Raw genomic sequence first — 235,833 nt, 5'->3', positions numbered from 1 at the left:
TGGGCATCTTTTCTTAATTGGGAGACCAGAAACTTGTTAGTGATGATCAGGGGGCTTTTAATAATGGGCTTAGTTTACAAAGGGGCTCAGTCAGCTTCGAAGGTGACCTTGATTCTGGGCTCCACTTCTGAGGCCTTGGTGTAAGGTCTCAGATCTGTGGCCTGGGGGGCAAGACTCAACAGTCGGGACTAGAGCTTCTGTCTTCTGACTTTCCATCCAACTTTTCTTACATCTTTCTGATTCAGTTAAATCTGACTCTTTGATGATGTTCAGGAATCTAAGAATCCCTTCTCATAAGGAAAGCTGCTTCTTATTATAGGAGAAATTAATGCATAGCCCTTCTGAAGGTCACTTGGATTCATGTCATGCCTTTGCAGAAGAATTCTAGTGGGGTCGAGTTGCCAGATTTAACGCAATAAGAATACAGGGCACCCAGGTAAATGTTTGGTTTATTCTTAAACAGTTATTTGTTGCACTAGATGAAATTCAGATTTGATTGGACATCCTGAATTTAATCTGAATTTTATGCCTAGGAGGAGTCAAGCGGATAAGGACTTCTTGGGTATGTATTTAACTTTATATATTGATGTATATGTATTCTGGTTTGGGCTTTCCCATGTGGCTCAGTGATAAAGAATCCACCTGCCAATGCAGGTTCGATCCCTGGGTCCAGAAATCCCCTGGGGAAGGAAATGGCAACCCATTCCATTATTTTTGCCTGGGAAATCCCATGGACAGAGGAGCCTGGCGGGCTACAGTCTGTGGGGTCACAAAGAGTAGAACATGACCGAGCGATTAAACAGCATGTGTATCTGGGGTTCTGACCACCTCACCTTCCAACCATCTGATTATGATCTGCCAATAATCTGACCATGGGAACACTTCAGGCAGCTGTACTTTAATTTTAGTTCTGAATCCAGTTGTTCCTCAGTATAGCGAGGGGTTGTTTCCAGATGCCCTGCAGATGCCCAAATCCCTGGATGCTTGAGCCCCTTCCGATCAGCCCGCAGTATCAGCTGAAGCGGAATGGACATAGCAAGGACCAACTGTGCAGTTAAACCTGGGGGTTTTCTGCAGAAAATCCTTGCAACGCCCTTGTTTCAGAGTAATTTCAGTAATAATAGAGATGCACTGCCATGCTAAGAATGTTGTCTGAAGCTGTGGCAGGAAGAGATTATAGAGACAGCTTTTTCCCGTTGTTTATTTCATCAGGGGAAGTATCTCACAAGCAATCTTGTAAAAGATAGTGCTGTAATTTAAGAGAATGGCTGCAACATCTTAGAATTTATGATTTTTCTGCATTCAGTGATTTCAGATCATTGCTTGGAATTCTGACCAGATTGAGTAAGGCTTAAGTTCCATAAATCCTGCCACCTCCATGATGGTCCTGGAGCTGAGCCACAATCCAGGCTTCTTTATATGGCCGCTCATAAACGCCTTTGCCAGCCAGGAAACGCTTTGGTTCTAAATGACTTCATACTGTGGGTAACCCTTCGGATTTATAGTTCCTGACTAATAAAAACACAATAAAATGATGTCAATTCAAGACTCATTTCCTTCCCTGTTTAAGTTAGGGTGGGATAATTCAAAATATATATAAACTAGGATCGTTTTGCTTTATTTTTGCTTTAAAGAATCCTCTGGATTGGACAGGCAGCTGTGTCACCAGAAAACTTCAGAGATGGTGTTCATGCATACTTCAGCCTATAGTATCGAGATCTTTTTCCTTAGACTTTTTTCTCTGCAATCCTTTGGAAGTGTAATCATGTGTGATGACCCTGATTATCTAAGAACTTATATAAAAATTTTATGTAAAATATATTTATTATAAAAATTGAAGTTCAAGATCAAATGGGTAGAAATTAAAAAAAAAACTCTGTTAGTAACTACTTTCGATGCAGACTTTTTCTATGCACATGCAAACAGACTGTAAAAATGGGATAATCACTGAGAAGAGTTTAAAAATGGGATGACCACTGAAAAGAATCTCTCATAACCTACTTTGTTCTGTTAATATTTCTTGAACATCTTATGGTGCCCAGGCATTTCCATTCTCATCACTTTTAATGACACTGTATATATTCTGCTGGATGAATGTATCACAGCTCATTTAACCACGATTCTATCATCAGACACTTAGGCTGTTTCCCAATTTTCCATATTATAAACCTTGCTGCAGGCTCTTTCTTATAATTAAATCTTTGTACACACGATCAATTATTTTCTTAGAATATGTGCTTCAAAGTTGGAAACTCTGTGAGTTTTGTATCCTAGACAAAACAAAAAAGAAATATGTTGGCTAAGGTGAGAGGGAATGGGGATGAGGGCATAGTCTCTGGCTGCTTCTTGCATGCTTTCAAGACAGGATACAGTTCAGCTAGGGGTTCTCAGAAGGGAGCCAGTATCTTACCTGAAATAGTAACCAGCCACTTGTTTATGTCTGTGAAAAAAAAAGATCATTTGGAAAATGGTTGTTGGCAAACAGATTGTGGGGACTGAATAGACTGTCACTGTGAATGTACTGTACAGAAGTTCTCAGCTGGGACGATTTTGCCCCAGGGACATTGGGCAGTGTCTGGAGATATTATTGACTGTTTGCTACTGAAGGCAGCTGGGTACTCCTACTACCCCAGGGTAGAGGCCAGGGATGCTGCTACATGTCCAAGGATGTTCAAGACAGACCGCAGAACGAAGATACTCTGTCTTCAAATGTCAGTATTGCTGATGTAGAAAAGAAAGAAGAGAGGTGTGTCTTTTGGAAACCATGGCACAGAATTGAAGCAATCCTCATGGCAAATTTCATTTTTTTAAAAAATTTTCTTCTCCAGAAAACTCTTTGGTCACCTAACATATTTGGTACATCTTACCCTTGATCTTGGTCCCACATTGAGGGACGCATGAAGCCCATGGAAAGTGTGGTCCTGCATGCTCCTGGCTGTGTGTGTATGTGTGTGCGCATGCATGTGCGCACGTGTGTGTGAGCAGGTATATACTGCAGAGACCGTCTGGTGAAGAAAGCCAAGAGGCGTTCAGGCTGCCTGGTTTTTCTAAGCCTGCGATATAATGATGATGGTAAAATATTGCCTGGGTTCTCCTCGGCAGAACTAAACCAGACCCACGGACCCGGCACCAGTCTCTTAGGGCCAGTCTTTGTCCCGTGTGCGGAGCAAGGGTGGTGGGTGCAGCTTTTGCTAATTGAAATTTGCACGGTCTAGCCACAGTGAATATTTTGGTCACGCTTGAGCATGTCCTAATGGTGACAGGCTTAGTTACCAGTTGAAGTAGGAAGTATATTAACCAGCATGAAAGGAAGACAGTTGAGGAATGGAGCTTTTCCCTCATAGCACAATGATCTGTCTATGAAACAGGGTCTCCGTGACGTTTTCTTGAGAGGCAGGGAGTAAGGTGTGTGTGTGCTCATGACAGAGCAGGGGTGAAGTGGGCAGGAATTCCAACCCCACGTGTATTATCCTGTGCTGTTTAATTTCCACTTGCTCCCACCCCAATTCTTGACTCCTCTTCAATTGTCTATCCTTCCTAGCACAGTTCTTTTCCCGAGAAGCCCCTCTCTGCACACAGCCTTGCCCAGCCTCCCTTACTTCCTGGAGCTGTTGGATTTGGCTGGGGAAGGAGAGAGAGAGGAGACTGGAGGGTGGAGGAGAGAAGGGTCAGAGTTTCCTGCCTTGGCTCCCTCCCCACTTCTGCCTGGTTCGAGTCATGGCCAGGTGCTACTCCAGGCGTGCTTCCTGGAGGAGGGTCTTCTTCCGAGTCTCCCACTCTCTGCTGCATTCAGCGTCTACTGTCACACCCCTCCCCTCCAGACCTCGGGTGGTGATTGTTCCCGCCCTGGCAAGTGCTTGGACCTTAACGCTTCTGCTTGCTTCTTTTCACCTTGCCTGCCTTTCTGAATCCAGTTGTTCCACTGACCTCTCTATAGTGAAATCCCTTTTAGTTTGGGTGCTGAGTGGAGCATTCAATGGAGAGAAGAACCCATAGAGACTGTGGTAGGTGGCCTTCACTTTGATCTCCTCTCTTGTCATTCTTAAGCGACATCCCAGCATTGAGGGTCCTGACATGTCCATCCTATGCTGCTCTTTCGAGGGGGAGATGGAAGTGGGAGAAGCACTGCTTTTCCTGAGAAGGAAATAAGGTTCAATGTTAAAAGGACCCAGGATGGTACCGGTTACAAAGAAGACACAGAGCAAATGGCAGCTGCTTGTGCCTTTAGGCATCAATTGATGATTTCTCAAGAAGCAAGAAGGAAAACATGACGAAAGTGATGCAACCAGTTTGTGAACTAGGATAACATTTCAGCGCCCCATAGCAGTGCTATTATTATGCCGGCCAAGGAAGGCATTGGGTTTACTGGCTCTTCTTTTTGATTCTACAAAGAGACTAATCTCCAAGGATACTTTCCTCCTTCTTTTTTATAATTATCAAAGATAATTGCATAGATTTTTGTACATATTAGGCTATTGGTGTAAAAAATCAGAAGATTGGAGGGGAAGAAGAAGATTTCAATTGAGGACAATCCATTCTTTCACTGAAAGTCACCTGGGAGCTAGCATGAAGACAGCCTGTACTGAGTGATCATCTCAGATGCCAGGTTTGTAGAGGGCACAATATTGAGCAAGTCCGACAAAATACTAGTCTTCCTTGGTGGCTCAGAGTAAATAATCTGCCTGCAATGCCAGAGACCCAGCTTTGACCCCTGGATCAGAAGGATCCCCTGGAGAAAGGAGTGGCTACCCACTCCAGTATTCTTGTCTGGAGAATTCCATGGACAAAGGAGCAAAGTTAGATTATCTCAGAGAAAAGCCATTCTGGCAACAGATTGATTTTGTATAATGCAGACAAAATAAATATGGTTTTGATTTTATCTGAAATCAGCCTAAAGAGGCCACCTGTTGCTTTTGACTGACCATCAATAAGCTCTCTTGCTCTAGACCTGGAGCCTTTATTTTCCATATGACTCAGGTGGGGCTGATTCTGTCCTTCGCTCTAGGAATGGACCTGTGACATGGACTAGCCAGTGGGAACGCCACCTTTCCTTAGCCAATCACTGATCAAGGGGCTTACTCATGACTCAAGCAGGACCAGCCAGAGATAAAGGGCTGCCATCCTTAGAGCTTCTGCTAGGAGCACTGAGAAAGAGAAAGAGAAAATGTATATATTCCTTCCGTTGAGACTGCAAAATGCAAACCTGGAGCTGTTGGTGGCTGTCTTTGTCACAATGGCAGGTGTTGGCCTGATAGTGAAATCTACACTGGGGAGAACCCATCTGTGAGATGGGGAGACATGAACTCCTGGTGACAATGAATGAGAACCCAGAGATGGCTCGAGAATTTAATGTTACTTCATTGAGTTCCCTGTTGTTGAGCCAGTTTGAACTGGATTCTGTCTGTTGTAATCTTAAGAGTCTTGATTAACACACAGGATGGTCACAGGGATTTTTTTGGTGTACTATTTCTCTCTCCATCTGCAAGAATTTGGGATAAATTGGGAAACTGGGATTGACATATATACACCACTATGTATAAAATAGATAGTTAATGAGAACTCACTGTATAGCAGAGGGGAAAAAAAGAAGGTACAATCTGTTTGTAGGACATATATTAAGTGAACCTTAAAATGCATTCCAATATACAGCAGGTACAGAAAATAGTGTTTGATTTCACTTATGTGAGGTATAGGGCTTCCTTGGTAGCTCAGCTGGTAAAGAATCCACCTGCAATGCAGGAGACCCCAGTTCGATTCCTGGGTCAGGACGATTCTCTGGAGAAGGGATAGACTACCCACTCCAGTATTTTTGGGCTTCCCTGGTGGCTTAGCTGGTAAAGAATCTGCCTACAATGCCGGAGACCTGGGTTCGATCCCTGGGTTGGGAAGATCCCCTGGAGAAGGGAATAGCTACCTACTCTAGTATTTTGGCCTGGAGAATTCCATGGACTGTATAGTCCACGGGGTTGCAAAGACTTGGACATGACTGAGTGACTTTCACTTTCACCTAGAAGTTATCTAGAATAGTCAGATTTCTAGAATTTGAAGGCACATTGGTAGATGTCAGGGGCATAGAAGGTGGGATGGGGAGATGGAACAGGGACTCAGTGCTTAATGGAGACAGAGTTTCAGTTTAGGAAGGTGAAAAATTCAGGAGATGGATGATGGTTAAGAGTTGCACAAAAATGTGTATGCACTTGATGCCACCAAGTTGTACAGTTAAATGTGATTAAGATAGTATTTTTTATATATGTGACTTTTATCACAACAAGAAGCATTAAAAAAGGAAATTAAAAACACATTTATATCATATGATATAATCTATTGGTTGAGATGAAAATGTGAATTGCCTACTGGTTAATACATAATAAGTGACTAAATTTTAAATATTCAGGAAAGAGTAGGCAGAGGCTAGATCCCAAAGAGTCTAATGCCTAACTAAAGGCTGTTTGCAATAATATTAGGAAGGATAACATCTTTTTCAAATGACTGAATACTCTCCTCAATAAGACTCAACTGAAATGGCATTTGATGGCAGCCATAACTGAAAAGTCCACAGGAAGAGCTGGCTATTATAGACATGTCTGGATCAAGATCCAGTTGATCTTAAATTTCTCCCTTTATCTCTGTGTTCTGACACCATCTGCGCATGGTTCTGTTCTCGTGTGGTTCATGCTTTGTGACTGTAATATGGTTGTTACAGTCTCACAGGGTCAAGCCCAATGGGAAAGAAAGAGAGTCTCTTTTATAGACATACCAGCAAAGTCTCGCAGTTCTGTTTGAGTTACCTGAATGAATTATTTTGATGAGCAGAATGCTATGCTTCGATTTATCAGGCCTGAGATTTACAAACTGCAAAATTTGATTCTACCTAGAAGCTCAAAGACGTAGCATGTGAAGGAAGGTGGTCCTTTAGGAGGACACTGGGTATGAATACCAGAAAAATGATATACATGTCAGGTAGCAAATAAATAAATTCAAATTGTTGTTGTTTAGTCACTAAGTTGTGTCTGACTCCTTGTGAACCCATGAACTGCAGCACTCCAGGCTTCCCTGTCCTTCACTATCTCCCGAAGCTTTCTCAAACTCATGTCCATTGAGTTGGTGATGCTATCTAACCATCTCATCCTCTGCTGTCCCCTTCTCCTCCTGCCCTCAATTTTTTTCCCCAGCATCAGGGTCTTTTCCAATGAGTTGGCTCTTCCCATCAGGTGACCAAAGTAACGGATCTTCAGCTTCAGTGTCAGTCCTTCCAATGAAGATTCAGGGTTACTTTTCTTTAGGATTGACTGGTTTGATTTCCTTGCTGTCCAAGGGGCTCTCAAGAGCTTCTCTAGAACCCAGTTTGAAAGTATCAATTCTTTGGTGCTCAGCCTTCTTTATGGTTGAACTCTCACATCCATACATGACTACTGGAAAAACCATAGGTCTGACTATACAGATCTTTGTTTGCAAAGTGATTTCTCTGCTTTTTAATATGATGTCTAGGTTTCAAGAAACAGTTTATTTTGTAGAGATTGAAGGGCCATTGATGGCTTTCAGGCTGTGGAGTGACCTGACCATGTATGTTATATAGAAGGACAGATCAAGCTTAATCTGGAGAATGGATTGGAGGATTGTGGCCAGGGGCCAAGATTCAATCAAAAGTTTTTTTTTTTTTTTTTTTTTACTAGTTCAGAGGAGAGATGGTAAATGTATGAATGAAACCTTGGCATTGGCAATGGAAAGCTACAATGATTCAGAAATGTACTCTTAGGGGCTAGAACCATAAACACTTATGGTGAATGAAATTTACCCGGGAAAGGAAGGAAGACATTCAGGATATCCCTTAGGTTTTGGCTTTGGTGACAGGGTGAGTAGTGATGTCATCTACTGATAGTGGAACTACAGAAGGAGAGAGAAAGGAAGGTATAAACTAAAAATAGTGTTAGTCACTCAGTTGTGTCCGACTCTTTGCGATCCCATGAACTGTAGCCTGCCAGTCTCCTTTGTCCATGGAATTCTCCAGGCTGGAATACTGGAGAATCTCTTCTCCAAAGCAACAATAACTAATATTTAAAATGTATTTTACATACAAAACGTCCATGATCTTTTTCATTGAGCGGCTGAGAAAAAGTATATTTAAAGTTCATGGAATCTTTTTTTTTTTTCCCATTACAAACAACATCATTCACAATGATGAATGACCTGGGAATGCTCTTCTGTATACTCCCATACAAGGAAACACACGTGTTCTGTAAATGTATAATGGAGGTACATGCATGTTCATGCAGACAGTTTTGTATTAATCTCATCCTTTCATTTTTGTTTATTTCTTTTGCCCTTTTGTTCTCATGTTCTTTTGACCCATGTGTCCTTTCTGTATTTTATCAATTTTTCCAAGTGGCTTTAAATCTTTATGGAAAGAGACAGTACATTGTCAACTAACATTTCTTGATACATATTCATTACAAGTCAGCTCTTAGGAAGAATGACTGGAATGGGACTTGGAGTTTTTTAAACCAAAATCGTTCTTCTTTCTTTACACAAATATCGGGAAAAGTGAATATATTGTATCTGTCACTTTTTTTTAGGAGTAAAAGACACCTGCTTTTGCTTAAAAGTTTATCCTTTTAAAACCAAAATAGCCTTTCCTTTCCCACTTTAGCTCTCTGATCCCCATCACAATCCTGCCAGATATTTCAAAATAAAATTCATTTCTTGGCCTAGAACCAAGACTCCAGCTAAAGAAACTTCAGTTTAAAAACTCAAAATAGGCTTTGCAAGAAACATGTAAGAGATAAGTAAATAAAATGGAGTCCAAAAAATGAATGCATTAAAGGATCATGATGAGAAGAAAATTTAAATTACATAATACTCTTCTGGGTCGTGACTGTCTTCCGTGACTTCTCCCTCTTCAGTTTCTTCTGCAAATCCTATAGTCTTCAAAGGGCCTGTATTTTGTTCTTCAGCAAATCCCATAGTCTCCAAAGGGTCTGTATTTTGTTCTTCTCCAGATAAACTTTTTCTGTTGGCTGGTTGTTGTTTTTTTCTTTAAAGAAAAACAAAACACAACTTTATAGCTTGGAATTCCAGGTTCAGCTGCTATTTAGAGACAGATGACTATCTCAAACCACCTCTTATCTCTCTTCTCTAATCTTTATTGCCCTTGGCCTCCCAGACCAGAAGGAGAACCGTGAGTGGAAAATGCGTGGCAGGCAGAGGCAAAGGATGAAAGCAAGATAGATCTGCAAGATGAGAGAAGGAAGTATTGCCCACAGGTACAGCTGCGTGATCATTGTAAACTTCACCCTTGATAATAGTAGTGTCCAGCTCCGAAACACACAGGGCTTCACGCTTTCCTATGAAGAAAGGCTCCAGTTCTCAGGCTGCCATTCCAGACTCTTGCAGATACGGCCTATGGATCCCTCTTTTGGTCTCTGCCCTCACTCTCACACCTTCTCCCCATTGTTTCCTCTGTTGGAAGTGCCCTCCGTCCGCTTTGGCCATTCCAAGTCCCATCTGTCACTTCAGGCCAAGGGCGCAGAGATTTCCCTAGTTGTTTTTTCTCTCACATCCCAATTTTGGAGTTGCCTTCAGCACTCCTTCCAAAGTATTTTATCTCCAGTTTAGTGCTTGTCATCTTTTAGGATGTCTATTTCCAGAATTCTAGGGCTTTTGTGTCTGCATGTGTCTTGTTTCCTTTCTTATTTCCTTAGAAAGTCGATGGCGGGGGTTGCCCCAAATTCATCTTGGTGTTGTATTATCGTCACAGAACTCAGTGCAATGATTCACGCATAGAGACATTGAATGATATTTATTATATGAATGAGCAAAGAACATAGAGGATGGACAGGATGCCAAAAAAAGAGAGAGCTAGGGAGTACCATTACTATTGGCCAGGGGAGTGGGCGTGAGGGTATTATGGGCGAGACTGTCTGAGGAATTGCAGGTCAGTGGGGAACGGTGTTGACACTGAGAACAGTGGAACTAAAGGGTGAGTGAGACTTAGACGGGACAGTTATTTGCTCAGATGTTTGCTCATGCCCTCCCTTCCTCCTGTTCGCTCCTTCCATTAACTCATTTGTAAATCAGTGGTCATATGCTTTGCTTTATTAGAATTCATTACCTGGGAAACCCATGAGAAACAATATTTTATTACGATGTAAAGCCGTGCCCTTACTTGTGTTAAAACTAAAACGACAAATGTTTGTCCTGAGACACTATCATGATAAAGAATTTAAGAAAATGACCTACTGACTAATCTCTGAAACCTGTTTCTCTTCACTTCCATTACCACTCCCAGGGTATCTCTAAATTTTTTTTACCCCTTCCTGATTGCAAATACCACTGGTGTTTTGAAGATGAGATGGGAGAGACGATAGCTGTTGAATTCCTTGTTTTATTTGCATATCTCCCACCTATTTAAAAATACACATCTTAGCACACACAGTTTTCTTCCAGGTGTAAAATCTTCTCTGGTTTCAACCCCCAGGAAGAGCAAGTCATATGTGCCTCCAGCACTGAGTCAACCTATTTGCCATGGCACTTATCATACTGAACTGTGACAGCATGCTCAATACACATTAGCCTAGGAATTTTGTCTTAACTCATTATTAAATCTGACCCAGCAATATAGTGTCTGGATCCTACAGTCCCATTAAAGAATTGTTGAGTGAATATATAGAAGCATGAAGGAAAAAATAATACAGCAAAATAATCACTTTATTTTGTTTGAAATTACTTGGCATCTCTCACCTTTGTGTTTTTACTTATTACAGTCTTTTGAGAATTGTCAAGGACTTTGGGATGTTTTGATTTTCTTAAATAACAGGCAAAAATGCAATTTTATGAAGATTTAATGAGACAATACCATTGCCAGCTGGTTTTAGCACTCAGGAAATTTAATAGAAAATTTGTAACATTGTCTTTAATTTGTTTAAATATTTATGAACATCACTTTTGAGAGAACATATCTGGGGTTTTTGTTTTATATAATTCATTTTGGTGTGGTTTCAATGGTTTGGTGGTTCAACTTGTTTTAACAGATTCTGCTAGAACTGTCTGTAAATGCTCTGGAATCTGAGTGGGAGTCTTTTTGGATCTCATTTCCACTCCTTCCAACTTCCAGGGCCCCAGATTAAATCAAAGTGTCTGCCATAAGGATCTTGGGACATTCAGGCCAGCAGTCCTCATCAGAGCTCATCATCTTCTGATATGGAGTCCAGATAATCTGTGTCAACATACAAGAGAAATCCAGAGAACAAGCTGTCAGCCCAACCTGGGTCTGAGAAGAGCCCATTCTGGTCAGTGAAGAATATCTCCAGCCAGACTTCATCTTCTGGCTGCAGATAGATGACTGTGGACCCTGAAGCCACGTCATGGTTTCCTGTGTTGGCATCAAAGGTCTTTATCCGATACTGCCCATTGTGTACCAGCCCGATGGCCAGGTGCTTATTTGCCAATGTGATATCGTAAGAAAAATAATAGATCCCTGGGAAGGCACAGATGAACTTTCCCGTTGCTGGGTTGTAGTGCTCTCCCTCGTTGAAGAGGACCTTGTTAAATATAATTGGCAGCCTTTCTTCTGGGTAGCTGGTTGTGATGCCAACAGAAAAGGCAGATTTGAGCACGATGCTTCCACATCTACACACTCCAGGCAGCCCCGGGTCCCCTTGCTCTCCTCTGTCTCCTTTTGGTCCGGGAGGCCCAGGAGGACCTACTTCTCCTTTCTCTCCCTCAGGTCCCATGGGTCCCTTTTTCCCAGTCTCTCCTTGGTCCCCTTTCTCTCCAGCAAGGCCCAAGGGTCCAGTCTTACCTCTCAAACCTTCAAAAAGAGTTTAAAGTTTAGTTAATAGTTCCTGTAAATATAGAGTCACAAACAACATGCCCACATACCCTAAGTTTGTCTTCTCAACTTTCAACAGGATACTACTGAATAATTCATATATATATATTTTTTAAATCACTGATGTCCTGCAAGGAAGACAGAAAAGATTTCATCAAAATATCAAGAAAATTTTCCTGAATATATGAGAAATCATCTAAAACTCGATTAATTAAAAAAAATTAACCATCATTTTGATGATGAATCACCTGCTGCTAAATTAGACACACACAGACACTCATCATTACTGGAGGAATTCAAGAGCATGATGATATTATTCCCCAGAGTGGGGTCATGGGAGTAGGCAGGACAAGATGAATCCTAGAAGCTACTTAGTTGCATGCCCCATTCAGCTTTTATCAGTATTATTAACAAAAAGTTAATTCAAGTTAGATTAGCTCATATTTATTAAACATTTACAATGTCCCAGCTGCAATGCTTTATGTGCATGCATCTTCTGCTTTAAGTCTTGCAACAACTTTGTTAACTAGGAATTATTATTGCTTCTAACTGTAGGTGAAAAAACTGAGCGATGGAGAAGTTAGTTTGTTTGAAGGAACAGAGTTAGTGAAGGATGGAGAGGTGATCTGAACTCCAGCCTGCCTGACTCTGGCACCTGAACATCTCTTGAGAGATGTGTAAATTGTGAAGTGTACCCCAGAGAGGGCTCTTCAATATGTCATGATAACCAAGCAACTGTGACTGCTACCCCTGTGTGGGAGTTCTTCTTGCAGGAGAAAACTGAGCCCCAGACAGGTGAAGAAACTTGCTTCAGTAGCAAGGCTAGGACTGGAGGTCAAGCTTAATGATGTTCTCCCTTCATCAAAATGCCTTTTACCTTTGGGGCTGAGCTTAAAAGAAAGAAACTTTTTTTTTTGACTCTACAGCTAAGTGCATGTACTACTTTAGGCAAGTCCTTTAATTTCTCTGGGTCTCCATGTACGTAGGAAAGACATAAGGGCTGTGAAAAATAACAATGACCTAAAAGTATAAAAAATGTCATTCAGTGTTATGGCCAAATCCATTTCATAAATAGCTTCTTGAAAAATATCCAGATTATTGGTAATTTGTAATACACTTTTATAGTCAGAGAAATTATATTGTTGTTATACTGTGTAATTTCATCTGTTCTCAGGATTTTATTAAGCTAAGTCTTTTATCTTGATAGTACTTTTATATCACTTATTTGGCTATTACACATACATCAATTTATGAGTTTTGATTATTTTTTCAGTTGTTTGGCAAATTTAGCAATGAAGTGTTCTGGATAATACAAGTTTCAGGAGAATTAAAGCTCTACCCTTAAAACATCAAGTGTTTTGTCTCAATGACTTGACAAAGAAGTTGTTTAGTACTTTATGATGCATGGAAAAATGCTAATAATGAATGCAACCCTTTTTTGGCAACATGGGATTGCAAAGAGTCGGACGCGACTTAGTGACGATAGCAGCAACGACAGCACAGTCAGCATGGTCACTGATCATAGGGCTGTTCTCCGGCTCCAGATGACCTTTGCGGTTAAGTTTAAATTCTGTTGCAGGGAAAAGCCAGTTCTGACTCCATGTTGGAACTGTTTCTCTGACTTGTTTTTTATTACTTTTATTACTATAATCATACATAATGGCCCATCTCAGAGAAACCTGCCCCTCTGCCTGAACATTAAAGTGCCTTGTTTAGCACCCTGTCCATCTGTAGGTGGCAGGAAGAAAGAAATTAACACATGCCCTGCCTGAGGCCTGCCATTCCAGGAGGTATTTGCAAGATGAATGGCCTTTCTACTTTGTTCCCTCACCTTCCCTCATCTCTGATCTTCAAAAGAACCTGAAATCCAGACCCCATAAATAGTTATTTTGAGACATTAGTCTAACATCTCCTCAATCAGCTGGCCTCCAAATAAAGTTGTATTTCTTGCCTCAACACCTCGTCTCGGATTCCTTGGCCTGTTGTAAGGTAAGCAGAGTAAGCTTGGACTTGGTAACAATTTCACTAGCCCCAGCCAGAACAAACTAGTATTTATTTCTTGAAATAAGGCTGTGATAGTCTGATCTTTTGATGTTTGTTTCCGTTTGGTAGAAATGGAATATGAATACTATTTTACTGTGAAATTAACTTTTGAATCAAGGACTGCAACTTACACACTGCTATTTTATTTTCAATAGGAACTGTCTTTATACATGACTTTGATGTATCAATAAAAAAACATTTTGGCATCAGTAACAATTTCTACCATTAAATTTCATTATGTACTAAAATTCCTCTGGCCCTATAACTTTGGGCAAGTCAACTCTTGTCTGAATTTCACACGCCACATTTGTACTATGAAAATATTGGATCTAAATCCACTCTAAACCCGGCGGGGAAAGTCGTAAACAGTGATTCAGCAGACCCGATAAGTTCTGGTTCAACTGTGGATTAGTTGGGTGAGTGTGAAGAAGGGACTTTATCTCTCCAACTTTAGTGTCTTGGTCCTTGAAATGCAGGTTTTGGACTAGATTGCTTGAGGTCTTATTCTTTTGAAAATTCTTAGAGACCAGACCATAAATACTAAGATGCAGTTTTACAATGCCATGAAAAGGTCTTTATAATCTCAACACTTGGATCTCTATAGCTATTGAATATTTTGAACTGCTGGGAGTTAGATAACCAGGGACTAACTGTAATAATTTATAGTAACTCTTCCTGTGTGCTTGAAGGATTTGCCCTGTGATAAGGGCCAATTAATGAAGAATGGAATGAAGGGATAAATCACTCTCCCCTCCCTATTCAGTCAGACATATGCTGGGTAGAGAGGAGAATTATGGAGTGTTAGTCTATGCCTAGAAACTGAAACTTGGACAGAATGGAATTCTTCTTGGTTCTCCATGAAATGAGCTTATAAGGATTTTTTTCTTTAGCGCTATTTCTTTTTTTCGATCCATCCATACATCCACCCATGCACTCATCATACATGTATGTGCACATGTATATATCCATCTAAACCATCTAATACTGATTGATCATCCACTACATGCTTCGTGCTGTGCTGGGGCTGAGTGCCCTTGATGTGAATGACAGCTGCCTTATCCCCAAGTTAGCTGTTATGGCGTGTTACATTGCGATCTGCAAATATGGGTTAGAACTAAGTTCATAAGCGTCCAAAGCTGTATAATAAAATAGAATGATCTCTTCACAAGGTGGGTCTAGTGTTTCCTCTGCCCTTGGAACTTTGCAGGCAAGAATACCGGAGTATGTTGCCATTTTCTCCTCCGGGGGATGTGATTTCATGTTATATTAATTAAAAAAAAATGCTACCACAATAACTGCTATACATCAGTGAGGGAGATGGGCTTCCCTGATGACTCAGATAGCCGATAATCTGCCTACAATGCAGGAGACCTGTCCTTTGTCAGGAAGGTCCCCCCTGGAGGAGGAAATGGCTACCCACTCCAGTATTCCTGCTTGGAGAATTTCATGGACAGAAGAGTCTGCTGGGCTATAGTCCATGGGGTCACCAAGAATCAGACATGACTGAGGGACACTTTCAGTTCATGGCAAGGGAGACATATTTTTATGGAAAGTTAATAATTCAAACTGTGTAATTTAGAGTAGGGAAGTTGGACAAAGCATATACTTGACCTTGCCAGGGGGTTGAGGTGGATGTGGTGGGGATAAATGAGAAGACATACACAGTATTAAAGGGGAAATAGAAAGCAGAAGCTCCCAGCCTAGTTGTGTCCAGTTCCAGACACATTAAAAGCTAATCCTCAAAGCCCCAGGGCTCTGTTCTTATTGTTTGTAAATGAGATGTGCCTTCACTGACCACACAGACATTCTTGCTTTTCTTAGCTGGTGTGTATCCTTACCTATGTGTATGTATACATTGGATTTAAATAAAATTGGGGAAGTCTTTTTACTTTTGAATATCAATTTTGTCTTTTGTAACATTATTATTGATTATGATTTTTGCTAATAAGGTTACGGTTGAAATTAAGTACTTAATGTAAAAATCACTGGTACAGTAAATTCTTAATTAATAATGATGATGATGATGATGACATATGATAATCATGTCCTTCCATACTGGCCTCCCCCACCCAATGTTTGCTTATCAAGATGGCTGCAATGTTGTGTTCATGTTCCCATTCCCTACAACGGGGTTCTCAACCAGTTGCAATTCAGCACCAAGGGAAAACTGGCAATACCAGGAGACATTTTTGGTTGTCACAACTGGTGGGGGGTGCCCTGGCATCAAATGAAATGTGGCTAAATGTCATTCAATGCATGAGATAGCTATCCCATGGAAACAGTTATTTGGATCCAAATATTATTAGTGTGGAGGTTGAGGAACCTTGGTTTAGAATAACATTGGAGAGCAAGAGGTGTACAAAAAGTTTGTTGAATGAAAAATGCATGAATAGATGGATGAGTGAATGGACTGATGAATATGGGGGTTACCTGATCTCATATATGGTTAAAATTGTAGCAATTGTTGTTGTTATTCAGTTGCTAAGTCGTGTTTGACTCTTTGGGACCCCATGGACTGCAGCACACCAGACTCCCCTGTCCACTATCTTCCAGAGTTTGCTCAAAATCATGTTCACTGAGTCGGTGATGTTATCTAACCATCTCATCCTTTGCTGCCTTCTTTGCCGTATGCCTTCAATCTTTCCCAGCATCATGGTCTCCTCAGTCACTCAGTCATGCCCAACTCTTTGCAACCCTCTGGACTGTAACCTGCCAAGCTTTTCTGTCCATGGAATTCTCCAGGCAAGACTACTGGAGTAGGTTGCCACTTCCTACTTCAGGGGATCTTCCCGATCCAGTCATGGAACTCACATCTCTTGCATCTCCTGCACTGCAGGCAGATTCTTTACCACTATGCCACCTGGGATGTCCCCAGGATCTAAATACTAACATTCAATTTCAGCACCAGGGTCAATTACTAACATTCAATTTACTCTGAATGCATATGCATATCCATATTTTTAAATAGCACCACAATTACCTCCTGAAACAGATAGGCCATTTCTAGTTTATTATATGGCTTTGGATATTCACAAACATAGCTATAACTAATATTCACAGATCACAATGTAATAGATAATAACAGCAAACATTTACAGAATGCTTATCACATGGCACTTATTCTTGAGCATTTTATATGTATTATTTTTCTTAATCTTCACAATCACACTTACTAACTCCAATTTACCAAGAGGAAACTGAGATTCAAATGCCTTTTCCCCCAGCAAGGATGCCAAGTTAGTAATTGAAGGAATCATATCTTTCTGACTCTAAATGCATTTTTGTGTGACCACTACATTACCGCTTCCAGACACAGTAAATTAAAAAAGCCAGTAATATCTAACTATGATCATAGTGTTATTATAAAATTTCAAGCATATTCATGATCATGACACAGTAGTGTGTTCACAGGTGTTACCAAATAGAAGGCATTGAAAGATGAGATGAGAGCTCCGAACGAAAGTTGATCTCATGTTGAAACTTCACCTAAAGATACTTTATCTAGTGTTGATTAAGGGCCACAGATTCGGTAGCTGCTGATTTGCCAAATGTTTTCTGCATAAGAAATTCAGCAATGAATTATTATCTAATCACTTGAATATATATATTATGATATTATTTCCCATAACATCAGTAAATCACATGCAGTGATGAGAGACATATTTCTTAGATCTATTGATTTTTTTCTTCCTATCTTTGTCCCACATTTTACACTCAGAAACTTGTTTTCAAAGATTGATTCCATCCAAAACTTCTTCTTTTGTCATTAACACAGCCTCACTAGAATTTTAATTTGGTTTACTGTGAAGCATTGCAGAATCCAGCAAGCTTCATAAGCCAACTTATTTGTGGGGGAGGAAAGTGACAATTATTGAAAGAGTAGGGGACAATTGTCTTGCTATACAGAGCTGTAAGAAATCTAGATTTTTAGCTGCTATAGGACAGGTGGGAGAGTGTTGAACTAAGAAAGATCAACAAAGGTTATACAGTACTACTGTCATTTCACCTGTTTGAGAAGAAAAATCTAGAAGCCTTTTGTGTCTTTTTGAGGATGTGAGTGCAGAGAGGATGGCCCCTGTGCTTCTGGCTCCTAATTCCTGCCCCCTGCTTCATCTGTCCGTCTCCTCCCCACCCATCTGTCTGTCTATCCATCCATGCCCCCTCTCACAGGCAGCCACTGTACCAGCCTAGAGGTTGTGGGCATCAGATGTTCCAGGTGAATTCAGCTCTGCCAGGCATGAGCCTGCCCTTCCCTCATCCTTAACTTACTGACTCATCTACCGCTCTGTGCCCTCATCTATGAACGGGACCACGTCCCCTTGGAAGAGCTGTTGTTAGGAATGCAGTAAGACTGCAATTAGCGGGTTTAGAGCAGCAGCAAGGACTCACTAAATGGTTCTGATTCATGGAGGTGAGGTCAGGACAGGACCGAAAGGGCGCTTCTCGTTCGGAAAAGCAGCAAAGCAACGGGGTCACCCTAAGGTGGGGGCGGCAGAGGGGTGTTTACGGAGCTTCGCTCATTACCTGCAGCCCCCTTTTCACCTTTCTCTCCTTTCCGGCCGTCTCTACCGTCTCGTCCTGGAAGGCCGATCCGACCGTGGGGCCCCGGGGAACCGTTCGCTCCGGGGGGGCCTGGAGGCCCGGGCAGGCCAGGAATGCTACAGATATACCTTGGGGAGTAGCTCTCTCCTTTGAACTGATTACCCCGCGGTTGTCCACTGGCGCAAATGGCAAAACTTGTAACATAGAGCAAGACAAACATCTTTGGCTCTGAAAGAGAAACACATGGACATCAATGCACCCTCTGAGGTGGGGGTTTCAGGATAAAAGAACACAGGAGTGGGCGTTTTCAGCAATTCACCCCAGGGACCACTTCGCCACTGATGTCTAAATGCCGTGTTTGCCCTCATAATTCCACTTGAGGTTAGTAGCACATTATTCTTTATTATAGTTAAATTTATTTTTCTTTAATTGAAGGATAATTGCTTTACTTTATTGTGCTGGTTTCTGCCAAACATCAACATGAATCAGCCAAAGGGATACCTATGTTCCTTCCTTCTTGAACCTCCCTCCCACCCCTCTAGGTTGTTACAGACCCCAGTTTAAGTTCTCTGCGTCATATAGCAAATTCCCCTTGGCTATCTATTTCACATATGGTACATATTACTCTTTTATTAATGAGCTTTATTGTAAAAGCACAATATTATCTTAAATCAGAAGGAAGAAAAATGTATTTATTGAACAAAATTACTTTGGTGGAATGCTTTTGTAAAATTCCTGGTGACTCAGAAAACATTGTCTGAATTAGCACGTTACTGATAGTTCTCATTTGGTGGAGATGAAGCACTGATTTTTAAAATTCCAAAATAAATCACTTTGTTGCATTTTTTTCCCTGCAGGAATTAATGATGGACTTTGAAAAATAATGTTATCTTTTTGTGAAAGTATGCATTTTTTTGGCTTCCCTAGTGGTTCTGTGGTAGAGTCTCCCTGCCAAGCAGGAGACTTGGGTTCAATCCCTGTGATCCCTATGTTGGAAAGATCCCCTGGAGAAGGAAATAGCAACCCACTTCAGTCTTCTTGCCTGGGAAATCCCATGGACCGAGGAGCCTGGTGGGTTACAATCCATGGTGTTGCAAAAGAGTTAGACACGACTGAGTGACTGAACAACAACATGCATTTTAAAAAAGAAAAAGAAATGCAAATGAATAAGATAAGTATCAGCATTATTCTTGCCATCCGGAGATAACTGCTGTTTATACTTAGATGTATATGTTCTTCTGGTCTTTTTTTTTTTTTTCCTGTACTATGAAGAAAAGTGATATTATGACATTCCTGCAAGTCTTTAACTTTTTTCGCACTGAACAATATGTAAGGAATACCTCCCCATGTCAAAAATTTTCATAACATTAAAAACATATTTGCATTTGTCTCTATGGTCCTTTATGTACACCATTTCCCCTTATAGATCTTTGTTTCCAGTTGTTTTCTTTTTTTTTTTTGCCAGGATAAGCACCATGCTAGATAGACATCTTTATGTCTAATCTTTGTATGCATCCATGGTCATTTTCTTAGAATTTATAGACTTTTTAAAGTAAGTGAAGGGAAGTGACATTTTCAGGAAGATCATGTTTTCCACTTGCTAATCAAGTGTAATGCCAATTAGTGTTAATTGGAGTTTTTTGCATGTCCTGAGTGGGAGATGTCTCAAACTTTAATTTAAAACCTGTGGGATGGAATACTGTAGTGTCCCATTAAGCTGTTAGTCTTGGGGCTCAATTAAATAGCTGAGTGAAATTAAGCCATGCAAGTTGCCATGTGCTCTGAGTGAAATAGGCAACAGGTCTCATCAGCTCTGATCGAATAGGATTTTTTTTTCTCCACAGAGCTTGGACGCTGACAGTGATGGATCATCTATTAGCACCACATTTGGCATTTAGATGGAGTGGTGGGTAGTTAGGCTGGGGACAGTTGATTTTCTAGGCTTAGGGCTGTCAGCCTCTTGGGTGGGGGAAGTATACATGTGGTTTTGGAATGGTGTAAATGAGCTGTTTTTGCGTGGTTGGACCTGTGCTTTAATAAGAGATCTGTACAATGCTTGATGTCTGTGCCTGGAATATCCTTGTCCAAAGGAAATAATTATAACTTGTGAGAAAAGCAATTGGATAGAGTTTCTTTATTTTTTGACAACCACATCAGAAAATTAACCAGCACGCTGTACCACTTTTAATGGCACCCATGGGGAAATTGCAACATCTTGGAATCAGATCCAGAAATTTGCCAGAGCCTAGGAATGACAAACTGAGAAAAACAGAGTGTACATGTGGTTTGAAATAAGTCTGATTCCTAGAAATCGTATTTAGTGAAAAACTGAAGCAACTTATCCAAATATAGGCTCTGAATCCTTGACCAAATCTCCATGTTCCCAGTGCTCCTGCCCTTCATAAAAAGAAAGAAACCCCAAAATAATGAAAGCGAATATTTTTGCTATGCTTTGTTTAGAGCACAAACTCAAAATTATTTATCCTATTAATTTACTGGAATTAAGGCACTTTCTGAAAACCCCAACAGATCAGATAAACATATCAGTCTTTCCAAAGGTGACTCAGATGAGAGAAAATGGAAAGAATCTTTTCATCCAAACCCTTGTCAGTTAAAACAAGACATGGTTATTAAATTGCTACTTTCTTCCCCTTTGTAGAAAACTGATTAGAGGAAGCTTTGAGAAGGGATTTGAAAGAGAAGAACAGGTACTTATAAGGAAGCTTTTAATCAGACCAAGAATGGATTGTTGTAGCTGAGCCCAGGAGCTGGTCCTAGGAGGGATCTGAAATGATCTGGAGGGAAGATGCTTTGGGCAATGGCATCTCAGACACTGGTGGAGATACTGAAACACACATGCCAATCATTGGGGATCAGTCTATGGAGGAGCATGTGGTCAAAGTAGAGGTTATGATGGATAGAAGATGTGGAAATTTTAAAGATGTGCTCAGAAAAAAGGATATTAATATTTCCTCAATGGTGAAGAATCCTCTTGCCAGTGCAGGAGACCAAGGAGATGCGAGTTTGATCCCTGGGTCAGGAAGGACCTCTGGAGAAGATAATGGCAACCCTATCCAGTATTCTTGCTTGAAAAATCCCATGGACAGAGGAGACTGGGGGGCTACAGTCCGTGGGGGTCACAAAGAGTCAGACACGACTGAGTGACTAAACAACAGCAAAAACAACAAGCCAGACCATGGTGCTCAAAGGAATGATAAATTAAAACCAAAACTGATGTAATCATTGAATAAATGATGGCCACTCATTGGCAAATGCACTGGAATACTGTTTGCACAATAGTCTGAATGCCTAAAGCATTCCCAGTTAGAATATTTTGAAAGGCCCTCAGAATGGTTATCCATTAAAATTCCTCATCAGAATTGAGGGATGAGGTGTTGTGGTACCTGATGAATGATAACACGATGATGAGTGACTATTCAAGGCTTGGGACTCGAGTCATCAGGGTAACAAGGGAATGTGGGTTATGATAGAAAACTACAGGGGCTTTCCTGGTGGCTCAGATGGTGAAGAATTTACCTGCAGTGCAGGAGACCCGGCTTCAATCCCTAGGTCAGGAAGATCCCCCTGAAGAAGGGACTTACTCACTCCAGTGTTCTTGCCTGGAGAATTCCGGAGACAAAGGAACCTGGCAGGCTACGGTTGCAAAGAGTCAGACACCACTGAGTGACTCTCACACACACACACACACACACACACACACACACACTGTGGGATCACCTTGTAATTGTCCTTCATTTAAAAGTCAAAAGCCTCCTGGTACATGATCTACAAGGTCTTACCTTGTCCACTTCCCTCACCTCCCTGACCTTATCTTCTACTCTCCTTCCCACTTCCCCAGCTTCAACCACAAACTGTATTGCTTGATGTCTCTTGAAGACACCAGGTATGCTCTGCCATAGGACCTTCACACTATCTCTTCCCTCTGTTTGGATCTCTCTTCTCCAGGATGCCTACACGTCTCATCTCCTCATCTGCTGTCTTGGCTCAGATGTTTCCCTTTCATTAAAGACAACTCTATCTCCTTATCTAACATCACAATATCTCCTACTCCCTGACCTGTCTCATGCTGCTCTAATATTTCTCTTGTCCATTGTTCTCATCCTCCTCTAATTTATTAGATTATTCTTATTTAAATACTCATTTTATTTATTATTAGCAATGGGTTATTATATGAAATATTTTATTAAAATTTTTATTTTTATTTATCAAAATATTTTTAATATCTCTTTCTGATAGAATGCAAGCTCCATGAGCGGAAGGATCTTTGCCTTAGCCACTGATTTCTAGAATAGTGCTTGGCACAAAAAAAATCAGGTTGGGGCAGAGGAGATTGTTTTGGGAGGGAGGTGTGATTTTTTTGGGGGAAAAAAGACTAGAGAGGAATTATAGAATATGAGAATATTACAAAAGGAAGAGGAAAGAGAGGACTTAAAGAAATATTCCTGGAGTCTATGGGTTCCTTTCACAGTGTCTGAGAAATACAGATAAAGGACTTAAGCTGTTTTAAGTGTGTATAATCTAGAGTTTTTAAAATGTTTATTTTTTGTATAGCTAAAACATGCACATTCATTAAATTTTAAAAAAGAAATGTGCAATAAAAAGGAAATCTCTTCTCCTTCCCCACTGTCTCCCAGACATCCAGGTTCCCTCTCTAGGGGCAATTCCTGTTGCTTGTGACTTTAGTGTCCTTCCCCCTATAAAAAGCACTGTATGCAAATTCTTGCACCTTGTTTTTTCACCTAGCTTGGAGATCTTTCCATATCAGTATATAGATAAAGCTGCCTCATTCTTTTTTTAATGGTTATAGAATATCCATCATAAAGGTGTATTGTATTTAACAGGTCACCTATTGATGAATATTTGGGATATTTTTATCCTTGTGCTACTCCAAACAATAGTGCAATGGATATTTATATATATATATATATTCTTTGCATGTGGTTTATAACATGAGCAGCAATAGCATTTCCTAGTTTGTTTTTTCACTTCGTTTGTGTATTTTTTAAAGTCTTTTTATTGTGAAAGTAATTTTTTGAGGTTCAATTTCTTGTGCTTAGAAGGTCATTCCCATTTCAAGATAACAAGAATAATTCTACTTTTCTTTTAGCTTTTTGTTTCATTTATATATTTAAAAATGTTAGTTGCTCAGTTGTGTCCAACTCTTTGCAACCTCGTGCACTGTAGCCCACCAGGCTCCCACCAGGATTTCCCAGGCGAGGACACTGGAGTGGGTGTCCATTTCCCTCTCTTTGTTTCATTTTTCATGTTTAAAATTTGAGTTACTGGAAATTTTTCTAGTAAAAAGTGTGAGGTAGGGATGCACCATTAACACTTTGTATTAAAAGATCCATCCTTCACCCATTGGTTTGCAATAAATCTGGTTATTTTGGATGAGAATAAACTATGTGAGTCATGAGTCTGTACACATTACAATGTTTTAAAAGTTTTTTGAGGTTTAATGTGAACATCATAAAACTGACCAATTTAAAATATACAACTCAATGTACACCACAATCTAACTTTGGAACAGTTTCAAAATTATAAAAGGAAATCTTATACACATTAGCACTCACTCCTCATACAAAATACCCTGAAAGATTGCATTGAATTATGTAAATTTATGTAGAATTTGTGTTAAAATGTATTTTTCCCCACTATTGTGCTCCTTTGGATTTATAAAATTAAAAGTCTGGAACTATTGTTAATTTGAACAGATCTGTCCTGGATATTAATTGTAAATGACTCTCTATGCAATTTTTCTGTAAGGATTACAAAGTAACAGAACTTTAATCCTTTTAAGTACATATTTTTAAAATTACTCTGTGGTACTGTAGACTTCAAAACCTTCATGTTAATGTGTATTTTGAATCTGTAATGTAGGAATATAGTATACAGTGTTTTACAAATCTTGGTCATAGAACCCTTTGTTTTTGTTAAATTAGCTATGTAAAATACTTGGAAAAACACTGCATAAATTAATGCAAAGGTTCAACTTTTAGAACATCTGTCCACAGTTTGAGATCTTTCTGTAAATAGTATGGTTTTCCTTTATTGTGAAATAAAATAAACGCATGCATATATGGTCATCTAATACTTGACAAGGGAGCCAAGAATACTCACAAGGCAAAATATAGTCTCTTCAATAAATAAATGGTGTTGGAAAAACTAGATATTCACACGCAAAAAAAAACAAAAAAAAAAAAAAAGAAAAAAACAACGAAACTGGAATCCTGTCTCACACCACTCAGAAAAAAACTCAAAATGTGGGTTAAAGACTTAAATGTAAGGCTGAAAATCATAAAACCTCTGGGAGAACAGATAGGGAAAAAGCACAGTAACACTGGTCTTGGCAGCAGTTTTGGAGATATAACACCAAAAGCATAAGCAACAACAGCCAAAATAAACAAATGGGACTACATCAAATTAAAAAGTTTCTGCATAGCAAAAGAAGTGATAAACAGAATGAAAAGGCAAATATGGGAGAGAAAATACTTGCCAATCATGTATCGGATAAGGGGTTAATATCCAAAATACATAATGAGCTCATATAACTCAATAGTAAAACCCAAATAATCAAATTAAAAATGGGCAAGCAATCTGAATAGGCAGTTTTTTTTTTCCCAAAGAAGACGTATGAATGGACAGTGGGTGCATGAAATATGCTCAACATCACCAATCATCAGGAAAATGCAGATCAGAAACACATCGGGCTATCATACCTATGAGAATGATTGTCATTGAAAAGAGAAAACAAGTGTTGGTGAGAATGTGGAGAAAAAGAATACGGTACACCCTTGATGAGAATATGAACTTGTATAGCCATTAGAAGAGACAGTATGGAGATCCTCAAGAAATTAAAATTAGAACTACCATATGACTCAGCAATCCCGCTTTTGGGGTATATATCTGAAGGAAATGAAAATCATTACCTTGAAGAGATATCTGAATTCCTACAAAAAAAGCTAATTCAAAAAGTATATCCGCCCCAATGTTCATAGCAGTATCATTCACACTAGTCAAGACGTGGAAGCCACCTAAATTTCCTTTGACAGATGAATGGATAAGGGAAATATATGAATGAGTAAAGGAAATATATAAAATATACTCAGCCACAAAAAAGGAAACTCTTCCATTTGCGACAACAAGCAGAGCCTGAGGGCTCAAGTGCACACGGCCCTAAAACAGCCCAGATAGGCAGGATTTGAACCGAGCTCTTTTGTCTCGAAACACTTGGGTTTTTTCCCCGACATCATGTGAGAGAAACTGTAGCATGACTTCATGGCAAAGGGCTCGATTACTAATTCAATCTGAAAATGTGTTTTGCCTGGAAGTCATTAGAAGGATAGGTAAGCATGGCTGCCAAAGCGAGATACATCCTTGGCTTACAGGGGAAAGGATTTCACAACAGTGGGCTGTGTCTTCCCCTGGGCTGTGAGCAGGACAGGACGAGAACTGAGGTGCTCACACCCCAGAGCCTTCTGTCTGTGCTTCCTCAGCTCTGCCTTGGGGGGCCCGGGTTTTCCTTCTCAGACCGCCTTCTTCTGTTGACCATGAGGCCCCTCCCGCTCTGGTCCCTACTCCACCCTCCATGACGGAGCAGCCACATGGTGTGATGGCTGACTCTTGCACCAGAATGTAAACTCCATCACTGACACTTAGGACAAAGACCGATCTACCGCAGAGGCTCGACGAGGGTTGAGTGAAGGAAAAGAGTTAATCGATACTTATTCTTATCAACAGCTCTTGATTTATAAAGCTCTGGTTGCTTTATATAAAAGGCAACGATGGTACAGCGATAATCAGTGCTGACATTTGTCAAACAGTTTGTTGTCTGTTTGACACGTGAAGCCCTGTCTTCCCAAAGACCCTCTCCTGGTAGGTAAGACAGGGAACCCATGTGCAGAGAAGTCAGGCGACTTGTCTGCAGCCACAAAGCTAGAGCTACACCAGGCATTTGAACCGAGGTCTTCAGTTTCATGGATTCTTCTTCCAGAGCTATTTGCTTCCTAAATGTAAAAGCTACCATAATGAAACAGGATGTTGCAGCTGCCATCTGCCAAGATGCTGAAAAAAGAGTAAACACCATACCTTGCTCTGGGATAGGGGTTGCTCCAGAATTCTAAATCCACAATAGACTGAGGATCTTTCATGAGAGCTCAGAGAAAATCTTGCTTTGGTACCAGACAGAAAAACAGATCCAAGTTCTCAGAGATTTCCAAATAGTTGTGCTAAAAATAATTCTCTCCTTTGGTCCCTAAGAGCCAGAGGCACTGGAAGTCATTCATCGGGTGAGGCTCAGTCAGCGCCAGTTGAAACCATGCTTTTGTTTAAGATAAACCTGGGAGCACTGTCTTCTCTCCGCCGTTAAGTGTAGAGGCGCCTCCATCTCTTGTGTGTCGTGGCCTCGTTTTCAGATTTGTTTACTTAATTTTTTCCCCTCTTCATTTGTTTTCCGCTGAGTGGATGTTTCAGGAAAAAAAAATTACTCACTGACTGGAAATTAGTTGTTAACTTAGAGAGAACAGTTATGTCCTATTTGAGCATTTTCAATGTAGAATCTTCAGATTCTGGACTTGGGCTTGTGTCTCCTGGGATAGCAAGGGGAGTGGTCCCTGTCCTGGGTAAATACGGCAGGAAAATGGTCCCTCATTCTATGTGCTGCAAAGTGAAAGAGGGGGACGAATCCTGTACTTCTGTTTTCTTTGTTCTCTGCTGAATGGATAAATGATTGGGTGTTTTTAGAAGATTAATAGGTCTTTTTCCTGTAGAGAACTGATCACAACAACTCAAAAAGCAGATGGTTCTCCAAACCCTATGACGATTCATCGTCAGTGCAATTAGTTTCCTTTTGTCCTTTGGTACAAACTTCACGTATCTCCTTAGCAAAAGTAGTATGTAATTTATGACGGCAGTTATGGAAACTAAGTCACCGAAAAATTTTGTTTTTTATCTTGCTTTTCCCACCATACTTTTCAAGCTACTGAGAATGCAAATTGGAAGAAATACTTCCCATTGGGGAAGTGGGCACAAGTCACAAATTTGATCAAGAAGACTGGTGGACTCCTTACTCTGAAAAGGTTTATTTTGTCTTGGCTATCTGTCCTCCCATACTTGGGTTAATTGCTCAGTGGGTAAAGAATCTGCCTGCAATGCAGGAGACACAGGAGATATGGGTTCAATCCCCAGGTTGGAGAGATACCCTGGAGAAGGAAATGGCAACTTGCTCCAGTATTCTTGCCTGGAGAATCCCATGGACAGAGGAGCCTGACAGGCTAAGGTCTTTGAGGTCGCAAAGAGTCAGATATGACTGAGTGACTAAGCAAACACGCACATCCACCATCAACCCCCATTCTGAAGAAAATAGTTTTTTGAATTTTTTGACTGTGCACAATCTGAGTGCCAACACAGGGTCACAAAACCAATGCCTTGAGCACAGACATGAGGCAGAGTTTTTGTTAATCAGAGAGAATCCCTGGGTTTATTTTTCTCATCCTCAAAATAAGATGTTGTGTTTGATTATTACTAAGTCTTCTCATAGTTTTTAAAATTGTTTCATCTCATGATTAATGAGGTGGAACTTAAAAACTAATGTCAGCTCCTGCATATATGCAGGTAGAGATATAGGTCACTTGGAAGGAGATACTTGTTATCGAGAGAAGTCCCTCAGGTGACCCTGTTAGTGCATAAAGGATGCCCTTGATAGTGGCTTGATGAAGACTTGCCTCTCAGGGACCCTTGGAAGGAGAGGGGTTGAGATTGTTTACTTAAAGCCTCCAAGGCCTTCCGGAAAGGAAGGAATCAAGGGTGTTTACTTCTGGAAAGGAAGGAATCAAGGGCCAAGCTCCTTCTCTCCATATGCAAGTTTAAAGAGTAGTCATGGATGACAGGATTGGCCTGATCCAAAGTCTGCTGTGAGGAAAGGACACCGTGGACCAGAGGATGGAACTGAGCTGGTGGTATGTGGGAATCTGGGCCAAAAAGCCTCAAGGATTTGTGGTTGGCTGGTTATGGTAGAATACATCGGTGAGGCTGACTGTTCATCTGTCTTCAGTCATTCTGTCATGGCGGCTCTCCTTTGGGAAACAGTGGTTGAACACACCACGGTGAATTAAGAGGGTCATCATATTGAAGCCTGGTGAGTGAGTGATAATGAGGTCAGCGAGAACATCTCCTGCAAATGGACAAGCATCTATTGGACTCTGCACAGAGTGAGGCAGTTTGGTAGAAGTTAAAACAACAAGGCAAGTGGACCATCAGAGGTTTTGGTTTTCACTTTCTGCCTGAGTTAGAGTTAGAAAGGACCCCATTCCAACCAAGAAAGCCCTTAGTATTCTTAAATTGTTCATGGAGAGAAAGGACTTAGATCTTGACTAGTGTGTATGTGATCTTAGTCACTCAGTCGCATCCCATTCTTTGTGAACCCATGGACTGTATAGTCCACTGTAGCCCACCAGGATCCTCTGTCCATGGGGATTCTCCAGGCAAGAATATTGGAGTGGGTTGCCATGCCTTTCTCCAGGGGATCGTCCTGACCCAAGGATCAAACTGGGGTCTCATGCATTGTAGGCAGATTCTGTATCAGCTGAGAAACCTGGGAAGTCGCTTGACTAGTCTACCTACTAATAAAAGCAAATGGGAACCTGAAAAGCAATTGGAAGAAAAAAATGGCATGACTATATTTGAACTTGAATTAGCACACAGATCATAGAGGCTGAATGTTTTCATTAGTTCACTCCTAGGATTGCACCACAAAACAACTCACTGTCATGTGTAAGAAAATCCTGACTATCTCACTTACAGGAATCTCCCCACACTCTCCTCTGAGGTCTTCTAAAAGCCTGGACTGGAATTGCAGTCCTTATAATCTTAATTACCAGAATGCCAGCCTGTGGATATGTGTTATATATATTTGTATACAAGTGATGACTTTATTTCTATTGAAATATAGCTGATTTACAATATTGTATTAACTTCTGGTATACAGCAAATTGACTCAGTTATATATATATTTTCCTTTATAGTTTCTTACAAGATATTGAATATAGTTCCCTGTGCTATACAGTAGGATCTTGTTGTCCATCTATTAAAACATTTTATATGAAGTAGTTGTTGTTTTTCAGTTGCTAAGTCGTGTCTGACTCTTTGTGACCCCATGTACTACAGCACACCAGGCTCCTTTGTCCTCCATTATCTCCTGGAGTTTCCTCAAATTCATGTCCATTGAGTTGGTGATGCTATCCAACCATCTCATCCTCTGCCGCCTCCTCCCCCCACCTTTTATTTTAAACTTTCCTATGAGTTTTTTTCAAACTCTTCCAATGAGTCAGTTCTTCGCATCAGGTGGCCAAAGTACTGGAGTTTCAGTTTCAGCATCAGTCTTTCCAATGAATATTCAGAGTTGATTTCCTTTAGGATTGACTGATCTGATCTCATTGCAGTCCAAGGGACTCTCAAGAGTCTTTTCCAGCACCACAATTTGAAAGAATCAATTCTTTGGCACTCAGCCTTTTTATGGTCCAACTCTCATATCTGTACCTGACCACTGGAAAAACCATAGCTTTGACTCTAAGGACTTCTGTTGGCAAAGTGATGTTTCCGCTTTTTAATACGCTATCTAGATTTTTCACAGCCTTCCTGCCAAGGAGAAAGCATCTTTCAATTTCATAGCTTCAGTCACCATCCACAGTGATTTTGGAGCCCAAAAAAAGAAAATCTGTCACTGCTTCCACTTTTCCCCCTTCTATTTGCCATGAAGTGATGGGACTGGATGCCATGATCTTTTATGGGTATTGAGTTTCAAGCTAGCTTTCACTCTCCTCTTTCACCCTCATCAAGAGGCAAAGTTCCTCTTTACTTTCTGCCATTAGAGTGGTATCATCTGCATATCTGAGGTTGTTGATATTTCTCCTGGCAATCTTGATTCCAGCTTGTGATTCATCCAGCAAGGAACTTCACATGATGTACTCTGCATATAAATGAGTACATGTCTCTTACGTCTCCTGCATTGGCAGTTGGGTTCTTTACCATTCGGACTACCTGGGAAGCCTCATATAAAAGAGTATGTATCTGCTAGTCCCAAACTCAAGCTGGGAAAGATTGAGGGCGGGAGGAGAAGGGGACGACAGAGGATGAGATGGTTGGATGGCATCCTCGACTCGATGGACATGGGTTTGGGTGGAATCCGGGAGTTAATGATGGACAGGGAGGCCTGGCGTGCTGTGGTTCATGGAGTCGCAAAGAGTCGGACACGACTGAGTGACTGAACTGAACTGAACTGAATCCCAAACTCCTAATTATTCCCTCCCCTCCCTTTCCCCTTTGATAACTGTAAGTTTATTTTCTCTATCTGTGAGTTTGTTTCTATTTTTTGCCTGTTTCTCTTTTGTAAAGAAGTTCATTTGTATATTTTTTTAAAAATTAAAAAAAAAATTTATATTTTAACTAAGTGCTATCCTATGATATTTGTCTTTCTCTAATTTACTTAATATGATAATTTCTAGGTCCATCCATGTTGCTACAAATGGCATTGTTTCCTTTGTTTTTAATGGCTAGGTAACAGTCCATTGTATATATGCACCACATCTTCTTTGTCTGTTCATCAGCTGACAGGCACTTGGGTTGCTTCCATGTTTTGGGTATTATAAACAGTGTTGCTATGAACCTTGGGGTGCGTGTAAGTAATGATTTCTTAAAGGGCTTTTCTCATCCACTTCTCTTTGTGTTGGCACCGCCTCTGCCAAAGAGCTTAGAAATGGATGAATTTGTTGACTGCCAGAGAGATAGATGTATTCTTATTTTTCTGTTTTAACTTGGCCAAGTTTTAATACTATTTATGGATGTTCATATTTGCTTTTTCTGTATCATTCATAACTTCCTTAAACTCCCTATAGTGTTTGATGGCAAGGTTTCTTATATTATTAAAATCACAGTATTTTTTTCATTCTGCAATATTTGATTTTTTTTCCATTATTTTTCATCTCAGATAACTTTTTATAATCTATGTTTTCCTGGACTTACCTTTCTTCACAGAGAGAACAATTCTTTGAAATAATCTCCTAGTGTTCAGACCTTGACGGAATTAAAGCTTGTTATTGCCTATTTCACTCAGCTGTTTTCACACTAATTTTAGAGACAGTGGCAAAAAAATGATGGGTAGAAAAATATGCTGAGGAGAGTATGGTTGTTGTTTAGTCACTAAGTCGTGTTTGATTGTTTGTAACCCCATGGACAATAGCCCGCCTGGCTCCTCTGTCCATGGGATTTTCCTGGCAAGAATACTGGAGTGAGTTGCCATTTCCTTCTCCAGGGGATCTTCTCGATCCAGGGATTGAACTCAGGTTTCCTGCAGGTCTCCTGCATTGACAGGCGGGTTCTTCACTGATGAGCCACGGAGGAGAGAGTGACTGAGGGTAAGGAGTGGGGTTCTGTTTTCACCTGCCACTCATACTCAGGCCAAGGTCTTATTCTGTCTTTCCTAAGGCAGATTTTTTTTTTTTCCTTTCTTCTTGTGATTTTTTTTTCTGTAGGCTTAACTCACTTTTCAACAGAATTCAGTTCAATCTAGATCAGTGCAATCAATGTTCACGCAGCATTTCATAGTGTGCTGGTGAAACAGCTCTCAAAAAAATGGCTCAGACTGGTAGCTTTGTCAATTTCCTTGGTGTAAATACTCCCATCAGAGCCAGTTTCAAGCTACCAACCTGATTTACTGAAAGCAAAGCTGTGAAGAATTGCCCGTTGCTTGCTGGTCTCAGCTAATTCAGCACAACACTGAGAATACATACATACACACATACATATATATATATATATGTCAATTCTAGGTACTAGAGTTATTTTAAAAAGAAGATCCTAGCTTATGTGCTAGGGCTTCGCTTGTGGCTCGGCAGGTGAAGAATCTGCCTGCAATGTGGGAGATCTGGGTTCAATCCCTGGGTTGGGAAGATCCCCTGCAGAAGAGAAGGGCTACCCACTCCAGTGTTCTGGCCTGGAGAATTCCATGGACTGTATAGTCCATGGGGTTGCAAAGAGTCAGACACGGTGGATTGACTTTCACTTTCTCAGCTTATGTGCAAAGACATTACATCATTTTCTCCTTTAATCCTCACCCTAACCTCTTTTTAAAAATTATTCATTTATTTTTGGCTGTACTGGATCTCTGGGGCCCTGTGTGGGCTTTTTTCTAGCTGTGGTGCACTGGCGTCTCATTGCAGTGTCTTCTCTTGTTGCTTCTGCAGTCGTGATGCAGGGGTTTAGTCACCCCACAACACGTGGGATCTTCTGGGACCAGAGATTGAACAGGTGTCCCCTGCATTGGCTGACAGATTCTTAACCACTGGACCACCAGGTAAGTTCACCATAACCTCTTAAGGTGACTAATTTTATCACTCTTCTTTTGAAGATGAGGAATTTAGGCAGGGTGACCCACAGTGGGCCCACGTAACCCTTCTGCCACGTGCCATAAGGGCTTGCTGACTTTATAAGACCAGGTTCCTGCATCTGCATTCAGAGCTGGCAGTCGGTGGCTTGCACACCTGACTCTCCTGACCCCCTCTTCTCCTCCCCACAGCTCTGGGTTCGGGTGGGAATCTTGTCTTTCTAGCCTCAGGGCCTTGCTTACATCACCTTCTCTGGCTTGCACGTCCCCGCTAGCCATGTCTGTCCCACGTCCTTTTCTTCACCTCCTCGCTTTTGTCCTCCGTACATGTCACGTTCTCCAGAAAGTCTCCTTGATGCTCTCAGCAGGTGCAGCCTTTCTTTCCTTCGAAGCCTCTTAACAGATTGTTTAGATTTCTCTTATGCGTCTTAACTCATGGGTTCTTAACTAGATCTATTGCATCCGCACACCAGTGGATTGGGTGCAGGTACTTAACTTCTTTCAAAAAGGCTATATGGGCAATTCTGAAAGCCTCAGCGGCCAGGCATTGGGAATCTTTCCCTTATCTACTTCTGCTCAACTGATGCCTCCTCTGTTAGTCTCTCCAAGCCAGGGAGTGTTAGTGATATAAATCTGATCTGGTCTTCTCACTCTTTCTTCCTGTTTGTTTTTGTTTTTTTCAATTCATCACCTCATCACATATTTATTGAGCTCCTATCATATGCCAGATACTGAGTGTTTGATCTTGGTATTCAACAGCGAGCAAACGTGGAGCCCTTGGAGAGAAAAAGTCTAGTGGGGGGAGATAGACATTCATTGAATAATCACAAGACTGTGTTGAACAGATGTTAACTGGGACTTTCCATCCTCTTGGAGTCTCAGTTAAGGACTCAAGGCAGAGAACAATGGGCAATCCGTGCCCACACATTCACTTAAGACTTGCCAAAACCCAGCTGGATCTGATACTAGCCATTGCCCACTTTTACCACTTTTTATAAGAGAAAACTGGAAATTCAAACCCAATGAATAGTTAGTTGAAGCAAGTCATCAAGGTAGAGAGCTATTAGTGGATAAGGGAATGCCTTCTACCTTCCCTTTGTGTGTGGGAGGGGAGGGAGGAATAATACTGTCCAGCTCCTAACCTAGTGGCATGTTCCCCAAGAAATCACTGAGCGCGTTAGAGGTGATTGCAAGAAGGAAACCATCTTGTTCTCCAGGTGGGTGTGTCACTGAGCTATGAACCTGAAAGCTGCCCAGCTCTTATGGGATCAGAGAAATGTGGGAGAACTTGACCCACCCCCAATGTTTGATATCTTATGTGAACACAGAAACTAGGGAATTCTGAAGGCAGAAGGCTATTTGCACAAGAGAGAGCAGTGTAGAAGCAGCTATTGAAGAGGCAAGGAGGTGTGTGTTTCCCTAGAGACCCATGGTACTGTGAATGGCAGCTGGAGCTGGACCACTTTAGTGGGACCTCTTGAGCCAGGAGGGTATCCTCCTGGGATGAGAAAGCCAAGAAGAAGACATGTAGTGTATCACCGAGTGCAGAAGCTGAGGCTGGTGTGGGGACAACTCAGGGCGTCCTTCCAGAAATTTGTCACCCATTGTTGTTGCTCAGTCCCAAGTCCTGTCTGACTCTTTGCGACCCCAGCAAAGAGTCTAGACTGCAGCACGCCAGGCTCCTCTATCCTTATCTATCTCCCGGAGTTTGCTCGGATTCATGTCCACCTAGTCCGTGATGCTATCACCCATATCAGAAACCTATACGCTACTGATACTACGTATAAAATAGATAACTAATGAGAACCTGTTGGATAGGACAGGGATCTCTATTCAAGCTCTGTGGTGACGTAAGTGGGAAGGAAATCCAAAAAAGAGGGGGTGGACGTGTATGTATATGTACGGCTGAGTCATTTTCTTGTACAGCAGAAGCTAACACATTGTAAAGCAGTTATATGCCAAGAAAGTTAATTAAAAAATAAAAAGAAACCTGTGCAGCACGAAGCTGCCTCAGAAAACCTCTGATGGCCCTGAGAAATGTTCAACCAGAGAAAGACAGCATTTTAATACCTGGGCCCTGAGTAAGTATTGGCAGCCAGGATAAAATCATACAAGTAGCATCCATTAAGTAAAAATAATTTGGTCACATTTTTCTAATTCCCTCTCTGCTCTGACTCTAGACACGCTCAAAGTGGAAGGAGAGGTATAAGATGGGGGGGGGGGGATTGAAAAGCATAACATATTATCAGCTGATGCCTTAGAGGGGACAAGCTTTGCACTGGATATGATATTGGGGTATTGATTTTGATTTGTCTTTTTAATGTTGGAAAATGAATCACAACTGACTTAACAAGAGGGTTCGCGTCATTCAAAGTGGCTATTAAAGCTAAGGAATTTGCTTGAGTTGTCATGAAAGTGGAGAGGTAAAGATCCAGCAGGATTTGATTGGAAGAAGTGACAGAAGAAAAATGAAGCTATTTCTTATTTATATCTTGTTTAGGACATAGACAATCATTTGATAAATTCATGAAACTCTGGAGAGTGTTCTGAAGGGAAACCAAAGAGTGTTATGGGACTATTTAGCAAAACAACCTCCATGAGACCTTGAGCTTATCTGAAAAAATGATGTGTGATCTGAAATACAAAAAGGGAACAGTCACTAACCAGGAAGGGCAGTGGGAAAGCAGATCTAGGCTGCGGAAATGCCACATTCAAAGGCCCTGGGGTAGAAGAGAATGGTTTTGAAAGAAGTCCACTGAAAGGGGCAAAGGAGAGCATATGTCTGGAGGGAGGATGTGTCTGGAACAGGCAGGGCTCTGCTGGCCTTTGAAGGCTCTGATCTTTATCCTGAAGGGCTGCGAAGGGGATTTTATGGGGCAGGCCGTCAACTGTCCGTCAAGCCCTGTTACAATATGAAGTTGTTGCAAATAGAGGTGATGCTGACAGTCACTTTCCTGGCTCTTGCAGGTGACATCAATAAACTAAGGAGACTTTATTTGGCATCTGAATTGAATCTGCTTTCATTACTAAAAGATGTAAGTTCATTTTTAAAAAATATTTCTTTATTTATTTGGCTGTGCAGGTCTTAGCTGTGGCATGGAGGATCTAGTTCCCCGATCAGGGATGGAACCTGAACCTCTTGCACTGAAAGTACAGAATCTGAGCCACTGGACCACCAGGGGCGCCTCCAAAAGTTGTGAGAAAAGCAGTCTGTATATTTAATAAAAGACAATTCATGCATGCACCGAATGAACAAATGACGTTGACCTCTGCTAATGTGCCAGGGGCGAGATGAGGGGCTGAAAGAGGAAGACAGGCTTCTAATGCTGCCGAGCTCACTCTAGTGGGGATTTCAAGTCATTAGGAAAGAGAGGTGCCTCCAAGGCCATCTGCCTGACTTTCCCAATTTATAGATGAGAAAACAGGTTCAGTGAAAAGTGACACTTCCAAAGGTTACATTTATACATAAGACCAGAATTAGAACTCAGGTCCCCTGTATATCATTTCCAAGATCTTCTCTCCTGCAAGTTGGCTTAAAACTCAGCTATCGAAAATCTAAGATCATGGCATCCAGACCCATCACTTCATGGCCAATAGAAGGGGAAAAGTAGAAGAAGTGACAGATTTTCTTGGACTCTAAAATCACTGATGGTGACTGCAGTCATGAAATTAGAAGATGCTTGCTTCTTGAAAGGAAAGCTATGACGTACCTATGTAGCGTATTAAAAAGCAAAGACATCACTTTGCCGACAAAAGTCCGTCTACTCAAAGCTATGGTTTTTCCAGTAGTCATGTATGGATGTGAAAGTTGGACTATAAAAAAAGTTGAGTGCTGAAGAATTGATGCTTTTGAACTGTGGCGTTGGAGAAGACTCTTGAGAGTTCCTTGAACTGCAAGGATATCAAACCAGTTAATCCTAAAGGAAATCAACCCTAAATATTCATTGAAAGGACTGATGGTAAAGTGGAAGCTCCAATACTTTGGCCACATGATGAGAAGAATTGCTTCATTGGAAAAGACCCTGATGATGGGAAAGACTGAAGGTAAAAGGAGAAGAGGGTGGCAGAGGATGAGATGGTTCGATAGCATCACTGATTCAATGAACATGAACTTGAGCAAACTCTGGGAGATAGTGAAGGACAGGGAAGGCTGGCATGCTGCAGTCCATGGGGTAACAGTCGGACATGACTTAGCAACTGAACAACAATAATTCCTCTGCATAGACAGCATATCTGATGACTAGGACCTGATTCCTGGGTTCACGTGGAGAAGACACAGCAGTATTTTTCATACACATAAATACCTATTATTATGGATAACTGAGAATTAACATAATGATATTATCCCAGATCATAATACTTGGTTCTCACCTTTCTGCCCCAAACATCGCTTCTGATATTTTAAGTCATAAGAAAATTCGTAAAAATTACAGAAAATATTGAACATACAGAACAGTAAGAGCTCGAATGGAAAATGACTTGCAGTGCACCCACTACCCCAGCTCAACAGTTCCCAGGGGGAATATTATTTCATCAACACCCCTAACTCACTGGTCCCCCACCCCTGCATTTGGTATGTTTGGAAGCAAATGCCACATATCATATTATCTATTTCACAACTATTTCAGGAAAACCTAGGAATTTTTATCATCTTGGATAATAGCAGAGCAATTGACACCATGCAGCCTCATCGGCCCTGGAGACCTTTTAACCAAAAAAAAAAAAAAAAAAAAAGGGCATTCTTTAGGCAAGTCAAAAATGTCTTAAAAGCACTTTACGCACAAACTGTTAGACTGTGCACTAAAAGTTCTGAAATGTAATTTTATGCAGCTGTCAGGCTTTCTCAGTGAAGCTTTCAGAGTTCACGGGGAGCTCTCTGATGACTTGTTACAGAAATTCCAAGAAGGTTTGAGCTCTTTAAAGGCCTGTCTGTGGGCCTGTGGGTTCTGGGAAAGAACACGGTGCAGGGCTGGACTTTGGTCCTGCTGCACATACAGGAGAGATGAGGCTGCTGCCAGCTGCTCTGGGTCTTGGCTTTTGCTCATGTAACCTGTCATGCCGTCTGAAGATTGTTTAGGAAACACAAGAGAACTAGCGCCGTCTTTAAAATGTTAGGGAGTCCTGGAATCTTGGGATGCGAAGGCCAACAGAGTGATGTGCGTTGCCTCGGAAATTTAATCAGAGTTGGCAGGCACAGAATGGAGCCTGTCAGCCCTGGGGAAGGATCTCAGCGGAGCTGGACAGGCCTCCTCCGTCCCTGCAGTGGTGCAGACAGAAAAGAGAGACCAGGGAAATGCTGACCTGGAAGGCAGACCACAGGAACCAGAACTCTGCGCGTTTGCATAACCACGTTTGTGCTTCCTGTAGCACTGACTTCAATTTGCACATCTCCCTGAGAAAGATTTGGCATATGAGAGATTCTGCATCTTTGTTTTTTTAAAATTTTTATATTCTGATGTGTGTGTGTTCTTTTTTAAATTGACATGTAGCTGTCATATGACATTTTATTAGTTCCAGACGTACCAAATAATGGTTTCATACATGCAATATTGCAAAATGATCACAAGTCTGGTTAACATCTAGCACCACACGTAGTTACAAACTTTTTTTTTTTTCTTGTGATGAGAACTTTTAAGATTTACTCTCTTCAGTTCAGTTCAGTCACTCGGTCGTGTCCAACTCTTTGTGAGTCCATGGACTGCAACACGCCAGGCCTCCCTGTCCATCAACTACTCCTGGAGTTTACCCAAACTCATGTCCATCGAGTCAGTGATGCCATCCAACCATCCCATCCTCTGTCGTCCCCTTCTCCTCCTGCCCCCAATCTTTTTATTCTCTTAGAAACTGTCAAATATACAATACAGTATGATTAATCGTGGTTGCCATGGTATATATTATATCCTAGGACCCATTTCTCTTATAAATGGAAGTTTGTGCCTTTTGACTGTCTTCACTCATTTCACCTACCTCCCACCCCCACCTCTGGCCACCAACAATCTGATCTCTGTGTCTATGATCTCACCTTTTTTTTTTTTTTTTAAATATTCCACATAGACATGAGGTCATAAGGTGTTTGTTTTTCTGCCTTGCCTATTTAATTTAGCACAATGTCCTCAAGTTTCATTCATAATATGGCAAACGGTACAATTTCCTTCATTTTTACATGGCTAAATAATATTCCATTGTATAAATGTATGTATATACACTAGATTTTCTTTATCCATGCATCCATTGATGAACACTTAAAGTTGTTTCTGAGATGCCATATATTTGAGCAATAAACAATAAAATAAAGTTACCGTTCATCAAGAGTTTATTATGGCAAGGCACTGTCCTAAGTGCTTTCTATGCATTTCTTATTTATTCTTTACTAAGAGCACATGAAGTAGCAACTATGATTTCCCCATGATAAGGGAGGAGGGCTGAGGTTAGGGACAGGTGGGCAAGGCTGGTAAGGGGCAGAGCTGGACTCCAAAACCCTCACCTTCACTAGTGATCACCTCATCCATAGGGGTAAAATCCAAGGATTGCTCAAATTTTGGATTAGGAGTCTTTCATGACATTCAACACACTCAACAGCAATGAGAATGGGAAACATCTATTAAAATGTGCTACTTCAAAGTTAAACACACAAGGGAGGTGGGATGATGGTGGAGGAGACAGCCTTGCCCCTGATCGTTTTGTCTTCAGGGGGAGGGATTCCCCAAAAACACTCCACCCCTTCATTTATTCTACCCCACAGAAGGGGTATAGATGGATTTGGGACTTTTGGGAAAAACTAGGTTGTGCTCTGCTCAATTGACTGGGGATGAAAATCTGCTCAATTTCAGGGAATCTTGATTAAGAATCTCCTTTGCCATCACACCAAAACAATATTTCTAAAAGGTATAAGTTATAAAGAGTATAAGTCACTCTTTTTCTGTGTACTGTCCAATGAGTTTTGAACAATGTATGCAGTTGTGTAAGTCACAGACTAAAGATAGAGCACTTCCATCCCTTTCTAAATGTTTCTTCGTGTCCCCCTGTAGTAAGAACTCTCTCCCATTCGAGCCACTGGCAGCCATTGATCTTATTTCTGGCCCTACAATTTTGCCTTTTCCAGGATGTCATAGAAATGGAGTCATACAACATGTGGGCTCTCGAGTCTGTAGCCTCTCTTTCACTGAGCATAAGCTTTTGAGAGTCATTCACGTTCCTTTCCCTGCAGAGGACTATTCTGCTCTATGGGGGTACCACGGTTGGTTTGTCTATGTACCAGCTAAGGAACGTTAGACTTTCCTCCAGTGATTGGCTCTTCTAAATTAAAGCTGCAATAAACATTCATGTACTGATCTTTGTATGGTCTTTCCACTTCTCTTTCACTGGTCTTTGTGTGGACACATATTTCCATTTCTCTTGGCTAAATACCTAGATAGGTGGTGAATACCTTAAGTGAATTAAGTGTATTGAGAGCTGGATCACAAAGAAAGGTGAGTGCCGGAGAACTGATGCTTTTGAACTGTGGTGCTGGAGAAGACTCTTGAGAGTCCCTTGGACTGCAAGTAGATCTAACCAGTTCATCCTAAAGGAAATCAGTCCTGAATATTCATTGGAAAGACTGATGCTGAAGCTGAAACTCTAATACTTTGGTTACCTGATGTGAAGAACTAACTCCTTGGAAAAGACCCTGATGCTGGGAAAGATTGAAGGTGGGAGGAGAAGGGGATGACAGAGGATGAGATGATTGGATGGCATCACCGACTCGATGGACATGAGTTTGAGTAAGCTCCAGGAGTTGGTGATGGACAGGGAGGCCTGGCGTGCTGCAGTCCATGGGGTCTCAAAGAGTCAGACATGACTGAGTGACTGAACTGAACTGAGCCTTAAGTGTATATTTAACTTCATAGGAAACTGCTGAACTGTTTTCCAAAGAGCTTATGCTATTTTGTATTCTCAGCAGCAATGGATGTAAGTTCTTATCTCCACATCCTTGCCAGCACTTGGTATTACTAGTTTTGCATTCAAAGTTGAGCCGTTCTAATTTGTATGACGGCATTGCAGTGGGCTTGCCTGGTGGCTCAGTGGTAAATAATCCGCCTGCAATGCAGGAGTCACAGGAGACACAGGTTGGATCCCTGGGTCGAGAAGATCCCGTGGAGGAGGGCATGGGAACCCACTCCAGTGTTCGGGCCTGGAGAATCCCATGGACAGAGGACCCTGGAGGGCTATAGTCCATAGGGTCGCAAAGAGTTGGACACGACTGAAGTGACTTAGCACGCATGTCTGAACAGCATTGTGCTGTGGTTTTAATTTGCATTTCCCTAATGATGTTGAACATCTCTTCATGTACTTATTTGCCATCTGTATATCTTCCTTGTTGAAGAATCATTTAAAATATTTTGTTCATTTTGGGTTATCTGTTTATCATTGGTTGTAAAAATTTATATATCTAGATATAAATCAGATGTGTGTTTTACAGATAGTTTCCCTAGTCCATGATTTGCTTTTATCAACAATGTCTTTTGAAGAGAAACATTTCAAATATAGTTTATTAACTTTTTTCTTTTATAGTTAGTGTTTATATATCCTGTTTAAGAAATCTTTGCCCAAATCAAGGTCACAAATGTATCCTCCTAGAAATTTTATAGTTTTAGCTTTTACATTTAGGTTTATGATCCCTTTTAATTTTTTTTTTTTTAATATGGGTTGAGGCAAGGGCCACGTTTTTATTTTTTTGCACATTAAGGGTCAAGTTTTTATTTTTTTGTGAATACACAGACAATGGCCAGACCATATTTACAGTGGACTTTGACCCACAACCTGAGGGAACCTGCCCAGGAAACCAACCCTCTTACCTATGATGACAGCCAAGAAAGTCAGTCTGTTACATGCTAGATTCATGGGAAGTCAGACTGCTATTTCTAGTAACAATCCAGGAAGTAAAACAATAACCTCTGCAACAGTCAGCCTCAAATGTCCAGAACTTGATTAACAACTGACAGCTTCCCTAGTTATTGTCTCTACTTCTAACTTAAGTCCAACCAGAGAAAGCCAAACATATGCTCCAACCAGTCACCTAGCATGCCCCACTTCTGATTACCCTACCTACAACTCTCCGATGATGGTTTGCCCCAATCATGGCATGCCTGAAGCCCCCTCTGTCTTCCACAATAAACTTTTCCACTTCTCTGCCAGCCTTTGAATCTCCGCCAAAATTCAAGTGTTGGTGGCTGACTCCCTTGCTAGAGCAAGCTCTGAATAAATAACCTGTCTTTCTTCTCATTTAGTTGGTCTTCATTTGTTTCCACAATGTGGATGCCAACAATGCTTTGTTTATTTCTCAATTTCCATAAAGCTCTGGCAGGGAGCGTGGGTACTATTTATTAGATTCCTCAATAAATGTGGATGCTTTTGAACTGTGGTGTTGGAGAAGACTCTTAAGAGTCCCTTGTACAGCAAGGAGATCAAACCAGTCAATCCTAAAGGAAATGAACCCTGAATATTTACTGGAAGTACTGATGCTGAAGCCCCAATACTTTGGCCACCTGATGCAGAGAGCCAACTGATTGGAAAAGACCCTATTGCTGGAAAAAACTGAAGGCAAATGGGAAGGGGGCGGCAGAGGATGAGATGGTCAGATAGCATCACTTACTCAATGGACATGAGTTTGAGCAAACTATGGGAGATGGTGAAAGACAGGGAGGCCTGGTGTGCTGTAGTCCATGGGGTCGCAGAGTCAGACATGACTTAGCGACTTAACAACAACAAAATGCACTCAAGTTCATCCAACTCAAGTTCCATCCATGTTGTCTCAAATGGCAAGATTTTCTCCCTTCTAATGACTGAATAATATTTCATTATGTATACCATTTCTTCCTTATCCATTCAACCTTTGATGGGCACTTAGGTTGTTTGCATATTTTGGCTGTTGTGAATAATACTGCAATGAACATACAAAGGCAGATCTCTCTTTGAGACCCTGTTTTCCTTTCCTTTGGATAAATACCCAGAAGTGGGATTGCTGGGTCATCTACTTGTTTTTCCTTTAACCCAATATTCTATCATAAGCATTTCTCCTCTGTTATTCTTTGGCACCGTTAACGGCCAAACAATATCCATTAAGAAATTGTACCATCATTTAATCTCTGCCCCCTTTTATTTAGACAATTAAACTGTTTCCATTTTTTCCTATTATAAATGAGATTATATTGAAAATTTTTGTGCAAAAGTCTTCATCTCTATTTAGGATTATTTCCTTAGGATAGATTCCCAGAAATGGAATTACTGGGTCAAAAAAAATTTGGATGTTTTATGTCTCTCTTGGTACATGCTGACAAACTGCCTTCCAAAAGGCGGTGTGAATTTATACTGCTCCATCCCTTTATGAAAACAAAGGCACGGGAATGTAAGGCCCTTCACAGTCAGGCACTGGTAGTCCCTGGAACACAGACAGAGCCAAGAATCTCTCATTTGGAAGCAACGCTAAAGCTCAGCAAACCTGACCTCCACTGAGACTCCATCATACAGGTGTGTTTTGTGGAGAGAAAGTCAAAGTTTGTTTTACAGCGCTGTTAATAATTGTACCCTCTCTGGGCTGGGTGGCCCCAGAGTCTTTATACAACCTCAGCCCGGGGCTAAGCCCTGGTTCTTTAATTTTGTAGAACTAGTCCCATGATTGTAAAGAGTTGGACACAACTGAGCGACTGGACTGGACTGAACTGAACTGAACTGAGTCCCATGATGGGCACACAGCGGGCACTCCATGCATCTGGGCAGATCAGATATAGACGATGAGGCTCACGGGCTGGTTGAAGCCCTCTCACTAGCCCCCTGGTTAGACAGCACCGGCAGGACACCAGTGGCAGCTTTGTGTTGGGACTGAACAGTTGCCCCTGGTGTGGCCAGGGCTCAAGGGCACCAGACACCCTCAGTCCCCAAGACTCCTGTTCTAAGGGGTCTTGGTAGTGTGGGGCACTCTTAAAAAGCTTTCTAGGGATCCTTGCTCAAAGAGTCACATGATCATGGAGGAATCACATGACCAGGGATGGAGACTCCATTTCTATGTCTTCTGCACTCAAGGTGTCAGGCCTTCCTGGCCCTCACCTCAAGGTACTATCCTGACTTGGACCTACCCATGACTTTCACCCTGGTCAGACCTTTCAACCTGGCCTTCCGTTGGCCTACAGGCTGTCTAGAACCTGTCAGTTTTTCAGATCTTGCTGGAAGCTGCTCTGCCAACTCCAGGCTGTTGACTCTTTCCATGGAGATCTATCCAGCACCCCCAGGACCAGCCAATGGCCATGTGCTCAGGGTGGCAGGTAGACAAGCCCGCTCTAGTCTTTGCACACACTTGATTCTCAAAAGGCTCTGTGACTTTGCACATTGCTCCTCTCTTTCAACCTGTGAGAGCTTTCTGTTTCCTTACCTGATTCACCCCCACATTCATTCAAAACATCTTCATTAATATTCAACTCTGTGCCCAGGCACTGGTCAATACTCGGTCACTCCCTCTTCTTACAATCTTGGAAGGTAGTTACTGCTACCAGTATTTTCATTTTATACAGGGAAAAGCTGTAAGAGGTGAGTCTCTCATCTGAGGCTGAACAGTCTTAGACTCTTAGCCACTGTATTTTACTGCCCCTTTTTAGTAGCTACATATGCTGAAGATAGCAAGAACTACAAAGCAGAAGAAGAGAGGCTGGTGATAGAGATGAAAAACAGGGAAACTCCTTTAGTTCGAGGGATCAAGGCAGACAACTCTAACACTTAAGAGGATTTCTAGGGGTGACTTCACTAGGTAAAGACAGGAAAAGAGCCTTCCAGGAAGGGAGACCAGCATGTGTAAAGGTCCTGTGGCAGGAGAGGGCTTTGGGAACTCTAGGAAATAAAAGGACAGTGGGTTGGAGCTTTTAGGATAAGATAGCCTACAAGAGAGAAGGTCAGAGAAATAGGCAAGGTGATGTCATTTCAGAGCTTGGAAAGCTTGACTTTTATTATAGGAGCAATGGGAGCCTTTAGTCAGGGGGAAACTGTAATCTCTATCATGCTGAAAATGATGCTCTAGTTGTGTGGGGAGTGGGTCCAAGGGGGCTGGGCAGGGGAGATATCTGATCACTTGGGAGGCTGATGCAAATAAGTGGGCAAGAGATGGTCATGTTGGTCACTGTGGTGGTAGGAGACAGAGAAAAGGAGAGATTTTTGAAAAGGAGAGATTTTTGAACATATGCTTAAGTCCTGGAGGATCAAACAGGATGTCTTGGGGGAAGCCCTTTCTGCGCTCCTCAACACCAGCTGGCTCCAGCACTGTCTCTCTGCTCCCACAGGACCTCACTCTAATCAGCCTCTTGTCACAGGGGTGAAGATCTGCATCTTATCTCCTCTGCTTCCTCTCTGGACTGTGAACTATCTAGTGTTTATTGTTCTGTTTGCTGCTGTACCCCTACTCTAGAGCATGGTAGATGGTTGACAAATGTTTTTAAAATATGCTGAATGGGTCATTTATGCATCATCTCTGAGCAAAGATTTATGTGCATCATCTTGTGTACTAGGCTCAGCAAGTCCATATGAGGTGGTTACTATTTCATCCCCATTTTACAGATGAGGAAGCAAAGGCGTACAGCACCAACTGCCTTTCCCACACTCATGTAACTGTGAGGTGTAGAGCCAAGGCTGGAATCCAGGGCTGCTGGTGGCAAAGACCCTGTGTGGTTCACGCAGCTATGCTTCCTGCTTGCCCCTCCCAGCAGGTGTACCCATCAGGAAAGCAGGGTCCCTTCTTGGACTGTCATCACATTAGACATCCTGGCCCGGGGCAAGAGGCGCCAAGTAGGTGTGCATGGACCTCAGTGCACGTGCCATGTCTGACTCTTTGTGACCCCCGGGACTGTAGCCCTCCAGGATCCTCTGTCCTTGGAATTTTCCAGGCAAGATTACTGGAGTGGGTTGCCATTTCCTCCTCAGGGGATCTTTCTGGCCCAGGATCAAACCTGTGTCTCCTGTGTCTGCTGCACTGCAGATGATTTCTTTACCAGCTGAACCACTGGGGGAAGCATGGTACTCAACCAAACCTATTTAGGTAGTGTCAACATTCAATGGAACATTGTTCAGCCATTAAAAGGGATGGAGTACTGACACTTCTTACAACATGGATGAACCTTGAAAACATTGTTCTGATTGAATGAAGCTAGACACAAAAGGCCATGTATTATATGAGTCCATTTGTATGAAATATCTAGAATAGATAAACTCACAGAGATAGAAAGCAGACTGGGAATTGCCAAGGGCTGGAGTTGGGAGTGAGAAATGGGGAATGACTACTTACTGGGTTCAGAGATTTCTTTGGGGATGATGAAAATGTTTTATTAGATCTTGATAGAAGTGGTGGCTGTAAACATTGTTAACAGTAGATGCCATTGAATCAAGATGGTGAATTTTAAGTTATGTTAAGTTTCACCTCGATAAAATATGCATTGGGATGAAATGTACTAGCTTCCAGTTAGTAGTTAACCAAGGATCAAGAAAAGGATCAAAAATGGGATTTTAGCTAAACCTATCATTTTTTATTTCTTTATAAATAATCTTTAAATTTCTTTATAAAAGATCTGAAGCAAAAAAAGTAATCTGCCATTACTTGCGTGGTTGCTGGAAATTCTTTCACATAGAGAAAAGGAGCTAAAAGACAGCGCAGTAGCCGAGTGAGAAGCAGAGTTGGCCATGTTTCAGCCCAGTTCTCTTTCTGTCAAAGCCTCTGACTTCAGTGTAAAAGGAGAGACTTCACACTGTGTGTTGTGGCCACGGAGCCTGTTGCAGGATGAATGCAGGGTTGAGGTGAGACCTAACCAACAGCAGAGATCAGCTTCCCACCACTAGTCTCTCTTCTTTCCAGTGGAAGAGGAGTTGTTGAGGCACCCAGGCACATGAGTGGAGGGCTGAGTCTCCCCAGCTGAAGCCAAATCCAATGTTGTGGAACGAGCTGGTGCTGCTCGGGCTTGTAGGGAAGCGGGGTTCAGGCACCAACACTTACTGAGAGCCCCCAGGACCCCTCCTGGACCCCACCACTGAACATGCGCCAACATGGCTAACTTTCAGAGCCGCCTCTTGGGTAGGTTGCATTTGCCTCCATTCTGTAGCTGAGAAGATGGAGGCTCAGATGAGAACCATTCTCAGGGTCACAGGGAAACAAGACAGGGATGGGATTCAAAGCCCATCTACCTGGTGTGAGAGCCTGTGCTCACCGCAGTGCCTCCAGCCTGAGAAAACCCCTGGCATGTAGAAGGTGCTGGGTCAGCATTTGTTCAATGACTAAATGAATGGCAGCAAAACAAGATACATTGTTTAATGGTCCAATGGCTTGGTAAAGATGCAAAGAATCCAAACCTGCCAGGAGGCAGGGTTGCTCATAGGTTGTTTGTGCAAATATGAAGTATACGCTTAGTGGTACCATGTTTATATTGACAAATATACACAAAGAGTCTGAAATTTTACAACCTTTGTCTCATCATTTTCACTCTTAAGACTTAATTAAAAAAAAATTTTTAGGCAAAGCTATACATACAATGATGATGATCATAGAATGAGACACCTTTCTTTATCCTCATTATAAATTACTTGTTTTGTAATTATAGATTGGTTAAGTCAATGGCACATCAACAAAAGGACCACCCTGCAGCCATTAAAATCTATGTTCTGTAAGAACATTTAATGACAAAGGCAAATATTCACAGTCTATTACTTGAAAAAAAGAGTAGTGTAGTGTTACTTGCTCAGTTGTGTCTGACTCCTTGCAACTCCATGGACTGTAGCCCACCAGAATCCTCTGTCCATGGGATTCTCCAGGTGAGAAGATAGGAGTAGGTTGCTATTCTTTACTGTCTGAGCTACAGGGAACTCATTTATTTAAAAGAAAAAAACAGTAGGCTACCAAATACTGTCTCTAGTGTTAGAACATTCATTTTCATTTGCAAAATAAAATATGTATCAAAACCATGAGATGCTTCAATTCTGAGATGCTAATGTACCCTGTGAAGGGGTTATGAATGATTTGTATTTTCTACTGTTATTGCTAGTGTGTTTTTCAGGCTTTCCATGAGGGGCAATAAGCATGTTCCTTTTGGTTTTTACAAAGTCAAAAAACACTACATAGAAACAAAACAAACTCAATTTGCCCACACAATGGCCAGTATCCTGTGTAGATGATAAGAAAGTCTGAAAGTCCTTTTTCTCAAAGAAATAGAAAGTCGATAATATAAAAGATTATTTGCAGATATTTACCTCAGTGTATTTTCTCTTCTTCCTCTTTTTTTTTTTTTTTTGGCTACATAATGTATAATTTTAACTTTTTCTCCTCTTGATACCAGATTTCAACATTTGATTAAAGTCCCAAATTCTCTTCTACACTTCTTCATTGATGAATTTGAGAGCAAAGGGTCTTGAATTTTAGGCATCTGGGAATGGCCACGATTTTGGATTTGTTTTGTGAAATGATGTATTTGTTCAGTTGAGCAAGTGTGAAGCAAATGCTTTCAGCGTGTCTATTAATCTTAGGGGCCTGAGTGATGTAAGGGTACTCTCACTCATGTTTTATATTGTTTGGTTTCATAAAAATATGTTTGGTTTCAAGGCATTGGCCCCTGTTCTCTGTTTACTAGGAACAAATTTGGAGTATGGACGGCATCTTGAATTTTTTCCCAAATCTAGTTTGTTTTTTAATCATCGACTGGAACTTTGTGATGGTTATGACTAACACATTTTGTGAGTTCATGAAAACATTTATTTTTAATAGGAAAAACCTCAATAGAATAGCAGTAGAACCAGAAGTGCCGAACACCATGTTTTACCAAAAAACTCCTGCTGGAGGGTTTTAGGGATAGATTTGAATGGCTGTTCCTGCTCACCACACCCAGAAAACAGGACAGCATCTTCATTTGGGTCATGGATTCTGAAAGGTAGAGGAGGGGGGACAAAGGGATTTTTCCGGAGAGCTGAAGATCTGAAGCCTGATTTATAATAGTTGGAATGCAGGTGAAATTCTTTTTGGATTGCACCAGAATTGCAGTTAATAATGTGCTCAGTGACATTAAATTATTTTGTGCCTTCAGGAAACTTGTTAGACTATTCTTTATCTTCATCAGGGTTCAGAAGTATGAGATGGCATGTGGCAATGCTTATGTTGTAATGTTTAGTAAGAAAGTCCCAACACAGAAATGCATGCATAGGATTTTATAGGAAGAAAATAGAAAGAAAAAAAAAGCATTCTATATTTTAAGAAAGATCAGAGAGAAATATAAGAATTTTTTTTTTATGATCTGAAACTGTATTTGTTGCTCTCTACCTTTCTCTATTTTCTGACATTCCTAATGATCCGGCTTTTTTTTTTTTTTAAATAATAAGAGACTCATCCATTTAGCCAACAGACAAATGCCGATCACTAAGATTAGAGATTCAAGGATAACTAAGTCATGGATCTGTCATGAATAAGTTTGTAGCACCCTCAGGGAAAGAGACAAATAGAAAAGAAATGAATAGCTGCTATGAAGGACATATATTTGAGGTCAAAGTGTGAATTATGAAAGCAGTGGCCATTATACTTGCGTGCAGAATCAAAATTTTAAAATAAATGAATGCACATGACTTGACCATAAGATATAGTTCTCTATGTGTGAAAGAATATAATCTCTTTGAGTCTGGGTCATCCTAGTTGTGTGTATTTGAGAGCAAGGAATCTCATGTCTGAGGTGGTCCATTGTGCAGGGGGCTGAGAGAGTCACACAAATGTTGGAACTGAAGCTTGGCAACTTGTCAGGTTGAGGAAAATGTCTTGAATTAGTCTCTCAGATCTGTGTCTCCATCAACAGAGGCTGTAAGTTTAATGATGTGTCTCTTGAATATTTGAACATTGAAGTGCAGTTACCTTGCTCCTTTGGCTCCTGTGTTTTAGATGGATAACCTTCCTTTACTATTTTAACTATAACCAAAGTGTATCCTTTTAAGCAGGAAGTAGAGTGATAAAGAGCTCAACAAATCAGTGAGAAATCACTCTTCAGAACGAGAGCACAGGCTCTGCATTAGGTCTCCAGGGGTTTCCCAAAGAGATAGAGCATTAACTTGGATTGAGAACTGTTTATTTTGGCAGTTGAGAACTCTTTTGGGGGGGGTTTGGTTAATTTTTAGCATCCCATCTGTGTTGTAAGTGGTTGAGTTTGCTCACGTTGGTTATTTCTGTGTCAAAAGACTGTTATTAATTTATCACAGAAATATTTCTTTAGTGTCTGCTCTGTCCCTGGCCTGTCACAGAGCTGAGGGGACAGCAATCAGAAACGACAAGATCCTTACCTTCGTGGAGCAATAGATAATAAAGACACAGACAAACAAATAAATAAGGAAATGGGTGATGGGGGGGTGGTGCACAGACGGCTGCCCTTGTTAGATCCTCGTTTCTGGTGATGTTCATTTTGATAAATTTTGGTGTCAACTGATAGGGCAGAGTGGACAACACCTGGGCTTTGGGGTCAGAGACACCTGAGTCCTAATCACAGGCCTGGTGCCCAACACCGTTGCTAGCTGGTGTGATCTCAGGAGAGTTACTTAACTACTCTGAGCCTCAGTTTTCTTCACTTCTATTTTGGGGACAAGGATACTCCCTGTCAGCGTTGTTGTGAAGATGACATATGTTAATGGACATGAAGTACATAGGTCACAGTGGGTGCTCCAAACTGAGATGCCTGCTCGTTTAGATTTAAAAAGTTTTCGGAAATTAATTTTTGTTGGATACAGTTGATTTACAATGTTGTGTTAGTTTCTGACATACAGCAAAATAAATAGTTATACATATGGCCACTCGTTTTTAGATTCTGTTCCCATATAGGTCATTAGCAGGTGCTGAGAAGAGTCCCCTGTGCCACACAGTAGGTTTTATATACGGTAATGTGATACTTGCTCTTTTTACGCTCTCTTCATCTCCTAGTGTTGGTTCTTTGGGGGCCACTGAATCCTACATCGGACAGCTTTCCCTTATTGTGTCATCTCCTGAAAAATAACTCTGCAGGTACACTTGTGACTTTTCCAGCTGTCATTTAGCTTTCATTACTGGTCATAAGCTGAATAATGTCCCCCAAGATGTTCATGTCCTCACCCCCTGCACCTGTGAATACAGAGAAGCGGCTTAGCAGATGTGAAGTTCAGGGTCTTGAGAGAGGGCAGAGTATCCTCGATTGATCACATCGGCCACTGAGTCATTCATTGCAAGGGTCCTGAGAAGGAGGAGGCGGGGCGGGGGAGTGGTCAGAGATGTAGACAGAAGGTGATGTGAAGACTGAGGAAGAGGGAAGTAGAGTTGGAGGGAGACGATGCTTCGATGGCTTTGAAGATGGAGGAGGGGACCGGGAGAGGAGAAATGGAGACGACCTCGAGGAGACAGAAAAGGCAAGGAAACAGCTTCTCCTCTAGAGCCTCTGAAAGGAACACAGGCCATGAACCCATTTCAGACTTCTGGCCTCCAGACTGTAGGACTGATAACCGGTTGTATTAAGCCACTGAGTATGGGACAATTTGCTTCAGCGGCGATAGAAAATGAACACGAGTGACACCAGCAGGCCAGGCCTGAGCCCCAGGCAACAGCAAGAGTAGGGGTCTGTGGGGCTGGGCTTCTTAACATGGTTTTTGAAGCTAGAATGTATGATTTGAATTTCAACCCTACCACCCACTAACAGTGTGGTCTTGAGACTGTGACAGTCTCTCTGAGCCTCAGTGTGCCTTCTATAAAATGGGATGAAAGTTAGCACTCGTTTAGAAAATATACTAGCCCATTTGTACATGGTGAGTGCTCAATCAACAAAAATGGTTAGAATAAATGAGTTCTTACTGAAATGAATGACTGTCTCCCTGGAATAGTGGAGGATGAATGAACTCTTGTTTTCAAGATGCTAGTTGAAACTCTCCAGCTGTTTGAATGGTATGAAAAATGATTTTAGTTAGTATATATGTTCACTGGGCTTCCCAGGTGGCTTAGCAGTTAAGGATCCTCCTGCCAATGCAGGAGCCACAGGAGACCTGAGTTCAATTTCTGGGTCTGGAAGATCCATTTCTTCTGGGGGAAGAAATGGCAACCTGCTCCAGTATTCTTGCCTGGAAAATTTCATGGACAGAGGAGCCTGGTGAGCTATAGTCCATGGGTTCACAGAGAGTCGGATACAACTTAGCAGCCGAGCACTGCACATACGCTCATTTCCTTAGCAAGTTTCTTTCCACAGGGGCCAATGGCAGTGTCTTCCCCTTCTTGTTCACATATGGAAAGAGTTGCAAACTGGATGAAGTGCTGATGCTTCTCAAAACCCTGCTTTGTCTCTTGCTTAAATTCAGAATTGATGTTGAAGATATAGCAACCAAATAAAATGTTGCCCTTTGAACTGTTTGCAATTCCGTTTGTCTCTGGTAGATCACAGGCTGCCACGTTTCTGCTCTGCAGAAATTAATTTCCCTGATTACTCTGAAAACCAGGGAAAAAGCACGTTCACATGAAATGGCTGTAATTTCTCTAGGTTTATCTAGTTAGACTCATACTGTTCTTTAATGTAGTTTTATTTTTGAAAAACAGAAGGCACCATTTGTGTAAAATTAGCCTAAGGAAATAGTTCTTGATTCAATAAAAATATCTACATAGAAAGATGTTCATTGCAGCATTAAAAACAACCAAAATAATCAGAATAAACTATAATGTAACACAAAAGAATTGTTAAATGTGTTATGGGATAGTCACTCAGGGGAATACCAGACAGTTAGTTGAAAGTATGGTTATAATAAGGAAAATATTTGGAACACACTGTTAAAAGAAAAATCAGGAGATGAGGTTTGTTTGGTGTGGATATAACACTTTTTATGATTATAACTCACACATTAGCAGCCTAGCAGGAAATATACCAAAATATTGTCAACCAATGTGTTAAGGCGGCAAAATTTTGAATTGTTTTTTTTTCCCCTCTTCTCTTTATTTTCCAAATATCTAATGAAAGTTATTTACATATCTAAGGGAAAGAATTAGTTTAAAAAAGTAATAAGCCAAAGCTTCAAAACGGTATGGAGGAAGTCCAAGAAAATTATAAAAACTCATGTTCATCTGAATGAAAATGCCTCAAGAGCTCTGATTTCTTAGATCAGTGCCGATGACAAGAAAACTGGGGTGAGAAATCTTGGCCATTCACACAATGCAGGGCAGGTGGAGACCTTTTTTTTGGCATATACACTAGATCTCTAGCTTAAAGTCAACTGATTTGGTTTCATGAAACCAAGAAGAATTTTCTTTCCAAAATAATTCAGTTCTGATCTTATCAGTAATCCACATTCCAGCGTGGGAGTTGTGGAGAAAAGAAAGAGAAAGACTAGCTATTATTTGCTGTGGTCTGGCTATGTGCCAGGCTCCGTGCTGAGCACTTCATATCTGTTGCATTCACTCATTCTCACAGGTGTGTTAGGTGGGTCCGCCTACATGGATTTTACAGACGAGATGCTCAGAACAGAGATTGCTCATTGGGTCAGAGGCAGGTTCAGACCTGGGCTGTCGGACTCCCAAGCTCATTAGCTCAGCCGAGGACTTGACCACACTAGGCTGCCCAAGACCCTTAAGCTGATTTTGCATAATGGCCTATTTTTAACTTTTTAAAATTGGAGTATAATTGCTTTACAATGTTGTTTTAATTTCTGCTGTACAATGAAGTGAATCAGCTATATGTATACACATATTCCCTCCTCTTGAGCCTCTCTCCCACCCCCCATCACACCCCTCTAGGTCATCACCCAGCACTGAACTGAGCTTCCTGTGCTATATAGCAGCTTCCCACTAGTCTGATGTTTTACACACGGTAATGTGTGCTAGTTAATGCTACCCTCTCATTTGTCCCACCCTCCGCTTCCCCTACTGTGTTCACAAGTTCATTTTCTGTCTGCTCTAGTTTTAAGAGAGGCAATGCTGTCTCACTAGATCTGTAGTTCCCTAGTGTGGCTATGCAAGGGGAATTTTTAAGTTTAATTTCAGATAGGCAACATGCAACGGTGTTTGAAAAATTCATACAATAAAAGCATATATAATGACAATGTCTCCTTTCCACATTCATCCCTCATTCTCCAGCTTGCCTTTTCTGAGAAAATCATTGCAAATGGGGAGCACTAAATAAATACAGGTATCAGGGGCCCATTTTTAAGTTTTAATGATGTAAAATCTAGGTTTGCCCAGGAACCTGGATTTTTAGCAAGCTTTCCAGATAATTTGGATGCAGGGCCTGGGCTAAGGATTATTGTTCCATTGATGCAGTGATGCCTAATCAAATAAAAAAAGCTAATAGCAAATTCACGTTGTTTGTGTCAATAATATTTCACTTGCATACAGACTTTTGGGAATATAGATGTTTGATAAAATGAGTTCAACTTTTCTTGGATTTGTGCAATCCAGCAATTTTAGAGAGTGGTACATTTTAGTTGGAAATGTTTCTGAGCAGAAGTGGAATTGAAAATGATCTCAGGATTCCATGTGTCCTCAGACCCCAGCTGGTGTCCTGGAAGGAGCACTCACCTGGGGAGACTGGTTGTCTCGGTCAGCTCAAGCTGCTGTGTAACAAAATACCACACATTGGGTGGTTTAAAGAACAGATGTTTATCTCTCACAGTTCTTAAGACTGGGAAGCCCCTAGTCAAGATCCCAGACAGTTTGTTCCTGGTGAGAGCCTCTCCCTGGCTTACAGGTGACACCTTCCTGTTGTGTCCTCATATGATGGAGAGCGCGAGCTCTGGTCTCTCTTCCTTTTCTTATAGGGACATTAATCCTAGCAAGGGGGTCCCATCCACAAGACTGCATCTAAACTTAATTACTTCCCAGATGCCCCACTTCCAAATGCTATCACATTGAGAATTAGGGCTTCAGCATATGAATTTTGAAGGACATAAACATTCAGTCCAGCACACTAGGCTTCCAGTCCACTCTGCCAATGGCTGGGCGAGGACTCTTAACCAAGTTACTCTGATTGTCGGGCTTGTTTCCTCATTTATAAGGTAAACTGACTGGACCAGCTCAAGGGTTTCCAAAGTGGTCTGGAGGGAGACATGGAGCTCTCTTTGAGGCTGAGATGGAGGGAAGTGGTGGTAATTGAGTAGGTAGATTTCTACCTTATTAGATTAGCCCCCTCTTCATCCTCATCATTCCTCAAGAGAATTGCCCTTTTTATCTACCTCCCTATCCCATTTATCTATCTATCATCTATCCACTTATCTATTATCTACCTATCTACCTAAATATCTGTCTAATCATTTATCTATCACCTATCTAATCTATCATCTATCAATCTATTGGGCTTCCCAGCTGGCGCTAATGCTAAAGAGCCTGCCTGCCAACGCAGGAGACACAAGAGACGCTTGTTTGATCCCTGGGTTGGGAGGATTCCCTGGAGGAGAAAATGGCAACACACTCTAGTATTGTTGCCTGGAAGATCCCATAGACGGAGGAGCCTGGAAGACTGCAGTCCCTAGGGTCGCAAAGAGTCAGACACGACTGAAGTGACTTAGCACACCCATCGATTATCTATCTAATCCTTTATCTATCATCTAGCTAGCTAGCTAATCATCTATCCATTTATCTTTTTTCTATCTATCTATCATCTTTTTGAAAAGTGAAAAGTGAAAGTCATACAGTCATGTCCGACTGTGCATTCTCATTGGTGGTAGCCTGCCTGGCTCCTCTGTCCATGGAATTCTCCAGGCAAGAATATTGGAGTAGGTTGCCATTTTCTTCTCCAGGGGATCTTCCTGGTCCAGGCATTGAAACTGGGTCTCCTGCATTGCAGGCAGGTTCTTTACCAACTGAGCCACTAGGGAAGCTAGTTTAAGTTAAACTCTGGCCTTCCCTCATAGCTCAGTTGGTAAAGCATCTGCCTACAACGCGGGAGACCCAGGTTCAGTCCCTGAGTTGGGAAGATCTCCTGGAGAAGGAAATGCCAACCCACTCCAGTATTCTTGCCTGGAAAATCCCATGGATGGAGAAGCCTGTTAGGCTACAGTCCATGGGTTCACAAAGATTCGGACACAACTGAGCGACTTCACTTTCACTTTCAACCCAGGATACCACATTGAAGTTATTGTTTTATTTGATTTTGCCTCTGATTAGATTTTATTCAAACTAAGAGTTACAGAATAGCAACACGAAATATTTGATTTCCACTGGACAACCTGCTCACTAGGTGTCTTCCACTTGTTTGGGGTTGAGGTTGACACGTATGAAGATGAACTGAGGCAAAGAAATAAACAAGGTCTTTGGAATCAGTCTAGCTTTTACTCTTGGAAGACATTGAACATTTCGCTGAGCTCCAGAATTCTCATCTATAAACTGGGTAACACCTAAGCTGCACATTCTGAAGATAAAGTGAGTCTGGCACAAGATGCAACTCTAAGTGACATTTTGACTCTGGGGGCTATTTCCCAGGTCCATATAGTGCTATCAATTTCAGTGATGCAAGGCCACCTCCTGGCTATACCACTGGTGTTGCCCTCCTGACACTCTTGCCCCATGTCAGCCAAGCCCTTTAAATGTGTGCATGTGCTTGGAAGAATATTCAACAGCAGGCTGTTCTCCTGCTCCAAGGAAAGGCCTTCTGATAGCGAGTGCTTCTTCATACTGTTAAGATGGACTTTAAAGCATGCATCCTGATTTGGTTATTTGAAAGTAGGAAGAAATTGCGCAATTAATATCTATTCATCATGGGAAAATTAGACTATACAGATAAACAACAACAAAAAAGAAAATAGAAATCAGCTGTTAATCAGACCACCCAGAAATAATCCTGTTATCATTTTGGCATCTCCATCTGGAAAAATACCTTTTCTTTCTCTCTTTTAAATTACCATTACTCTACGCATTATTTTTTTGGGGGGGAATCTTTGTGTCACATATTCTATATTTACTCATATTTGCATATAATAGAATATAATTCTGCAATGTAATTTAAAATTATATTATAAGTATGTATGGAAATTGTCTTAATTTGCCCCCCATTGTTGGATGGTTTGGTTGTTTTTAACTTTGGCTTTTGCCAGTAGCATTGCAATACATCAATCTGGTGAGACCTTTGTGCACCATTCTCCAGTCTGGAAATTTGAAGTTGGTGGCTGTCATACTCGGCCCACACCCTCCTTTCTTCTTGCTTCCCTCTGCAGAGTCCCCTGGATGGTTTGTTATGCATGCATTGGATGTTTGCTCCTTTGAGGGCAGTGAGCACGTTATTCATCTTCTTCTTTTCTTCTTTATGGCACCATTATGGGCTCTCCCTGTGTTCCTACCCTATCTGCTAGCCTGAATGCATGTCTCTGTTGCTGGTTTTGCCTGGATAATGTCAACTACAAATTGGCACTTGCCATGGGCACCTGGCATCTACTGCTACAAGATTAAATCGTGTGCTGCTGTAGCTGCTGATTTTCAGCCCTCCCCAAAAGAAGGTCAGGGTGGAGAAGCAGAGATGAGGCATTTTGTGCTCTGGGAAAAACTGGCAGAAGAGATCTTCAGATAGTTATATATTTTCAGGAGCAGATTATATGAGCCTGATTCTTGCATCCCGTCATATCTAGAAAAGCACCAAAATCCTTCACAGTGACAACTGCTCCTCGTTACTAGCAAAGCTTCACAAGACTAGTAGAAACTTTCTGGAAAAATATGTGCTTGATTGCACCTATCACCAAAATCATGTCTATACTGACCTTCCCTTCTGCCCTTTGAGGCAGTTTCTCAGAGCTATCTGAGAGGCTCTCTCCAAGGCTATAGTCCTCATTTCCCCCAATAAAACTTAACTCACAAAATGGATAACCAACAAGGACCTATTGTAGAGTACATGAAACTCTGCTCAATGTAATGTGCCAGCCTGGATGGGCGGGGCCTTTGGGGAGAATGGATACATGTATATGCATGGCTGAGTCCCTCTGCTGTCCCCCTGATACCACCAGAATGTTGTTAATTGGCTATATTCCAATACAAAATAAAAAGTTTAAAGTTTTAAAAACAAAAACAAAAACTTAACTCTCAACTCTGACGTGTATTTTTTATAAATTGGCAATATTGTTGTCTGGACTCTTAACTCTGGTCCCTCCTTTTACTCATTCAGTAGAGATCAATTGAGAACATAAGATGTGCAAAGCAGGGATCCAGACACTGGGGAAGCAGGGGCCAATACAACAGAAAATGGTCTGGCTCTCAGGGGGTGGTCCGGTAGAGTGGCAGGCAGACATCAGTTGATGGAACAAATCCAGTGATAACCTCAACTAGCGGGAATTGCTGGGAAGACTAGAACACACTTAGGAGGATGGCACGTCTTGGGGAGGAGATCAAGCAGGCTTCCCTGAGGAGGCAGTGACAGACTAGAGGTCTAAATGCAGCAAAGATGAGACCTACGAATCTGGGTGGAGGAGCAACCCTGCAGAGGATTAGCCATTATCAGGACACTGAAGCAGGAAGGACACAAGATGACCGGAAGTGAGAACAAGAACGAGGGTGCTGAAGATGAGCTGCATTTTGCCGGACTACATCATGCTGGGTCTTGGAGGTCACGGGGGGGAGTTAAATCATACATGAAGTTCAATGGCAAGATCTTGAAGCAAACAGGAGAGGAACATGATCTGGTTTTCATTTTCAGAAGATCGCTCTGTTCAAAATGTATCCAACACCAATTTTGTCATTACCCAGATGACAAAACCCTCGGCAGGGAGAATGAGAACTCTTCAGCAGACACTAGGTAGGAGAAAGGAACAGGGATTTCTGAATTTTCAGTTTCCCCAGCTTTCCACATTTTTTTGTGGCTGATGCTGTTGTGAAATCAGTATTTGTTCCCCATCTACGTTTGCTGCCAGAATTCCAATTTTGTCAGATGGCAATATAAGCCCATTACATAGCCTCATTTGCAGCTGGCCTTGGGAGACATGTGATGTGATTTTAACCAATCAGGTATAAGAAAACACTGAATGGAGAATTCTGGAAATGTTTGCTTTCCTGATGAAAGCTCCAGACACAATTGGTGCCTCCTCACTTTCTCCTCTGCCTGTCCTGTGAGGAGCACAGAGGTGATGTCTCAAGTGCAGAGTCATCTTGATGACAAGCTTGGGGATGAAAGATAACATGTTAAGGGTGCAATGGTGGGAAAAGAGAAGCAGCCTGGGTCTCAGTGACTTTAATGAGCAGCTGAACCCATGCCAGTGACCCTCTGACTTTTTGTTATGTGAAAAAATAAAAACCCTTACTCGTTTAAGCTGCTGGTTCCTCGGATATTCTGTTGGTTGCAGCCAACACATTCCTAACTGATGCATTTATCACTGAGAAAAAGTGGGCGCTGACTCCATTAGTAATTCCCCAGAATAACATGCAAATCATTAAAATTCCAAATAACTCAATGCGTATTAAATTGAGACGATTACTGAACCCAGCTTGGGAAGCCTGCGTGCTGTGGATTGGAGTCCGTGATCTCCACACTAAACTTAATGTCTACTTGAAATGACCTGAAGAAAAGTAAACTAGGATCGAACTGAAGGAATGTCGAACTTCTGATAACCGTTTGTTCGTAACGACATAGATTAATTCCTAAAAGATGTTTCTAAGGTTCAAAGACAATTTTGAGAAAATATAAAGAGTTTAATATTATTTTGCTTAAAAAAAAAAAAAAACTGTTGTGTGTTCCCGCTTTATATAATAGACACTTACTTTCTGCCACAAAGGGGGAGGATTTTATGTACTTCCTGCTCCCTTCTATCTCCAGTCTCCTGATTTTCAGTTAGTTTCATTATTATTTTTGGATTGCCTGGAGTTATCATGTTTATATTCTGCTCTGCCAGCGGACTCCCACTGTTCCTTAGCCTCAGTTCCGTGATTAAACGCATCCAGTGCTTACTGTTGTCCTTTTCTCCACGGCTGGGTGTTTAACTTTGAATCAAGCCTTGTACTCTGGATTTCATCATCAGCTATTTCTCAAGAAGCGTTTTGTTACCATAGTCCTTGAACTCCTGAATGCTTAAGAACATTTGCCTGTTTCTTTTATAGTCACAGCAGAATTTGGCTGAGTGCAAAGCTTGTGGGTCATCCTTCTCCCCTTAGAACGGGTAGATGCGATTTGGTTTTCTTGGGTCAAGTGTTGTACGGGACTGAGAAAAATCGTGTGATTTCTGTTATTTGCATGATGCAGATGGAACACTTCCCCTTGAAAATCAGTGTCTTCACAGTGTGTATCTCTACATTGCCAATTCTACATTTTCCCCTCTAGCATATGGTATATGCTTTAAATCTAGAGATGTAGTTTTTTTTTAATTTCAAGAGCCTTTTAAGTTTTTTCCTGTTCCTTTTTATCCCGCCTGTTCAGAACATCGATTTGTGTCTGTCAGTTTTGTATTGTCTCGTCTGTCGTCTGTCATCATTTTTATCTCATTGTTCTTTCTATTTCATTTTGTGTGATTTCTTTCACTTGGCCTGTGCTTTCAACAGTATTTATCTATTTTCTGTCACTTCTAAGCTGTTTCATCTCTCTAATTGCTTTATTTTTCATCTTCCATTTATTTCCTGAGCTCTGCCAGCTCACTTTTCAACTGGTTTCCTTATTTCTTGTTTGATCATTCCTATTGCTCCTTTGAACTTTCTTTCTGAAAAACTGTACTGTCTGTTCCTTTAAGACAGAAGAGGACTAATCTGTGTTCTCTGGAACAGATCATCTGTGTTGTATATATTTGTCATATGCCTTCTGTATTTGTGTTTTCCTCCTTCTTGCAATACCCATGCTGGGGTCCTTGCTGCCTGGTTTATTTCTTGGTGTTACTCAAATAGGAATAGGTGCACCTAGCTTTTTGATCGACAGTAGTGTGGGAGGGGGACAGGGGGCATGGTTAACTGGGCTCAAAATTTGGTTATGGTCTCTACCCTCCTACCCAGCAGGCCCTTGTGAGTTGTCTCCTTCAGGCTTTGGTCTCCAGAGGGTCAGTGCAGCTCATAATGAAAGACTTACAGTTATGACTCCAGGGCTGTCTCTCCTCTGTCCTGCTTACCCCTTTGCAGGCCAACCAGGACTTCCTAACCAGAGACTTCTCCTAAACAGCAAACATGGTGTGTCTTCCTGGTTCCTTATCATTGATTTGCCATTCCCTTCCCCTACAGCTGTCTGCAATGTGGAGATAGATTTCACAATGAGTATTTTCACAAATGCTCTGACTTCTCCTTTGTGAGGCACACGGCACTGGTGCCCACGAGCATCTCCATGTCTATCCTCTTCGGAGACACGTTCTTCCTCCATTTTCAAAGCTAGCCACGGCCAGATGGATTGCTTGGCCAGTAAAATGTGAGTGGAAGTGACATGAATGAAGTCTACGTGCTCTCCTCCCCTTCCACAGAGAGCTGTGAAGACTCATGACATGATGGTGATACCGGAGGATGGTGGAGACGGGCAGGTCCCTGCATGCCTACTCTGTAATCTCCAGGGAGCTTGCAGCTGTTACAGTATTGTGGCAACAGCAAAATGTAGCAATAATAACAACAGCAATAAACAATGTATAAACTTTGCTGTCTTAAGCCACTGAGATTTGACATTTGTTACTCCTGCATAACCTAGCCTCTTTGACTAATAAAGGGAGAGAAAAGCCAGCACTTTCTGCAAGGAATGTTAGGAAGTGCAGGCACTGAAGAGGTTGAAAGGGCTGGTTGGAAAGGTGTGTATCACAGCACACCATTCATCACCCGTCCTGAGCTCTGACCAGCTTCATGGTTTCCCTGAGAGTCGGAGGGGGAATTTTGTAGACTCTTCAGAAGAACCTCTCTTGTTGCAGAGGGTTTCAGATTTCCTGTGTTCACCAGGAAACGAAACAATAGAATCTAGCCCTTTTCTGTTTCTCTCTGGTTACTTTCATATATCTTCTTGTGCGCTGAATTTAGTGCCGTTGACAGCAATATTTACTACCTCTGAACAAACTCGGCTGATTTCTGATGGGCTCCCCGATCATCTAACCCTGTAAGGGCCATGGGAGCTGTTGTTTTCCAGTCTTCCTGCCATCTGCCCTCTGTAAATACTTTCTTCTTCTTCTTCTTTTTAAAATAAAGTATTTCTCCTTGCCACAATTAAAAAAATGAGTGTGCAATCCTAGACATTCTCTAAGAAGAGAGCATTACCTCTTTGATTTACTATTGTGCCTAGAGATGATGATCTTGGCCCAGTCTCATTTCCCTAAACTCCAGCATGCATGTTAGACCACAGTCATATCTGGTCCCTGGAGTCAGACAATCTGGGCTCAAACCCCTGCCTTACCATTCTTTAATGGCACAGCCCTGGAAAAATCGCATAAACTTTCTGGGCTTATTTCTCTCCTCTGTAAAAGTATGATCATAGCAGTGGACTGTTTCATCCCTCAGGACTATTGAGAAGAGCAGATGAGCTGATACCTGGGAAAACCCCTGGAGCCGTGCCTGATCCCAAGTGGGTACTCAGGACAGATGACTTGAAGGCATCTTTCAAGTTTTGCAAGTGGTGTATCAATTCATTCCTTTATGTACTCAACACCTATATAATTATTTATAGTAACATAAGGAGGTGACAGGGCTTCTCAGGTGGTCAAGAATATGCCTGCCAGTGCAAGAGATACTTGAGACGTGGGTTCAATCCCTGGGTGAGGAAGATCTCCTGGAATGGGCAATGGCAACCCACTCCAGTAATCTTGCCTGGGAAATTCCATGGACAGAGGAGCCTGACAGGCTACAGTCATGGATTTGCAGTCCATGGAGTTGCAGAGTTGGACTCAGCAACTGAGCATGCATGCGTGCAAGAAGGTGATAGTCAAATTGAGGTACCAGTTAAAGTCAAGGGTATGTATTCTGAGGTTCCAGGAGCTAACGTTTGAGTGATTACTCTCTGCTCAAGCTCCAGGCTAAATCTTTACATGGACCATTTCATTCAATCCATATGACAACTCTACACGTAGTGCTATCATAAATCTTCATTCTTTTTTTTTTTTTTTGTAGTCTCTAAGTCACGCCCAACTCTTTGCGACCCCATGGACTATAGCCCTCCAGGCTCCTCTGTCCATGGGATTCTCCAGGCAAGAATACTGGAGTGGATTGCCATTTCCTTCACCAGGGGATCTTCCCAACAAAGGAAGTCACCATATGGGTGCGGCTTTTTTAGGTGGGCTGTTCGGTGCCCTGTGACAATCTAGGATCTAGAGGGAAGCTGATTTCAAAGAATGCTACTTGTTTTCATTTCTCAGGAAGCACGTTTCTCAGCCTATGAAGCCGTCATGACTCTTGGGCGTGTTTGTGGCCTGGAGGGCGGAGACTGTTTCCCTCTCATGAATGTGAGCCCCTTGAAGGTAAGGGCCATGCCATGGTGTCCTCAAGCCCATTGTGGCTCACAGCACGTGTGTTTGACCACTATCTGTGGAGCCTCTAGTGATGCCCGGAGGAACTGGGAGCAGACTCTCACCTGAGCAGGGATGGTCGCCAGAGGCTTCCTGGAGAAAGGGATGCCTGAGTTCAGCCCTGAAGCTGATCTCAGTGATGAGCGAATTCCCAATCAGATGGGGACCTGGGTGCCGAGCTGGTGTGCCAGATAATTGCAGACAGATCAGCGTGGAAGCACAGGGTCTGCAAGGGCTCTCTGAGGATCAGAAGCTGGGCTTGCCCTTCCCCATGGCCCTCGACCAAACCTCATACCCATTCACCGCGGTGGTCGGAAGTCCCCACCCACACTGACCACTGCCCCGGAGTTGCCCATGGGGCTCTGCTTCCTTGCCAGAGGGGCCTGCTTTCCAGCCTGTTCAGCCAGACTGTGGGCTGCCAGGAGGTACTGGAGATGGGAAGCCCAGAGGAGAACCTCAGGCCATGTAGGATATGGGATGGTGGATATTAATAAATAGCCCAGCCTCCCATGTTTGATGAGACCACTCTGAGACGTGTTCTGTGTGACTCCTTAGGGTCCCCAGAGGGATGGAGCCTCAGCTACTCACAGGGTTAATCTATTCAACAATAGACCATTTTCTGGCTTTATTATCCCTTTTCTCCCTCACCTCCTGCTTTATGCGCCAAACCTTCGTCTTAGGCTTTGCTTTTGCTGTTGTTTAGTTGCTCAGTCATGTCCAATTCATTTGCAACCCCCGTGGACTGTAGCCCCCCAGGCACCTCTGTCCATGGGATTTTTCAGGCAAGAATACTGGAGTGGGTTGCCATTCCCTCCTCCAGGGGATCTTCCTGACCCAGGGAATGAATCTCGTCTCCTGGATTTGCTGGTGGATTCCTTATCAGTGAGTCATCTGGGAAGTCCAGGGTTTGCCTTAGGTATAACCAGACTATGATGCCGTATATCATGTACATGGTCAGTGCTCAATAATTATTGCTGGAATGGATGAGCTTTGTCCTCAATTCCCCCAAACCACAATAACACGGAGGTTTGCAGAGGAGTTGGTGCACAACTGTGCTAATTCAGTTGACCTCTGATTAGGGCCTCTCTGGGTGCACCTGGACCCCCTGTTTGGAGACACTGTTCCCCTCCCATCCACAGATGGTCCAGTTTTATCTCCAAACCTGCCTGAGGCTGGCTCAGGGCCCCTTCATGGGGATCTGGACCTGTGGGGCCCAGGAGGCAAGTCTAGTGGCTGGGTGCCCACATCTGGATGCCCTCAGGCTGCAGCCCTCTTCCTTGCCTGCTGCCCCCCAGGACTAGGGGCTGGCCTGGTGGCTCAGATGGTGAAGAATCTGCCTGCAATGCAGGAGACCTGGGTTGAAGCCCTGGGTCAGAAAGATCCCCTGCGGAAGGTAATGGGAACCCTCTCCAGTATTCTTGCCTGGAGAATCCCACGCACAGAGGAGCCTGGCGGGCTACAGTCCACGGGGTCGCAAAGAGTCAGACACAACTGAGCGACTATCACTTTCATTTTCACCAGGACTGGAGTAACATCTGCCCTGAGATCCTCACGAGTGTCTCAGGAGCACTGAATTTCTTGCTTGGCAGCTCTGCTCAGAACCGTCATGTGGCTGCACCCTGATCAGAAGCCTCCGTTGTTGCAAGCCCTCATTCTTCCCCCAACTCACCAGCATCCACCTCCTCAGAGCAGCATCTGCCCGGGTTCAAGCCAGACTTACGAGGAACTGGGCTTCAGAGTCACACGGCCTGAGGTTTACGTCCTCCCCCCACTGCTCACTGGCTGCATGAATTTGGGCAAGATCTTTATCCTTCCTGAGTCTCAGTTTTCTCATCTGTGCAATGGTGTTAGTAATGCCTGTTTCAAGGGGTTTAGAGAAAGGTAATAATTTCAGCATGCTCTGTATTGGCTCAGCACATAGTAGGTCCCACAATTGTCTGCTGTCTCATCAGTGGCATTTGGGTGGTTGCTGCTGCCCATTGTCACTTGGCCTTGACCCTGCCTCCCCCTTCTTTCTTCATCTCAACGCCCACCCCATTATGCCTCCTGCAGAGAAGGTCTGAGCTATGACCCAGGACACTGGCCTCTTAACTGGGTCATTGTTTTAACTGTTTTCCTCAATTCTGACTCTCTCTCTTTGATATTCTTTCATTAAAGAGCCAACTGTATGCGCTGTATTGTCTTTTTTCCTATATTCTTGATGCTGTGGTACTGATGGCCTCACTGCCCTGGGAGAGCCTGCTCCTCCCAAGGCTCTCCAGTCTGTGGAGATAGCAAAGGGCTGGCCTGGGAAGGTGCCTCTCCAAGCAAAGTCCAATTCAGAGCCCAGAATCCTAAGCTGCTCCTTTATCCAGTTCACACACCAAGCCAACATTCTCTCTGCCCTAAATCACCCAAGGACAGGTGCCAGGCAGCTGGGGGCAGTCCCTAGGCCTCTAAGCTGGCTGGAAGTTTTGAAACCAGCCAATTCTCTTTATCCTGCCCTGTCTTTCACTTTTCCTGTGGAAAATGCAATAAAGGTCCTGGTCTAGGGTTTTCTCTCTCTCCTTCAGCCCCTTGACCAGCCAGGGGGCTTCTCCGGGTGGTCCTGGGGTCATGATCTCTCTGCGTCATCATCAAACACGTCCATAAATTAAAGTCCTGCAGATCCATTTTGAGGCACTCTTACTTTGGGGAAACTGATGGAGTGTTCAGATTGTTATTGATGATTAGAATCCCCTGGGTGCAGATTTCTTTCCCAAGGCCCTTTAGGTGGTTCTAGGTAAGACAGTGCTAGAACCAGGTCTCATGACCAGTGAGGTTCTTCACCATCTCCTCTGTGGTTGCTGAAATGTGAGGAGCAGATTCCTGTTCAGTTTGGATCAAACACCTGTACGTGCGTGTGTGCACAACCGCTTCGGTCGTGTCCGACTCTCTGTGACCCCCTGGACTGCAGCCCACCAGGCTCCTCTGTCCATGGGATTCTCCAGGCAAGAATCCTGGAGTGGGTTGCCATGCTCTCCTCCAGGGGATCTTCCTGACCCAAGAATTGGACCCGAGACTCTTGTGACTCCTGCATTGCAGGTGGACTCTTTACCCACTGAGCCACTTGAGAAGCCCCCAAACACCTATATCTTGGGTATTTTCTGAAAATTATAAAATAAACATTTTCACCATGAAAATTAAAATGATATAGCGGTATACAAAGAAAACAGTGAATCCCTTTTTCACAAACCCCCTCCTTTGAATCCTAGTAACCAACCCACAGGCACAATACTCCACACTTTTTTTTTTTCAAACTCTGTACAAACACGTCCACATACTATGATAATTTTCTTTAGAAAGCTGGATGCTTGTTTTCTACAACTTGCTGTTTCTCTCCATGGTGTTCAGTGATTGTCCGTCCCTGCCCTCAAGTCGGAGGTTCTGTGGTCTAAGGGAAGTCTGAGTCATCCCGACATTCCCCTAAGGATATACATCAGGCTGCCAAGTTTTGTCAATTCAGCGATCTCTTTTAAATTTTTTTTTTTAATTGGAAGATAGTTGTTTTACACTGTTGTGTTGATTTCTGCCATACAACGTGAATCAGCCATTGGAATACATACGCCCCCTCCGTCTGGAACCTCCCTTCTACTGCACCCCCTCTTCCCACCCCTCTGGGTCATCACAGAGCCCAGGTCGAGCTTCCTGCGTTATACAGTAACTTTCTGCTAGGTATCTGTTACACACGGCAATGTACATGTTTCCATGCTAATCTCCCAATTCGTCCCACCCTCTCCTTCCTCCGCTGCATCCACAAGTCTGTTCCCTGTGTCTATGTCTCCATTCCCGCCCTGCAAATAGGCTCATCAGTACCATTTTTTTTCTGGATTCCGTATATGTGTGTTAATATACAGAATTTGTTTTTCTATTTCTGACTTACTTCACTCTGCATAACAGGCTCTAGTTTCAGCCAGCTCTCCCCTAAACTGACTCAAAGTTATTTCTTTTATGGAATTCCACGATTTCTTATGAGCTCTTGCTATGCCCCAAGCTCAGAGAGGTGACCTCATTGGCCTAGGTCACACAGAAAGGGAGTGACCAGGAGTGACGGTTCTTGAACTCATCAGAATTCTCAGGGGACCCTCTTAAAACCGCAGATGCCCAGACCCCACCCCACAGGTTCAGAAGCAGGATCTTTAGGGGTAGGGCTTGGGAGTCTGCATTTTAACAAGCTCTCGGGTGATTCTGGGGAAGGTCTGGTTGGGAACCCGCTGCTCTAAAATGTGTGTTAGCTTTCCCAGAGGGTCTGCTCCCTCCCACCCTCTTGCAGACACCGTGGGAGAGTCCTGCAGAGTGGCCCCAAGGGATGAGTGCCCAGTTAGGGAGACTGTGTCTCCAGGCAAACTCACAGTCTATTTCTGAGCTTTTATTGCCATTGTTATGATGCCTTGTGGCTCAGCTGGTAAAGAATCTGCCTGCAATGAGGGAGACCTGGGTTAGACCCCTGGGTTGGGAAGATCCCCTGGAGAAGGGAAAAGCTACCCGCTCCAGTATTCTGGCCTGGAGAATTCCATGGACTGGATGGATAGTCCATGGGGTCGCGAAGAGTCGGATCGACTTTCGTATATGATTCTTCCTAGCTGGCGGTTAGCAGGGGCCCAGACTTTGGCATTCACCTCTCTTCCTGTTTTCTCTCCCGCTACACTTTCACTGAAATTCCTCTTGAAAATACTCTTAATGCTTTGTTTTTTTAAGAATGAGAATTATTGCAGTTTCTTGCTAGGAGATGGAGAAAGGACATATGTTGACAAGGAGACAGAGCAACTTCATAAGGAATTCCTGGCTCAGGTGTCTCTCCCATTATCTTGTCTAATCTCCCCTCCCTGGGAGCCTCCTGGTCTCAATTCACAGTCCAGGAAGGAGCCTGCCTCTATGGGAGGTCCTGCAGGACTCTTGGAGTGTGCAAGGCAGTGCTCACACCCCTGGGCTGGGCGGCGCCCTGGGTCAGATGCCTGTAACGGAGCTGAAGGGGCAGTGGGCTTGGGAGAGAAGGTTCAGTTCACCTACAGGGCCTGCCCCTCCATCCTTTACGGCCCTGTGGGGCTGACATGGAGGTTGTGTCCATGCTGGGCCATTGTGGTGAGGAGTGAAAGAGACGAGGTTAGGTAAGTGCCTCTAGATACATAGACAATGGCATGGACCGCGATGGGATGAACGTGCAATTTCAGTCTCCTGGGAGAAAATGGAGCCGGGTTTCTCCATCTCTGCAGTGGAGTCTAGGGATTTTGATAGGAATAGCATTTAAATGCCATGTGGATGAGACAGAGGATGAGATGGTTGGATGGCATCACAGACTCAATGCACATGAGTTTGAGTAAACTCTGGGAGTTGGTGATGGACAGGGAGGTCTGGCGGGCTGCGGTCTCTGGGGTCGCAAAGAGTCGGACATGACTGAGCAACTGAATTGAACTGAACTGAAAACTTTCTCTAACAAAGCCGTTCAAACACTATCATTCAATCCAGGGCTAAAGAAATATTCTAGAAGACCTCGTTTACTCCTGCTTAAAGTAAGTCCAGGTAGTAACCTAGACATCATGAATACTCTCTCCCATCCCTCCTTCCCTCTGTGGTCTCTTGCCTCTCTCCCTACCCACCTGTTTGTGGGGCCTGGTGGCGCCTGGTGAAGTTGAGTTGAAGTCTGTAAGATCAGGGTTCAAATCTTACCTCATCTACTTAATTTCTTTATGCATCAGCTTCTTAATCCAGAAAAAAAAAAGAGAATTAAAATACCTACTAAGCCAGATGATTTTGAGGGCCAGTAACAATTGTTGATATTTATAAGACACTTAGTATATGCCCCCTGGAGAAGGAAATGGCAACTCACTCCAGTATTTTTGCCTGGAAAAATCCCATGGACATAGGAACCTGTCGGGCTACAGTTCATGGGGTTGCAAAGAGTCGGGCATGATTTAGCAATTGAGCCTGAGTATATGCCGAGTGCTTTACCTGTATTAACACATTCAGTCTTTATAGTTATCCTATGAGGCAGGTACTACTATGATCCCATTTTGCAGATGAGAAGACTGAGAGAGTGAGAGATTAAAAAACTTGCCCAAAGTCATATAGCTAGTGAGGAACAAATCTACAATTCTCACTAGCGTGTGTGCTCAGTAGTGTCCGACCTTTTACAACTCCATGGCCTGTAGCCCGCCAGGCTCCTCTGACCATGGAATTTCCCAGGCAAGAATATAAGAGTGGATGGCCATTTCCTCCTCCTGGGGACTGTTCTGACTTAGGGACTGAACCTGTGTCTCCTGCATTGGCAGGCAGATGCCTTACCACTGAGCTACCTGGGAAGTCCAATTCTCACTATTTCGTTTTCTCAGATGAAAATTCTGAATGTAAAGGATAACCTGCATTGACTATGTTAGTAGAAGAGAACAAGTCTCTCAACCTGTGGGTCATTTTGCCCAGATAGTGATACTTTTTCCTGCTAGCTTTTTTTCTTCCTGCTTCCTTTTTGCAATACAAACTTAAGCCCCACCACATGGATAAAGCTCTCTCCATATCTTATTTTCAAATGACTTATGATTTATAAGGCATATTTGCATACATTGCACTTGAGTTTTAATAACACTTGTAGCCATGAGACACAGTAAGTGTTGTTATGAGCCCATATTTGGAGATGAGGAAATAGAGCCTCAAAGTGAGGGCAGGACACCCAGTGGGATTCTCAGCTCTCTTCTGACTGGCACTGGTTTCTGGACTGTGAGTTGTAATGTTCCTACAGAGACCCCTGCTTTTTACTGTCTACCCGCTATCTGTTCCTGCTTCTGGAAGGGCCTCTTGATTTCCCCCTGGGGACCTTTTGCTCTCTCCACCCATGTTCCAGCCTTTCCAGGTTATTACATGGCTCTGGTCACAGTGATTCATTCTTGGGGGTGGGGAAGGGCTAATGACTTACACGAGTCCAGGGAAACTCAACGCTGGGATGACTTTAAGATGTGAGCCTGGAGCTGTTGGTGACCCTTTCTGCCTCTTTCAGGAGAGACCTGATCAACCACAAAACCACCTCAGAAAAAAGCAGAGCTAAGACATGCAGAAAGGACAGGGATTCAGACTATGTTCCTTAGAGGACCTGGTTCCAACCGAACCTGAAGTTGAACTTCTACTCCAGACTTATGTATTAATGAATTCCTCCTCCCCCCCTTTTTTTTTTGCTTTGAAGCATTCAAATTGGGTCTTTTCTCACTTTAAGTTGAGAGAGTGCTAGCTAATAGCCTTTGCAGAGAAATTGCTTCTCAGGGCATTATTTAATTTTATGATTTAATTATTTTTCCCCTATTTTAATTAGAATGCCTGATACTGATTAGGTGCCCATAAATATTCGTCAATTCATTAATCATAAGTTTAGTAGAAGATGGGAATTTTGAACTATTGCTTAAAAATCTTTGCACACTGGGCAAATATGAACTTTCTTGAAATATCCAGAGAAATTTGGAATAACTTTTCTTTGGGGTTCTTTCCAACATGTTTTATTTCCCTCTGAGATCAACCATAATTCACATGGGTTTACTCTGGAGAAACTCATATTTTATTTTTAGTACTGTGTGCTCAAATTCCTTCTGAAGAATTTTTATCACTTAAGCCCAAAGATCTGATTTTTCTGAAGTACAAGGTGGACCATCTTGCTCCTCTTCGTATTATGCTCCATGGATTCTTGTTTACAGAAGGAACTCCCAAAATGGATCTATAGATTTTAAGGGATACACTGATGTCATGCTCAGTTTGATATATCAGTTTGGTTACACTTCGGTTCCCAGTTTCTCACCAAACATTCATCTAGCTTTTGCACAGAGGGTATTTTGTAGATGTGATTAGAATCTGTGACTGGTTGACTTTAAGTAAGGGAGAGTTTCCTAGATAATCTGGGTGGACACGATTCAATCAGTTCAAAGGTCTTAAGCACAGAGCTGGGCTTCCCTGAGAAAGAAGAAATTCCACCTACAGACCTTAGCATCAGCTCATCCCTGACAATTTTAGTCTGCCTTTCCTGGAGGTCTCCCTGACAGATTTCAGACTCTCCAGACAATCTTCCCAACCACATAATCCAGTGTTTCACAATACATCTCTTAATGTATATATATTACCTTCAACTGATTCTGTTTCTCTGGTTGAACATTGACATATACAACCCCTCACTCCCCGAAGAGTTAGGTGGGAGGGGAAATAAAAGCATCATGTTCATAAGGACCCTTGTCCCATCACAAAGACCAAGTCTGTGGGATAAAGGCTGAAGTTTTCAACATGATGCACAGTTCTCCATAACCTGCATCTGCTGACCCTATCCTTTCACATCTCAACTAGGATTACCAATGCACCTGGACCTCTCTAGAGGGTTCATGAAAGTCTATGTTGGGAGCAAGGAAGGCATCTCAGGACTCCCTGGGTGCTTCAGGTAAGGCTTCCCACTCTCTCAGCTCCAAGCCTCTGTGGATCTGTCAAGGTTTTTGCTTTTCTTCTCCTTTCCTTGTCAGCCTCACTCACCACCACTCTGCCTTGAGACCCTCAGGGAAGCCTCATCACATCCTTTATGCAATTCATGCCCTTCACGCTCCCAGGTCATCACTCATCCCATGGACTCTCATTCTGATGGCCCCTTCTCCAGCCCAGCTCCCACCCCTTCCAGGGGTAGCCCAGATGTCCTTCCCTAGTTTCCCTTGGAACTCAAGTTCCACTCATACCAGCAAAGTCCTCTGTATCCTCCTCCTCCTTTGTGGATGTTCTTTCACTTCCTTGCTCTGACCAAAGCCTGGGTCTCCACTGAGGTCATTGCTGTCCCTGCAGCCCACTCAAGTGGTAGCTGCTTCCTACTTTACTCCTCATTCCACTGGGCCTGGAGGTGAAGTAGGTCACCTCTTTGCTCCTTCCTGCTCTTTCCAGATCATTCATTCTCCTGCCTTCTTGTATCCCTCCAGCACTGAGTCTCATGTCGTTAGTCCATGCCATCCACCAGTCATTTCCTAATCTATACTGCGTGCCTCAGTTTTGGATATGTTGGCTGCTGGCCCCGTCAGTCTCTCCAACATCACTGTCATAATTCTCAGTGACTTCTGTATCTACTTAGAAAACCCATCACCTATCCTGGCTTCACAGTTTCTGTGGGAGTGTAATAAACACACAACATACATTGTATAGAAATAGAAATTATCTGGGTGATTAGAATGTATATATGTTATACATACATATATAATCATACCATAGTGTATAGAAATAAAGTAAATTTTACATATATAGTAATATATATTACTCTATATACTAGGTACATTACTCATATGTTACCTTCTTTAGACATTTCCCCTCCAGTCACTGCCCCATTTCACTGGTCTTCTTTATTGTAAACACCTTGAATAACTGATCTCTATGCTCAACTCCTTGAATAAATGATATCTACAATTTCATCCCTCCCATTCTCTCCCAAACCTACCCCATCTGGCTTCAGCCCACCACTCCTCTGAAATCACCTTTGTCAAGGTCATCAACAATCCCGCGTGTCTACATCAGTGGTCTCTTCTCAGTCCTCATGGCACTGACTTACAGCTCTTCCTTTCTTTCCTTCACTCATCCTGAGGAACCACCGTCTCTTGGTTTTCCTCTTGTCCTTTGTTTTTCATTGTCTCCCTTCCTAGGTCTGCTACTCCTCCTAACCCATAAATGTTGGAAACCCAAGGCTCAGTCCTCAGATCCCTTCTCTTCTCTATTGACATTCTCTCGCTTGGTGAGCCCATCCAGTCACATGACTTGAGAAGTTTATTTCCAATTTAGAGCTTCCTCCTGAACTCTGGACTCACGTCCAATCACCCCTAGATATCTCCACGTGTGTGTCTAATAGATTCCATGACCCTAACGTGTTCAACAAGGAGCTCCTGAGGTCTGCTTCCTCAGTTGCTGCTGCTTCTTCAGATCCCTAGTTGATAACAAACTCAGATGTCCAGGCCAAATAACTTGGAGAACCCTTGATGCTCTTCTTCCCATGAATCCTTCTGACTTTCCTTAAATGTTATCTCAAGCATCTCACCATTGCCCAGCATCTCTATGGCTGCCACCTTTGCCCTTATCAATGGAATCTCCTGCCTGAATTAGTGCGATCACATCGATTTGGACTTCTTGCTCCTGCTCTTGGGGAAGCCACTCAACAGAGAAATATTATTATGATCCCCAGATTGATCCTTCATGGGAGGTCCATATGACCCTTCTTAGGGTGAAAATGAAAGGCTTAGAATGAGCCACAGGTCTGCCCTTCTCCACCACATTACCTCATGGTCTACTTCTCTCTCCTTCACTCATTGCTGCTCCAAACATACTGTCTCTGTGCTGCTCCTGAAGCATATCCCTGTCACTGAAAGATTGCTTACATTCTTCTTTCTGCCTGGAAAGATTTCCCTCAGATGCGTGTCTCTGTCTCTATCTCTATTGCATTTCTATTTCTATGTCATTGTGATATTGTGATGTATGTATATTTGGTCTTCCACTAGCTTCTGACACAGAGCTTCTGAAACTCTTGGAATTTCCTAAGTGATGAGACCCATAAAGGTATCACCTACTATGTTATTGTTGTTGTTTAGCAGCTAAGGGTTTATTCAGGATCAGCAGAGAATTGCAATTTGTGCTCTGCAAAACCACACTGAGCTGTGTGCAGGGGAAGAACTTTTTTCTTCTTTTTTTAAAAATTCTATTGGAGTATGGTTGCTTTATAATGTAATGTTAGTTTCTACTATATGGCAAAGTGAGTCAGCTATTTTTATACATATATCCCCTCTTTTTAAAAATTTCTCTGCCATTTAGGTCAGCCCAGGGCATTGAGTAGGTTCTCATTAGCTGTCTATTTTATACATAGTAGGATATATATGTCAATCCCAATCCCCCAACTCATCCCACCTCCTTCTCCCTCCTTGATGCCCAAATGTTTGTTCTCTACATCTGTGTCTCTATTACTGCTCTGTGAATAGGTTCATCTGTACCATTTTTCTAGATTCCACATATATGTCTTAATATACGATATTTGCTTTTCTCTTTCTGACTTCCTTTTGTATGTATGCAGGTAAGAGGAAGAGGAAGTTGGGAGGGCTCTGGTAGAGTCGGTGGCTTTTAACTGGCTGAGCCCTTGCCAGGAAGGAAGAGGAGTCTGATAGCAGGGCATGAGAACTTCCCTTTCTAGTCTCCTAATTTTATTTAATTGAGGTTTCTGTTTATTAATTTTTTATATTTATCCTCTATTCTCATTTATCATCTGTACTTAACCTGTAACTCCATCTAGACCGATACCTACACCAACACTTACATTGACATCTACAGCTGTATCTGCACGTGTATCATCATTTTCTACCACTTTTTAAAGATTTGCTCTCAAGCTGCAGTTGGTCAATGAAGCCTCTCTGGACCATTACTCTTAAAACTGCAAATCCAACCATTCCACACCCTTTTAAACTTTATTTTCTCCATCACATGTGTCATCATCTAACATGCTATTGTGAACAAAAAATGTGGCCTGCCACTACAGTAAACAAAGAAGGTTGCCTGCCATTCCTGTAAACAGGATGTTGCGGTCAACAAGCTTTCAGCCACTGCAGCCACCCCAGACGGCATGCCCCGAGGGGATTCAGCATGGAGAAAAACAGGCCGCTGGCCCTAGACAGTTAAGATGCATAGCTCAGAAATGGTTTCAATGAGGACAGACACTTGCATCTTCCCGTACATAGAAAAGCAGCAAAATCATTAACGTGAGTTGTTTGTTTGTGATTAGCAGTAATTTTTTGATGTTTGATTACAGCAAAAACTCCTATATATCCTGGCTCCCTTTTTCCCTCTTTGAACAGTTCCTCAGAATTATCTGAGAGTTTGTCTCTTGGGCTACAGTCCTTAGCAAGTTCTCCGAATAAAATGTAACTTGCAACTCTTAGATTATGCATTTTTTTCCATTGACACTGCGTGTTTACTTATTTATTTTTGTATCACCTTTTCTCCTCCTAAGATGTAAGATGCTTGAGGGTAGGTATTTTCATTCATGCTTTTGGTTTCCGAGTACAGAGCATTTAGAACAATATCTGTGAGTATTAGGGATGTGTATCGGTTGATGAAATAATTAAAGCTAGCACTATTGAATCTATGCATAAAGTAGATAATTAACAAGAACCTACTGTACAACACAGGGAACTCTACATAATGCCCTGTAGGAAAGGAATGGAAAGGAATCTAAAAAGAGGGGCTATATGTCTACATAGAGCTGATTCACTTTGCTGTATAGAAGAAGTTAACACAACACCGTAAAGCAACCACTGCCGTTCAGTTGTTAAATTCTGTCTGGCTCTTTATGACCCCATGGACTGCAGCACGCCAGGCTTCCCTGTCCTTCATTACCTTCCATAGTTTGCTCAAATTCATGTCCACTGAGTCAGTGATGCTATCTAACCATCTCATCCTCTGCCACCCTCTTCTCCTTTTGGCTTCAATCTTTCCCAGCATCAGGGTCTTTTCCAGTGAATCAGTTCTTTGCATCAAGTGGGCAAAGTATTGGAGCTTCAGCTTCAGCATGAATCTTTCCAATGAAAGTTAATTTAAAAAAAGCTAACAATGTTGATAAACACTATTTTTGGGGACCCATGAGTGCTCACACACATCCAAGTCTTTAATTATACAGTTTCTGTAGCCGGCCTCCCTCCATGGGTGCCCTGGAGGAGTCTCACGCGAAAGAGACAGGCCAAGCAAAGGAACGTTTTGTTAGAGCTGGTGCTTGGGTCACAAACACGGAAGAAAGACCCCGGAACCCTGGTGGTTTGGGCTGGGACTCGGGCATGGTTCGTGCTCTCTGCAGATATTATTCCCGTTGCCAGCAAAGGCAGGTCCAGGAAAAACAAAAACAAACAGACAGCTTTTTCCTTTGGCTTCTAGGTCTGGTTTTGAACATAACAGTCTGGTATTTAAGCTTTTTGGCTGGTGAAATAAAATGCCACAAATAGAATGTCCTTAGTCAACTTCATTACATTTTATGATTGGGCTTACGATGGGGTCTGTCTTTAAGGCAGAATGATTTAATGTAAGATGTAATCTGTAAGGTGAAGATTGTCAGACTTTCAATATATGTCCACTTTATTGTGAATTGTTTCAAGGGTGCCTGCAATTGGCGTTGAAACCACAAGCGTCCTAGCAAGTCTACTGAGCACCAGAGTGGGGATGACGTCATCTGTCTAGCCTGGCCACCCGACAGTCCATTTTCAGAACAATGGTCCTAGTGGTCTTGGAGAATTTAAGTCCGAACCTGTCAGCACTCTCCTGTTCACAGCCCGGGAAGAGCTTCGAACATCCCTCAGGATGAAGCTCAAAGCCCTAGGTCTGGGATGCTCTGGACCGCCACTCCCTTCTGACCTCACGTGTCCACTTCATGTGCTTCTTTCCAGTCACCTGGTGTCCTCCTGTTCCTGCAACAAGCCAAGCATCATCAGTCCTGCCTCCTCTCCTGCTCGTTACAGCCCTGCCCAGGTGCCGGTGTGGCTCATTCCTGTGCCTTCAAGTCTCAGCTCAGATGATGGCTCTCCATGGCCCCAGCCTTCTCTGACCCATCTGTCTAAACAACACATCTGCCCTCTTTTTCTTCACTTTCTTATCATGGTCCTCATCACTTGTGGTGCAATGTGTGTGGCAGACATATGAGTGCACGCGTGCGTGTGCACACACACATACACACACACGTGTGTTTTCTTTGTCTGTCTATCCCTCAAACGAGCTCTGCCAGGAGTGAGTTTGCTTTCATCCCAGCTCTGTCCCAAGTGCCCAGGATAGTGCCAGCCTTTTGTGGATTCTTGATCCTGTTTCCCTATGACTGTAGTGGTTTTGTGGTAACCAGAAATCCTAACAGGCAAGTCAAGTATCAATTGCTCAGTTGTGTCTGACTCTTTGCAACCCCATGGACTACAGCCCACCAGACTCCTTTGTCCATGGGATTTCCCAGGCAAGAATGCTGGAGTGGGTTGCCATTGCCTTTTGCAGCGGATCTTCCTGACCCACGGATCGAACCCGGGTCTCCTGCATTGCAGGCAGATTCTTTATCATCTGAGCTACCACAGGAGCTAACAGGCAAGCCAAAGAGACTAGCAATTACTCAGTTACATGAGATGAAAGAGGGGCTTCCCTGGTGGAGTGCGGGTGCAGAGGCTGCAGAGTCCACTTGCCAATGCAGGGGAAACGGGTTCAAACTCTGATTCAGGAAGATTCCACGGGCCACAGAGCGACTAAGCCCATGCCTCACAACTACTGAGCCTGTGCTCTAGAGCCTGGGGGAACGCAGCTACTGAGCCTGTGAGCCTCAGCTCCTGAAGCCCGAGGGCCCTAGAGCCCGTGGTTCCGCCATAACGAGACGCATGCGCACTGCAACTAGAGAGTACCCCCGCTCACCGCGCCGGGAGGAAGCCATCACGGCAACAAAGGCCCAGCACGGCCAAAAACAAATTAAACAGACATTCTAAAATGAGATGACAGAGAGGGGAATAGAGAAAGGGAAAAAGAGAGAGGGAGAGAGAGAGAGGAGACTGAGATGGATGGACAGAGAGACAGCGAGAGACCAAAGACAGGGAGAGGTTGAGAAAATTACTGCTCAAGAAACTCGAGACTCCTTCCCTTGTTCTCACGAGTGGTTTCTCCTGGGATTTCTGAAAGCCCAGCTGAATCTAGACCTGGTCCACTCCTGTCTGCGCTCTCCCCATCATAATGTGGGCGAGGGGAGGGCGGGCCAGGAAAGGCGAAGCCGGAGCTCCCACCAGAAGCCACCGCCTGCTCCCTTTCTTCCACCAGCTGCCCCTCAGGTCTGAGCACAAACCTTCCCCTAACTGACCCTTCCGAGTTGAAATAATCCAAGGGAGACAGTCTAAATCTGAAACGTTTGGGAGCGAAGAACCTGATCCGGCCCGGGAAAGCTGATGCTTATTAAGATCTTCAAAGGCCGAACAGGCGAACAGCCCGTGTTTTAAATTATCTTCCTCTCGTTTGTCATGTCGGCAGCAATTTCAACAGCACTAAAATCCAGAGCTCCAAGAGAGCACTTCTCCTCCAGCACGCACCTCTTTGCTGGAGAAGTTCCAGAACATTCTCCAGACTCATGGGTCATGGAGAGAGAATACGTGTGGTCACAGGGGCCTCTCTGACACAGGCTGCACCTGGGCCAAGTTATTTCCAAAACTGAGATGAGTTTAGAGAGGTCTTTATGGTTCAGGGTTTAAAATAAAAGTTTCGGGAAGGCTCACGTGTTTCACTTAAAATGCAAAATATATGGGTGGTGTCCTGATGGCTATTTTTATACGAGGCCTTTTGGAGACAAACATTTGCTATCAATTTCAACCTGCCAAGCGGAAAGAAGGGAATATAATTTTTTTTCTAGTGCTTACTTACTCTCGTACAGTAACTTGTCTGGATGCTTGCAATACACACTTAACCAGCTCACTGTCCTGATCTTAAGCTATGGTCCCAGTTCCAACCTTCTACAGAAGAACAAAGAGCATCGTCATGATTCCTTCAACTTCCCTCTTATCCTTAATTTGGGCTTCCCTGGTGGCTCAGTGGTAAAGAGTCTACCTGCAGTGTGGGAGACCCAGATTTGATCCCTGAGTCAGGAAGAGCCCCTGGAGAAGGGCATGGCAACCCACTCCAGTATTCTTGCTGGGGAAATCCCATGCACAGAGAAGCCTGGTGGTCTACAGTCCATGGGGTCGCAAAGAGTCAGACATGACCGAAGTGACTAAGCATACACACACACGCAGGACCATCCTTAATTTACTCACGTTCCCATCCATTCTCTCTCGCATCCTGCCTGTCTCAGTGGACACAGGACTCATGATTGCTCAAGCCCAAGCCTTTCCCAGTCCATCCTAAAGGAAATCAACCCTGAATATTCATTGGAAGGACTGATGCTGAAGCTGAAGCTCCAGTACTTTGGCCACCTGATGTAAAGAGCTGACTCATTGGAGAAGACCCTGATGTTGGGAAAGATTGAAGGCAGGGGGAGAAGGGGGTGGCAGAGGATGAGATGGTTGGATGGCATCACCAACTCAGTGGACATAAATCTGAGCAAACTCCTGGACATAGTGAAGGACAGGGAAGCCTACCATACTATAGTCCATAGAGTGGCAAAGAGTGAGACACAACTTAGTGACTGAACAACAACCACAAAGCCTTTCAGGAGTGCTTGTTTGAACCCATGTCTCACTTCACCTGGATGACCTTCTCTCCTTCCTTATGTCTTCAACCTCCACCACTGGCTGGTTGCTCTCAGCCTGTACTAAGGCACAAGTCTCTTTCTACCCTTGAAATAACCTTGACCTGGCTCCCTTGACCCAACTCTAACCACCATGTCTCTCTGTTCTTCCAAGGAAAATAAAATTTGTTGGTTAATGGCATATTGTAGACTCCAAAAGGAGATGACTTAGCGACTGAACAATACCAGAAGGGGTGAAGGAGGCAAATCTACTCTTCAGAGGTTACTCCCTAAAAGCATCTATGTATGTCCAGCCATCCTGTGCTTGGGAGTAGGTGGTGATGACTGTTTCCTAACTACACCAAAATGAAGGCCCAAACCTTGTGTAAAATTTCCCAGATCTCCTTGGTTTCTAGAGTGTTCTAGCCAAGACCAGCTAGAAATTAGAGACTGACCATTAAGGGTGAGAGGCTTGGGGGAGGTGTCTGCAGAAGTGTCTAAATACAGCAAGGAACATATAAGGACAATGGAGGGTCACCATGGTTTCTGTTCTGGTTTTGAGGCTTTATGGACAGAGTAATCAGTGTCAGGACAGTTTGAAAGGAGTGTTTCCAGGAAAACTTTTCAGAAGGATGTTTCCAGTAAAGACTTGAGTCTTTGAGTACAAGCACAGCTACTTTGGGGCCAGGTGACTCAACGTGTGGACATGGTTCTCTCTCTGGTGAGTCAGATGGTAAAGAATCTGCCTGCAATGCAGGAGACGTGGGTTTGACCCCTGAGTCAGGAAGACCACCTGGAGAAGGAAATGGCAACCCACTCCAGTACTTTCACCTGGGAAATTCCATGGACAGAGGAGTCTGGTGGTCTACAGTCCATGAGGTTGCAGAGTAGGACATGATTGAGCGACTAAATAACAGTGTTTAGCACATTGCCTCAATGATCTTCCCATCAACCAGGTGAGATAGGAGGGGCAGGCATGGTCACTTTTTTTTTTTTCCCAGCTAAGGATCCAAAGAATACGTTTAAATAGATTGTTAAAAGTCACAGAATTCATATGTGAAGGAGAACCCGTGGCTTTGAACTGCATTCTCTCATTTTCCCCTACCTTAAAATAGTGCAGAAATCAAGATTTTGGCTGCTGGCTAGATTTTGGCTCTGCAAATCTGTGAGCTCTTTTCGGTTTGTTTTGTTTCCTCCTTTTAATTTCACAGCGGTTACTATGAGGTGATAAGCTCTAATCATCCATCTTTGACTGGAAAGGTCGGAGTGACATGGGGAGATAATTAAAATGGAAAGAAAGTCAATTTAAAACCTGGCTTCCTGGGGTAAGATGAAGATAATGTATTGAAACAGCTGAATGTCTCTGTGAAGGTTTTAGCTCACATCTCGACAACACAGAACAAATTGCACAAATTCTAGGAACCACATCCCTTGGTAACAAACACTGAAGTCACTTTTTAAAAGGTCACCAAATGGCTCTATTGACTTGGTTTTGTAACATGTCACAAGCAGATGGCACTTTGAAGCAAACGAAGCAGCTTAAAAAACAAAATTGCTTAGACATTTTTGTCTGGTGTGCTAAGATAATGTGATGAAGCCCAACATGAAAGAATCTTGGCGTGTGTTGATCGAGAAAGCCTACACACCATTCAGCGGCTTTGTTCTAATTTCTTGCAATCAAAGGGTTGAGCCTTCAACTGTCAGCTCTTGGCTGAGTTGGGTTTTTATAAAGGTTTTTGCACTTGCAGAATAAAAGGTGCAAAGCAAAAGAGAAGAGAACGACTATTTGTTGAACGTCTATTACCTGTCAGACTCTTTATATATTATTTAATTTAATTTTAAAGCTATCCTACGGGTAACTATTATTACTGTTATTTTGAATAAAAGAAACTGAGGTCCAGAGACATCCCACACCTAATTATTTATTGAGCTGGGATTCACACTTTGATCTGACATCCGATACACTTCTTTCTATTACTTTGTAGTACTTCAGATAGAATGCTGTTCCCACCTACTTCTTATCACTTTTTTTCAAAGGCTATTTTCATGCTTCCAATCAAGTACTAAAATAGATGCAGCTAAAATTTTTTATGTAATGTAGTATCAAATTACAAGCATAGTTATAGCATATATTTTGACAAATACCGTAGGTTGGCTCACTTGCAACCCATCCCAATCCACTTCTCCCTTGCCTTTTTTCTACATGGAAGACTGGAAACAGTACAAACTTCCAGATCCCTTGCAGCTAACGGTGGCAGTTTGACACAGTTTGGCCAATAAGAGGCATATGAAAAGTCCCAGAAAAGGATTTTCCTTCTCAAATAAAAGCCAAAGTTTGACAAGAAGTTTGTCTGGGATATGCACTCAATGCCTGGAGCTGCAGCAGCCATGTTGCTCTTGTGAGGATGAAAGCCCCATGATAACACTATTGAAACAGGAATATGAAAGGATCCTGGTTTCTTGGTCACGTGTGAATGTTCCACCATCTTTTGATCCCCTACTTCTCAGCTTCTTCTTATGTGAGAAGAACAAACTTCTTCCATGTGAAAGAAATTGGGCCTTCTAATACAAATGTAATCCTAGCTGATACACATAATAGCTAGAATTTTAAAAGACATTCTTGCTTTCCAACAATGTTCCATTTTTGTGCAACTTTGGTCCTGATTTGTAGCTCTGAAGCATTGGAAGTACAGGCTCAAGTTAGGTAATAGAGTCATTGGAATGGTGTTCATGTAGTTGGGCACAAAGTAGGAGAGAGCTGAGACCCGTTCCTAACTGTGGGAAAAGGACTAGCAGTGACTGAGTGGCTACAGTTCTTCCAGAAAGTCTAGCCATCCCTTCAGCCAAAGCAATCAGCGTGGAGCAGGAGAGGGAGAGTAGGAAGTGGGGACTAAACCCATCACCCCCGTTTCTGCCTTGCAGCGATAGAGTTCATCTTTGGACGGGAAAACTAGAAGGAAACTAGGGGAATCATTTTGTTATCTTTTCACCTTGGGAAAGGACCACACTAGAGTCATACTAGATGTATATGATAACTGATCTGGTTTTAATAGACCTCCAAAGAAGACAAATCCTCTGCCTCTTCCCTCAGGAGGCCATTTCAACATTTAAAAACTTGCAGTAAATTCTGTTTTTTAACTTAAATAGGATGTGTAGTGCATGTGGGAATTAAAGAGCCCTTTATCTTTCTGAAGCAGAGTAGTCAAATGGCATGCTGATTGGCTTCGAACTAAGGCAGCCCTAGATTCAAGTTGTAGTTCTGCCATTTATTGGCTGATGAACTTAACTACTGTTACGCAACTACACTGCATCTCAGAGTCTCATCTGTAAAATAAACAGAGACATAGCCACACTACAGGAGGATCGCGGCAAGGAGCTAATGTATGTAAAAGGTTGAAACATCATTTGCATTAAATATAAGTGCACAAGGAGGTGAAGGGAGGGTGGGATGAATTGGGAGATTGGGGTTGACATATATACACTACTGTGTGTGTGTGTGTGTTTGTGTGTGTGTGTGTGTGTGCGTTCAGTCACTCAGTTGTCTGACTCTTTGCAACCCCATGGAGTTTAGTCTGCGAGGCTCCTCTGCCCATGTAATTTTCCAGGCAAGAATACTGAGTGGGATGCCATTTCCTACTCCAGAGGATCTTCCCGACCCAGGGATCACACCCTCATCTCTTGCATCTCCGGCATTGGCAGATGGATTCTTTATCACTAGCACCACCTGGGAAGCCCCACATACACTATTGATATTTTTAAAATTCATAAAATAGGGCTTCCCTGTTGGCTCAGTGGTAAAGAGCCCATCTGCCAATGTAGGAGATGCTGGTTCAATCCCTGTGTCAGGAAGACCCCCTAGAGAAGGAAATGGCAACCCACTCCAGTATTCTTGCCTGGGAAATCCCATGGACAGAGGAGCCTGGCGGGCTATAGGTCATGGGGTCACAGAAGAGTTGGGTAAGACTTAGTGACTAAACAACAACCATGTAAAATAGATGAATAATGAGAACCTACTGTATAGCTCAGGGAGCTCAGTGCTTCATGGTGACCTAAATGAGAAGGAAATCCAAAAAAGAGGGGATATATGTGCATGTATAGCTGATTCACGTTGCTGTGCAGCAGAAATTAACACAGCATTGTAAAATAGCTATACTCCAATAAAAATTAATTTTAAAAAATGTAAGTGCACAATAGTAGTTCCCTACCCCATTGCTCTCCCTCCTGGACAACAGTTCACTGCTTACAATTGTTTCAGAGCTTCAAGGAACATCACGGAATTGCCCACAACTCGCTCTGCTACAAGGGCTTCCCTGGTGGCTCAGCTGGTAAAGAATCTGCCTGCAACGTGGGAGACCTGGGTTCGATCTCTGGGTTGGGAAGATCCCTTGGAGAAGGGAAAGGATACCCACTCCACTATTCTGGCCTGGAGAATTCCATGGACTATATAGTCCATGGGGTCGCAAAGAGTCGGACACGACTGAGCGACTTTCTCTCTACTACCGGTTAATTAACTCCAATGTCCCAGTCTCATCCTCTTTGCTCTAACTCTTCAGCCTTTCGATTCTAACTTTGAATTTTCTAACATTGGACCGTGTCTTCAAAACAACTTTTAAAAATGTGTTTGCAATTTGGAGAGATCACAATTTTATAAATTAAGCGCCAAATATCAGCGTTTGAGAATCGAAAATATTGACCTGTACATTTTAGGTTGCCATGCACACAAAGCTCTCATTCTAAGCTGTTGACCCATGATTGGGGTTTACCCCACGGTGCTCACAGCAAAGTGGAGTAATTAGACAGTCATCTAGATCATTACAGCCAAGAATACTCTGGCCACAAATATTTAGCGAATTTAGAGACAAAGACTCCTCGGGTACAGGTTATCTGCACTGTGACCTTCACTTTGGATGGATGCCGTCTCAGCCCCACAGGAGGTCTGCTGCACCATTTTAAGAAAGGAAATGTTTCAGACCAGGCATTGTTTTTTAAAGCCATGCACATGACTCTTGGCTAGTAGAGCGTTGGATCAGCCAACTTCTGGCAGCTTCGCATCTTGGCTGCACTGACAGATGTGCGATTTCAGACTTGAAGCCACACATGAAGTCATTGGGAAGCTACACAATTCATCCCTCAAAATCTGCCATACGGTGGGTCTTGTCTTTTCCAGCAATGTAATCCCTAGGAATTGTGATGATTTGAGCTTTGTGAAAAGAATCATTAATTAATCTTCATTCATTGAGGACCTACTCATTTATCTATGTTAGGGAAAACTTTTTGAAAAAATCCCCAGGAGATGGAATGAAAGAATGAAATAACTGTAGTATAGTTTAGTTCAAGGACTTTTTTTTTTTTTTTTTCATATAATTATTCATGGCATAGGATCCCAAGACAGGGAAAGGAAATGACAAAACACACTTTCAGGACTAACAGAAGCCCCGTCGGTTTCCTCCGGCTCTGAGGTTTGTAGGTCACGAAGCCCAGACCTGAGAAGTTTCAGCGACCTGTCTAGTGTCACATGGCGAGTTAGTGGTTTAACCATGGCTTTGGTGTTTTCCTTATGATTCCAGACTGTGCTACCACCTCCTCAGTGAAGCAATGCCTGACCACCTTAGGTGAAGAAATATCCCCTTTTCTGCCCTTGCTAGTCACTCTGTCTCATGATCAGATTTTATTTTTTTCATAGCACTTTTCAGTTTCCCAGATTACATTATGATTTGTAATTCTGTTGTCTCCTTGTCTAAAGACACGAAGGCATAGGCTTAGGCTCTTGTTTACTGTTCTATCTACAATAATACTTGGCACATAGTAAGTGCTCAGTAGAAGATCCAACCAGTCCATCCTAAAGAATATCAGTCCTGGGTGTTCATTGGAAGGGCTGATGTTGAAGCTGAAACTATAATACTTGGGCCACCTGATGCGAAGAGCTGACTCATGGAAAAGACCCTGATGCTGGGAAAGATTGAAGGCAGGAGGAGAAGGGGACGACAGAGGATGAGATGGTTGGGTGGCATCACCAACTCAATGGACATGAGTTTTGGTAAACTTCGGGAGTTGGTGATGGACAGGGAGGCCTGACATGCTGCAGTCCATGGGGTCGCAAAAAGAGTTGGACACGACTGAGCAACTGAACTGAACTGAACTGAAGTGCTCAATAAATATTTGTGGCTTGAATGGACCACAGTGGAGAGGAAAGGACTCCCTGTTCATTGAGCATCTACTGTGCTGGGTTCTATGCTGAGATGTTTATGTGTGTTACACATACTTGAGAGGTGACACACGAGACAGTCTTGGAGGCACAAAGTGGTGAAGCCAGAATACAAGCCAGGGATATGTCCCTTCACACCCTGAAGTTTGCCATCACCAGAAATTATTTTCAACATTCAGAGGTTCCTGTTCTCCCACGCCCTCTGCGGCCTCCTTCTGAGGCATCTGAAGCTCCCAGACTGGGTTATGACATCCCCCTGTTGTTGGCTTGTATCTTTCTGTCCTGCCTTAGTCTCCAGAGGAATCAATCTGATAATACTTTATTCAGCACAGTAAACATTCTATGTTGCTGATTTTCTGTGTAAAGCTGATTGAGTCATTTTCTCATATTAGGGACACAACTCATGCTATTCGAATATGGTGGTGAATTCCACCAAGTTGTACTGACTTGTGACAAAAAGCTTCCAAAGGGAAAGAAACATATCTTCTGCTGATCATCGGAGACTGATGCAATCAGAGGGGTTGATGACAAGCAGTTCAGATGGTCACGGCTTAGAAGGTGATGTGTGCCAAGAGATGAGGAAAACGCTGGGATAGAAACAAGATAGTAAATACTCTGAAATAACATTGATTCTGACCACAGGGTGATCCATAAATTTGAATGGGGAAAAGAGCCCTCTTGTCCTTAACAGAACTTTTCACCTTCTTCAAGTGAAGTTTGTATGAGATGTCACGATCCATTTTTGCCCAGTTTACAAAACATGTTGAGAATAGCAACTGCTCAGCTTTGATGCACATGCAAACCCTCTGAAGAACTATTAACACAGGGACCCAGGGACCTGCTTTAGTTAATAGGCATAGAGAGAGGGCCTCCTGGAGGATAACCATCACCATCCTTCACTGGGCTTCCCTGGTGGCTCAGCTGGTAAAGAATCCACCTGCAATGCGGGAGACCTGGGTTTGATCCCTGGGTTGGGAAGATCCCCTGGAGAAGGGAATGGCTACCCATTCCAGTATTCTTGCCTGGGAAATCCCATGGACAGAGGAGCCTGGAGGGCTATAGTCCACTGGGTCACAAAGATTTGGACACAACTGAGCAACTGAACAATAAAACAGTAGCTCATGTGTGACAGAGACGAAAACGATACTTCCATTAATTCTCAAGCTTCACATGAATGCTGCTAATTAATTAATTAATTAAGGTTAGTCGCTCAATCATGTCCGACTCTTTGGGACCCCATGGACCATTGCCCACCGGGCTCCTCTGTCCATGGAATTCTCCAAGCAAGAATACTGGGGTGGGTTGCCATTCCCTTCTCCGGGGGATCTGCCTTTGATCCAAGAATCAAACTTGGGTTTCCCACTGTCATTACCTTTATTTTGTGGACAGGACATTGAAGCACAGAGGAGTTAAGTAACTGACACTGGGTCACACAGAGGCTAACTGGGGCCAAGTTGCCAAGTGCTTTGGTTTCAAACACACCGCTTTTCACCAGAGCCACCTGTTCCACAGACGACGAGACACATGGCAAGCAGCGTGCCAAACACATGGCAAAGACTCAGTACGTGGTTCCCCAGACTTGAAGAATTTCCTTTCACATTCCAAGCTTGCATCCTTCCATCTCATGACTCTCTGCACCACATGTGTTCCCGCAGCCATGGGGTTCTTGATGAGGGACCCTGGAAAAGGACACGGGGTCCCGGGGAAAGCCGTGGGGACTCATGGAGCAGAGGTCCATCAGAACAGAGCTATTTCTTTTAAAAGAACTACATTCCGGCAATGACTTCCCAGCCCTTAACCACAGTCTGATTGAAAATACTCATAAAAGACACATGCTCCAGAGCCATGTGTTATTTATGAAACTGTGCGATCCATTCATGCAATTACCATTTATACAAACCCATAGTTTTACTAACACCGCCTAGATATTTACATTTGTATATTGCAATGAATGTATTGTCTTCCCTACAGCCGCATGCAGGGACAGGCACATTTATTTAATAAAATAAATAATAATGTATTTATTATTTATTTTAGTAATAAAATAAAAGTAATAAATGTAAATACATGAATAAAAGTAAATAAATCAGCACCCTTAGCCCAAAATAAATTGAGGGGGGTATAGCTCAGTGGTAGAGCATTTGGCTGCAAAAATAAATTGAGCACACAGTTTATACTGCTGCAAGGCAATTCTCCACAGGAGAAGAAGAGTGCTAATGTTTTCTTTCTCTTGTACTCAAAAGCCTACAACACAAAGGGGACACCTTTCACCTGAATTATTTAGGCTCAGATGCGATGACAATTTTGTGTTTGGGGGGAGGTGATGGAGCCCCTTCCATTTGCTCCACAAGTGCGCACATGCACGTCACACTCCTCTTGTTTATGGATCTATAACCATGAAGGGAGGGTGTCTACCCAGTCCAGGGCTATTTGCAAAATGAACCCAGCAAAGCCGCTTCTGACGACTTTTGCTTGCTTTCTTCTGTTCCACAGGAGCAGCCCTCAGAGGAGATGTGTCATTGAGTAAGTCCGGGTCAGTAAACACCCCCTCACCCTCAGAGTAGGGCAGAGAAAGAGGAATACCCGCGCGAGCCAAAAAAGGCTCATCTCTGGGAGAAAAAAGCCTGCAGTTGTTCATTTCAATCGCGAGAAGGGACGCTGTACTTACATCCCTCGCAAGACCTTCCGGCAGCCGGCGTCTTTGAACTCTACTGCACACAGATGCGGAGCTTTCCCGTGAAATCCTCTTCCCGTTGGCAGTGAGGAGGACACATAGCTCTTTGGGGCTTTAGATTGATAAGTAATTTCCTGGTTTATTTCCAAAGCATCTTCCCAGACTTTGAGCAGAGGCAGCGGGGGAGAGAGGCCAGCCAGCCCCACGCAACGCGGAGATGCGCGGCCTACACAGACCTCCCAATGGTTTGATCAAGCCTGAAAGAAGGGTTTGTGAGCCTCACAAACAAAAACAAATCTCCTCCTCTCTCTGTTGGCTCACTCCCCGAATCGCACTTGAGAAACAGCACATAGAGTCTGGAGGATATTTGCTCTACAAGTTGTAAAATTCAAGTGAAACCGTGTCACATGTTTTTTGCTGGGGGAAGACCAGGGGCATCTTTGACAGGTCTTCAGGGCGGGTCGTGACTGTTTTCTCATGAACCTCTTTAGAGATTGTTCTTGGAGACCAGGCCACCCAGCCCCTTCAGTTCACAGAGGCAGGAGATCAAGTCGAGGGGTGACAAGTCTAAATTAGGACCACACACGTGGTGAGGGGATGGATTGGAACCAAACGACTTCCTGGTGATCAGACCACAGCTCTGTCCCCTGTTTGGAGGTGAAGACAGACACAAGGGTTTGAAATCTGGCTCTTGGTCTTTCCCATGAGACCCCATGGACCTCTGTCCATGGAATCCTCCAGGCAAGAATACTGGAGTGATTAGCCATTCACTTCTCCAGGGGATCTTCCCAACACAGGGATCAAACCTGGGACTCCCGCATTGCAGGCAGATTCTTGACCTTTGAAGCCACCATGTAGACTGGAGAATCTGCCTGGAGAATTCCATGGATGGGGGAGCCTGGCAGGCTACAGTCCACAGGGTCTTGAAGAGTCGGACACCCTGAATGATCTGCATTTTCACTTTTTTTCACTTTCTTGATGTTGAACACTCGTCACTGGATACTTCTGTCCTTAGTTCATCTGTGTCTCAGTTTTCCCAGCTACAAAATGGGGATCCTAATAACAGCTCTCCCTGCTTGGTTATGTGTTGGGCTGGCCAAAAGTTTTGTTCGGGTTTTTCTATAACATCTTACAGAAAAATCTGAATGAACTTCTTGGTCAACCCAGTAGTATGGTGATTGCTGTGAATAAGTTTCATCAAGGAAGAAAGCAATTGCACTATATGATGGATTTTTACCAACCTGGCCCACATTACACTCTTCTCTTCTTGTGATGCTCATGTTCCACCAATATTACTTTCTGTGCTAGAAGAAGCCATCAGGTGACTTGGAGGGAGGAGAATATAGGTTGGAAAATGGGATGGAGCATGGAGAAAACTTTCAATTTGGCAAATCAGGTCAAGATCAGATGACAAGATGGAGCAAAGTTTAACATTTGCTATGGCAAGGACACTGGTTCTGAAATCAGAAAGGCAGGGCTTGGCCACTGCCTCTCACACTTGCCAGCCATGGTTGGTGGTGGTGGTTTAGTTGCTAAATTGTGTCTGACTCTTTGAGACCCCATGGATTGTAGCCTGCCAGGCTCCTCTGTCCATGGGATTTCCCAGGCAAGAATACTGGGAGTGGGTTGCCATTTCCTTCTTGGGGGGATCTTCCCAACCCAGGGATCCAATCCATACATCCTGCTTGGCAGGCAGATTGTTTACCACCAAGCCACCCTGGAAGGCTTACTAGCCATGGGAACCTCATTTAACTATTCCAAACCATGCTTCCATCCGTTAGGACATGATCCCTCTCTGTTGTGCTCCCCTCTGTAGGCTGCAGTGAGATTCAAATGAGGTCTTCACTGAGCTGCTACATATCAGCCTGTTCAGGCTTTGAAATTGGAAAGCTGTGTTTGCCAGTGTCCAAAACAGCACTTCACAGAGAATACATTGACAATGGTGTGGTCCCACAGTCACGTCCCATTCATCTGTGGGATCAGTTCACACTCCTTACCGCCTGGGATCCCGGGCCTTTGACTTTTTGTTTTTCTCCTTTTAAGGAGTATATTTCTCCTTTCCCCCCATCATCCTATCTCTTGACGCTTGTCTCCCCGTGCTGGCCACTACTTGTTTTCTTAGAGTCTAAGTGTCTCCATTTCACATGCAACAGTAAGAATAAAAACAAGGAGAAAACATTTCTGCTCAACCACATAGGAAAGCATCATCTGTAGTCTTGACCCAGATTGGGTCTTTATTTTGGAAGTCATCACAGCCAAACACCAAATGAATTGAGGCTTCCTTGTGGCTCAGCTGGTAAAGAACCTGCCTGCAATGAGGGAGACCTAGGTTTGATCCCTGGGTTTGGAAGATCCCCTGGAGACAGGAAAGGCTACCCACTCGAGTATTCCGGCCTGGAGAATTCCATGAACATACGATCATGGGGTCGCAAAGAGTAGGACATGACTGAGCGACCTTCACTTTCATGTCTGCCTTTGAAAATGCTCAAGCCTGAAACCAGCTCAAGTTTAATGATTACACTCACTGCTTTTGCCCTTTCATAAATCCATTCGTTGGATGTCATTGTAGTTATGATTTGTACTTGATGATCTGTTAAGAGCAAGTTTCTAATGGAGACTTGTTTTAGTTGGCTTTGGCTGCCATAAAAAATTTCATAGGCTAGTGGCTTCAACAACAGAATATTTAAAAAATTTTCTTTATTAATTTGTTTTTGGCTCTACTGGGTTTTTGTTGCTGTGTGCTAGCTTTCTCTAGTTGTGACAAGCGGGGCGTACTCTCTAGCTGCAATGCATGGGCTTCTCATTGAGGTAGCTTCTCTTGTTACAGAGCATGGGCGCTAAGGGTACTGGCTTCAGCAGCTGTGGTGCTCAAGCTTAGTTGCTCCGAGGCATTGGGGGTCTTTCCAGTCTAGAGTTTGAACCTATGTCCCCTGCATTGGCAGGTGGACTCTTAGTCTCTGGACTACAAGGGAAGTCCAGCAATTGACAATGTAAATTGACAACTGACATTCCAGCTCAAGAGGCTGGAAACTTGAGATCAAGGTGCCTGCATGGCCGGGGTCTCATGGGAACCCAGCTGTAGTTGCAGATGGCTGCCTCTTCCTGTGTCTGCTCACAAAGGGGAGAGGGAGAGACCTTGCTCTCTCTCTCTCCTCTTATAAGGCTGCAGTACTTTTGGATCAGCTCCCCCATCCAGCCCTTATGACCTCATTTAACCTTAATTACCTCCTAAAGACCTATCTCCAGATACGCCAGATACAGCCACATTGGAGGTTAGGGCTTCAGGGTATAAATTGCGGGAGGGGTGGTGGTGGGTATATTCAGTGCCTATGGAACCTGGAGAAAGTGAGAGAAGAGAGCGAACATTTATTGAGTCCTTACTGGTGAGAAATGGGATATTTCAAGAAATAAAATATTTCCTGCCGTATCAGTTAACAAAGATGTCAGTCATCAGGGTGAGCTGGTGAGCCCTGCGGGAAATCAGAAAGGAGAAGAATACCTGCTATCTGGCAACCATCAGATGTAGCCACTCCCAATGGTGAACCCTGAGGAAACCCAGGATGCGAAAATACAGGATACTGGCCCCAGATAACTGAGGTGAGTATCCAAGGAATGATTTCAGTGAGCCCAGACTCCTGCATCTTCCCGTACATAGATAAGCACTAAATTCTTTAACTTGACATGACTGGTTTCAGATTAATTAATAGTAATCTTTCGATGTTCCTAACTATTTATGCTTTGTTGCAAAACTCTAATATATCCTAACTCCTCCCCTCACCTCCTCAGAGCAGTTTCTCAGAGCTGCCTGAAACACTGGCTTCACTTCTCATTTTATCTCATAAAACTTAACTTGCAACTCTCATGTTGTACAAATTTTTTCAACACTGGATGCAATGTCCTGCTTGTTTCTATTCTCAGTCAATCCTCACAACAACTATGAGATGTCATAATACCTTTTCCAAGGTCACAAAGCTAAGAAGTTGGCCATGTCCAAGTGTGAACTCTGGTAACCAAAGCCCTGCTCTTTCCATTACACATTCTGCCTCCATCTCTTTTTCTCTCCTTGAATCAGAGCCATGAACCTCCATTTCTTCTTCCTGCGAGTTCCCAGGTCAGTTGCCTGGAAAGACGACATTGTCACCCACAGCCTTCTGAGAAGGACAGCACTGTAGAGGCAGCTCTGAGGTTTCTCTCGGGGTCCCTGTGGAGTTTAAACTGACAGCTCTGGAAAGCCTGCCCAGAAGGTTCTTTCTCTTTCTTCTCAGCCTCCTTTATGTTGATACTTAAAAAAAAAATAAATTGGCTGCACCAGGTCTTAGCTGGTGGATGCAAGATCTAGTTCCCTGACCAGGGATTGAAACTGGCTCCTCTGCATTGGCAGTGTAGAGTCTTAAATACTAGACCACCAGGGAAGTCCCTTGATTGATACATTTTTTCCTCATCATTTCAAACTCAACTTTGTTCCTCCCTCCAGGATGCTTTCTTTGACTTGCCCTTCACCTGCCTTAGCTCTCCCTTACTCTCTCTTATATATTATCCCAAATTGCCCTTTCATGATTTTTTTCCTTTTGTAAAACTTCATAAATGTTGCTTCATAGATGTAGTAGTTCTAAGATAACGTTTGTAGTTCTAAGTAGCTCTAAGATGATCTGCATAACGTTTGTCCTCCTACTGGCTTGTAAACTCCCTGAGAGCAGCAAGGTTTTGCCCCCTGAAGTATCTGTAGCCATTAAGACACTGACATGAAGACTGACATGGTAGGAAAAGGTGACTAAAGGGAAGTTAATGGTAGAAAGAAGCTACCAGATTCATTTACAGCTGTGTGACTGGCACGTATATGCCTGAGACAGAGCTCCTTCTAATTGGGACCTTTATTAAGTCCTCTGCCTACCACCAACTTTATTCTTCTCCTTTTTATTTTGCATGGGGGTGCTAGATTTGGCTGACCAAGGACTAAGTCCTGAGAGTCGGGAGAGGCGGCTGAGGAACAGGTCTTGGTGTGCTGGTCAACTCTGGACTCTTCCCAAGGGCAGCACATCTGGGGATGCCTGTTTATATCTTATCAGACTCAGTCTCTTTCAGGAAAAAGAGGAAGCAACATCTTGGTGGAACGGAGTATGAAGAGGCACAGAGCCCTCCAGGAGAAATTTATACCAGCTAAAGAAGCCACATACACAAAGACATGAAAAGATGGTGCTTTTTCTTTAGAGAACTACAAAGCGCACACTTTTACTGGTGAGTTGCATGGAAATGTGATCATGTAAATAAAAGAGTTAGATGAATATTCACTGTTTTCATTATTATCTGTTTCTATTTCAGCATGGTTTGGTGGGTGAGTAAAAGCGTTCATGTGGAATTATTTTATAAACTGGAAAAATCCTATGACAACTTGCTTACTATAATTTCTTTTGGGTGAAGATAGCTTAGAGAAGAAACCAAGAAACTATATTGGGAACTTGACTTATTTATGAATTTATTTTATTTATAAACTGAAAATTTTGTCTAATTTTTTTTTCTAATCCCCTTTTCAAAGACTAGATTATCAATCTATGGATCTATGGCATCTGTTGTTATAAATATCAGTGGTCTGGGATGTGTGCTCTCAGCTTGGCATCATCCACCCCTGGACCTTTCTACTCATACATCAGTGTGGCTTCTTAGCAATCCTGCCCTTCTGGGTTTCCAGCAAAACAGCATGTTCTTTCTCCAAGCTAGTTCCACAGCCCCCTTGTAAAAAAACGTTTTTTATTTATAAATAATTATACACAAATCAGTGTATATACTATACTAACATACTATGCAATAATCAATGTTATTATAAGTAACTAATGTAAAGCAATCACTTACAATGATGATTTTAATTCAGAGGAAGTTAGAGAAAGCTGCATAAAAACCCAAATAAAACAAAAACTAGCCTCCCTTAATAGGGACATCTTGCATGTATATGTGCTCAACTGCTCAGTCGTGTCCGACCCTTTGCGACCCTGTAGCCCACCAGGCTCCTCTGTCCATGGGATTATCCAGGCAAGAATCCTGGAGTGGGTTGCCATGCCCTCCTCCATGGGAACTTCGCAATCCAGGGACTGAACCTACGTCTCCTGCATCTCCTGCATTGCAGGTGGATTCTTTACCCACTGAGCCACTTGGGAAGCCCAAGGACATCATACATCACTGTAATAGGATATCACAACTGAAAACTGGCATCAGTGCAACAATATTAACTAGACTAAAGAACTTATGCAGAGCATAGCTTTTCTCATGGATTCGTTTGCATATTGTATAGTCCAGGGAAATTTGACCCTACATATAGATTCTCTACAGTTCTTTCAATGATTGTTTAAGACTAGGATTTCTCATCCTAAATTCCTACCTGGAGTGATTTTTCCCAATTGGTTGTGATTGGTTTGATGGATAATTTTCTGGTTTTATTTCATAGTTAAAGCCTTGTGGTTAAGTTTTATTTCTTATATTCCATTATGTTCATTCATTTACTCAACTAAAATGTTTTTCATTGGGGTACCACCTCACACTGGTCAGAATGGCCATAATTAAAAAGTCTACAAATAACTAACACTGGATAGAGTGTGGAAAAAGGAAACGCTCCTACACTGTTAGTGGGAATGTAAATTAGTGCAGCCACTGTGGAAAACTGTACAGAGGTTCCTCAGAAAAGTGAAAATATGATCCAGCAACACCACTTCTTGCATATATCCATACAAAACTATAAATCTAAAAGATACATGCAGCCTATATTCATAGCATCTCTGTTCACTGTATACATGTGAACCTGAACCACTTTACTATACAACAGAAATTAACACATTTTTTTAATTGATTAATTTTTAAACTGGAGGATAATTGCTATACAATGTAGTGTTTGTTTTCATTTTACAACAATGTGAGTCAGTTACATACATATAATTATATCCCCTCCCTCTTGAACCTCCCTCCCACCCCACTATTTCACCCCTCTCGGTCATCACAGAGCACCAGGCTTGGCTCCCTGTAACACAACCTTGCAAATTAACCATGCTTCAGAAAAAACTACTGCTCAATGGTAGTTTTTTTCTGCCTGTTTTTCTATCCATTGTCTTTGCCCAGGGCATTGTCACATTACATCATTTACTGCAATGAACTTTCAGCTATCAAATAGCTGAGAAAAGAAGAGAAGTGAAAGGCAAAGGAGAAAAGAACAGATATGTCCATCTGAATGCAGAGTTCCAAAGAAGAGCAAGGAGAGATAAGAAAGCCTTCTTAAGTGGATGCTACTATGCATGAGCCCTAATGAACTGCATTGGCTATATCATCTTAGTCTAACTAATTAAAAAAGTAAAATTGTAGGAAAATTTTTTGTAAACAAATGGTGTGAGTTGTACTACATAATGACAAAAGTTGTGAAAGTGATGTGATGGCTGTTATCTGGAAAACCCAAATGTAGTGGAAGTCCCAAGGCTGTGATCCTGATCTGTAGGTGGAAGCCCTGTCATGAGGGACCATTTGGATTTGCTTCCAAAATTGGAGTTAATTCTTTAGAACTTCAGCAGTTTAATAAGGGCAATAAAACTCTCATTCCTTGCCAAAGTTTAATTGAGAAGGCTCTGTTTTCCCCAATGATAGCTCTCCTTCAAAGACTAGACATTGCTTTCTTCCTAAGCTTACTTTTAAGGTTTTGATTGAAGACATTCAAATGCAGGCCTGGCTTCAAAGCATAGTTTTTAACCAAGAAGGATTTCCTGGTTTACATTGCTTAATTAATGATAATATTGATTTGAAAGAAGAAAGAGTTCCCAAATCTCAGCAGTTTCCATTAGTGGTAGATGTAACCCCTGTGTAAACAGATAAACCAAAATGTCCCTTGAAAGAATTCAGTCTCAAGCTCCTTATTTCACAAGCGTCACCCTCTTCTTTGCTTTGCTTCCCCCACCCCTGGTTTTTTCATTCTTCACATTCAGCATCATGACCACGATAGCTAAGCCAGTCCATGGTAATTGCACATGTACTGCTTGTCCTAACCAACAGTGAAGTTTCCACTTACTTAGTGGATTAACCACGATAAATGTATTTACTGAGGCTGGCGTGTTTTAGTCAAACAACACATAGCAGCTCCTTTGAAGATCAGAAGCAAAATCTAAATCACATGTTATTTGAAAGGTGACTATATTGCCAAACAAGAAAGGAAAAGAAAAAGAAGAAAATAAGAGATAGAAGGGAGGAAGATCAGAAAGAAGGAAGATGGGAACAAAGGAAAGAAAGAAAGGGAAGAGGAAAGGGGGAAAGAAAAACACTAAAGAAAATGAAGAAAGCAGAAGGGGAAATCAAAGAAAAGGGGGCAGACCCTGTAACTTTAAATAAAATTTAAAGTTGCATTTTCCATGGGACTATTTACCTACAATTTCGATGGGTTTGGATGTACCACGCACATCATTCTTCTATTGATGCAAGAACTAATAAACTGACCTAACAGGGCTTCCCTGGTGGCTCAGATGGTAAAGAATTTGCCTGCAATGCAGGAGACCATCTGCAATGCAAGAGACTCGGGTTCGAGCCCTGGGTTGGGAAGATACCCTGGAGTAGGGCATGGCAACTCACTCCAGTATTCTTGCTTGGAAAATTCCACGGACAGAGAAACCTGGTGGGCTACAGTCCATGGGGCTCCAAAGAGTTGGACACGACTGAGTGATTGAGCATGCATGCACACAAGAAATATTCCACTGTGTATGTACCAACAAGACCTCAACCTCAGCTAAGATTTACACTTTACAAGTGCCATCTTGGAACAGGGTGACCAGCTGTCCGGGTTTTCTTGGGACCGTGGAGATTCCCCAGATGTGGGAGTTTCCATTTTAAACCAAGGATAGTCCAGATGAACTGAGATGTTTTGCTTGGGCCTGAGGAATTTTCCAGGGTGTGAAATTTAGAGTGTTAATACTAAGAAAGTCCTGGGAAAATTGAGAAAAGTCGGTCACTTTGTCTTATATCTCTGATTACAGTGTAGGAAACTCTCCAGTTAATTTTAGTGCATCTTCTGCTTGCCAGCGTCTGTACTAAGTGTTGTATATACTGTAGTGGACTTTTTCCCCCTGCCTGCCTAGCACTTCGGGATTCTTTGGGAGCTGCTTCCCTATCTTCTGTGGCTCTAATCAGGCTTTGTGCATTGGTCCCTTTGCTCCCATCATCTCTCTGGAAGTGAGAAAGTCAACCAGCTGGACCAAGCCTAGTAGTTGGCACCTCACACTATGGAAATGGCAATTAGTTGAGGATTGAACATGTCACACAAGAAAGACAGCCTTTGGGACAGAACAGTTCCTTTTGCTTTTGGTGAAGACTGTCTTTGGTCATCCTGCCCATCATGTATGACAAAGTCAACAGATACGAAGGAAGTGGAGCAGCAGAGAGAATGGGGATACAGAGCATCCTTTGTGCCCCTGGATCTTGCCATGCCTGAAGCTGACACCATTCCTAGATTGTCCAATTTTATGAGCTAATGCATTCTCTCCCCTTTTAAAGACATTCTAGCTTTATTGATGTATAATTGACCAATAAAATCAAAAGACATTTACAGTGTACACTACGGTGATTTGGTATATATTCCGTTTTCTAAAGCTAGTCTGAGTTGGGTGCCTATCGCATATAACAACAGAGCTGTGACTCATAAACTTACATGGACTTAGTCTTCTCTTCTGGATTCGGTCCTGTGATGCAGGTATAGGATGAACCATATGAGATCATGAATATTTGATTTCTCTTGACTTTAAATATGGCAATTTCTCTTGGTTCAATTTAAGTATTTTCGTTTTACAGATAAGGAAAAAATTCAATGGTGGTTAGTATGCCTCCTGTTGCACATTTATTCCATAGCAGACCTGGAATCAAATCCAAGTCTGTTTGGTTCTAAAGTACATGAATACATTTTCAGTTGTTTATGCTGCCAGACAAAGAGAAATCTCTTAAGAGTTGCCCTTTGCTACCTAACAGATGCCTTGAAAAGACACTTGTGTTGGGACTCATACCCTGTGTGTATGAAGCTGTATGTGGTGCCAAACACCTACTTGCCGAGTCCCAAGTTTGTTTCATTGAATATATTGGAAAGAGAGGTCAGATACTTAAAGGTATCAAGAAAGATAGAAATTCCATTCTACACTGGTGTGAATTTACATTCTGGTATGGATAAAGCTCCAGGAGACCACATATCAGATTTCCTCCAGCTTTGGTTTTCACTGACAATCAAGAGACGCAATTTTTGACAAAGGAAAAATTCTTTACTCATTCTACAGAGGTTGCCTAATTGCTTCCCATAACTCAAAGCTAATGCATTTGTCACGCACTCGTCAGTGAGATAAGCATTCTGGTTATTTTCTTTTATCGTAGGCACCCTGTGTGTTTGCCCGCTGGTACAACAGAACGATGCTTGCCTGGAAAACATTTCTTTCCATGGTGTTCTGCCTGCTCTAAAAACCTCCAAGTAGGATTTGGAGAAGCCCCTGTGTCACTTTTTGTTATATGTGAGGTTATCACAATTCAGGATTGTCTGTTAACTTTAACAAATTCTAGAAAACAAACCTTGTTAGAGCATGGATGCTATTCTATAGTAACTGCCTTTGACATTATCTGCTGATCATCTCTTTTGCATGAATTTCCCTCCCTCACTACCTGGGGCTTCCCACGTGGCACTAGTGATAAAGAATCTGCCTGCCAATGCAAGAGATGTGGCTTGGATTCCTAGGCCAGGAGGATCTCCTGGAGGAGGGAATGCCCACCCGCTCCAATATTTTTGCCTGGAAAATTTTCCACTGATTGACGAACCTAGCAGGTTACAGTCCATGGGGCCGCAAAGAGCCAGACACAACGGAGTGACGGTACACACTACCTGGCCATGGGCTGTAGTCATCAGCTACGGCAGCTCTAATGCTGAAGCCTGATAAGCAACCTCAGAACAAGCCTTTCTCTTTTCTCATCACGGCAGGTTTGAAATGCCCAAGCTTACAGAGCTGGCAGATGATGAAACAGATTCACTCGTTCAACAGACAACATTGAGCTCCTACTAAGTGCCAGTCAGGAGAAGATACTGATTAAAAACCCAACCCAAGGCTATTTATGTCATAGCTGATGAAGTTACAAGTGAAAACAATATCATGATGGCTCTGGAGAGAAAATTCAAAAGAGAGACTATATCAAGCAGGAAAAGATCTGACATGATCTAATAAAGTCAGCAGTGCTGTGTTTGCCAGAAGTTGGGGGTATGGAAACACCGGCCAGAACAGCAGCCTGAGTTAGATCATAGCAAGAACAATTAGACAAATGCAAATATTAAAGCACTCCAAGAGGAAGCTGGTACTGCATTTCTAATTTCATTTGCAAGAGAGGACAAAGAGAAGGGAAATATTTGAAATCATTTTTGAGTGTCTCTTCTGTGCCAGGCATTGTCACATGAGAAAAATTCACATGGAGATCTTCTGAGGAAAATGCGCGTCATTTCACATTTTACATCTCTCTGGATATCATTTTCTTTAGGTCTAATGTAAGAATACCGTTCTTTCCTTCTTAGCATTGTGCTGCTGTTGTTCAGTTGCTATATCGTGTCTGACTCTTTGTGACCCCATGGACTGCAGCACACCAGGCTTTCCTGTCCTTCACTATCTCCTGGAGTTTGCTCAAATTCATGTCCATTGAGTCAGTGATGCTATGCAATCATCTCATCCTGTCACCCCTTCTCCTCTTGCCTTCAGTCTTTCCCAGCATCAGGGTCTTTTCCAATGAGTTGGGTCTTTGCATCAGGTAGCCAAAGTATTGGAACTTCAGCATCAGTATTGTCTTAGTTTGTGTCTAACACATTGCAGATCTCTGATAAATGGTAGTCCTCTTGGCAAACTCTTAGTTGATTCCCAATGTTGATTTTGCTATTCTTTTTTTTTTTTTACTAACAGTGCCCTTGTTTGCTTAGGGGAGGCAATGGCACCCAGTGATACCCATCTTCCCAGACTCCCTGTGACCAGGGAAGGTCATGTGACCCACCCAGCAGAACAATGGTGCATACGCAGGGGTTGATGGAAGACGTTGCCAGGAAACCTCCTAAAGGAGAAAGACAGCTGGTGCCACCTGTTCAGATTTTGCTCTTTGTATTTTGCCTTCACGCAGAAGGCAGTCATGACATTGATGTAGATTTGACATTTCGTGATCGTGAGAAGGAGTTCCATGGGCCAAGATGGAAGAACGGAAAGGCAGTGGGAACCTGGGTCTCTGATGACCTTGTGAAGCCATTGTACTAACCCTTGACTGCATATCTCCAAACTCACTTCGGTTTGAAAAGAGGAGAAGCATAAGCAAGCCACTGTTGAGTCAGGTCACTGAAGTTGTGTTTCTGTTCCATGAAATCAAACATTTTCTAATGGCGCAGCTTTTCTGCCCCTCCTTGTCCTGTTCTGCATATGGATGACCTTCACATTTGTGTATTGTACTTCACGGTTGCAAAAGATGTTGCCTCTCTTTGAACAAACTTTCTGGAATACCTCATTTTTCCTTCTAGATGAGGCATTATTTGGCTGCAATATAACAGAATTCTGCTTGAAAGAAAACAGCAATTAAACATGACTTTTTTTTAAAACCAGCCATCCAATACACAATCACGATAGCCTACAAAAACGGCTCCAACCTGGCTAAATGACTGTGCTGGGCTTGGTTTTGCCAACCATGGCAACATCAGAGAAAACATAAAAAAAAATCAGAATTTAAAATAAAATAGGACATCCAATGGAACTGATATAAGCCAAGAATTTGTGAGGCTTCTTTTGAGACTTGCACTCCTGTAACTTCAGCAGTGAAATTTGATAGAAGAAAAGCAAAGACTTTCAGGGCAGAGAATCCAGGTTCAAATCCCCACCAAGTCACTTACCAGCTGTAGAATTTGACAGAAACTTTTTCCTTGTGGCTCAGCTGGTAAAGAATCTATCTGCGATGCGGGAGACTTGGGTTTGATCCCTGGTTTGGGAAGATTCCCCTGGAGAAGGGAACGGCTACCCACTCCAGTATTCTGGCCTGGAGGTCGCAAAGAGTCGGACACGACTGAGCGACTTTCACATTCACATTTCATCTGTTTAGACTTCAGTTTTTTCCATTGCAAAATTGCGATAATAGTGATGACAACAGCAACAATGAAAATACCTCCATAAAGAGTTGATAGAAAAGTAAGGGGAAGTATGTGAAAGGTATGTGTATGTACTAAAATATGACGCCAGCTTTCATTGCTACTGAGAGGTGAAAAGATATATTAAGTGTGGAATAGCACCAAAATTGTCTCGTTGCCTTCTGGCATGGATGCAAGGTCTAGAGGGGTGAAGCTGAGATGCTGAAGGATATATGGAGTGCACATTCTCTGTTGAATGTGAGAAGGGCAGGCAGGTCTTGCATGGTTATAATTAAATGTTTCTTGCAAACATAGGCATCAATCATTAATGTCAGTAGGGAAAGGAAGGAAGAAAACGATCATCTTTGAGCACTTATTATGGCACTTTGGTGGGGCTTCCCTGATGGCTCAAGCTATAAGGCATCTGGTTGCCAATGCAGGAGACCCAGGAGACTTGGGTTCCATCCCTGGGTTGGAAAGATTCCCTGGAGGAGGCAATGGCAACCCACTTCAGTATTCTTTTTTAAAAAATTAATTTATTTTAATTGGAGGTTAATTACTTGACAGTATGGTAGTGGTTTACATTGACATGAATCAGCCACTGGTGTAGTGTGTCCCCCATTCTGAACCCCCCTCCCACCTCCCTCCCCAACCCATCCCTCAAGGTTGTCCCAGTGTACTGGCCCTGAGTGCCCTGTCTCAGGCGTCGCACCTGGACTGGCGATTCGTTTCACATATGGTAATGTACATGTTTCAATGCTATTCTTTCAAATCATCCCACCCCCGCCTTCTCCCACAGAGTCCAAACGTCTGTTCTTTATATCTGTGTCTCTTTTGCTGTCTTGCATATAGGGTCATTGTTACCATCTTTCTAAATTCTATATATATGTGTTAATATAGTTTATTGGTATTTTTCTTTCTGACTTACTTCACTCTGTATAATAGGCTCCAGTTTCATCCACCTCATTAGAACTGATTCAAACGTGTTCTTTTCAATAGCTGAGTAATATTCCATGGTGTACATGTACCACAGCTTTCTTATCCATTGGTCTGCCGATGGACATCTAGGTTGGTTCCATGTCCTGGCTATTGTAGACAGTGCTGCGATGAACATTGGGGTACACGTGTCTCTTTCAGATCTGGTTTCCTTGGTGTGTATGCCCAGCAATAGGATTGCTGGGTCATATGGCAGTTCTATTTCCAGTTTTTTAAGGAATCTCCACACTGTTATCCATAGTGGCTGTACTAGTTTGCATTCCCACCAACAGTGTAAGACGGTTCCCTTTTCTCTGCACCCTCTCCAGCATTTATTGTTTGACTTTTTGATAGCAGCCATTCTGACTGGCGTGAGATGATACTTCATTGTGGTTTTGATTTGCATTTCTCTGATAGTGAGTGATGTTGAGGATCTTTTCATGTGTTTATTAGCCATCTGTATGTCTTCTTTGGAGAAATGTCTGTTTAGTTCTTTGGCCCATCTTTTGACTGGGTCGTTTATTTTCCTGGTATTGAGCTGCATGAGTTGCTTGTATATTTTTGAGATTAATTCTTTGTCAGTTGCTTCATTTGCTATTATTTTCTCCCATTCTCAAGGCTGCCTTTTCACCTTGCTTATAGTTTCCTTCATTGTGAGAAAGCTTTTAATTCGGTCCCATTTGTTTATTTTTGCTTTCATTTCCATCACTCTGGGAGGTGGGCCATAGAGGCTCCTGCTGTGATTCATGTCAGAGCCACCCCAGTGTTCTCGCCTGGAGAATCACATGGACAGTGGGGCCTGGCCGGCCGTGGTCCGTGGTGTTGCAGAGTTGACGTGACTGAAGTGGTTGAGCACACAGTGACACACACACCGCCCTTTGGCGTTTTACATATAGGATCTCCTATAATTAATTGGAGATGTGAAGCTGCATCTACAAATCCTCTGAGGACAGTTTTTTTTTTTTTAATTAATCTTTATTGGCATACAGTTGCTTTACAATGCTGTTAGTTTCCGTTCTACAGTGAAGTGAATTAGTTATGCATCTGTCCCCTTCGTTTCAGACTGCCTTCCCCTGTAGGTCACCGCAGAGCATTGACTAGCGTCCCCCGTGCTACATGCTAGGTTCTCATTAGTACAGAGCTCTCACGTTTACAAAAATGGAGTTATTCTGGATGCAAAGTTGGTGGGATAGCTTGACTAAGACATAGGGTTCAAGAATGTGGACATAAGTAAGGAGGTCTTGGTCTGGACCAGGCTTAGGTGAAAGGTCTGGGATCTGAAGTTAGCTTATTAGTCACTCACGGAAAGATGAGAGCCTCCTTAACCTTGGATTAAGCCCTGTTCATCTGGAGAGAAAGAAGGGAAAATAATTTCTAGCCAAAGAGACCTGTTCCATCAGCTTGCCATACACCTCTAAGTAATAATGGGTGCAAACATTTGCTCTGTGGCTGACACTGTGCTGAATACTTTAAAGTCACTTCTCTCTCTCTTCAACAATCCTGTGAGGTGGGTATGATGAGTATCCCCATTTTTCAGATGAGAAAACTGAGGAACAGAGAGGTTAAATGACTTGCCCCAAATCACCCAGTTAGATTGGAATCAAGGCAGCCTGACTCTGGGCGCCCCGCCTTTCATGATGATGTTATTTTACCTCTTCAGGGGAGAAATAAAGTAAACATAAGTCAGACAGCTGTGCTGTGACTCTTGAGGACTCTGCTCCTTAAGAAAGTCCAAAAAGTTCGTGTGTTTTCTTGGTGAAATAAAGGCTGAAGAATTGCTCAGTGATTCTTTCAGCATTTCAGTGAATTAAAATGTAACCCACTACGGACATACAGCAAAGTTTCTCCTTATTCTAATGGGAGATTTAGGGATTTGAGAAGGCATCTGGAATTTATTTATGCTGTTTGGGTTTTGAAATTTAATATTAACTTCTTATAATGAAAAGAGACAAAGAAGTCAGAGTGGGCCAGATTAGTGAAATCTGACACACACGGCATAGATTTGAGAACTAGACTTCAATGTCTGGGTAAAATATAGCTCCAAATACCCTGGACCATTTGTCTTTAAAAGGAAAAAGTTCACATTTTAAAAATCATTTTAACTCTCTGTATATATGTCAATGGAATGGACTGTATGTTAGGGTTTTCCTTCTCTTCCAGATAACATTGTAGATGCTCAAGTATCAATAATTCACTTGCCAATGCTGAGATTAAATATGGCACCAAAAATAATTAGAAAAATATTACTTTGACTGTCTCAGTTTTTCATTCTGATCCAGAGGAGGCAACGTGGGCTTCAGAGTCAGGCAGCCAGGACTGGTTTGGCCAGTAGTAAAATATTTGGGTAATCTCACCAAAGAAAGAAAGCTCAAGTGTTAGTCGCTCAGTCATGCCTGTCTCTTTGAGCCCCCATGGACTGTAGCCTGCCTGGCTCCTCTGTCCATGAGGATTCTCCAGGCAAGAATACTAGCATGGGTAGCCTTTCTCTTCTCCAAGGGATCTTCCTGACCCAGGGATCAAACCCAGGTCTCCTTGCAGGCAGTTCTTTACCATCTGAGCCACCAGGGAAGCCCCGTCTCCCCAAACCAGTTGGGGAGATGGGGGATAGAGGATATGTCAAAGCAGAAGGTATAAGGTGGAAAGCAGGGATAAAAACTGGGCATAATTTAAGTGGTTCATTATGGTCAATGTGGAAAGTATCAATACTTATAAGGCCAGGTAGTTGATGGAACCTGAGAGGTAAGATCATAAAAAGTATTATGTCCCAAGTCAGATGTTTGGACCTTTTTCTGAAAGCAACAGGGAACTACCAAAGTGTTGTTATAATTGCAGTCTTTTGAAACACTGAACATAATTGTTTTCCCTTATTATGAATGTAATAACATATTGTAGGAAGAAATAAAGAAGAAGGGAAATACTTTGAATTTCAAGAGCTTTTGCTAAATTCCTGGGAATGTTTTCCTTTCTTATAGATGGATGTTTTAATAACATGTAACCGGATTATAACCATTCTTTTACAATCTTTTGTATTATAATTATATAAATACCTATGTAAGTCAAAGTAGATTTATTCATATTGTCATTTTAATGGTTGTATGGATACGCCATAATTTCTTTAATATTGTTCTATTCTTGGATGTTTCCATATGTTGGGATAATAAAGGTTCCTGTAATGAACATCTTTTCATAACTAAGTTTTACCTTATTTTTAATTTTTGTTGTGTATGTTTGTTTTTGGTCCCACTGCCTGGCTTGTGGGATTTTTAGTTCGCTAATCAGGGATTGAACCCATGTCCTTGGCAGTGAAAGCGCAGAGTCCTAACTACTGGACTGAAGGGAATCCCCTATGACTTAGTTTTAGCACACGTCCATAATAATTTCCTTGGAGTCCCAAGGTGGCTCAGTGGTAAAGAACCTGCCTGTCAATGCAAGAGACGCAAGAGACCTGGATACGATCTCTGGGTTGGGAAGATTCCCTGGAGTAGGAAATGGCAACCCACTCCAGTATTCTTGCCTGGAAAATCCCATGGATGGAGGATCCTGGCAGACTACAGTCCATGAGGTTGCAAAAGGGTCAAACTCAACTTAGTGACTGAGCATACACATTTCCTTAGTATAATTTCTTTAGCATAAATTTCAAGACGCGGAATAGTGTGCTTATTTTGAAAAGTTTCACATAGACTGCCATGGTACTCGTCAGTGAAGCTGTGTAAATTAACAACTTTAGCAGCAGAGTTTAGGCAACTCATTTCACTCTAGAGTCTAAGTAGGACATGGTGGTTAATTTCTGATAGATTAGACACACTGTTCTAAGAAAACAACAGAGAGGGTGAGATTGGAGTAACTGGGAGAAATGGAGATGTCAACAGTGGGAAAGAGCGTCTTGAAAGAGGGAATTGGTTGTGTATTCAGATACTTGAGACACCATCGTGTAGAAGGAGACTTGGCCCCATCCTATGTAGGTCTCAAGGACAGAACTAGGGAAAGTGAAAGTGTTAGTCACTCAGTCTTGTCTGACTCGGTGACCCCACCAACTGTAGCCCGCCAGCCTCCTCTGTCCATAGAATTCTCCAGGCAAGAATACTAGAGTGGGTTGCCATTTACTTCTCCAGGGTGTCTTCCCAACCCAGGGATCAAACCTGGGTCTCCTGCATTACAGGCAGATTCTTTACCTTCGGAGCCACCAAAACTAGGATTGATTTGTAGAAATTCCAGGGAGAGAGTCTGCCTTAATAGGAAGAAGGTTTTTTTTTTTTTTTTTTAAATCAATTTCAAGTTAAAATAAACAAGGGGCTAATGTAGTATCTTTCTAAGATGCCACAGGGATAATTTCGTTTGGTGTCTGTGTCCTTTCAAGGAAAACAATGACAACAAAAACCAATTCTACAATGCAAACATTTTATCTTTTACAACATCCATGATGTTCTTCAGGCTACTTAGTACTCATAGGTCTTAAAAATAAATTGAGTTGTTAGAAATTGACCAGAGTCTTTCCAGGCTGAGTTTAAATGCAAATGATAAGTGTGTGAATAACTTTTAGATACAGTCAACACTCATTATCTATGAATTCCTCGTTTGCAAATTCACCTACTTGCTGAAATGTGTTTGCAACCCACCAATCAACACCCAGAGTGCTTTCCTGGTCATTTTCGGACACACACAAAACTGCAAAATATCTAAGTCACCTGACGTGCGTGTTCCCAGCTGAGGTCAGCTCTATACTGTAAATGAGTATATCTGTTTTATAGTCTGTGTGCTGCCACGCTTTTTGCACTTTTTGGGTTTTGTTCGTGATTTTGCTGTTTAAAATTGCCCCCGAGCAGAAGAGTGCTGTCTGGTGGTTCCTAAATGCAGGAAGGCTGTGATATGCCTTATGGGGAAAATATGTGTGTTAGGTAATCATCTTTCAGGCATGAGTTACAGTTCCGTGGCTGTGCATCCAATGCTAATGAATCAACAATATGTACTAAATAAAGTGTCTTTAAACGGAAACACATGTCACACCAGGATATGTGTAGGTCAATTACTGAAAATGCTGTGACCAGGGGCTTGCAAGAACCTAACTCTGTTTTTCCCCAAGGAGCAATGAACTTGCTAATTCAGCCTTTGGAATGACCTTAAATATAACACAGCTACTGTGAACAGCAAGAATTGACTATACTGTGTTCATAAAAGATTGATGGATTGCTTTTGTTCATAGAACCCAACTCTCAGATGCCTCGTCACCCACTTCAGCCCCAAAGCCCTGATTATTCAGAGGAGAGCTGGCTATCCAAGTGGAATACCTGAGGCTTTTTAAAGGGTCCAGACCACCCTCCTACGTCTGCCAGACCTTGAGAAAGGAGGCCAAACTCAACCAGGTCAGGGCTCAGGGACAGACCAAGTCTAGTGACCTTGCTCTTTACTGTGATGGAGGGCTTTGAGCTGGCACAGTGGTAAAGAATCCGCCTGCCAATGCAGGAGATGCAAGAGATGCGGATTTGATCCCTGGGTCAAGAAGATTCCCTGGAGAAGAGAATGGCAACCCTCTTCAGTATTCCTGCCTGGAGAATCCCATGGACAGAGGAGCCTGACAGGCACCAGTCCATAAGGTCGCAAAAAGCTGGACATTAAAATACTGTCTGTCCTCTAGTAGTCACGGTCTGTGTTTTCCTCATATTTTATCCCCCCTTAACACAGAGCACAGTTTTGAGTGATACAAAAATCTGTCTGGATGGGGAGCAGAGTGACCCTTAATGGAACCTTAAAAACAACTGCTCTAAAAAGACCAAAACTTTAATTTGAAAAGATGCATGCCCCCCAATGTTCGTAGCAGCACTATTTACAATACCTAAGACATGAAGCAACCTAAGTGTCCATCAACAGATGAATGGATAAAGAAGATAGGATACATATACAAAATGGAATATTACCCAGCCACAAAAAATCATGAAATAATGCTGTTGGTAACCACATGGATGGACCTAGAGATTATCATGTTAAGTGAATGTCAGACAGAGGAAGACAAATATCATATACTATTACTTATTTGTGGAATCTAAAAAAAATTGATACGAATGAATTTATTTATGGAACAGAAACAGACCTACAGACAGAGGAAACAAACTTATGATCACCAAAGGGGAAAGGGGGTGAAGGATAAATTAGGAGTTTAGGATTAACAGATACACGCTACTATGTATAAAATAGATAAACAACAAGGACCTGCTCTATGGAACAGGGAACTATATCTTGTGATAGCCTGTGATGGAAAAGAATCTGAAAAAGAACACTGAATCGCTTTGCTATACCCCTGAAACGAATACAACATTGTAAATCAGCTATACTTCAGTTATTAAAAATAACTGTGGTCACTTGTTGAATATTAAAGAGACTGAACACTGGACGATGGGCTTTGGTGAAAGCTGTGCTGCCACCCTCTCACCCACTAGACCTCCTGGCAGACCTGTAACTAAAGCGTTAATGTCTGGCGCAGCAGGGGCTTCCATACCTAGGTCCGACCTGCCGCTTTGCGATTTGTTGCGATTTGCGGAGCCCTGTGCACCATCTCAGTTAATCTCCACCACAACTGTCTGCGCTGCCCTTCTTATCTACGTTTCTTCAATGAGAAAAGTAAGATTTAGAGAAGGTGCGAAAGGTGTCTAAACACACATAACTAGCATGTGGCAGAGCTGGGATTTGCGCTTAACATTTTGCCATCAGCTGATCCGTGTCTGCAAACTGGCAGCCAAGTTTGATCCACGGCTTTGTTTGGGGTTTTGCAGATGATCTGAATTAGTTATTATTATTCATACATTCGGGAGCAAATTGAGTGTGACCGAGAAGTTGGTACCCTCTCTGGGCTGGGCATGGGAGCTCTGGTCCTCAGGTCTTCACACAGCCCACTGTACTCATTTGCATTCCCTGCCTGGCCTTGGAGGGAGGCGCGTGCTGACCTCTGTAGTCAGCCCTTCCTGTATAATGCTGTCGTCTGTATTATTTCATCTGAGCTTCATGCTTTTATGACGGTTCTGCAGCCAAATGAATTTGTCCCAGATCAGATGTCTAAGTGAGCTGAGAGGCAATCTTCTCCAGGCTTTTCTCCCACACTGTTTTCTCGTATTTTTACAACCTGTAAGATGCATAGATCCACTCAGCCCCCCAAAGCAAGGCTTAGTTAGGATGTTCCTAGTACAGGGGTCTTTGCAGATAGCTCTGAGAAAAGCAAGAATTCAGTGGTGCAGGGGTGCGGTGAAGCAAGTGTCTCTAAGGAAAAGAATTCGTTCCCTAGGAGTCCAGTGGCTGAGACTCTGAGCTCCCAAGACAGGGGCCCCGGGTTGGGTCCCTGGTCAGAGAATTAGACCCCACATGCCACAACTAAGAGTGTGCGTGCCACAGCTGAGAAAGGTCCCATGTGCTGCAACAAAGACCGAGTGCAGCCAAATAAACAAATGAAAATAAATATTTTACAAAAAAAAAAAAAGCAAGCACTTTGCTTCTCATCACCATCTCCTTGCTTCCTAAGGTTAACATGCCGGTCACGGGGTCCTCTCTCTCTAGTGGGTGATCTCTGCTGGAAGAGTTCCTGGAATCCACTCACTGTCAGGATGACATTTCCACATCAAAGGCCTGGGTAATGAGACCTTTCCACGGGAGCACATTGGAGCACAAACAGCCTAAAGCCGCGTGCTGGGACCAAACAGCACACAGCCCAGCCAGCTGGGCACGCAGAGCCTCCCAATGACCGCAGCCCTGAGTGTCATGGAATTCTTCTCAGGAAAGTCCCTGAGCTGGCCTCCCCACTTCCAGTCCCTCTATGTGGCCAGCTTGAAGTGCTAGTGTCAGGCACTCAGTCGTGTCTGACTCTCTGCGACCTGGTGGGCTGCAGCCCGCCAGGCTCCCCTGTCCCTGGGATTTTCCAGGCAAGAATACTGGAGCGGGTAGCCATTTCCTTCTCCAGGGGATCTTCTCAGTTCAAGGATGGAACCTGGGTCTCCTGCATTGCAGGCAGACTCTTTACTGTCTGAGCAACCAGGGAAGCCCCATATGGCCAGCTTAATTCTTCTCAAATTCTGTTCCCCACGTGCCTCCCTCACTCAAAAGCCTTTGATGGGTTCTCAGGTCTTTGAAAATAAAGTCAAAATCACCTCTCCCATACAGTAAGTTCCCTATATACGAACCTTCAAGTCATGAACTTTCAAACACGAATTTCAGCAGCGTCAGGCATGAGTGAAATCACGGCTTATCCTCTGTCTCCTGTTGCTGACCATCCTTCAGCTCTGCCATCTCCCATCTCCTCTCCCTCCTCCGGTCAGTAATTCTTCTTGCCTGATCACTGGATGCCAGCCCCTGTATGCCAGCTGTTGTCCTGTACTACTGAATTTTTCAAGGTACTGTACTATAAGATTAAAAATGTTTTCTTTATTTTTTGTGTTTTTATGTATTATTTGTGTGACAAGTATTTTAGACTTATTATAGTACAGTACTCTGTAGCTGATTGCGTTAGTTGGGTACCTGGGCTCACTTGGTTGGACTTAAGAACAAATAGGATTTAAAAACATGCTTTCAGAATGAAACTTTTTAGTATGTAGGGGGCTTACTATATTCTGAGTCCTTCACGGTTTGAACCCTATCCAGCCCTTGCCCGACTTGCATCTCACTACTTTCCTTTTGGAACATTCTCTGATCAAACAGGGCTACTTGACCATGGCTAAGGGATTCCATCTGCAAATCTTTTTTTTCTCCTGTTCTCCACTGGGTGTGTGGGTCCTCATCATTTCAAGACCTCATCCAATCTTCTCTCTTCTGATGTTTAAGGCTTCTGACGCTCATTGTCCCTAGTTTCAAAGTGCGTTGTGATGAGGATTAAGCTCCCTTAACTAGTTGACCACAAAACAGTTGTGGGGGAAGAAGAGCTGGCGGCTCTTCTTCAGGGAGATCCATGAATATCGGGATATGCCTTGACCGAAGGTTTAGATTCACAGGAGACATCAGCTTCCAGTTTCCAAGGGCTGAAATGGATACAGGGCTTATTGACTCCTTGTATATTTTTCTCTCTCCCTCTTTTTTTTTTTTTTTGGTTACTTTGTGAGGTTCATTCATTTATTGATTCAGACACATTTTGAATAAATAGTAGTTTCAATCTCATTCTTCAACTCAGATCTTGCCCATATGCTAGCCATAGTTTTACTTATTTTTCTCTCTTGATAAATGGAGCTAATGGGGCTTCCCAGGTAGCTCAGTGGTATAGAATCCACCTGCCAAGGCAGGAGACGCGGAAGATGTGGGTTCGATTCCTGGGTTGGGAAGATCACCTGGAGAAGGAAATGGCAACCCACTCCAGTGATCTTACCTGGATAATCTCATAGACAGAGGAGCCTGGCAGGCTACAGTCCATGGGGCTGCAGAGTCAGACACGATCGAGAGGCTGAACTGAGCTCCCATGCGCACAAATGGGAGAAATAGCATTCTGAAGGTGGAATTGCGAGGACTGAATGGTATAATGCTTTTCCAGTACCTGTTAGGATGCTGGGCACACTCTAGACACACAGTGGACACCCAGCAAATGCCCCATCTTTCCTTTCAGTGAATTTTGTAATCAAACTGGTACCTCACAGACAGGAATCTCATCCAAATTAGCACAAATTCCCTAGACTGATTTGTTCTGAGATACAAGTTCTATTTGAAGTGTTTGTTTTCATGGGTGTATTGCATGGCTTCTCTTCAATTTTTGTCAGACTAACTTTTGAAGAAAATCTGAAAAAAAGAGCCAAAAGAAAATATTCAGCCAACCCTTCCTTTTATGGGCATGTTGGCAATTTGTCTATCCAAACTAAACAGTCTGTAATGGTCTTGCCCAACTTGATTCTCAAAGAGTCTAAAATGTGTCCTTGAACGACCTTCCTGGCCAGTTTCCTTTAAAACACAATATTAAAATATGTTTTAAAAAAGCAGCACAAAATGTTGCTGGCTCTTTCCTGCTGGACATTGCATCAGCAATTTCCAGGCCTTTGGATTGGAAGGAAAAACAATGTTTTGCTCACTCCCCCATCTGAGCGTAAGGATAACTGGTAATAATATCTACATATGGCAGCCCAAATGGAAAGCATCTCTTTGACACAGATGATGCAGCTATTTGGAACTCATATTATACTTTTTATTACATTTCATTCCCCTCTAAGCTAAGATCCCAGAAAGCGAAGCAGTCTTCTGGACCCCATATATCTGGATGTACTGTTGTTGTTTACTTGCTCAGTGAGACTCTTTGCGACCCCACGGACTGTAGCCCTCCAGGCGCCTCTGTCCATGGGATTCTCCAGGCAAGAATACTGGAGTGGGTTGCCATGCCCTCCTCCAGGGGATCTTCTTGATTCAAGGGTAGAACCTGAGTCTCCTGCACTGGCAGGTGAATTCTTTACCCCTGAGCCATCTGGAAAGCCCCTGGATGTACTAGGAGGAAAATATTGCTTGCAAATGCAAGCTAATCAGTTTCCAGGGATAATCAGGGGATGTGGAGATTCAGTTTCAGCAAGAGGAGGTGGCCAAATGAGTGGGCGCAAGTTGGATGGTTGGGCAGGCAGAAATTAGCAAGGATGACAAGTCCAGGGGAGGAGGAAGGCGTGGACAGATGGTGGAGGAAAATGATGCTGAGAGTGGCCGTTCCTGCCCAAACTCTGCTGCACTTGAGCACAGGGCCCAAGGCCCAGTGTTTTCAGGTTAGTATCAGTTGTGGGCAACCCCACTTCTGGCCGCCCCTCAGCTATCTTCCTGGGCACCTGTGTCAGTGACGACACAGACCTCATGCCCACCTCTCTCTGAAAATGCTTTGTACCTTGCTCAAGTACTTCTGCAGCCTCTGATACATTTTCCATTTTTCATTGATTTCATCCAGAGGCCCTGGTGCTTGGACACAACCCTTCAGGGTATGGTTGTTGTTCAGTCACTAAGTCCTGTTTGACTCTTTGCAACCCCATGGACTGCAGCACGCCAGGCTTCCCTGTCCTTCACCATCTCCCAGAGTTTTCTCAAACTCATGTCCATTGAGTTGGTGATGCCATCCAACCATCTCATCCCCTGTTGTCCCCTTCTCCTCCTGCCCTCAATCTTTCCAGCATCAGGGTCTTTTCAAATGAGTCAGTTCTTCCCATCAGGTGGCCAAAGTACTGGGGCTTCAGCTTCAGCATCAGTCCTCCCAATAAACATTCAGGTTGATTTCCTTTAGGACTGACCAGTTTGATCTCCTTGTTGTCCAAGGGACTCTCAAGAGTCTTCTCCAGACTCTTCACAAGAGTCTTGTAGGGCATAGTTTTTGTCATTTTGCAGGTTTCAAAGGAAGCACACAGTTCTCTAAGGATTGAGTTTGTACAGAAGCAATGTACAAAGGCTGTGTGCTTTTGGGTCACTCAGATTCAGGTGTGGATCTCACTTTGTCATTTATTGACTCTGGACCAACCAGGGGCCCTCTCTGAATCTCATTTCTTCATCTGGAAAGCTTCCCCATCTGGAAAGTGGGAGGCAGCCTCTTTATGGGATCTTGTGAGGATTAAGAGAGGCCAACAAGTGACATGTTTGACCAGAAAGCAGAAAGTTGAACAAATGACAATGAAAGGAGTTACGAGGCATAAAAATGAATGGAGTTAGGAGGCATAAAGCAGAAGGTATGCTTGGTCACGAGCCTGCGATGTATCTGAAATCATCAAAATCAAATCTACTGGGTCAATGTAAACATTTTTTCACTATTTCCCCAAATTTACACTTCATTTTTAAAAACTGTATGTATTTATTTTTTAATTGGAGCATAATTGCTTTACAATGTTGTGTTCATTTTTGCAGCTGTTGATATTGTTGTTTAGTCACTCAGTCACATCCAACTCTTTGCAGCACCATGGACTGTAGCCCACCAGGCTCTTCTGTCCGTGGAATTTTCCGGGCAAGTTTTCTGGAGTGGGTTGTACAGTTCTTGCTGAACCACAACATGCATCAGCTATCAGTATACATACATTCCCTCCCTCTCAGGCCTCCACCCCACACCCCCCCTCCATCCCTCTCTAGGTCATCACAGAACACCAAGCTGACCTCCATGTGCTCTACAGAAGCTCGCCACTAGCTATCTATTTTACACATGTGAAGTGAGTGAAGTTGCTCAGTCGTGTCCGACTCTTTGCAACCCCATGGACTGTGGCCCACCAGGCTCCTCTGTCCATGGAATTTTCCAGGCAAGAGTACTAGAGTGGATTGCTATTTCCTTCTCCAGGGGATCTTCCTGACCCAGGGATCGAACCCAGATCTCCTGCATTGCAGGCAGACGCTTCACCATCTGAACCACCAGGGACGCGTGGTAGTGTATAAACGTCAGTGCTACTCTCTCTGTTTATCCCGCCCTCTCCTCCCGGGGTCAACAGTCTGTTTTCTATGTCTGTATCTCAGACTCTAGGTTCACTCACATCTCCCCAAATGACTGGATTTCATTCCTTTCTGTGGCCGAGTAATATTCTAATACTCCATTCTGTTGTGTGTGTGTGTGTGTGTGTGTGTGTGTGTGTGCACACAGGCATCTTCTTCATCCATTCCTCTATCAACGTACATCTAAGATGCTTCCTGGTTATTGTAAATAGTGCTGAAATGAACATTGGAGTACATGTATCTTTGACTTATGATTGTCTCAGGGTATACACCCAGGAGTGGGATTGCTGGCTCATATAGTGGTTTTATTCCCAATTTCTTAAAGATATCCCCAAACTTAAATAGTAAATGTATAAGATGTGGTAGACTCATCTTTGATTGAAACTTGTTTACATCTCCCCTACTTTGGAAATACCTTGTTTTGCTGTTGCTCACTCCTCAAGCCATCTTCCTCACTCTTCCTTTCTGGGTTCCACCACATTTGCTGAAGGATTAAGCTGCGCCTGCTGTGTACTCTTCCTGGCCACTCAGTCCTTCCTTTCAAGCCTGATTTCTGATCCCAGGGCTTTCCTGAAAGGTCTTGCTAGAGTCTAGGATGTCATTTATGTGCTCACACCTTGCGTACACACCCAGTCTTATCATTCTGCCACTTTCTACACCACTGGCTACTAACTTTCTCTAAAATAGCAGTTCTCTACCTTGGCTGCATATTAGAATCAACTGAGGGACTTTAAAAATAATTTATGCCTGAAGTCCAGCATCAGGGGTTCTGAGGTAATGGTCTGGGTTGCAGTCTGTGTGTTGGGATTTTTCAAAGCTCCCTTGTGGATGACTAAGGTGGAGCAAATGTTGAGAACCACAGCTAAGATTCTCTCCCTCTCTCTTTTATTTACATAATTTTTCAAAGCTCTGTTTCATATCTTCTGAATATCTTTTGGGGTCTCATTCAAATCCTGTTCTTAGAGTGTGGCTTTAGGTAATAGAGGATGCAAGTACTGTAATTAAGGCAATTTATAGTTGGAGCTGTTGCTTTGGCATCGCTAAAGGAAATCTGTCACTCCTGGTTAATCAGAAAGCTTACTGAATGGAAATTCAAGGTATGACTGAATATGGATATGATGCATAAAGAAAGAGGGAAGGAAAAAAGGAAAGAAAATCTTTGGCTCTTATGATCCAAACAACAGCCCTCTCTATCTAATGCTTTCTCCTCTATTGTATTTCAACAAAAGTACTAGGAATATTCATCTTAGCTATGATTGATTGAGCACCATGTTATGTGACAACCTCAGCCAGATGTATGCTATTATCGTAACTGTTCACATCAAAAAAGTGGAGATGGGCAGAGTTCATTCCCCAAGGACACAAGCCTAGAAAAATGACAGAACTGTGATTTTAACTCAGGTCAAACCCTCTTTGGATTAGAAACCAAAGAAATTGATGCCAAATCTTGGAGAATTGCTTCCAAAATCCTACTCGAAGGAGACTGACAAATACCTGAAATAATTCTCACATCTCCCATCAGTTTTCCCATCTCCACGGTGAGACCTTTTATCCTTGTCTGTGTGCTTTGGTTTAATTCTTCTCATCCTCTGGTCAGTCATGCCACCTCCATTTCAGCTTGACAATGACCCTACTGACATGTGCTGTCCAGAGTCTAGAGTAACAGTGATAATCCTAGTCACCGACCAGTTATCACCCATGTCCTGGGGTCATGGCTGAGTTAACAACAACACAGAAACTTTATGATGATGATAGATGGGCTCAATAAAGGACAGAAATGGTATGGACCTAACAGAAGAAGAAGATATTAAGAAGAGGTGACAAGAATACGCAGAAGAACTGTACAAAAAAGATTTTCACGACCCAGATAATCACAAAGGTGTGATCACTCACTTACGGCCAGGCATCCTGGAATGTGAAGTCAAGTGGGCCTTAGGAAGCATCACTACAAACAAAGCTAGTAGAGGTGATGGAATTCCAGTTGAGCTATTTCAAATCCTGAAAGATGATGCTGTGAAAGTGCTGCACTCAATATGCCAACAATTTGGAAAACTTAGCAGTGGCCACAGGACTGGAAAAGGTCAGTTTTCATTCCAATCCCTAAGAAAGGCAATCCCAAAGAATGCTCAAACTACCGCACAATTCCACTCATCTCACATGCTAGAAAAGCAATGCTTGAAATTCTCCAAGCCAGGCTTCAGCAATACATGAACCATGAACTTCCAGATGTTCAAGTTGGTTTTAGAAAAGGCAGAGGAACCAGAGATCAAATTGCCAACATTCACTGCATCATCAAAAAAGCAAGAGGTTTCCAGAAAGACATCTATTTCTGATTTATTGACTATTCCAAAGCCTTTGGCTGTGTGGATCACAATAAACTGTGGAAAATTCTGAGAGAGATGGGAATACCAGACCATCTGACCTGCCTTCTGTGAGAAATCTGTATGCAGGTCAGGAAGCAACAGTTAGAACTGGCCATGGGACAAGAGACTGGTTCCAAATAGGAAAAGGAGTACGTCAAGACTGTATATTTTCACCCTGCTTATTTAACTTATACGCAGAGCACATCATGAGAAACGCTGGTCTGGATGAAGCACAAGCTGGAATCAAGATTGCCAGGAGAAATATCAATAACCTCAGATATGCAGATGACACCACCCTTATGGCAGAAAGTGAAGAACTAAAGAGCCTCTTGATGAAAGTGAAAGAGGAGAGTGAAAAAGTTGGCTTAAAGCTCAACATTCAGAAAACTAAGATCATGGCATCCAGTCCCATCACTTCATGGCAAATAGATGGAGAAACAGTGGAAACAGTGGCAGACTTTATTTTTTTGGGCTCCAAAATCACTGCAGATGGTGATCGCAGCCATGAAATAAAGATACTTACCCTCGGAAGAAAAGTTATGACCAACCTAGACAGCATATTAAAAAGACATTAAAACAAATTAAAAAGATACATTACATTGCCAACGAAGGTCCGTCTAGTCAAGGCTATGGTTTTTCCAGTGGTCATGTATGGAAGTGAGAGTTGGACTATAAAGAAAGCTGAGCACTGCAGAATTGATGCTTTTGAACTGTGGTATTGGAGGAGACTCTTGAGAGTCCCTTGAGCTGCAAGGAAATCCAACCAGTCCATCCTAAAGGAAATCAGTCTGGAATAATCATTGGAAGGACTGATGCTGAAGCTGAAACTCCAATCCTTTGGCCACCTGATGTGAAGAGCTGACTCATTGGAAAAGACCCTGATGCTGGGAAAGATTGAGGGCAGGAGGAGAAGGGGATGACAGAGGATGAGATGGTTGGATGGCATCACTGACTCAATGGACATGAGTTTGGGTGGACTCCATGAGTTGGTGATGGACAGGGAGGCCTGGCATGCTGCAGTCCATGGGGTCACAAAAAGCTGGACATGACTGAGTGATTGAACTGAACTGAACTTACATACTATGTTCAGGAGAAAGCTCTAGAAATAAAGGACTAGGTTTTCATGGCGGGGAGTGGGGGGGTGGGAGGGTAGTCCGAGATGGAAATAAAGGTTTCTCTGTCGGCATTAGAGTGAAAGTGACAGTCACAGAAAAGGGGAAGGAGTGCAATGTAAGGGAAGATGTGGAAACTCAATACCTTTAGAAGAAAGTAGAAAAGGATTCAGAGACAGAGGCTTCCCTGGTAATCCGATGCTTAAGAATCCGCCTTGCAATGCAAGGGACACTGGTTTCATCCACAATCTGGGAAGATCCCACATGCCTTGGAGCAACAAAGCCCTTGTGTTGCAACTACTGAAGCCTGAGTTCCAGAGTCCGTGCTGGACAACAAAAGAAACCACTGCAGTGAGAAGCCTGTACATAGCCAACTAGAGAGTAGCCCCCTCTCGGCCCAACTAGAGAAAAGCTAGCATGCAGCAGTGAAGACCCAGAACAACCAAAAGCCAAAAATAAATAAATAAATCTTTTCAAAAGAGGATTTGGAGAATCCTTTCCTCCCTCCCTTCTCCCCTCCCTTCTTTCCTTTATCTGATATTTTTCTTCTGTGAACCACACAGCTGTTGCTTGAACCCTCATTCAGTAAGCTTTCTGGTCAACCCAAGATTGCAGCTTTCCTTTAGGAACCTCCTAGCAACCACTTCAACTCCAAACTGCCTTCATTATCAGGTTTGCATTCTTTATGACAAAAAACAACATTCTAAAAAGGATTGGAGTGAGTTTTTAACACCATAAGGGGCTGGATAGTCAGTGCAAGATGAATGGAATGTTGAAAGGAAAGCTGAGATATAGAGAAAACAGTTGTTCCAGGGCAGGACACGGGTCAGGGCAAGAGGGACGAAATTCATTTCCTTTCCTCAGAGAACACATGGGTCACTTTAAGTCTGAAAGGATGCTGGGTTTGGCTGCCAGGAAGTGAAATTTCATGCTCAATCACAATAACCAGATTGGGCCTTATGGTTCACATAGTTTGTTTCTCTTTTGTCGCATGGCTTTGATTTTTTAATTTCCACTAAGACTGCTTCATTTTGCACAATTCTTTTAACTTGCTTCAAATCCTGTATAGCTGGGGCATTCTGACATTTACAGGGTTTCTGCTACATTCCAGACACTGCTCAGGGTGTTACAGAGAAGAACCAATTCTGATTCCATGCTGGAACTGTTTCTTTGACTTGCTTTGTGTTGCTTGTGTTATTATTGTCATTGTTGTTGTTCAGTCGCTGAGTCATGTCTGACTCTTTGTGACCCCATGGACTGCATGCAGCAGGTCAGGCTTCCCTGTTCTTCACTCTCTCCTGGAGTTTGCTCAAACTCATGTCCATTGAATCCATGATACCATCCAACCATTTCATCTTCTGTCACTCCCTTCTTTTCCTGCCCCCAGTCTTTTCCAGAATCAAGGTCTTTTCCGATGAATCAGTTCTTCTCATCAGATGGCCAGAGTTTTAGAGCTTTGTTGTTATAATCATATATAATGGCCTGCCTCAGAGGACCCTGTCCCTCTGCCTGACTGTTCCAGTGCCTTTGTTCAGCTCACAGAGATAATCTGACCCTGCCCACCTGTGAATGGCTGCAAGAAAGAGGAGATAAACACATCCCTTGCCAGATGCTGGCCATTCCTGGAGATGTTTTGCAAGACAGATGGGTCTTTTTACTTCATTTCCTCATTGCCTCTCCCTCTTTATTCTGTCTTTTGACTTGAGTTTCTCACTGCTCCTCTTTCTGGTTCTGTAAAAGACCTGGCATCCAGACCCTGATGAGATAGTTATTTTGAGACATTTTCTGCCATGTTCTCCGTCAGCTGCCTTTCTGCATAAAGTCTCTATTCTTTGCCTCTGCACCTCATCTCTTATTCATTAGCCTTTTGTGTGGTGAGCAGATCAAGTTTGGTCTCAGTAACAAGGGCAATCCACTTATGGGGGTGTATATCCTGCAGGGTATGAAGTGTGGAGGCAAACAAGTAAAAACACAGAATTTAGACTTGGGGGGTTGTTGTGGAGAAGAAGAGAAGAAAACGAAGAGGGAGGAGGATATTGGAGAAGGTGATAGTTGGGATGAAAGAGAAAGGCTGAGAAAGAAGAGAGAAATAAGTGGAGAATGCATGAGGACTTCCCTGGTCATCCAGTGGTTAAGACTGCACTTCCAATGCAGGGAATATGGTCTGGTTGGGGAACAGATCCCACATGCTGTTGGGCCAAAAAAAAAAAAAAAAGAGAGAGAGAATGAGTGAAGAGGGGTTAAGTAAGTGAGAAGCTGTGTTGAATAATGAATTGCAGGACTCAAAGAATAGGGTTGAAAGGGGGAAGTGGCTGAATGATGTAGGCTGGGCGGGAAGAGGGTTGAGGGTGAGGGCAGAAAAGAGAAAAAGGCAGGAAAGGCTGATTATCCATAGAAAAAGTTTGAGTGTTAAGGATTTAGTTGTGTCCCTACCCCCAAATTCATAGGTTGAAACCTCAAATCTTCAGTGTGACTGTAATTGGAGGCAAGACATTTAAGAAGGTCATTAAGGTTAAACGAAGTCATAAAGGTGGGGCCTTGATCCAAAAGAACTTGTGTCCTTACAAGAAGAGGAAGAGACATCACAGTAGATCTCTCTCTCTCTCTCTGCACCACATGAAAAAATTGCAGGAAGGTGATTATCTGCAAGCCAGAAAGAGAGTTTTGGACTTCCTTCCTCCAGAACCACAAGGAAATACATTTCTGTTGTTTAAGCCCTCAGTTGATGGTGTTACCTTGTTATGACTGCCTGAGTGGACTCCCATGAGGCATATGGAACTTTAAAGTACCAGAAGAGGCCAGGGGAATCATTGTTCACCCCAACATGGCCATCTCTGGGCATGGCCCAGTAACACACACTTTAAATTTCTTCCTGAAATTCAAGAGACAGAGGACTTCGGCTCTGCTGGCGAGGGGATTGTGTATTCATGTACATATGTGTCACTGCTGACTGATGGTGAGGCTTTGGGTCTCATTTGTAAATCAGTCATGTCTGACTCTAAAACCTTATAGACTGTAGCCCTGTAGGCTCCTCTGTCCACAGAATTCTCCAGGCAAGAATGGCAGAGTGGATAGCCATTCCCTTCCCCGGGGGAGCGTCCTTACCTGGGTCTCCTGCTTTGCAGGCAGATTCTTTACTGTCCGAGCCTCCAGGGCAGCCACATGTGGGTCACTGCTAACTGATGGGGAGGCTTTGGGTCTCATTTGTGAAATAGGGTTAAACATAGTACCAGCCTGACTGGTGTGTTGGGAAGATTCGATGAGGGTTGGCTTAGGAGCATACCTCTGTGTAGGAAACGCTCTCTGTTAGCTGCATTACTAGAGCACGTGTGCATGTTAATTTAGAAAATTTTTTTGGAGAGTGAGGGCTCTTGAAATTTATCACATAGAAAGGAAATGGGAACTCGTTTTATGTCTCTAGATTGTATTAGATTGAACAATATGACATTATCTTTTCTATAGGTCCAAGACACAGCAAGTATTTTTTTTTTTCACTTGTACCCATTCTTCTTTTTAAGGTTCTTTCCCATTATAGCTTATCACAGGATATTGAATACAGTTCCCTGTGCTATCAATTAAAACCTTGTTTATCCATTCTAGACGTAATAGTTCACAGCAATTGTTTTTAAAATGGAAACATGCCACATAAAACCCCAGGTACATGGATTTTCCTGGAAAAAAAAAAAAGAAAATCTGGTCTCTTAGAGCTACATTAACCCTGGAGATCCCTACGGGAGTGGGTGATGACCGCCCATGTTGTTTGGAGAGCGTGGTTTCAGGCCTCCTGGGTCTCGGCCACATTGTAGATTTCGGGTGTGGCCCCTGATGGAGTGTATGGTATAGAGCTATGATAACGTGTTGCTGACAAAATCCAGAGAGATGGGCATATTTTCTTTTCAGGCAAAAGCATTAGGTCATCAGTGTTGATTTGTGTAAGCAGATGGCAATTGCAAATCATCCCAAACCAAACATCTTTGACCTTGAATAATCAAAACAACCAGGGAAAGGCACTCTGGATTTCACTTTTGACAGCTCGGTGGAAACACTTCGGTCTCGGCCAAGATTCTTTCCCTTGACAAGTTCATATTCTTGTGCAAGTCCATTCACTGAGTACCCAGTGTGTGTCCAGGCCTCTTGCTTGTACTTCTGCTTTTAATCCCTAAGCGTTGACTCATTGGAAAAGACCCTGATGCAGGGAAAGACTGAAGGCTACAGGAGAAGGGGAGGCAGAGGACGAGTTAGTTGGATGGCATCACCTACACACTGGACATGAATCTGAGCAAAATTCAAGAGATAGTGAAGGACAGAGGAGCCTGGCGTGCTGCCGTCCATGGGGTCGCAAAGAGTCAGACACGACTGAGTGAAAAACAACAAGAGAAGGTGTCAGTCTGTCCATTGAGAAGAAACCCCCTCAAACAAAGAGGCTGAGGTTAACAATGAGCTGGCTGGCCAAAACTAACAACTCCTGACACAGACTAGTATTTGTGTTTCATCTTCTGACTTACAAACGTTTTCTCATATAACATTTTATTTAAGATACCAGTGGATCCGCTGGAGTAGATACTTATTGTTCTCATTTTCAATGATGAATGGAGGCTCCGAGTGTTCAGATAACTTGCCTACAATCACACAGCCAGGAAGGATTAGGACTGGGCACGTCATACCCGGAGGTCACAATTCCCGATTCCTCATTCTTTATAGTTAACTAGAAAGAAAAGCAGAACTGCAGCATGGATGAATATTGGCTTTGCTACAACCAAATTGAAAGAATAATCTGGGGCTTCCCTGGTGGCTCAGTGGTAAAGAATCTGCCTGCCAACACAGGAAACATGGATTCGATCCCTGATCGGGAAGATCTCATAAGCCTCAGAGCAACTAAACCCAAGCACCACATTTACTGAGTCTGTGCTCCAGAGCCCAGGAACTGTAACTAATGAAACCCACACCCTAGAGCCTGTGCTCCACAGCAAGAGACAGCGCTGAAAAGAAATAATCTGAGCAACATACTTGATCTTTTTTTCTGACATGGGCTGACTAGAAAAGCTGATGCAAATTTAGCATTAAGGAAAACAGAGTATTTAAATCACAGAGAGTAATAGCTCCCCTGTGACCTGGACTGTCAGACAGTGTCCAGTGTAGTATTAATAGTTAAAGCAGTTCTGGAGAGCATCTGATCCTCCTTAAGGTATCGCTAATTGAATTTTACATTCTTTCCTGCAAACCCTAGATTGGGTTCAGATTATTTCTCCATACAGGTCTTTGCATAGCTGCTACCCATCCCAGGAAACTGATGCGGAGTTAGTACTGACTGTGAAAGTCATCTGGTATCTGGTGTTGAGGTCTGGATGTCATTTCAAGAGGGGCGTGGGTATGTCTAGTAAACTACATAGTGTCAGGGAAATTTCTCCCTGCAAGTCCAGGGAGACCCTGGCGAGGGTTAGGTAGGCAGATGGTGACGGTCTTCAAATGTTTAAGAAGCCAGAGGAAAGTGGTGGCATTCTTGCTACTCCTAAAAATAGAACAAGACCAGTGAGAAACATTTAAAAGGGTCAGATTCTCTCATAAGAATGAATTTTCTGGTGACCGGTGGTATTTTAATGTAAAGTGAAAGTAGCAAAGAGTGTCCAACTCTTTGTGACCCCAAGGACTATATGGTCCATGGAATTTTCCAGGCCAGAATACTGGAGTGGGTAACTTTTCCCTTCTCCAGGGGATCTTCCCAACCCAGGGATCGAACCTAGGTCTCCCGCATTACAGGTGGATTCTTTACCAGCTGAGCCACAAGGGAAGCTGGGGCTGCTTTACTAAGAATGAACATTTTGCTATGATTGGTGTTGAAGCTGAAGGTGGAGTTTGCAGTGTGGATAAATTCTCAAAGTTTGTCTGGGACCATTTCATCTCAGACTCAAGAACAGACAGGAGGATGGAAATATGACAACTTCTGTAATATTATAAGGACTTTGTACCTAAATTGTTTTCAGAATATGAGAGTTTTTAAGTCTCTAGACTATACTGGAGTTAAATAAAATTGCCATTTTGCGTAGGTAATAGAATGGTTAAGGTTTCCCAGCTGGCACTAGTGGTACAGAACATGCCAATCCAGGTTTGATCCCTGAATTGGGATGATCCCTTAGGGGAGGGCATGGCAGCTCACTCCAGTATCCTTGCCCGGGAATCCCATGGACTGAGGAGTCTGGTGGACTACTGTCCAAAAGGTTGCAAAGAATCAGACACTATTGAGCACTTAGCACACAGCACACACGCAATAGAATAGTTGAAGGTCAGCCGTTGTGTATGGTTCAACATAATTCATGCGAAGGGAACAGACTTGATCCTTCAGACCTGTGTCACCTGGAGAGAAGGAAGGACTTAGAGGCTATGATGACTTCACTGCACATAGCTCTTGGGGTGCTCTGCACTGAATTGGGCTTCTCTGAAAGTCACCTGTTGAAGTACCTCACCAGGTGACTGTACTTGCAGATAAGGCCTTTAAAGGGGCGAGCAAGTTAAAACGAGGACCTGAGGATGGGCCCTGATCCGGTCTGACCAGTGTCCTTGTAAGAAGGGGAACTTGGCCACATGCTCTCTACAGAAAAATGACCACATGAGAATACAGTGAGAAAGCGGCTGTCTGCAAGCCAAGGAGAGAGGCCTCAAAAGGAATCAAACCTATGGCACCTTGGTCTTGAACTTCTAGCTTCCAGAACTGTGAGAAAATAAATTTCTTTTGTTTAAACCACCCAGTCTTGTATTTGGTATACGCAGGTATATGGAGATATGGAGGCCAGTAGTAGGGGTGAAGGGGACGAGGAAGTGGGCAAGAGACAGACTTTCAAGCCTCCCACCCCATGATCATACCAAGGTATGTGGTCTTTATTGGGAAGGAAAAGAGGTCAGGCTAAGGATCTAAGGAATGGATATGAACACCTGTGATAAAATAAAATGGGGTGGTAATTCAAAGAATCCCTACACTGAGATGCTACTGATTTTAAATTAGATTTTACAGTGGCCTGAGGTCAAAATTACTTAAAGAAGTCTTTTTCCAAAAAAAATTAAAGGTGCAAGGAAGAAACTGAAAAAAAAAAAAAAAAAAACTTACTAGTTTAAGAGAGTAACCTGGTTTGAGGATGCTGGCAATTGACAAGGCCACCAACTGAAGTTTTAAGGACACCTCTCAAATATCATTCGTGTACATCTAGCAGGATGCGTTTTAAGGCAACAAGGTCAGCTATGGTTTCCTGTTATTGGCGGTATGAGCAGGCACTAAACGTGCAAATATTTAACGCTGTCTTCTAGTTAACTTTTGATTAATTAGGACTAACTCCTGCCCCTTGCTGGGGAGACAGACTGACAAATGCTTGTGGGACTTTGATCTCCCTTCTAGTCCTTTGGCCGTGGACAAGTCACTTTGCCTTGCTCTCATCTTTCAAATAGGATTAAATCTCCATCCCTGCTGCCTCACAGATGACTGATGAGATGGGGGTAAAAAACCATTCCATGAGATTGTCAGTATTTCAAACAGAGTCAGAGTATGTTCATGGTGAAAAAAATCTCTACTTAAAACAAATGTTACAGAGAACAGATCTATAGGTTGCCAAGGGAGAGGAAGTTGGGGAGGGATGGATTGGGAGTTTGGGGTGAGCAGAGGCAAACTATTATATAGAGAATGGATAAACAACAAGGTTTATCCTTGTTGTGCCATAAAGTACAGGGAACTAGATTCAATACCTTGTGATAAATCACCATGGAAAAGAATATGAAAACTGTGTATATGTGTGTGTGTGTGTGCATAACTGAATCACTTTGCTCTATAGCAGAAATCAGCAAAACATTGTAAATCAACTATACTTTACCAAAATGAGCTTAAAAAATGTTAATTGGAAATGTCTACTCTAAGATGAGTCAATACCAGGGCTCTGAACTGCTAGTTAGAGAATTAGGAATCCTTGCCAGAAGTCCATGTGGCAGGGCGGGAAGGGTGTGGGTTTTGGAGATGGGTTCAACTGGAGTTTAAATGCCTACGTCACCCCCACAGTCCTCACAGGAAGTTAAGTAAGTGATCCACCTCTCCTATCTGGAAAATGGGGCCATGTAGACAGTATATGCAAGGCACTGGCGTATAGTAGGTTTTTAATAAAAAGCCTGATGAGCTCTGGTGATCAATTGAGCAACTCTGAAGATGCCATTTCGTCAATTATCAGAAGATGTATTCTACTAGCCACTGCTGAATACCTGTTGGGTAATGTGACAAAATAACTTAGGGAAATATTTATTCATGTGTATTCTCTACTCCCAACTTATCGCAAGAAGGTTGCCTGGCTCCTTGGGCTTCTTTGTTTCAAGGTTATACAGGCAGAGCAGGAAGCAGACATTTCTTGAAAATAATATTTCTTCCTTTCTTTCCTAAAGCCCAAATCCAAGAGTAGATGCTGGGAAAGAGAAGAATGCAGGGCCTTTGATGGGCGACTTCCCCAGACCCAGGGGGCCTGGGGTCGGGGACCGGGGCATCCGTAAGAAGTGGAAACACTGTGTGGCCAGACCACAGAGGACAGGACAGCTGAGCATCACTCAGACCCCAGCTTCCTGGCTGGACAGTTACCGTCACTTCCTAAGCAGGGCTGGAAAGCCTAGTCCACAGACATCAAAGGGACAGGCAACTTATAAGAGAAGGCACAGTGATCTGAAGGAAGACCTCCCCAGTTCTGGCGATGGTGGGGGGTAGGAGCTTGATCACTTCTGAAACTAAACTTCCTGCTGCCACAAACTCTTGGAATCAGATTTAAATTGTATGAAATAAAATGGAAAAATGTGAGATTTCTTGCAGACCTGTGTTTGTAGATTGATTCAGATCTACTACAGTTGTAAGGCATTGGAAAATCTAAAGATGATTTCATTCCTGCTCTCTGAAGCTCACCCTCTGCGGGAGCTGAGTGCTGAGTGTGAAGTCGCTTCAGTCACGTTCAACTCTTTGCGACCCCGTGGACCCCATCCCGCCAGGCTTCCCTGTCCATGGGATTCTTCAGGCAAGAGTACTGGAGTGGGCTGCCATTTCCCATGTGGGCACTGCTGGGAGTCATAGGACCCCGGCACGAAGAACTATTATTCAAAGCACCACAAGGGGGCTTCCCTGGCGGCTCGGTGGTAAAGAATCTGCCTGCCCTCTGGGCAGATCCCACATGTTATGCAGCAAGTCAGCCTGTGAACCACAGCTATTGGGGCTGAGCTCTACAGCTCATGAATCACAACTACTGAACCCACATGCCAACTACTGAAACCCAAGCGCCCTAGAGCCTGTGCTCCTCAATAAGAGAACCCTGGTCTCCTGCACTGTGGGCAGATTCTTTACCGTCTGAGCCATCAGAAGCTCACAGTAAGAGAAGCCACTGCAATGAGAAGCCTGTGTCCTGCAGCTGAAGTGTAGCCCCTGCTCACTGCAACTAGAGAAAAGCCCACACAGCAACAAAGACTCGTCACAGCCGGAAAAAAAAAAAAAAAAAAACATCCAAACCTCACAAGATCCTGGGGTGGTTTTGCACCGCTGTAAGTGTTCTCAGACACAAGGGGAGGACAGCTGAATTTTTGCAAAAGGCAGACAGCCAAGAGGATGGATGAAAATTTCTCCTGAAGGAATATATGAAAATATGCCCTCCAGTAATCCCTGCATGCCAATCTCATTATTACACAATCACTATAGCTGTAAACTCATAAAAGTTTTGTAGACTCTCAAGTTCTTTTGGAAACAGGCCTGTTTGATAGGAACAAGTCTGGAAACTGGTGATCGAATGGCTAAATGTGTGGGTAATGATGTTCATAAAAGCGCTCAGAGTTTGTAGCTCCGTGGAGTCTGAAAGCTGAGAAGGTCCTCAGAGGTCCGCCAGCCCCTCTTGCCCCTTCCATTCCACCCCTCTGTCATTTTAAGGGTTAAATCTGGATGTAGTGAGGCCTCACGGTCGTTGCTTGGAAAGATTATTGTGGTGGTCAAGGCTTTGGGGTAGCAGGTTTAGGAGCCTGGGTCTGACGAGCATCAGCATCCCTTAGGGATTATGGGAGCAAACAACTGCTGTCTCCCACCTGGACAAACATGACTTCCTAGTAACTGGAGGTTTCCTCTTTGCCCCTGCTGCACACACTGATTAATCATCTTCAATTATTGCTCTAAAGCACTGCCAGGCTGTTACTTTCTTGTTTACAAAGTTTTAATGATTCCTCTATTAAAAAAATCCAAACTTTGTGGTTTGGCATTCAAGGTTTTCTATGATCTGATTCCAACCACATCTTTTTTTTTCCAACCAAGTCTTCTTTTTTTCCCCCAGAAAATAACATAAATTTTTATTAATTACATATTTCTATAACAGCATTCGCCTACATTTTCATAATGTCTTTTTGGGCATTTTCTAGCTAACTACTCTTTTTTTTCTTTTTTAGAATTTTCTTTTTTTTTCTGTTTTTTAATTCAGATAACAATTAACATAGAACATTCTATTAGCTTTAGGTGTACAACATCTTGATTCAACATTTGTATATATTGTGAAATATCACAGTCAGTCTAGTTAACACCCATCATCAGACATCAATTTTTGCCCTTGTAGGTGCCAAAATGGTAAAGAATCCACCTGCCAATGCAGGAGACTCAAGACGTGAGGGTTTGATCCCTCGGTCAGGAAGATCAGGAAGAGTAGGAAATGGCAACCCACTCCAGTATTCTTGCCTGGAGAATCCCATGGACCGAGGAACTTGGTGGGCTACAGTCTATGGGGTTGCAAAGAATCAAACACGACTGGCCACGCAGACAACGAAAACTTTTAAGATCTAACCAAGGCTTTTGAGCTCATTTCCCTCTTCTTTCTATGTACACCCTTTGTTTCACCAGGTGGATTTTCTGACACTCCCCATACTGGTCTCCTTCATGACTTTGTTAGTTTTCTTCTCACTGCCTGAAATTCCCCTCCCATTAATCTGTATCCATCCTTCAAGGCCAAGTGACACATTATCTTCTCTGAAGAGTCTTTCCTGGGTGAGGGATACAGAGAATCAGATGGACCTGAGTGTGAGACCATATATTTCCTGGAAGACTTCAGGCAGGTTACTGCATTTCTCTAGGGCTCAGTTTGTTCATCTGTGAAATGGGGAAGTCAACACCCACCTTGGAGCCTTATAAGGTACACATGAGTCATCACTGCAAAATACTTAGCACAGTTCTTCACACTTGGTAAATGTCAAAGAAAGTTACCTATTGCTCTGATCATTCCAGAGACTTGAGGCCTCCCTTTCACAGAATTCACTTTGAGTCCCTCCTATATTCTTCCTTGTAAACTTAATTTTGCATTTTTGAAATGAGGACACACACTTTATTTTCTCTACCTTATTGCTAGAGTCTCTGAATCAATGGTCATGAGTTTGAGCAAACTCCAGGAGATGGTAAAGTCTGATGTGCTGCAGTCCATGGGGTCGCAGAGTCGGACACAACTTAGAGACTGAACAACAATCTGACTGATGACTCCTTGAAGATGGGATCATGTTTTATTCTAGCTTATGCCCTTGCCTTTGCCCACCAAATACAGGCCCTCAAACCAGAGGCAGAGGTTGGCCTTTAAGGTGTGAAAGTCAAAATGGATAAGAATTTGCTTTGCTCCTATTTTTCTCTTCCTTATAAAAATTGACTATAGTTTTAAGGAAAATAACTCAATTTCTTTTGATAGGAGAATCCCAGTTTGGGGGTTTCTGTTTCATAGAAATAGGGAAGATTGTTCATGCAGCTGCAGGTGAAGACTGATAAATTTCAATTAAATCTTGGAAAACTTCATGGGCTTGCAGGCCATGGTAACCTCAACTCACTGGGCCAACCCAACCATATTCCAGCATGCATTCCAAGTTCCCCATGTGTGACACTCTTTGGGGGAAGAAAAAAGTGGTTTCATATTCTAATGAGTTAGAAAACAGTAGACTTTAATGACCCACTCATGGAGAGATAGAGGACAAATCAAGGAACTAAAATGTAAGAATTTCTGCAGCAAAGAAACTAGCATCTAATAACTAGTCAGAATAACTAACATTCATGGGGCCAGACACTTTGGCCCCATGACACTTAGCCAGACACTTTGATAGTAGGCCTTTTTCATTAATTCTCTAATTAAATCCTCCAAGTGTCCTCATAAGAATGCAGATAATGGGCCTTACTTGACAGATGGAGCGGCCTGGGTCCAAGTTCACAATGCAATTAAGGGGTGGAGTTGGGATTTGAAGTCACATGTTTGTGACCCTGCAGCCTGAGTTCTGGTCCTCTGTGGTGTACAGTTTTATGCTTTCCCAAATTTGCCTGACCAGGAGGTACTTTTGGTTATCCTCTTATTAATGACCCATGAAACTGACCTGAAATAGACTTGAGGAAACAGAGCCTCACCACCTCCCTTGGGAGCAGCCATGACCTTTAATCTCTCTTTGCTTCTTGGCTTCTGCCTAGATGCTCTTGACCCTGTGATCTCTCCCGTGATATTTCACACCTCCGCCAAGGTCTAGTTCAAATGTAACCAGAAGCTCTCTTTGATTTCAGCTGGCTGATTTACAAAGCCCCTCTTCAGTTTTCCATAAACCTTCCAGACTGTTACCACTTGGGGTCTCCATCATGGGCCAAGTTCAAAGAGCCTTGGCAAAGCTTCTGGCGCTCCGTGGACACATAATTAAGGTCTATTGAGTTGCAATAGTGTCTCCTCCCCAGGCGCCCGAGGGGCTGATTCCCGAGTCTGGGGCTTCCCAGGTCCGGATCCTCGGACTCGGGGTGTGCGGCTGTAGCTGGCAACCTGGGCTAAGTCTGGTTCCAACGCTTTTCAAGATTCAGACAGCGTGGCGCTCGCACTCCGGCAGTTCATTAGTTAACGCTCTGGTCCCTCACAGATGTGGCCTCTGTCCCAGCCTCCGTGAGGTGAGGAGGCACGGTTAGGTCACACTGGGCCGCACCTCAGCATCCTTTCTGGGGACAACCCTGACCCGTCTTTTCCAGGTTTCATCGCAAAGCCCCACACCCCGACTCCCGCCCCCTGTGGCTGCGCCCCAGATGAGTCATCTGGCTTGGGGCTTCATTAGCAACTCTAATTGCCTTTTTGTTTTGGTCCTCTCTGGGGCCTCCTGGGGGCCCAGAGGCGGGGCCTGGGGGCTCTGGCTTCCAGAAATGCCGCCAGCCTCCGTGAGAGCCCGAGATGGGAAGTGCGCGCTGCATCCCGGGCGAGTCCCTCACGCCACGCCGCGCGCGCGTGGCCGCACCCATCCCCGGGGTGCACTCAGGCGCCACGCAACCCCTGGCCATCCCAGCTCTCCGGCTGCCTGCGATGAGGTCACGGGGTGGGGTCCTGGAGACCCCCTCCAAATAGGGCGGGGGCTTCCCCAACTGGTCTGGGAATGGCTGGAGAGGACGAGAAGGAGGAGATGCTAGCCTGTCTGTCCAACCCACTGTTCCCCCTCTGGAGGTTGCGTGGCTGGCGTGGATCGTCCAGGAGGGGGAGAGGGAAGCAGAGAAAAGTCCGGGAAGGAACCGGACAGTGAAGGGGCAAGGCTGGGGTCCGACTTCCTCCACTCACAAACGTGGATAGAGAAAAAGACTAAGCTCTCTCCCCACCGCCTTGCCAGTGAGCTGATGGAGCTGCCTGCTCAGTTTTCTACAATCCCTGTCTTTCCGTCTGATCTTAATCTATCTCCCATCCCCAAGAACCCCCAAAGGCAGGGGAAGACGCTGTAATCCACTTCATGTCATTAGAATTTGACGCAGAAGGAAAAGCTTTCCAGAAACAGCGTCAACCACTGGTACCCAAAGAGCCCTTTGGACGCCGAGAGCCAGGGCTCCTGGGTCGCACCCCACTTTCTTACCCAGGCCTGACCGACCTGTGATCAGTTTCTGCCAGCAGTGGGTTTCATAGATCCAGGTCGCCTTGGTGTCCCAAACGATTCAGACTCCAGCAAACGCACAGGGTTTTCTAACCTCCGCCTGCAAGTTCATGTGTGTGCGAGAGGAATGACTGTGAGCTCTGATAAAATCTCAACCTGCCGGTGGGGGGAAATTTGCAAATCTCTTCTTTTCTGTATCTAGATTTTTTGCACCTGGAATTCTCTCTTGACATGATGGCAAGACTGATATCACAGGCTTTCTCAAGGAAACAGAAACACACATTACTTACGTTCCCCTTCATCTAAAACCACAAGATGCTTCTCCTATGATCCCGGCACAGAAAACCAGGACTATCATAACCTCTCTGCCTCCTGCCTGCTTCTGAAGCACAACCAGGAGGACCCAGCCACCCGATTCAGTCCATAGCATTGCCTGTCAACCGCGACTTCACAGATTTTGAGTTGAACTCTTTCTCCCTGCCCAGGACATAATATCTGTAACAGTCCTTTTGTGCCACTCCAAAAGAGAAGTCAAACGATTTATTTAACTTTTAAAAAACGTAGGCTGCAGAACAAGCTCATAAGAATTCACAGTAAGCACACTTCAGAGAATTTCTGGACTAATGTTACAGTCTTCCATGGGAAAGATTTCTGAGTTAATAGCAAGATCACAGTTTTGGAAGTTAAATTGCCTATAACGGGATAAGAAAACATAGACACTCTGACATTGGCAATACATGAGCCCAACAGCACACTGGCAAATGCTAGGCACATCAGACTGGAGATTTTGAAGACCTGCACACAATTTCTGAGAGAAATGGCATTTTTCATGTACTCAAAAATGGTTCACAGAGGTTCCTGTGACAAGCGGAATAGAAAGTAGAAAACATTACAGCTGAGGATTTCCGACCTCTGACTTATCATTTGTTGACATACTTTCTACAAGTTCCCCATTTCCCTACAAGTAGCTGTCTTAAATCCTTTCAGTAAATATTGCTGATGAAAGCCAACAGGAGGGGGGTGGAAAAAAAAAAAAGAGAAAACATGCAGTGAAAAGGGAAGCTTACCTTTTCTAGGCATTGCTGACATCAAACCTTCCACCAAATCATGAGGCTTTCTTGCTTCTCTTGTCCCATGAATTCAGAAACCATTAAACAATGTTTCCAGCAGAAATATGTGTTTATTATTTGAAGCGGCTTCAAAACAACTCAAAAAATAGCTTGATGAAAAATAAAGTGCTGGTCTGCGCATGAGAATACTTTTGAAGCTTGGAGCTCATACTGTTGTACAAAGTTTTGCAACTGTCTTTCTCGGTTTAAACAACCTCCTGCTCCTCCCAGGCACTTGCCAACTTCTATAATTTAAAGCAACTGCGATCCTTCCCATAATACTCACATTTCAAAGAGCTTAATATATACTCTTGTTAGGAATGAGTGGGAGTGGGTGACGTCCTGCAAACCCCAGGCTGAGGCAAATGAAAAGCGAGGGTTTCGGATATCTAAACGGTTCTATTTCTCTCTTTTATCCATTGCTCGCCTCACCATGTTCCTTCAAGTGGCTTTTGCCTTTAAAAGTGATGCCTTAAGACCAAGTGGTATCACTACATTGGAAGCAAATAGCACACAGGAAAGTTTAGGTCCCCATTTATGGAACAGTGACGTTAGTGAAATTGTGTTTAAACATCACTTTTACTGACAATTATTTCCATACAATTTCTCCCTAATGCAGCTGTTTGAAAATTTAAATTAGTGTACACTGTGTTTTACTAAGAGGGGAAAATATCTAAAATGATGTTATTTGCATTCTGCAAGAAAATTATCATCTCTGGGAAGGAAATTTGTTTTGCAGTCTATCCATGTAGCTGAATAAGTCTTCTGACATTAGACTTGTAATCGATGTTAGCAATTTTTACTATTTTCACCACTCTTCCCCAACTGCCATTAAACACACATGCGTGCACATGCACACACACACATTTGTGAGTTGAAATTTCAGCCAGCTTCAAGTGTGGTCAGCTGAAATTGGTGATTTAAAAATACTTATAGTCTATCTTAAAGGCTGTCTTGCTTAGCACCCGATATATGGCAAATACTTAATAAACATTTACTGAATGGATAAAATATTGCATGGGTTCAGATCAAGTAACGATTGTGACAATTTTGGTTTGCATTTATGTTCCTGTAGGGAAAGTTAATATGTGGAAGCTTGTACAGAGAGTAAACATTGGACACTGTGTACCTTTGCCAGATTTAATGAATGTTTATGACATAAAAAAATTCCCTAAATTAATACAGAAAACATTCATTAAATAAATAAACCATTTGGCGGAGGATAGAAATATTGACAGAGGCACGATCTATTAAGTAAGCTCACTGTGTAAACTTATGCAAACAAATTTCAAGACAAGAATCTCATTCACCATCTCAAAAACTACAGATTATTTTTCCACTGTGTTTTTGAGTTGTCTTTTATTACATAGTAATAACTTTTATTATTCTATGGATAGAGGGTAATGCCTCTGGAATAGAGCAAAGAGAGAAAGGATTTACAACTTCAGGGAATGCTTCGGTTTCTGATTTCCTTTGCTATAGAAGCAGAGTTCATGGTGGAACATATTTTTGTTTTGGCTTATACTGCGGAGCCGTCCAGAGACACAAGCATAGGTGGTGTCATAGACTTGGATCAATTATCCCAGATATGTGAACTCTGATGTGTTACTTACTTTCTTTCTTCTCTGCCCCTTCAGTCATATCTGACTCTTTGTGACTCTATGGACTGTAGCCCACCAGGCTCCTCCGTCCGTGGGAGTCTCCAGGCAGGAGTACTGGAATGGGTTGCCATGCCCTCCTACAGGGGATCTTCCCGACCCAGGGATCAAACTTGCAGCTTCTACAGCTCCTGCATTGCAGACAGATTACCCCTGAGACACCAGGGAAGCCCAATTTGTTGAGTGTTGGTTTCTTTAATTAATAAAGGTTAAACACAAGTATGTTCAAATAACTGATTTGCATATAACACCCCTAATACTGCGTTTTCAGTAATACTAATAAGCATCTTAAAGAAGGCTATGTGACAGGGAATTGATGCTTTCGCATCGTGGTACTGGAGAAGACTCTTGAGAGTCCCTTGGATTGCAAGAAGATCAAACCAGTCAGTCCTAAAGGAAATCAACTCTAAATGTTCACTGGAAGGACTGATGCTGAAGCCAAAGCTCAAATACTTTGGCTACCTGATGTGAAGAGCCAACTCTTTGGAAAAGACCTTGGTGCTGGGAAAGACTGAAGGCAAAAAGAGATGAAGGCAACAGAGGCTGGATGGCATCACTGACTGAATGGACATGAATTTGAGCAAATTCCGAGGAGACAGTGGAGGACAGGGGAGCCTGGTGTGCTGCAGTCCATGGGGCTGCAAACTCGGACATGACCTGGCAACTGGACAACATGTATAAGGTACTTAGCAAGACCTGTTTATGGGGTCATTGTGATTTATCACGTGCCTAGAGTTATTTCCCCTGACAGCTACCAAAATCGGTAATGCACAAGGGATACTGCTAACAAAATCTTAAACTTGGTGGCATTGGCCTAATAGTCAGGAAGTAGGTGTTAATTTGATACCAAGTGTTGGAAAGATGAGATGCTGTGTTTTGCAGTGACAACACATTTGGTGAAATTAACACCTGTCACAACTTGGAAGGTCATGTGTGCCAAGTAACCTTGTAGCTCTAGAAGGAGAAAATGGGGGAAACATCATTAGTTGTGTGTGTTGGCCACTATTGACTGCATTTGGCAAATGTTTCAAGAGTGACATGGACCCAGGAGTGACATAGCTAAGTTACAAAGGAAAATAAAAGGGAATACAGAGACACTACATAGATTTGATGGCTTGCAAGAGCCTGACGATTTTTTGAGGGACTTACGTTGCTAAAATAACCATAACCCTATATGGAAAATGTCATGGAAGAATGAAAACAACTTCCTCCACAAATAAGAGGTGGACTGCCTGGAGGGGTGGCTCCTAAACACACATCTTAGAGGTGGAGGAACTGCTGGCCATTGAGAAAAACAGACAAAGGAGTTCCCCCAAAGAGCAGATCCAAGGCTGTGTCCAGAACCTTCTCTGTCCACGAGGTAGAAGGTGGGTATATCTGCCTGGCCATGTGTAGCATCAGTAACTGCTGTGATTTCTGCCATTTTTTCTTTCCTGGATGGGGATTTTTATTATGGTTATTCTGTTGCTGTTATACCATTTGTATTGTGTGTATGTGAGAGAGAGAGAACCCACTTGGCCTTTTGGTTTCTCCATCACTTTCCTTTTCATTCATAGGACACTGAATAAAGAGATGCCACATCCATGGGGCTTCCTTGGTGGACTAGTGGCTAAGACTCCATGCTCCCAATACAGGGGACCAGGGTTTGATCACGTTCCGCAGTGAAAACTAGAAGATCCTGCCTGCCACAACTAAGACTCAGCACAGTCAAATAGATAGATATTAAGAAAGATGCCGTATCTGGACTTAACAACAAGAAATTCACAGAACCCAGAAGACCTGGACTCTCAGCTGGTTGCAGTGACCAGATGGAAGTTGAGATTGCTTCCTTTGAGGAGGGGTAAGCGTGCTCTGTGTTTGAAGAGAGGGAAGGAAATATACTCGCTGACCACAGGCTAAGTTGCATGGCAGATACTTTTAGTATTTACAAGGGTCTACATTTTCCTCACCATTTCCCAGCCTCCCTTGCAGTACAATTGACCATGTGACTGATTTCTGACCAATGGGGTATAAGCAGAAGTAATATAGATTAATTATGGGCTGCAGTAGTTAGAAACTGATATTTCCTGATAGCTCAGTTGGCAGAGAATCTGCCTGCAATGCAGGAGACCCCAGTGCAATTCCTGGGTCAGGAAGGACCGCTGGAGAAGGGATAGGCTACCCACTTCAGTATTCTTGGGCTTCCCTTGTGGCTCAGCTGGTGAAGAATCTGCCTGCAGTGCAGGAGACCTGGGTTTGATCCCTGAGTTGGGAAGATCCCCTGGGGAAGGGAAAGGCTACCCACTCCAGTATTCTGGCCTGGAGAATTCCATGGACTGTATAGTCCATGGGGTCGCAAAGAGTCGAACATGACTGAGCGACTTGCATTTGCACTTGCTTGCACTATACTTACTCCACATTCTTCCTCTCTCCCCTGTCTATAGGGCAAGAAGCAAAAGACTCAGAGGTGCTGGAACCCCATAATAGAAGGAACCCCACACCGCAAGGCATCCCTTAGAAGAGTGCTACCCAGGAGAGTCACCTGGCCTGCATCAGACATTATTTAGTGACATGCAAATGTATACTGGGGGGCTTCCCAGATGGCCCTAGGGGTAAAGAACACAGCTGCCAATGCAGGAGATGTTAAGAGACACTGGTTTGATCCCTGGGTCAGGAAGAGACCCTGGAGCGGGGCATGGCAACTCATTCCAGTACTTTTGCCTGGAGAATTCCCATGGACAGTGGAGCCTGGCGGGCTACAGTCCATGGGTCACAAAGAGTCAGACACGGCTGAAGCGACTTACCATGCACTCAAATCTATACTGAGTTCCCCCACTGAGTTTGGGGATTAATTTGTAAGGATTTAGCTAGCATTAGTTACTCTAATACACATTGTTATCTTGAAAGATTCTTAGAATACTGATTGAGATAATAGATGTAAAAATGCAAAAAGGGCCTAACACAATAATAAGTGCTCAACAAATGATAGTTATTTTTATATTAGCCATTATTTCCTACTTTCTTGCTCTTGCAAAATGAATCTAGCTAAACGCCAGTTGTATTTCTATAAATTTAGGTTTTCTGCACTGTGTGCTGATGGGCAAAATAAATTGGAGACCATAATAAGATTAGAGGCCAAAATATATGCTGAAAACAAAATTTATTCCCTGTCTTCTAAAATATATGCATTTATTAAGAAAGTTGTCAATATTGTCTTGTCAGATTTTACAAGCAACCCTCAAAGCAGGGGATAAAGAAAGTTATAAATTCCAAGTTACAAATTAAGTACTCTCCTTAGCTTCTAACTGGTATAAACTCCATTACCCAAACACTTGTTTTACTGTGCGTACACAAACAAAGTCATCCTTCTGACATTGACTGTTCCAGGCTGCTCCTCTGTAAAAATGAGTGAATATCTCATTAATGCTAGTCGAGAGCTAATTTTTCTGCAGACTGCCCTCTACTCAGGCCATGTTTTTTGTTTTTTTTTTCTTTGTACCAGTTTTGAACTGCTCCAGATAGAGGTTCAGAAGGACCTAGTGGACACATTTTATTTCTACCTCAGGTATTTTGAGTAATTCTCAGTAGATATGTGGCTTTCTTCATTCCACAAACTCTTTCAAAAAGAAAAAAGTCAGACCTTTTTCTCTTCTACTATTTAAAAGCAACAGCAATTATCATTACAAACATTCATTGAGCACCAACTATGTACTAGGAATTGTTTTATTGCTCTGTAAATGGATTAAGTCATTTCATTCTTTAGACAATTCTATAAGGTAGATGCTAACTTTATTCTCATTTTATGGTTGGGAACCTAGAGTTCAGAGAGGTTACGTGACTAATTCCAGGTCACACAGCCAGTAAGTAGAAAAACTGGGATTTGAACTTAGATTGCCTGGTTGCAGTACCTGAAGTTTTAAATGCTGGTTAAAGCACATTTTTCACACCAAATAAAGAGAATATGCATACATCATGTATTTTCCTTAGTATCCATTGCCCTGGAGATGAGTACTGATTACCTCTGAAAGGCACTCTAATCCTTTAGAGGCAGCAGATTATTTTCCTTGGAAAACATTCACTTTCCTATCTGAATATAAAGTTTGAACATTTTTCATTTATTAAGCTTTGTGTTCTTATAGTTGACTTGGTTTCTTTTCTTTTGTGTGCGTAAAGCAGCCAAGTTTCAAATTATATCCTGAAACCCAGGTGGCTTCATCTGGATTTTATAATCAAGCCTTTGCTAAGTTTTATCAAATATGTGAAGATGCTGAGGAAGAGGCCAAAGGAGAAATGAACCTTGTTGGGAAACTTTGGTGTCTTCCTCTTGGAAGAGGTTATTAAAGTTTGGAGATTGGAGACCAAATAAAATGTAATTTATTGAGAGTGACAGGAAACACAGTCATCCCTCAGTATCTATGGGGACCGGTTCCAGGACCCTGGTATGTTAGTTGTTCAGTCTTTGTGACCCCACGGACTATAGCCAGTCAGGCTCTTCTGTCCGTGGAAGTCTCCAGGCAAGAATGCTGGAGTGGGTTGCCATTTCCTTCTCCAGGGGATCTTCCCAACACAGGGATTAAACCCAGGTGTCCTGCATTGCAGGTGAATTCTTTACCATCTCAGCAACTGGGAAAGTTCACTCCAGGACCCTGGCAGATGCCAAAATATGAGCATGCCCAAGTCTCTTGCATAAAATGACGTAGTATTAAAATTTGCATATAACCTGTCCACATTTTTCCTGTATGCTTTATATCATCTCCAGAATATCTAACACAATGTAAATACTATGTAAGTAGTTGTATAGTGAAGATGTTATGTAAACATTTGCTAGTGTGCAGCAAATTCAAATTTTGCTTTTGGGAACTTTCTGAAATTTAAAAAAAAAAATTTGTTTTTTCTATTTGTGGTTGATTAAATCTGCAGATGTGGAACGTGTGGATATGGAGGGCTGACTGTATGTAATTCAATCCTGACTTCAAGGTACAGTCACATAGGAGATACTGCTTTTCTCCAATTTGTCAGGTGGTACACAGATGTGTACTGTCTGCTCGTCACTGTTGGGTATGAGAGGTGTGGATGGAGCAGAAGACACTTCTTTGAGTCTGAGGTCTCCAGCTCACCTTTTATGGGTTTTGGTCATGGGGACCCAATCTGAAGGCCCTTGTTTTGCTTTCTTGGTGATATAAGGTTGCAGATCCTCCTGGAGAAAGTCTAAATTAGGAAAGGAGACAGCGTATTTGTATTAATAGATGCAGGATCTCAGATTTGGAAGAAGCCCTGAGGGTATTTTCACTCACTCTCATACTGATCCATCTGCAGAATCTTGGCAGATGGCTCCTCCACTCCACTTGATGATTCCCCGGGGAAGGAGCCACGCCTTCACAAGGCACAGAAGAATCCTCTGAGGAACAGCCACTCTTCCTGCTCTGCTTTCATCCCATAAAAGCCTTTACAGGAACTGAAAGCAATGCCCAGCCTTCCCCCCTCCCCCATATCTCCCTCTTCCTTTTTTCCAAGTTCAAGGATTCTGGCTCTTTCGACTGTTCTTCAGGCAACATAATTGCAATTAGGTCACCATCTTGGTTGGTTGCCCTTCTGTGAATCAATATTCAATTAATGGCTAAATGACTCATGAACACTGTTGTCAGGTTACCAGGACATCAACAGTTGGAGGTATATGTAGTCTTGAATCTGCCTCAAAATGTACCTCAAGTGAGAAGTGGTCTTGTTTGCCCGCCCTGGCCTCTGTATGTCTGGCTCACCTGTATCACGGCATTTGGAGATGCCTCACTCAGTTCCTGAATTTCTTCCCTCGGCAGGGTCTTCTTTCACGAGTCGATCGTTCGCCACTTAGAATCTGTAGAACCAGTCCGATCTCTCCCCTGGCATTGTTCTTGTTTTTTCTGACGGCTGCTAAACCTCATTTACTAGAGATAGTACATTGCCGTCAGGTTTAATCTCTCTAAAGCAAATCTGTTGTTATTGTTCAGTCTCTGAGTCATGCCTGACTCTTGGCGACCCCATGGACTGCAGCACGCCCGGTTTCCCTATCCTTCACTATTTTCCCTCAAACCCACTTTTCCTGAGTTGCTTGGTTCTGTCTTCAAGTCCACAGTCTACTCAGGTTCTCTGGCTTTTAAACATATGTTGTTTTTACTCCTTCTTCTACTCTCCCAGAACACTCCATCATTAAATCTTGATTGTCTTTTCTTTTTTATGTCTCTAAAATATGACATTCCAGGGCACTTATTTATTACAATTTATTCACCCCAATGTCTCCTTGGACTGTTGTCTCTGAAATCATATTCTGAAATGTTCCATGGAGAGGGACAAAATGGTGAAATAAATCTGTGTAAGTGTTAGTCACTTAGCCGTGTCTGACTGTTTGCAGTCCCATGAACTGTAGCCTGCTAGGCTTCTCTGTCCATGGAATTCTCCAGGCAAGAATACTGGAGTGAGTAGTCGTTTCCTTCTCCAGGGGATCTTCCCAAGCCAGGGATTGAACCTGGGTCTCCTGAATTGCAGGCAATTTCTTTACCACTGAGCCACCAGGGAAGCCCAAAATCAGTCTGCGTGACATTAATTATATATGATACTCCCTCAGCCTGCTTGGGCCGCCGTAACAAAGTGGTGGTTCAAACAATAGATATTTCCTTTCTCACAGTTCTGGAAACTGGAGGACGGCTCAGCGTGCCAGCATGGTCAGGTTCTGGTGTGGTCTCTTCCCATCTTGCAGCGGGTGCTTTCATGCTGGGTCATCCCATGGTAAAAAGAGATAGGTCTGGAGTCTCTCCTTTTCCTTTTTCTTTTTTAAAAAATTAAAAAAAAATGGTTTGGCTATGATGTGAGGCATATGGGGTCTCAGTTTCCCAACCCGGAATCAAACCTATGCCCCCTTGCAGTGGAAGCACAGAGTCTTAACCACTGGACCAGCAGGGAAGTCCCTCTTCTTTTTCTTATAGGGCACTAAATCATGATAGCCCTGTTCTCATGATGGCAAAACCCAATTACCTCCCAAAGGCCTCATCTCTGAATATTGGGTTGTTCAAAGTGTTCATTCAGGTTATGGAAAAATCTGAACAAATGTTTTGGCCAACCCAATGTCATCAAATTGAATGTAAGGATTTTGACATATGAATATTTGAAGAACGCAATTCAGTCCATAACATTCTGCCCCTGACCTCCCCCCAGTTCATGTTGTTTTTACATGCAGAATATATTCATCTCATCCCAACAGCCTCCACCATCTTAACTCATTCAGGACCGACTAAAGACTCAACTACAAATTCTCATCTCATATCATTAAATCAAATATGGGTGAACCTTGAGATATGACTCATCATAAGGCAAGATTCCTCTCCTGCTGTGAACCTGTGAAACCAGATGGGTTATATGCTTCCAAGATACAGTAGTGGAAGAACATAAGATACGCAGTCTCATTCCGAATGGGAGAACTAGGGAGGAAAGATGAGGTGATTGACCTGGGCCAGCCCAAAACATATTATGTCAGTCTGTGTTAGATTGAAGACTCTGGAATAATTCTCTTCAGACTTTGGTTCGATGCTCTGCCCTTCAGAGTCACTGCGGGGGTTGTCATCCCCGTGTCTCAGTGGGGTGACCCCACCCCTGTGGCTGTGCAGGCCCACCCTGTCACACTGAGGTGGCAGCAGCTTTGACTCCTGTCCTTGTGCCTACTGCGGTGGGAACGGTGACCTTGATGGTATCTGAATTGCCTTGGATATTCTTCTGTCTTCTTGAAAGATAGCACACATTTACAGACATCTAGTTCTGTGAGCGGGCTTCCTCCATGGCTCAACTGGTAAAGAAACTGCCTGCCAACACAGGAGATGCAAGAAATGTGAGTTTGATCCCTGGGTTGGGAAGATTCCCTGGAGAAGGAAATAGCAACCCACTCCAGTATTCTAGTCGGGAAAATTCCATGGACAGAGGAGCCTGGCAGGCTACAGTCCATGGGGTTGCAAAGAGTCAGACACAACTGAGCATGCGCAAACATACACAGCTCTATAGACCTAACTTGTAATAGTGAAGATGTCTGACAGTTTCCTTAATTTATTTTGATATTTTCTACCCCAAACTGGCAATATCTCTGCTAACATCATCTCATATCTATTCATGGCTTTCTGATTAAGTTCATGCACTTCACCTAGGATGCTTTTTCAAACTTTTGTTATACCCTTAGTGTTTTTAGAATAGACTTAAAAATTTTTTTACAATATGGATCAGCTGAGAATTTTCTGAATCTTTGAGTTCTGGCCCATTTTTGCTTAATAATTTCTCTTCATTTCTCTCTTTTAGTGTTTTACTCCAAGCAGTCAGGAGGAACCAAGCCACTTCTTCAGCACTTTACTTAGACTTCCCCTTAAGTAAATACTTAATTTCATTCCTCACGGGTTCTACATTCCACGCAATAGTAAATCCAATTCAACCAAATTTTCTGACAGTTTATAACAAGGGTCATCTTTCCTTCAGTTTGCAATGTCACGTTCCTCATTTCTGTCTGAAAGCTCATGGGAATTGTCTTTAATGTCCATATTCCTCACGTATCTCAAAACTCTTCCAGCCTCTACCCTTTACCCAGCTCCAAAGTTGCTTGCACATATTTAGATGTTTGTTATAGCAACGCACTACAGCTTGGTACCAAATCTGTCTTAGTCTGCTGGGCTGTCATAACAAAATACCATAAACAGGTGGCTTAAACGACAGACAGTTATTTTCTCATAGTTCTGGAGGCTAAAGTTGAGATCAAGGTGCCAGTGTGCTTGAATTCTGGTGAGGGTGCTTTTCCTGACTTTTAGATGTCCCTCCCAAGGCAGAGAGAGAGACAGGGGTCTCGTGTCTCTTCCTCTTCTTATAGGGCACTACTCCTATCATGAGGGCCCAACCCCTCATGTCCTCCTCTAAGCCTAATTGTCTCAGAAAGACTCTGTCTCCAAATATCATCACATCAGGGGTTATAACTTCAACCTCTGAATTCTGTTGTTGTTCTTCAGTCAATAAGTCATGTTTGACTCTTTGTGACCCCATGGACTGTAGCATGCCAGGCTCTTCTGTCCTCCACTCTCTCTCAGAGTTTGCTCAAATTCATGTTCACTGAGTCAGTGATGCTATCTAACCATCTCATCCTCTCTGCTCCCCTTCTCCTTTTGCCTTCAGTCTTTCCCAGCATCAGGGTCTTTTCCAATCTGTTGGCTCTTTTCCAATCTGTTGGCTCTTTTCCAATGTGTTGGCTCTTTTCCAATCAGGTGATTAAAGTATTAGAGCTTCCGCATCAGTCCTTCCAATGAGTATTCAGGGTTGATTTCCTTTAGGATTGATGGTTTATTCTCCTTGCATACAAATTCTAGGGTGACACAATTCAGTCCATTGCAATCTTCAAGAAGGGTACATCACTTAGCTACTTCTGTGTTAAAACAACAACAACAAAAAAACAACACAGCAAACATTTATTATTCCTCATGAATCTGTGGGTTGACCTGGCAGTTCTATTGATCTTGGCTATGCTTAGCTAGGCAGCTCTGATCTTGGCTTGTTTACATGTCTTGTGGCCCGATGGCTGTGGGCTGATCCTGGATATTCTTGGCTATGCGAGTGATTCCTTTCCATGGTTCTCATTCCCTAGAAGGATAGTCTGGACATGTCTTCAGATAATTAGAAGAGTCCATGGAAAGAAATTGAAATTTGCAACTCATTTTTCAAGTTTTTGCTTGCATCAAGTTTACTTTTGACCCACTGGCCAAAACAAGTTGTGTGTTTAAGACCAGGGTAGGCATTAGAGTCAAGAATCTCCATCCATAGTTCATCAGGCACTCTGTCTATCAGATCTAGTCCTTTGAATCTATTTCTTACTTCCACTGTATAATCATAAGGGATTTTATTTAGGTCATACCTGAATGGTCTAGTGGTTTTCCCTACTTTCTTCAATTTAAGTCTGAATTTGGCAATAAGGAGTTTATGATCTGAGCCACAGTCAGCTCCCAGTCTTGTTTTTGAAGCTGAATACTTTGGCCACCTGATGTGAAGAACTGACTCATTTGAAAAGACCCTGATGCTGGGAAAGATTGAGGGCAGGAGGAGAAGGGGGCGACAGAGGATGAGTTGGTTGGGTGGCATCACCGACTCAATGGACCTGAGTTTGGGTAAACTCCGGGAGTTGGTGATGGACAGGGAGGCCTGGTGTGCTGTGGTTCGTGGGGTCACAAAGAGTCAGACACGACTGAGAGACTGAACTAAACTTAACAGAATTAGAGTCTACCAATTCAGATATAGATACAAGAATGTGCAACAGTTTGTGTCAAGGGTGCAATCAATCTTTTGCTAGGAGGTTAAATATTCCATTTTCTTCCAAAGAAATACTTGATGCAAAGATTGCTTATTTTGAGGCACACATTATGTTACAAATATTGTGCAAGGCGGGCGTTTAGGAAAAGGCTGTTCTAAGGTAATGGCACTCATGAGGAGAAAGGGAATACTTATTTTCTATTTTTTAACTTATAAAATTTATGTATTTTTTTATTGAAGTATACTTGTTTTATAATATCATGTTAGTTGCAGATATACAGTACAGCAGTTCAGATCTATCTGTATTTTGTTTGTTGTTTAGTTGCTAAGTCATGTCCAACTCTTTGTGACCCCATGGACTGTAGCCTGCCACGTTCCTTTGTCCATGGGATTTCCCAGGCAAGTATACTGGATCAGGTTGCCATTTCTTTCTTCAGGGGAATCTTCCCAACCCAGGGATTGGACCCACATATCCTGTATCAGCAGGCAGATTCTTTACCACTGAGTCACTAGTGAAGCCCATCTATCTATCCATATGTTTCTTTTTCAGATTCTTTTTGAAAAGGACTACTTCTATCCCCCTGCTCACATCTCATCTCCAGCCTATAGGAGAGAAAGAGATAATGCTACTGCTTTCTGTTTCCATAATCTTCTTTTCTTTGTCTGCTGCTGCTGCTAAGTCGCTTCAGTCGTGTCCAACTCTATGCGACCCCGTAGACGGCAGCCCACCAGGCTCCCCCGTCCCTGGGATTCTCCAGGCAAGAACACTGGAGTGGGTTGCCATTTCCTTCTCCAATGCATGAAAGTGAAAAGTGAAAGTGAAGTTGCTCAGTCGTGTCCGACTCTTAGCTACCCCATGGACCACAGCCTATCAGGCTCCTCCGTCCATGGGATTTCCCAGGCAAGAGTACTGGAGTGGGGTGCCATTGCCTTCTCCATCTTTCCCTTGTCTAGTGTCCCTCTAATGGAGAAAAGTTGGTCCAGGACTCAGTCTGATTGGTCCAAAACTGAAATTTGCTGGCTACAGTGGAGTAGTAGGTGGAAGCATTGCCTTGACAGACTGGGGCTTTCCGGTCTGAGCTCCCTTCTGATTCTGTGATAGATCAGGGACTGACTTCTGTCCTCAGAGCTGGACAGAGGCTCTTCTCTGATTTTACCCTTTCACTTCCCCTGCTCCCGGTGAGGGGTGTGGTTCTCAATTTCCTGTTTCCAGGTGATAACAGAAAAGTCATCTGCCCAGAGGTGGGTACGCCATTCCTTCACTTTGTTAAACTTTTGTCCCATGCAATTGCTTAAGTAAGTGGGTTCAGCTTTGGCTTTGTGGATTAGGGGGTGGAAGGAGGAATGTGTAAGAGCTCATTAGGAATTTGAAACAAACCCTTGGGCTTCAGTACCCTACATGAGAAAAGATCAACTTTGCTTCTCCTTGACCAGGGTATGCATGGGCATTTGCAAAGCTATTAAACAGCTTTACTTTAATTCCCTACATAGTGTGTGCATAGTTTTCTCATCCCAGCAAAGCCCTTCCTCTAGTGACACTCAATGCGTTCAAGTTGCAGTCATTTATCTCACTCACAGGGTACTTATCACTCTCTGTTTCATGTCATATTTCTTTATATGAGTGCCTTTTTTTCACATTAAAGTATAGGTTTCTCGAAGGCTGGGATGATGTCTTAGCCTTTATTGTAACTTTCTATTATTTCCATGGTGACTCACATAATACCTTGTATTTATGTGCATACAAAAAAAAAAAAAAAAAAAAAACCCTGCCAAATGAAAACACATAAGGGTAAAACCAATTGGAAGAGTGTGTTGTGAGAATGTGTTCAGAGATATGAAGCAAGTTTGAGGTGAGCATATGTGCTTTCACCCATTTTCAAAGAATTGTGAAGTACTAACCAGATATAGTGCTTGAGACTGGATGTTATCATATTGTGAAACTTAAGAGGAGAGAGAGAGACTACGTGAAGTTGAAATCATTTCATTCTGATGGTAGTTCATGGCCAGGATGAAAGAGGAAAATGGGAAAGGAGTCAAGAAAACATTCTTGCTTGGGTTTGGTTTTGAGGTGGACAGAATCCCAGGCTCAACTTTTTATTTTGCTTTTATGGATAAACTTGAACCTGATTGTGGAGGGTGATTCTTTCAGTTCGCAAAAGGTCAAAATAAAATGTTTAGGATAAATCTTCAGTTTTAGTTCAGAGTTGACCATAACTTGAAACAATATATTTTCATTGATAATAGTGGTTCTTTAAACTTGCTGTGTGCTTTATGGCTTTGCTCTTCAAAAGAAAATACTAGACTGGAAGAAAGCTAAAAGTTCAGTGATATAACACATATAGTGTTGTGTATTTTTTAATGTTAGAGCTTCCCTGGTGGGTCAGTGGTAAAGAACCTGCCTGCCAACTCGGGAGACCTGGATTTGATCCCTGGGACAGGAAGATCCCCTGGAGAAGGAATAGCAACCCACTCCAGAATTCTTGCCTGGGAAATCCCATGGACAGAGGAACCTGGCGGGCTGTAGTCCATGGGTTCGGAAAAGAGTTGGACACGACTTAGCAACTAAACAACAATAGCTTTTTAATTCTATCAAGGTTTATAATAATTGTCGTATGAATGTGATGGGGTCTTAATGAGTAATTCATTCTCTTGGCACCTGACTTACAAGCACAGCTATAATCTCAAATGTATTGGTGAGAAATATATATTTGCTGAAGGTTTTGTGAGGATAGAGGAGATTGCATCAGACATTTAACAGCAAAACTTAACCCAAAATACAGGGCTGTTATGGCATGACCTCCTCTCTCAAATCACTGGTTTCTCAGATGGTAAAGTGTCTGCCTGCAATATGGGAGACCCAGGTTTGATCTCTGGGTCAGGAAAATCCCCTGGAGAAGGAAATGGCAACCCTCTCCAGTATTCTTGCCTGGAGAATCCCATAGACAGAGGAGCCTGGTAGGCTACAGTTCATGGGGTCGCAAAGAGTCAGACATGACTGAGCGACTTCACTTTCTCTGTCCTCTCTCAAATTCATATGCTGAAACCCTAATCCCACTGTGTTAGTGTTTGGAGATGAGAGGTAGTTGGATCTAGTTGAGGTCAGGAAGATGGGATGCTCACAATGGGATTAGAGAGCTTGCTTCCTGTGTCTCTTTCTCTCCATCATATGAAAACACAGAGAGAAGGTTGTGATCTGCAAGCCAGGAAGAGAGGCTTCACTGGGGAAGCAAAGTGATCACAACCTTGATCTTGGATTTCCTGGTCTTCAGAGGTGTGAGAAGTAAAGTTCTGTTGTTTAAGCCACCCAGGCCATGGTATTCTGTTTCGGCAACCTGAGTTAATACAGACGTGCTGTTGGTAATTATACACCAGGACACTTGGAATAAACCACGACTATCTTAGGCACACTGGAAAATATGGTAACTCTACTCATGAGCTTCTTTCTTTGCACTTGAGTCCAGGTAGTCTCTCTTCCTATCTTGAAAAGTCTTAAAAGCTCATGTCACCAGGGAAATGAAAATTAAATATACAGTGAGGTAACACTACATACCCTCATCACGCCGAGCGTGTCGAGGATGCAGGATGCCGAGAGCTGACAGGCGTGTGGAGCTGTTGTGTAGCGTTGTGCCCATGTGTTCAGTCGTGTTTAACTCTTTTTTGACCTCATGAACTGGGGCTGCCAGGCTCCTCTGTCCATGAAATTGTTCAGGCCAGAATCCTGGAGCGGGTTGCCATTTGCTTCTCCAGGGGATCTTCCTGACCCAGGATTGATGGAACCAAAGTCTCTTGCTGGGCAGGTGGATTCTTTACCACTGTCCACCTGGGAAGCCCAAACAAACCCTTCAGAGAACTAGTTGGCGGCTTCGTATATAGAGTGAACTATAGGTTTATTATAAAACAGCAATTCCATTGCTAGGTTATTTGCCCAAGATAAATGAAAAAATATACCTACAGGTAGTAAATACAGGAATATTCATAGCAACCTAGTTTATGATAGCCAAAATCTGGAAACAAAATATCCATCTATAAGGGAGTGGATGAACAATACAGAGTATGTCCATAACGTAGAATACTACTCAACAATAAAACAGGAAACATTTCAAATGTCCATCAACACGTGAATGAATAAACCAGTAGTATTAAATTTATACAATGGAAGGATTTCCCAGGTGGTGCTAGTGGTCAAGAATCTGCCTGCCAATGCAGGAGATGCGGGTTTGATCCCTGGGTCGGGAAGATCCCCTGGGATAGGAAATGACACCCCCCTCCAGTATTCTTGCCTGGAAAATTCCATGGGCAGAGGAACTTAGCAGTCTACAGTTTATGGCGTCACAGAGTCAGACATGACTGAGAGAATGAGCACATATAATGGACTACTACTACACTGTAGAAAAAGAATAAAAGACAGAGATATGTAACAACATGGATGAAACTCAAAGACACTAGGCTCAACCAAAGAAGCCACATACAAAAGAGAATATACTATATGATTCCATTTATAAGATATTCTAGAATAGCAAATCAACTATTGTCACAAAGCAGATTAGTAGATGCTTGAAAACCCAGGGTGGAAAATTCTGGGAGTAACAGGAACATTTTGTGTCTTGACTGTGAAGGGGACTACAATGGTAGATAATCGTCATGGCTTACCAAACCATACACATAGATGGTTGCCATGTGAATTATAGATAAATGAAGTTGATTAAAAAAAATCTGCAATTGTTTTGAGGATTCTGATTCTTCAGCTTCTGTGTCTGCTTCAGAAAATTGAACGCTGCAGTAGTAAGGCAAAAATTATTTATTTATTGATATTTATGACTATTTATTGATATTCTCACATGCCTTGTGTTGTCTTCAGTTCTTTGTACCAAGGCTGTATGCTTGATAAACTTTAGAAAGTTTTGAAATGTAGTGTAATTTGGTACTTGTTTTGAATAGTTATCTGTAATCCAGCCTTATTTTTGTATATTTTTTTCTCATTTGTTTATTTACCCAGGCATACTATCCTAAGCCAAAAATTCTTAAAACTTATGTTGGCTCCAGACATCCTACCCTTGGGACTATTTTCCTGACCCACTTTTGTCTTCTTTTCATTAAGCCTTCCTTAGTCTTGGATTTAAATGCCAGGTGATAATAAAAGTCCAGCTTGGAAGTAACTATGCACCAACTTAAGTGAGATTGGTCATTAAATCATCCCAAATATCAGCTGCCAACACAACTCAAGGGTTGCAGACTGGCATCTGGTGGCCAGCTGTTCAGGCTCTTCAGAGAACGCAGACTTTAAGAAACTTCCAGATGAAACAAAGCATGAAGGTGGCATCATTTAACTTGATGACATGGCTCACCATGCTTCCCAACTGGGTCCCTAAGAGTTTTCCACTTGGGCTGTTAAAATGTCAAAGGAGAAAGTGGCCGGTGGTGGGCACTGAGGGGTCTGGCTTGGTGTTTTCAGCAGGACTTGAGTTCCAGAACCAGTAGAGATCCACACCACCACTGACCCCAGTCACCCTCCAGGTCCGAGGTGGAGCCACGTAGAAAGCCGTCAACAAAAAGATTCCTCCAGATCACCTCTTTTTGGCCCACTCTAATGCTACTAGCTTTCTTGGCTTCTGCTCAATAACTTAGCCTCAGCTCTCTACCCAGGCAGGCAGACTAAGAGCAGAGCCAATGGCCACCAGGGCTGGGATGGTTTCCAAGATGTGGTTTCCGGGTATCTGCTCCCCTCCTTCCATCAGCTCTTTTTTTACACCTTACTGCTGTCTCCAGGGGAGAATTCTTGAACAGAAGGATCATAAAGTTAATTTACCAACCAGGGTTTTCCAAAACCTGAGACTCAGAGGTAGCACATGACATTGCCCTTGACAAATGCAGATGCCCAGTTGAAAACCTGATTTCTAGATTCTAAACTTTCCTTGAAGGCAAGTGTTCTTTTCTTTATGCACAGACTCATGGTATGTCTACCTAAATCCCAGGGTACGCTGTGAAGGATTTAAGAGGCAAGTTCTTACATCCAAAAATATCTCCTCAAAATTGCTATTGGAGTGCCTTGTCTTTAAATTGACTCCCATAAATCGAAAGTCATTCTGGAAGGATTTTCTGAGCTTCCAAGACTAGGTTAGAATCCCTCACTATAGCCTCGAGCCATAAAGAACCCATCTACAATGCAGGAGATGAGGCAGGAGCCATGGGTTCAATACCTGGGTCAGGAAGATCCCCTGGAGAAGGAAATAGCTCACTCCAGTGTTCTTGCCTGGGAAATCCTATGGACAGAGGAGCCTCGTGGGCTACAGTCCTTGGGGTAGCAAAAGAGTTGTACTTGACTTAGCAACTAAACAACAGCAGTTGGCTCCTTAGTGCCCTGTCTGCTGACTGTTGACATCCCACTTCAGTGGGGACAGAGATGAGAGTCTGTCTTGTTCACCAGAGCAAGTCACTCACCAAACACTGGATCATTTAATTATTCTATTAGTCTTTTACATGTCACACATTAACACACACACACACAAAAACAATACCAGAGTTTCTTTTCTAATAATCCAGGAAAACCAGACTCCCTAAGTGTATCAGTTCAGCTCAATTGCTCTTTGCAACCCTATGGACCGCAGCACCCCAGGCCTCCCTGTCCATCACCAACTCCCAGAGTTTACCCAAACTCATGTCCATTGAGTCAGTGACGCCATCCAACCATCTCATCCTCTGTTGTTCCCTCCTCCTCTTAGCTTCAATCTTCCCCAGCATCAGGGTCTTTTCAAATGAGTCAGCTCTTTGCATCAGGTGGCCAAAGTGTTGGAATTTCAGCTTCAACATCAGTCCTTCCAATGAACACCCAGGACTGATCTCCTTTAGGATGGACTGGTTGGATCTCCTTGCCATCCAAGGGACTCTCAAGAGTCTTCTCCAACACCACAGTTCAAAAGTCTCAATTCTTCGGTGCTCAGCTTTCTTTATAGTCCAACTCTCACATCCATACATGACTACTGGAAAAACCATAGCCTTGACTAGATGGATCTTTATTGGCAAAGTAATGTCTCTGTTTTTTAATATACTGTCTAGATTGGTCATAACTTGTCTTCCAAGGAGTAAGCATCTTTTTATTTCATGGCTGCAGTCACCATCTGCAGTAATTTTAGAGCCCCCAAAAATAAAGTCTGCCACTGTTTCCACTGTTTCTCTATCTATTTGCCATGAAGTGATGGGACTGGATGCCATGATCTTTGTTTTTTGAATGTTGAGCTTTAATCCAACTTTTCCACTCTCCTCTTTCACTTTCATCAAGAGACTTTTTAGTTCTTCTTCACTTTCTGCCATAAGGGTGCTGTCATCTGCATATCTGAGGTTATTGATATTTCTCCTAGCAATCTTGATTCCAGCTTGTGCTTCATCCAGCCCAGCGTTTCTTATGATGTATTCTGCATATAAGTTAGATAAGCAGGGTGACAATATATAGCCTTAACGTATTCCTTTTCCTATTTGGAACCAATTAGTTGTTCCATGTCCAGTTTTAACTGTTGCTTCCTGACCTGCATACAGGTTTCTCAAAAAGCAGGTCAGGTGGTCTGGTATTCTCATCTCTTGAAGAATTTTCCACAGTTTATTGTAGTCCACACAGTCAAAGGCTTTGGCATAGTCAATAAAGCAGAAATAGATGTTTTTCTGGAACTCTCTTGCTTTTTCAATGATCCAGCGGATGTTGGCAATTTGATCTCTGGTTCCTCTGCCTTTTCTAAAACCAGCTTGAACATCTGGAAGTTCATGGTTCATGTATTGCTGAAGCCTGGCTTGGAGAATTTTGAGCATTACTTTACTAGTGTGTGAGATGAGTGCAATTGTGCGGTAGTTTGAGCATTTTCTGGTATTGGCTTTCCTTGGGATTGGAATGAAAACTGACCTTTTCCAGTCCTGTGGCCACTGCTGAGTTTTCCAAATTTGCTGGCATATTGAGTGCAGCACTTTCACAGCATCATCTTTCAGGATTTGAAATAGCTCAACTGGAATTCCATCACCTCCACTAGCTTTGTTCATAGTGATGCTTCCTAAGGCCCACTTGACTTCACATTCTAGGATGTCTGGCTCTAGGTGAGTGATCACACCATCGTGATTATCTGGGTCATGAAGATCTTATTTGTATAGTTCTTCTGTGTATTCTTGCCACTTCTTCATAATATCTTCTTCTTCTGTTAGGTCCATACAATTTCTGTCCTTTATTGAGCCCATCTTTGCATGAAATGTTCCCTTGGTATCTCTAATTTTCTTGAAGAGATCTCTAGTCTTTCCCATTCTATTGTTTTCCTCCTTTTCTTTGCATTGATCTCTGAGGAAGGCTTTCTTATATCTCCTTGCTCTTCTTTGGAACTCTGCATTCATATGGGTATATCTTTCCTTTTCTCCTTTGTTTTTGGCTTCTCTTCTTTTCACAGCTATTTGTAAGGCTTCCTACAAGACCTTCTAGGATTAGCACCCAAAAAAGATGTCTTTTTCATTATAGGGAACTGGAATGCAAAAGTAGGAAGTCAAGAGATACCTGGGGTAACAGGCAAATTTGGCCTTGGAGTACGGAATGAAGCAGGGCAAAGGCTAATAGAGTTCTGCCAAGAGAATGCACTGATCATAGCAAACATTCTCTTCCAACAACACTAGAGAAGACTCTACACATGGACATCACCAGATGGTCAACACTGAAATCAGATTGATTATATTCTTTGCAGCCAAAGACGGAGAACCCCTATACAGTCAGCGAAAACAAGACCGGGAGCTGACTGTGGCTCAGATCATGAACTCCTTATTGCCAAATTCAGACTGAAATAGAAGAAAGTGGGGAAAACCACTAGACCATTCAGGTATGACCTAAACCAAATCCCTTATGATATACAGTGGAAGTAAGAAATAGATTTAAGGGACTAAATCTGATAGACAGAGTACCTGATGAAGTATGGACGGAGGTTTGTGACAGTGTACAGGAGACAGGGATCAAGACCATCCCCAAGAAAAAGAAATGCAAAAGGCAAAATGGCTGTGTATACATGTGTCCCCTCTTTTTTGGGTTTCCCTCCCATTGAGGTCACTACAGAGCACCGAGTAGAATCTCCTGTGGTATACAGTAGGTGCTCATGAGTCACCTATTTTGTCCATAGTATCAATAGTGTACATGTCAATCCCAGTCTCCCAGTTCACCCCACTCCCCGTTCCTCCTTTCCCCTCTTAGTGTCCACATGTTTGTTCTCTGCATCTGTGACTCTATTTCTGCTTTGCAAATGGTTTCATCTGTACCATTTTTCTAGATTCCACATACACTCATTAATATACAATATTTGTTTTCTCTTTCTGACTTATTTCACTCTGTATAGACAGTCTATACAAACAGCTTTTGCAGCTCAATATTAAAAAAGAACATCAAGAAATGGACAGAATACCTAAACAGACATTTCTCCAAAGAAAATGTATGAATGGCCAAGAAACATGTGAAAAGATATGCAGCACCACTAATTATTAGAGAAATGCGCATCAAAACTACCAGGAGATGTCACCTCACACCAGTCAGAATGGCCATTATCAGAAAATCTACGCACAATAAACGCTGGAGAGGGTGTGGAGGAAAGGGAACCCTCTTGCACTGTTGGTGGGAATGTGGATTGGTGCAACCACTATGGAGAACAGTGTGGAGGTTCCTTACAAAACTAAAAATAGAATTACCACACGACCCAGCAATCCCACTCCTAGGCTTATACCCTGAGAAGATGATAATTCCAAAAGCTACATGCCCCGCAATGTTCATTTCAGCACTATCTACAATAGCCAGTACGTGGAAGAACCCAAAATGTCCACCCACAGAGGAGTGGATAAAGAAGATGTGGCGCTTATAAACAATAGAACATTATTCAACCTGGAAGAAGAATGAACGTGTGCCATGTGTATGCATGGCTTTTAATCAGGAGTTCAGGTTCAAATGTCAGCTGTTCTGTGCACTTGACCTATAACCTTGGCAAGAATGGTGAGATGCTCTGAGTCTTAGTTTCTTCTTCTTCAGAAGGCGTGTATCCATGACCACATGTAAGTCGTCTGAAGAATGAAATGAGGTAATGCAAGTGCAATCTAAAATCAGCTGTGTTAACTCATAGTTTGCCCTATGCCTTTCTCACATCTGGCTGTTCCAGAGTTATACCCCTTCATAATAAACTGGTCATGTATTTAGTAGTAAACAAAAAAAATTGTTGTTTTTTTTTTTTTAATCTGAGCTCTGTGAGCTGCTCTAGAAAATGAACTGAACCTGGGGAGAACCTCCCATTTGAAGCCAGTTGTTCAGAAGCACAACGTGGACTTGTGATTGGTGTCTGAAGGGTGGAGGGGCAGCCTTGTAACCTGTGGTATCTGATACGTCTCCAGGGAGATAGCAGCAGAAATGAGTTAAAATATGGAGTGCCTGGTCAGTTTTCACTGAGAATTGGAGAAACCTTTGAGGTGTTGGGAAAAAACACATATCATACAGGCTAATCCCTGGATTTGAAAAGACCCTGATGCTGGGAAGGATTGAGGGCAGGAGGAGAAGGGGGCAACAGAGGATGAGATGGTTGGATGGCATCACCAACTCAATGGACATGGGTTTGGGTGAACTCTGGGAGTTGGTGATGGACAGGGAGGCCTGGCGTACTGTGGTTCATGGGGTTGCAAAGAGTCAGACGCAACTGAGTGACTGAAATGAACTGAACTGAATCCCTGGAACCCGTGAATGGGAGGAAATCTCTGGTGACTGTGTTTTAAGATGTGGCACAGTTAACCTGAGGAGAGGGGGGTTTTCGGGGGAGTGGGGGGCTTATCTGATCACTTTGTTGTTGCTTGGTTGCTAAGTTGTGACTGACTCTTTGTGACCCCATGGACTGTAGCCCACCAGGCTCCTCTGTCCATGGGATTCTCCAGTCAAGAACACTGGAGTGGGTTGCTATTTCCTTCTCCAGGGGATTCTTCCCAACCCAGGGATTGAACCTGTGCCTCCTGCATTGCAGGCGGGTTCTTTGCCCCTGAACCACTAGGGAAGCCCTCATCTCATCACAGAAGCCCCTGAACGCAGAGGGCATCTTTGGGCTGGTTGGTGGCAACCCACATGTCAGAGAGATTCCAAGGGTGAGAAGGAGTCAATGCACTGCTGCTGCTGCTTTGAATTTGGAGGAGGCCAACCAGGGGAGAAATGCAAATGTTGAGAGTGGACCCCAGGTTAGAGCCAGCAGGGAAGAGAAAATCTCAGTCCTGCGACTGCAAGAAAATGAATTCTGCCAACAATCTGAATGGGCTTGATGCACACTCTCCCTCAGCACCCTCAGATAGGAGTGGCCTGGCCAGTACCTTGATTTGGGGCTTAGAAGACTCTGAGCATGAAACTCAGCTGACTCTGTACCCCAGTTGTTGACCTGAAGAACTGGGAGTTGATAAACGGGTCTCCTTTTCACTCACTAAGATACATGTATATGTTATAACTGAATCACTTTGTTATACACCTGAAACTAGCACAGCATTGTAAATCAACTCTACTACAATTTTTAAAAATTAAGAAAGAAAAGTAAAGAAATAAATTTAAAAAATTAAGAAAGAAAGAAAATTAAAATTTTCTTAATTTTATAAAAATTAAGAAAAATGTTTATGATAGTTTGTTACATAAAAATAGAAAACAAATACACCCAAGACTCTTGGTAAACTGATTCTTCTGAAGCTGCAGGTCTGGCATGGAGCCTGAGATTTTGCATTTCTAATGAGCTCCCAAGTGATGCTGCTGGTCTGGAGATTAAACTGGGTAGCAAGAGGCTAAAGAACACAAACATTACAGCAACCCTGGTCAAACTCTTTTTTCCACCAATATACCATTTAGGAAATAAATTGTTATTATTAGCCATACTTTTTCCCTAGGATCATTCTTGTAGTTTGCTTATTTTGCAAGTTCATTTGTCTCTCTGTATTGTAATGTGCTGGAGTAGAGAGGGGGGGCTTCATCAAGGGTCAAGCTCTATCCCCACTTTCACTAGTGATGTGACCTTGGATAAATGATCTAATGCCCAGGGCTTCAGTTTCCTCACCCTAATGGGCCTAGTATAGCCATCCTTACAGACCTGGTGTTCAGTCTTGTCTCAACTTGGCTATGGTGCTAACTGTTTGGTCGAACACCAGTCTAGATGTTGCTAGAAAGGCGATTGATTATAGATAGGATTATTATCTATAAACAATTGATTTTTAAGTAAGGGTGATTAACCTCAGTATTATGGGTGGTCCTCATCCAAACCAAGGAAAGCCTTGAGAGCAAAAACTGAGGTGTCTTTAAGAAGAAGGAATTCTGCCTCAAGAGTGTAACATAGAAATCTTCATGGAATTTCCAGCTTGCCAGGTTGCCCTACAGATGAAGAACTTAGCAGCCTCCAATCACATGAGCTGATTCCTTAAGTGTATATATATATACACACATACTCACATATACAGGGCTTCCCTGGTGGCTCAGATGGTAAAAGAATCTGCCTGCAATGCAGAAGATCCGGCTTCAATTGCTGGGTCAGGAAGATTCCCTGGAGAATGGCTAACTACTCCAGTGTTCTTGCCTGGAGAATTCCATGGACAGAGTTGCCTGGTGGGTCCTTGGGTCACAAAGAGTTGGACATGACTGAGCAACTAACACTTTCAATTTCACATGCATATATATGTAGAAGGGAATGGCAACTCACTCCAATATTCCTGCCTGAAGAATTCCATAGACAGAGGATCCTGGCAGGCTACAGTCCATGGGGTTGCAGAGAGTTGGACACGACTGAGTGGCTAGCACAGACATACACGTAGAGATAATGTTTATATATTATATAATAATATATATGTAGGAGATCCAACCAGTCCATCCTAAAGGAGGTCAGTCCTGGGTGTTCACTGGAAGGACTGATGCTGAAGCTGAAGCTCCAATACTTTGGCCATCTCATGCAAAGAGTTGACTCATTGGAAAAGACCCTGATGCTGGGAAGGATTGGGGGCAGGAAGAGAAGGGGACAATGGGGGATGAGATGGCTAGGTGGCATCACCAACTTGATGGACATGAGTTTAGGTGAACTTCGGGAGTTGGTGATGGACACGGAGGCCTGGCGTGCTGTGATTCATGTGGTTGCAAAGAGTCAGACATGACTGAGCGACTGAACTGAACTGAATGTATACTTCTATGGACTTCTCTATATCTATCTATCTGTCTCGTTGAGTTTTGTTTCTCTAGAGAATCCTGGCTGATAACACAGGGGTTAAGAAAAATAGTGTTATATTGGAGGCATTAATAAATGTTCATCATTATTTTTAATTTGTATCTCTCCACATCACAGTAAAGTAGGTGGAGGAATGTAGAGAGGAAGCGTTCACTGATGGTTCCCATATTTTCTCCCTCTTGTTTGGTCACATGTGTTGGCGATATGCTTAGTTTTTTTCCTATTCCAAGAGTGGGTGGTGGTGGGAGATTCAGCAGATTTCAATATATTACAGATGACAGAGATGGTTATTACTGACATGAGCAGCCAAATTGGGGATCAAGTTATAATCATTCTGTGAAGGGAACCTGAAAGCAATCGCTGGGGCCTTATGGGCAGGAAGGAAGCACGTCTCCTGAAATCATACCAGGACCATAATGATGACGGCGCTAATGTTTTCCCTTTGAAGTCATGCCTCTGATCATCCCCATCTGTCTTCTAATTGACTTATCTGCAGCTTTCGCAAACTGAAGAGGTCAAGGGTTGGTTAGTGGTTCTGAATGTGGATAGAAGAATCACACTGTGTAGGAGAAGCTGGAAGTGCATGGATTGAAAAAGAGCAACAATCTTGTGTTTTTGTATAGCTGTTGTACCACAAGAAGTGATTTGACTTCCATCGCCTCATTTAACTTTTAAAAGTGGAGTGTTGCTGCCTTCATTTAGGTATGAAACCATGGAGGCACTGGGACTTCAGGCTTCTCTGTGCACGTTTTCTTAGCAAAGCCAAATGCAGGGCCTGGCTGTGTCTGGTTTTAGGAATGTCCCTTTGTCTCCTCAGTAGCCATCTCACTATCCTGTCAGTGCGATCCAGCAAGTTAGGAAAATCACTGGCATCAAGGGGTCACAGACTCTTCTTTGATCTTCCTTCCTGTGGTGAGGACAGAGCCTAGACTAGAGAGAAGCCCTTGGGGCATGGAGCCCTTGGTGCTGGAACCACTGTGAAGTGAGTCAGGACAGGAAGGAGGGGGTGGAGCTGGCAGGGAGGATAGGGACCAACTAATGCACAACGTGGCTGAGGCTATTAGTGCTTAAGAAAAGAGGTCAGTTACACAAGGAGCAGGATTATAAATTTTTAATGCAGTCCAGACAAGACTTTTCAGAAGAAATGAATCCTCTAGCAGTAAGGCACATTTAGTTTTATACATCCCAAAGAGGCCCAAACTCTAGCTTTTGGGGGCCAGAAGGTAAGCGACTGAGCTGGCTGTGTACAGGATGGTGGAGAGTCAAGGCTACTCTGGAGAATCCAACCAAACACGACATCTGCAGGTCAGGTTCTTGAGGACACGACATTCCTGTCTCTCTCTAGGACCAAACAATCCCATCCTTCCTGATCATAAGGGAAGAGCTCATGTTTGTTCTCCTGGGAAACTGGAAACCCACCAGCTGGAGCCCAGCTCTCTCCTCCAAGTGAGAGAGGGAGAGAAGCCTGTGACATCGAGTGGAGCATGGTGTCTGGGGTCCCTCTCAAATGGGAAGAAATTCAGGATCTAAGTGATGGATGAGGTCACCAGGATACTTGGGGAGGATGTGACATTTTGAAGGATTTGCAAAGGATGTGGCAGGAAATAAAAACCAGAGGTCAGAGCTATCTTCAAACAGGGAGGGAATCCACATGACTGGCTAAAGATTCACAGTTCAGGTTTGCAGTGGAGTCCATGTCCAGAGAAGGCTGAATTCCTAAGCATCATAAAGTGAGTAACATCATAAAGTGAGTCTCCTATGTTACCTGACCTGGCTGGCTCTCCAGCCGGCCAATTGTGCTTTGGCCAGTTTCGGTTTTCATGGAATAATCTCTTTGATTTCAAAAGTATTATTCACTGGATTTGAATATTTGGGTTTTCAGCTTTTTGTTTTCTATGAATAATTTCCCTTGACTAATTTAAAGTCACATCAGTTCAGTTCAGTTGCTCAGTTGTGTCCGACTCTTTGAGACCCCATAGACTGCAGCACACCAGGCTTCCCTGTCCATCACCAACTCCCGGAGCTTGCTTAAACTCATGACCATTGAGTTGGTGATGCCATCCAACCATCTCATCCTCTGTTGTCCCCTTCTCCTCCTGCCTTCAATCTTTCCCAGCCTCAGGGTCTTTTCCAATGAGTCAGCTCTTTGCATCAGGTGGTGAAAGTATTGGAGCTTTAGCTTCAGCATCAGTCCTTCCAATGAAAATTCAGGACTGATTTCTTTTAGGATGGACTGGTTGGATCTCCTTGCAGTCCAAGGGACTCTCAAGAGCCTTCTCCAACACCACAGCTCAAAGCATCAGTTCTTCAGCGTTCAACTTTCTTTAGGGTCCGACTTTCACATCCATACATGACAATTGGAAAAACCATAGCTTCGACTAGACGGACATTTGTAGACAAAGTAATGTCTCTGCTTTTTAATATACTGTCTAGGTTTGTCACAGTTTTTCTTCCAAGGAGCAAACATCTTTTAATTTCATGGCTGCAGTCACCATCTGCAGTGATTTTGGAGCACCCCAAAATAAAGTCTGTCACTGTTTCCATTGTATCACCATCTATTTGCCATGAAGTGATGAGACCTGTTGCCATGATCTTCGTTTTCTGAATGTTGTGTTTTAAGCCAGCTTTTTCATGCTCCTCTTTGACTTTCATCAGAGGCTCTTTAGTTCCTCTCACTTTCTGCCATAAGGGTGGTGTCATCTGTGTATCTGAGGTTATTGATATTTCTCCTGGCAATCTTGATTCCAGCTTGTGATTCATCCAGTCCAGCATTTTGCACGATGTACTCTGAATATAAATTAAGTAAACAGGGTGACAATATACAGCCTTGACGTACTCCTTCCCCAATTTGGAACCAGTCCATTGTTCCGTGTCCGGTTCTAACTGTTGTTTCTTGACCTGTAGACGGATTTCTCAGGAGGCAGATAAGGTGCTCTGGTATTCCCATCTCTTTAAGAATTTTCCACAGTTTGTTGTGATCCACACAGCCAAGACTTTGGTGTAGTCAATAAACTAAAGACATGTTGAGGTTAATTAAGGGATGATGGCTGTGCATGTAAGTGCTGGTAGGAGTAATAATGTGCTGATCCAAAAGGGGGAAAGGCTCAAATTCATTCTTTGAGAATTTCTGGAAGAAATCCCATTTTCATAATTAAAGGCCTAATACATGGAGCTGGAGATTTGGTAGTGATCACAACAGGCCCTTGTACCTAGTTTCCCCAGCACTGGTGGGGAGAGAGGTTGGGAGACACTAGTCTGAGCTTAGAAGACTGAATTCATGTGACATTCTATTTATACTCCTGGAGAGAGCAGTCTGTTAAACCCATGTTTGGCTAGAAGCTTAGGATTCTTTGGTAGGCTTATCTTGATATATATAACTATAATTAATCAGGGACCCCTTTGAACTTTGAAGTGAGAATTATTAGTCACTTATTTGTCTTTTCATTTATTTGGCAAATGGTTATCAACTACCCATCTAATGGCAGGCTTTATCCTAATTAAATCAATTCACAAAGTAAGCAAAGTTCTCCTTTTCCAGAATGAATGTTCCAAAGGGCTGGGGCAGACCACGAAGGCCAAGTGAACAAAGATTGCATTCCACCAGTTCTTAGACATGCATTTTTAAAGTTGCAGTAATATGAACAGGAAAAAAATGAATGTATACTTACATATATACACACTCATTATATGCTGGCACATATTTCACAACCAGATTCACAAACAAACATATAAGACTTTGCATTTTAGTGATTATTGATTTCAGTGCTAAAAATATTCCCACTGCAGCCAATTTTAAGCTACCAAAGTGATGTTTGCACTGAATGTGGAGTTGGGAAGAGATTAACAATAAATGTAAGTAACATCAAAGTCACAGAGTAAAATGTAGTAAAATAATGAAGGTTTTAGGAGTTTCCCATGTTTGCTACCTTTCCTTTTAATGTAATTCTTTTAATTTGAAGCTCATATAATTTGATTTTAATAGCAGTTGTTCTAGCAATGGGCTCACAGGCTGTCTGGAAATTTAAAAATGAGATCTCATGAGCGACACACAAGCATACACATACATGTGTACAGTCACACACACACACACACACACACACACACACACACACATGTTCATTTGGGGACTGATAGCGTGCACTGACTACAACCTCTGAGTCCAATCCGGGTGGTGGCTTTTGCTTTTTCTCTTTCCATATTGACTTATTTATTCCATTTTAAAAAATGGAAATATAATTGATGTACAGTATTATTTAGTTTCAGATATACTGTGTAGTGATTCATTTTTTTTTAGCAGATTATATTCCATTATGGGTTATGATCAGATATTGGGTATCTTCTCTGTGCTATACAGTATTATTTCATTGCTTATTTATTTTATATATGGTAGTTTATGTCTGTTAATCTCGGATTCCTAATTTGTCTCTCCTCTCTTCCTCTCCCTTTGGTTACCATAAGTTTGTTTTCTATGTCTGTGAGTCTATTTCTGCTTTGTATATAAATTGATTCCTATTACTTTTTAGGTTCCACATACAAGTGATATCATACAGTATTTGTCTTTCTCTGTCTGATTTATTTCACTTACTATGATGTTCTGCAGGTCTGTCCATGTTGCTGCAAATGACAAGATTTCATTCTTTTTTATGGCAGAATAATATTCTATTGTATATGTATATCATATCTGCTTCAGCCAATCCCTGTTCCATATTTAAATTTCCTTTCTTCCCTAGTGAGAACCCTGATACTAACAACCTCAATGACATGGTAGACATTGGCTCAATCCTATTACACATCCTAAAAGTAGTTTTAAAATTGTTTTACTCATACCACTGAGCAAAGCAAACCTAAGAACAGGAATTCAGTTGTTCCCCTATCCTCAAGCCCATTCAAAACTGTGACATACTGTGTCATAGTTATTCAAATTAGTTATCTACCTCCTTCGTCCCATCAGTGTGGTTTGGGTATTCATGTTAAATATATTTGGCTTTATTTATTTCACTTTATTTTCTGTTTTAGGTTTTCTTCCCTCCATCCCATCCTGCTTGATTTAAGATTATTTTTAAAATATGTGGAAAGTGAACTTAACTGTGAAAGTCAAATCTATGCAGAAAGTGGACTCAGAGGAATGTCTCCTACTCCTGCATTTCCTCCACCCAATTCTCCCACACCCAATATCAGTATATCCTGCTTTATCCTTCCTGGGTTTATTTTTGTAAAGATAAACAGATATATGTTTCTTAATTCCTTTTCCTTTTTACACAAAGGATATATATTTTTTGCATGTTCCTTTCATCATTTAACACTATTTCCTGGAAGTCATTTCATATCAGTTCTTAGAGCTCCTCCTCCTTCTTTTTTCCAGCTGTATAGTAGTACTCCATTGGCTATGTCTTACAGTTTGTTCAACCAACATCCTATATTTGGACATTTAAGTGGCTTCCAGTATTTTTAATTATAAATAAAGCAATGAAATTGCATGTTTTTATATGTTTTTATACTGTTTAAAGAGTATGTGAAGTCACTCAGTTGTGTCCGACTCTCCGCAACCCCATGGACTGTAGCCCACCATGCTCCTCCATTATATTTGGGGTAAATTCCTAAATGTGGGATTCTTACGTTGATGGACACGTGCTTTATGCTCAGGTTATCTTGTTAACTATTACCTAATTTCTCTCTCTAGGAGTTGTATCACTTTGTATTTTCTCCAGCAGTGAATGAGTGCATGTTCTTTCAAAGCCTATTGTATTTCTATACTTAAAGTGAAAAATAAAATTAAACATGGACTGGATTTGAAGTCTGGGAGTCTTGGATTTGAGCCAAACCTCTGATTGTTACCACCTGTTTGAGTTTAGGAGCTCCCCAGGTACAAGTTTCAGTTTCCTTATCTAGAAAACAGAGATGATAGTTGCAGGATTGAAGAGATGGTGTGACACATCAGACAAAGCTTTGGAACCAGAGAAGACGTGTACAAAGATTGCTTGCTTACACTGTGATTTTGCTTGCTTTATATTAATCTTGATTAAGATAAGTTTCAAAAGCAAGAATTCTGGCAACTCAAGTTTCCAAGTAGATAGGAATATCCTGACTTATGGTTTTATTGACTGTGGACCAGGGGGCTGCCAGATAAAATATAAGACTCACAGTTAAATTTGAATTTCAGATAAACAATGAATGGTTTTTAGTATGTCTCAAATAATGTATAGGGCATACTTACACTCAAAATGTACATGTATTTTTTTTAAACTGAAATTCAACTAAACAGTTTTATGTGTTAAATCTAGCAACCCTATGAAGAAGATGGAAGAACAAAGATTTCTAAGTGAAATGTCATGTCCTTGGTCCAAGAAGTTTAAGAATCCAAAGTCAATGCCAGTTGATGAATGACTGAATAAACAAAATGTGATATATACATGTATGCAATGAAATGCTATTCAGCTTTACAAACAGAATTTGCACACATGTCACAACATGGATGAATCTTAAAGCTATTATGCTAAGTGAAAGAAGCCAGACAGAAAAGGTTACATATTGTATGACTCCATTTACACATGATACTTAAAATAGGCAAATTCACAGAGAGGGAAAGCAGAAAGAGTGGTCACTAGGGGCTGAGGCAGTGGGGTCACTGTGCTCAGTCATGTCCGACTCTTTGTGACCTCACTGACTGTAGCTCACCAAGCTGCTTTGTCCATGAAATTATCAGGCAAGAATGCTGAAGTGGGTTGCCATTTCCTTCTCCAGGGGATCTTCCCAATCCAGAGGCTAAACCCACATCCCTTGCCTCTCCTGCATTGGCAGGCAGATTCTTTACCACTAACCACCTGGGAAGCCCCAGGCATGGGAATTATTGTTGAATGGCTATGGAGATGATGAAATGTTATGGAGATGATGAAAAGTTATGGAGATGGATGGCAGTAATGGTTGTACTACAGAGTGAATGAACTAAATTTGCCATGGAACTGCATACTTAGACAGGGATAAATGGTGAATTTTACGTATATCTGACCATAAAATTTTAGGGTGAGTTACTTGCCTTTTCTTGTTCTCAGCTTTCTCATCCACAAAACAGGCTACTAGACCGGTAAAGAAAGATTGAAATAGAGTGCAGTTCCCTGCTTCAGAGTCACCTGTGGTCTTGTCAAAAATGCGAGCTCCTCACTCACCCCTACCCCTGCACCTGGACTTCTGATTCAGTTGGTTCAGATACGGTCAGGAAATCGATAGTTATAATACGCTTCTCAGGTACATTCTAAGCAGGAGGAGAGCCTCATTTCCCAGAAGAACCTGGACACTCTAACAAGGACTTCAGGAACTGAAATAATTAATGGATCTCACTGAATTCCTATATTCACACCAAGCATCTCCTTCTGGAAGAAATATCTCTAGATATTTTTGAAGACGTCCAAAGCCGTTAGAATTCAACCCAAACAAGCTCAAAGGCTTAAATAAAATATGTCTAGGTTGATTTTCTACCCTGGCCTAGATTTTATGAATCCATTTTTCCTTTCATCTTTCAACTTTCCTCTCATATATTTTGCATATTTTCCCTCCTGAAGTTTTCAGCTTTAACTTTGAACTTCACTCTTTGTGAAACATCACCACACAAAAGATATTGATCATTGTCTTATTTGTCCCTCTATCAGAGAGAATAATTTTCAACATCGTGTTAATCTATAGCTTAAAGGGGATTTCAAATTGTCTTTAGAGAAAAGGTCTTTACTATTCATTACTGGAAGAAAGAAAGGACAACAGATTTTCAGACTCCTAAATGTCACTTTTCAAAAAAAAACCCAAAAAACAAAAACAAAACCATATCCCTGCCTGCACTTTGGAACTCCAAAGCTGTCTCACTGGTTCATATTAAAACACTTAATAAAATCACTACTGTACAGGCTTCTGTGGTCCAAAATGGGTAATCAAAGCAAGCTGCCCTATCCTATATGACCTTCTTTGCTTGTACAGGATCTAACATTTTCTGCCTAATCCATAAACGGGGCTAATGAGGTCAGCCTGGGAGTAAAAATTCCAAAGGCTCTGCTAATTCAAAGAGATCTAACCAGTCAATGCTAAAGGAAATCAACGTGAGTATTCACTGTAAGGACCAATACTGAAACTGAAGCTATAATTTTTGGCCACCTGATGCGAATAATTGATTCATTGGAAAAGACCCTGATGCTGGAAGAAATGAGGGCAAGAGGGTAAGAGGGGGGCAGAGGATGAGATGGTTGGGTGGCATCACTCACTCACTCACTGCACATGAGTTTGAACAAACTCTGGGAAATAGTGAAGGACAGGGAAGCCTGGCATGCTGCACCTCACAGGGTCATAGAGTCAGACACGACTTAGCGACTAAATAGCAACTGCTAATGATATCATTCAGCTCCGAAAAAAAATCAGGAAAACCCACTTATTAAGAACTTAAATGACTTTGGAAAAGGAACTATGATATAGTTGTCTATACTAATCAAAGTATATAAAATAAATTTTTTCTCAAGGGCAGGTGGAGAAGGAGCCAGGAATGTTTATAGCGGGTAAAGTTTCAGTATATCAATTCTGGAGACAGATTTTTCTCAAATTTGGGCTCTGCCTTTAGAAATTGTGTCATTTTAATAAAACTATTCAACCTCCTTGTAAAAGAGAGATGACAGTCCTGACAGCTCTGTGCTGGTGCTAGTGTTATAGAAGGTAGATAATAATAATAATAGCAACAGCTATTATTTAGGAGGCAAATCCTTACGTAGCCCCTATTCTGTGCCAGATATTGTTTGAAGCACTTCATATTTAAAAACTGAATTTCCCTTACAACCCTGGGAGGAAAGTTCAGTCCTTGTTGCTACGTCACAGATGAGGAAACTGAGGCATATTTTGAGGATAAACAGTGTCACTGTAATAGAAGCTCCCTGAAGGTAAGGAGTTTTGCTTCTACTGTGTTTTCTTCACTGCTGTGACCCCAGTTTTCAGAACAGTGCCTTGTTCCTAGAAAAGGCATGCTAAGTCTCACTAAATAGGGCTTCTGGCGGCTAAGCAGCAGAGAATCTGCCTGCAATGCAGGAGATGTGAGTTCAATCCCTGGGTCGGGAAGATCCCTTGGAGGAACATTTGGCAATCCACTCCAGTATTCCTGGCTGGAGAAAATCCCATGGACAGAAGGGTCTAGCGGGCTACATACAGTCCATAGGGTTGCAAAGAGTCGGGCATGATTAAGCACAGGCACACGCACAAATTTCATTGAGTAAATGGGTGCATGAGCACCCAGTGGAGAGCTTGTCAAACACTAGGTGCTCAGTAACTGGCTGACCCCTCCACCCCATGTCTACAGTCCCCCAGTTGGCAGGTATTTATTAAGCGTTTGCTCTATGCCATGCACAGACCAACATCCTTCGCATTTGTTACTTCATCAAATTATGAAGGGCATTATTACTCCCATTTTGCAGATGTGAACACTGAGGCCCAGAGAGAATCTTAATTGCCCAAGATCATACTCTTAATCAGAAGCACAGCCGGGACTCAGGATCGGGTCCTTTTGACCTCAGAATTCATGTTATCCATACCATGCAGTAACGGTAGAGAATAGCATAGACCCTTTACAGAAAAGGTCTGTACTATTCATTACAGAAAGAAAGAACAACAGGTTTTCAGACTTTTAAAAGTCACTTTTCCAAAAATAAAGCAGCAAAATGCCATCTCTGTCGTTGGTCCAAGAAGTTTAAAAATCCAGAGTCAAAGTCCCTCTCCCCTTTGGTTATCATAAGTTTGCTTTCTATGTCTGTGAATCTATCTCTGTTTTGTATATAAATTCATTCCTATTATTTTTTTAGGAATAAACTTGTCACAGGCTTGTCTCCATTTCCCACTTGGCGGGGAGAGCTGGGCTCCAGCTAGTGTTTTTCCAGTTTCCTCAGGTCCATCCCTGCCATGCTCTTAGTCAGAGATTTAGAAAATCAAATCAAATAGAACTTGATAGAGATGATGGAGATGCACATAGCTCAGCATTTGTGAGATGAAAGGTTTAGGTGCTTTTCAATTGGACAGCAACACATCCTCACCCTTTTCTTCCTGCATCTCAGCTCTGATTATAACACAAAGCCCATCAATGACCACATGTGACTCCTGACTCTTCACAAAGTCGCCAGCACTCGCTGGCATGTAGTCGGTGGTCAATAGACGTTTGCTGTGCAGATGGACCTATTCAATGATTTCTCAGTTTCTCTGCACGCAGCCCATGTGTAGTTATGCTGGCCTCGAGAGGCTCATGTGCCTCCCTCAGGGTGAGCAGAATAGGATCTGGAGGCCATCAGGCTTTTTAAAATCAGCATTTGTTGAAAGAATGACAAGTTTATAAACTCTCGATTTTTAAATGTGTACTGAGCGCAATTAAGTTCATTCATTCATTCATTATTTATTGACAAATAATATATTTCAGATTTTCTATGCTTTATAGTAGAAATGCAGAAATAAATAAAATATTATCCTTGTAATTTACTTACTTAGAACTGTTGTGAGAAACAGTTAAACAATCAACTTTAAAGAAAGCCACAAAATTGAACTGAAAAGAAAAAAAAAAAGCCCTAAAATGAAGCTTGTATATACTTGGACTGTAGCCCATCAGGGTCCTCTGTCCGTGGGATTCTCCAAGCAAGAATACTGGAGTGGTAGTCGTTCCCTTTTCCAGGGGTTCTTCCCAACCCGGGGATCAAACCTGAGTCTCCTGCATTGCAGGCAGAACCACCAGGGAAGCCCATGCACTGTGATGGAGTCTAGCAATTCACTTGTTATTTTTCATGAAATTTCCTCCAAATTTTATTTTTAAAGCACTTTCTAGGCAATAACTCACTACTTCCAATTATGGTTGGATCGAGATCATCTTAGAGGCATTTCCAACTCTTTACTCAGTTGATTGTGCTTACTATTATTTACACAAAAGTGGGAGGGTTGCAATCAGGTTCAAAACTTTGGTAAAAAAAAAAAAAAAGCTTTCTAGGTAGTAAGATATATTTTCCCCTATCTGAGCATCCAGCTATCCATCCAAATATCTGTCCATCCATCCATCCATCCAACCATCCACACATCCATTCCCATATCCCTTTCTATGTAACTCTTCATCCATCCAGCCACTATAAAGCAGGAGCCTGAGGCCAGCAAGGATGAAGTGGAGTGCTTGATGTTTAGTAAACTTGCAACTGGGTGTGAGTACTCAGTCGTGTCCAACTTTTGTGACCCCATGGACTGTAGCCCACCAGGCTCCTCTGTCCATGGAATTTTCCAGGCAAGAGTACTGGAGTGGGTAGCCATTTCCTTCTCCAGGGGATCTGCCCAACTCAGGGATCGAACCTGTGTCTCTTGCATCTCCTGCATTGGCAGGTGGATTCTTTTACCACTGAGCCACCTGGGAAGTCCAAACTTGCAATAACCACTGGATATTACTATTATTCACTTATTCAGTCAGCCTTTACTGAATGCTATTGATTACTATGCCAAACCCTGGGAATAAAAAATTTCCCTCAGACCTGGGAGGCAGATATGCAAAAATGTATCGATAGTAGAATAAATTCAATAAGAAGAGGCATCTGTGCTCAATGAAGGGTCTTCAGAAGACTTAAGGGCTTCAGCTTCTTTAAGACAATAGACTTATTTTTCACCAAACTCTCCAGAGAAGTAAAGTAGAAAAGAAGAACTCAGGTGTTGGTGCTAGGAAGATCTACCCTCGTCCTTTGTTGCCCACCTGGTCTTTGGCCTCGGTTTCTTCATCTCTGCATTCTGTCCAGAGGCTCTAGCTGTTGTTGTTCAGTTGCTAACTCATATCCGACTCCTTGTGACCCCATGAACTGCAGCATGCCAGGGTTCCCTGTCCTTCACTATCTCCTGGAGTTTGCTCAAGTTCATATCTATCAAGTCGGTGATGCTATCCAACCATCTCATCCTCTATTGCCCCCTTCTCATCCTGCCTTCAATCTTTCCCTGCGTCAGGGTCTTTTCCAATGAGTTGACTCTTCACATCAGGGGCCAAAGTATTGGAGCTTCAATTTGATTATTGTTGAATCATAATAACCTTCCAATGATTATTCAGGGTTGATTTCCTTTAGGATAGACTGGTTTGACCTCCTTGCAGTCCAAGGAACTCTCCAAAGTCTTCTCCAGCATCACAACTCAAAAGCATCAATTCTTTGGCACTCAGCCTTCTTTATGGTACAATTCTTCCATCCACATGTGACTGCTGGAAAAACCCTAGCTTTGACTATATGGACCTTTGTCGGCCAAGTGATGTGCTTGTTTTTTAATATGCTGTCTAGGTTTGTCATAGCTTTTCTTTGAAGGAGGAAGCATCTATTAATTTCATGGTTGCAGTCACCATCTGCAGTGATTTTGGAGCCCAAGAAAATAGGGAACTCATTTCTTGGTCTTTTCTACTTTCTAGAAGCTGATCTGATTTCTTGGCTTATCCCCTGTTTTCCGTCTACAGTGTCAGTGGCGACATCTTGAGTCTTTACATTGCATCACGCTCTTTCTTGCCTCTCTCTTCCATTTGTAAGGACCATTGTGATTACCTTAGGGCTGCTCAGAAAATCCAAGGTAATCTTCTCATATCAAGGTCCTTAATTTAATGATATCTGCAGGGTCCCTCTTCACCTTGTAAGGCAACATATTCCCAGGTAATGGGCGATTCGGTTGTGAACATCTTTGAGCGACCATCATTCAGTCAATCTCAAGTGGCTACACATGAAATATCAGTAATTCACAAGGGACAATTGGGAGGAAATGGTAAAGACCCGGGTGTGAGAGGAAACAGTGACAGCTGGATTTGAAAGAAGTGCAGAGCCTTGGATGTTCATGGCTAGGATGTAAGATATTGGGGTTGCAATTATCCCAAAGCAAGAGAGACATCCAGGGTGAGGTGGGGAATCTCTGCACCGCAGGGCAAGAGCCCAGATTGGCTGAAGATGGATAGAGGGAGGGCAGAGGATGCTTGAGGGAAAAACAGTCAGAGACAGGATGAGAAATGATTGCAGGTGTGAGAAACAGAAAGCCTCAGGGGAGAGACATAACTGCATTTGGCTCAGTAGCTGGGTTTTAATGGACTCCTTCAAGAAGACAGGTCACCCCTCCGCTCACCATCTACAGGGAACCCCAACCAGTAAATCATCGTATCACCCCAGTGCAGAAGGAGAGAGGAGATTTTGGCCAAGGAGGTTTCTGGGGTCACTTTCCAATTGAAAGCCAATGACAGAGATAGAGGTTGGAGCTTGAAAGAAAAGAATGTGGAAATAAAATTCACTTTGACCTGAAATTGCAGACGGGAGGCTAACCAAACACAGATTTCTATATGAACAGCTAGGAGAGGAAAAGCTTGTCTAAATTCAGTCCACGTGGAGCTGCTCAGGGCCACGCCTCCTGCTAGGCAGACTGGAGGCATTCTGCTATTAGTCTTCCAGGTGTCAGAGAATGACCGTGGACTTGAGCCTCCCTTCCATCTCTCAGCAGCTGTGCAATTTTGTTCAAATGATTAAATCTCCAAGGGCCTCAGTTCTCAACTGGAAAATGGGGGTAATGGTATCTAACTCACATGGCTATTGTGAGGATTAATTAAGCTAAATGAGAGAACATATATAAAGGACTTATCACATTACTGGACATACAACACATACCAGCCAGCTGACACGTAGTCATGAGCATGACTACCCATCCTTACACTGTGTGGCTGTTCTTCCATGTTTTCTGGGTCCCTTCATCTCTTGCTTGCTCTGCTCACACTTTCATTTATTCAGCATCATGTAATTTAAATCATGGCTTCTGAGGTGGCTCAGTGGTAAAGAATCCACCTGCCAATGCAGAAGATGTGGATTCAATCTCTGGGTCAGGAAGATCCCCTGGAGAAAGAAATGGCAACCCGCTCTAATAATCTTGCCTGGGAAATCCCGTGGGCAGAGAAGCCTGGCAGACTCGGTCCATGAGATAGCAAAAGAGCTACACGACTCGGTGACTAAAACAACAAATTATACCAGGGCAGTGTATGACTCCTCTCCCCCTTCATGCGATATAACACAAGATCGTTTGGCGAAAAGTCTTCCAAAGTTCTCTGTTGCCTTCAGGATAGAAGTACAAACTTCTCAGCCTATTATTTAAGGTCCACCAGTGTCTGACCATAGCCTTTTCTCCCCCCGGCTTTACTGCTCCCCAAACAAGAAACAACCTCTGATGCTAGTTCAACAAATACATCCCTACTGTGATCCCCTCTCACTCCGACCCCCAACCTGCCCCTAAGTCCGCCTTGTTCTCATCTTCAGCCACACCTTGACCTCTGTCTGGAAATGTCTTTCTTGCCTATAAGTCATTCCATTTGTAATGTGGGCTGATAGAAGAGCAGAGCTGAAGGGGGTTATTAGTGATGAGGCCAATAATGATGGGAGAAACGGTGTGCAAGGTATGGGGGGATACACTGGTGGACATGTGGAGAGAGGGAGGTTTGGGGTTAAAACTGCATACATCCTGAAGTTTGGTCTATAAAGTCAGGTAGGATAGGGACTAATGGTTTTCATCCATACAGAACTACTGCCAAGGGAAGCAGATGCCAACTCTGGGTTTTCCTGGGTCACCCAACACTCTGAAGCTGAGTTTACCAAAGAACCAGTGAGGGGACGTACAGACCAGTGCACAAACAAAACCCTTATGTGGATGCACACTAAGACATCGTTTTATCTAAACAGGGGCATGCTTAAAGCTGAGACAAGGGCAGCAGAGGGGCATTCTTGCCTTGGTCGTTATTTTCATCTTCCTACCCATGTTTTCTTGAGTTTGCCCACTGCTTCCCTGAAATACCCTGGTGAAGGAAATGGCAACACACTTCAGTGTTCTTGCCTGGAAAATTCCATGGACAGAGGAGCCTGGCAGGCTACAGTCCACGGGGTCGCAAAGAGTCTGGCATGACAGCAACTATCACTCCCTTGAAATACACAAGCTTGTGCCCCATTGGCCCCTCCAAATCCACTTCCCCATGTGACTCTTAGTTTACAGCTTCAGTGGCTAGGAGTCTGGGGGTGACTTGGCTTTCTGGGGTCGTTTGTTGCGGAAGATTTAATTTCTGTCTTTAAAGGTGTCCTTTGCATGTTGAACATTAGCCCCCTGTGGTGCATGTCTGCGGAACATAATTGCGCTTGGCATTGCAGCCTGTCCGCAGGATTCTCCTGGGCCTGGAGAGAAGCTGCCAGAATTTTCAACATTGTTAATTTCTTAACTGAGGGGTGGGCTGACCTTCTCACACTGTGTCTCCTCGCTGTACTAATTTTGATCTTCTGAGGAAGAGCATGGAGGGATATAGTCTAACTCAGTTTTGAACCACTCAAGATGGGCTTTGCTAAGCTGGCTCTATTTCATGTCAAATTTCACATCAAATGCAGACAGCTAGGATGATGATACTCCAGGGACAGACCTCCTCTTTCGATTCCAGTGTCCCAAACAAATCTGGGAGATTTGGCTCAGCCGTGGAAGCTATACTGGTCCCTCACGGGCAATTAGCTCAAACTCAAGTTTTTCAGCTTCAAGATTCTACTTCCTTTGACCTGAACCAGGCAGGAGAGCAGTTTTATACTGCAGGTGTCCCTTGGTGAGAGAACTCTGCCAAAAACTCTATCTGCATAGTATTCTGGATCTCATGATTTCTCTGCTTGGAGTGTTCTTGGAAGCTGTATCTAAGCCCTGGCTGGCTTTTTGACAGTCACCCCAGGACCCCCTTCTCCAGAAAGCCTTGCTGTTACCTCCTCCCAGTCTGTCTGAGTTGGGTGGTCCTCCTCTGGGCTGCTACAGCCCCTGAGGTCTGCTGCCTTCATGGCATTCCCCACCCTTTGCTTTAAGTACCCAGAAGGAGCTGCTAGGGTCTCCTTAGGCTGTGTCCTGGGCCAGGTCTTCATGCATCACATCTAATCCAAAATTCAAGGTCAATGCCATTGGCTTCTTTGTCTTGCAGAGAGGAAATGGAAGGTGGCAGGGATTAAGGAACATGCTCAAGGTCACACACGTGGTTAGCAACTGGCACTTTGGATTCGTATCAAGGCAGCCCAAGTCCTCATGGACTTCCCCACAACTCCCCCGACTCTACAGAGTCAGGGACCACGTGTGTCCTCTTTATGTCCTCAGCACCCAACAGAGCGCTCAGCACACGGACAGAGCTCTGGAAGCGACCTGCAGGCGGATCACAAACAGAAGCTGCGTGTAGGTCTGTCTTGTGAGGCTGTGAGTTCTGTCACTTAGGGGCCATACTACTTATAACTGCTGGCTGGACATCAGCAAAGACTCTGGAGCAGAGCAGCGAAATAAAAAAGAACCGCACGCACAACAGTGAGCCCATTTCCTGTATGCCAGGCACTGGAAGCATTTCACACGTATAACGTTTAAAATCTTGACAACAACCCTATGAGGCAAGTTCTCTTGTCATTTTTCTTTTACAGATGAATGCTGAGGTCCAGAGAAGCCAGGTAACTTGCTCAAAGTTGAAGAAGGTTGGGGTTCTGATCTGGGGTCCTTGTCAGTCTCTAGAGAGTAATGCATGCATGTCATGAAATATGGATGAAATAATGAGGAGGTGACTTTCTGCAGTTGATTTGGGTTGATACCAGTGTAGCTTCTTCCTTATCTTCGAGGGTCCTTGGACTAAAGAGTTACCGAGGTGAAGCTGAAGTTCAGGACCCCTTTCTCACAGTTTCACCTGAGGTTCCTGCGTGAGCAGACAGTGAAGAAGCGACACTAGGGTGTTCCTTCCTTGTGCCTTTCAGGCAATGCAGGCAGCATTGTGGCCACAGGCAATAGAAAACCAGTGCTTCCCAGGTATCTCAGTGGTAAAGAATCTGCCTGCCAATGCAGGAGACACAGGTCCTTCCCTGGGTTGGGAAGAACCCCTGGAGGAGGAAGTAGCAACCTATTCCAGTATTGTTGCCTGGGAAATCCCAAGGACAGAGAAGCTACAGTCCATGGGGTCTCAAAGAGTTGGACAGGATTGGGTACACACACACAGATACACACACACCACACCTCACGTGTAGAGGCATAGGAATAAAACTGGGAGGGAGCAGAAACTGTTGCGCACTTCCCTTGGGAGACATCTTCTCCAAGGAGGTCACAACAGCACAATCCACAGAAATCCTAAGTACCACCAGATTTCATCCTCTGTTGACAAAGAAGGAAAGTAAGGCCCAGAGAGGTGCTGACTCTATTTTATTACACAGCAGCAAGGGAGTGTTATCAGAAGCTCATCTTTCCCCAGACCAGGTCAGGGGAAAAAGAATTCAGTTGTATTTGCAAGAGAAAGGCCACCAACTTCTTAGAGACCTCATATGTTCTCTAGGGCCTGTGAAAGAATTTTCCACAGTTTGTTGTGATCCACACAGTCAAAGGCTTTGGCATAGTCAATAAAGCAGAAATAGATGTTTTTCTGGAACTCTCTTGCTTTTTCGATGATCCAGCGGATGTTGGCAATTTGATCTCTGGTTCCTCTGCCTTTACTAAATCCAGCTTGAACATCTGGAAGTTCACGGTTCATGTATTGCTGAAGCTTGGCTTGGAGAATTTTGCACGTTACTTTGCTAGCGTGTGAGATGAGTGCAATTGTGCGGTAGTTTGAGCATTTTTTAGCATTGCCTTTCTTTGGGATTGGAATGAAAAATGACCTTTTCCAGTCCTGTGGCCACTGCTAAGTTTTCCAAATTTGCTGGCATATTGAGTGCAGCACTTTCACAACATCATCTTTCAGGATTTGAAATAGCTCAACTGGAATTTCATCACCTCCACTAGCTTTGATCGTAGTGATGCTTTCTAAGGCCCACTTGACTTCGCATTCCAAGATGTCTGGCTCTAGATGAGTGATCACACCATTGTGGTTATCTGGATTGTGAAGATCTTTTTTGTACTGTTCTTCTGTGTATTCTTGCCACTTCTTCATAATATCTTCTGCTTCTGTTAGGTCCATACCATTTCTGTCCTTTATTGAGCCCATCTTTGCATGAAATGTTCCCTTGGTATTTCTAATTTTCTTGAAGAGATCTCTAGTCTTTCCCATTCTATTATTTGCCTCTATTTCTTTGCACTGATCACCAAGGAAGGTTTTCTTATCTCTCCTTGCTTTTCTGTGGAACTCTGCATTCAAATGGGAATATCTTTCCTTTTCTCCTTTGCTTTTGGATTCTCTTCTTTTCAAAGCTATTTGTAAGGCCTCCTCAGACAGCCATTTTGCCTTTTTGCATTTCTTTATGGTCTTGCTCCCTGTCTCCTGTACAAGGTCACGTACCTCCATCCATAGTTCATCAGGCACTCTGTCTATCAGATCTAGTCCCTTAAATCTATTTCTCACTTCCACTGTATAATCATAAGGGATTTGATTTAGGTCATAGCTGAATGGTCTAGTGGTTTTCCCCACTTTCTTCAATGTCTAGTGCATCTCAAATAAAGATGAGGGAGAGTAACTTGTTTAACCTCACAAAACATACAATCCAAGAAAACCAGTACGATGATGGGATAACCAGCCCCTCCCTAGAGGTGCTGTCTGTGATTCTGGAGATGCCTCGGGTTCTGGGTGAACTGGGCACACTTGGGGCATGGTTCTGGCCCTGGTACAAGGCTTCCCCACTCTGCAGCCCCCTTTTGCTCATCTGCAGAAGGTGGGGAAGGACAGGTGTGGGCTGAGGTCACACCCATCTTCTCAGGGCATCTGGATTTTTCTCAGATCCTCTCTGGCTCTATTGTCCAGGTTGGGACAAGTCTGGATCTGGGTCCAGAGGGAGGTTGATGCTCCTGGACTGGGCTGAGGCATTTTCCCAGAGGAGCTGGCTGATGCAAGCATCCACTCTAAGTTGACAGTTTAGTATGAACTCTTATCAGGAGTGCAATGATCTTCAAAGAAGGTAAGGGAGACAATTCAAGTTTATGAGAAGAGAGGAAGGACATTTCTCTTGGCATCATCCTTAAAGGGACTGAGAGACAGATCCGCTCTGGATCACATCTCAAAAAATCAAATTTCTTACACATATTGTTGTACCATAGAGTGTCTCTAAGCAGCAAGTTGATAGAAACGGTGAAAGAATCAGAATATTCTCTGGAGGCGAAGCAGAAAGTTGGAGATATGGTTTCCGTCCGCCTCGTCTGGGATTTATTAAGTGTTATCTTCAAATCACTTGCTTCATCTTATCTCAGATTCCTCAACTCTCGAGAGGAAAGGAATTCATAGGCCAATTAGCTTAAACTTGAAAATATTTGTGATTCTGGGACACTGTAGGATAGAAAAGAAAAGAGATCAGTATCCCCTCATTTGGACTTCCTTGATGGCTCAGAGGTAAAGAATCTGCCTGCCAATGAAGGTCAGACATAGATTTGATCCCTGGTATGGGAAGATCCCCTGAGGAAGGAAATGACAATCCACTCCAGTATTCTTGCCCAGAGAGCACCATGGAGCATGTCACTCGACAGTCCATGGGGTTGCAAGGAGTCAGACACGACTGAGTAGACACACACACATTCACAAACTACCTACCAGATACAAGGACTTTTTCTAGGCACTGAATCATTACTCATATGCTACTTTATGTATTTAAGTTATCTTGAGATCTTCATACATGTCTAACTCAACCTATCGTCTGGCACTCACTTGCTGGAGGGATTTCAGGTCCCAGATGACGTCATTTCCGCCTCTCCCTTTTATCCAATTACGGTGGTAACCTGGATGACACAGAATCCCTTCTAAGCCATCAGTCATAGCTGACAGCCCGGGGCTGATTTCTACAAGCCTCTTTTTCCATTTCAGAGACATTAGACTCATGCCAAAAAGCTGCCGGTGCACAAAAGCATCATGAAAAAATTAATCTGCGACTTGTCATCGGTAACAAAGCTACAGACAACATGAGACACACACCTTCTCCTCCTTGTCCCATCCTAGTCTCAGGGCTCCATCTTCACATGCATCCCAGGTGATGAGATGTGTAATCACTCCTATTGTCACAGTGTCCCCCTCCCACACAGCACACGTGTGTGTGTGTGCTCCTGAATGACGCACTCCAGAGACCGAAAGCGGGTGTAGTCAGTCTTCATTTTCAGCCCAGACCTGCTGTAAACAGATGATGTTATTCAAGCTCTCTGGAACACCAGCTATCATCCCTATGGACGCTTTTTTCCCATTAACGTCATCAACCATTACCCACCATGGAAGATCCATGGGGCTCAAGGAGTCACAGTGTTTTTCCAATTGGTTACATAAATTTGTTGTTGTTCAGTCACTAAGTCTGTCCATTGCTTTGTAACTCCATGGACTGCAGCACGCCAGGCTTCCCTGTCCATCACCAACTCCTGGAGCTTGCTGAAACTCATATCCATCAAGTCAATGAAGCCATCCAACCATCTCATCCTTTGTCACCCCCTTCTCCTCCTGCCCTCAATAGTTCCCAGCATCAGGCTCTTTTCCAGTGAGCTGGCTCCTCACCTCAGGTGGCCAATGGAGATTCAGCTTCAGCATCAGTCCTTCTAGTAAATATTCAGGGTGGGTTTCCTTTAGGATTGACTGGTTTGATCTCCTTGAAGTTCAAGAGACCCTCAAGAGTCTTCTCCAGCACCACAGTTCAAAAGCATCAATTCTTTGGTGCTCAGCCTTCTTAATTGGAAATCTCTTTGTCCACTCAGCTATAATTTTGCTTTTACCCGTGGTCTGGGTTGAAGATTAAGGGGACTTACTTTTTTCTGTAAAGGTTTGCATCAGAGACTTAATGTAAGTCTTTACAGTGGATCTGAGCAGACAACATTCTAAGATTGCAGTCCTGGCTCCAAGACACTTTTCACTTAGATTCTCCAGAAGGCAGCAGGGGTGCAATCACTCATTCACTTAAGTCTGTCAGGAAGGAAATTGCTTATGAGAGGAAGGGAGCTGTTATGTGAATTTCCATGAGATTGTGAGCCAAGACAATTACGTGTCACTACTTTTCAAATATTGGGGGGAAAAAAACCCTACCAACACTCTATCATTTCTCTGGCTAAACACAACCTGCTCTTCTATTTACTCAATTCACTGAAGAAATTGTATTGAGCTGCTTAGAAAATTGCGAGATAATATCCCAGAAATCATGTACTGGGTATTATGTTTGTTGTGTGGGTTTGGGCTCGTGCTCCACAGACTTACTTTAGCTCACTCTGCCAGCTGGGGTTTGAGCTGTCCAGGGAGAAGGCGGGGTGAGGAGGAAGGCATTCTCCATTAGTGGTTTCATTCACCTGTTTAGGGAAGAGATGGTGTCCTAAGTATTTGCTGCTGTGCACTGATTCTCCTTTTCAGGTATCAGCATCCCGTACTTTGGGAAATTGCTCTTCCTCACTCCATGGTCTGGGTAACCTGCCCTCTAGTCAGAGATGCTAATCAGTTTCACCCTGGCTGCAGTGATTGGCTCAGAGATGGACCTACGAGCAAAGCAGAGCCAATCAGGGTCTTCATTTGGATTCATATATGGCCATCAGGAAAAGAAGTCCTTCCACTAGCATTGGTAAATCGGGGCTGTGAGTCCAGGGAGCTGTGTGGCTATCTTGTCAACCATGTGAAGAGGATATGTGTGGTAATTAAGCCAAGCAGAAGCAAGTAGAGCTGAAGGATGAAGAGGAGGCACATCATTGATCATCTCCCTTCAGTACTGACTTTATCAGTCAAGACAGGCTCTAAGCCATCTAGAGAATCCACCCTTGGACCGATGGTTGGTTATGAGAGCCATACAGTCAACTTCAACTCCAGCTTATATCAACATGGTTGGAATTTGATTTCTGTCCCTTGCATTTAAAAGAGACACACCTCAAAACATTACTTATTACCCAGCAAATGCCTAGACACCTTTCTCTCTAGATCTCCCTTAATCCTCACAACATCCACAGGCACGAGAGAATACGGTTCCTGTTTTAGAGGTGGGGAATATTATTCCCATTTTACAGCAGTTCAGAGAAGAGTGAGAACTCACCCCTGTCACTGAGACTAGGAGAGTACATCCAGTTTCATATCCAGGCTTCTTAACCTTTCTCCACCCTTCAGAATGACTCTCTGAGTCATTTATCCTCACTATTTTTCAACATCATCTCCGGAAATCTAACTAAATGGGGACATGGAAATATGAGAAAGCCACAAGGAAATGGGAATGAGGCTGCCAAAGCAGAGACACACCTTGGAATAGGAGCTGCTCCGAAGGGAAACCAGCTTTATTTCTGAATATCGTTGATATTAACTTTCTCCTGGGATTTCTTTCTATGTTTTACATGATGTTAATGAAACATTTCACATTCTCTTTCTGAATAGATTGGGTCAGCCTCACAAAAATCTGTCCTAAGGGGTTATTATCAGATGAGAAAGAAAAACCATTTGGCACAAGAGCCACTCCTGATTTTCCTTCAGTAACTGGATTAGGACAGGTTAGGATAAGATTAGATTGGGAAAGAGTTTTCACAGCAGGAGCATAAATCACAGCTCACTGATAGCTCTTGGAGAGCCTGTCTGTATCTTTTTGCTCTTACCTGACACCATTTTTCCAGTATCTGGCCAGTAAACATTCATCTGGAAATAAATGCTAAAATGGATGTGTTAGGCAAACATAGCAACCAGCCTATTCCCAAGCCTTATGTTCAACAAGGCCACAGGAAAAGAAGCTTCTATTGTACTTCTTAAAGTGCTCAGTGTGCTAATTAGCAGGCTATATTAGGAACTTAGCATATTAAAAAACAGACATCACTTTGCTGACAAAGGTCCATATAGTGAAAGCTATGGTTTTTCTGGTTGTTATGTACAGATGTGAGAGTTGGACCTTAGAGAAATCAGAATGCCAAAGAATTGATGCTTTCCAACTGTGGAACTGAAGAAGACTCTCGAGAGTCCCTTGGACTGAAAGAAGATCAAACCAGTCAATCCTAAAGGAAATCAACCCAGAATATTCACTGGAAGGACTGATGCTGAAGCTGAAGCTCCATTACTCTGGCCACCTGATGCAAAGAACTGACTCATTGGAAAAGACTCTGACACTGGGAAAGACTGAGGTAAAAGGAGAAGGGGACGACAGAGGAAGAGATGGTTGGACGGCATCACCAACTCTTTGGACATGAGTTTGAGCAAATTTTAGGAGACAGTGGAGAACAGGGGAACCTGGCATGCTGTACTCTATATCACAAAGAGTCAGACATGGCTTAGCAACTGAACAACAACATTGAAAGTGTGAAACTGTTAGTCACTCAGTCGTGTCCGACTCTTTGCAACCCTGTATTTCGTGGATTAAGATATTAAAGTTCAAAGAGAGTAAGGATTTTTCCTGAACTCCCCCAAATGAGGAAGGCAGGCGTCAATCCTAGAGCTCTCTGATTTCAATGACTGAGGTCTTCCTGTTTTGTCCTCTGACCTCTCTGACCGAGTTCTGGACTCTGATCCACCACGTTCATTATTGAAAGCATGATTTCCACCTCCACTGTATGTACTGTGTGTGTGTCTGCTCAGTTGTGTCCAATTCTTTTTGACCTCATGGACTATAGCCTGCCAAGCTCCTCTATCCATGGAATTTTCCAGTCAAGAATATTGTAGTGGGTTGCCATTACCTACTCCAGGGGCTCTTCCTGACCCAGGGATTGGACCCATGTCTCTTGTGTCTCTTGCATTGGTAGGCAGGTTCTTTACCACTGCGCCACCTGGGAAGCCCCCAGTGTATGTACGGACAAGGACGTAAATTGATGGTGTGAGGGTGCCTGGTGTCAGGCTGGTTTAGGTTGCTCTGGCTATCTGGCTAAAGCCAAAGCCAAGGCATTTGTTGTTAGCTGCTGCTGCTGCTAAGTCACTTCAGTTGTGTCCGACTCTGTGTGATCCCATAGACGGCAGCCCACCAGGCTCCCCCGTCCCTGGGATTCTCCAGGCAAGAACACTGGAGTGGGTTGCCATTGCCTTCTCCAATGTGTGAAAGTGAAAAGTGAAAAGCGAAAGTGAAGTCACTCAGTCGTGTCCGACTCTTAGCGACCCCATGGACCGCAGCCTACCAGGCTCCTCCATCCATGGGATTTTCCAGGCAAGAGCGTTTGTTAGACATCAGTACAAATCCTGGCTAGCTGTTTGACCTGGGGATGTGTCTGGCCCTCTTTGGACACTGATTTTCTCATCTGTGAGATGGGGCTAATCAGCTGTTTCATGGAGTTGAGGAATGAATCCAGTGAGTTGACATATCAACTCTTTAGCACAGGACCTGCCTCGGTGTAATAAACAGTCTGAACCCATTTTTGATATTTGGTTGCTGACAGCTCTTAAGCTTCACCCCCTTTTCTCCCCTTCTGCCTCACATCTGGGCAAGCTAAGTAAAAAGCCAGGGTGGTCCCTCCTCTGGAACTGATGGAAGATTCAAACCATATAAGCTTCTGAAATCCACACCCAGCCCCACCCCTTAACCACAATAGAAACTTCAAGCCAGTCTCCTTGCCTCACTGTTTCAAACCAGTTTCAGACCAGCCTGAGCGGTTTGCTCTGCTTTCCCTGGAAAGCCTTATGTGTAAATAATAAACCTTTTCATGCTTCCTTGGTTTGTATGCATTGTCAGTCTTGACATCTGACCCACATTTGGGGTGAGTGGGGGCCTTCCTGTTTCTGTTGGGTGTCCACAGCACACTGAGGATATTGGCTAGCATCATTATTATTGTTATTAAAAAGTGGAATTTAAGGGTTTTATATTTCACACAGGAGGCTCATCGTTGGTACTATTAACTTGAACATATGCATTTAATTGACCATAGTCACTGAGAAAGGAATGGGCAGTTGAGGGGTTAGTAGGGTTGGGTTTTCAGAAAGGCTGGTATGAAGGTCACTTAGGTTTGCACAGCTGTGGATCCAGGGTGCTTAGTGGGAGGTGGATGTTCCTGGGCTGGACCGGGGGCTCTGGCATTTTCCCAGAGTGGCCAGAAGTTGACTGAGGCAAGAATTCACCCTAAGTTGCTGATTTAGTAAGAAAAATGAAGGTCAAGATGGAAGAGGTTTCCACTGTCACATCTGAGGAGAAGATGGGATGTACAAAGGAACAAGATCAGTAATCATATGGCAACTGAGTTCACAGCCATCAGAGGCAGTGTTTGATTCAAAGGCCTTTTTTTTTTTTTTTAATGGAAGTATATTTGTTTCTATAAAGAAAGCTGAGTGCCGAAGAATTGAGACTTTTGAACTGTGGTGTTGGAGAAGACTCTTGAAAGTCCCTTGGACTGCAAGGAGATCCAACCAGTCCATCCTAAAGGAAATCCGTCCTGGGTGTTCATTGGAAGGACTGATATTGAAGCTGAAACTCCAATACTTTAGCCACCTGATGCGAAGCACTGATTCATTGGAAAAGATCCTGATGTTGGGAAAGATTGAGGGCAGGAGGAGAAGGGGACAACAGAGGATGAGATGGTTGGATGGCATCACCTCAGTGAACATGAGTTTGGGTAAACTCCGGGAGTGGGTGATGGACAGGGAGGCCTGGCGTGCTGCATTCCATGGGGTCACAAAGAGTCACACACGAATGAGCAACCAAACTGAACTGAACTGAACTGAGCCACTGATTTGCTTTACAGTGTTGTGTTAATTTCTGCCGCACAACAAAGTGAATCAGCTATTTACATACATATATCCATATACCCCTTTCTCTTTCTCTCCCTCCCAACACCCCCACCTCTCTAGTTATCACAAAGCACCCAGCAGAGCTCACTGTTCTGTATGGTCAGTTCCCAATAGCAATCTATTTTACAGGTTTCCCCGATGGCTTAGACAGGTAAAGAATCTGCTTGCAATGCAGAAGACCTGGGTTCAGTCTCTGAGTTGGGAAGATCCCCTGAAGAAAGGAATGGCTACTCGCTCCAGTATTCTTGCCTGGAGAATTCCACGGACAAAGGAATCTGTGGGCTACAGTCCATGGGGTCACAAAGAGTCAGACACGATGGTACTGTGTATATGTCAATACCAACCTCCCAATCTATCCCAGCCTCTCCTTCCCCCACTGTGTACCCAAGTCTGTTCTCCCCATTTGCATCTCTATTCCCACCCTGCAAATAGGTTCATCAGTAGCATTTTTATAGATTCTAAATACATGCGTTACTATGGATGAACCTAGCCTGTCATACAGAGTAAAGTAAATTAGAAAGAGAAAAACAAATATCATACATTAACGCATAGACTCTTATGAAGGTAAGCTGGTTGTTTCCTCTTTAACACCCCCCACGAAGCTGTCTCCTTACTGCATACCAGACCGGCTTAAAGCAAAAGCAACCGAATTAATAATTTGCCTGCTATTTCTTCAGACAATTGATCAGTGACTAGCTGTCTGTTGACAACTTAACACATCAGTCACCTGGAGGGAATTTGGCCTGAGCTCATCAGTTCGTACAAAGCTGCTGGGACCTTAGGCCTGACTAATTTTCATTCTTCTGGAGTCAGACACTGAAACGTCCTGAGATGATTTCAATCTGCTCCAAATCACCTGGCCAAACAGTGAATACGAGCTGTCCACTGGACAATGTTTTCCTAATTTGAAAGTTGTTGAAACGTGAGGCAGATAATTTATGTTTTTAGCCCAGTCAACACAGTAACATGAGCCGGTTATATAAGCTCCGTATAAACAAAGGTATTAGGTATTGGACCCAGAGTGAAAGGGGCAAAAATATGGAACTTGGATGCTGTGTGCTACTGGGTGTGTGCAAAGCCTCATATTTCTCAAAACAATGAAATAAAGGGCACACGTTCATAACCGGGCAAGCACTCTCGAATGGGTTCTTTCAGGACGAGTCAGCTTCCTCTGTATACAGATGACTCTCTGTTACTCAGATGGATCAGGAGACAAGTAAGTGCTCAGGAGAAATCCTGAGGGAGCAGGGAAGTACCATGTCTTGTGGAAACCAACCTCCCCAGGACACCAGCAATGCGCCTCAGTAATAGACATAAATTGCCTTAGCACCTTTTTAAGAACTTGGCTTCTATGCAACATTCTTTCTGACTGCCTGAAGTGATTTTTGAAAGGCTGGCCCACCCCAAATTGGTTTTGCAAAATTTATTTTATATGGTGTGATCGTAAAAATAGTTACACGTTAAAGCATTAGCCTGGGAGTATTTTTTCCCCCCAAGGACTTCTTTTTTCTCACCAGGGTGGAGGAAGCTGTTGGGAGGAGAGTGTGAGTTAAAAGCTTTATGCCTTTAGTTGCTTAGATGTTTCTTTTCCACAATTGACTGTCTCACCGTTTCCTCACCTTCCAGAATAAAGATATTATTTATTTGCTTATTATTGAGGTATGGTTGATTTACAATGTTGTGTTAGTTACTGCTGTAATTTACTCAGTTTACCATTGAGTAGCCAGAAGAGAAGGGAAACCCAACCAAGACAAGTTAGAATCCCTTCATTGTCTTAAGAGGCGGAGGTGAAGTCATGAAGTGATCAAGTTCATGGCCATTGTTATTGGCCCCCCTCCACCTACGGTCCTGTGATATCCATCATCCTCAGACTAGTCATCTATAATTTTCATTTTGATTTCCTGATTGGCCACTTTAATCTGACTTGGATAATCATTTCCAGAAGGGTTCTTGCTACTTGCCACCAATGGCTTCCAAGTGGCTAGATTCAAAGGATCTTTTTCAATTATAATCTCACTTGATGTCAGAAGAATTTCATGTTTTTGCAGCACGCTCTTCCTTTTGTTTTCAGTGATACAATACATTCCTTGTTTTTGATAGTCTTTGCAGGCTTGGCCTGCTCTTTCTCTTCGTTACAAATTGGAACTCATTGAACTCCACCATAGATCATTTTCTTAGATCATTTCCTTAGTCTCTCCCACAACGTCCTCATCTTCATGGCTTCAGTTTCATCACCTGTATGTTAGTGACTTCTGTCTTTACGTCAGTTAAGGCCTCCCTTTCATCTCTCCACTCAGCTTCTGCACCGGGGAAATTCAAAGGCACCTGTGTTCACCAAGTCCAAAGCCAAACTCACAATTTCTTTTATGCTTTCCGACCCAAGCCCCTTCCACTCTCTTGTTCTCATTGAATGGCCACAGAATCTTTCCAGTTCAGTCAGAAATCTAGGGCCACCCTTGACAGTCCTATATTAGTCATTGGAAGGGCAAATATATTTCTTGCTGGCCAAAATCTTAAGCTTTTTCTGCCCATCAACACATGTGAAATAAAAATGTCTCCTGCCATATTCTCTGAAAGCTCAGTTGGTAAAGAATCTGCCTGCAATGCAGGAGACACGGTTCGATTCCTGGGTCAGGAAGATCCCCTGGAGAAGGGATAGGCTACCCACTCCAGTATTCTTGGGCTTCCCTTGTGGCTCAGCTCGTAAAGAATCACCTGCAACTCAGGAGATCTGGGTACGATCCCTGGGTTGGGAAGATCCCCTGGAGAAGGGAACGGATACCCACTCCATTATTTTGACCTGGAGAATTCCATGGACTGTATCGTCCATGGAATGCAAAGAGTCGGACTCAGCTGAGCGATTTTCACTTCACTTCACTTCCTGCCGTTTTAATAAACAAGAAAGGTCATAGCCATCAGCGATTTCTGGCCTCCAAATGTGAATGAGAGCTCCCAAAACTGCAATCCAGTGGATGCTGCCACCCCGCACAGTGATTGCTGAGGAGCTGGGGGAATGCAAGAAGCAAGGTGAACAAGGAAACAGGATTGGCTCCAGAGAGCTGAGGTGCATATGAAAGGAATGGATTCAGTGAGCCCATACACATATGCATCTTCCCATAGAGAGAATGCTAAGTGCCTTAACTTGATACCTGATCTTTGATGTTCAGACTGCCTGCTCCCTTTGTTGCAAACTTGCATATAGCCTGACTTCCCCTCCTGGCTCCTTGGAGCAGTTTTCTCAGAGCTACTGGGATGCTGGCCTCCTGGGCTCAGAGTCCTAAATATTCCTACCAAATAAAACAGCTCTCTGCTTTCAGGTTGTGAGCATATTTTTTAGTGAACAGCAGAATAAAAAATGTGGAGATAGAGTTTGGAGGAAATAGAAAGTTGGCTTTAATTCTCAGTCAGCAAAGAGGGGAACAGAGTAGGCTTGTGACTCAAGAACTGTGCCCACCTTCCATGAGGAGTCTAAGGGCTTAGATGAGGGATCATAGTCAGGAGTCCGTGATGAAGAACAAAGGTGATGGGATCCTGTCTTCTTCCTCTTGCATTGCTTTGAAAACAGTCATAGGCTGGAATCAGTAATCCAGTAATTCAGTCTGGTAGTTCCTGGCTCTGTGAACTTCTTTCTGATATGCAAAAAGAAGAACTACAAGGGGAAGACATAATAGGTGCGGAATGAAGCTCCTACAGAGTGAGGGGCAGAAAAGCAAACTTAGTTACAGACGGGCAGAGTTGGGGCAGTTAAGTAAAAAAACTAGGAATGTTCAGGCCTGCTCACTGTTCTCTTTATTTTCTTTGTTTTCAGGAGAGAAGAAAAGAAACTCATTCCTCTTTTTCTCCTTTCACTTTGCACCATATTTAAAATTGTCTTTAAAATACGTTATAGGAAACTGGATTTGGGGGTCATGGTGCTCCGTCGCTCAGATGTATTCAACTCTTTGTGACCCCGTGGACCATAGACCGCCAGGCTCCTCTGTCCAGTGGGATTCTCCAGGCAAGGATACTGGAGTGGGTGGCCATGCCCTCCTTCTGGGGATCGTCTCAACCCAGGTATCATCTCGACCCAGGGATCGAACCCGAGTCTCTTGTGTCTCCTGCTTGGCAGGCGGCTCCTTTACCCCTGCACCACCTGGGAAGCCCAGGGGCTCATGGGCCACCAAACAAATTCAGAGCAAGCACCACCCAGACACAAGGCCAATGAGGATGGTGGCTTCGGAAGCAAGGTTCAGGGATCCTGAGTCCTACTGGTGTTCAAGTACCTAAGAATAAGTGAGATTTCCTCCCTAACTAACTAGTTTTTGCAGAAAACCTTCAGGGATACTTGGAGGATACCACTGCACCTCTTAATAGGCAGGCATTCTTCCTGGAGTCCAACAACAGTCGGGAAGATGGGAGAACATGGACTCTTGCCCCTCAACCAGAGCCTAGTGAGAACGGCAGACTCTTGTATCATGTACGGTATCAGTGTTGTGGAATCTGGAGTCGCAAAACACACCTCGGAGGACACTCAAGACAGTGGGGTAGTTTATTACACCAGAGGGTCCCAGGGGAATCAGTTCCCAACAAGGACCCTGAGGTTTCTGAGAGGTCCAGTTTTATGAACCCCACTATGTGACTGGCTACATGTTAGCAACCTCTTTGTTGTATATGATTGAGTTGTATATAATAAGTAGGTGTTAGGAGAACAAGCAATGAAGGTTGGGGCGGGGGGGAACAATGATTATACATGAAGGGGGGATGTCTCCATGGTTAATCTAACAGGGGCAGCCTGACCTCAACTACAATCTCCATTTGCTGTCTGTAGATGTTGCAGAAACCAGTCTTCGAGAAAACAAGCACCACACTTGGAGAATTGGAGAACTCAGGTTTATTATGCCGGCGGGCCCAGAGGAGTTAACACTCCAAGCTCTGAGCTCTGAATAAGGGGGTTACAGAGTTTTTATAGGCCTACTATAGAACACAACACTAGCTGCTAATAGGCTGGTTTGAACTAAGAGGGTTTGCATGCACGCGCGGGAACAGTCGTCAAGACTGGGAGGGGGATGTCTGACCTTTACACGGATATTCATGAGTAAGTAGGTTTGCAGGGCCTGGGCAGTTGCAAAGAGCAGGACCAGGGTGAGTGAGATAAGCTCCAGTTCCTAGTATCCTGAGTCCCCACTTTCTGAGACTACGTGACCTATGTGATCCAGCTTGCAAGGGGCAAGCTGAGTTATAGAGGCAGGAGCAGGAGGTTATGTTAAAAATTGAGCTTTCCCTCTTCATAGGGAGGGAAGTCTCCAGGAGACCTGGTTTTCACTAGCAACGATCTCCTCACTCTTGGGCAGGGCTCAGGCCCGGTGCACATCGTGTCTTTAAGATGAATGACAGGTTTCAAGATGGAGTCGCTCCTGTTTTCCTCACACTGGCCTCAACATTAGCACCCCCATGCGGAAGTGGGATGCTGTCCCTCCAACCAGGAATGTGCTGTGATTCCTCCTGCTTTGAGGATTTATGCCATGCAGAAATTTTTTACCTCTGTTGCCACAGGACAAACGTGTCGCCTCTGACTGTTGTGTTGGGCTCTTCTGATTGTGTTATGAGGTGTAGTCTGCAGAGATGGGTGGGATTAGAACCTCCACATTGCAGGACCAGTCAGTCATTCCAGGTGGGAGGGACTGTCTGCAAGCACAAACGCACAAAGGCAGCAAGGTAAAAATGTATTGAATGAAAGATGGCCATCCTTGGCATCAGTAGTGACACATTCATGAAGGGGATGAAAGGGAAAAAGTGTCAGTTGCTCAGTCATGTCTGACTCATTTCAGCCCCCTGGACTTTAGCCTGTCAGGCTCCTCTGTATGTGGAATTTTCCAGGCTAGAATACTAGAGAAGGTTGCCATTTCCTTCTCCAGGAAATCTTCCCAACCCTGGGATCAAACTGGGGTCTCCTGCATTGCAGGCAGATTCTTTATCATCTGAACCACCAGGGGGATACATGAAGCTAAATCAGGGAAGAAAATTTGGCACAAGATCAGGAGGGGTCCTGAATTTCTCTGTGGAGGAGCATTTTCTATCTATTGACTTACCTGTCTGTCTTCTGCAGGCCATACAGAGTCATTGGAGACTTTTAAGCAGATGACCGTCAAAATGGCTTATGTTTAACAAGATTTCATCAGTACAACAGAATGGTTAAAAAAAGCACCCATATTTTGGAATTAGACTACCTAGGTTCAAAAGCCAGCTCTACAGCTTACTTGCTGGAAGATTGGGGCCATGCCCTTCTACTTACTGTGCCTCAGTTTTTTCATCTGTAAAATGGAAGTAATAGTTGTATGTATCTCACAGAATCCTCTTCAAGATCAAAAGAAAGAATAAAGTGCTCAGAAGGGTAGCTGCTCAGGAACTATATCTATGATGGTAGACACTGAAGCTTCTTGGAAAGAAGAGATTCTTATTGAAAAATAAAAGAAGAAAAGACAAATTTTAGGGAAAATGCAGGTGATTTCAGCTTGGGAATTGTTGAACTTGTGTTCCTTTGCCATAAGCAGATGGGAACATAATTCTAGCACTTGGGAGAAAGTTTGGGGCTAGAACTAGAGATGTGCAGAAAGTATCAGCAAAATAATTATATGTCAAGTTTTAGGCCTTTTACCTAGTATGGTCCATTAACTTTATAAGCGCTCGATCGTAGAGATAGCTCATCTCCAGATAATTATGAAATCCATATTTGCAGGGGAGTCCAGATTGGCGCTGGTTTCCCCATGGTTCAGTGGGTAAAGAATTCGACTGCAATGCAGGAGATGCAGGAGACATGAGTTCGATCCCTGGGTCGGGAAGATCCCCTGGAGGAGGGCATGGCAACCCACTCCAGTATCCTTGCTTGGAGAAGCCCATGGACAGAGGAGCCTGGCGGGCTCCAGTCCATGGGGTCTCAGAGACTCAGACCAAACCGCATGCACGTGAGTACATGCATGAGTACATTCACAGCACACACCCCAGGTGCTGCCCGTGGTAGAGTCCATCTGCCAATGTGGAGACCGGGTCCAATCCTTGGGTGCGGGAGATCCCTTGGAGAAGGGAATGGCGACCCACTCCAGTGTTCTTGCCTGGAAAATTTCATGGACAGAGGAGCCTGAAAGTGTATAGTCCATGGGGTCACAAAAAGTCGAACATGACAGAGCATCCACGCACCATATTTGAAAATATGTCTACTTGCTGAATTTACTTGTAACTCCCAAATGATGACATTTTCCATGTTATTTGCAGATATGCACAGAGCAGTGAAAAATTCGAGTTTCCTGACAAACGTTGCCAGCTGAGGCTGGATCAAGGGTTGCTTTGCCTTCTTGTTTTGACTCTCCTTCTGTAAACACGCTGTTCTTTCCATGGTCTGTTTAGAGCCATGCTTTCTGCATTTTTGTGCCTTTTGTGGTGACTTTGCTGTTAAAAATGGCCTCCAGCCATAGTGCTAACGTGCAGTCTAGTGTTTCTGAGTACGAGAACACTCAGGATGTGGTGTGCTTTTTGGAGAAAACACTTGTGTTAGATAAGCTTTATTCAAATACGAGTCACAATGCTGTTGGTCAGTCGTGTCTGACTCTCTGTGACCCCACGGACTGTAGCCCGCCAGGCTCCTCTGTCCATGCGATTCTCCAGGCAAGAATACTGGAGTGGGTTTCTATGCCCTCCTCCAGGGGATCTTCCCGACCCAAGAATGGAACCCATGTCTCCTGTGGCTCCAGCATTGCAGGTGGATTCTTTACTGCTAAGCCACTGGCAGTTTGGTGTTAATAGGTCAACCAAATAATATATTGCATAAGGTGTTCTAGACAGAAACGTGCATGAATTAAGATTATGTATTGATCAGTTGACAAGAGTGTTGTGACCAGAGGTTTGCAGAAACCTAAACGCATTTTCCTTAGAAGCAAGAATTCAGTGCTTAGCAAATGAGTTTTAATGGTGACCTGATAGAAAATAACTCCTGGAAATTATGATGCAAGAATATAGCTTGCAATAGAAACAGAGAACGAAAAAGGGATCCATTTTCTTTGCAAAGGTTAAATGTTATTAAGGAGGGGGCACTTCCTAAAAAGCATCTGGAAGTTCATTAGGAAAATGATGTTCAATCGGCTCAGGGCAGTTGGAGGGGGAGAGGTGATCGATAGCCCCACATTCCATCTTTGAGCTCTTTGCCACACATTAGATTTTCCAGTCACAGCACAAAGTTGCATGACATTGAAAACACATGTGTTACCCAACTGCATGGGGAGGGCTAACCTTTTAGGTAGTTGAGAAGTTGTGAGGCTTGGAAGGTCTGCTGCTGCCCTGCTGACAGCTCAACCCAAGGGAGAGACTCAGAGCATCACTCCAATCAGCCTCTTCAGTCCCATTTCTCTTGAATCCTGTTTGGTCCAAGTTGCTGAATTTTCACAAAGCTTCCCTGAGTCTCTAAGATACCATCTCTAACATGGCATCCCTTGATCATTTTCATAGGAAGCTATGGTCTTATTAAAGATAAAATACCACGTTATTTATACTAATCAAAACTATGACAAATCTAGACAGCATATTAAAAAGCAGAGTCATCACCTTGCCAGTAAAGGTCTGTCTAGTCAAAGCTGTGATTTTTCCGGTCGTCCTGGTGAGAGTTGGACCATCAGGAAGGCTGAGAGCTGAAGAATTGATGCTTTTGATCTGTGATGTTGGAGAAGACTCTTGAGAGTCCCTTCGACAGCAAGGAGATCAAACCAGTCAATCCTAAAAGAAATCAACCCTGAATATTCTTTGGAAGGACTGATGCTGAAGCTGAAGCTCCAGTACTTTGGCCACCTGATGTGAAGAGCCAATTCATTGGAAAAGATCCTGATGCTGGGAAAGACTGAGGGCAGGAGGAGAAGGGGGTGATGGAGGGTGAGATGGTTGGATGGCATCATTGACTTGATGGACATGAAAGTGAAAGTGTTAGCCGCTAAGTCATGTCTGACTGTTAGCAACCCCATGGACTACAGACCACTAAGCTCCTCTGTCCATGAAATTCTCTAGGCAAGAGCACTGGAGTGGGTTGCCATTCCCTTCTCCAAGGGATTGTCCTGACCCAGGGATTGAACCCGGGTCTCCTACACTGCAGGCAGATTCTTTACCATCTGAGCCACCAGGGAAGTCCTGAGTTTGAGCAAACTCTGGGTGATACTGAAGGACATAGAAATGTGGCATGCAGCAGTCCATGGGGTCAAAAAGAGTGGGACAAGACTTAATGACTGAACATTTGCTACTAATGACTCATGTTTGTACTGTTTGACATTTTCCAAAACAGTTTGCATCCTAGCGACCTTGAAAATAGACTCTTAATTTATAGATGACAATTGGAGACTCAGAAATGCTAATGATTTGTCTGGGGAAAACAGCTCATAAATGTAATAGCTTACACTGGAACCCAGGCCTTCTGGCCCCAAAGTTCATGTTATTCCTGTTACTTGAGTGAATTTCTACTTGGATTTCGGGGTGCTCCAGGTTTGCGCTAAGCTCTCTCAATGTGTTGAAAGGTTGGTGTTGACCAGAAATGTTTGACTACACCTTCTCAACTGACACTTTAACCTGACCAGCTCTGCTTTTATTTTTAAAAATTATTAATCTCTAAGTTTAGGTTTATACCTGTCATTACAATGAAAGGTGAGAAACTTAATTTCCTCTGCTTTCAGAGCTTTAGAATCTGTGGAACCACAGCACTGAAGATACACTGAACTGAAAGAAAGTCTTTGATCTGGGAGGGACTTTCTTGGTGCTTAGTTCTAGCTTTTGATTTTGCTGATATCAAAACCAAGAACAAGAGGGGGAGGTTAGCTCCCCAGACTGTGTTATAAAAAGCAGACTGTTGGTTCAAGTTAACTCAGCTGGAGCATCTGCTTTCTGGAATGGCAGCTTAGCACAAGCATGGGCCATAGGCTTTGAAGCCAGAAGGACTGGGTTCAATTCCACCTTTATGACCCGCTGTCTCAACAGCCCTGGGCAAGTGACTTAATTTCACTCAGCTTCAGATTCTTCATATATTAAAATGGGGATGGAAGTACTTGCTTGGGGGGCTTAAAGGAAGCATTAAATACCACCCCTGTCACTTCCACCATGTCTGGAGACCCTCGAAAGACAGTTATAAGAAGCACACAGGTGAAGCTCGAGGCCTCAGTTTTATTAGCATCAAGACTGACTTGAAGAAGTGGGGTGTGACTCTATACCCAGATGGGTTCTCTAAAATGTCCTCCCTGAATCCTATCTCCTTTGCTAGTCCCAAGTGGAGTCCAAGAATCACTTAAATGTCTCAAGAAGGGGCAGAGTGGTCCCCTGGAAGCTTGTCAAATCCAAGATCAGAGAGTATGTGTGTCCACAAATTGGGGTAGGCCCCAGGGGTTGTGGCTAAATTCCTTCTCAGGAGCACACATTAGGGAAGGCTTTCTTTCTTTCTTTCTCTTTCCCCTTGGGGAGGGGACAGGAGGAGAGGAGAAATGCCCTGCGTGCTCAGATCATTGTCCTTTAGGGGCCTTTAAATGAGGTGCTATATGTAACATTCTCCTTTGATGCTGTTGGCACTCTATATTCTTGGTATAAGGATAATATGTGGTGTTGGCAGAAGCAAGCCCACAAACCCAGACCCTTAGTGCCTTATTCTTTCTTCTATGATTAAACACATGAGTACATTACACAGGTTTGGGTGGTCTTCCGTGTGGTTTAGATCTACATTTCTAACTGTTTTCTGTAGCACAGTACCTGGTGGTCACACAGAATCAACATAATACACACACCACGGGACTCCCTTGGGGTTTCAGTGGTTAAGAATCTGCGTTGCAGTGCAGGGAACGTGGGTTTGATCCTTGGTGGGGGAACTAAGATCCCACGGGCTGCAGAGCAACTAAGCCCAAGCAACGCAAGTACTGAGTCTGCCTGCGTGCTGCAACTAGAGAATGCACTAAAACGAAGAATCTGCATGCCACAGCTGAGACCCAAGACAGCCAAATAAATAAATAAACCCATCACACACACACACACACACACACACACACACACACACACACACACACACACACACACACACACACACGGCTTCCCTGAAAGCTCAGTTGGTAAAGAATCCGCCTACAGTGCAGGAGACCCTGGTTCAATTCCTGGGTCGGGAAGATCCTCTAGAGAAGGGATAGGCTACCCGCTCCAGTATTTTTGGGCTTCCCTGATGGCTTAACTGGTATAGAATCGACCCTCAATGTGGGAGACCTGGGTTCGATCCCTGAGTTGGGAAGATCCCCTGGAGAAGGGAAAGGCTACCCGCTCCAGTGTTCTGGCCTAGAGAATTCCATGGACTGTATAATCCATGGGGTTGCAAAGAGTCAGACATGACTTGAGTGACTTTCAGTTTCAACACACACACTCACACACACACACACACAGAGTATTTCCCTAGTTTGTCCACCCAATGGGATTTGGATATTCAGGTGTGTGTGTGTGTGTGTGTGTGTGTGTGTGTGTGAAGATGTTGGAGTTACAGGAAGGAGTCCAGTCCAGTAAAATTAGACACCAGAATACACAGGGGTCATTTATTCAGAACCTGGTCCATGTGAGCACATCCTGAGAACGCGGCATGCATTATCTCTAGTCCTCATAATAACTGCAGTCTTCACAGTAACTCGGCAGGATGGATAGGTATTATTCTTGAGAATGAAGAAACTCTCAGAAAATAGGTTTCCAAGTCAGGTCCAGCTGGTTTCCCAGTCTCCGCTGCATCCTGCTGTAATAGCTCATCTCTTCCCCGCGTGGAAGGCGGTGTGCGTGGAAAGAGGGCGACAGCTCTGTGGATTTCACGGGAAAGCAGTAGCACGTGCTGTGGGAACAGAAAGACAGCGGCGCCCACAGCCCCTGCATGCAAAACCCCCTTTGAGGGAGATGGGATTCTGGACGCTATGACAGAAACCCGGATTCCCACCGCGGGATGACTTGCACTGAGAAAACTCGAGTCTGGCATCCGGGGCCACAGGATATCTCCCTGTCTAATGACTTGGTGAGAAAAACAGGGCCGATTGGAAAATGACCTAGGCCCAGTTTATCAAAGGAGTGGCTACAGAAACTGCTGCTGCTGGGGTTTGCCGGGATGGCTGATGCCCAGCAGGCGGCCTGGGTGGGCCCCTGCCCCCCACCTCCCCACGCTCTGCCTTTGCTGTGGGTTTCTTTCTCTTGTCAGTACATTGTCATCCACATCTTAGTATGACTGGCCTTCAAATAGATCAGCCCTAAAGATGGTAAAGCGTTTGCCTACAATGCGGTAGACCTGGGTTCAATCCCTGGGTCGGGAAGATCCCCTGGAGAAGGAAATGGCAACCCACTCCAGTATTCTTGCCTGGAGAATCCCACGGACAGAGGAGCTTGGCGAACTACAGTCCATGGGGTTGCAGAGAGTCGGACACGACCGAGCAGCTTCACTTTTACTTTCAGGTAGGATGTAGTCCTTCTTTTCTCCCTTCCAAGTTTCCTTTAAAATGTCCTTCTCTGGTGGGGCCAGAATTAGGTCACCAGAGCCATGGACGGCACTGTCTGTGAGAATGGCATGGAGAACACTGGGGCGGAGACAGAGAAGGGGTTTGAGCCAGGCCTGGTCTCAATCAAGGACCTCGAGACATTTTTCCTCTTGGAAGGAGATGTTTCAGCCTCTTTTCTTTTAGAATTAGACTTTAAAAATGCTTTTTAATTGAAATATAGTTGATTTGCAATGTTGTGCCAGTCTCTGACGTACAGCAAAGTGATGCAGTTATACACATATAGACATTCTTTTTTTTATTATATATCCATTTGCACTATGGTTTGTCACAGAACATTGGATATAGTTCCTTGTGCTACACAGTAGGATCTTGTCGATTTATCTATTATATATATATATATATTAGTTTCTGTGCTCAATTGGTTCAGTCGTGTCTGACTCTTTGCGACCTCATGGACAAAAGCCTGCCAGACTCCTCTGTCCATGGGATTTCCCAGGCAAGAGTACCGAGTGGGTTGCCATTTCCTTTGCCAGGGGATCTTCCAGGCCCTGGGATTGAACCCTCGTCTCCTGTATCTTTTGCATTGCAGCCAGATTCTTTACCTGCTGAGCTATTGGAGAAGCCCATACTCACTAGTTTACGTCTGCTAATTCCAAACTTCCCGCCCTCTTCTCCCCAGCCCCTCCTTCTTGGCAACCACAAGTCAGCTCTCTAAGTCTGTGAGTCTGTGTCTGTTTTATAGATAGGTTCATTTGTGTCATATGTTAGAAAATCAGACTTAATACTGCTAAGAGAGTAATAATTACATATTGTGGTTGTATTACATATTACATATTAAGTTGTATCTGACTCTTTTGCAATCCCATGGACTCTAGCCTGCCAGGCTACTACGTCCATGGGATTTCCCAGGCAAGAATACTGGAGTGGGTGGTCATTTCTTCTCCAGGGAATCTTCCCAACCCAGGGATCGAATCCGCGTCTCTTGCATGGGCAGGCAGATTCTTTGCCACTGAACCACCAGGGAGGCATGTCACATGTTGATAAATTGTGACCCTGTAGCTCTGTCCTTGGGTCCCCATGTGTATCAGCAGCCAGTAGGTATATATACATATACATATATATATATATGTATGTATGTATGTATATATATATATTTTTTTTGAGCAAGGCTTTTTTGGGCCCCCTGCTGCAGCAAACAGGCCCCTTGGCTTGTTTGCTCTGTGAGGGGCAGTGAGCTTGTTCCTTATATGATGAGAGTAGGAGTGTGTCCAAGGGTTGGGCTGGAGGGGTGGCTTAAGTGGTTTGTCCACTCCTCTGGTGGTGTTGAGTACAGGTGTATATATTTTTGAATGAATTTCCGAAGAGTCCTTAAAAGTAAAACCCAATCATCAGTTGCAGCCTCTTTACTCTTTTTTTTTTTCATTTATTTTTATTAGCTGGAGGCTAATTACTTTACAATATTGTAGCAGTTTTTGCCATACATTGACATGAATCAGCCATGGATTAAATGTGTTCCCCATCCCGATCCCCCCTCCCGCCTCCCTCTCTACCCGATCCCTCTGGGTCTTCCCAGTGCACCAGCCCTGAGCACTTGTCTCATGCATCCAGCCTGTGCTGGTGATCTGTTTCACCCTTGATAGTATACTTGTTTCAATGCATGGGAATGCAAACTAGTACAGCCACTATGGAGAACAGTGTGGAGATTCCTTAAAAAACTGGAACTAGAACTGCCATATGACCCAGCAATCCCCTCCTGGGCATACACACCGAGGAAACCAGATCTGAAAGAGACACGTGCACCCCAATGTTCATCGCAGCACTGTTTATAATTTCTTCTTTACTCTTGAATGAAGCCTGACCACATTCCACAGTTTCTCAGCAACGCAGAGAAGAATGGTGTCAAACTCCAGCCGTCTGGCCAAAAGGTACCCTGTCTTCCAGCCCAGTGGCTGGTTCCTTCTTATCTTGCTGTCTGAAGACTGCCGTGCTGCTAACACATCACAGAAAAATTTTATGCAGCAGTGGGAGGGAGGGTTCCTCTGCCTACTGATAATTAAGAACCTTGGTTCTATTGGGAATGAATTTTGATTTGGTGGGGAGAGAGATTTGAGAAGAAACCACTTTTCCAGCTGTTGTGTGAGGCAGACCATGGTATCACAGGGAGCATTCTGTTCCCCTTTGTACACCTTGTTTCTGGCCATCATAGCTTCTTTTAAAATTTTTTTTTCTTTTGATGTGGACCAATTTTTAAAGTCTTTATTGAATTTATTACAGTATTGCCTCTGTTTTCTGTTTTTGTTTTTTAGCCAAGAGGCACATGGGTTCTTAGTTCCTCAGTGATAGTGAATGTCTCTCAGTCGTGTCCAACTCTTTGCAACCCCATGGACTGTATAGTCCATGGAATTCTCCAGGCCAGAATACTGGAGTGGGTAGCCTATCCCTTCTCCAGGGGATCTTCCCAACCCAGGAATTGAACCGGGGTCTCCTGAGTTGCAGGCGGATTCTTTACCAACTGAGCTATCAGGGAAGCAACCAGGGATCAAATCTGCACTTCCTGCATTGGAAGGCAAAGTCTTAACCACTAGACCACCAGGGAAGTCTGTATCATATCTTTCTTCAGATTGCAACCTTTGATCAATTCTAATGAGATGGATGAAACTGGAGTCCATTATACAGAGTGAAGTAAGCCAGAAAGATAAAGACCAATACAGTATACTAACACATATATATGAAATTTAGAAAGATGGTAACGATAACCTTATATGCAAAACAGAAAAAGAGACACAGATGTACAGAACAGACTTTTGGACTCTGTGGGAGAAGGCGAGGGTGGGATGTTTCGAGAGAACAGCATCAAAACATGCATATTATCTAGGGTGAAACAGATCACCAGCCCAGGCTGGATGCATGAGACAAGTGCTCAGGGCTGGTGCACTGGGAAGACCCAGAGGGATCGGGTGGAGAGGGAGGTGGGAGGGGGGATCGGGATGGGGAACACATGTAAATCCATGGCTGATTCATGTCAATGTATGACAAAAACCACTACAATATTGTAAAGTAATTAGCCTCCAACTAATAAAAATAAATGGAAAAAAACAAAACAAAACAAAACAAAAACCTTTGAGATATTATGAAAATAAATGTCTTGCTTGATTTTCTTGTTAAGTTAGGATGTTTCTATCATTTAAAAAATAAATTTCTTTCTTACATTCCTCTCCTTCCTGTTCGGTTCAAATCCCTTGAATTTAAATGGGACTGACACAGATTGACTCACCTAAGCTCCAAAGTCAGCCCCATTTTCCATAATTGCCTCCATTATAGGGGTTATAAAAGTGAAGTAGTTGATTTTCCAATCTCCCTGGTAGCTCCAAAAATATTTTGACTCAGTTCTGACCAGTGAGAAATAAGTGAAAATTTGCAGTGTCTATTTTGACCTTTTCTTCTATTTTTGTCTTGAATGGAGGTCTGATGTCTAAGCCTGAAGCTACCATCTTAATCTCAGAAAGATGACTTCTGGTATTATATCAGATTTTAGTTATTTTTTACTTTCTATTTACCTAAGTGTTCATCTACACTATTTGCTTCACACACACACACACACACAGCATTTACCACGGCCAACCAGTACTCTAGTAATTGGAGATTCACTAGTAAACAGAGTAGACAAGAGTCTTGTGCTCAATCTCTTTTCTCTTCTCAACTTTTGGAACTTGCATTAGATACCTGTTCAATCCTGTCCTTTTCTCCTTCCTCTCTCTTAACTTCACTTTCATATTTTTTATCTCTTTGTCTCCTTAATTACTTTCTGGTAGAATCTTCAGTTCTCTTCTTGTTGTTCAGTCCCTCAGTAGCGTCCGACTCTTTGTGAGCCCATAGAAAAAAGCACACCACACTTCCTTGTCCTTCATCATCTCTCGGAGCTTGTTCAAACTCATGTCCTTTGAGTCTGTGATGCCATCCAACCATCTTGTCTTCTGTCGTTCCCTTCTCCTCCCACCTTCAATCTTTCCCAGCATCAGAGTCTTTTCAGTGAGTCAGTTTTTCCCATCAGGTGGCCAAAGTATTGGAGCTTCAACCTCAGCATCGGTCCCTCCAACGAACACTCAGGATTGATTTCCTTTAGGATTGACTGGTTTGATCTCTTTGCAGTCCAAGGGACTCTCAAGAGTCTTCTCCAACACCATAGTCTGAAAGCATCAATTCTTTGGCGCTCAGCTTTCTTTATGGTCCAACTCTCACATTAACACATTGACTGCTGGAAAAGCCATACCTTTGATTGGACGTCCTTTGTCGGCAAAGTAGTGTCTGCTTTTTAACATGCTGTCTCTGTTTGTCATAGCTTTTCTTCCAAGGAGTAAGTGTCTTTTAATTTCATGGCTGCAGTCACCATCTGCAGTGATTTTGGAGCCAAGAAAATAAAGTCTCTCACTGTTTCCTTCATTTCTCCATCTATTTGCCTGAAGTGATGGACCCAGATGCCATGATCTTAGTTTTTGGAATGTTGAGTTTTAAGCCAGTTTTTTCACTCTCCTCTTTCACCTTTATCAAGAGGCTCTTTAGTTCCTTTTCACTTTCTGCCAAAAGGGTGGTGTTGCAGGCATCTAAGGTTATTGATATTTCTCCTGCCAATCTTGATTCCAGCTTGAGCTTCATTCAGCCCGGCATTTTGCATGATGTACTCTGCATGTAAGTTAAATAAGCAGGGTGACAATATACAGCCTTGACGTACCCCTTTCTCAATTTGAACCAGTCTATTTTTCCATGTCCGTTTCTAACTGTTGCTTCTTTACCTGCATGCAGATTTCTCAGGAGGTAGGTCAGGTGGTCTGGTATTCCCATCTCTTTAAGAATTTTCCACAGTTTGTTGTGATCCATACAGTCAAAGGCTTTGGCATAACCAATAAAGCAGAAGTAGATGTTTTTCTCGAACTCTCTTGCTTTTTCAATGAGCTAACAGATGTTGGCAATTTGATCTCTGGTTCCTCTGCCTTTTCTAAATCCAGCTTGACCATCTGGAAGTTCACAGTTCACGTACTGTTGAAGCCTGGCTTGGAGAATTTTGAGCATTATTTTGCTAGAGTGTGAGAAGAGTGCAATTGTGTGGTAGTTTGAGCATTCTCTGGCATTGCCTTTCTTTGGGATTGGAACGAAAACTGATTTTTCCAGTCCTGTGGCCACTGCTAAGTTTTCCAAACTTGCTGACATATTGAGTGCAGCACTTTCACAGCATCATCTTTTAGTATCTGAAATAGATCAGCTAGAATTTCATCACCTCCACTAGCTTTGTTTATAGTGATGCTTCCTAAGACCTACTTGACTTTGAACTCCAAGATATGAAGTTCTAGTCTACTGCTGTCTTCAATTGTGTTTAGTTGAATGTCATTATTTATTTCATCCACTATAATTCTTCATTTCTAGTCTTCTTTTAGGGTTCATTTTGAAATCTGCAGTTGTCCTCAGTATCCATGATGATCCTGGAACTAATACTATTTGATCAAAGTTCGGTTGATGCAGGGATGAAACTGACAGATACGGGGCACTGATTATACCTCCTGTTTTATTTAAAAAGTTCTGCTTTATATTATCCCCTTATTTCTTAACTTGACTATTTAACATGCTTTACTTATTTTTAGTTTCCTTTTATGTGACTCTATGATCGCTTATTGTTTAGATGTGAATTATACTACTTACTGACTCTATTGGCTCTTTCCTTTAACAGCTGTGATCTTTGGGCACTTTGTAAATTTAAAAGTATGAGTTCGTTTTTAATAGGAGTTGTTTTCCATAGGAGTCTCTCTTGTACCTGGGATTGAATGAACCCTTAACAGGTTGCTTTACTTATTTCTCTGCATAGGTCCAAAAGAAGATGAAATATATATAAATGAATTAAAATATTAAGTCCTAATCGAGGGCCACACTGAAAGAAATGTGTATGCCTTTAAAATTTATATACATAATATATAAATATATATAATGTGCATACAAATATAGCATAAATATATGTATACATGTATGACATACAACCAGGCATAATACGATGAGGTTTTTTTTTTAAGATAAACTCTCAGAAGTATCACTAATAGCTGGCTTAAGGAATTTGGAAGAGAGCGTTAGTGAAGAGTTGAACTCCACAGGTGATGTATTCTGCCATCAATGTATCTTAAGAGTGAAACTTTTATTATGAACAGACACTTTTCAAGAACGTTTTCAAAGATGTCAAACAATTGTGTAGATTTAGTGGAAGAACTGAAGCAAATGTGGGAATTGAGGCTCATGAAAGTGTTATCATTTATCATGTCAGCATGTGGGATGTTTCTAATATGGAAAAAGCTTTTAAACTCTGAGAAGTCAGGGGACTCTGAGGAGGTTTCCAAGGTTGGCTTTTTAAACCCATCTTGCAAACCAGTGATATAACATATTGACTAATACCCTTATTGTCTTGAAGAGCTGCAATCCAGTTACCCTAAGAAAAATTTTAAAATACACTAACAGCATCATCCTTGCGTTTACAGCATAGAAAGCATAGCCAGCATTAATTCAGAATTCTGCATTTAATACTTGCATTTGCTTTTAATTGTGCGCTGCTAAGATTTCCATGTCAGCTTGATTACTTACCAGTTGCATTTCCTTTGCCAAGTTATCATCTGAGACTCAGTTTCCTTATTTATAAAACCAGGATACTAATTGCAGCTCCTGTTAGGGCGGTTGGAGGATTAACTGAGATGCGTTTCACAGCGTGCTAGCATGGCATCTGGTCCCCAGAGAGAGTAATTATTATTTTGATTTTCAGTGTTCCAAGCCAGCCCAATTGTACAAGGTTTTTCCTTTCTTGTAAATTTCACATCAAAGACGCAATCCAAACTGTCAAAGTCCCAAGAAGATTTATTTCCCACAAGAGCCACAGCAAAGGTTCGTCCCATTCATTCAGTATCTCTTATATTATCATCGGCAGCAGCGCACAATTTAATAATTCTGTTCTGGGCATGGCGCACGTTTTCTAGTACAGAGAAAACATCCTGAGAAGAGAACCAATGAGGCTGCAAGTCCTCTCGCCCCAGGCCTGCAATCCATCTGCACCATGAAAGGATATGGCCTTCGAGCATTTGAAAATCTTCTGAGGAATGTAGACATAGGCAGAGAGCAGACTATTTTTTAAGCTTGCTGACAATCCAGAGTGGAGAGTAGCTGTTGCCAAAGGCCCACAGAGAGAAAAACTGAAAAACTGAAAATGTCTGGGCTTCACACTGTCTGCAGTCAGATGCTACAGATGCAGCGCTGGCGGTTTTAGAGAAGGCCCTTGAACACTCTCTGCAGAGGAGCGCAGTCCAAGAGTCTCTAGGTTTGGGCTCAGATGACTTAGACCAGTTAAGATCAACTCTGTGAATACCAAGTTGGGATCAGTGAAGTGAGGACAATGATAATCTATTTTGCAGAGCCATCCATTCCCGTGGACCAACTCCATTCATCCACTATTTGCTCAGACATCAGTAGAGGCCTTTACCGAGTGCCTCTGTAGGGGTTGCTCGTGTGCCTGCAGACTCAGTCATGTCCGACTCTTGGGACCCCGTGGACAGTAGCCCACCAGGCTCCTCTGTCCGTGGGATTTCCCAGGCAAGAATACTGGAGCGGGTTGCCATTTCCTCCTCTAAGGGATCTTCCAGACCCAGGGATCGAACCCCTGTCTCTTGTGTCTCCTGCACTGACAGGCAGATTCTTAACCAGCTGAGCCACTGGGGGAGGCTCTGTAGGGAGGTTCTGTGTTAGGGAAGGCGGGAAATGGAGATGCAGGAGGATTGGACTCATTGGATCCCTTTGCAAATTAGACTGGAAAATTCTGTAAGTGTTCTGCTCTTTTAACAAACACTCCTACTCATGGTTCCAGGGTATGAAATAGTCAGTGGACAGCCGCTCTGGTTGACGTGCTGTTGATGTCTGGAACTGACTTCCTCTTGACTTCCAAGGATGCTCCTGAGTCCATTCCCTGGGAACCGCTGAGCAGCCTGGAAGAACTGGAAATCCACCTCCCCACAGTGGGAGCTGCCTCGATGTGTGACTCAATGATGCTTCTCATGTTCCGTGTTTTCCAAGCATAGGCCTTCAGAGTTTAGAGAATCAGAGGCAAATACTAGCAAGAGTGGCCTGCCATGAGGGCCATGAGAATATGCCTCAGACGCCCCGACCACTGACAACTGAATCCTACAGGGGCTTTGAAATCCACTGCTGTGTTTGTGTTCAGGCTGTGTTTTCCATGGGTGCTCCTGCCTAGGTCTGACCATGACGCTGGAGATGCTAAGGAGACTCGGGGCTTCTCCGATGGGCAACTTTATCTCAGGGACTCACTGATGCCTTGGCCAAATTCTCTTTTGATTTAATGGCAGATCATTCACGATGCCTCTATATAGCCTCCTCTTCCTTTCCCCTTCACTTAATCAGACTCTCATCATGTTCGAATGGCCTCTCAGTTTTTCCCAGCTCCTTCCTTGTTCTGCTTGACTGGCATCTTCCCAATAAAACCCTGGGACATTTAATCCCAACTTGTCATCTGCTTCTCAGAAAACCTAGACTAACACACCTGCCAATTGCCTCATCCTGCTTTCCTCTGGGAATTCAGACAGAATGATCCAGCTGCCGCTCGCGGATCCCATGAGAACCAGCTCAGGACAGTGAGCACCAGGGAGGCTGGCCTGGAGAGGGGGGGCTGTGGGGTTGAGTCAGTGGGAGACAGTGGTCCCCCCCAGGATGGCGAGTGGAACAAGCCCACCTCTGAAAGGAGAGAGAAGCGCAGAAACTGGCGAAGGACTGAGTCAAGTTCGTAGCAAGGAGAGATAGCATGGAATAGAATCAGAAGAGAATATTCTGCAGAATAGAATAGAATAAGGAGGAATAAATGGACCAAGGAGGGCAGTTCAACATGAAGAACCTCAAGTACTGAGGGAAGATCACTTTTTGGGGGTGCCTGATGTCAGATATGCAGATGACACCACCCTTATGGCAGAAAGTGAAGAAGAACTAAAGAGCCTCTTGATGAAAGTGAAAGAGGAGAGTGAAACTGTTGGCTTAAAGCTCAACATTCAGAAAACTAAGATCATGGCATCTGGTCCCGTCACTTCATGGCAAATAGATGGGGAGACAGTGGAAACAGTGGCAGACTTTATTTTTGGGGACTCCAAAATCACTGCAGATGGTGACTGCAGCCAAGAAATTAACAGATGCTTACTCCTTGGAAGGAAAGTTACGACCAACCTAGACAGCATATTAAAAGCAGAGACATCACTTTGTCAACAAAGGTCCCTCTCGTCAAGGCTATGGTTTTTCCAGTAGTCATGTATGGATGTGAGAGTTGGACTATAAAGAAAGCTGAGTGCCGAAGAATTGATGCTTTTGAACTGTGGTGTTGGAGAAGACTCTTGAGAGTCCCTTGGACTTCGAGGAGATCCAACCAGTCCATCCTAAAGGAGATCAGTCCTGGGTGTTCATTGGAAGGACTGATGCTGAAGCTGAAACTCCAATACTTTGGCCACCTCATGTGAAGAGTTGACTCATTGGAAAAGACCCTGATGCTGGGAGGGATTGGGGGCAGGAGGAGAAAGGGGCGACAGAGGATGATATGGCTGGATGGCATCACCAACTCGATGGACACGGGTTTGAGTAAAGTCTGGGAGTTGGTGATGGACAGGGAGGCCTGGCGTGCTGAAGTTCATGGGGTCACAAAGAGTCGGACATGACTGAGTGACTTTACTGACTGAACTGAACACAGTATTTGGTATATAATGGGTGCTCAAAATATGGTGCTTATTATTAATATCAGAAACCAGAAAGTCTGTGTTAGTGGGGATATGTCAGACCAGGTAGAAAGCGAAAAGCCCCCAAATTCTGTAATTAGAAGAGTGAGTTATTATGGACCCCAAGCAGTTTTTCTATACATCATATTTGACAGAATTCACTCCTAGAATAAGACTTATTCTATTAATCAGGAATTTCTCATTTGCAAGGCTTTCCATCCAACTTTCAAAACCAAGTAAAATGACTTTCATCAAAAAAGAAAATTTGTATGTTATGCAGTTGAGAAGTTCAGAGGATGCTCTTCTGAACTAGGGGGCTGGACCAAGGGCTCAAATGATGCTCTGACACCTGTCCCTCTCTTCCTGAGTCCGAGTGTTGCTTCACTTTCTTGAAGAGGCTTAGATGGCTCAGGGCAGCTCTAGGACTGGAGTGTTTTCCTAGATCATGGTCCCAGAGGAAAGAGGGCATCTCTTTCCAGATTATTCCAGCAAATGACCTGAGGAGTAACTGGTCTGACTGGTTCACATGTCCATCCTTAACCTGTCACTGCGGCCAGAAAGTGGATGGACCTTTGATTGTCCAGGCCTGGCCTGCTGGTCATCTCTGGAGGCAGGGATGAGAATGGGTGAGGAAAGTTACCAGAAATGGTTGTTTGGATAAAATCACGTGCCCAACACATCTGCTCGTTAGAGGGCTTTCTTTTTTTTTTTTTTTTAAATATTCTACTTTTTTTCTTCATTATCAAAAATTCCCTAGGGGGCCATATCCCTCTGCAGAACCAGAGATTTCTCACAATTAGCAATTGGTTCTCTTCAGTCTCACAGATGAGGGACCTACCCAGAGAGACCTTTAGAAGTTCAGACAGAAGAAAAATTCAGACCCTGATCCTTAGAGATGGACATTGGGGTGGAAGCTCTAGATTATTTCAAATCAAGGACTTAAAAAGGGATTCTCCTTTCTGGCTGAGGGAATAAAATGTGCCTTCTCAAATATTCTGAGACTTAAATGTATAAAATGACTGTCATGAGTGCTTAGTCGTGTCCAACTCTTTGTGATCCCGTGGACTGTAGCCCACCAGGCTCCTCTGTCCATGGAATTTCCCAGGCAGTAATACCGGAGTGAGTTGCCATTCCCTTCTCTAGGGGATCTTTTCAACTAAGGGGTCGAACCTGGGTTTTCTGCATTTACTATCTGAGCCACAACTCAGACCAGTTCCTAACTTTTTGGCTCTGAAAAAGCCAAAAAGCAGTGGGTGGTGGTTTTGTCTTTTCCCCTCCCGCCCCCTCTCTTGTTCCTGCCCACATTCAATGATGTGTGTCGTGAAGGGCCTGTCCCCTCTGAAGCCAGCTTCTGGGGGAGAGGAGAGTCGCCCAGTGAGGACGCCGGGCACATCTGTGCTGCGTCAAGCCGCCATGACACCCTGGCTTGAGGAAACGTCTCAGACGTGCAGACGCTGCTGGCCTCAGCCGTCTACTGCCTCTGGCACTAGCTGTATCTTAAAAACAGATTATGTAACACTTCATTTATTTATTTACAGTCAGTTAATACTAACTTTTAAGAACTAGAAAAAAAATATAAGCATAGAGAAGAAAATACAAGCTACTCATTTTATCCTGTCCCCAAGAGCCTACCACATTTAATATTTTGGTGCATATCATCCCAGCTTTAATCTATATAATCCCACTTCATTTGAGGGATGGGTTTCTGAAGAGCTCACCCAACTTAAAAACAGTAAACCTTGCAAATTCCCTGGCGGTCCAGTGGTTAAGACTCTGTGCTTCCAATGCAGAGGGGTACAGGTTCAGTCCCTAGTCCAGGAACTAAGATGCCACATGGCACTGACATAAGATAAAAAAAAAAAAAAGATAAAAATAAAAACAGCAAAGCTTTGAAAGAATCTAATTCTTTCATAGGAATTAAATATAAAGTACCAGGGACTGTGCTCTTGGGTCACATGAATCTATAACCCTTATGTTAAAGGACACTTTGACCACGTACATCTTGTAACCAAGTAATCAGCTTTTTTTTTTGTATGGTCTTTCATTATTCTTTCCTGGTTACATGAAGACCTTGGTAAACCATTGTCTCATTTCAGACTTGTCTCACTCCAAAGTTCACACTGCAACATCTCATTTCAGGCCCTTTTTATGGCCTTCTTTGTAACACTTAATTGCACCTAATAAAAGTTGTTGATTATTTATAAAGGTTTTCCCATTAAAGTAGCATTGTCTAATGCGTTTGGTCAACATTATTTGAGGATATCAAATCACATCAATTATGAACAACGAGGTCCTACTGTATAGTACAGGGAATTATTTTCAATATCCTGGGATAAACTTTAACAGAAAAGAATATCGCAAAGAATGTGTATATGTGTAACCCAGTCACTTACTGTACAGCAGAAATTAACACAACATTGTAAATCAACTATACTTTTTTATACTTAAAAAAAAAGAGTGTATCTTAGACTAACAACGTGATGCTCCGACACCGACAGCCAGGATGGTGAAGATTCCTAGTTAGCAGCAAAGAGGGTCCTCTCCACGGCACAGTCATCGATGAACATTTCTTCAGACCTCTAGATTTCAAGTTCTTTGAATCTTGACAGTTTTTAAAAGTCTTGAGGGATTTATTGTATTTTGATTTTATACCGAGACTCTGAACATATTTTATATCGATTTTATAGTCTCGACTTCGTTACGAGACTCTAAATTTCTCTAATTCCACAGCTGTAGATCCACAAAAGCTGTGACCGCCTCATGTGTGTGTGTGTGTGGATAAGCCTTTTCTCACACAAACAGGGTTCACAGCCTACACTGTTTAGAAACCTGCTCTTTCTACTTAACAACAAATCTTTGTTTACAATGTGTGACACACAGAAAATAATTCATAATCAGCCAGAACAGAGACTGTGCTTTCTATCACACCTTTTAAAGTGCCCCCGGGCTTCCCTAATGGTAAAGAATCCTCCTGCCAACGCAGGAGACATAAGAGACTCCGGTTCAATCCCTGAGTCGGGAAGGAGCAAGGCGTGACAACCCACTCTAGGATTCTTGCCTGGAGAAGCCCATGGACAGAGGAGCCTGGCGGGCTACCGTCCATGGGCTTACAAACAGACAACATCAGTGAGTGACTTAGCAGGCACACACGCCAAGTGGAGACAGATATCTAAAGGCACCCAATGCTGGGACAGGTCATTTTTTTAAAGCTCTGCAGTAAGGTGTTCCTAGGTCTCACTCCAGTTTTTGTGGACTCCAAAATTCTTAGTGAAGCCCAGGTCTTCTTGAAATCCCTCAGGCCAGAGGCAATTAACCAAGTGTCCCTCCCTTCTGCTCTAGGTGCCAGGTTAGAGCAGTCCACGCGGTCTGGGCTCCCCCTGAGCGTGAGTTTGGAGGGGACACAAGTGATGGAGCAAGGGCAGGGGACAGCTGCTCAGCCTGGATGACAGGAGAGCATCCAGCTGAACGTGGTGTCGGAAGTCTGCCCCGCGAGGAGACGCTGCCGCTGAGACCCGAAGTACACTCTTGAGAGGGAGAACCTGGGAGCTTTTTGGAGAGGAAGAGAGCAGTGTTCCAGGATGACAGAATGGAGAGTTTGAGAATCTGGAGGGGAGAGGGAAGAAGATGGTCATTAGTTTCTGAAGGGCATCCAATTCCATAGGACTGGAGGCAGAAGGTGTTGCTAGGGGGCAAATCGGGCTTTGGGAGGGGGTCAGAGAGATGACCCAGATACTTTCTGATCCTGTGACACACACTCTTCCTAAAAACCACAAACGCAGCTAGAGCTTCTTTCCTTAGTTTTACAATGAGCTGGTGCTTTTCCTTTGGCCAAACACCAAAGAATATTATTTAATCCCTGTAGAACTGTGCATAGAACTCAGCTTGGGCTCAGCACGGCTCTCATTCAACTGCCATTCATCTGCCAAGCTAAAGGAAATTTAACTTGCTCTTGGGCATTCACGTGGCAGAAAACAGAATTTTGAAAAGTGTTGAAAAGTATCTTTAAAAAGATAAATAAAGTCTATGACCCACACTGGATTTTAGAAATGAAAGGGACTCAGGGCCAGCAAGCATATATTTCACTTTTCAGATAAAAAATGGAGGCAAAGAGAGGCCCAGTGATGTCAGCCTCATCTCCTGGACAATGAGGGCCAGACCCAGGGCTGCTGGAGCAGGCTTCCTGACTCCCAGGCCACCGTCTGTCCATCTGATCTGGGCACTTCTGGGAGCAACTGCTAAGAAATAATAGCCACATATTTCATGCAAATTCACTTTTAGTTCAAGCAATCAGGGCTTCCCTGGTGGCTCAGATGGTAAAGAATGCGCCTGCCAATATAGGAGACCAGGGTTCAATCCCTGGGTTGGGAAGATCTCCTAGAGAAGGAAATGGCAACCCACTACAGTATTCTTGCCTGGAGAATCCCATGGACAGAGGAGCCTGGTGGGCTACGATCCATGGGGTTACAAAGAGTTGTACATGACTGAGCGATTAACACTTTATTTTTTTCTTGAGCAATCAAGTACCTGAAGAGCTGTATGGGTCGGAGGCCTTTGTTCATGCTCTGCTTCTCTCTGGGAGGCTGATTTTGCATTATCCACTTGGCTGGCTCAGCTGAAATGGTATATCCACAGAAAGACCTTTGGACGTCCAATCTAAAGTTAATCCCTTGGGACCTTCCTGGTGGTCCAGTGATTAAGACTTCACCTTCCAATGGGGTGCAGGTTCGATCCCTGGTCTGGGAGGTAAGATCCCACATGCCTTGAGGCCCCCCCCAAAAAATACACAAAAACCCTAAAACATAAAACAAAAGCAAAATTGTAGCAAATTCAATAAAGACATTAAAAATGGTTCACATCAAGAAAGGGATCTTAAAAAAAGTTGATCCCTTATTATTACATCCTATGGAGCCCACTCTTTCGTTCAAGTGTTTAGCCAAGTTCATCGGTGCATGCACTGGTTTATTTCCTCTTTCCCTCACTGACCTGTAAATTCTGTGAAGTCATGGACCAAGACTTTCCCCCCAACTCCTCCACCTTCAAGGATGTGCTGGGTGCTCAGTCGTGACTCTTTGCGATCCCAAAGACCCTAGCCCACCAGGCTCCCCTGTCCACAGAATTATCCAGACAAGAATACTGGAGCGGGTTGCCATTTCCTTCTCCAACATTCAAGGATAGTGCCTGGCTTGGTGTTCTCCATCTGCCCCTCTGCACCCACCCCCTCTTCTTCATGCTCTTCTGGAACGGAAACGTTGACGTTCATTGTTGTTGTTTAGCTGCTCAGTCGTGTCTGACTCTTGGTGACCCCACGGACTGCAGCCCGCCAGGCTCCTCTGTCCACGGGATTTCCCAGGCAAGGACACTGGAGTGGGTTGCCATTTCCTTCCCCAGGGGATCTTCCCCACACAGGGATTGAACCTGTGCCTCTTGCCTTGGCAGGCGGATTCTTTACCACTGAGCTACTGGGGACACCTGTTACCTGCATCAGTAAGACTCTGATTTCTGGTCAGGTTCTGACAATGGGAGGGGCAGGCAGGAGAAGGGGGAGGTCTGCTTTCCTTCCTCTGCCCCTTCTCGGGTAGGCCCAGGAGTGCTGGCCGAATCTTTCTATCCCAAACCACAGGTTCAGTCTTTGGCTCCCTCCTGGAGCTAACCACTTTCTATCCCAGCCACTCCTGGGTGCTGATCATGGTACTGGCTCTCCTCTGTGGCCAACGCTGGTTAGGGCATCATGGCATTGCTTCATTTTAATCCTATCCAGGTCTTTGAGGGGGCTTCTCTGCTGGCTCCGCTGGTAAATGTGGGAGGTCTGGGGTCAGTCCCTGAGTTGGGAAGATCCCCTGCAGAAGGGAATGGCAACTCCAATGTTCTAGCCTGGAGAATTCCGTGGATAGGGGAGCCTGGTGGGTACAGTCCATGGGACTGCAAAGATGAGGACACGACTGAGTGACTAAGTACTTTTATAAATTTTTCTCAGTGGCTCGATCTGAATGTGCTCTCTCTGACTTGCTAAAATTCCTAGTGGATGCAGCAGTTTTTTAAATAAGATTTAATCACATATATGAAAATGGAAGAAAGATCAGATATGTTCTGTAGAGCTCCAGGAAGGAGAACCAAGACCACTGGGGGGCAACTTAAGTGAAAGATCGCATCAGGTTTAAAGAAAAAGACACGAGAGAGATGAGAAGGGCGATCACCAAGGTGAGTGAGTGGGTCTCATAGGCAGGAGTTCAATAGATACTTGTGAAGTGAAACAGTTTTAATCATTTCCATGCCATGTAGATCACATATCAAGGGAACAGGGCTGAACAAGATCTTGGTGTAAAAATGTGAGTCTTTGGGGCTGGTCTACCCACAGTCCCATGGGAACTGCTATATCAAAGACTTCTTTTCCTCTGCTGAAAACAAAAAAGTCCAGACTCAATGATTTATAAGAGCTCTTTCAACTCTTAAATTTCCCAATTCAGCATTTCCACAATGTGGGCTGGCCCTGGGGTGGCTTTAGAACTCATAGGAAGGATGGAAATAACCGCAGAAGAAGGGACTTTCCCTTGAAAGCATCTTAGCACCTGTTAAAGCTGTCCTTTTCTCAGATCTCCTCATGAAGAGCTCTGCCTCTGCCCTTGACCTTGAACTTGAGGTCAGACTTGCTCACCCAAGTACCACATTGCCAGTGTCCACCCAAAGAGAATGATGGGTTGCTACAGGCGGAGACTGGCTTCTCCCACTTGGAAACTGGCACATACAAGGTGCTTAAGGAACATTGAGAGACTGCAGGAAATAAATGTTTGTGGCAGAATTTCCTGGCTCCTCGTGGCAGCTGCCTTCAATCCCATGTTGATTCTGTATTTTCCTGGCTCTCAACCTCTTTTGACTAAATTTTCTGTTTCCGGCCCCATGTTTTCTCCTTGGAACCAGTGATGGATTTGACTGCTCTGAACTGGCCCTTGATAATCGCCATCTGTGTAGTCCACATTCACCCATTGCCTCTGCATGCTGCAGGAGGCTCCAGCCCAAACTCAGCCTTTCTGATGCCACCCAGGAAGCAAATGATACGAACGGATCTCCCTCTTTCAGCCTCATCTGATTTCTGACCTTTACTTCCTCCCTAACTCCCATTTTCTTAACTTCTACAGGAAAGGTTAAGGGTTTGCTGAACAATTAAAGTGCTTGTGTGCATGCGTGCTAAGTCACTTCAGTCATGCCTGACTCTTGGCCACCCCATAGACTGTAGCCCGCCAGGCTCCTCTGTCCATGGGATTCTCCACGCAAGAATCTGGAGTGGGCTGTCATTCCCTCCTCCAGGGGCTCTTCCCGACCCAAGGATTGACCCTGCACCTCTTAGACTCCAGCATCGACAGCAGGGTCCTTTACCACTCATGCCACGTGGGAAACCCCAATTAAAATACTTAGATTACTTAAATGTCTTTGGCAACAAAAAAAGCCATAATTAATCTCTCCTGAGAAACTGTCACACACTGTCATAATAGCTGCTTAATACATTTGGTAATAAAGAAACTGCTATGCATTCATCAGGGCTTCCCTGGCATCTCAGGGGTGAAGAATCCACTTGCCAATGCAGGAGACATGGGTTGGGAAAATCCCCTGAAGAAGGATATGGCAACCCACTCCAGTATTCTTGCCTGGGAAATTCCATGGACAGTGGAGCCTGGTGGGCTACAGTCCATGGGGTTGTAAACAGTCAGACATAACTGAAAGACTTAACACACACACACACACAATGTTGTATGTGTTGTTACAACTAAAATGACCCAAATAGAAAAATAACATTTTAAGGGGATAAAAGAAGCTATCTCCATCACCTCCGGTGGCCAGTGATTACTATGGCAAAATTATGGTCTGTTCTTCCAGCCTGTGCTGTTTTTGGCAGAAGCTCCAATTTATGACCTTTCTAAATTAAAGTTTTCCCTTGGAGAAGGATTTTAAGAGGAGAATTTAACAATGAGGAAAGAACAGGTAGGTTTCTGCCCTGTAGAACATGCCAGCTACATCACATCCAAATCCTCGGGTAGGGAATGCTCCCCCTAATTAACCAGCAACCTTATGCATCTCAGCAATTTGGTTCTCCATCAGCTGCTGCCCAGGGCATGTGAAGTGAGGAAAACATCTAGTGGTTTCCTAGTTGTTTTGATTATTTCTCTAAGAGATAGCATCAAAAATATAATAGGGGAAAAACCAAGGCAAGAACCACTTCATTTTGTCCTCTGTGGTTTTTTGCTCCAATTGATATCTGTCTTTTCTTCTGCCACATGCAGGATGCAATGAACTGGCCAATGTTAGGACAGCTGAGATGATCAGCCAAAATATGGGAATCTCCAAACCCTTGTATCTGGGAGAATTCCAAAGGCTACTTGGGATTGTTTACCATGAAGTTTGTTGTTAAATCTAAATGATCTATTATTCTATAGGACCAGCATGGCTAAATTAACTTGTAGATCTGTCCATTGCCAAAAGCATGAGCGTTCATATGGGAGTTGGAAAAACCAGTATTAGAAATAGCAGGACTTGGTGTCAGTCCTTCATAGAACAAAGGCCCCTGACCTTTACAGAAGAGGAATTTTCACTTCTCCAACTTGAGATTGTCCGGGGTCAGGGGTGGTTGAGAAAGACATAGATGTGGAGGTATAGGTTCTGCTCCCCTCAGTTACTGTGACTTTCTGACCACACTCTTTTAGTCTGTTTCCTCTTTCATAGTCTAGTGATAGCAGAACCCACACCAAGGGTTTTGTTGTGGTTGTTCAGTGGCTAAATTGTGTCTGATTCTTTGTGACCCAATGGGCTGCAAAAAGCAAGGCTCCTCTGTCCTCCACTATCTCCTGGAATTTGCTCAAGTTCATGCCTATTGAGTTGATGATGCCATCCAACCATCTCATCCTCTGCCACCCTCTTCTCCCTTTTGCCTTCAATCTTTCCCAGCATCACAGTCTTTTTCCAGTAAGTCAGTTCTTGGCATCAGTGGCCAAAGTATTGGAGCTTCAGCTTCAGCTTCAGCATCAGTCCTTCCAATGAATATTCATGGTTGATTTCCTTTAGGATTGACTGGTTTGATGTCCTGGCAGTCGAAGGGACTCTCGAGAGTCTTTTCTATCACCACAGTTCAAAATCAATTCTTCTGTGCTCAGCCTTTTCCATGGTCCAACTATCACATCCATACATGACTAGTGGAAAAACCACAGCTTCGACTATATGGACCTTTGTTGGCAAAGTGATGTCTCTACTTTTTAATATGATGTCTAGGTTGGTCATAACCCTTGTCAAGGGTTACAGACAGATGTAAGTGGGTTCACAAAGACACAGTATCTGGATTAATGGCTGCCACTTAGCAGATGTTCAATAAATACTATCTTCCTCCCAGAGATCAACAGTGGAGACCCCAGAAGATCTCCATCTTCAGGATTGATCCCTCTGAGAACTTTAGAAAGCCAGTGTAGCACTGTTGGTGGGAATGCAAACTAGTACAGCCGCTATGGAAAACAGTGTGGAGATTTCTTAAAAAACTGGAAATAGAACTGCCATATGACCCAGCAATCCCACTTCTGGGCATACACACTGAGGAAACCAGATCTGAAAGAGACACGTGCACCCCAATGTTCATCGCAGCACTGTTTATAATAGCCAGGACATGGAAGCAACCTAGATGCCCATCAGCAGATGAATGGATAAGGAAGCTGTGGTACATATACACCATGGAATATTACTCAGCCGTTAAAAAGAATTCATTTGAACCAGTCCTAATGAGATGGATGAAACTGGAGCCCCTTATACAGAGTGAAGTAAGCCAGAAAGATAAAGAACATTACAGCATACTAACGCATATATATGGAATTTAGAAAGGTGATAACGATAACCCTATATGCAAAACAGAAAAAGAGACACAGAAATACAGAACAGACTTTTGAACTTTGTGGGAGAATGTGAGGGTGGGATATTTCAAAAGAACAGCATGTATACTATCTATGGTGAAACAGATCACCAGCCCAGGTGGGATGCATGAGACAAGTGCTCCGGCCTGGTGCACTGGGAAGACCCAGAGGAATCGGGTGGAGAGGGAGGTGGGAGGGGGGATCGGGATTGGGAATACATGTAAATCCATGGCTGATTCATATCAATTTATGACAAAACCCACTGGAAAAAAAAATAATAATAATTTAAAAAAAAAAAAAGAAAAAAAAAAAAAGAAAGCCAGTGTAGGTATGCCGGAGATAGGTGGTCATCTGGCAGGAGATCACAGTGGTCAGAGACCCAGGAGAATGTGATATTTCAGTCTCCTCCCTTCCCGGGGGAGGAGGAACTCAAACCTGCAAGAAGGGAGTGACGTGTCTACTGCCCCTACCTAGCAGGTGGTGGAGCAGACACCCAGGTCTGCTCTTTTGTTGCCTTTTACACCATTGACTGAGCATATGCTAAATGCCAGATGATGCAGTGGTTAAGAATTCACCTGTCAATGCGGGAGACCACTTGATCAAACCCAGTTTGATCCCTGGGTGGGGAAGATCCCCTGGAGGAGGAAATGGCAACCCACTTCAGTATTCTTGCCTGGGAAATCCCATGGACCAAGGAGCCTGGTGGGCTATAGTCCAAAATATTGCAAACACTCAGACACGACTTAGCAACTAAATAACAACAACAGAAAATGTCAGATATTTACACCAGCCCCATGAGAAGGGCTTTGTTTTGACTCAGCTGAGGCCACTGAGGCTCAGACAGGTGAAGTCGCTTGCCCACAGATTCACTTAGAGCATCCTGGTCCATTGGACTATGAAGCTTTAGTTCATCACATTATTTTTCACCATCAGAAAGAGGCTCTGTGAGTCACCAGTACCTTCTAGTTCTAGGGCTCAAATCTGCGGCTAGACATCCAGCAATGAACTAAAGTATAGAACGAGTAAGCCAAGCCTTTTCTGTTCATTTATTTCAAACCAGATGCAAAAGTTCAATCAGCAAGAACACCTCCAGCCAGTGCAAGATCTGCTTCCTGTCTGTCTTTTTTAGACCATGTTTCTTCTGATGAGTTTCAAAGGGGCTCCGAGCCCAGAATCATTGGACAGAGTAACTGAGCGAACCAGCTTCATTCCCACAAACATCATGTCCAAGTCTCTATGAGGTAACCACAGTTCACCATCCAGTTGAGACTGGAATGACCAAGCTCTGGGTAGCACCGCCCCCCCATGCCCACAGCAGAGCTGGCATCTGGATGCCCAGATGGAGGGGTGGGTAGAGAGACAGTCCAGCACATCCTTTGGCCAGTTAATGCAGTCTTTGAAAGAGTTCTCTGGGAGAACTGTGCTATCAGGGAAGATCTTGGCAGACGACAGCAAATCAGAAGATGTGGTTGGCAGCCTGGGCAGGTTTGCCTCCTCCTCCTCTCTTCTGCCCAGCTTCAGACCTACGATTTTCTAATGAGAGGATTCTGGCCCAAATTTGCACCCTAATTAGGCACCACAGTGGGGTCAGATGGTACCAGTGTGGCCCACTATTGCCAGCCCCTATTTTCTGCCGGATGGCAGAGTGCGGGAATAAAACACGTGGTGGCTTTGCCATTTCAAAGCAGAGTGGCCTTGGACAAGCTTCTTATCTTGCCTAGACCTCTGGGTCCACATCTCTGATAGCGATAACAGCTGTGCTTACTTCCGAAATGCTGGAGGGAATTAAATGAGCTCTAAGTATGGACCCCTTGGGACAACCCCAAGTCCACTCGAAGCGCCACGTGGCTACAACGTACACCATTATTACAGCTTCTCATCAGTAAAATGGGGATGATAGCAGTATGTATGTAGCGTTGTGAGAAACACATGGCTAGCAGTTTCTGAAGGATCTGACACAATGCAGGTGCTGGGGGGTGAGGGTTGGGTCTCGAGCGGAGAGTTTGACCAGGGAAGCACCTGAGAGTACTGGTTTGGGGAATCTGGAAGCAGACACCCAAGTCTTTTCTCAGTCAATTACCAAATATGAATAAATGTTATACAGATCAGGTGATTAATGAATGCAGCCTACTGTTCCAGGAGGTGATTTTTAAGGATACTTAAGGAAAATGAAGAGGTCAGGTAGGCAGCAAGGGAAGCAGAGGTCAGGAGTCCTGGCTTGGGATGGACTCAACCATTCAAGATCGATGTAGCCTTGGGCGAACCTCTCCTCCACTCAGACTTCACTTCTCCCTTCTGCCAAAGGAGCTGACGCCCCCACGTCCCTTCAAATGTGCATGTCAAATAGCCTTCCATCTGGGTACTGCTGCCATCCACAGCTGGTGGCAATGAAAAACGAAAACAGTTTGTGAAAATGAAAGTAAAGTCGCTCGGTCGTGCCCATCTCTTTGCAACCCCATGGTCTATACAGTCCATGGAATCCTCCAGGGCCAGAACACTGGAGTGGGTAGTCTTTCCCATCTTCCCAATCCAGAGACTGAACCCAGGTCTCCCGCATTGCGGGCGGATTTTTTATCAGCTGAGCCACAAGGGAAGCCCAAGAATACTGGAGTGGGTAGCCTATCCCTTCGCCAGGGGATCTTTGCCACCCAAGAATCGAACCCGGATCTCCTGCGTTACAGGAGGATTCTTTGGTTTAGCAACATCTAGTTCACGCTAGGAGGATGCACACGCCCATCTCCACGGCAGCCGGTGTCCCTAATGTGGTGTTTTTGTTCATTCCGCAAATGGTTTTTGAGTCCTCCTTATGTGCCAGGCACCGTTCTAGGAGACCCTGATGAACAGAACGAATAAAGCGTCAGCTCTTAAGGGGCGGGGGAGACAAAAAATTAGATAGAATAAGCAAGTGAATAAGACTTAAGAGGAGCTGAAGAACAGGGAGGGTTGCGATTTTTAGACGAGGTGGCTGGGAAAGCCCCCCGGCAGGTAGTGCGGCCGTGAGTAATACCTGGCCCTCGGTAGTTCTGGGCACAGGCTAGATGAATACATAACAGAATGAGCAGAGCCTGAATCTTGAAAAGACTGATGTGGAGGCAAATGCGGATAGTCAGTATATTTTGTCTGAAATGAATTAGCTCTGACAGTTTTCAGAGCAAGACTGAAGTGGTTGCATTACCATTATTTAAAACCTGAGATGCTCACGGGGAAATAAGGGCCAGGCTCTCCTCCCAAACCAGGCCAAGTGACGGAGACCAGGAGCAGTTCGAGGCGTTATTTGCACATTGCTGCCCCCTCGTGGTTGTATAAAGTATAACCACACCTCTACATTGTTTTGGAGAAGGAAATGGCAACCCACTCGTCTTCTTGCCTGGAAAAGTCCCATGGACGGAGGAGTCTGGTGGGCTACAGTCCAGGGGGTCGCAAAGAGTCGGACACAACTGAGCGACTTCACTTTCACTTTCTACATTGTTTAGTTCTAGGGAAAAATACGGTGGCTCAGATGGTAAAAATATCTGCTTGCCATGCAGGAGAGCCGGGTTCAATCCCTGGGTCGGGGAGATCCCCTGGAGAAGGGAATAACAACCCACTCCAGTATTCTTGCCTGAGAGTTCCAAGGACAGAGGAGCCTGGCAGGCTACAGTCCATGGGGTCCCAAAGAGTCCAACACAACCGAGCATGCGTGCATAATTTACTTACTGTATTATAACTTTGTGTACTATGCATAATTGTTATATAAAATGCATATAATGAGATTTATTAAAGAAGTAATAAACTACTGACGTTTTCTTTTATTGGTTACTCTGAGCTTTATGATATGTTTTTATGACTTAAAAAATCCGTATAATTGTCCTTATCATATTCCAGTCCATATAAGGATGATAAAACTCTTTAACTGCACTTACCTATTCTACCTATACCTGACAAACCTGTTATAGAACAAACCTCATAAGAAATTTTATATTTATTTATCCATTTATTCATTTAGAGTTATATGCATAATTAGTTTCTGTTCCATACAGCTTCTATTTATGACCATTTTCCTTCTTTTTGGTATTTCTTTTAGTCTATTGGTGACAAATTCTATTTTTGTCTAAAAGTGTTCTCATTTTAATCTTTTTTATTTTTGAAGGGTATATTCCCTGGGTACAAGAGTTTGGGTTGGCAGAAATTTTATCTGCCACTTTGAAGACATCATACTGTTTTTCTTTTTCTTTTTTTGTCTCCTATTATTCTGGTGAGAGTCAGGTGAAGATAATTTTATTTTATATCCATCTCCCTTTTTGATATTTTCTCTTTTATTTGGTTTTTATCAGCTTTATAATGGTATTATGATTGGGATTTATAGTGTCTTTTGAATCTGTGGTGAAGTATCTTTCTATAGTTCTAAAATATATATCTTAGCTATCATTTATCTTCAGATTTTCTTCTGCCCTATTTTTTTTCCCACTGATGTTTTAAAATGGGTCTGTACTACACTTAATATGGCCCAAATGTTTACTTTGACTTAACTTGTTAACAAGTCTTTATAAAGAATTACCCCAGTTCTTATGGGAAAAAAATTATGGGGCTTCTATTTTCCTGTTCTCTACATTTTTTACTGTTGCTGTAACTGATTACAACAAAATTAGTGGCTTGAAACAACATACATTTATTGTCTTCCAATTCTGATTAGAAGTCCAGCACGTTGGGATTAAATGTGTCTCATTGGGGTAAAATCAAATAGAGCTGTGATACTTTCTGGCAGGTCTAGGGGAGAGTATGTCCCTTGACTGTCAACTTTCCTTGCCTTATGACCCCTCTCCTCCATCTTTAAAGCCAAAAATGTTAGGTATACGCCTCTTTTTAAAAAAAATTTATTTATTTTAATTGGAGGCTAATTACAATTTGCAGTGGTTTTTGCCATACATTCACATGAATCAGCCACGGGTGTACATGTGTTCCCCATCTGGAAGCCCCCACCCACCCCACCCCCCCAAGCCATCCCTCAGGGTCATCCCAGTGCACCAGCCCCGAGCACCCTGTCTCATGCATCGAACCTGGTCTGGCGATTCGTTTCACATATGATAATATACATGTTTCAATGCTATTCTCTCAAATCATCCCACCCTTGCCTTCTCCCACAGAGTCCAAAAGTCTGTTCTTTATATCTGTGTCTCTTCTCTGTCTCTCATATAGGGTCATCCTTACTATCTTTCTAAATTCTATATATATGCGTTAATATACTGCATTGGTGTTTTTCTCTCTGGCTTACTTCACTCTGTATAATGGGCTCCAGTTTCATCCACCTCATTAGAACTGATTCAAATGAATTCTTTTTAATGGCTGAGTAATATTCCATGGTGTATATGTACCACAGCTTCCTTATCCATTCGTCTGCTGATGGGCATCTAGGTTGCTTCCATGTCCTGGCTATTATAAACAGTGCTGTGATGAACATTGGGGTGCACGTGTCTCTTTCAGATCTGGTTTCCTCAGTGTGTATGCCCAGGAGTGGGGTTGCTGGGTCATATGGCAGTTCTATTTCCAGTTTTTTAAGGACTCTCCACACTGTTCTCCATAGTGGCTGTACTAGTTTGCATTCCCACCAGCAGTGTAGGAGGGTTCCCTTTTCTACACACGCTCTCCAGCATTTATTGCTTGTAGACGTTTGGATAGCAGCCATTCTGACCGGTGTGTGTTGCCGTCTCTCTGGATTTCTTGTTTCTGATGGCCACTTCCACTTTTGAGGACCCCTGCAATTTCATTGGGTCCACTGGGTAATCCAGGATAGTCTGCCTATATTATTAACGTCATAAATCCATCTACAATCTTACCTCTCCTTTGCTTTATAATCTAGCATTTTTATAGGTGTGGGGATTAAGGTGAGCACATCTTTGGGGAGCCATTATTCTGCAGGACTCATTCTTGTTTTACCTGGATTTACATTATATTAAGGAAATTATGTAATTGTTGGTGTAAATCAGGTTTGGGAGCCCTTAATAGCTGAATGTTTGTGTCCAAATCATGCCCTTGCCGAACCACCAAATTTCTGTGTTGAAGGCCTAACCCCTAGTGTGTCTTTTTTTTTTAAATTATTTGCTGGGGTGTAATTGCTTTACAATGTTGTGTTAGTTTCCTGATGTTGTGTAGTTCCACAACAGAGTGAATCAGCTGTCCGTACCCACATACCCCTTCTCTCTTGGAGCTCGCTCCCCGCCACCAGTTCCGCCCCGCTAGGTCACCGCAGGGCGCCGAGCTGCGCTCCCTGTGTTACGCAGCAGGTTCACACTTATCTGCTTTACACGTGGCCGTGTACACATGTCAGTCCCAATCTCCCAGCTCATCCCATGTCCACGCCACCACGTCCACAAGGTCCATCCTCTGCATCTGCGTCTCTATTCCTGCGCTGGAAACAGGTTCATCAGCACCGTTTTTCTAGATTCCACATGTAAGCATTAACATGAAAGCAAAAGTAAACAAACGGGACCTAATGAAACTGCAAAGCTTTTGCACAGCAAGGAAAACCATAAATGAGATGAAAAGACGACCCTCAGAAAGGGAGAAAATATTTGCAAATGATGCAGCTCAATGTCAAACAAAACAAAACAAAAGTATGTCTCTACTTGTAGAGAGGACCTCTACAAAAGTAATTAGGGTTAAATGGCTTTCCAGATGGTGCTAGTGGTAAAGAATCCACCTGCCAATGCAGGTAGACATAAGAGATGCGGGCTCAGTCCCTGGGTTGGGAAGATCCCCTGGAGGAGGGCATAAAAAACCCACTCCAGTATTCTTGCCTGGAGAATCCCATGGACAGAGGAGCCTGGTGGAGTACAGTCCATGGGGTTGCACAGAGTTGGACATGACTGAAGCAACGTAGCTCGCATGCACGAGATCATAAGGGTGGGGACCTGATCTGAGAGTGTTAGTGTCCTCGCAAGAAGAGACACCGAGCACCTGAGTGCCGGCTTGCTCTCTCTCCCCCTCCTCCCTCCCTCTCTGTCCTCACTTGCCTGCAAAGACGGGGTCACGTGAGTACACAGCAAGACTGTGGCTGCCTGCACGCCAGGAGAAGGGACCTCACCAGAGACTGAATTGCCTGGATCTTGTAACCTCTAATCTCCAGCACTTCAAGAAAATACATTTCTGTTGTTTAAACCATTTCAGTCTATCGTATTTTGTATGACAGCCAGAGCTAACACAGGAGCAAACACTTCGGATCCTTGGTCAGTGAGACCCTAAGTGACGGGAACAGAAATACACATAGAGAGTTGTCCATATTTAGATAGGGAATACAGGGAATATAGATACCTCAGTCTCAGCTGGATCTTTTAAAAAGGAGACGAAGAACAGTATTTAAGCCAGTGAGTTGGTGAAGAGGAGGTTAGATGAGAGAGCTTCTGTTGTGAATGTATTTTTCACTCTTCCATAAAACTTTTGTTAAACTTCCCTTAAATATTTGAAACCCTAAATCTACACGTAGAATTAAATTGCAAACAAATGGATGGTATGAATATGGGCTTTTTCCTTGTGAGAGTGTATGGCTTTCATTACATCGGAAAAAGGGTTTTGATCCAGAAAAGATTGATCCTTGCCGTGGCCCACCCTCTGTTTTTGTTATTTAGGAACAGCCCACTTCCACTATTACATTCGATATCCTTGAGACACAGCAGGAGTTTATGTCTGATAGATTTTTCAGCCAACTCATAGCACTTCCCACAATGCCTGGTACATATTTTGTGCTCAATAAATATTAACCCACTTTTAAGTTTTAAATTAATTTAGACCATTGCTTTTGAGAGTTGCACAGTTGCAGACTTAATGATTTAGCCAGATTGTTTTAGTTTCCATTACTTTACTCCAAAATGTAAATACGTTTATAATAACATAATGCTCACAGAGCTACTTGGCAAATGGCAGCACATCATCCTTTAAGGGGAAAAAGCCTCTAATTCCTTTTTTTTTTAAAAGCTTGTTTTGGAATTTTTAAGAGATGTTCCAGGGCTTTGTGGTCAGTTTGTACTCATGTCTCCAACTGCAATGCTACACTCTAGATCCAGAGTTGGCACTGACGCGTCATTGAAAATATTGTCAGTGGTAAGGGACCTGCTATTGAGAACTTTATTTACCCAAATGAGGGCCTCTAGGACGAACTCTGGATAGGAAGTTTATTGATTACAAGCCTCCTCTGTCTAGAAATTTAAATAGCCTGGCCATTTAGATTCATTAGATTTGGGATTAAAACACTGAAATAATACTTTCCTGTTACAACAATAATGGAAGAGTTGCTGGGTTTTGCTTCTCCTGCAACTTCCCACCGGAGCTGATGAACATGGCCAGGCAATGTACTTGCAATTACTATATGGTCGGTGGCTTGCTTCTCATGTGTGTGTTGGAGCAATGCAGGATGACACATCATCTCCTTGATCTCAGAAGAACCTCACACTTTTGCTTCCTTGGTGCTGAGAATTCCAGAATTATTGCCCAAGAATTAGATCATTACCAAGAACTTAGGGGTTATCTCATTCAAACTCCTACCTACTATGGGAATTTCTTCTACAACTGTGTTTCAAAGATTCTTAAACTGCAAATCATAAAAGGAATAAATTTTGCATGGCAACCAGAGATGTTCATAAACATGTACACATGCACATATTACTGAAAAAACTTTTCAGGAAACAATACTTATCCCTTCCCATATATACCAATCAATTCAACCTTATTCTAATTTCTTCTATTGTATTCTGATCATACATGATATAAAATGTATAAGATAAAATAAATGTCAATGCTGGTTGGGTAACCACTAAATGGATTACTTGTTTCACTAATGTGTTGCAACTGCAGTTTAAAAACACAGGATTACAGAATTACTGGCAGATGTTTGGTCATCCTATCTTCATTTGAACAGTTCTAGCATCAGTTCAGTTCAGTCACTCTGTCATGTCCGACTCTTTGTGACCCCATGGACTGCAGCACGCCAAGCCTCCCTGTCCATCACCAACTCTCGGAGTTTACTCAAACTCAAGTCCATTGAGTTGGTGATGCCATCCAACCATCTCATCCTATGTCATTCCCTTCTCCTCCCGCCTTCAATCTTTCCCAGCATCAGGGTCTTTTCAAATGAGTCAGTTTTTTGCATAAGGTAGCCAAAGTACTGGAGTTTCAGCTTCAGCATCAGTCCTTCCCATGATTATTCTGGACTGATTTCTTTAGGATGGACTGGTTGGATCTCCTTGCAGTCCAAGGGACTCTCAAGAGTCTTCTCCAACACCACAGTTCAAAAGCATCAATTCTTCAGCACTCAGCTTTCTTTATAGTCCAACTTTCACATCTACTGGAAAAACCATAGCTTTTACTAGATGGACCTTTGTTGGCAAAACAATGTCTCTGCTTTTTATTATGCTGTCTATGTTGGTCATAACTTTTCTTCCAAGGAGTGTCTTTTGATGTCATGACTGCAGTCACCATCTGCAGTGACTTTGGAGCCCCCCAAAATAAAGTCTCTCACTGTTTCCATTGTTTCCCCATCTACTTGCCATGAAGTGATGGGATCAGATGCCATGATCTTAGTTTTCTGAATGCTGAGTTTTAAGCCAACTTTTTCCCTCTCCTCTTTCACTTTCATCAAGAGGCTCTTTAGTTCTTCTTCACTTTCTGCTGTAAGGGTTGTGTCATCTGTATATCTGAGGTTATTGATATTTCTCCCAGCAATCTTGATTCCAGCTTGTGCTTCATCCAGCCCAGCGTTTCTCATGATGTACTCTGCATATAAGTTAAATAAGCAGGGTGACAATATACTTGACGTACTCCTTTCCAGATTTGGAACCAATTTGTTGTTCCATGTTCAATTCTAACTATTGTTTCCTGACCTGCATACAGATTTCTCAAGAGGCAGGTCAGGTGGTCTGGTATTCCCATCTCTTGAAGAATTTTCCACAGTTTGTCGTGGTCCACACAGTCAAAGGCTTTGGTATAGTCAATAAAGCAGAAATAGATGTTTTTCTGGAACTCTCTTGCTTTTGCAATAATCCAGCAGATGTTGACAATATGATCTCTGGTTCCTCTGCCTTTTCTAAATCCAGCTTGAACATCTGGAAGTTCACGGTTCATGTATTGCTGAAGCCTGACTCGGAGAATTTTGAGCATTACTTTACTAGCATGTGAGATGAGTGCAATTGTGCAGTAGTTTGAGCATTCTTTGGCATTGCCTTTCTTTAGGATTGAAATGAAAACTGACCTTTTCCAGTCCCGTGGCCACTGCTGAGGTTTCCAAACTTGCTGGCATATTGAGTGCAGCACTTTCATAGCATCATCTTTTAGGATTTGAAATAGCTCAACTGGAATTCCATCACCTCCACTAGCTTTGTTTATAGTGATGCTTCCTAAGGCCCACTTGACTTCACATTCTAGGATGTTTGGCTCTAGGTGAGTGACCACATCATCGTGATTATCTGGGTTGTGAAGATCTTTTTTGTATTGTTCTTCTGTGTATTTTTGCCACTTCTTCTTAATATCTTCTGCTTCTGTTGGGTCCATACCATTTCTTTCAAGGGGTTTAATACTTTGAAAGCAGAATTCACAGGTGTATTACTTTTTTACTTTTTAATAGTGCCTAACTTAGTCTAGGCAGTCTGTGCTTTCAAGAAATATTCCCTCTAATTAGGATTGAACCTGGACATGGCCTGCATCTCATGATGTGTAGAACGGAGTGGCCAATAAGACAGGGAGGATTCTCCAGTACAAGTAGGGCTCTTCCTTGTTCTATGGAATGTCAGGATACTAAATACCACTATTCTCAGTTGAAACTCTATTTTTCCAGTACAAAGATTCCCTTCAGTTATGTGGCCAATTGGATTAAATAAATATTAGGGATATTGATGACATGGTCAAGTGTCTAGTTACACCATTATTAATTTAGTTACTGTATTTAGTTATAAAGCACATGAATGTACAAATAATATAGCATGATATGAAGAACAGTACATAAAATGATACGTTAGTTAAAATTTTTGTCTTCTCTCATCTTTCATGAAACAGTTTTATTCAGTTCTCCATATGCCTCTGTGGTGTAGCCTTTTGGCCATCTCTAGACCCACTTTGTGAGTTCTCTAAGAAGGATTTGCAGAGCACATCAATTCCATTCCCACCCAAGTTATTTGGGACTCAAAGCTTTTTGGATCCATGAGGCTATTACTATAAATTTTATTCCAAGCAATTAGTATCCATTTGCATTGGGTTTTATCTCATTCTTCATGTGTAATATTTACAGGGTAACAACTTACTAGGTTGTTTTTACAAGAACTTTAATGGAGTCATAATTCACAAACCATACAATTCATCCATTTAAAATGCACATTTCAATGGTCTGAGTATATTAGAAGAGTTGTGAAACCATTGTTGTTCAGTTGCTAAGTTCTGTCTGACTCTTTGTGACCCCATGAACTGCAGGACACCAGGCTTTCTTGTCCTCCCCTATCTCCCAGAGTCTGCTCAAACTCGTGTGCATTGAGTCAGTGATTCTATCCAACCACCTCATCCTCTGTTGCCCCTTTTCCTCCTGCCCTCAATCTTTTGAGCTTCAGGGTCTTTTCCAATGAGTTGGCTCTTTGCATCAGGTGGCTAAATATTGGGAGTTTCAGCTTCAGCATCAGTCCTTCCAATGAATATTCAGGACTGATTTCTTTTAAGATTGGCTGGTTTGATCTCTTTGCTCCAAGGGACTCTCCGGCACCACAATTTGAAATCATCAGTACTTCAGTGCCCAGCCTTCTTTTATGGCCCAATTCTCTTTTTTTCATGCAAAAGGAAGCTCTGTACCCATTATCAGTCACTTCACAATTCTTCCCAACCATACCTCTGCAGCCCAGGGAAGCACCAATGGACTGGTGCTTTATCTCCATGGACTTTATCCTGGATCAGTTCAGTTCAGTCACTCAGCTGTGTCCGACTCCTTACAACCCCATAGACTGCAGCACACTAGGCTTCCCTGTCTATCACCAGCTCCCAGAGCTTGCTTAAACTCATGTCCATCAAGTTGGTGATGCCATCCAACCATCTCATCCGCTGCCGTCCCCTTCTCCTCCTGCCTTCAATCTTTCCCAGCATCAGGGTCTTTTCCAATGAGTCAGCTCTTCACATCAGGTGGCCAAAGTATTGGAGCTTCAGCATCAGTCCTTCCAGTGAATATTCAGGACTGATTCTGGATACTTCATATAAATATAATTATACAATATGTTTCTTTGTGATTGGCTTCTTTCACTTCTATTATGTTCTATTATGTTCTCAACATTCATCCATGTTACAGCATGTATCAGTTTTTATTTTCTTTTCATTTAAATTTGTTTTTAAAGTCACTTTCAAATGGTTTGTTTAAAATGATAACTTGCCGATCCCCAGAAATAACGACTAAATCTGCGTCAAATTCCTTTTCCTCCTTTCAAAAATGTAATGCTCTCAGGTGACCTCCATCACTTTGAAATTCAGTGTTAATTGAGTCCATTTCAGGCTAATGTATCTTGACAAAGAGTTCTGCTTTGTTCCAAACACAGTCATAAGACAGTCTCGCGTAATATGAGAGTCCTTGTAAGCCCTTGAAAACAGAGCTTCCTTTGTTCTGAGGAAAACTCCTGTATCTTTAGATAAGTGTTGTAAATGGTGGAAATCAAAGGGGTTGTATGATCTTGAAGTCAGCTCAGTGCCGGAAAGTGGTATTTCTTGGACACTAAACAAAAGCCAGGTACTGTGCTTGGCACTCTCTCTATTTTAGCTGACTTCATCTTCACCACATCCTACAAAGCAGAAAGTACTTTCTTCATTGGATAAATAATGAAGCTGAGTGTTCAGTTTGAGAACCGGGTCGAGGTGCCTCTGGTGCCTCTCGCCTTTCTCCTGCACATTAACTCTGATCTCCTCTCCCACCTGCCTCACTTCTTGCAGAGTGCACTCCATCTGCCGTGAATTCCAGTCCAGAGTTCCGTGTCTCCCTCCCTGAATGAGCAATGAACTTGGGTTCACAGTTGCACTAGGAAAGATGCTTTACCTCCTGGGAGTGTTACTTTTTCTTCTAACGAGAGACTTACTTTGCAGTCTGCCTGCAATGCAGGAGACATGGGTTCCATCCTTGAGTCAGGAAGATCCCTTGGAGAAGGAAATAGCAACCCCCCCCAGTATTCTTACCTGGGAAATCGCAACAGAGGAGCCTGGTGGGCTACAGTCCATGGGGTGGCAAAGAGTCGGACACGACTGGGCAGCTCACACACACACACACACACTGGTAAGTGTGGTGCCTAACACCAGCACTAGAATTTTTTTTTTAGCCTCATCATTGTTTTTAGTTAACTGCTATTTTCATTGAAATAAAAATAAACCTTATTTTATTTTTGGGTAATTAACCTGATTATTTTTTATCATTTTTCTTTTATATTTCCAACTTCGAGATATGACTGACACATAAAATTTATATACATTTAAGTTATACCTGTGATTTTTTTAAGTGTACAGTGTGATGATTTGACACACATATATATTGTGAAGTGATGACCAGAATCAAGCTAATCCATGTATCCATCATTGCGAAGAGAAAAAGAGTTCCTTGTCTCCAAATATTGTGTCTTATGATGTTCAAGGGCCCTGAGGCAGAGACAGAAGGGCTTACTGAGTAGGCCTTGTGCTCTCTGACATTTCCCAGCCTGCCTTGTAGCTAAAAGACAGCCATATTACTTGTTTGGTTCAAATGGTTGTGAATGAAGCAGTAAAGGATGGTATAAGCTCCCAAATATTCCTTTACTGCTAAGAGGATCCTGAAGTCACCCAGCTAAGACAGTGTAATCATAACATGATGGTGATTGCATGAGATCAGACTCTTGAGAGTGTCTGGGGAACAGAGTCTCCCCCACCAAGCTGTACTGGATGTATGGCATGCAAGAAATAAACAAGTGTATGAATTTCATGGTAAATTAACAAATTAGTTACCACAGCATGACCTTGATCCATACCTGTATTAGACTTCATTTCCTTTGAGTTTAACCAACTTTCATTGAGAACCTAGGGGATGGGCTAATAACACTGAAGAGTTTGTTAAGTGCTGTGGTCTTTGAGTGGGTATGCAGTAGTCTCCATGTCTCCCTGCTGAACTCTCATCCAAATTAAAAATAATTGTATCATGTTGATACATGGCAGAAACCAGCACAATGTTATAAATCAACTATCCACCAATTAAAAATTTAAAAAAGAACAACATAAAAAAAGAAATAATTATAAAAGGGTCATTAGGGACCAGTATAACACTTAAGAAAAGCTAAACTGATAAAGCTGATATGGAAAAACCGAAATTGGGATCCATAGAACACCCCCTACCCCATTGGAAAGACTGATTGGAAAGACAGAATTGGAAAGACTGATCCCTCTAGTCACAGAGCATTTTTGGCACAGAAGAACAAACCTCATTGCAGATACCTCACTCTTACAAGGAGCCAAAGAAGATCTGAAGTACTCCATGTGGCAAAATTTGCCTTCTAACCTCTCCAATTAGAAGACTCAATTCATTTTTCCTGAGGAGGAGAGGATACAACTGCTCTGCCAATAGTTCCCTCCGCATGGAAAGAAGCATCGGTTTGTGGAGAACCTGCACTGGTCACGGGTAAAGGTGGGTATTAAGGTTAGAAAAGTCAGACTCTGCTGAAAGATGATGCTTGGGGAATGAGGCAGGGGCCAGGTCATGAAGACCTTTGATATATTTCAAATAAGGGTGTGATGTGGTTGAATTTCTCCTTTGGCATACTAGGAACAAAACAGATTCAAGAAGAGATGTCATTTGATGGGAGTTAATGTAGATCTACCAAGAAGAGAAGCTAAATCTTGAGGCAGAATTTGAAATTCAAAATTGTGTAGCTTGGGTTTAAAGCCATTGGGCTGGGTGGGATCCTAGAAGGAGAGCATAGATTGAGAAGGCAAGGGACTTGGGAAATGCCCTGGAGCATTTCAAACCACTGGGAAGAAATTAACAAAGAAACCTGAAAAGGCACTGCTAGTTAGATGGTAGGAAGATCTGGAGAAGGTGGGATCATGGACCCCAGTAAAAGCCGATGTTATATGACAGGGGAGGATCAACTTGCCTGGATGCCGCTTCAGGGTCAAGTACCACAAAGAAAGAGAAGTGACCAGTGAACTTAGAAATACAGAGGTTGCTGCCAGCTTTCCAAAGGCAGTCTGAGTGATGATGGGGAAGGAAGCCTTGTGGGAATGTCCTGAAAAGACATGATGGCAAGAAGATTCAGCAACTAAAGATACCTCTTTGGGGAAGTTTTGCTGTAAAGAGGACCCGATAAATGGGCAGTGATTGGAGGAAGATAGGCAGTCCAGAAAGATTATTTTTTCTTTAAAACTGGTAGCAGTTTGGGAGACCTGTGTTCTGATAAGGATGCCCCATAGAAACTCTCCAAAGATGTTTGTTGAGCAATTGAGTTAAAATGGAATTTTAAAAATTAAATGAGGAGGGGGCATATATGCACACACAAACACAGCAGAACTGTTCAGGGTAAAATACGAGAGGAAAAAAAAAATCATCTGATTTCCCCATCTCAAACCCCCCTACTGTAAATAAAACATGACTTTAGATTCCGAGATTCTGATAATAAAGTTAGGAATGTGCACTGGGGCAAAAATGTGATATACCTAAAGATGGTGGAGAATAACAGTAATGAAGAAGAAAATGATGATGATATGATGATGGTGGTGATGACGATGACAATACAGGCGTTTATTGTTATTCAGTCGCTAAGTCATGTCCAACTCTTTGTGACCCCACAGACTGCAGCACACCAGGCTTCCATGTCCTTCACTATCTCCCAGAGTTTGCTCAAATTCATGTCCATTGAGTCAGTCGTGATATCTAACCAACTCGTCCTCTGCTGCCCCTTCTCCTCCCACCTTCACTCTTTCCCAGCATCAGGGTCTTTTCCAATGAGTCAGCTATTTGCATCAGGTGGCCAAAGTATTGGAGCTTCAGCTTCAGCTTCAGTCCTTCCAATGCGATGGTGGAGATAGCAATGAAGAAGAAGATGACAGGGATGTGCTGATCGGGGTGGTGATGATGACAATACTCGTGTTTATTGAGCACATACTGAATGCCAAGTCATCATGTCAGAACCTAACTTGCCTAATTTCACCTGTTCCTCAAAACAAGACTTGTGAGTTAGGTACCACTGTGGCTTCTGTTTACAGGTGAGTTTATTGAGATTGAGACATGAGAAACAGCCTGCTCCAGACCACGTCACTAACAATAACTGGTGGAGCTAGGGTTCAATCCCCGTTTGTCTAATTCCAGATCCTCTTGCTCCTAATTCATGGGGAAAAAGTGAGTGTTAGGCGCTCCATCGTGTCTGACTCCTTGCCACCGCAGGGACCATAGCCCACCGGGCTCCTCTGTCCATGGGATTTTCCAGGCAAGAATACTAGAGTGGGTAACCATTCTCTTTTCCAGGGGATCTTCCTGACCCAGGAATTGAACCCAGGTCTCCTGCATTGCAGGCAGATTCTTTTCCTGTCTGAGCCAGCAGGGAAGCCCAGGAGATACATTATTGTAAGGAACTGGCCAAAGAGGACCACCCTCAAGCTAGTCATTTTTCACAAGATGGCTAAACAGGAGATCCCACAAGGTAAGCAAGCAGATCTTTGAGAAGCCGCTTTAGTAAATTGACTTCCATCTTCCCGGGCCAGCAATCTCTTATATATATATATATATATATATATATTTTACAGTAAAAGAACATCTACCACTTGGCATTACTCTTCTTGACAGTAGGAGATTACATGCTGGACTTGACTGAGTTTCTGTCAAGGAGAATTTATTGCAATTTCATCGAAGGTTCTTAAGTGAGATGGCTGTTTTGCATTTATTATACAGGCCCTAAAAATATGTCAGGTTTGATCTTATACAAAATCACCTGTATAAGCTTCCTGCTTCTCTTCCTCCTCTCCTGATTCCCACCTTCTTCCTGCCTGTGCATGAAATGAATGCGGCCAAATCTCCCCCCAGACCATGCAGGTTCCAGGGGACTTGACCCACCTTTTGTAGAGCCTCTTTCACTCTGCAAAGTTGAAACCCTACTGTTCTGAAAATAAAACACTGAACCCTCCTCCTCTACAAATCCTTGTTAAGAGCCTGTCCGGGGATCCCCAAATAGCTTTGAAGCCACCGTGACCTGTCGCCCTGGGGCAATGAAAGCCGAAATGCACAGAGCATCACAATGCAACAGTGAAAATGATAGGAGGTCCTGTGTATTGAGTAGTTATTGCTCACTTGTGTGTGTGTGTGTGTGTGTGTGTGTGTGTGTGTGTGTGTGATTGTGTATGTGCTTAGTTGCTTAGTCATTTCTGACTCTTTGCAACCCCGTGGACTGTAGCCCACTATGGGATTTCCCATGGCCCACCATCTTTGTCCATGGGATCTCCCAGGCAAGAAATTGGAGTCATTGCCATTTCTTACTCCAGAGGATCTTCCTGAAGATCCAGGTATCGAACCTGCATCTCTTGTATCAGCAGGTAAATTCTTTAGCCCTGCACCACCTGGGAAGCCCCAGAGAGCTGACAAATGGGCTCGGCATTTTGGATATGTTGCCTGTGATTTCAAAATAGCATCTCATTTACCTTAACTCTCAAATTAAGACAGTTTGAGTCCCACTTGATTTCTGGGAAGTAGCCCTTCTCAAAGTGTCCCTGACCATTTCCAAGAGGTCCAGGTGATATACATTTGCTAAGGGACAAGACCTTGACTTTTTCCACCACAGGTTTCCTGTGATACCTCCATGCTGATTTCTTTGCTTCTAGCGGCCTGTGGGATTGTTTCTCTTCTGAGGAGAGTGGTTGCTGGTAATTATTCATCTCTTTCTCATTTTGGGATTGTTCTTCCTTTTGTTACACTCTCTGAATCACAGAGTGGGACCGTGGGTGATATCCAACCAGCAACTGGCATCAGGCAGTGGGACAGCATTGGACTGAAGTTTCAGGGGTAGCAGAAGCACTGTGCAAGGCTGGTTATAACTTATAATTCCTCCCAACTGGCTCTTTCTCATCCTAGTGTTTTTTCTTAGATCATCTCCTTGCCCCTCTGGGGGCGGGCCCATCCTCCACAAGCCTTGCCCTGCAGTGAACTTCCTATCACCACAAATGCTCCAGGCATCTTCGCACTTAAGGCTCTGAGCCAAGCTCATCCTCGCCTAGCCTAAGACTTGTGCCTGGATGACCTTGGTTCTCTTCTCAGCATCATCAGCTTCCCAGATGACAGACAGTGAGGACCTCAGTTCTCTAAAAGGGAAACCACTCTCCATAGATGTAGAGTCTGGCCTGATGGCCCCGAAGGGATGATCCCACGAGAGATTATGGCTGAAAGATGTAGTTCTTTGGTGGAAAATGACGACAGTGATGGGGACAGCACGGTTCTGTCCCCTGCCTTCATGTTTCTCTGTGGAGGAGCTCCATCACGGTGACCCGACTGCCTCTCCTCCTGCTCCCTGTCCAGGGTCAGAACTGTGACCCATCTGATCAGCACCGCGAGAGAAGGAGCCCAGTCTGCCTCTCTCTGCCCCTGCTGGTTTGCCCAAGAGCCCATTCAGGAACTAGTCTTCACAAGGAGAGTCCTGAGATGGGTCAGCTCAGCCATTGTCTCTGAATTTGTCTGATTCCAGGTGAAGTATGAACAATAATGATCATATTTTTATTTCTATTCACTTTTCTTATTCAGTCACTAAGTTGTGTTTGCAACCCCATGGACTGCAGCACATCAGGCTTCCCTGTCCTTCACTGTCTCCTGGAGTTTGCTCAAACTCATGTCCATTGAGTCGGTGATGTCATCCAACCATCACGTCCTCTGTTGCCCCCTTCTCTTTTTCTAGGATTTTCTAACAGTCGGCTGCCAAACTCAAAAGAGGGAAAGAGTATATTTCATACAGCTCCCTAAACTTAAACCCATGTGTTGGAGGATAGTAGCCCAAGATTGCTGGATTCCACCTCAGTTCAAACCCTGTTGAGTTTCCTGGGGTCCAGCTGCTTCCCCGATTGTGTACCATTATATCAATCAATCTCTGTAGGTTTGGAGATGAACTCAGTGTGGTCCTGGGCTCAAAAGTACGGTACTCAACTTGAGACGGCCCTCAATGATGTTTCTCAGGCATAAGCAAAATACATCACCTCCATTCCATAGCATGGACCAAGGCTGTGTCAGGGTGAGACACACATGTTAAGGCCCCTGCTTAGAACATCTCAATGGCTCATCATCTTCTACTTTGAGGGTTATCAAGGCCTGGATGTGTGGTCTCTATAGCAACAGCTTAACTCTGCCATCGTCATGCAACAAGAGCCATAGACAATAAATCAACAGTTGTGGCCATGTTCCAGTAAAATTTTGTTGACAAAGCAAGCAGAGGATCAGATTTGCCTCCCAATTATGGTTTGCCAGTCCCTGTCCTATGTTTCTGGCTCCAAGCTCCTCAGCTTGAGATGCAGGGCCCCTCAATTAGCCCCTACTCACCTCTTTAGCTTCAAATACTGTCCCTGCTCACTTTTCTCCTTCCCATCCCTCTGCTTAAAATCCAGAAGTACCCAACTGGTTATTAGAATTCTGTTCCCCAGCCCTCACACACACACACATGCACCCTCATACACGGGAATGCTCTGCTCTTTTGTGATTCTCTGATTTTGCCCTCACTGTTTCCACTGCTTGAAAAGACTCTTCCTTCTTCACCTGGTCAAA

At 43.2% G+C, this 235,833-nt stretch overlaps 1 protein-coding gene across 3 annotated transcripts; it reads right to left on the bottom strand.

The window, feature by feature from the left end:
• Nucleotides 1-10,686: 10,686 nt before the first annotated feature.
• C1QTNF7 (C1q and TNF related 7) lies at nucleotides 10,687-133,625 on the bottom strand. Of its 3 annotated transcripts, none has more exons than XM_043448236.1 (3): nucleotides 133,159-133,625; nucleotides 18,395-18,640; nucleotides 10,687-11,806 (listed from the first exon to the last, which is right to left on the bottom strand). In XM_043448236.1, the coding sequence occupies exons 1-3, from the start codon at nucleotides 133,178-133,180 to the stop codon at nucleotides 11,175-11,177; spliced, it is 900 nt and encodes a 299-aa protein (XP_043304171.1). In that variant the 5' UTR covers nucleotides 133,181-133,625; the 3' UTR covers nucleotides 10,687-11,174. The 3 variants fall into 3 exon arrangements, with proteins under 3 accessions (XP_043304171.1, XP_043304173.1, XP_043304172.1); XM_043448238.1 differs by lacking the exon at nucleotides 133,159-133,625 and adding an exon at nucleotides 88,260-88,649; XM_043448237.1 differs by lacking the exon at nucleotides 133,159-133,625 and adding an exon at nucleotides 26,522-26,840.
• Nucleotides 133,626-235,833: the final 102,208 nt, after the last annotated feature.

Source organism: Cervus canadensis, chromosome 26 (assembly GCF_019320065.1).
Source record: "Cervus canadensis isolate Bull #8, Minnesota chromosome 26, ASM1932006v1, whole genome shotgun sequence".
Taxonomy (NCBI): domain Eukaryota; kingdom Metazoa; phylum Chordata; class Mammalia; order Artiodactyla; family Cervidae; genus Cervus; species Cervus canadensis.
This window is presented reverse-complemented; position numbering and strand designations above follow the sequence as displayed.

Bases quoted from the DNA above. Each gene is read 5' to 3' on its own strand.
- C1QTNF7 (XM_043448236.1), bottom strand. From the start codon at position 133,180: ATGTCAGCAATGCCTAGAAAAG. The intron at 18,641-133,158 runs GTAAGCTTCCCT...TTTCTCTTTCAG, and splicing joins GTCAGCAATGCCTAGAAAAG to AGCCAAAGATGTTTGTCTTG. The intron at 11,807-18,394 runs GTAATGAGCGAA...CTCTTTTTGAAG, and splicing joins AGGTGAAAAGGGGGCTGCAG to GTTTGAGAGGTAAGACTGGA.